This window comes from Hyperolius riggenbachi, chromosome 2, assembly GCF_040937935.1.
Source record: "Hyperolius riggenbachi isolate aHypRig1 chromosome 2, aHypRig1.pri, whole genome shotgun sequence".
NCBI classification, from domain to species: domain Eukaryota; kingdom Metazoa; phylum Chordata; class Amphibia; order Anura; family Hyperoliidae; genus Hyperolius; species Hyperolius riggenbachi.
Genome location: NC_090647.1, coordinates 19,105,834 through 19,394,191, shown reverse-complemented (window position 1 = coordinate 19,394,191; position 288,358 = coordinate 19,105,834). Strand labels below are relative to the sequence as shown.

Genomic DNA, 288,358 nt, shown 5'->3' with positions numbered 1-288,358 from the left:
ACTTGCTCTGGCGGAAGAGCGGTGGATCCTTTCTGCCTAGTTCCTGTTTTTCGTGTGTCTGTCTTGTCTGTTGCGACCGCTTGCTGAAGGCTCGGTGAGGTAACCGTTAAGCAAGCGTCGCGTCCTCTGTTTCCTGTTTGTCTGTCAATGGTTAGTTAGGCGTGCTTGTCTCTGTTGTGCTTATCACGTGGAGACCGCGCATAACCGCGTGCACTGTTGCGAATGAGTGCGGTGTTCGCGGTTAGCTAGCGTTTATTATTTTCCGTATCTCCTCATTGTATTATTTGCTGTGCCTTTGCTAACCTCGTATTCTGTTCTGTTCTGCCTTGTGTCCCGTCTGGCGATCGCACCTCTCGCGATCGCGTTCCTATTTCGTATCTGCTGTTGTGTGTGTGCGGTCGCAGGGTGGCGACTGGATTGGCGCACACACATACAACCTGTCCCTTTGCTCAAATCTCATTCGCAATCGCCTCTCTTGCGATTGCGTTCTGCGCTCCGTACAATTCCTGTCTGGCACTTGTGGAGGTACAGAGGATTGGTTCCTCTGCACTCCCCAGCGCCATCTGCCGACAGGAATTTCCCTCTACAGGTGCGTAGCACCTGTTGCTGGGTGCCTGCAAATATACGTTTGTGGAGGATTTCCGCCGTGTCAGCGCCCGCGTTGTGCGCTGATCACGGAGAAGGTTCCACAATCGTTACAGAATGACCAGCCCAACCCAAAACCCCAGTGTAGAGGGAATTTCTGATTTGTACGATTTTGCTGAGTATGATTCCTGTGTCTTTAAGAGTTTCAAAAAATTAAATTCAGAGACGAAAGAGGATTTTCTCTCTGAATGTGTAAAATTTTGTCTGAATCCTACTTTTCAAGTTACTGATCCGTCCACGTCTGCTCTCCAATTAGCTTATGTGCTTTTGAAAGACGATCTGTTTGTATGGGCTCATGAAATCTTGCAAGACAATTCTTGGAATGATAATTTATATCAGTTTCTTACATTTACATTCTCCTACTGGTTTAAGTTGCCTTGCTTGCCACCTGCCCTGTATGAGTGTGTAGTTGCTAATGAGTCAGCTGCTCTACCTACTTCATGCAAAACCATTCAGTTTGAAAATGAATGCAGTAACTATTCCCCTGTGTCTAAACAGCAGCCACCTAAAGCAGCAAGGACTAAAAGCAGGAAAAAGAAAAGGAAGACTTCTCAGCTGAAAGATCCGTTGCCCATAGCAACTACAAATAAAAAAATTGTTTCTGTAAAGTCTGAAATTTCTCAGTCTCAGGTTTCATTACCCCAAGAAAGGGCATTTGTGGATCCTTTGATAGGCAGAATTATTTTCTATATTAAAGGAGTAAGAAAGTCTTTGCATGTTCCTGACCCCAACCCTTATGAGGGTTTCTTGGAAACCGAGTTGTTTGAACCCCCATTTGCTCCATGGGATATTGGAGCATTAATTGAGGAGTTCGAGATTGATTGGAAGGCGTTTTGCGATTTCTACATCGCAAAAAGCGCAGAGATTCTTTATGCTTGTCTTGATTCGGTGTACGCTTTGATTGACTCTGATGAGTGTGACGAATGTTTTGTGGATCCGGTGCTCTATGTATGGCAAACGATTTTGGATGAGTTGCACACACACCAACCAATTGATTCCAATAAAGAGACATCGTTGTCGGATGATTGTTCCTGCTTTTCTGGGGTAAAGCATGAGAGTCTTGACTTTGTGCAATCTGAAATGAATGAGTATGCCGCTGTGGTTGATTCCTGTGCGAATCCTGGAGGATTCTCTCCTGACAGTGTGCGGTTTGAATCTGTGCGATCTGGTACCTGTTTCTCGGAGGTTCCTGCAGATTGTGATCAACATGAATGTGCCAGTTTTCTCAAGGATATGTGGGATCCCTTGTCATCTAAGAACAGATCTTTAAGATCTTCCATCTATGATCCTGCTATGGGAAAAATTCCTAAACTATGCAGCATCAAAAGTGAAATTAATATGCCTAATAAAGTTTATTCTGTTGATGTCGCTATTTCTTCTGCAGATGAGTCTCTGTCTCACCCTGTTCACACCTGTAAGGGCCTGTTGCCTGGGGACAATTGCTCCAGTGTTTCGACCCTAGATGCCTTGCAGTCTGCTCCGCAGATCGCGGAGATTTGCGCTATGGAAGCGTCAGTTTCACAACCTAAAGCGATCCTGGATTCGCAAATTTTGCGCTCTGTCTCCTCGGATTCGACATCGTTAGCCGAGTCTGAGAGTGAGACAGCACTTTGGTTTTGCGAATCTGACTCTGAAGCGTCTTTGCTGGGTCCAGAGAGGGTTTCTCTGAGCCTGCCCTGTAACATGGATAGTACAGAATCCTTTTTTAGAAAACTTGAAAAATGATGCTTTTGAGGTCTTGTTGGATGTTCTGGAGGTCTCCGAGTTCCTCCCAAAGGGTGCAGAACCTATAGGAGATGTCTCCTGCCCCCCAAGTCCTTCTGAGGTGTTACCCTCTTCCGTAGGCATTGCTGCCTTGCTGGCTACCTTTTCAGCTCTGATGGAGCTTCACTCATATGTAGTCAATCATGATATTATTGTCACAGAAATTTCTGAATTTGTATCCGAGTCTTCTTGTGAAAGTCCAGTGCCTGTGACCTCCACTCATGATGATTCTCTGTCCGGTACTGGTTTTGGTCTTGTCGTGCCGGACTCTGAGGTTGGCAGTTCCCCGACATGTACTGAGGTTTCTCCTGTGCTGGTGTACCCCAGTGTGCTCTGTGACCCAGAAAGCCCAAGTGTGCCTCGGTTACCAGCGTACTCAGATGCTTCCTCGGTGGAGACATGCTCTGATATGGCCTGCCTGCTTGCATGCCCAGAAGTGGTCTCTGAAAGTCTTGATCTTGATGGGTGTCCTAGTAATTCTGAATCCGGAATTGTCATTGGTTCCATGGGGGTTCTTGGTAATTCTCCATGTGATCACTATCAGGATAAAACTAGTAATAATGTGGTTCCACCCCTATATTTATAATTCCACAATCCAAATATGCAACCAGGCGGGGCTTTCTTTGAACCAGAGTTCTCTTTTTATTTCTTCATTATAGTCTTCCAGAAAGCAGGTGATAAGTGTAGACATAAACAAACAGGCCTCCACTTCATAAAACAATGCCTGACACGTGTTTCACGGCCATAAGCCGCTTCCTCAGAGGCACATCAAACAAACATCAGAATCTAGGCCATAAAAAACATCACCGCGATCTGGAGATGATAGACAGATACACCTTCCACGCTGATCTAAGTTAGAGCAGGCTGCAAGGGTATCACCTGCTTTCTGGAAGACTATAATGAAGAAATAAAAAGAGAACTCTGGTTCAAAGAAAGCCCCGCCTGGTTGCATATTTGGATTGTGGAATTCTCCATGTGAGCCTGGTGATTGTTCTGCCCTCTTGGGATCTCTGTGGAGCTTCAAAAGGTTCTGGGAGATTCCGGGAGAAATTTTGCTTGGTACACTGGATAAGATCAACGGTGGCTTTTGTGTTGTAAGGGACACTTCGAACAGGTATTGTGGCAGGTTTGGTATTTTCGGACGCTCCGTGGAAGGTGGTGGGTATTGTCTGGAGGGTGTCGTTGGCTTCTTCTCTGGTGTTCACAGTCCTGATGGGTGTTATACTGAGACTGGTAGTACTGATGGGCATGTTTCGGTGGCTTCTGTTTCCGATGAGGTCGGTTTCGGGTGGACTGACTCTGGAATTGGACCTTGTCGGGCTGCCCCGACCTTCATGAGTCTTCAGTTTGAGTCTGTTGCTAATAGCAGTTTTGAGGGTCGTCTGGAATTCGACCCTGGAGGGGGGGGGTACTGTAACGATCCGCTCAGCTGCCTGCGCAGGCAGGCAGCCTTTTGATCATTATTCAGGTCTGCATGCTGCAGGACTCTGGAAAGAAGACCTTCTGTCAGTTTTGCAGCTTGTGCTTGCAGAGGAATTTGCATACGTTGTCATGCAAATTGCCTGGCCACATTCATTGGAGGCGTGTACTATATGTACTATGTCTTTCCCAGAAGGCTTCGCTGGTCATTTCCCTTCCATGGTCTGTTCCTGATGGACACTGCTGGAGTGTCAGCCATTGCTATCTAGTATAGTTAATTCCTGGGGGTTGCTTTAGGCTCCCCTTCTAGCCCAGTCAGGTTGTATTATCTGTATTGCCTGTTCTGTCTTGTTTTGCCTGTTTGCCATTGTCCTGTCCCTATGGTGGTTGACAGGAAATGGTTCTGATCTCTGTTCTTGGAGTATAGCTGGTGCAGCGGTTGCTACCAGCTATCTCTTCTGTTCTGTCTCCTGGGATCGCGCTAGCTACTTTTTGCTAGCGCCGGGGATCCTTCTGTTCTGTCTCCTGGGATCGCGCTAGCTACTTTTTGCCTGTTTGTCGTGTGTCTGTCTTGTCTGTTGCGACCGCTTGCTGAAGGCTCGGTGAGGTAACCGTTAAGCAAGCGTCGCGCCCTCTGTTTCATGTTTGTCTGTCAATGGTTAGTTAGGCGTGCTTGTCTCTGTTGTGCTTATCACGTGGAGACCGTGCATAACCGTGTGCACTGTTGCGAATGAGTGCGGTGTTCGCGGTTAGCTAGCGTTTATTATTTTCCGTATCTCCTCATTGTATTATTTGCTGTGCCTTTGCTAACCTCGTATTCTGTTCTGTTCTGCCTTGTGTCCCGTCTGGCGATCGCACCTCTCGCGATCGCGTTCCTATTTCGTATCTGCTGTTGTGTGTGCGCGGTCGCAGGGTGGCGACTGGATTGGCGCACACACATACAACCTGTCCCTTTGCTCAAATCTCATTCGCAATCGCCTCTCTTGCGATTGCGTTCTGCGCTCCGTACAATTCCTGTCTGGCACTTGTGGAGGTACAGAGGATTGGTTCCTTTGCACTCCCCAGCACCATCTGCCGACAGGAATTTCCCTCTATAGGTGCGTAGCACCTTTTGCTGGGTGCCTGCAAATATACGTTTGTGGAGGATTTCCGCCGTGTCAGCGCCCGCGTTGTGCGCTGATCACGGAGAAGGTTCCACAATCGTTACACTGTCATTGTACTTCGTATTCTCTGATTATTGATCCTGGCTTGTACAACTATTCTCCTGTGTGCTGATTCTGTTGAGACGTGTCTGTATATATTGTATTATTGTATATATTGTGTGACCCAGATTCCTGGGTGCTGCTATTGTGTGACCTGTGCCTTTGCATATTCATTGTAAATATTAGTTAGTTAGTCAGTCAGGGTGATTTCGGGTCACAGTGGTCACATTGTACGATTGCATGCATATTGGTTGTATGTGTATGTGCATAATTGTAAATAAACACATTTATCATTTCTACTCCGTTGTACAGACATTTGCATTTCAGTGTGATCTTCTGGTTTTGTTTAAACCTAAAGGATTGCCATGCAGCGATCGTGGATCTGCCAGTCTGGTTCCAGTCACGACCACGATCTGCATGATCAATCCTTACATAATGACCTAGCCTACTCCTATATTGATCACAGAAATACTGCAGATTCATCTATCTGTACAAAGAGTTGGAATTTTGATGATGTGTACTACTATGTCTTGCTCGCTGAGGATAACAAAAGTTATTCCTTCCTGTATTTTGCAGCTTATTCCAGAAAGCAGCTTCAGCAGTTAATGGAGTTAGTGCAAAACTATGTAAATCAGGAAATTTTGTCTGCAGAAGAGGTGCAGGACTTGCTGCAGGTCCTTCAATGGTTGCTGAAAAGTAAATTATTCAAGGATAATTCTCTGGATCCACCATTTAGCCCTGCTGATATTACAGTTTTGACTTATATTCTTGCAAGTCCATGACAGAGAATCTTTCTTTGACTTTTTCTCCAAGAAAGACAAAAGTATTATGCAAGCTTGTGTTAAGTCCCTTCTATCGCTAAATGATTCAAGTGTATGCAAATTTGAAAATACCTTATTATCTGCCTGGGAGGAGATGTTAATTTCCCAATGCAAACCTTGTTCTGTGACAGCAAAGAATAATATACAGACTGGTTCTTTGTCTGTTAGAAACCACTCCTGTCTTGATTCTGTTTCTGATGTAGCTCAGTCAAGTTCTATTAATAACCAAATTAATTCTCGGCCAGCTAGGAATCAATCCCGTTGAACTCCTGTCTTTTGTGCAGATGATATTAACTATCTATTTGATTATTTAAAGAAAGATAGGAAAAGTTTCTTAAAACATTATTCTAAAATGAAGAGTTCATGTCTGGCTAAATATGTACATGCTGTGAAAAGTATGAGTGATTACAGACTGTGTCAGCGTGAAGCTGCCTCTGCTCTGATCCAAGTTTGGAAGGAAATCTTGTTGGTTGATTCTAGTGCAGATGCAGGCATGCATGAGATTGAGGAAACTAATGAGTGGAGAGATTGCAACAATCGAGTCAGTTTTGATTTCACTGCAGAAGAGATCAATGCTTATTATGGCTATTTGAAGAATGATAGGGAAGAGTTTATGTCATTCTATTTGCAACAAGATGAGGAGTTTATTAGGAATTGTATGTGTGGAGTGAAATCTCTGATGGTCAATGACCTATGCAGGGCCGGGCCGAGGCATAGGCTGGAGAGGCTCCAGCCTCAGGGCGCAGTGTAGGAGGGGGCGCACAATTCATTCAGCTGTCATTCCTAATTGTGTATGAAGCAGAGAGAAATAAGAAAAGGGGATACATGGCAGTGACTGCAAGCCAGATAACTAGAGATTAAGGTATTGGGGAGGTTGTGGGCCCTGTGGCCCTCTTAGTCTAATAGCAATCAGTGTGTGACAGCTGGGGTGGAAGGGATGGAGGGGCGCACTTTGGTGTCTCAGCCTTGGGTGCTGGAGGACCTTGTCCCGGCTCTGGACCTATGTGAGTATGAACCTGCTGCAGCTTTGTTGGAAGTTTGGCAAGATCTTCTATATTCTAAGTCTCCTTCTCTTCTTCCATCTTCCCTCTGTATAATCACCATGTCCAGAGTTCACAACCTGCATGTTCGATTTCAGTCAAAACCCCTTTGCAAACTGCAGCCAGACTCACACCTTGGTCTTGGCAAAAACCGTTAACTATTTCTGCATCCAAAAAAAAAAAGAAATTCTTTCCCACCAGCTCCATTCAGCATGTGCAGCCTCCATTCAAGTCGGTGCAGCCTCCATCCAAGTCGGTGCAGCCTCTATCCAAGTCGGTGCAGCCTCCATCCAAGTCGGTGCAGCCTCTATCCAAGTCGGTGCCGCCTCCATCCAAGTCGGTGCAGCCTTCATCCAAGTCGGTGCAGCCTCCATCCAAGTCGGTGCAGCCTCCATCCAAGTCGGTGCAGCCTCCATCCAAGTCGGTGCAGCCTCCATCCAAGTCGGTACAGACTCCATCCAAGTCGGTACAGACTCCATCTAGGTCTGTGCAGACTTCATCCAGGTCCGTGCAGACTCCATCCAGGTCCATGCCGACTTAATCCAGTTCCATACAGACTCCAGTTGATTTGTGTCCTCAGCAATCTCCAGTCAGTCCTGAGCAGTCCCTCGCCTTTCTTTTTGGACTTTTTCATGGACTAGATTTGCTGACAGTGGGTCAGCCTGCCAGGCCTGCAGAGTTCCAGAATGTTCACCCTGTAGTATCCAGTCCTGCAATGTCCCAACCTGCAGAGCTTTGCATCCAACCTTCAGAGCTTTGCATCCAACCTTCAGAGCTTTGCATCCAACCTTCAGAGCTTTGCATCCAGCCTGCAGAGTGTTGCATCCAGCCTGCAGAGTGTTGCATCCAGCCTGCAGAGTGTTGCATCCAGCCTGCAGAAATTTGTCCCCAGCCCGCACAGGCTCTGTTTCAGCCCGCACAGGCTTTGTTCCAGTTCGCACAGACTGTATCGGAGTATCAGCCAACGGTTCAGCTTGGTGCTCAGCCTTTGAACCAGCTCCCTGAAATTATCCAGCCTGATGCCATTCTGTCTGAGACTATCTAGCCTGTTGCTACCCTGTCTGAAACAATCCAGCCTGTTGCCACCCTGTCTGAAACTATCCAGCCTGATGCCACCCTGTCTGAGACTATCCAGCCTGTTGCCACCCTGTCTGAGACTATCCAGCCTGTTGCCACCCTGTCTGAGACTATCCAGCCTGTTGCCACCCTGTCTGACGCTATCCAGCCTGTTGCCATCCTGTCTGCTACTATTCAGTCTGTTGCTAATCTGCCTGCAGCACTACCTGAAGTTTTCCAGTGTGCTGCCCTGATGTCACAGACTTCTGCTGCTGCTTCCAAGTTTGGTCATTGTGACGCCAGGCGACGCCCAGTCGGCCAAAACGCGATTGCGGTCGGTTAGCGACACAAATCGTTAAACCAAGATTTGATGTGTAGTATCCCTCTGCCTAGGAACAGCTGGGGGATCTGTCTTAGCTGAGTAAAAGCCTGGGGGGAGGTGTTAATTAGCTTGGACATATTCCCTGTGGAAGGCACAATTCCCCTTTCTGTTCTGGGAACCAGGTGACACCTAGATGTTAATTAGCCAGCAGAGAACTCACTCTGCCCTTTTGGGAAAGACAGGATGAGCTCCCAGCAGGGGGCTATTCAAAAATCTGCTCTGCTCAGACCGGCCGGAGCCATATAAGAAAGCATGGAGTTTAGGATTTTGAGCATGTTTAAGCAATACCGTTCAGGTGAGAAATGTGGAAGTTATATAATTCTGCTGGTCCGGATCTTGTGAGTATTTTGATATTAAATTGGGGCCACTGGCATAACCAGAACTCGGGGAATTCCGCCGTTTTTTAACCGGGCATGCAAACATGCCCAAGTTTGGTATCATATGAACGGCGCTAGTCTGAGAAATATGAATATGTGATGGTCATGTGTGTGCGGAAAGCGGAAGCCGAGATATGACCAAAGTCATATTTGATGGGCATAGAGCACCTAGCCAGGGAGCTCACCGCCCCTGTCCAACCCCTGGGCTGTACTTGAGGCTCCACCCAAAGATGGGCATTGTTCAAAAGTGGTTGCAAGGGACTCCGCAGAGAGTCCTCCCATTCCATCCATATGAGAACATTCTGCTGCCAGCCAGAGGACATAGGGCTGGTGGCCATTTTGCTGAACTTTGAATGAAGCTCTGAAACAAAGGACACATGGGCTAGCGGCCATCTTGATTGGCCATCTTCTGTAACCTGGAACAAAGAATTCTGCTGAACTTTGATTGAAACCAAGAACTTTAAGTACTTGAAATTGTTCTGCTTGGACTTGATGATTTTCCCACAAAAGGACATATTTCCACAAACCATAAGTATTTTCTCCCTTTTTATTTTATACTGGCTATTACTGTCTTGATAATTGTTGATTTTAATAATTGTCTGTATATATTAATTATTTATATTGCCGTGAATAAACAACTTTCTCCAAGTCATTCACTGTCCGCTACTCTGCTTATCAGCACACACAGAACTGATCCCGGGTCTCTGAAGAGACGCTACTGTTTGTTTGTTGTTGGCTAGACAGAATATCGTGTGTTTAACCGTTTTATTCGCAGGACTAGTCAGTCAGTGGGCTCCTCGGTCCCATGGTAACCGCGGTGGTGGCAGATACCCTGAACCAGTGTGTGAAGTTGTAATTACCCGCAGGGCCGCCATCAGAAATTTTGGGGCCCCTCACAAATCATCAGTCCGGGCCCCCCCCCCCCCACACAAACTGAGAAATGTGCGTAGCCATTACATGTTGGCAGAGCTAGTTGGAGGCTTGCTGTCCACAAATTAATCACGAATAACCACGGTGGATACTCGTGATTCAAGTTAGCTCTAATTGCCACAGCTGAGTGGCTAGATGCGGCGGGGTTAATTACCCAGAACGCCGTTCTCCACCCAGCGTTTCAACGAGGTGCAAGTGTCCGAATGGACGCGTTGCAAGCCTCGATATCGAGCACTTCCTCCTTCAAGCCGGAAGGAGGAAGTGCTCCATCATTTTTTTAGAACCTCCCAGTTTTATTTTCTGTTTAAAAAAGCTAAAAAAGTAGGTTTAATGCTATTGTCTCATATGGTAATGATTCAGCTTTTCCCATAGTCTCGCAGTTAGCAATCATGAGGCCCCCAACAAACCATGAGGCCCCCAACAAGACAAATTCAGCAATCATGAAGCCCCCAACAAGACAAATTCAGCAATCATGAAGCCCCCAACAAGACAAATTCAGCAATCATGAGGCCCCCAACAAGACAAATTCAGCAATCGTGAGACCCCCAACAAATCATGAGGCCCCCAACAAGACAAATTCAGCAATCTTGAGGCTCCCAACAAATCATGAGGCCCCCAACAAGTAAAAATTCAATCATTAGGCCCCCAACAAGACAAATTCAGCAGTCATGAGGCACATAAATAGACAGCATTTCACATAAATAGGCAGAATGCCCCCTTATTATGGTAGACACCTCTCACCTGGATTCTGACAGGGACCCCCAGGTTAGGTAGTGAGTGACATGGAGCCCTTTAGGCAGTGAGTGACATGGAGCCCTTTAGGCAGTGAGTGACAGGGAGCCCTTTTAGGTAGTGAGTGAGTGACAGGGAGCCCCTTTAGGTAGTGAGTGAGTGACAGGGAGCCCCTTTAGGTAGTGAGTGAGTGACAGGGAGCCCCTTTAGGTAGTGAGTGAGTGACAGGGAGCCCCTTTAGGTAGTGAGTGAGTGACAGGGAGCCCCTTTAGCAAGTGAGTGACAGGGAGCCCCTTTAGCTAGTGAGTAAGTGACAGGGAGGCCCTTTAGCTAATGAGTGAGTGACAGGGAGGCCCTTTAGCTAGTGAGTGAGTGACAGGGAGGCCCTTTAGCTAGTGAGTGAGTGACAGGGAGGCCCTTTAGCTAGTGAGTGAGTGACCGGGAGGCCCTTTAGGTAGTGAGTGAGTGACAGGGAGGCCCTTTAAGTAGTGAGTGAGTGACAGGGAGGCCCTTTAGCTAGTGAGTGAGTGACAGGGAGGCCCTTTAGGGAGTGAGTGACAGGGAGTCCCTTTAAGTAGTGAGTGAGTGACAGGGAGGCCCTTTAAGTAGTGAGTGAGTGACAGGGAGGCCCTTTAAGTAGTGAGTGAGTGACAGGGAGGCCCTTTAGCTAGTGAGTGAGTGACAGGGAGGCCCTTTAGGGAGTGAGTGACAGGGAGGCCCTTTTAATAGTGAGTGAGTGACAGGGAGGCCCTTTAGGTAGTGAGTGAGTGACAGGGAGGCCCTTTAGGGAGTGAGTGACAGGGAGGCCCTTTAGGGAGTGAGTGAGTGACAGGGAGGCCCTTTAAGTAGTGAGTGAGTGACAGGGAGGCCCTTTAAGTAGTGAGTGAGTGACAGGGAGGCCCTTTAGCTAGTGAGTGAGTGACAGGGAGGCCCTTTAGCTAGTGAGTGAGTGACAGGGAGGCCCTTTAAGTAGTGAGTGAGTGACAGGGAGGCCCTTTAAGTAGTGAGTGAGTGACAGGGAGGCCCTTTAGGTAGTGAGTGAGTGACAGGGAGGCCCTTTAAGTAGTGAGTGAGTGACAGGGAGGCCCTTTAAGTAGTGAGTGAGTGACAGGGAGGCCCTTTAGCTAGTGAGTGAGTGACAGGGAGGCCCTTTAGGGAATGAGTGACAGTGAGGCCCTTTTAATAGTGAGTGAATGACAGGGAGGCCCTTTAGGTAGTGAGTGAGTGACAGGGAGGCCCTTTAGCTAGTGAGCGAGTGACAGGGAGCCGCCCCCCCCCCAGCCGCTGCCGCCGTCGTCGTCGCCGCCTCCGCTGCCTCCCCTACCTTGCCAGTGAGTGCTGCCCAGCGTCAGACCTCAAGATCAGCGGCGACCCGACCAGAGCGGGCGCTGGACGCACCCGCTCTATATGCGGAAGTGACGTCACTTCCGCATATCAGTGCGGGCGCTGGGTCCTAGCGCCCGCACTATTGTCGCCGTCTGATCGGGGTCTGACTAGGTGGAGGCGGCGGTTAGAGGGATGGAGGGAGGGAGGGAGCAGCGGTCATGGGGGGTTGAGCGGCGGCCGGGCGGCACCCGCCAGGGCCGCGGCGGGGATGGGGCCCCCCTGCAGGGCCGGGCCCGTGACGGGAGTCACGGATGTCCCCCCCTGATGGCGGGCCTGATTACCCGTATCTCACAGGCTCCCTTCTGGTTTTTCTGCGGCTAATTCTTAGCGGTTCCTGCGCATTGACTGCGACCAGAGTTCGCACGATCTGTGCGCTGGCACCGTTTAGAAGGCCAATTGCGGTCAGCCACCAGGGCTCCTGTGACAGTCATATCGTTGCTGCTCCGGTACCTCTATGGCTGCTCTCCAGTCTGATGCTTCTGCTGTTGCCTCAAAGACTGCTGATTCAACTATTGCCTCCAAGTCTGCGGTTCCAGTCGCTGCCTCCAAGTCTGCGGTTCCAGTCGCTGCCTCCAAGTCTGCGGTTCCAGTCGCTGCCTCCAAGTCTGCGGTTCCAGTCGCTGCCTCCAAGTCTGCTGTTCCAGTCGCTGCCTCCAAGTCTGCTGTTCCAGTCGCTGCCTCCAGGTCTGCGGTTCCAGTCGCTGCCTCCAGGTCCGCGGTTCCAGTCGCTGCCTCCAAGTCTGCTGTTCCAGTCGCTGCCTCCAGGTCTGCGGTTCCAGTCGCTGCCTCCAAGTCTGCGGTTCCAGTCGCTGCCTCCAAGTCTGCTGTTCCAGTCGCTGCCTCCAAGTCTGCTGTTCCAGTCGCTGCCTATAAGTCTGCTGTTCCAGTCGCTGCCTCCAAGTCTGCTGTTCCAGTCGCTGCCTCCAAGTCTGCTGTTCCAGTCGCTGCCTCCAAGTCTGCTGTTCCAGTCGCTGCCTTCAAGTCTGCTGTTCCAGTCGCTGCCTCCAAGTCTGCTGTTCCAGTCGCTGCCTCCAAGTCTGCTGTTCCAGTCGCTGCCTCCAAGTCTGCTGTTCCAGTCGCTGCCTCCAAGTCTGCTGTTCCAGTCGCAGCCTCCAAGTCCGCTGTTCCAGTCGCAGCCTCCAAGTCCGCTGTTCCAGTCGCAGCCTCCAAGTCTGCTGTTCCAGTCGCAGCCTCCAAGTCCGCTGTTCCAGTCGTTGCCTCCAAGTCCGCTGTTCCAGTTGTTGCTTCCAAGTCCGCTGTTCCTGCTGATCTCCAGCCTGCTGCTGCTCCTGAGGTTATCCAATCCGAAGCTACTGTTCCTGTCAGTGCCAAGTCTGCTCCTGCTCTTCTTGATCCTGATGGGTTCCAGGCTGCTGATGTTTCTGCTTCCCAATCTGTGTTTCTGCGTGACTCTTTCCAGTCACATAATGTCCAGGCTCTCCAGCATTTTTGGGTCCAGCCTCTTAAGACTCCTGTGGTCCATCCAGATTAAATAATGTTTGTTTTTTGAATTTTCTCCCTCCCTGCCCACCCAGTCTCGGCTCCTCTATTGGGACCCGGGGGGGGGCACTGAGGAACTTGATGTGGACTTCCGCTGTCTACCAGCAGATGGCTCTCATATGCGGGGAGCTGTGCAATTCTTTGGCTCACCAGCAGATGGACTGTGAAGTAATTCTGGCCAGTCACCTGATCAATGTGCTGCATATTTAAGGATGGACTTGCTAGCAGCACATTGCTAGGTTATTTGATTCCTTGCAGTGTTGTGACTCTGACCAACCTTCCTGTGTTCCTTGAACCTTGTTCCTGTACTCTGAACTCCTGGTATTGACCCTTGCTAGTCCGACTATTCTTTGCCTGCCGTCTGTATTACCGCGTATTCTGATTGCCTGGTTTGATCACTGCCTGTCTGACGATTCTCTTGTATGCCGATTTGGTTATCCACTCCTGTATATATTATGTGATCTGTACCATTGAATATTTGTTGTATATAATTGTATAGATAGTTAGGATTCTGGTATTTGTGGTGCACCACGTATTCTACGATTGTATGTGTATGGTAGATGTATATTTGAACTGCTGCATCTTTGTAAATAAACACATTTATCATTTCTACTCCGTTGTACAGACGTTTGTATTTCAGTGTGATCTTCTGGTTTTGTTTAACCTAAAGGATTGCCATGCAGAGATCGTGGATCTGCCAGTCTGGTTCTAGTCACGACCACGATCTGCATGGCCAATCCTTACACCATCCCTATTGAGATATACCACATTCTTTGATCCTGAAGCATTATTTGGATTTTCTTTAGAACGCTGTGTACTGAATGTAGTGCACTATTCTGTTGGGTTGATACAGTTAAATTTTTTCTAATTGTGGGTTTATTTTTGAACTCCAACAAGCTTTCAATTCCAAGGGTTTTTTTTTCTTTAAGTTCATTGTGCTTTGTTGGGCCAAAAGTGTTTAAATACATTTTTTTTATAAGTTTACATAATAAAATGCATTATTATTACTGATACCTGTAGTAATAATATCATTTTTAAGGAACTTATAACAATAATAATATTATTATCATAATTGCTGCCTGCCATAACTGCTGCCTGCCATTCCTATGAAACGGCTGTCAGGCCAATTTTATTGCAACTAGGTCTGAAGGTGTGAGGGGACAATAAAGGTGACGTGTTTGGATGGGTTCCCTCTTTCCTTACGTTTGCTTGGATATGCTCTACCCAGAGGTACAATCTCTGCGCCGCTGCCCCTTCAAATGTACAGTAATTTTCAGACCATAAGACACATCTAGGTTGAGAAGACAAAAATCAGGGAAAACAATTATACTAAACCTGGTGCGTCCATTAGGCCCCCCCAATTATGTCCCCATTATACCTCTAGTGTCTCCCTTGTGCCTTCCTTATACCCCTGTGTCTCTTTTGTGTCGCTCTGTGTCCCCCTCCAGTGTTGTCCCCAAACCCTTTTAGCTGGGTGCTCCATCCAGCTAATTCTGGTGACGGCCCAGCATCAGTGGCAATCCTTACTTCATTGTTTAAGGAAGGTCGCCCACTGCCACCTGATAGGTCACTGCTACTCAGTGAGTGGTAACTCTGGCAAGATTATTGGCTTTAATTAAGTAACACAGGTGGCAGTGATGCTCTCTTCCTCATGGAATCATCTGCTCTGCTCCGCCCCTCTCCTCTGCTGCATGGTCCCGTGACTGAACTGCAGTATTAATACACAAGTAAAGCTGTACGTCTGTGCTGTAGGAGAGGGAAAGAGGCCTGCAATACTTGTGGGGGACACCAGGTGTCAGTCTGAATATGCATTATAGAGGCCATAAGACACACGGGGCTCGATTCACAAAAGCGTGCTAACTTAGTTAGCACGCCTAAAAGCTTTGGGCGTGCTAACTACAGTGCTAAGTAGTTGGCACGCCCACAGCTTTTACTTATTGCGCGCAAAGTTTAGCGCTGCGAAACATCGCACCAGGTGCGCCCAAAACGTTGCGCGTGATAACTTAGTGCGTGAAGCTTAGCGCGACCTAAAACCCTTTGCTAAGGGCCTTTTCACAGGAGTGCTAACACTTAGCACGCTTTTGTGAATCGAGCCCACTGACTTTTAGCTTCTCATCCTTCATGAGAGAAAGCTGGCATCCTCCTAAGGAAACACAACAACCAATCAAAACTTACAGCACCCTATACAGTCCACCTCTTATCACTATGCCTCAGTTCTTGTGTTTTCCCACTAGGGGGCATACAACCAATTGTGCAGATGCCTGTATGTTTAAATTTCTTTACCTCCTCTGTCTCCGGGCTGTACTGGGGAAGCTGCTTGGGAGCTACTTCCATCTTCCCTGAGTTCTAGCTGCATAGGCTGGATCTGTGGGGAGAGAGTCTGTGCTGCAAAAGCAGTATGGCTTGCAGTGTGTGAGCCGCTGATGTCTTCTGGGGTAACATGGAGCATGTTAGCAGCTGGACCTTCTCAATTGTTCGCCATTAGGATAGTAAGTATGCTCTTTGCTTGTAGCGTTTGTCATTACATTGGCCTTTGTGGCGTTAATCTTATGTCTTTTTTGCAATCATGGTCATTATGGACACATGTTGTATAGACATGTATAACTTATTGCGCTGATACTGGGCTATATTTATGTGATACTATGGCCTTCAGTTGTGTGTGCACTCTGAGCCTTTTTTTGATGTAAGGATGCACATTTGTACTTTGGCATTGTTTAATGCCCTTTAATCCTTATGGTTCATTATAATGTTTTGGTTTATTGGCTGTTGACTGTTCCCATATGCCTTCCTTTAGGTTGCAATATACATCTGGTTGGTGCAGATGTTTACTCTGTCTTTTGATGTTCCTGCCATGCTTTGTTCATAGGAGTAACAGGTTTGCAGGTTTATAACTGTATTCTCTTGTAATGCTTTATGCACGATCTATACCTTTATAAGTGACATAGAGACCAGTATATATACAGTGGCTTGCAAAAGTATTCGGCCCCCTTGAAGTTTTCCACATTTTGTCACATTACTGCCACAAACATGAATCAATTTTATTGGAATTCCACGTGAAAGACCAATACAAAGTGGTGTACACGCGAGAAGTGGAACGAAAATTATACATGATTCCAAACATTTTTTACAAATCAATAACTGCAAAGTGCGGTGTGCGTAATTATTCAGCCCCTGAGTCAATACTTTGTAGAACCACCTTTTGCTGCAATTACAGCTGCCAGTCTTTTAGGGTGTGTCTCTACCAGCTTTGCACATCTAGAGACTGAAATCCTTGCCCATTCTTCTTTGCAAAACAGCTCCAGCTCAGTCAGATTAGATGGACAGCGTTTGTGAACAGCAATTTTCAGATCTTGCCTCAGATTCTCGATTGGATTTAGATCTGGACTTTGGCTGGGCCATTCTAACACTTGGATATGTTTTGTTTTAAACCATTCCATTGTTGCTCTGGCTTTATGTTTAGGGTTGTTGTCCTGCTGGAAGGTGAACCTCCACCCCAGTCTCAAGTCTTTTGCAGACTCAAAGAGGTTTTCTTCCAAGATTGCCCTGTATTTGGCACCGGCCATCTTCCCATCAACTCTGACCAGCTTCCCTGTCCCTGCTGAAGAGAAGCACCCCCAGAGCATGATGCTGCCACCACCATATTTGAAAGTGGGGATGTGCAGTGTTAGTTTTCCGCCACACATAGCGTTTTGCATTTTGGCCAAAATGTTCCATTTTGGTCTCATCTGACCAGAGTACCTTCTTCCACATGGTTGCTGTGTCACCCACATGGCTTGTGGCAAACTGCAAACAAGACTTCTTATGCTTTCTGTTAACAATGGCTTTCTTCTTACCACTCTTCCATAAAGGCCAACTTTGTACAGTGCATGACTAATAGTTGTCCTATGGACAGATTCCCCCACCTGAGCTGAAGATCTCTGCAGCTCGTCCAGAGTCACCATGGGCCTCTTGACTGCATTTCTGATCAGCGCTCTCCTTGTTTGGCCTGTGAGTTTGGGTGGATGGCCTTGTCTTGGTAGGTGTACAGTTGTACCATACTCCTTCCATTTCTGAATGATCGCCTGAACAGTGCTCCGTGGGATGTTCAAGGCTTTGGAAATCTTTTTGTAGCCTAAGCCTGCTTTAAATTTCTCAATAACTTGATCCCTGACCTGTCTGGTGTGTTCTTTGGACTTCACGGTGTTGTTGCTCCCAATATTCTCTTAGACAACCTCTGATGCCCTCACAGAGCAGCTGTATTTGTACTGACATTAGATTACACACAGGTGCACTCTATTTAGTCATTAGCACTCATCAGGCAATGTCTATAGGCAACTGACTGCACTCAGACCAAAGGGGGCTGAATAATTATGCACACACCACTTTGCAGTTATTTATTTGTAAAAAATGTTTGGAATCATTTATGATTTTCGATCCACTTCTCACGTGTACACCACTTTGTGTTGGTCTTTCACGTGGAATTCCAATAAAATTGATTCATGTTTGTGGCAGTAATGTGACAAGATGTGGAAAACTTCAAGGGGGCCGAATACTTTTGCAAGCCACTGTAGGTCTCTGGTGTTTGTCACTGCGACACTTCTTCTCCTAACATACTATCTATATTCTTTTCAGTGATATAGAGACCAGTATTTATAGTTTTTTTGTGATTGTTACTATGCTATGTTATTTTTAGTGATCTTTCCTATCTTAGCTTTTGAGGCCTTGGTGTGACAAGCAGGCTGATATTTATTAGCCTGCATGCTCTTTGCCACACCAGGCTCTCTCTTTTCTCCCTTTCTTACGGATGTCTTCTTGTCACAATTTTCATGCTATGGACGAATGTGAGGGCCCGGTTATATGGGTCTTTGGGTACGCATTACGTCCACGCACTTATTTCTGGGATTCCCCTCTGTGAGGTATTGGGATTGTTATTAATATATGTTTATTTGTGTGTTTGCTTTTTTGTAGACAGTAACTTGTGCAATTGGCCTGACGAAGGGCTTTATGTGCCCGAAACGAGCGTGTCGTTGCCTCATTACTATTGCATTCAGTTTACAACAAAGCTGTCATTATTGTTACAATCCTGTATTGGAAGAATGTTCTTATATTGCAAGGAACCTTTCACAGAGATATTTTTAAGGAATCTTTTTGTATTATGTGATAATAAAGTTTTTTTTATATTCTTTGTACCATACTGACCTTGCATGAATTCTTTATGATATTTTTCTATGGTCCTTTCTATTTGTCGAAAGTCTGAGAACGGGTGAAGTGGATCACCCTAAAAGGACAGAAAGGTTTTTTCTCTTTGACCTATATATGCAAAAAAGAGGTTACTCTCTATTATAGTATTATTGGTCATATGGAGCCAGTCAGGAGAGGGCAGTGGAGGTGAACTTCCGCCACCTTATAGCAGAAGTGGAGTTGGCGTTCAATGCCGCTCGTCCTATCTGCCCAGGACGCTGTCAGGGGAAGATGGAGCAGTCACAGATCTCCCCAGCAGATAGACAAGGGACACCAAGTCGCTCTAACGCTTATGAGCAGGAACAGATGCACTTTACTTCCCGGCAGACAAGCTTAAGAGGTTGCCGGAAATGGCTGTACAGTAGAATTCCTTTCTAGTAAACTCCAAGGGACCTAGCCAAGTTGTTCACTATATCAGAAGCTTGCTATATCAGGATTGGTCATACATTCTGTATTTATACAAGCACATGGTCAGGACCTGGGGATAGCCTATAGCCAGAGGTGAACTATATCAGAGTTTACTATAATGAGATTCCACTGTATCTCAGTTAAAGGAGTTATCAGGCATTTAAAAAAAAAAAAAGCTTTACTCACCTGGGGCTTTTTCCAGCCCCTTGCAGCTGACTGTCCCACGCTGACAGCTCCGCTCTCCGCCGCTGGCCTGGGGTCCCAGCACTGTACAGTGGATGACCCCGAGGTCTTCCTTACTGCGCCTGCGTGAACCGCCGCTGTCAATCAAGGCCACATTGTCCGCGGATTACTGCGCAGGTGCAGAACTGCTATGCCTGCGCAGTAAGCCACGGACAACCTGGCCTTGATTGACAGCGGCGCTTCATGCAGGCGCAGTAAGGACGACCTTGGGGTTGACCTGAATACTGCGCGCGGAGACCGGGACAGCAGCGGAGAGCAGAGTGGTCAGCAAGGGACAGTCGGCAGAAATGGGCTGGAAAAAGCCCCAGGTGAGTAAAGTTTTTTTTTAATGCCTGATAACTCCTTTAAGCGGTTGTTTGGCGGTATGATTCTGAATTATAGGCTCTAAAAGCGGTGCAATATTTTGCAACCTTTTAGACCCTAAAACCAGGAAATAAGCATACCATAGAGAGATCTGCTGCAGCCCCTGCACTTACCTCCATAGGATCCTGAGTTGCAGTTCTCCCCTCTGTCCTCCAGGTGGTACTGTAACCCTGTAGTGAGATCGCTGTCTGTCATCATAACGACAAACAGTGGTCTCACCCGAGGGATGCAGAGACTCAGAGGACAGGAAGAAGAATGGCTGCTGGCGTCTGGATCCCCGGGGAGGTGAGTGAAAACGCCTGCTGCACGCTATGCTCTGCAGATGGCTTCTGGCAGCTACCATGGGTCACGCTCCGAGTTACCGCTCCTGGCTTGTTTTTTCCACCCCGAGCCTGACTCGTGATAACTACAAAGATTGTTAAAGGTAATGGTCTATAGAGCAGCCTAGTTGTTTATCTGGCTCTCTCTCTTTAAGACTAGTTCTGGATGTCCTGCTAAGAGTACTGCCAAGTCCAGGAGGTGTAATGTGTGCTCGGTCAAACTAGCGTGGACATGGACTAAGGCCATTTGCCTAAAGTGTATACCTAGCACATGAAAAAAGAGCTCTCTACAACTTTTCAGACATTTAGCTCTATGAGGGCTACAGCAGTACAAATGCCATTAGGAGCACCAGGGCCACTAATGCCTCCGCCAAACCCCTCCCCAGCCCCTGTTCCCCCGCCTGTAGCTGTTGTGACTCAGGCAGCAAAACAGGTTTCATTAAGTCAGCAGAATAAGATCCAAGGAAGCTTGATATCTTCATCTGCTAAGGATTCATTATTACAGGGAGAGGAGAAGCTGGTGTCAGAAAGTGGATGGGGTGTGTGAGCATCCTGGAGCAAAGGATACAAGAGAGAAAACGGGAGCCCAATGGGGCAGTATGTCAAAGTAACACAATTTTTGGAAAGAATTAAAGAGACTCTGAAGCAAGGTTAAATGCTCTTTTTTTTTGCTTGTATTCATTTTAAGCACCATAGGTCCTGCTAACCGCTGCTATCCCGTGGCAAAACGAGGGGTTTATACCCCCCAAATCTCCTCTCCTGTGTCCGGGGAGCACTTCCTTCTTGAGGCAGAGCTTATGACTGTAGCTCTGCCTCTTCGCACGTCTTCCCCGCTGATCGCTGCCTCTCCCTTCTCAATCTGCCTTCTCAGAGAGGGAGAGGCGGAGATCCACGCGGCAATTGACGCGCATAGAGGCAGAGCTGCAGCTCAAAGCTCTGCCTCCATGAGCAGCGAAATCCACGACCAAGAAAGTCGTGGATTTTGCAGAGGGGATTTGGAGGGTATAAACCCCTCGTTTTGCTGCGGGACAGCAGCGGTTTAGCAGGGCTTATGGTGCTTAAAATGAATGCAAGTTAAGAAAGAGAATTTAGACTCGCTTCAGAGTCTCTTTAAGTAAAAGGTCTACTCACAACGGTGGGTTGCTAGGGGCAGCAGGTGGAGACAATGAACCCGACTACACTCGGGGTAGTTTGTCAGGATCTCGACTGGTCACTCTCCTTGATAGAAAGAAATACTAGGTTCATGTAAAAACACTGTGTCTAATGCTTATACCCCTTTAACGGGGGAGGTTGAGGGGTGGATTTAACACATATAGGGTATAAAGAGGCGCCCGAGTTGTATAAAATACATTAAAAACAATTAAAAAGAAACAAGTGAGGTGGCTTACCTCAGAGACGAAATTCTTAGACAAAGAATTTTTAATAACAAAGCACAGGCAATGCGTTTCACGGGTCTGAGCCCGCTTCATCAGGCCAATAAAAGTGCCAAAAGTCTCTAGACCGCTAACTTAGGGAGCCTCCCCTTTGAGGCTCTGAGACTCCCTAAGTTAGCGGTCTAGATACTGTTGGCACTTTTATTGGCCTGATGAAGCGGGCTCAGACCCGTGAAACGCATTGCCTGTGCTTTGTTATTAAAAAATTCTTTGTCCAAGAATTTCGTCTCTGAGGTAAGCCACCTCACTTTTTCCTTTTTTGTTGTTTTTAACATATTTTATACAACCAGGGTACCTCTTAATCACCTATCCTATATAAGCTGGTGTCAGGTTCACACACTGAGGCTGGAATTTTGAAAGGAGACCACTATTTAGTGCAGAGGAAACTGCTGAACTGTTAAAAGTGGTGTATGATGCGGAAGAGATTATAGATCCGGTACTTTCTGCCTCAGCACAAGATGATATTTATCAAGGGCTTGATTGCACGGAAGGTGAAACTTTCCCAGTTCACCCATTTATGAAGAAGATTATTCTGTCGTAGTGTTAAAGAGGAGCTGTTAGCTATAGGGTCTCAGAGACAAAAAACACATATATCATGGGACTTAAGAGGCACATACCCAAAATAAAATTAAATATAAAACTAAACACACCAACTTAGTGGATAAAAATTGGCCGTAAGGCGTTGTTTATTGCGGTTTTCAAATTAAAGTTGTTCGATACTTTATTCAATGAAATACTTTAAATATTAATTAAACCTTAACTTTATTAAAACTGTAAAAAAACATAAATAATCCAAAGTTAAGCATATCCAAACACACATCATAGTCGAACAACTTCTAAAGTACTTAGCCCGCCCACCACCGTGGGCAACTTTTACCGCCAATAAAGGCAATAGCCTACGACAGTCCAGAAAGTCCAAGAAGAGGGAGGGTGGGAGGGGGATCGCAGCTTATCCTGACAGACACTGAGGAGAGAATGACATCCCACACTGATCTGTGACAGGAGCTCAAAGTTCATTGGCTGCCAATAACCCCACTCCTTCTGACAGCTGCCAATCAGGATTATCTCCAGGTGCACTTTGGCCAGATACCTGACAGCTTCAGATATCACCAGCCGGCCCCTGAAAGAAAGGAGGGAAAGAGCAGTACCACAGAAACCAAGTGTATAAGAACCTATGCAAATATACAAGCAATATCACAACCTGTATTTTGTGTGGCCACAAAGTCCCAAGAGGCCCTTGCTCCATTATGTCGTTCAGGCCTTACATGGGACTTAAGAGGCACATACCCAAAATAAAATTAAATATAAAACTAAACACACCAACTTAGTGGATAAAAATTGGCCGTAAGGCGTTATTTATTGCGGTTTTCAAATTAAAGTTGTTCGATACTTTATTCAATGAAATACTTTAAATATTAATTAAACCTTAACTTTATTAAAACTGTAAAAAACATAAATAATCCAAAGTTAAGCATATCCAAACACACATCATAGTCGAACAACTTCTAAAGTACTTAGCCCGCCCACCACCGTGGGCAACTTTTACCGCCACCAGACAGGCTAACGCCTGGCACCCCAGCCCACGGCCCTCTCAACCATATTTTGAAGCTCCATATTAAAGATGTCAACACCAATTGGGGACAAGTGGACCAAATCCTTCCTATACAAACCCCGGACCCCCCCTTCCAAATCAATATGTCTGTAGGAAAAACCTCCGACCAAAGGGAGAAATTTGCACATGGCCCAATTTACCCGCTTCCAAATTTTGTCGAAAAAATGCTTATTGGGTGAGACGTACCATAACAGACGAGGGACAATTTCGGAGAAAACCAAAACCGTGTTCGGAAAAATTTTGCGAATCTGCAGAAAATCCCGACGCATCCTGGCCAGAAGGTTTAAGGTTTTGACTTTTCCCAGGTCGTTTCCCCCTAAATGGATTATTAAGATGTCAGGGACCGGCCATTCGTCTACCAGGCAAACTAGTTTGGGCAACAGAGCTTCCCACCTCATGCCCCTACAACCCTTCCAATATATCTGGAAAGAGTCACAGTTTAAGTCCAGGTTGTCCGTATAAGGCCTCTCCTTAGCCCTTCGTCTTGCCCAAAAGATAAAAGAGTGGCCGATAATCCACACCACCTGCTTGAGACCTAGGAAAGAAAACAAGTTACTCTATACCACCAAAGAAGGACGAACATATAACCTATACCTATGGGACTCCCATCTGCCTATTTTTTTAATTGTAGATTCAGACAAACCCAATCTCGCAGCTTCTGTGGCTGCCCCAATTCGGAATGAGTGACTTGAGAATTTAAAAGCCTGCAATCCCAGCGTTTTCATACATTTACCGAGTATGGCTCTAAACTGAAAAATTGAAAGCGCCGACCCGTCGGCGTGGGAAAGAGAAGAAGGAGACGACGAACGGATACCGGAAAATTCGCTGACCAAACGCACTGGGCACGACGAGGAACCATCTAACTTAAAAAGTGTAAGCCAAACCCCCCGGCCGGCCCTATCCATTTTAGACTTCTTGATGAAAATTTGAACCGCCGTATTCGACAACGACACATCTTGGGGGCGAAGGCCGGAATGCTCAGATTTGGCTTTAGCAACCAATTCTGAGATGCGCAGGGCTCCGAAAAAGGCTAAAGAAAAAGCCGCTCGAAACAGACTGACTTCGTATTTCGAAGCGCAAATCAAAGGCAGAATAAGCAACAAGTCACCTAGAAGCTCAAAAGAAGTTGGACGCCTACCGTCCGGTACCGAAAGACCCGAACGGAAGCCCTTCATCATCTGCTTCACTAGACAGTAGTCCGTGCATGGGGGTGAATGATGAAGCTTCCTGAAAAAAGAGATACCGCAAAGCTTACGCTGTAACGATGGGATTGAGGCCCCCAAAGACACTTTGGAACAAACATAAGACAACACTAGAGTTGGGCCGAACGGTTGGCCTGCGAACGGTTCCATGCGAACTTCCATGGTTCGCGTTCGCGTCCCGCAGGCGAACCTTTGCGGAAGTTCGGTTCGCCCCATAATGCACATGGAGCGTCAACTTTGACCCTCTACATCACAGTCAGCAGGCCCAGTGTAGCCAATTAGGCTACACTAGCCCCTGGAGCCACACACACCCTTATATAAGGCAGGCAGCGGCGGCCATTATGGTCACTCGTGTGCTGCCTGCGTTAGTGAGAGTAGGGCGAGCTGCTGCAGACTGTCTCTCAGGGAAAGATTAGTTAGGCTTAACTTGTTCCTGTCTGGCTGCATACCTGTTCTGTGAACCCACCACTGCATACCTGTGCTGTGAACCCACCACTGCATACCTGTGCTGTGAACCCACCACTGCATACCTGTGCTGTGAACCCACCACTGCATACCTGTTCTGTGAACCCACCACTGCATACCTGTGCTGTGAACCCACCACTGCATACCTGTGCTGTGAACCCACCACTGCTTACCTGTTCAGTGAACCCACCACTGCATACCTGTGCTGTGAACCCACCACTGCATACCAACCCACCACTGCATACCTGTGCTGTGAACCCACCACTGCATACCTGTTCTGTGAACCCACCACTGCATACCTGTGCTGTGAACCCACCACTGCATACCTGTGCTGTGAACCCACCACTGCATACCTGTTCAGTGAACCCACCACTGCATACCTGTGCTGTGAACCCACCACTGCATACCTGTTCTGTGAACCCACCACTGCATACCTGTTCAGTGAACCCACCACTGCATACCTGTTGTCTTCAGTGAACCCGCCACTGCATACCTGTTCTGTTCAGTGGACCCGCCACTGTATACCTGTTTAGTGACCCCGCCACTGCATACCTGTTGTGTTCAGTGAACCTGCCACTGCATACCTGTTCTGTGAACCCGCCACTGTATACCTGTTCTGTTCAGTGAACCCGCCACTGCATACCTGTTCTGTTCAGTGGACCCGCCACTGTATACCTGTTCAGTGAACCCGCCACTGCATACCTGTTGTGTTCAGTGAACCCGCCACTGCATACCTGTTCTGTTCAGTGGACCCGCCACTGTATACCTGTTTAGTGACCTCGCCACTGCATACCTGTTGTGTTCAGTGAACCTGCCACTGCATACCTGTTCTGTGAACCCGCCACTGTATACCTGTTCTGTTCAGTGAACCCGCCACTGCATACCTGTTCTGTTCAGTGGACCCGCCACTGTATACCTGTTCTGTTCAGTGAACCCGCCACTGCATACCTGTTCTGTTCAGTGGACCCGCCACTGTATACCTGTTCAGTGAACCCGCCACTGCATACCTGTTGTGTTCAGTGAACCCGCCACTGTATACCTGTACTGTTTAGTGAACCCGCCACTGCATACCTGTTGTGTTCAGTGAACCCGCCACTGCATACCTGTTCTGTTCAGTGGACCCGCCACTGTATACATGTTTAGTGACCCCGCCACTGCATACCTGTTGTGTTCAGTGAACCTGCCACTGCATACCTGTTCTGTGAACCCGCCACTGTATACCTGTACTGTTCAGTGAACCCGCCACTGCATACCTGTTCTGTTCAGTGGACCCGCCACTGTATACCTGTTCTGTTCAGTGAACCCGCCACTGCATACCTGTTGTGTTCAGTGAACCCGCCACTGCATACCTGTTCTGTGAACCCGCCACTGTATACCTGTACTGTTCAGTGAACCCGCCACTGCATCCCTGTTCTGTTCAGTGGACCCGCCACTGTATACCTGTTCTGTTCAGTGAACCCACCGCATCAGTGCGCATACCTGTGCAGTTAAGTGAACCCACCTACCTACGTGAGTGCACGCAGTGTGATATACCACTCCGTGCATACCCGATATGGACAAAACAGGTAGAGGAAGAGGTAGTGCCAGAGCCAGAGGAAGGCCACCCGGCAGGTCTGCGCGAGGTCGTGTAAATGTAATTTCGTGTGGACCTGGCCCACAGTACAGTGCTCGGAAGAAGGCACGTCCCATCACGTCCCAAGATTGTCAGGACGTGGTTGAGTATTTAGCGACACAGAACACCTCATCTTGCTCAGCCACCAGCGCTACTACTAGCACCACTTCCGCTGCATTTGACACTTCGCAAGAATTATTTAGTGGTGAAATCACTGATGCACAGCCATTGTTGTTACAGCCAGATGAATTTTCACTAGCTCATATGTCTGCGTTATGCGGCAACACTATGGATGTAACGTGTAAGGAGGATGAAGGACCTACTGATGGTGCATGTTTGGATTTGTCTGAGGCAAGCGAAGCTGGGCAGGATGATTACGATGATGACGATGATAGGGATCCTCTGTATGTTCCCAATAGAGGAGATGAAGAGGGGGACAGTTCAGAGGGGAGTCAGAGAGTAGTAGGAGGAGAGAAGTTGCTGAAAGAAGCTGGGGCAGCTCTTCGTCAGAAACAGCTGGTGGCAGAGTCCGGCACCATGTATCGCCACCTATGTACAGCCAGCCAACTTGCCCTTCAGCATCAGCTGCTGAGGTCCCCATAGTGCCCACATCCCAGGGTGGCTCAGCGGTGTGGAAATTTTTTAATGTGTGTGCCTCAGATCGGAGCAAAGCCATCTGTTCGCTCTGCCAACAAAAATTGAGCCGTGGAAAGGCCAACACTCACGTAGGGACAAGTGCCTTACGAAGGCACCTGGAGAAAAGGCACAAACAGCAATAGGATGGCCACCTGAGCAAAAGCAGCAGCAGCACACAAAAGCAAAGCCACCCTCCTTCTCCTCTTCCTCCTCCATCAGGTGCATTATCTGCTTCTGCCGCTTTCTCCCTTCCACCTTCACAGGCACCCTCCTCCACTCCGCCTCTGCCCTTGAGCGGTTCCTGCTCCTCTGCCCACAGCAGCAGTCAGGTGTCCGTGAAGGAAATGTTTGAGCGAAAGAAGCCAATTTCGGCCAGTCACCCCCTTGCCCGGCGTCTGACAGCTGGCGTGGCGGAACTGTTAGCTCGCCAGCTGTTACCATACCGGCTGGTGGACTCTGAGGCCTTCCGTAAATTTGTGGCCATCGGAACACCGCAGTGGAAGATGCCAGGCCGCACTTATTTTTCGAGAAAGGCCATACCCCAACTGCACCGTGAAGTTGAGAGGCAAGTGGTGTCATCTCTTGCGAAGAGCGTTGGGTCAAGGGTACACCTGACCACGGATGCCTGGTCTGCCAAGCACGGGCAGGGCCGCTACATTACGTACACAGCCCATTGGGTGAACCTGGTGGTGAACGATGGCAAGCAGGGCGCAGCGGACCAAATTGTGACACCTCCACGGCTTGCAGGCAGGCCTCCTGCCACCTCCTCTCCTCCTGCTACATGCTCTTCGCTGTCCTCCTCCTCCTTGGCTGAGTGGCAGTTCTCCTCTCCAGCTACACAGCCCCAGCTCCGCAGGGCCTATGCTGCATGCCAGGTAAGACGGTGTCACGCCATCTTAGACATGTCTTGTCTCAAAGCGGAGAGTCACACTGGAGCAGCTCTCATGGCTGCTCTTAAGAAACAGGTGGATGAGTGGCTGACCCCGCACCACCTGGAGATAGGCAACGTGGTGTGCGACAACAGCAGCAATCTGCTTGCCGCTTTGCATATGGGGAAGCTGACACACATACCCTGCATGGCACATGTCATGAATCTAGTGGTTCAAAGATTTGTGGCAAAGTACCCTGGCTTAGCGAATGTCCTGAAGCAGGCCAGGAAGTTCTGTGGGCATTTGAGGCGGTCTTACACAGCCATGGCATGCTTTGCGGAAATTCAGCGCAAAAACAACATGCCGGTGAGACGCCTCATTTGCGATAGCCCGACTCGCTGGAACTCGACCCTGCTCATGTTCTCCCGCCTGCTAGAACAGAAGAAAGCCGTGGCCCACTACCTCTACAACTACAGTAGAATGAAACAGTCTGGGAAGATGGGGATGTTCTGGCCCGACAACTGGACACTGATGAAAAATGCATGCAGGCTCATGCGGCCGTTTGAGGAGGTGACCAACCTGGTGAGCCGCAGTGAGGGCACCATCAGCGACTTAATTCCCTACGCTTACTTCTTGGAGCGTGCTGTGCGTAGAGTGGCGGATGAAGCTGTGAATGAGCGTGACCAGGAACCATTACGGCAGGAACAGGCATGGGACCAATTTTCATCAGACCCAGCTGTTTCCTCAACACCTGCGGCAGCACAGAGGGGGGAGGAGGAGGAAGAAGAGAAGTCGTGTGCAGAAGACGAGTCAGACTCAGAGGATGATGAGCAAGGTGTTTCTTTGGGGGAGGAGGAGGAGGAGGAGGAGGAGGGGACAGCGGCAGGAGAACAACCGCAGCAGGCGTCGCAGGGGGCTTGTGCTGCTCAACCTTCCCGTGGTATTGTTCGCGGCTGGGGGGAGGAGGTTGACTTACCTGACGTCACTGAGGAAGAGCAAGAGGAGATGGAGGAGGGTACTGGATCCGACTTTGTGCAGATGTCGTCTTTTATGCTGTCCTGCCTGTTGAGGGACCCCCGTATAAAAAACCTCAAGGGGAATGAGCTGTACTGGGTGGCCACACTACTAGACCCTCGGTACAGGCACAAAGTGGCGGACCTGTTACCAACTCACCGGAAGGCGGAAAGGATGCAGCACATGCAGAACCAGCTGTCAACTATGCTTTACAATGCCTTTAAGGGTGATGTGATAGCACAACGCCAGCAAGGTACCACTGCCACTAATCCTCCTCCCGTGACCACGCAATCAAAGACAGGACGCTCCAGCGATCTCATGGTGATGTCGGACATGCGGACGTTCTTTAGTCCAACGCCTCGCCGTAGCCCTTCCGGATCCACCCTCCACCAACGCCTGGAACGGCAGGTAGCCGACTACCTGGCCTTAAGTGTGGATGTAGACACTGCTGTGAACAGCGATGAGGAACCCTTGAACTACTGGGTGCGCAGGCTTGACCTGTGGCCAGAGCTGTCCCAATTTGCCATCCAACTTCTCTCCTGCCCTGCCGCAAGCGTCCTGTCAGAAAGGACCTTCAGCGCAGCTGGAGGCATTGTCACAAAGAAGAGAAGTCGCCTAAGTCCCAAAAGTGTTAAGTACCTCACCTTTATCAAAATGAATGAGGCATGGATCCCGGAGGGCTGCTGCCCGCCCCAAGACTAAGTCAGTCCCCGCACACACAGCATCTCTGCCTGCACGCCGTGTGACTGGCTGCCTGGGCTGCCCCAAGAAGACTAAGTCGCTCCCAGTCCCTCCACACAGCATGTCTGCCTGCAGGCCGCTTGACTACCTTCTCCGCCACCACCAACAGGGTCCGGGACTCCAGGCGGATTGCTGAATTTTTTAGGCCGCTGCTAGCAGCGGCCGCTGTAATAATTTTTCTGGTGCGTGTACATGACTGCCTAATTTTTCTGGCTGCACTGCGGGCAGCTGCAACAGCAAAAGAAAAGGCATGTACATGCGCCCATTCCCCTTCGTGATCAATACCTTGCCGTGGTGAAGGGGCTTGCGTATCACAATGAAGCAATGACCGGCGCCTAGATGAGTGTCTCGGGGGGCACACAAAAGATAATAAGGTTGTTGCTTCATTGTGGTCAGACCAAATTTGATCAGCTGGACAGTCACTGTTCTGTCATTCAGCTACATCAGCCAGGCGACCATATGGGCTGTAAAGCCACCAAAACCTGCACTCTCGCCATGGTGCGCACCAGTCCAGCACGGCCGTCACTACACAAACAGCTGTTTGCGGTGCGTTACACGGTGAGTTTGGTGTGTCAGTGTGAAGCAGTACCTTAATTACACTACCTGATTGATGTATACACATGCAAGATGTTTTAAAGCACTTTAGGCCTGTCATTTAGCATTCAATGTGATTTCTGCCCTTAAAACGCTGCTTTGCGTCAAATCCAGATTTTTCCCGGGGACTTTTGGCGTGTATCCCACTCCGCCATGCCCCCCTCCAGGTGTTAGACCCCTTGAAACATCTTTTCCATCACTTTTGTGGCCAGCATAATTTTTTTTTTTTTTTTCAAAGTTCGCATCCCCATTGAAGTCTATTGCGGTTCGCGAACTTTAACGCGAACCGAACCTTCCGCGGAAGTTCGCGAACCCGGTTCGCGAACCTAAAATCGGAGGTTCGGCCCAACTCTAGACAACACCAACTTTACTTCATCAGCGAATGGCGACTTTTGAAACAGCCCAGCGTAACTGCACCAGTCCTGCCATGCGGCCGAATACTCAGCCCATGTTTTTGCAGACAGTGATTTACGAACCGAAACTGCTATAAAGTCCCAATCAAGGTCCATAAGTGCGCCGGGCACGGCATTCCTTCTTTGTCCGCCGACGGCGCCAACACCCTGAATGTGGAGAGCTGCTGCCGGGATAAAGCATCGGCAATCAGATTGGACTTACCGGGTAAATGTACAGCTTTTAACCACACGTTAAAATTAAGACAGAGCAGGACTAATTGTCTAAGAACATGTAACACAGGGAGGGATTTAGATGTAAGGCAGTTAATTGCATAGACCACTCCCTTATTGTCCGATTGGAGCAGAATCCGTTTGTTTGCAAATGATCTACCCCAAATCGACAATGCCACCAATACTGGAAAAAGTTCCAAAAGAACGATGTTTTTAACATATCCCTGCTTAATCCATGCCACTGGCCACTGTTCAGCACTCCAGTGGCCCTTCCAATATGCACCATACCCGATAGATCCAGCTGCATCGGTAAATAAATCCATCTGATCGTCTTTTATAAACTCCTCCTGCCACATAGACCTTCCGTTATAATGGATCAGGAAGCTATGCCACACCAGCAGGTCTTCCTTCACGTCTCTGGTCAAGCGAACGTGCCATGAAGGAATCTTTAAACCCGACAGCAAACGCGCCGTGCGCCGCGAGAAAACTCTCCCCATGGGCATAATGCGACTCGCAAAAGCTAGACGGCCCAGGAGTTCTTGCAGCTCCTTGACTGTCGCTTTTGACTTGCCTAAGAGGTAGTTCAGCAATGACTTTAAAACCAAAATTTTTTCAGGGGGTAAACGATATTCCATTAAAACCGTATCTATGGTGATTCCAAGAAAAAACAATTCCGTGGTCGGTAAAACCGATTTCTCTTCCGCAACCGGAACGCCAAATTTCTCTGCTATGTCATTAAAAGTTAAAAATAAGTTAAACGCTTCATAAGAACCGGGGGACCCGACGAATAAGAAATCATCGAGGTAGTGTAACGCCGTACCGGAACGACACACTTGCTGAACTACCCACTCTAGGAAAGTTGCAAAAACTTCAAAATAAAAACAGGACAGGGTACAGCCCATGGGGAGGCACATATCGAAATAAAAAAGACCATTAAATTGAAAACCGAGGGAATTGAAACCTCCCGGCCAAATCGGCAGCAGACGAAACGCCGACTTAATATCTGTCTTGGCTAGCAATGCCCCTTTACCGAAGCCACGGATCACCGATACAGCCTGATCGAAGGATAAATAAGAGACAGATCGTAAATGCGTTTCAATGGAATCATTTAGAGAGTCACCCCTGGGAAAAGATAAATGATGGATTAGACGCCATTCGCCTGGCTCTTTCTTTGGTACAATTCCCAAGGGTGACAATCTAAAATCCGTAAACGGTGGCGAGGAAAACGGACCAGCTACCCTACCTGCTGCAATCTCCTTGTCAATTTTAGATTGGACCACAGCTGACAAATTTTTAACCGATTTAAGGTTCTCAACCCATGAACAGCCAGATCCTGAAAATGGGGGGATATAAAAACCGTTCGCAAAGCCATTAAGCAGAAATGTGCTGATCTCCCGATTTGGGAAGCGCTCGAGCCACGGAATTAGCTCGTGGAGCTTCACTGGCGTCCGCGCTCCGCAGAAAGGACTCCTTGGAGGAGCCCTGTACAGCAGCTGCTACTTTCTTATAACAACGCGCCGCCGGGTGAAGGCCGCCGCAATTGACACACTCGTGCTTGTATCGGCAGTTCGCCGCAAACTTGCACTGTGACTCGTTAAAGGCATGACAAAAGCCTTTCTTAAATGTTACATTACTAGCATTTCACTTAGGAGATTGCGCACACTGTGGTAACAGTATGCTGATCCAAAGACTGACATCCTTCGAGTCCCAACGCAGAGAGGGATAGATGGACATCTTCTGATGATAAGCGTCATCATAAGTAAACCACGCCATCCCTCCATACTGCCTTTGGGCCTCGAAAACCGTGTCCATGTGCTGGAATAAACCTGCCGCAAGCTCCGGCTGCTTTTCAACTATAACACTGGCGAGAATTAAAAATGCTTGAAGCCAATTATTGAAAGACCTGGTTACAGGCCTACGCCTGTCTTCTTCTTCCTTCTTATCTTTTGACAGATAGTCCTTACTAAAAGGGAGTAAAGAAAGCAGATCCACATGCTCGCCCCGCCAGATCTTTTCCTTCACCGCAAGAGGTAAATGATAACCCAGTGGGGAAGAAACACAGGGTAAAGCCTCCTTGTACAATAACTCTGAAACTCCAGATCTAAGAACAGGAGGAGCAGTGTTACCAATCTCCAATGATGAAGGAAAATTTAAAGGCAAGGGAGCAGGATTAACCATTTGATTGCCTGGGGATACCCAGAAAGCAGCAGGTGAAGCAGAATTAATCGGGACAACGTTAGAGACAGGCAATCTCTCAATTACCTGTTTTAAGCATTCCACTACCACATTTAACCTATTAGACAAACCCTCCCTGCTTTCACCCCTGTTCTCACCGTGTCTAGTAGGAGACGACTCCTCATCAGAAGAGCTGGAATCCCTGTAGCCAGCGACAGCCTCCCCTGTGGCAGCAGGAAGACATCCGTCCTGGTTCCCTGTGCCAGCAGATCTGGCATCAGCTACTGTGGGATAAACCTGATCCTCTCTAGATGTGGAAAGGGGGGCCCCTGATTGGCAGGCAGCCCCCACAGCGCTCCCAGTGAGGCCTCCAAGAGTGTGCAGCTGAGCCAGGTGCACCGGATTTGTCACGCTGGCAGATGTGCAGAGCGGTGGAGAGGAGCTGGAGGAAGTGCTGGAACCGTCCGCAGGAGGGGGAAGAACCGGTGGGGACCATGTTGGAAGAGCCGAGGAGATGGTGACAGGCGTGCCCGCAGATGATGCCGGAAGAGAGGAAGGCGGATTGGGCTGCTGAGGGCTCGGTGCGGGGCCAGAAGAAGAAGCAGAAGCTGACATCCGGGAAGAGGGGGCGGAGGAGGGTGCTGGAGCGCAAACAGACCTCAGATCCGCGGCAAGATGGCGCCTGCCGGTCACCTGACCGCGCCCACTTCCGCCCTTACTACTGCGGCCACTTCCTGTGGGCGCAGTGCTCCTGGAACTAGCTCCCCGGACATCGGGAGAATAGGGCCGCCTGGGTTTCTTTGCTCTCTTCGCCGGCGGCGCCTCCGGGTATCCGGCGCCCGCTCCGGCAGCAGAATGAAGGTCCTGGGCATGCTGATCCTTCCTGGAGCGACCTTTTGAGGGCTTGTTCGGCCGCTCCACCGCAGACAGAGCCGACAACAGGTTGGTTGGGGTAGATGATTGCAGGGGCTGCTGGGGAGAGACAGAAATGTCCATAGGAGTACCCGGAACAGCAGAGGAGGTTGATTGTGCGGGGGCAATTGCGTCCAAGATCCTTTTCAAAAGCTCCTCGCCCCCCTCAGATCTGGCCACGGCAGCCAGCCTCAATAAAGTTTCATCCATAAGAAAAACAAGAAAAATATCCCCCAAATAAATAATAAATAGGTGGGCTGGAGGGTAACTTGTAAAATAAATAAATAAATTAAGAAATAAATTAACTGAAAAAAGCAAAAAAGGTTCAAAGGAGAATTCTGCAGGAGAGCTGACAGCAGGACTGGATCGCAGCTTATCCTGACAGACACTGAGGAGAGAATGACATCCCACACTGATCTGTGACAGGAGCTCAAAGTTCATTGGCTGCCATTAACCCCACTCCTTCTGACAGCTGCCAATCAGGATTATCTCCAGGTGCACTTTGGCCAGATACCTGACAGCTTCAGATATCACCAGCCGGCCCCTGAAAGAAAGGAGGGAAAGAGCAGTACCACAGAAACCAAGTGTATAAGAACCTATGCAAATATACAAGCAATATCACAACCTGTATTTTGTGTGGCCACAAAGTCCCAAGAGGCCCTTGCTCCATTATGTCGTTCAGGCCTTACAGTAGATAAATACTGTCTGTACTTACACATTATATGACTTGCACTGTCCACGTTTTGATTTCAGTCCATTTTTATATAGTATATACAGAGATTTATGTTCCTGACAGTTCCTGACAGGTTCCATCTTTGTCTGTCTGTGTCTGAAGCCAATCGTGATGTAATATCCTCCCTTTCCCTGCTTCCACTCTTCTCCCTGATTTAGTATGCATTAGCCCTCCCAACTCCCAGCCCTCAGACACTCCCACCAGGCACAGATGTCTATAACGTACCCCCCCCCCCGCCCCCTCCAAACATGTGTGGATGTCTGCCTGACCCCCCCAAAGAAACAGGCTCCGATTTCTGCCCGACCCCCTCAAAGGAACAGGCGCATATGGCTATAACGACCACCCCCCCCCCAGAAACAGGCTCCCATGTCTGCCCTCTCCCCCCCTCCCCCCCAGAAACAGGCTCCGATTTCTGCCCGACCCCCTCAAGGAAACAGGCGCAGATGGCTATAACGAAGCCCCCCCTCAAACATGTGCGGATTTCTGCCCAATTCCAAAAAGCTTGCACCGAGAGAGAGAGGGAGCAGAGTACATGTCCACACTTCCAGCGCTGCCGCCGCAGATCAGCCGAGGAGTCACAGAGCAGGAGAGAGAGATGCACGGCGATGCACAGAGCAGGAGAGAGAGAGAATCACGGCGAAAGGGCGGCGCTGTGTGGACATGTACTCTGCTCCCGCTCTCTCTCTCTCCTGCTCGTGATTCTCTCTCTCTCCTGCTCTGTGCATCGCCGTGCATCTCTCTCTCCTGCTCTGTGACTCCTAGGCTGATCTGCGGTGGCGGCGCTGGAAGTGTGGACATGTACTCTGCTCCCGCTCTCTCTCTCCTGCTAGTGATTCTCTCTCTCTCCTGCTCTGTGCATCGCCGTGCATCTCTCTCTCCTGCTCTGTGACTCCTCGGCTGATCTGCGGTGGCGGCGCTGGAAGTGTGGACATGTACTCTGCTCCCGCTCTCTCTCGGTGCAAGCTTTTTGGAATCGGGCAGACATCCGCATATGTTTGGAGGGGGGCTTTGTTATAGCCATCTGCACCTGTTTTCTTGGGGGGGAGGGGTCGGGCAGACATGGGAGCCTGCTTCTGCGGGAGGGGGGTCGGGCAGACATGGGAGCCTGCTTCTGCGGGAGGTCGGGAGGGGGGTTGGGCAGACATGAGAGCCTGCTTCTGCAGGAGGTCGGGAGGGGGTCGGGCAGACCTGGGAGCCTGCTTCTGCGGGAGGTCGGGAGGGGGGTCGGGCAGACATGGGAGCCTGTTTCTGCGGGGGATCCTTCCGCAGGTTCACCTACGGAAACCTTGATGCACAGAAGGGTGGGAGGTGAAACCGGGAGGGAGAGAGAAGGCAGCCAGTCAGGCTGCAGTAAAGAATTAGGGCGGGATAGGGAAATGAATGGGAGGACCAGGGAGGCCAGTGGGGAGAAGAAGCAGCCCCAGAATGCTTTGTATCATCTGTTATGCGGCCTGGCGGCCTCCTTAGGACCTTGGGAATACAGAGGAATGCTATTCAGCCAACTAAAAAGTAAGAGAGATTTTTAACCTTTTTTAGCTACCTTCTAAACTGTTTAACACAGGAGAACAGAGATTGAAATTTACTTTTTTTGCCTAACAGTTACTCTTTAAAAGCCTGAAAAACATTTATACATACCAAAATCATTTATAAGCAGGTTCCCTTTTTTAAGGATGAGGACTCAGGTTCATGGACTAAGGCGTCAATTCATCAAGCAGTAGAGCATTCGGTAGTGCTGAAAACAGCTGAGTTTACTGAGCATTTAGTAAAATGTCAATTCTTCAAGGCTGTTACTGCATGGCAAGCTGAAATAACCGAGTAGTGAAATGGAAATACATATATCCAGGCACATCGCCTCTAGTTAGGACATTAAATAAATTATTAGGGAAAGGGAGGTGCTGAAGGGGGTGTGGCTAGAAAACAGCAAAAATCCATTAACCCTTCGCACACTCACATGCAAATGTTCAAACAAATGCATTCACAGATTCACTCATCCAGGCACAACTGTTATCCCTACAGCTAAATTAAAAGCCAGGGTTTTAGTTCACAGAAGAATGCATTCTTATGCTTAGTCACCTATACTGCGCAGAAGTACCCAGGTAAACATAGGTGTCCTAACTCTGGCCCTGTAACATGCATAGTGCAGACATGCAAACACATTCATTGCATCAAACCTATCAATGGATTAGGAGCACACATCCTAACTTCCTCTCCTGGGAAAGACGGTGCATCTTACCAATCGCACAAGGGAGCTAACGTTATGTGTCCACGTGCACAATGCGCATACACCAGCATAAGCTGTGTGCATGCTGACAAATACATACAGGGGAAGGAGGGAGTGCACTGAATTGGACCCTAGCCACAGGGGTCAGTAGTAAAATGGAAATACATATATCCAGGCACATCGCCTCTAGTTAGGACATTAAATAAATTATTAGGGAAAGGGAGGTGCTGAAGGGGGTGTGGCTAGAAAACAGCAAAAATCCATTAACCCTTCGCACACTCACATGCAAATGTTCAAACAAATGCATTCACAGATTCACTCATCCAGGCACAACTGTTATCCCTACAGCTAAATTAAAAGCCAGGGTTTTAGTTCACAGAAGAATGCATTCTTATGCTTAGTCACCTATACTGCGCAGAAGTACCCAGGTAAACATAGGTGTCCTAACTCTGGCCCTGTAACATGCATAGTGCAGACATGCAAACACATTCATTGCATCAAACCTATCAATGGATTAGGAGCACACATCCTAACTTCCTCTCCTGGGAAAGACGGTGCATCTTACCAATCGCACAAGGGAGCTAACGTTATGTGTCCACGTGCACAATGCGCATACACCAGCATAAGCTGTGTGCATGCTGACAAATACATACAGGGGAAGGAGGGAGTGCACTGAATTGGACCCTAGCCACAGGGGTCAGTAGTAAAATGGAAATACATATATCCAGGCACATCGCCTCTAGTTAGGACATTAAATAAATTATTAGGGAAAGGGAGGTGCTGAAGGGGGTGTGGCTAGAAAACAGCAAAAATCCATTAACCCTTCGCACACTCACATGCAAATGTTCAAACAAATGCATTCACAGATTCACTCATCCAGGCACAACTGTTATCCCTACAGCTAAATTAAAAGCCAGGGTTTTAGTTCACAGAAGAATGCATTCTTATGCTTAGTCACCTATACTGCGCAGAAGTACCCAGGTAAACATAGGTGTCCTAACTCTGGCCCTGTAACATGCATAGTGCAGACATGCAAACACATTCATTGCATCAAACCTATCAATGGATTAGGAGCACACATCCTAACTTCCTCTCCTGGGAAAGACGGTGCATCTTACCAATCGCACAAGGGAGCTAACGTTATGTGTCCACGTGCACAATGCGCATACACCAGCATAAGCTGTGTGCATGCTGACAAATACATACAGGGGAAGGAGGGAGTGCACTGAATTGGACCCTAGCCACAGGGGTCAGTAGTAAAATGGAAATACATATATCCAGGCACATCGCCTCTAGTTAGGACATTAAATAAATTATTAGGGAAAGGGAGGTGCTGAAGGGGGTGTGGCTAGAAAACAGCAAAAATCCATTAACCCTTCGCACACTCACATGCAAATGTTCAAACAAATGCATTCACAGATTCACTCATCCAGGCACAACTGTTATCCCTACAGCTAAATTAAAAGCCAGGGTTTTAGTTCACAGAAGAATGCATTCTTATGCTTAGTCACCTATACTGCGCAGAAGTACCCAGGTAAACATAGGTGTCCTAACTCTGGCCCTGTAACATGCATAGTGCAGACATGCAAACACATTCATTGCATCAAACCTATCAATGGATTAGGAGCACACATCCTAACTTCCTCTCCTGGGAAAGACGGTGCATCTTACCAATCGCACAAGGGAGCTAACGTTATGTGTCCACGTGCACAATGCGCATACACCAGCATAAGCTGTGTGCATGCTGACAAATACATACAGGGGAAGGAGGGAGTGCACTGAATTGGACCCTAGCCACAGGGGTCAGTAGTAAAATGGAAATACATATATCCAGGCACATCGCCTCTAGTTAGGACATTAAATAAATTATTAGGGAAAGGGAGGTGCTGAAGGGGGTGTGGCTAGAAAACAGCAAAAATCCATTAACCCTTCGCACACTCACATGCAAATGTTCAAACAAATGCATTCACAGATTCACTCATCCAGGCACAACTGTTATCCCTACAGCTAAATTAAAAGCCAGGGTTTTAGTTCACAGAAGAATGCATTCTTATGCTTAGTCACCTATACTGCGCAGAAGTACCCAGGTAAACATAGGTGTCCTAACTCTGGCCCTGTAACATGCATAGTGCAGACATGCAAACACATTCATTGCATCAAACCTATCAATGGATTAGGAGCACACATCCTAACTTCCTCTCCTGGGAAAGACGGTGCATCTTACCAATCGCACAAGGGAGCTAACGTTATGTGTCCACGTGCACAATGCGCATACACCAGCATAAGCTGTGTGCATGCTGACAAATACATACAGGGGAAGGAGGGAGTGCACTGAATTGGACCCTAGCCACAGGGGTCAGTAGTAAAATGGAAATACATATATCCAGGCACATCGCCTCTAGTTAGGACATTAAATAAATTATTAGGGAAAGGGAGGTGCTGAAGGGGGTGTGGCTAGAAAACAGCAAAAATCCATTAACCCTTCGCACACTCACATGCAAATGTTCAAACAAATGCATTCACAGATTCACTCATCCAGGCACAACTGTTATCCCTACAGCTAAATTAAAAGCCAGGGTTTTAGTTCACAGAAGAATGCATTCTTATGCTTAGTCACCTATACTGCGCAGAAGTACCCAGGTAAACATAGGTGTCCTAACTCTGGCCCTGTAACATGCATAGTGCAGACATGCAAACACATTCATTGCATCAAACCTATCAATGGATTAGGAGCACACATCCTAACTTCCTCTCCTGGGAAAGACGGTGCATCTTACCAATCGCACAAGGGAGCTAACGTTATGTGTCCACGTGCACAATGCGCATACACCAGCATAAGCTGTGTGCATGCTGACAAATACATACAGGGGAAGGAGGGAGTGCACTGAATTGGACCCTAGCCACAGGGGTCAGTAGTAAAATGGAAATACATATATCCAGGCACATCGCCTCTAGTTAGGACATTAAATAAATTATTAGGGAAAGGGAGGTGCTGAAGGGGGTGTGGCTAGAAAACAGCAAAAATCCATTAACCCTTCGCACACTCACATGCAAATGGTCTAATGGACATTTCTTGTGTTCTTTAGCCCAAACAAGTCTCTTCTGCTTGTTGCCAGAAGACTAGCAACACACAGAAGAGACTTGTTTGGGCTAAAGAACACAAGGAATGTCCATTAGACCACTCCATTAGAGCAGTGGAAATCTGTGCTTAGGTCTGATGAGTCCAAATTTGAGATTTTTGGTCCCAACCCCAATTATAAGGCAATAAACCCCCTTTATTAAACCTGACAGGGCACACCTGTGAAGTGAAAACCATTTCAGGTGACTACCTCTTGAAGCTCATCAAGAGAATGCCAAGAGTGTGCAAAGCAGTAATCGAAGCAAAAGGTGGCTACTTTGAAGAACCTAGAATATGACCTATTTTCAGTTGTTTCACACTTTTTGCTTATGTACTATACTTCCACATGTGTTAATTCATAGTTTGGATGCCTTCAGTGTGAATCTACAATCTTCATAACCATGAAAATAAAGAAAACTATGAATGAGAAGGTGTGTCCAAACTTTTGGTCTGTACTGTACATTCTAAAGGGATGTCAGGATGCCTCTTACTATTGTATTGGCCTCACTGCACGGAACAGCATGTATCAACACAGAGACACTCCACACTGTTCTGCTGTTACGAACAGGTTTTTGTTAATGGGCTTTGATAAATTACCGAACTTCTACCACACCTGTGAAAATATTGATGAATTAGCAAAAAAAGTCTAAAATACCAAATGCAGTATTTCCATGACTTTTTTTTTATTGTACAGCCTTTTATGTGTTGACGCTTAAGTGTCCAAAACTAGACACTGCTCTCTTGCAGTATTCTAAGGAAGAAGATTTATTCTTTGAGAATAGTGGCTGCCTTAAAGATCCAATGGAAAAAAAACTGACACTGTGCTTAGAAGAGCCTGGGAATCAGATTAGTTTTACTTTAAAGTAAACCAGAGCTGAGTTAATACGAAGAATCAATACTTACCCGGGGATTCTTCCAGCCTCACAACAAATACTCGGGAGGTTCACGCATGTGCAGAAGGCCACAACTGATGCGACTAAGCCTGTACCGGGGCTGAGAACGGCAGAACGGCAGACCGTGGGAGGATGGGGGAGGCGCTCACATGTGGGCTGGAGGAAGCCACAGGTAAGTATTGATTCTTCCTATTAACTCAGCTCTGGTACACGTTAAGCCTGCTATCACTTCTGTTTGCATTACAAAGAATCTGAATAAATGGGTGGATGGATTGTGAAACCACCTTTTGGCGGGAGCCCCACATGCAGAGATTCTGGAGATTCCTTTTCCTGTGGTGGAAAACACGAACTGTGAGATACAAAGATGGAGGCTTGTGTCCCAACAGATCACAAAAACAACTGGTGAAATGATACAAAAATCACTTTATTAATATATTCATTACAATAAATATCCACAAACCGAACTAAAACCGGATTAGACAACCCACCACCTCGAACTACCGTCACCCAAACACCCGCAGCAGACACACATCCACATGGCTTATTTGAAAACATAATGCTAAGATAAAGCTCAATTGTAGCATATAATATTGCTTGACCCACTTGTAATCTAACTCCAGGTGACCCAATCAGTCACATAGCAAAGATGTTAATGCATATGCTGCTTGTTCATACCACCACCACTCTTGATACAGTCAGTACAACTGGAAATGCAGTTTATGCAACTGACTGAGAGCTGACCAGAAGCAGTTCATAAACAGGTCAGTATGTTGCTTAATCCACAGACCGAACACTGTACCGCAGTTAAGGCCTTGTTCACATTGCGTTCGGCTCGCATGTGCGTCCGGGGTGGGCTTTTTTCACACATTTTTAAAGCGTTTTCGTGGCGATTTTAGGCGCGTTCACTCATTTTTGTGGGCGTTTTTGTAAGCGCTTTTGCAGAGCGCTTTCGTCTTTTCACCTAGAAAAAAATGAATTAAAATGTATTTTTTTTTTAAACGCTCACGCAATAACTTGCCAAACTGATTTTGTGAGCGTGTAGCGTTTTACCTATACCTTCCATTGAGGCAAATCGTCTCAAAAATGGCCAAAGCACCGCTTTTCTAAGCAGATCGCAAACGAAACGCTCAGATATGAACTCTCTCATAGAGAATCATTGCACAAGCTCTTTTAGGGCGATTTTAAAAAATCACCCCCACTTAAAATGTTACAACAAGAAGTTTTGAATCAGGATGATACCATTTATTGGCTAACTTAGAGATGGATAAACAGTGAGCTTTCGACTTATAAAAAGCCTTCGTCGGACTGGTTCCTGACCAGAACTGAAAAACACAGCTTATATACACTGACATACAGAGGAGAAACATTCTTTAGCAAACATAAATGTAATTAGATGCCTTAACTGTTACTGAGGAGGCTTTCCCAGGCATCCTATCTAAATTGATAAGATCAATAGAATCCTCAACATGACATAAAGCAGACTCTGGTGATGAAGAGACATCGTAAATTCCGAAATTCAAATGGTAACTGGCCTGGTTACATGCACCATTAATTCTAAGCTTAAGAGAATTGTGGCATTTAAAGCCAGCACCTGAAAGCAAGTAAAATGAATAGTGACAGTGAATTCCATCTTACACAGCATATGAAATGTTACAAAAACGCCTATAATGTGAACAAGGCTTAAGAGAGGCAAAGTTCACATTGAAGCGACAGTTAGAGCAATCCTATATAATAAAACCCCTGTGTCTCCGCGTCCTGTCCCTGTGTGTGTGTGTGTCGTCCTGTCCGTGTGTGTGTGTGTGTGTGTGTTGTCCTGTCCCTGTGTGTGTGTGTGGGTCCCTGCTTCCAGACTTGACAGTTTGCTGTCTGTGAACTTCATTACATTGTGGGAAATTACAGCTTTTTCCAACTGCCAAGCAACATCTCCCTGTGTGCATATACTTTGGACTGCAATAATGGGTGGGCAATCGGGACGCGTCTGTGTGTGCATTGCGGGAGGGGGGAGGGGTAGTGGCTGTGGCCTAGCGCCCATTTTTTTAACGGGCAGGCCTTTTTACTAGTGTCAGTATAATAAGCAAATCAGCTCAAAATATATAAATTCTGCAGTTGGCTAAGGGCTGGCTTGGAGCAGTTCAAGCAACAAGGACCAGCAACTCACAGTAGATAGGCGACAAAGACACCAATAGTCCATCAAATGCCTGCTGGCCACCACTCCATGAGGGAGTAGAGTCCAAAGTCCACACTCCAACAAAGTTGTGTCTCAAATCATGGCAACAGACACTGGCCTATTGCTATTTCAGGAATTTGCCTGTCTTTAAGCCGATAAATGCGCACATTTGGCCAGCAGGCATTCGATGGACTATGGGTGTCTTTGGCGCCTATCTACTGCGAGTTGCTGGTCCTTGTTGAACACAAATTGTATTATATGGAAACCTTTTGCATTAAAAGAGCTTGAAGTTTCGTATTACACATCTGAGTGCGCTGACCTTTCTGCAATACAGATGGACCATTCGGTTGGTATAGCTGAGGGTGCAAAGTCCAATGCTGACGGGGCTCTGCATTCTGGCTATCTCAGCCTGCATGGGGACAAGGGGTTAAAAAGGCTCGGGAGGGGGGACTCCCATGTAATTTTTGTATATTTCCCCCATACTCTGAACATATATATATATGTTCAGAGTATGGGGGAAATATACAAAAATTACATGGGAGTCCCCCATGTATATATATATATATATATATATATATATATATATATATATATATATATATATATATTCACGCACACATTTATATACGTTATTACATTATCTGTCAACTTACCGCAGTAATTTTGATACTTTTTTCCCTATAACTTTCACATCAAATTTCACAAAAACTATTAAGTCTTTTTAAAAAAATGTTTTTCCCTTTGCCGTTCACCTGCCATTTAAGTCTAAAGAGCCCACTGCAAACAGCCAGTTTACAAACATTTGGGGTAGATTTGTGTTCGCAAAACCAAAAATGTGATGTTGTTTGCTATATTACTATCTACCACTGACGTACAGTGCTGCCCATAATATTTCATACCCCTGGTAAATTTTGACTTAAAGTTACTTTTATTCAACCAGCAAGTAATTTTTTTGACGGGAAATGATATTGGTGTCTCCCAAAACATAATAAGACGATGAACAAGAGGCATTATTGTGGAAAAACAAAAAACATTTCTCTGCTTTTATTTACATTTGAGCAAAAAGTGTCCAGCTGTTTGTAGCTCCGCCCAGGTAAGCAAGGGGGACACGAGACCCCCAGAATATATCATCCCAGGTAGTAAGGGATCTGTATACCAAGTTTCATTCAATCGGTCAAGGCGTTTGAGTCATCACAGCACATACATACATACAGTGGCTTGCAAATGTATTCGGCCCCCTTGAAGTTTTCCACATTTTGTCACATTACTGCCACAAACATAAATTAATTTTATTGGAATTCCACGTGAAAGGCCAATACAAAGTGGTGTACATGTGAGAAGTGGAACAAAAATCATACATCATTCCAAACATTTTTTACAAATCAATAACTGCAAAGTGGGGTGTGCGTAATTATTCAGCCCCCTGAGTCAATACTTTGTAGAACCACCTTTTGCTGCAATTACAGCTGCCAGTCTTTTAGGGTATGTCTCTACCAGCTTTGCACATCTAAAGACTGAAATCCTTGCCCATTCTTTTCAAAACATCTCCAGCTCAGTCAGATTAGATGGACAGTGTTTGTAAACAGCAGTTTTCAGATCTTGCCACAGATTCTTGATTGGATTTAGATCTGGACTTTGACTGGACCATTGAAACACATGGATATGTTTTGTTTTAAACCATTCCATTGATGCCCTGGCTTTATGTTTAGGGTCGTTGTCCTGCTGGAAGGTGAACCTCTGCCCCAGTCTCAAGTCTTTCGCAGACTCCAAGAGGTTTTCTTCCAAGTTTGCCCTGTATTTGGCTCCATCCATCTTCCCATCAACTCTGACCAGCTTCCCTGTCCCTGCTGAAGAGAAGCACCCCAGAGCATGATGCTGCCACCACCATATTTGACAGTGAGGATGGTGTGTTCAGAGTGATGTGCAGTGTTAGTTTTCGGCCACACATAGCGTTTTGCATTTTGGCCAAAAAGTTCCATTTTGGTCTCATCTGACCAGAGCACCTTCTTCCACATGTTTGCTGTGTCCCCCACATGGCTTGTGGCAAACTGCAAATGAGACTTCTTATGCTTTTCTGTTAATAATGGCTTTCTTCTTGCCACTCTTCCATAAAGGCCAACTTTGTGCAGTGCACGACTAATAGTTGTCCTATGGACATATTCCCCCACCTGAGCTGTAGATATCTGCCGCTTGTCCAGAGTCACCATAGGCCTCTTGACTGCATTTTTGATCAGCACGCTCCTTGTTCGGCCTGTGAGTTTAGGTGGACGGCCTCGTCTTGGTAGGTTTACAGTTGTGCCGTACTCCTTCCATTTCTGAATGATCGCTTGAACAGTGCTCCGTGGGTAGAGATGAGCATAATGACTTAACTATGATTTCGCGAAATTTCGCGTAATTAGTGTAATTACGATTATGGCCGTAAGTACATAATCGTAATGAAGAAGGATTTCGCGAAATTCCGCGTAAGCGTAATTTTCGCATTACAGTGGGTATCGCGAAATTACGTTTGCCTTGCATGCAACTGTTTGTAAGCGTAGTTACATAACGTAATTTCGCGATAGTTCATATTACTGTAAGCGTTAATTTTCGCGTCGTTTTCGCGTTACGGTGGGTATCGCGAAATTACGTTTGCCTTGCATGCAAACGTTTGTAAGCGTAGTTTACACCCTTGAACTGCGCATTCTTAGTTTTTACATTATTTAACGCAAAAAAGCGTTTATATGCGAAAATTTGTTAGCGTTCGTTTGACTACTGCTGATTCGCTTCTGATTGGCTAATGCGAACAAGTAATTTTTTATAGCTAACAAGTAATTACGAAATTTGCGAAATTACGAAGAAATGCGAAATTACGGTATGGTTTAACTCGAAATTACGTTATGAACGAAACGCGAAATTACGCACTGAAGATTACGCTTACGGTATTTTCAGTTACGATTTTAATGGCAATTACGCTACCATAATTTCGCATCGTAATAGCAAATTTCGCATGCGTAATTATAGTAACGTGAAATTTTGTAGCCTAAGCCTGCTGTAAATTTCTCAATAACTTTATCCCTGACCTGTCTGGTGTGTTCTTTGGACTTCACGGTGTTGTTGCTCCCAATATTCTCTTAGGCCTAGTGCACACTAGAGCGTTTCGGCTGCAGTTTGCGATCCGCTTGCGGGTGCGGATCCGCTTGGGTAATGTATTTCAATGGGCTGGTGCACACCAGAGCGGGAGGCGTTTTGCAGAAACGCATACTCCCGGGCTGCTGCAGATTTTGGATTGCGGAGGCGTTTCTGCCTCAATGTTAAGTATAGGAAAACCGCAAACCGCTCTGAAAAACGGCACTTCAGAGCGGTTTGCCAGGTGGTTTTTGTTACAGTAGCTGTTCAGTAACAGCTTTACTGTAACAATACATGAAATCTACTACACCAAAATCGCTACACAAAACCGCAAAACGCTAGCTGAAACGCTGCAGAAAAAGAAGAAAAAGCGTTTCAAAATCTGCTAGCATTTTGCGGATCTGCTAGCGGTTTTTGGTGTGCACCAGGCCTTAGACAAACTCTGAGGCCATCACAGAGCAGCTGTATTTGTACTGGCATTAGATTACACATAGGTGCACTCTATTTAGTCATTAGCACTCATCCAGCAATGTCTATAGGCAACTGACTGCACTCAGACCAAAGGGGGCTTAATAATTACGCACACCCCACTTTTCAGTTATTGATTTGTAAAAAATGTTTGGAATCATGTATGATTTTCATTCCACTTCTCACGTGTACACCACTTTGTGTTGGTCTTTCATGTGGAATTCCAATAAAATTGATTTATTGTGGCAGTATTGTGACAAAATGTGGAAAACTTCAAGGGGGCCAAATACTTTTGCAAACCACAGGACATCCACACACACATACATACATACACACACATACATACGATTTTTATATATATAGATTGAAAAGGGTATGAATAATTTTGGACTGGACACTTTTTGCTCAAATGTAAATAAAAGCTGAAAATGTTTTTTTTTTCCACAACAATGCCTCTTGTACATCGTCTTATTATCGTTTGGGAGACACCTATCTCATTTTCCGTCAAAAAATGCTTGCTGGTTGAATAAAAGTAACTTTAAGTCAAAATTTTCCAGGGGTATGAAATATTATGGGCAGCACTGTACATATAAACTATATTGAGATAAAAATTTGTCAGAGTTGCTTCAGAACAATGCTTATTTTAAAGCAAATGATATAAGGTATGAATAATAATAACAACAACATTTCTATAGCGCTTTTCTCCCATAGAACTCAAAACGCTTAGGCTCTCTCCGATTCTGCGGTTGCGAGCGCTGTAATAACAGCGCATGAGATTTGGGCGCAGCCAGCGCCACCATAGCCTGTAATAGGAATTACGGCTATAGCGGCACACAGTGAGTAACTCCGTCGCCATCAGAAGACGGAGCTGAAGTTACTTTTAAATCACTGTAATTCGGCTTACAGCAATAGCTGGAAGCCGAATTACATCATTCCCCAGTATCCACGTGGACCTGGAGAGGGAATAGTAATTAACGTCGCCGGGACTTGTGCAGCAGCAGGATAAGCCGTATATTGGCTGTATCCTGCGCCCAAGTCTCCTGGCAGCAAGATCACAGGGATGCTAATAGTTAGTAGTAGGATGAAGTATTAATACAACAAAAATGATACTTCTGCAAATGCCAAACTGAACAGGTGGGTTTTCAGTCTGGATTTAAACAAGTCCAGAAATGGAGCTGTCCTGATCTGCTAAGGTAAGGAGTTCCATAATGTAGGAGCGGCATGACAGTAGGCTCTGTGACCACAGGTTTTCAGGTGGACTCTGGGTATGACTAGATTATTAGAACCTGTGAATCTGAGATTGTAGGGATTGTTAGGCAGCTGTAACATTTTGTTCATGTATCCAGGGCTCAGATTATGTAGTTATTTAAATGTCAGTAGGCCGATCTTGAATAGGACCCTCCATTCTATAGGTAGCCAGTGAAGAGAGTGCAGGACTGGCGTTATGTGGCAGGTTCCTAGGTCTCTTAATGCACCACCACCGCCAGTCAATGGGCGTGCGCACCCGCCCACCACGCGCACCCGCCTGTGCGCCCTGCTCCCTGGCCAGTCCTCCTGTCCCAACACATGCGCAGTACAAAAAAAAACATGGACACACAGACCGGGAAAGAGGATGACGCAGGGACAGTTAGGTTTTATTGTATAGGATTGTTTTTATAAAGCACCACCATATTACCCATCGCTGGATATACTATGATACAAAGGATGACAGATGTAACAAGGTTATAAAACATAGGATAAAACTATAAAAGGCAAATAGCGTACAAGATACAGTACATGATCATGTGATTTGGGTTGGTTAGGTAGGCCCAGTAATACAATTACGAGGTTGTCATAGGAAAGGAGCATATGATCATGTAGAATACACTAGGAAAGAGAGGACCCTGCCAAAGTTTTACAATCTAGGTGTAGAGAGCATTACACTAGTCCAAACTAAAGTTGATAGATCTTCTGGGGGGATGAGGTGCTTGATTTTTGCAATGTTCTTCAGGTGAAAGTAGGATGATTTCACCACAGCAGAGATGTGAGTTCTAAAGTTTAAATCCCCATCAATTAGAACTCTTAGGCTACGCACATGATCAGAGCTGTGTAGACTCACAGATCGCTATCAGGAAAGGACTTCCTTATAGCCCGAACAGCACAGGAAGGAATGACTCCGGGATAAAATTTTCTTGGAGTCCGATAAATCCAGGCCCTGAATGTCCTATATGCTATTTTACGTAATTCACTGGAAAAAAAAAAGTACATGTTCATTCAAAACTCTATAACTAAAGTAAATATCAATTATATTCACATAAAAATGTCAGAGTTGATGCAAAACATTACTTATCCTACTAATATAATAAATGGGAAAGTTTGGATGTTTGGATGTTTGTTACTCGATCACGCAAAAACGGCTGAACGGATTTGAATGAAATTTGGCACACACATAGTACATTACCTGGAATAAAGTATAGGATACTTTTTATTCCCATAACCAAAAAGAGACAAATACAAATTTCACTGGAAAATGTAAACTGCAGCCATTCTTACACTGTTACACTGGAGGTGTGTTTAGCTTCTAAGGGTAGAATGGTTAATTTGCATATATTCAGCAGTGATGCACTGGGAGACATCTCAAGCTCACTCCAACCTGAATTATCACTAATTCTTTCTGTTTTCAGAAAGCAAAACTTTTGTTTTTCTTAACATCTTAGTAAGGGGGCTTTTAGGACCATTGTAGTCCCTTACACACTCCAATGAGTTCTGTGTCACCATGAGCTCGCTGGTTAGTCTGTACCTCTCGGTGTTACAAGCCCTACTGCATAGAGCCAAATTAATCCTTACCCTGCACTGATGAGGATCAAACGATCCAAAACAGTATAGTTTCTTGGTCTTGGTACGAGAGATATTCTAAGGGTCCTCCTTGTGGGGGCCCTGGATAAACGAGGGGAGGATGGCAGCTGCGTCGAGTGGAGGAGGTGGAGGAGGTGGAGGAGGCATGCCAAAACTTCGGAACTCAGTTCGCTTTGTCGTAAAGACGGATTGGAGGAAGCATGGACCAAAGGCGTTCATCGATAAGGTACTGGTGGAGGGGTTGAAGCTAAATAAGAGCAAGATGTTCGCAATACAAGATTTTCCAGAACAAGGGGCCTATGATATTACTATGCATAATGAGGAAGATGCGCTAAAAGTGCTGGCAGATTATAGAGAGAGCAGGGAAGAGTATGTTAATTGGTTGGAGTCGGTCACGCCATTATTTAACGAAAAGGCGAGACAGATTTATGTACATATGTACAATCCATTCGTGGAGCCAGATGTGGTCAGGCTGTTTATGCTCAGATATTTTGAGGAGGTGAGTTATGCTGAAAAAATATATAACCATATTGGTGTTTACAGAAGCAAAATGAAGTTTTTTGTGAAGTTCAAGAGACAGGAGGGTTGCTGGCATGATGTAGTTCACCCGCCCCCTGTTTTCTCTATTGCTGGAGAGAGAGGTTATGTCACGTATCCTGGGCAACCTCTCTACTGCCGGAGGTGCTATATGTTCGGGCATGGAGCCGGAAGTTGTGTTTCTGAGGAGCGGTGCAGACATTGCAAGGAGCCAGTGCACCCTGGCTCCAGCTGTAAGAAGGTAAAAGTGTGTGACCTCTGTGGTGTGGGCGGCCACTTGGCCAAAGATTGTGAAAGGCGTGGCAAAACAAGGATTTACACATATGCTGCTGCAGCTGGTTCATACAGCAGGGGAAGGAGGTGGTCACTGGCTCCCCATGTGGAGCCCCGGGACCCTGAGGCTGTTACTGAGCCTCCCTTTGCTGATGCAGCTGGAGAGGGCACCAGTGTGTGTCATTCGGGCCCAACCGCTGCTGAGACCCCCCCTGTCCCCCCTGTGGAGGATGTGACTGATTCCCAGATGCTGCAGGCAGAGGAGGTGTCAAAGCCGCAGCGAGTTAAAAAAAGGAAACTTGCCGAGGACGTGAATGAAAATGATGATGCTGTGGGGAGTGGGGGTGAAGAGGACGCCGTGCCTCTGTCTGCAGAGTTTCCCTGTGATGTGCAGAATGTTGCCGGTCCTGCCTGCAAGAAGGCTGCCGCTGCCGTGTCTGCAGCAAGTAGGACTGGAGAAGCTGATTTATGTGCTGTGACTGAGGTTGCCCCGAGTCCCCCCGCTCTGGAGAGTCAGGCTGGGGCTGTGCAGAGAGATTTTGTGGAGGAAACCCCCCCAGAGCAGCTCCCCGAAGATGTGCCCGGCTCTCAAGCAGAGCGGGATTCCCCCGATGCCAGTGACGTCACCAGCTCAGCTGTTGCTGAGCGGGACCCGCAGCGTGAGCCTGGAGAGCATGCTGAGGCTTCCCCGACCCCTGCCACCAGTACCGAAGCCTCCCCCGTGCTTCTCATCAGCCAGGCAGAGGTGCATGATGTCTGCACAGACTCCCAGCGGCCTGCCATGGACGCTAGTAGCCGCAGGTCCGCTGGGAGCAGTAGTGCCACAGTTCCTGGAGCCGGCTCAGCCAGCGAGAATGAGAGGAATGCAGGTGGGGAAACAGCTGTACAGTCAGCTGATCCCCTGCACAATCCTGACTCCACCCCTTCTTCTGCTCTCTCGCAGAAGACTCTGCCAGCACATTCCAACCCTGTGAAAAGCGCAGGGAAAAAGATAAAGGCTGACACTGCTGTGGGGAGATCCCAGCAGGGGACTCCCTTTTTTCCCTCCAAAAAAAACTGCTCCCCAAATTCAAATAAAGGAGGGAAATCAGCCAGCATGATGTCAGAGGAGGTGGGAGGAGGTTATGCAAATGAGGAGGAGGAGAGTGAGATGGACATAACTGACCCTGGGAAGGTGGAAGGGGAGAAAGAGGTGGTGATAGAAGAGAGTGACAGCGATTATCCACCACCTTATCAGGAAAGAAAAGAGGCTGTGACCGAATCAGAGAGTGATGACACCCATGTGTCAAAAATGCGTATTGTTAGTGACATTTCTGAGGGAGAGTTAAAAGTTGATATGACGCAGTCTCCTGTACCCACTAGCTGGGAAAACACCAAACCAGCTAGGAGGATTAACCCAGAGGTGCCTGGGCCGAGTGCTGCTGGAGATTCTGGTCCAGAGGACTGGAATATGGCGGAGTCAAAGAAACAAAAAAGAAAGAAAAACAGAAAAGGAAAGCAGGAGCCCGCTACAGTGGGCTTAAGGAAGAGTCCCAGGGCATCCAAGAAGTGATGATGGCTGAGTGTAGGGTGCATAACACGTGGTGTCTTTTGGTGATGGTCCTGTCCCTGCTGTCTGTAAATGTGAGGGGGATCGGCTCCTCATACCGCCGGGCTGCAGTCCTGCAGGACCTTGCAAACTTTAGGGCGGATATTTTTTGTCTGCAGGAGTGTATATTGAAGACGGTACCAGGCTCTGGGGAATGGGCAGGGGGCAATGCCATCTGGTCCCCTGCCTGCCAGAGTAGGAATGAGGGCATTGGCGTGCTGTTTAATAACCCAGGCATAAAGGTTTTGTCACATGCTGTCATCATTCCGGGAAGGATGATGGTTGTGAATTTTGATTTTTTTGGTTCCCAGTACCGTCTTTTTAACTGTTACGCTCCTGCAGACAAAAATGAGAGGGCAGAGTTTTTGGAGGTGCTCAAGTTCAATCTGCCAGGCCGCATTAAGACCATTGTGGCCGGCGATCTGAACTGTATAAGATCGGTTGGGGATCGAGTGGGGTCAGGAGAGACCAAGCTGGACTCCACCAGTAGGATCCTCAACCAGATTGTGACAGATTTTGGACTGCAGGATGCAGCTTTGGCGGCAGGCAGTAGGGACAGGGAATATACTTACTTTTCGGATACGGGCACGGTTAAGTCACGCATAGATTACTTTTTACTTTCTAGGTATGTGTTGGTTTCTGCTGTCTCTTATCACCAGGTCACTTTTTCTGATCACAGAGCCATTCTTTGTTCCCTGGAAGCGTCGGAGAGAGTGGTGTTTGGGAAGGGAGTCTGGAAGTTGAATGTGGAGTTGTTGGAGGATGTGGATGTACTTGAAAAATTTAGGGTGGAGTATGCAGGATGGGTGTGTAGGAAGAGAGGGTTTGTGGATTTGTTGGAATGGTGGGATTGGGTGAAGAGGAGGATTTCTGGCTTTTTCAGGAATCTGGCGTATGAGAAGAGGTGTTTGCAGAGAGAGGAGGAAGAAAGGTGGAAAGTGAGATTGCAGTATCTGGTGAAGATGAAGGCATGGGGGTATGAGGTGGAGGAAGAGTTGGAGGAGGCAAGACAGCGAATGAAGGGAATGTTGATGGAACGTGGGAAGAGGATTGTGTATCAGGCGAAAGTGAGAGATTTGGAAGAGGGGGAGTCTTGCTCCCGTTTCTTCTTTAAGAAGGTGGTGTCCAGTAGGGAAGTGTTAGAGTCAGTGGTGGTGGATGAGAAAGAAGTGGTTGGTTCTGAGGTGGTGGAAGAGGTGCAGAAGTTGTGATGAGGTGTTGGAGGAGTGTTTGGATCCGTTGGAGGTGCAGCAGTTGAAAGAGTCGGTGGCCACGGAGGAGGTATGGGCGGCAGTGGGTGCCATGCAAACAGGCAAGACTCCAGGGAAGGATGGGCTCCCAGTGGAGTTTTTTAGGTGGGCCTGGCCTATCATTGGTGGGGAAGTGGTGGAGGTGGTCCAGGAGGTTTTTTCTTCTGGACGGTTGTCCCCATCAATGCGGGAGGGAGTCATCACCCTGATTTATAAGAAAGGAGACAAAAAACTGATAAAAAATTGGAGGCCGATTTCGCTGTTGAATGTGGACTACAAGATAGTGGCGAAATTGGTCGCAAACAGGTTAAGGAGTGTGATAGCATCTATGATTGGAGAGGGGCAGACCTGTGCGGTCCCCGGTCGAAGAAGCGTCGATAACCTGGTTTTGTTAAGGGACATGATAAATTTTTCACAGGAAAATAAAGTGCCGATGGTCATTGAGGGTATCGATTTGGAAAAGGCATTTGATAGAGTATCACACTCCTTCCTGTTCGGGGTGATGGCAAAATTAGGGGTCCCTGATTGTCTCCTAAAAGTTATTAGAAGTTTTTACACTGGAATTTCGAGCCAAGTCTTGGTAAATGGGGTTTTGTCCAGGTCATTCCCCGTTTTGTCCGGAGTCAGGCAGGGGTGTCCGCTGTCGCCTATGGCTTTTATTTGTGTGGTGGAGCCTTTGCTGAGGTATGTCCAGCGGGATAAAGTGGTGAAAGGGTTTGTTGTGCCAGGTGGTGGTGGAGAGCAGGTGAAGTATTTGGCTTATATGGATGATGTGTCGTTTGTGGGCGGGTCTCAGGCTGATATTGACAGGGTGAATTTGCATGTGAAGGTGTTTTGTGGAATGTCTGGAATGGCTGTGAATTGGGAGAAGTCCCAACTGGTTTCCTTTGGGAGGCCTGTACCTTTGAATGTGGAGAAAGTGCCGGTGAGTCAGGAGATCAAGGTGTTGGGTGTGGTGTTTGATGCAGAGATGAAAGGTAGAAAGACTTTGGATGAGGTGAAAGGGAAAGTGGTAAGAAAGTTGAATTTGTGGAGGTTGCGGAAGTTGTCCTTTTCAGGGAAAGTGTTGGTGGTGAAAGCTGTGATATTGCCGTTGTTGTTGTATTTTTGTTTGGTCTTGCCTCCTGGCAAAAGGTGGATGCAAGAGGTGCAGAGAATGTTGTTTGTCTTCTTCTGGGGTTCAAAGATGGAGAGGGTGGCACGTGTGACGGTTCACAAGGGTGTATCTCTGGGTGGTTGGGATTTCCCTGATGTTGCTTCCTTTTTGTCTCTGCACTATCTGGTGTCTGTCCGTAGAGTGTTGGAGTCAGAAGGGAGGGTGAAGGATTTTGTGAGATACTTGGGAGGATGGTTGTGGAATAAGTTGGGATGGGTCACTAAGGACCTGAGCAAGCCTGCCGCATTTACAACCGCGCTATGCTACCAAAAAGTCAAAGACATTCTAGATAACTTCAACATGACAGGAGCAGCCTTGACAGACATCAGCAAGCAAAACATAAAAAAGTGGATTACAAGGAATGATATGATCTGTTATATAAAAGGAATGACAAGTGTGCAAACAGAGGCAATATGGAAGAGAATGAGTATAAAAGGAATAACAAACAGGCAGAAGGATGTGGTGTGGATGGGCCTGGTATCAGCACTCCCTACTAGAGGTTTTTGCAAAAGGAGGGGTATAGCTGTCTCAGGAAGGTGCCCAAGAGAAGGGTGTGGAGGAGAGGAGGATGTGGACCACGTTTTCTGGGAGTGTGATTTTGCAAGGAATTTTCGGAGGAGGTTGGGAAGGTTTCTAGAGGTGGTGGTGGAGGTCAGGGTCACATCTTTTTCAATGGTGATGGGTGGAGTGTCACTGGGAGAAAAGGAGAAGGATAGGAGAGGGTGGATAGTGTTTTCTGTTTTCAAGGAAGTTCTGTGGGACGCAAGGAACCTAATTGTATTCAAAAAAGAGCAGTTGTCATTGGAAGCAGTATGCAATATATTTTTGGCAAGACTGTACGTGGTTTATCTAGCAGATAAAAGAGGTGTTGGGGAGGAGAAGGCGAAAGAATTGTGGAGACAAGAGGAATGGGGCTCTTTGCTCTAAAATGTATTTTTTTGTTGATAAAGAACAGATTTGATTAAAGCCGGCATGATGATTAAACAGTGAAGGAAGGGCAATATCGCTGCCAACCTGATGGAGAGATCCGTGTGATGGCTGGTTTTTAAGTGATTTTAATCTGAAAGGCAAAAAAAAAAAAAAAAAAAAAAAATCTAAAAGTCTGTATGCATGTTGGATTATTATGGCTCTGTACAAATTGACAAGCTGACACATCATTGTATTCCAGCGGTTCTGAAGGTGTGTTTAGCTTCTAAGAGTAACAATGGCTAATTAGCATATATTCAGCAGTGATGCACTGGGAGACATCTCAAGCTCACTCCAACCTGAATTATTGCAAATTCTTTCTGTTTTAAGAAAGCAAACTTTTGTTTTTCTTACACTGTTAATGGTAGGGTTCTCAAACTTTGCACAGTTGGTCGTTGGGTGACTAGGATTATTATTCAGAAAAGTGGTTGGAGCCTATAAAAGCCAAAATTCACCTATTGATTTTCAAGGGGAATATTTACATTTCTGCCATTCTTGCACTGTTAATGGCACAAGCCTCAAACCTGGTATAGTTGATCATTGGGTGACTGGGGTTCAATTTCAGAAAGGGGGTGGAGCCACAAATAGCCAATCAGATTTGTTTCATTCCAATGCAAATTATTGTTGCCAAACACCGCAAAGCTCACAAACTTGGTAATTGAGTAATTGATTAATTGTGTGTTAGGGTTAGGAAAGTGGTGCCAACACCAACCAAATACATAAGCGGGCAATGCAGGGTCATAAGTGGGCGGAGACAAATACAAATTTCACTGGGAAAATGTAAACAGCAGCCATTCTTACACTGTTAATGGTAGGGTTCTCAAACTTTGCACAGTTGGTTACTGGGTGACTGGGGTTAATATTCAGAAAAGTGGGTGGAGCCTACAAAAAACAATCAAAAATTACCTATTGATTTTTCAGGGGAATATTTCATTGCTGCCATTCTTGCACTGTTAATGACACAAGCCTCAAACCTGGTACAGTTGATCATTGCATGACTGGGGTTTAAATTTATATAACGGGGTGGAGCCCCAAACAGCCAATCTGATTTGTTTCATTTTAATGGAGGTTATTGATGCCAAAGACCGCAAAGCTCACAAACTTGGTCACTGAGTAATTGTGTGTTAGGAAAAGTGGGCGCAGCCAACACCAGCCAAATACATAATCGGGCAATGCTGGGTCATCAGTAGGTGGAGACAAATACAAATTTCACTGAGAAAATGTAAACTGCAGCAATTCTTACACTATTAATGGTAGGGTTCTCAAACTTTGCACAGTTGGTCACTGGGTGACTGAGATTAATATTTAGAAAAGTGGGTGGAGCCTACAAAAGCCAATCAAAATCCACCTATTAATCTTTAAGGGGAATATTTAATTGATGCCATTCTTGCACTGTTAATGGCATAAGCCTCTTGCACTGTTAATCACCTGTACCTGGTACAGTTTGCCATTGGGTGATTGGGGTTCAAATTCAGAAAAGGGGTGGAGCCACAGCCAATCAGATTTATTTTATTTCAATGCAAATTATTGATGCCAAAGACCGCAAAGCTCACAAACTTGGTCATTAAGTAATTTTGTGTTAGGGGTAGAAGAAGTGGGCGGAGCCAACACCAGCCAAATACATACCTGGGCAATGCCGAGTCTTCAGTGGGCGGAGACAAACACAAATTTCACTGGGAAAATGTAAACTGCAGCCATTCTTACACTATTAATTGTAGGGTTCTAAAACTTTGCACAGTTGGTCACTGGGTGACTGGGATTAATATTCAGAAAAGTGGGTGGAGCCTACAAAAACCAATCACAATTCACCTATTGATTTTCAAGGCAAATATTTAATTGCTACCATTTTTTCACTGTTAATGGCACAAGCCTCAAACCTGGTACAGTTGTTCATTGGGTGACTGTGGTTAAATATTTATAAAAGGGGTGGGGCCACAAACAGCAAATCAGATGTGTTTCATTTCAATGAAAATTATTCATGCCAAAGACCACAAATCTCACGAACTTGGTCATTGACTATTGACAATTGTGTGTTAGGGTTAGAAAAAGTGGCCACAGCCAACAGCAGCCAAATACATACCCGGGAAACATTAGGACATCAGTGGGTGGAGAAAAATACAAATTTCACTGCCAGAATGTAAACTGCAGCCATTCTTACACTGTCTGTCAATGGTAGGGTTCTTAAACTTTGCACAGTTGGTCACTGGGTGACTGGGATTAATATTCAGAAAAGTGGGTGGAGCCTACAAAAGCTAATCAAAATTCACCTATTGATTTTCAAAGGAATGGAGCCACAGCCAATTAGATTTATTTCATTTCAGTACCAATTATTGATGCCAAAGACCGCAAAGCTCACAAACTAGGTCATCATTGAGTAATCGAGTGTTAGGATTAGAAAAAGTGGACAGAGCTAACACTAGCCAATTACATACCCGGACAACGCCGGGCGACCAGCTAGTTATAAAGTAAATGATAGAAGGTTTGAAAACAATTGACGTTTCCTAACTGTTATTTTAATCCTTTTGACGGATTACATGAGTTTAAGGAAGGAGAAATATTAGGCATAACTTCACACAAAAATTTTACATACCACTTTTTAATAAACTATTAAAGCATCACAAAGGCAAACTTCACACTGACGTGTTGTGTTGCATCTAGGGCAGTTTCTAGGCTAAATAGCTGACCCCTGTAAACTCGAGAACAATGTTATGATGTGGTCACCAGAGGTGCCTGCCAGTATAAGGGTATTAGGTAACCAGTTGTACCTCCCCTCCCCCCACATAGAGGTAGCGATATGCAGTATAGGCAGATAGATGTAGCCCCCCTTCCCCCAGTATAGGTAGGTAGATGTCTCCAAATTGCGGCCCTCCCCCTACATTACTTTAACTTCTAAACGACCGCTCCACGCCAATTGGTGGAAGCCCCAGTACCATGGGGCGTGAATCCTGGGGTGGGGTTTTGCAGGAGATTGTGCACTAGGAGACTGTTAGACGGCGGAACCACCATCTATTTACACTGTACTGCGATCTATGGCAGCGCTGTACTGGGGACAGCCGTGTGACACGGCTGTCCCCCTGGGAGGCAGGAGAGCGATCGGCTGTCCTAGGCTGATGCCTATGACAGCTGATCTCTGTGATTGGCTTGCGGGGGGAGGGAGGGGCAGGAAATAAAATAAATAGAAAAAGGGAAAATGTATTTAAAAATAAATTAAAAAAAACAAACATGCCGGCAAGAATCAGAGCCCAACAACAGAAAGCTGTTGAAGGCAGAAAAGGAGAGAGGGAATCACTTGTGCGCTGAGTTGTATGGCCCTGCAGTGAGGCCTTAAAGCTGCAGCGGCCTAAATTGTAAAAAATAGCCTGGTCACTAGGAGGGTGTAAGCATACAGTCCTCAAGTGGTTAAACAATAAGTCACATTAAAGCATCCTTCCCCCAGATGTCACACACAGCACAACACACACATAGCACAACACACACAGCACAACACACATACAACACAAAACAACACACAACACAACCAGGGGCGCCTGAAGCAGCAGGCACTATAGGCAGTCGCTTGGGGAGCTGCCCGCCGCTGCTAACGTTAATTATCTTTTCTATTTGTACATTCATTTTCTGTCACTCGCTCGCTCCTTCCTACATCCTCTTTCCGCCCCCCAGCCAATAGAGTCACAGCTCTGCCCCACCTCTACGCCCCTTCCTGATAGCAGCTACAGAGCATGTGGATCTGCCTCTTGCGTCTGCCTTTAACTCTGCCCCCACCAGCCAGAAGTTTGGGGTTCCTAGGCTTGCCACATTGCCTGCGTGACCAGATAGTGCCCCTCCTGTCCTGTGTCTCCCCTGAATCTTATAAGGCGGCAGAGGTGTCTGAGGCTGGTGAGCTGCAGGGGGAGACTAGTGGAGGCAGCCGCAGTAGTGCTGAGCAGAGGTCGAGACTCCTCTACTAACGAGGCAGCTGTGCATTGTGAGCCCACTTAGAGCTGAGTATATCGGCATGTAGGCTGTGAACTGTGTAAAGCCGCATCTTCACCCGTAGATGCGGCTTTGATCCGGCGGCTCGATTAGCCGCTGGATCGCCTTTTCCGCATCCCCGCGCGTGCCCGCGGCGCTCCCGCTCGCTGCGCGTGTGCCGGATTCGATTCCCTGCTCGTCCCCACTGCCGCCGCTTATCTTCCGCTCGATTCCCTGCCATTGTCCCCTCGCGGGGAGTGGGGAGATCCGTCCTGTCGGATCTTATCAATCGAGCCGCATCAGCGGCTCCATTGATAAGGAACATCGCGGCCGCATCTACGCGTGTAGATGCGGCTTTATGCCGATATACTCAGCTCTGAGCAGCTCACTGTGCACAGCTGCCTGTCAAGAGGTCAGGAGATTGTGACTCCTGATTAGAGCACTAACCACCTGCTGGGGGAAAGAAACTATACAGTAGCTACATGCATGCTGACAGTGAGGGGAAGGGTGAGGGCTGTACTGTGCACACAAAGAAAAATTATCTATGAGGTTGCTCTGCTTTTTAAGGTGCCCATACATCTAGTGATGATGGGCAGATCGATCAAGAGACAGATCTCTCTCTGATCAAATCTGATAGGGGAAAGATCTGTTGCCTGCCCATAAACTTCTTGTGAAGACACATCCACCTCCTTGCTGGCCCGATGCTGCCCCGCAATGTAAAGTGTGCCCCGTGTGTTTATCTGTTGGCACATGTGTGATGTCACATGTGCCAAAATCAATTCCGGGTACAACTCTTGTTGTACTTGGCGAAATAAACCTGATTCTGATTCTGATGTATATGCCAGCAACTACGTGGGGCGTGAGTATGTGAGGCATTGTAAAGACATAACCAGCGACGGACACTGACTGGTAATGTATACTGCACCGAGGGAAATACTTTACATTACAGGGGGCAGCGCCTGGGGTTGCTGTCGCGTTCGCCACTCATTCCCTTAAAAGCACGCCATTACTGCCGCATACCCCACATCTTGCAGCATGTCCAAACGATACATGCAACCAATTGCAGCACAAAATTGGTTGCATCATCAATCGGGCAAGCTATTGGTGGCATGCATTTTCTGGTGAAACACTGCCGCATTACGATTATTTGCTGGTGAAACACTTTCGCAATACGTATATTTTCGGGTGAAGCACTGCCACATTACAATTACTGTATTTTCATGGGGGGCTGGGGGGACACAGGTTTTCTTGCCTGTAGTGACAAAATGGCTAGAGGAGCCCCTGAACACGACACACACGCACACAAAGCACAACACACACGGAACAACACACATACAACACAAAACAACGCACATACAAAGAACAACACAACACATACAGCACATCACACACAGCACAATATACATAGAACAACACACACAGCATAACACACGCACCATGTCGGGTGTGCATAGGATCATTGCTGCATACCATTACACAGTCCTCACGCCTGGCTACAGCGGCATCTTTCTTCCTCACCCAGCCACACAGACAGCACACACACACAGACAGCACGCAGGCGCTACAGGCAGTCTGCAGCATGCTAAGGCCTTTGATCTTCATCTCCTTCAAACACAGCGACACACGTTATAGGGGGGGGGGGGGGGGGCGGAGATAAAAAAAAAGATAAGAAAATCGATTGGAAACAAGATCGGACAGTTAATTGACTGAAAAATCACATCGTGTATTCCCAGCATTGCGGTTGTAAATGCTGCCCCTTCCTCTGACACTGTATCCCTGGTTGCATCCAACAATGTAATATCATGGCAAAAGCAGTGCAATGATATTGTAATGATACATTCACATCAACACATTAGCAGTACAGTATGACAGTCCTAAGCCAGCATGGTTTTTAGGGGGAGGGTAATTTCAGGGGTCTGTGTTTTTTACACTCTCACCCAGGGAGCAATTTAGCCTAGAAACTGCCCTGGGGGAAGGAATAAGGGAAAGCAATGAGGCACCCCATAAGTGGCTTCTGATGAAAGGAATAAGGAGTGGGAAATGGGGTGTGGGTTGTGGTTTGTTCAGATGTATGGAAAAACAATGATACTGGCCAATTATACACAATATGCGAACAGAAATGGCCCACTCGGGTATTGACTTCTGTCATAACATAACATTAAATAAGTGACATTTGTGTAATTTATGAATTCATTAAATCTTAATGCCAGTTACCTGTTAGATAATGTCTTCCATGCATGCTCTGAGGTGTCAGGGTTTAATCTCACATTTGTCTCCACATATTCTCTGTTTGTACACTGATTTTGGAAATAATTAATTTCAGTTATACAGCTTTTGCCCTTTGTTAATTTGACACGTACTGCCGCAACTTTTTTGCAGCAGACCTCCTCCCTTGCAGGGTCCATTGGCACGCATTTACCACACTTGCACAGAAGTCCTGAAGGCACATCCTCTGACTCCTCAGATTCTGATGCACTTAATTCACTTTCATCTTCTGAGTCACTTATTTCTATTACATCTTCTGAGTCACTTAATTCTATTACATCTTCTGAGTCACTTAATTCACTTTCATCTTCTGCTTGAGTTACATGATCTGTTGGTGCGGCCGATGCAGCAAAACCAGGTTTTTCGGAGAAACTGAGGTCTCTCATTAGGGCAGCTGCCTGTTTGCGATGATAAAACTATTTTAATACTTTCATAAGTGTGTAATTATAAAAAATATTAACAAACCTGTAGTATATGTTTAATAGGTAGCAGGAAAAAAGGGCGCCGCCATAGACTCTAATGTAATTATTGTTAATACGGCGAAAAAAACAGAAAAAAGGCCGCCATGATAAATATTGTTAACAACATTAGAACATTAAAGTTTTTGAAGTATGTTCTTGTTTTTGAAGCTTGCAATGTTATAGTTTTTATCATATTATTTTGTTTGTATGTACAGATTTTACGTTATCAAAGATTTTATCGTTTCTGTGTGTAAAAGGGTGTTTCTGCTGCACAAGAGGAAAAGGGATGTGTGCTCTGACCAGTAAACTCCTGACTTAAAGAGAAACTCCAACCAAGAATTGAACTTTATCCCAATCAGTAGCTGATACCCACTTTTACATGAGAAATAGAATGATTTTCACAAACAGACCATCAGGGGGTGCTGTGTGACTGATTTTGTGCTGAAACCCCTCCCACAAGAAGTTCTGAATACCGCGGTACTCCTGGCAAACTGCCACAATGTAACAATGTTCACAGACAGGAAATGGCTGTTTACAGCTGTCTGTAACAGTCAGAACAGCTAGAAACTGCTACATAACCTGCCCACAGTAACAATGTCACCATGTAATACATGTCAGAATGTGAATCTGGGAGAGGAAAGATTTTACAATGAGCAAACACTGACTAAATCATTTATACATAATTATGGTAAAAATGAAGCACTTTTTTTATTACATTATTTTCACTGGAGTTCCTCTTTAAGGTGCATACACACATCAGACTATAGTCTTTGGAAAATGAAAGATCACAGACCAATCTTACCACCCTTCATGTAGTATGAGAGCCATACTCTACACAGTCTTTTCTATGGAGCTGAACTCCACATCTGAAAAAAATCTTTGCAAGATGCTGCACACACAGATGCTGTACAGACACAAAAGATCTGTAGCTGCAAAAGATCTGTTCCTGCCAAAAATCCATTCCTGCAAATTGCAATGATAGTCTATGAGATCTGCAGATCATCATACACACATGATTTAACTGACATTCATCTGCAGATCAGATCCACCAGGATGGATTTTCAGATCTGCGGATGATTGTCTGATCTGCAGATGAATGTCAGTTAAATCATGTGTGTATGAGGATCTGCAGATCTCATAGACTATCATTGCAATTTGCAGGAATGGATTTTTGGCAGGAACAGATCTTTTGCAGATACTGATCTATTGTGTCTGTACAGCATCTGTGTGTGCAGCATCTTGCAAAGATTTTTTTCTGATGTGGAGTTCAGCTCCATAGAAAAGACTGTGTAGAGTATGGCTCTCATACTACATGAAGGGTGGTAAGATTGGTCTGTGATCTTTAATTTTCCAAAGACTATAGTCTGATGTGTGTATGAGCCTTTAAGTACTGGCTGCCTCAAGTCTGCTGACTAATTAAAAAATGGCAAAGCGTATGCAAATTGCATTCACCCACCAGAATATGCAGGATCTAAACTATCCACCTGCTCTTCCTGCTGGAGTTGGCCCATGCAATATTTTGCATCTCAACAGGGGTGCTGCGCGTGGGCCTCCTTGTACCCCCAAGAAATGAAGGGCAGTGCAGACACCCCCACAAGGCATCCACTGCCCGGGAGCACCACAACTGCCCCTCAGGGAGGGAGGAGCGAGAGAACATGGCCAGCACACCCCCTGGACATGGCCGATGCCATGCTGCCCCCCAAAGGATAGATACCCTACCTTTGCAAATTTACTTACAAGCCCCCTCCCTCACCCCACCATCAGTGTGTTAGCTCCCAGGCCATGCAATTGGCACCACAGGTAAGTCAATTCGCAAAGGTAGGGTATATATCCTTTGGGGGAGCAGCATGGGTAGTCCCCCCCCTGGGCATCAGCCATGTCCGGGGGGTGTGCTGGCCATGTTCTCTCGCTCCCCCCTCCCTGAGGGGCAGTTGCGGTGCTCCCTGGCAGTGGATGCCTTGTGGGGGTGTCTGCACTGCCCTTCATTTCTTGGGGGTACGAGGAGGCCTACAGGCGTCCCTGTTGAGATGCAAAATTTTGCATGGGCCAACTCCTGCAGGAATAGCAGGTGGATAGTTTAGATCCTGCATATTTTGATGGGCGAATGCAATTTGCAAACGCTTTGCCATTTTAATTAGTCAGATGACTTGAGGCAGCCAGTATTTAAAGGGACTCTGACCTCAAAATAAATACGAAATTAGTACTCACCTGGGGTTTTCTGCAGCCCAGTGTAGGTCGGGTCGTCCCACGGCAGCATCCTGGCTCCTCTCCCAAGGCCTGTCCAGAAATAGCTGGCCGGCGGCTTCCCGGCGAGTGTCGGGCTCCTTCTTCCGCAAACGTCACCGCTGTCGTCACACGCCGGCCGCCTCGTGATTAAACCACGCATGCGCCGTACTGTCACGCCGCCCGCCGTGATGACGCGTACATAAGTTTTGCGCGTGCAAAGTCCGGTGCACGCGGAAACTCGCATAGGGTTTAATGGGCACATAAAACTTTACGCGTGCAAAACTTTATGTGCACTATACTTTACGTGTGCAAACTATTACGCGCGCATTAGCACGCGAAGAGGCAGTTTGCACGTGATAAGCAGCTTTTCATTGGCATGCTAACAGTTAGCATGCTTTTGTGAATCAAGCCCATAATAATAATAATAATACATCGTTACACATAATGGGCCAGATCCAAGTCACTCTTTCTCCTGCATTTTCTCCTAGTTGATATTTTCACATTATAAATAAAATGCCATTTAAAGGGAATCTGTAACAAAGAAAAAAAAAAAAAAAAGCCCCCTGGGGGAAATTACATCGGGAGGGGGAAGTTTCTGGATCCCAATGAGGCTTCCTCCACCCTCCGGGATCCAGTTCTGGCAGCACCCCAAAACAATCAGCCGACAAGCTTGTTGTGTGGTGCAGGCACAGTAGTGGCTGCAGTATTTACCATCAGGGCTCCTGCACAGGCACAGTAGTGGCTTTCCAATGGGCTCCGGCGGAAACAGCCGAGCTCATTCGGGTCCGCTCTATTACTACCATGCCTGTGAAGAAGCATGAAGGTAAATATTGACACGCCCACTGTTCGGGTCTGCCAGCGCTGGATCCCGGACGGTGATGAGGATGGGAGAAGCCTCATTAGGATTCAGAGGCTTACCCCTCCTGTGGTAAGTATCCCCTCTGTAATGAGAGGGAATGAAAGCTGCCATATTTATTTCCTTTTAAGCAATGCCAGTTGCCTGGCCGCCCTGCTGATCCTCTGCTTGTAATACCTTTAGCCATAGACCTTAAAGGAATACTATCGATGTATGCATTTATTTTTAAATGCTGTATGTTGTAGCACACATTAGGACAAGTACTAGGAGCAATTTGATTCCTCACACAGCTGTTCCTCTCAGCTGTAAAATCCTCCGTCAGTTTTGGCATCAGTGTTGGATACAAAATGTATCTGACGGTGGCCACACACCATACAATTTTTTAAATACCTGTTCAATTTAAGAATTGCAATCAATTTTTCTGACTGATTGTAACAAATTAAAAAATATGACCAATGTACCACACACCTATGTTCAATTTTTCCCCAATTATGATAAAAATGATTGGAAACTCTGAGAAAATTGCTAGGGTGTGTATATTAATAAACTTACAATCTAACACACACCATACAATCTTTAGAGAAATTGAACAGAAATATCTGGCATTCCGGATCGATTTAAATCGAAAAAAACGGGAATTCCGATCGGATTTTTCAGTCGAATGAAAAAAAAGCTTTCAATTTTTTCGAGAGATACGATCGTTTTCATCGAATTGCTGTAAAATCGGATCATTTTATTGTATCGTGTGTGGCCACCTTAATACTGACTGCTCCCAGAGGGCTAGACCATGTGTCTGCACAGGGGAGTTGCTATCAGTTTATAGTTTAATTATCACCTTGCTGAAAGAATCTTATTGATATGGTGGTAAGGGGTTAAAGATTCTAGCAATGTGTGTTTTTTATCTTTGCTTCTCTTGACTGATAAAGATACTAATAATGCTAATTGTAAACAGTGGTCTGCCCCTCTCAGCAGCTTGTAAAGTGGATGCAGCCCGGAGTGAATCATCATTACAAGCAGGAAGCCAGTCTGAGTGTAAACACAGACTAGTGTTATAGCTAGTTATATTCCAGCAATATTCCAGCTCATTTAGTTACCTGTTACCACCTCAGATCAGCCTATTTCTCCTCATGCTCCTGCATGCTGTGAGTGACACAGTGAAATATATTTGTGAGCTGTGTGACAGAGTAACCAAGCAGCTCAGGGTGACCCAAACTACTATGAGCTGTGTGAGAAATGAATTTTTAAGCAGGGATAGCGAGAGAGAGACCTGGGTGAATAAATAAAGTGCCCCTAGCACTAGTGGTAATGTGTACACTAATATAGAGTATTAAAAAAAAAAAGTCGTTTCAATCGATAGTATTCCTTTAAACAAGCATGCAGCAGATCAGGCATTATTATCAGATCTGACAAGATTAGCTGCATGCTTATTTCTGGTGTTATTCAGACACTACTGCAGCCAAGTAGACCAGCAGGGCTGCCAGGCAACTGATATTGTTTAGAAGAAAATAAATATGGCAGCCTCCATGTTCTTCTCACTTCAGTTGTCCTTTAACCACTTCCGGATTTCAGCCTGATCTGTGCTGCGGGGGCTCTTTAGCGGGGGGGGGCTCCTCAAAGCCCCCCTCCGCAGCGCTATTCCTCCCTCTGCCTCCTTCCCTCCCTCCCCTCTTCACTATGGGCTGCGCAGGACGGAACTCCATCCTGCGCCGCCTCAGATAGGCTTCAGCCTATCAGATGCCGGCGATCCCCGGCCAATCAGAGGCCGGGGATCGCCGATTTCCTCTACGGTGCTGCTGCGCAGCAGCGCCGTATGTATGAAAATAGCGGAGAAAATATTCCCCGCGTGTTTACATTTACCCTGCGAGCCGCGATCGGAGGCTCGCAGGGTGTTCACGGAGACACCCTCCGTGAACTGACATGGAACCCGCTTCAGGATTCAGGGGCGTACTTATGCGTACGCAGAATCCTGAAGTGGTTAAGCTACCAACAAGCAAGAAAATATTCATAATAATTTTGACATTACTTTTTGACCTTATTTTTGGTACTTTTTTTAATTGCAGAGTTTCAAAAGTTATTTTAAACCAAAGATTAGTTGGAATTTACAGTTACTGTAACGATATGTGTCAGCATGAACAGAGTTCTGATATCAGGTGATCTGCGGTATCACCTATAATAATCTATACTAGCCGACCCGCGGCGTAGCATACGCCGCATAAGGGGGTAGTGGGCAGGAAGGGGGTATTGGGCACAGCAGCGGGGAGGGGGGTCAGACCCCCCCTCACCTGGGTCCCCCATGTCCGCTCCCCCTCCAGCTTAAGCTCAGCAGGATCCCCCCCTCACCTGGGTCCCCCATGTGCGCTCCCCCTCCAGCTTAAGCTCAGCAGGACCCCCCTTCCCTCACCTGGGTCCCCCATGTGCGCTCCCCCTCCAGCTTAAGCTCAGCAGGACCCCCCTCCCTCACCTGGGTCCCCCATGTGCGCTCCCCCTGCAGCTTAAGTTCAGCAGGCCCCTCCCTCACCTGGGTCCCCCATGTGCGCTCCCCCTCCAGCTTAAGCTCAGCAGGACCCCCCTCCCTCACCTGGGTCCCCCATGTGCGCTCCCCCTCCAGCTTAAGCTCGGCAGGACCCCCCCTCCCTCACCTGGGTCCCACATGTGCGCTCCCCCTCCAGCTTAAGCTCAGCAGGACCCCCTCTCCCTCACCTGGGTCCCCCATGTGCGCTCCCCCTCCAGCTTAAGCTCAGCAGGACCCCCCCCCTCACCTGGGTCCCCCATGTGCGCTCCCCCTCCAGCTTAAGCTCAGCAGGACCCCCCCCTCCCTCACCTGGGTCCCCCATGTGCACTCCCCCTCCCTCACCTGGGTCCCCCATGTGCGCTCCCTCTCCAGCTTAAGCTCAGCAGGAACCCCCTCTCACCTGAGTCCCCCATGTGTGCTCCCCCTCTAGCTTAAGATCAGCAGACCTTCCCTCCCTCACCTGGGTCCCCCATGTGCGCTCCCCCTGCAGCTTAAGCTCAGCAGCAGCCGCCACTATTAGTAAGAGGCAGCAGGCGGGGATGACTCACCTCTTCCACGTTCCAGCGTGCGTTCCACTGTCGTCACTTCCTGCAATGCCGCACACTGTATTGGTGTAATTTGCCTTCTTCAAACAGAAGAAAATCTGCAATAATTGAGCTTTAAGTGAACATTTGTGGTTACCCACAATGCACTGCTACTAAATATGAAAATTATCCCTTTTCACCCTTGGTAAGCCAAGCAGGAATCCAGAACCGCTGGTGTATAGCAAGCATATAGCTTTAAATTTTACACAGTCATATCAAACCCACATGTAGACAGCCTGTTTCAGACTTTTGGTCCTCATCAGTACATGGCAGGGACTGATACGGCTGTATGAGATAGGGCTTGGACCAGTACAACAGAGTAACCAAGCAGCTCAGGGTCAGGGTGACCCAAACCACTGGGAATGTATAGGGGGATAAAAGGGACCAAAAAGACCTCCTACTAAACAAAGCAAAGCTTGGTGTAATTTGCCTTCTCAAAACAGAAGCAAATCTGCAATAATTCAGCTATAAGGCCTAGTGCACACCAGAGCGGTTCGGCTGCGGTTTGCGATCCGCTTGCGGGTGCGGATCCGCTAGGGTAATGTATTTCAATGGGCTGGTGCACACCAGAGCGGGAGGCGTTTTGCAGAAACGCATACTCCCGGGCTGCTGCAGATTTTGGATTGCGGATGCATTTCTGCCTCAATGTTAAGTATAGGAAAAACGCAAACCGCTCTGAAAAACGGCACTTCAGAGCGGTTTGCCAGGCGTTTTTTAATACAGTAGCTGTTCAGTAACAGCTTTACTGTAACAATACATGAAATCTACTACACCAAAAACGCTTCACAAAACCGCAAAACGCTAGCTGAAACGCTACAGAAAAAGAAGAAAAAGCGTTTAAAAATCTGCTAGCATTTTGCGGATCTGCTAGCGTTTTTTGGTGTGCACCAGGCCACAGTGAACATTTGTGGTAACCCACAATGCACTGCTACTGAATATGCAAATTATCCCTCTTCGCCCTTGGTTTAAAGTGCACCCAAATTAAAAATACAAGATTTCAGAAATAAAATCTATTTTCTAAATTATAATAATAAATAGCAGCCTTTTTTCAGCTGCATGACGACAAATATAAAATATTTTACATTTATTAGAGGAACCCCTCCCTTCCTTTCAAATTGCCGGGACAAAATCCGGCAAACTAATGGAGTCAGGGGCGCTTCTATCAATAGGCAATACAAGCCACTGCCTGAGGCGCTGTTGGAGGAAAAGGCGCCCTTCCCCCTCTCCCCTGCCGCTACTTCCATTACACTGATCAGCCGTCATGTATTTTACTTATAAGCTGAGCAGTCCCGTCAGCCGAAAGCAGCACTCGCACACTACCACCATGTGCTTCCGCCTTGATACACAAACCCCCCTCCTTTCTCAGCCAATAGAGATGCAGAACAACTCTGCTCTCTCCACCCCTCCTCCTCTAAAGCCAGGCTGTCTGCGCAGTGTACAGGACCACATGGCTGCTGGAGGGAAGAGGCCCCGCCCCCTGCCCGCACAGTGAAGGAGACTTGCCGGGAGATTTTAAAGACAGGCAAGGAGGATCATGGCTGGGAGAAAGCCCTCTGCTGATCCGACTTGGAGATCTGACTGCAAGGCAAGCTGCCCCCAGCATCTCCCCCTTTCTAGAGAGCATCTGATATCACCTCCCACCAGCACTCGGAGTCCCAGGACAAGCTGCTCAAGTGTGATAGTCCAGAGGTAGGGGACATATTCTCTCTCTCACTCTGTTCTCCAGGGGCTCACATTGCTTCACTGTGCTTTACTGATTTACAACCCTTTAACAATAGCTGAAGTTAATTGTGTTGTTAAGCAGCTTTGGCATCTGTCCTTTCTCGGCCTTTTGGCTAAGATCAAGTGTAGTATCTGTTCTTGAGGTTTTTTGGGGGGACCTGGAGGGATGGCACTGTGGCAAGGTGTCCTTCCTGGTGGTAATTCCCAGAGGCTGATTGAATGGTTCTACTCCTGGTTGAGGTTGAATGGCTGAGGGCTTTGCTTAGGCGTACTGCCCCTGGAAGTGGCGCTCCAGGTGCACCTGAAAAAACCTGAGATGTGGCAGATCTCAGGCGGAAGTAGGGTGCTGTGGTCTGTACTGCCCATATGCATAGCCAACTAACGCAGCTCCCCGGCCTTTTGGCTAGGGAGAGTGCGGAATTTTTATCACTCCGGCCGCAAGGTCGGGGCCAGCTTGCTGGCACCGGGGACTTGTCCCCTGGGGACTTCGGTTCCCATCTGGCTCCCTCTCGGGGGGGTCACGGACCATGTGGATGACCACGTGGCCCAGGCCCTGCGGGCAACCACCGGGCAGTTGGGGGTCCTCCAATCCTTCGGGTGTCGGAGGACTCCAGGATCCTCCAACCCCTCGGGTGTTGGAGGATGCCACCCCCTGAGCCGATGGCAAAGGGGGAAGGTTCCCTTCAGGGAACAACCGGAAGGGCCCTGCAGCATTGTGGGGCCCGTGGCTACTCATGCACGTTTTGGGGGGGTGCTTTAGGGCACTCACGCTTTTTCCGTGCATGGGGCTAATAGCCTTGCTTACCCGGGACTCCTGTTGCATGCAACAGGAGCCAAGAAAGCTTAAAAAAAAGAAAAAAAAAAAATCTGTCCTTTCTCTATATGCATTGGGCCTGGCTGTCAGTGTACTTTAACCCTTCCTAAGCTGGAAAAGTCTGTTCTTGTAGTGCTAGGGTGGAGGGGGCAGATTTGTGCAGCCAATTTTCCATATTAGGTGCTGAGTGCTGTTTTTGATTTGTCTGCATAAGGAGAGGCTTTGTGTGGAGTGCATGTTCACAGAGAGGCAAAATAGACTGCAAGTCCATCAGAGTAACCAAGCAGCTCAGGGTGACCCAAACCACTAGGAGTGTATAGGGGGATAAAAGAGCCCTCCTACTAATAAGCAATGCTTGGTGAAATTTGCCTTCTTAAAACGGAAGGCTTGCAAGTCCTGTCAGTCCCCTCCTGCTGTCTATCAGTCTGCTTCCCCTGTGTGTAGAGAGTCAACCTGGTGCCTTGTTAGTGCTGCATTCCTCCCATATATTTATTTAAAGAGAGTCTGAAGCGAGAATAAATCTCGCTTCAGACCTCATAGATAGCAGGGGCATGTGTGCCCCTGCTAAAACGCCGCTATCCCGCGGCTTAACGGGGGTCCCTTCACCCCCAAATCCCCTCCGTGCAGCCGGGGAGCGCTTCCTGGTTGGGGCAGGGCTAACCGCCGCAGCCCTGCCTCATGCGCGTCTATCAGACGCGTACCTCCGCCTCTCCCCCGCCCCTCTCAGTCTTCCTTTACTGAGAGGGGCGGGGGAGAGGCGGCGATGCGCGTCTGATAGACGCGACTAGAGGCAGGGCTGCAGCCGTTAGCCCTGCCTCCGGGAAGAGAACATTTTACGACTAAGTCTACGACCAAGTATTGCGGAGGTGGGTTTGGGGGTGAAGGGACCCCCGTTTAACCGCGGGATAGCTGCGCTTTAGCAGGGGCAAACATGCCCCTGCTAACTATGAGCTCTGAAGTGAGATTTATTCTCGCTTCAGAGTCTCTTTAAGTATTTATATAGCACCGACATCTTCCGCAGCGCTGTAAAGCGTATATTGTCTTGTCACTGACTGTCCTCAGAGGAGCTCACAATCTAATCCTACCACATAGTCATATGTCTATGTATGTATCGTGTAGTGCATGTATCATAGTCTAGGGTCAATTTTAGGGGGAAGCCAATTAACTTATCTGTATGTTTTTGGGATGTGGGAGGAAACCGGAGTGCCCCGAGGAAACCCACGCAGACCCGGGGAGAACACACAAACTCCTTGTAGATGTTGACCTGGCTGGGATTCAAACCAGCAACCCAGCGCTGCAAGGCGAGAGCGCTAACCATTACGCCACCGTACTGCCCACTATTATTTCTAATCAGAACCTCAGACTGGCAGGGTTTATTCATGTACATACATATAAATATTTTATTACTCTAACTCAGTATTTAGTTTTTCTGTTTGAAAACAACATATGTCTGCACCTTGAGGTATTGCAAGTCTCACCCTTTCTCCCACCAGCACTCATTGGTACCCTCTGTACCCAGTAGTACTCAGTGTAACCCCCCTCCTTCCAGCAGCAGCACCCAGTGTCACATTCACCCCCCCCCCCCCTCCTTTCCCAGCCACAGGCAGAACAACCCAACCCCCTTTCCAGCGGCACCAGTGTGCCACCAACCCCCATCTACAGATATGATTCAGTGTGCTCCCCACGTTCCAGTTTTGGGATGTAAAAGGATACCAGAAGACCTGGCAATATCTGTATTTGTATGCCATTGATATACACCTGTTGGTGCCATATGGGGGGGGGGGGGGGGCACAGGTTTTCTTGCCTTGAGTGACGAAAAGGCTAGAGGCGCCCCTGGATGGAGTAAGTGGTGTTTGGCAATGGAGGAATTGCTAATGGCTTCCCCCTGTATAACCCTAGTTATGAAAAGAGAAGGGTGAAAAGCATGCACTGAAATGCTCATAGGTTTGAAGGAGTGTTTATTTATCTTTGTATGTGTCAGAGTGGTGCAACTAAATATTTTTAATAAAAAAAAAATGTTTGGTTAAGGTCCGCTTTAATATGGCACTACTTCTTCTTCTCGCTTGGACCAGCCCCTTCTTCGTGCTTGGACCGGCCCCTTCTTCTTGCCTAGGCCGGCCCTGGGGGCAGGGCGCTACTTCTTCTTCTTGCTTGAAAGTTGAAGCACTTACTCTATTATATCTATATATATAAAATCGGATGTATGTATGTATGTACAGTGGTGTGAAAAACTATTTGCCCCCTTCCTGATTTCTTATTCTTTTGCATGTTTGTCACACTTAAATGTTTCTGCTCATCAAAAACCGTTAACTATTAGTCAAAGATAACATAATTGAACACAAAATGCAGTTTTAAATGATGGTTTTTATTATTTAGTGAGAAAAAAAACTGAAAATCTACATGGCCCTGTGTGAAAAAGTGATTGCCCCCCCTTGTTAAAAAATAACTTAACTGTGGTTTATCATACCTGAGTTCAATTTCTGTAGTCACCCACAGGCCTGATTACTGCCACACCTGTTTCAATCAAGAAATCACTTAAATAGGAGCTATCTGACACAGAGAAGTAGACCAAAAGCACCTCAAAAGCTAGACATCATGCCAAGATCCAAAGAAATTCAGGAACAAATGAGAACAAAAGTACTGTGATTGAGATCTATCAGTCTGGTAAAGGTTATAAAGCCATTTCTAAAGCTTTGGGACTCCAGCGAACCACAGTGAGAGCCATTATCCACAAATAGCAAAAACATGGAACAGTGATGAACCTTCCCAGGAGTGGCCGGCCGACCAAAATTACCCCAAGAGCGCAGAGAAAACTCATCCGAGAGGCCACAAAAGACCCCAGGACAACATCTAAAGAACTGCAGGCCTCACTTGCCTCAATTAAGGTCAAAAACGGCCTGCATGGCAGAAATCCAAGGCGCAAACCACTTTTAAGCAAAAAGAATATTAAGGCTCGTCTCAATTTTGCTAAAAAACATCTCAATGATTGCCAAGACTTTTGGGAAAATACCTTGTGGACCGACGAGACAAAAGTTGAACTTTTTGGAAGGTGCGTGTCCAGGTACATCTGGCGTAGAAGTAACACAGCATTTCAGCAAATGAACATCATACCAACAGTAAAATATGGTGGTGGTAGTGTGATGGTCTGGGGTTGTTTTGCTGCTTCAGGACCTGGAAGGCTTGCTGTGATAGATGGAACCATGAATTCTACTGTCTACCAAAAAATCCTGAAGGAGAATGTCCGGCCATCTGTTCGTCAACTCAAGCTGAAGCGATCTTGGGTGCTGCAGCAGGACAATGACCCAAAACACACCAGCAAATCCACCTCTGAATGGCTGAAGAAAAACAAAATGAAGACTTTGGAGTGGCCTAGTCAAAGTCCTGACCTGAATCCTATTGAGATGTTGTTGTATGACCTTAAAAAAGCAGGTTCATGCTAGAAAACCCTCAAATAAAGCTGAATTACAACAATTCTGCAAAGATGAGTGGGCCAAAATTCCTCCAGAGCGCTGTAAAAGACTCGTTGCAAGTTATCGCAAATGCTTGATTGCAGTTATTGCTGCTAAGGGTGGCCCAACCAGTTATTAGGTTCAGGGGGCAATTTCTTTTTCACACAGGGCCATGTAGGTTTTGAGTTTTTTTTTCTCACTAAATAATTAAAACCATCATTTAAAACTGCATGTTGTGTTCAATTATGTTATCATGGACTAACAGGTAACGAATTTGGATGAGCAGAAACATTTAAGTGTGACAAACATGCAAAAGAATAAGAAATCAGGAAGGGGGCAAATAGTTTTTCACGTGTGTGTGTGTGTGTGTGTGTGTGTGTGTGTGTGTGTGTGTGTGTGTGTGTGTGTGTGTGTGTGTGTGTGTGTGTGTGTGTGTGTGTGTGTGTGTGTGTGTGTGTGTGTGTGTGTGTGTGTGTGTGTGTGGTGTGTGTGTGTGTGTGTGTGTGTGTGTGTGTGTGTGTGTGTGTGTGTGTGTGTGTGTGTGTGTGTGTGTGTGTGTGGTGTGTGTGTGTGTGTGTGCGTGCGTGTGCGTGTGTGTGTGTGTGTGTGTGTGTGTGTGTCGCGATCACTCGAAAACGGCTTGACCGATTTGAACGAAACTTGGTACACAGATCCCTTACTACCTGGGATGATATGTTCTGGGGGTCTCGTGTTCCCCCTGCACACGTGGGCGGAGCTACAAACAGCAAATTAGATTTCACCCATTCAAGTCAATGGAAAAAATGTAAAAGGCTGCCATTCTGACAGTAATCAAGCCAGAGTCCCCACACATGGCACAGTTGGTCACTTGCTGACCGAGGTTGCAAATACAGGAAAAGTGGGCGGAGCATAAAACAGCCAATCAAATTGCAGCCGTTCATTTTAAATGGGAAAATGTAAACTGCAGCCATTCTTAGACTGTTAATCGCAGGGTTCTCAAACTTGGCACAGTTGGTCACTGGGGGACTGGGATTAAGATTCAAGAAAATGGGTGGAGCCTACAACAGCCAATCAAAATTCACCTATTTATTTTCAAGGGGAATATTTAAACTGCTGCTATTCTTACACTTTTAATGGCAGAGGCTTCAAACTTGCTACAGTCTGTCATTGGGTGACTGGGGTCCAAATTCACTAAAGGGGCGGGGCCACATACAGCCAATTCGATTTCCTTGGTGGATAAACTGCTTCCATTCACACATTTATTATGCCAGGAACCTGACAGCTCACAAACTTGGTCACTGGGTGACTGTGTGTCAAGGTTACAAAAAGTGGGCGGAGCTAAAAACAAATTCCACTGGAAAATATAAACTGCAACCATTCTTACACCGTTAATGGCAGGGTTCTCAAACTTTGCACAGTTGGTCATTGGGTGACTGAGATTAAGATTTTGGAAGGTGGGTGGAGCCTACAACAGCCAATAAAAATTCACCTTTTGATTTTCAAAGGGAATATTTCATCTGCTACCATTCTCTTATACTGTTAAAAGCAGATGCCTCAAACCTGGTACAGTTGGTCACGGGGTGACTAGGGTCCAAATTCAGAAAGGAGGTGGAGCCACAAACAGCCAGATTGGTTTATTTCTCAAAGGGAATATACAAAGTATTGATACCAAGGACCCCAAAGCTGATAAACTTGATAATTGAGTGACTGTATGTCAAGGTTAGAAAAAGTAGGCGGTGCCAACAACTAAATTTTTAACATGGCAGGGTTCCCAAACTTTACACAATTGGCCACTGGGTGACTGGGATGAATATTCAGAAATGTGGCTGGAGCCTACAACAGCCAATCAAAATTTACCTATTGATTTTCAAGGGGAGTATTCACATTGCTACCATTCTTACACTGTTAGTGGCAGAGGCCTCAAACCTGATACAGTCAGTCATTGGGTGACTGGGGTCCACATTCACTAAAGGGATGGAGCCACAAACAGCCAATCAGATTTGTTAGATTGATTTCAGCCATTCTGTTATTGGCAAGGTTCTCAAATGTGACACAGTTGGCCACTGGGTGACTGGGACTAATATTCAGAAAAGTGGGTGGAGCCTACAGCAGCCAATCAAAATTCACCTTTTGATTTTCAATGGGAATATTTACATTGCTGCCATTCATGCACTCTTAATGGCAGAGGCCTCAAATCTGGTACAGTCAGTCACTGGGAGACTGGGGTTTAAATTCTGAAGGGAGCAGGCCAAAAACAGCCAATCAGATTTGTTTAATTTCAATGGTAAAATGCAACTTACTGATGCCAAGGACCCCAAAGCTCATAAACTTGGTCATTAAGTGACTGTATGTCAAGATTAGAAATAGTGAGCACAGCCAAAAACAACTAACTTTTTACATAGGAAAATGTAAACTGCAGCTTTTCTTACACTGTTAATGGCAGGGTTCTCAAACTTCACACAGTTGGTCACTGGTGACTAGGGTTAATATTCGGAAAAGTAGGTGGAGCCTACAAGAGCCAATCAAAATTCACCTATTGATTTTCATGGGGAATATTGAAACTGCAGCCATTCTCACACTGTTAATAGCAGAGGCCTCAAACCTCCTACAGTCGGTCGTTAAGTGTTTGGGGTTCAAATTCAGTAAAGGGGCAGAGCCAAAAACAGCCAGATTTATTTGCTGGATAAACTGCTTCCATTAGCATCAAAAGTGAAAAAAGAGACGGCACACCGCTGGCTGCAATCAAGGTGCTGTGTATTGGCGAACAAGTCACACTACATGTTACGGAGGAACCACCTCCTTCATCAGGTGTTAAACAGCAATGAAGTGTACAGAGCCCATATATATACACAATCACATGTAAAATAGGAACCACACCCATAGTGGAACCACCCACCAATTCATTAACCCCATATTCTCAGTTACTCAATTGAATAATTCCTGTGGTCATCTGGCACTCCTCATCGGCTACCATTGAATATAATACAAAAAACTGACCGTAAACTGGCACTTCCAACCGAGGACTGCCACAGAACCACCTGTGAATAAAACACGCGGTTAAGAATAATGCACATACCGACTTATGCCTTATACATATCACTACAGCATTCACATATGCATAAAACCACTTCTAAACCCTACAAAAAGCACTTAAATGCAATCGCTCATTCATCCCTCTTGGGGCCACCACATCTAAAGTGTGGATCCAACGTGCCTCTTTCTGTTTCAGTACCTTCTCCAAGTCACCACCTCTCCCTGAAGGAGTCACAGCCTCCAGAACACACCACCTTAGTTGTGCTGCATTGTGCCCTGCTGCGCCAAAATGTCTGGCTACAGAGGTATCATAATTCCCTCGCTTACCTTCTGCATAATTGCTAATCGCCCTTTTGTGTTCCTGAATACGCGTCCTAACTGCTCTAGTGGTTTCCCCTACATACATGAGTCCGCATGGACACTTAAGTCCATACACAACCCATGCAGTAGAGCAGTAGTGCCTCCCTTTAATGACAATGTTGCGACCCGTATGGGGATGCCCCACCACGTTGCCTTTAATGATGGCGTTGCACACATTACAATTCAAGCACGGATAAGTACCTGCCCTCCCTGTGCTTCTTTCTTTGCTCATGGGTGCAGTGTCTGTGTGTCTAACCCTATCATAAATGGTTTTCCCTCTCCTAATGGAGAATATGGGTTCCTCACCAAACACTGATCCCAACTCGCCATCATTGCTCAATAGTGGCCAGAACCTGCGTACAGTGCTTTTTATAAGCTCAGTGTTCTTCCCCAAATTCGTGACGAAGGGTATACCTCTTGATCTATCCTTTGTACCCCCCCTGTGTAACAATGAGGACCTCTCGATCCTCCCTACCTCATTCTTAACTGCTTCGATTTTCTCAGGATCATAACCCTTTTGTATAAATTTAGAGGCCAAGGATCGACCTTCTTTGGAGGTGTCTAAAGATACCATTAATTTTTTGGATGTGTCACTTAAAATCTCCAATGGTCGATTTGTGACCAAGTTGTTCCGTAAGTCGACTGACCGGAATAACTTATTGCGTCCGGACAGTCACCACCACAAACATGTGGTGAAAGCCATACCGAGGGGGCAGTTCCTCAGGGCGAGACGAATATGTACCCTGAACGATGATCATGCAAGGGCAGGTCGATCCTTGGCCTCTAAATTTATACAAAAGGGTTATGATCCTGAGAAAATCGAAGCAGTTAAGAATGAGGTAGGGAGGATCGAGAGGTCCTCATTGTTACACAGGGGAGGTACAAAGGATAGATCAAAAGGTATACCCTTCGTCACGAATTTGGGGAAGAACACTGAGCTTATAAAAAGCACTGTACGCAGGTTCTGGCCACTATTGAGCAATGATGGCGAGTTGGGATCAGTGTTTGGTGAGGAACCCATATTCTCCATTAGGAGAGGGAAAACCATTTATGATAGGGTTAGACACACAGACACTGCACCCATGAGCAAAGAAAGAAGCACAGGGAGGGCAGGTACTTATCCGTGCTTGAATTGTAATGTGTGCAACGCCATCATTAAAGGCAACGTGGTGGGGCATCCCCATACGGGTCGCAACATTGTCATTAAAGGGAGGCACTACTGCTCTACTGCATGGGTTGTGTATGGACTTAAGTGTCCATGCGGACTCATGTATGTAGGGGAAACCACTAGAGCAGTTAGGACGCGTATTCAGGAACACAAAAGGGCGATTAGCAATTATGCAGAAGGTAAGCGAGGGAATTATGATACCTCTGTAGCCAGACATTTTGGCGCAGCAGGGCACAATGCAGCACAACTAAGGTGGTGTGTTCTGGAGGCTGTGACTCCTTCAGGGAGAGGTGGTGACTTGGAGAAGGTACTGAAACAGAAAGAGGCACGTTGGATCCACACTTTAGATGTGGTGGCCCCAAGAGGGATGAATGAGCGATTGCCTTTTAAGTGCTTTTTGTTGGGTTTATAAGTGGTTTTATGCATATGTGAATGCTGTAGTGATATGTATAAGGCATAAGTCGGTATGTGCATTATTCTTAACCGGGTGTTTTATTCACAGGTGGTTCTGTGGCAGTCCTCGGTTGGAAGTGCCAGTTTACGGTCAGTTTTTTGTATTATATTCAATGGTAGCCGATGAGGAGTGCCAGATGACCACAGGAATTATTCAATTGAGTAACTGAGAATATGGGGTTAATGAATTGGTGGGTGGTTCCACTATGGGTGTGGTTCCTATTTTACATGTGATTGTGTATATATATGGGCTCTGTACACTTCATTGCTGTTTAACACCTGATGAAGGAGGTGGTTCCTCCGTAACATGTAGTGTGACTTGTTCGCCAATACACAGCACCTTGATTGCAGCCAGTGGTGTGCCGTCTCTTTTTTCACTTTTGATGCGAAGCCAGCGGTAGGAGCAATCCAGCTGAGACAAGGCACCGGCAAAGTGTTCCAGGTAACTTGTTACCGGAGTAGCTGCTTACCCAGCATTGTGGTGAATTTCCATATCGATGATAGACTGCTTCCATTAGCACAATTTTGATGCCAGGAACCCAAAAGCTCACAAACTTGGTCATTAAGTAGTGACTGTGTGTCAAGGTTACAAAAAGTGGGTGGAGTTAAAAACATTTTTTTCTGGGAAAGTGTAAACTGCAGCCCTTCTTACACTGTTTATTTCAGGGTTCACAAACTTTGCCCAGATGGTCACTGAGTGACTGAGATTAATATTCAGGGAAGTGGGTGGAGCCTATAATAGCCAATCAAAATTCACCTGTTGATTTTCAAGTGGAATATTTAAATTGCTGCCATTTTTACACTGTTAATAGCAGATGCCTCAAACCTGCTACAGTTGGTCATTGGGTGACTGGGGTTCAAATGCTGGAGAGGGGCGGAGCCACAAACAGCCCATCAGATTTGTTTAATTTCTATGGGAATATACAAATTATTGATGCCAAGGACCCCAAAGCTCACAAACTTGGTCATTGAGTGTTTGTGCGTTAGGGTTAGAAAGTGGGCAGAGCCATCACCAGTCAAATACATACCCGGGCAACGCCGAGTCTACAGTGGGTGGAGACAAATACAAATTTCCCTGGGAAAATGTAAACTGCAGCCATTCTTACACTGTTAATGGCAGGGTTCTCAAACTTTGCACAGTTGGTCACTGGGTGACTGGGATTAATATTCATAAAAGTGGGTGGAGCCTACAAAAGTGAATCAAACTTCACCTATTGCTTTTCAAGGGGAATATTTAATTGCTACCATTCTTGCACTGTTAATGGCACAAGCCTCAAACCTGGTACAGTTGGTCAATGGGTGACTGGGGTTCAAATTCAGGAAAGGGTGTGGAGCCACAAACAGCCAATCAGATTTTTTCATGTCAATGCAAATTATTGATACCAAAGACCGCAAAGCTCACAAACTTGATCAGTGAGTAATTGTGTGTTAGGGTTAGAAAAAGTATGCAGAGCCAACACCAGCCAAATACATACCCGGGCAACGCCGGGCAATCAGCTAGTATATAGATATATAAAATCGTATGTATGTGTGCGTGTGTATGTGCCGCGATCTCGCAAAAACGGCTTGACCGATTTGAATGAAACTTGGTATACAGATCCCTTACTACCTGGGATGATATGTTCTGGGGGTCTCGCGTCCCCCCTGCACACCTGGGCGGAGCTACAAACAGCAAATCAGATTCCAGCCATTAAAGTGAATGGAAAAGGCTGCCATTCTCACAGTAATCGAGCCAGAGTCCCCACACTTGGCACAGTTGGTCACTTGGTGGCCGAGGTTACAAATCCAGGAAAAGTGGGCGGAGCATAAAACAGCCAATTCATTTTAAATGGAAAAATGTAAACTGCAGCCATTCTTACACTGTTAATCACAGGGTTCTCAAACTTGGCAAACTGGGTCACTGGGTGAATGAGATTAATATTCAGGAAAGTGGGTGGAGCCTACAACAGCCAATCAAAAGTCACCTATTGATTTTCAAGGGGAATATTTAAACTGCTGCTATTCTTACACTGTTAATGGCAGAGGCTTCAAACTTGCTACAGTCGGTCATTGGGTGACTGGGGTCCAAATTTACTAAGGGGTGGGGCCACAAACAGCCAATCAGACTTTCTTGGTGGATAAACTGCTTCCATTCACACATTTTTGATGCCAGGAACCTGAAAGCTCACAAACTTGGTCATTGAGTGACTGTGTGTCAAGGTTACAAAAAGTGGGCAGAGCCAAAAATAATAGGAAAATATAAACTGCAGCCATTCTTACACTGTTACTGGCAGGGTTCTCAAACTTTGCACGGTTGAAGAGAGTGGGTGGAGCCTACAACAGCCAATTAAAATTCACCTGTTGATTTTCAAAGGGAATATTTACATTGCTGCCATGTTTATGCTGGGTACACACGTTGCGATTTCACGCTCTATCCGCGGGATCGATTGGATCGATTAGATTATTTCCAACATGTTCGATCGGGTATCGATGGATACAGCCGTCGATTTTGCATTTTAAGTATGCAAAATCGACGGCTGTATCCATTGAAACCCGATCAAACATGTTGGAAATAATCAAATCGATCCAATCGATCCCGCGGAAATCGCAACGTGATACCCAGCATTACACAGTTAATAGCAAATGCTTCAAACCTGGTACTGTTAGTCACTGGGTGACTGGGGTTCAAATTCAGAAAGGGGGCGGAGCCACAAACAGCCAATCTGATTTTTTTTTATTTCAATGGGAATATACAAATTATTGATACCAAAAGCCCAAAGCTCATAAACTTGGTCATTGAGTGACTGTATGTCAAGGTTAGAAAAAGTAGGTGGAGCAAACAACTACATTTTTTCGAGGGGAGAATATAAATTGCAGCCATTCTTACACTGTTAATGGCGGGGTTCCCAAACTTGGCATAGTGGGCCACTGGGTGACTGGAATTAATATTCAGAAATGTGGGTGGAGCCAACAACAGCCAATCAAATTTCACCTATTGATTTTCAAGGAGAATATTTACATTGCTACCATTCTTACACTATTAATGGCAGAGGCCTCTTGCCTGATAGGTGACAGTGGTCCAAATTCACTAAAGGTGGTGGAGCCACAAACAGCCAATCCAATTTGTTAGATTGATTTCAGCCAATGGGCTTGATTCACAAAGCGGTGCAAAGTGTTTGCACGCCTGTGAAAAGCCCTTTATCACGCCTAAACTCAGTTTAGGCATGATAAGAAGAAACTCGCACGATCTCCCGCGCGCAAAACTTTGCGCGCGGGAGATCGCGCGAGTTTCTTCTTATCATGTGTACCGTGTACAGTGTACCGTGCTTCGCGCGCAGCGTCCATTGAGCCCTATGGGACTTTGCAAAACTTTGCGCGCGGGAGCTTCGCGCGAAGAGCAGCACAAATCGGTGATAACTCAGCTTTGCACGGCTTATCACGCCTAAAGTCTTTTAGGCGTGATAACTGAGTTATCACCACTTTGTGAATCAAGCCCATTCTGTTATTTGCAGGGTTCTCAAACGTGACAAAGTTGGTCAATGGATGACTGGGATTAATGTTCAGGAAAGTGGGTGAAGACTACAACAGCCAATCAAAATTCACCAATTGATTTTCAAGGGAGATATTGAAACTGCTGCCACTCTTACACTAATAATGGCAGAAGCCTCAAACCGGCTACAGTCGGTCATGAAGTGGCTGGGGTTCAAATCCACTAAAGTGGTGAAGCCACAAACAGCCAATCAGATTACTTTACTGGATAAACTGCTTCCATTCACACAATTTTGATGGCAGAAACCCGAAAGCTTAAAACTTGGTCACTTGGTGACTGGGATTAATATTCAGAAAAGTGGATGGAGCCTAAAAAGAAAATCAAAATTCGCCTGTGTATTTTCAAGGGCAATATTTAAATTGCTGCCATTCTTGCACTGTTAATGGCACAAACCTCAAACCTGCTACAGTTGGTCATTGGGTCACTGGGGTTCAAATTCAGAAAAGGGGTGGAGCTCCAAACAGCCAATCCAATTTGTTTCATCTCACTGGTAAATTACAAATTGATGCCAAGGACACCAGAGCTCACAAACTTGGTCATTGAGTTACAAAAAGTGGGCGTAGCCAAAACCAAATTTCACTAGGAAAATATAAACTGCAGCCATTCTTACACTGTTACTAGCAAGGGTTCTCAAACTTTGCCCAGATGGTCACTGGGTGACTGAGATTAATATTATGGGAAGTGGGTAGAGCCTATAATAGCCAATCAAAATTAACCTGCTACAGTTGGTCATTGGTTGACTGGGGTTCAAATGCCGGAGAGGGGCAGAGCCACAAACAGCCAATCTGATTTGTTTAATTTCTATGGGAATATACAAATTATTGATGCCAAAGTCCCCAAAGCTCACAAACTTGATCATTGAGTATTTGTGTGTTAGGGTTAGAAAAAGTATGCAGAGCCAACACCAGCCAAATACATACCCGGGCAACACCGATTCATCAGCTATTATTCATAAAAGTGGATGGAGCCTACAAAAGCCAATCAAAATTCACCTATTGCTTCATCTATTGATTTTCAAGGGAAATATATCATTAGTGCCATTCTTGCACTGTTAATGGCACAAGCCCCAAACTGGGTACAGTTATTTATTGGGTGACTGGGGTTCAAATTCAGAAAAGGGGTGGAGACACAAACAGCCCATCAGATTTGTTTCATTTCAATGCAAATAATTGATGCCAAACACTGCAAAGCTCACAAATTTGGTCATTGAGTAATTTAGTAATTGTCTGTTACTGTTAGAAAAAGTGGGCATAGCCAACACCAGCCAAATACATACCCAGGCAATGCTGGGTCATCAGTGGGCAGAGACAAATACAAATTTCACTGGGAAAATGTAAACTGCAGCCATTCTTACACTGTTGCACAGTTGGTCACTGGGTGACTGGGATTAATATTCATAAAAGAGGGTGGATCCTACAAAAGCCAATCCAAATTCATTTATTGATTTTCAAGGGGAATATTCAATTGCTGCCATTCTTGCACTGTTAAGGACACAAGATTAACCACTTCCCGACTGCCTAACGCACAGAGGCGGCCGGAAAGTGGACCCCGCAAGGACCAGCTCATGCCCAAGGGTGGCGGTCCTTGTAGGGGCATGGGCGGCGCGATCGCGTCATTCGTGACGCGATTGGCCGCCGGCGCCTGGATCCGCCCCCCTTGCGCTGTAACCCGCCGGCCGTTCGGAAGCGCCGGCGGGTTACTAGCACCCGGATCGCCGCATACAAAGCGTATAATACACTTTGTAATGTTTACAAAGTGTATTATACATGCTGCCTCCTGCCCTGGTGATTCCAGTGTCCGAGGGACCACCAGGGCAGGCTGCAGCCACCCTAGTCTGCACCCAAGCACACTGATTCCCCCCCCCACCCCCTGATCGCCCACAGCACCCCTCAGACCCCCCCTGCCCACCCCCCAGACCTCTGTTTGCACCCAGTCACCCCCCTAATCACCCATCAATCACTCCCTGTCACTATCTGTCAACGCTATTTTTTTTATCCCCCCCCCGCCCCCTGCTCCCTCCTGATCACCCACCCACCCCTCAGATTCTCCCCAGACCCCCCCCCCCTGTGTACTGTATGCATCTATCCCCCTGATCACCTGTCAATCACCCATCAATCACCGCCTGGCACTGCCACCCATCAATCAGCCCCTAACCTACCCCTTTGCGGGAAATCTGATCACCCACCCACACCAATAGATCCGACGTCAGATCACCTCCCAAGTGCAGTGTTTACATCTGTTCTCTACCCTAAACACCCACTAATTACCCATCAATCACCCATCAATCACCCCCTATCACCACCTGTCACTGTTACCCATCAGATCAGACCCTAATCTGCCCCTTGCAGGCACCCAATCACCCGCCTACACGCTCAGATTGCCCTCAGACCCCCCTTATCAATTCGCTAGTGCAATATTTACATCTGTTCTTCCCTGTAATAACCCACTGATCACCTGTCAATCACCTGTCAATCACCCCCTGTCACTGCCACCCATCAATCAACCCCTGTCACTGCCACCCATCAATCAGCCCCTAACCTGCCCCTTGCGGGCAATCTGATCACCCACCCACACCAATAGATCGCCCGCAGATCCGACGTCAGATCACCTCCCAAGTGCAGTGTTTACATCTGTTCTCTACCCTAAACACCCACTAATTACCCATCAATCACCCCCTGTCACTGCTACCTATCAGATTAGACCCCTATCTGCCCCTAGGGCACTCAATCACCCGCCCACACCCTCAGAACGCCCTCAGACCCCAGCCCTGATCACCTCGCCAGTGCATTGCTTGCATCTATTCCCCCCTCTAATCACACCTTGAGACACCCATCAATCACCTCCTGTCACCCCCTAGCACACCTACCCATCAGATCAGGCCCTAATTTGCCCCGTGTGGGCTCCTGATCACTCGGCCAAACCCTCAGATCCCCCTCAGACCCCCTTCCGATCACCTCCCCAGTGCATTGATTGCATCTATTTTCCCCTCTAACCACCCCCTGAGACACCCATCAATCACCTCCTGTCACCCCCCTAGCACTCCTATCCATCAGATCAGGCCCAATACAACCTGTCATCTAAAAGGCCACCCTGCTTATGACCGGTTCCACAAAATTCGCCCCCTCATAGACCACCTGTCATCACAATTTGCAGATGCTTATACCCCTGAACAGTCATTTTGAGACATTTGGTTTCCAGACTACTCACGGTTTTGGGCCCGTAAAATGCCAGGGCGGTATAGGAACCCCACAAGTGACCCCATTTTAGAAAAGACACCCCAAGGTATTCTGTTAGGTGTATGACGAGTTCATAGAAGATTTTATTTTTTGTCAAAAGTTAGCGGAAATTGATTTTTATTGTTTTTTTTTTTTTTTCACAAAATTTCATTTTTCACTAACTTGTGACAAAAAATAAAATCTTCTATGAACTCGCCATACACCTAACGGAATACCTTGGGGTGTCTTCTTTCTCAAATGGGGTCACTTGTGGGGTTCCTATACTGCCCTGGCATTTTAGAGGCCCTAAACCGTGAGGAGTAGTCTAGAAAACAAATGTCTCAAAATGATCTGTGAATAGGACGTTGGGCCCCTTAGCGCACCTAGGCTGCAAAAAAGTGTCACACATGTGGTACCGCCGTACTCAGAAAAAGTAGTATAATGTGTTTTGGGGTGTATTTTTACACATACCCATGCTGGGTGGGAGAAATCTCTCTGTAAATGGACAATTGTGTGTAAAAAAAATCAAACAATTGTCATTTACAGAGATATTTCTCCCACCCAGCATGGGTATGTGTAAAAATACACCCCAAAACACATTATACTACTTCTCCTGAGTACGGCGGTACCACATGTGTGGCACTTTTTTGCACCCTAACTGCGCTAAGGGGCCCAAAGTCCAATGAGTATCTTTAGGATTTCACAGGTCATTTTGCGGCATTTGATTTCCAGACTACTCCTCACGGTTTAGGGCCCCTAAAATGCCAGGGCAGTATAGGAACCCCACAAATGACCCCATTTTAGAAAGAAGACACCTCAAGGTATTCTGTTAGGACTATGGTGAGTTCATAGAAGATTTTATTTTTTGTCACAAGTTAGCGGAAAGTGACACTTTGTGGAAAAAAAACAATACAAATCAATTTCCGTTAACTTGTGACAAAAAATAAAATCTTCTATGAACTCACCGTACTCCTAACAGAATACCTTGGGGTGTCTTCTTTTTAAAATGGGGTAATTTGTGGGGTTCCTATACTGCCCTGGCATTTTAGGGGCCCTAAACCGCGAGGAGTAGTCTGGAAACCAAATGCCGCAAAATGACCCTTGAAATCCTAAAGGTACTCATTGGAATTTGGGCCCCTTAGCGCAGTTAGGGTGCAAAAAAGTGCCACACATGTGGTATCACCGTACTCAGGAGAAGTAGTATAATGTGTTTTGGGGTGTATTTTTACACATACCCATGCTGAGTGGGAGAAAGATCTCTGTAAATGGACAATTGTGTGTAAAAAAAATTAAAAAAATGTCATTTACAGAGATATTTCTCCCACCCAGCATGGGTATGTGTAAAAATACACCCCAAAACACATTGTACTACTTCTCCCGAGTACGGCGATACCACATGTGTGGCACTTTTTTGCAGCCTAACTGCGCTAAGGGGTCCAAAGTCCAATGAGCACCTTTAGGCTTTACAGGGGTGCTTACAGTTTAGCACCCCCCAAAATGCCAGGACAGTAAACACACCCCACAAATGACCCCATTTTGGAAAGTAGACACTTCAAGGTATTCAGAGAGGGGTATGGTGAGTCCGTTGCAGATTTCATTTTTTTTTTGTCGCAAGTTAGAAGAAATGGAAACTTTTTTTTTTTTTTTTTGTCACAAAGTGTCATTTTCCGCTAACTTGTGACAAAAAATAATATCTTCTATGAACTCACTATGCCTCTCTGTGAATACTTTGGGATGTCTTCTTTCCAAAATGGGGTCATTTGAGGGGTATTTATACTATCCTGAAATTTTAGCCCCTCATGAAACATGACCGGGGGTCAGAAAAGTCAGAGATGCTTGAAAATGGGAAAATTCACTTTTTGCACCATAGTTTGTAAACGCTATAACTTTTACCCAAACCAATCAATATAGGCTGAATGTTTTTTTTTTTTTTATCAAAAACATGTTTGTCCACATTTTTCGTGCTGCATGTATACAGAAATTTTACTTTATTTGAAAAATGTCAGCACCAAAAGTTAAAAAAATCATTTTTTTGACAAAATTCATGTCTTTTTTGATGAATATAATAAAAAGTAAAAATCGCAGCAGCAATCAAATAGCACCAAAAGAAAGCTTTATTAGTGACAAGAAAAGGAGCCAAAATTCATTTAGGTGTTAGGTTGTATGAGCGAGCAATAAACCGTGAAAGCTGCAGTGGTCTGAATGGAAAAACAGTGCCTGGTCCTTAAAGAGACTCCGTAACAAAAATTGCATCCTGTTTTTTTATCATCCTACAAGTTCTAAAAGCTATTCTAATGTGTTCTGGCTTACTGCAGCACTTTGTACTATCACAGTCTCAGTAATAAATCAACTTATCTCTCTCTTGTCAGACTTGTCAGGCCTGTGTCTGGAAGGCTGCCAAGTTCTTCAGTGTTGTGGTTCTGCTATGAACTCCCCCTTCCAGGCCCCTCTATGCACACTGCCTGCGTGTTATTTAGATTAGAGCAGCTTCTCTCTTCTCTCTTATCTTTTACAAGCTGGATAAATCGTCCTCTGAGCTGGCTGGGCTTTCACATACTGAGGAATTACAGACAAGGGCAAAGCTGTTTGCAGGAAGAAAAGAGCAGCCTGAAACTTCAGTGCATGAGAGATGCAGGGGGAAAGAAACACACAAATGATCTCTTGAGATTCAAAAGGAAGGCTGTATACAGCCTGCTTGTGTATGGATGTATTTTCTATGTGTGGACATACTGTACATCAACCTACTTCCTGTTTTGGTGGCCATTTTGTTTGTTTATAAACAAACTTTTTAAAACTGTTTTTAACCACTTTTAATGCGGCGGGGAGCGGCGAAATTGTGACAGAGGGTAATAGGAGATGTCCCCTAACGCACTGGTATGTTTACTTTTGTGTGATTTTAACAATACAGATTCTCTTTAAAGAGAACCCGAGGTGGGTTTGAAGAATATTATTTGCATACAGAGGCTGGATCTGCCTATACAGCCCAGCCTCTGTTGCTATCCCAAACCCCCCTAAGGTCCCCCTGCGCTGTGCAATCCCGCATAAATCACAGCCATGCTGCTGACAAACAGCTTGTCAGAGCTGGCTGTGTTTATCTCTATAGTGTCAGTCTGCTGCTCTCCCCGCCTCCTGCAGAACTCCTGTCCCCGCCTGCATCCCTTCCCTCCCTGCTGATTGGAGGGAAGGGACGGGGGCAGGGACCGGAGCTATGCAGGAGGCGGGGGAGCAGCTGAGACTGACACTACAGATGTAAACACAGCCTCACAGCACGGCTGTGATTTATGAGGGATTGCAGAGTGCAGGGGGACCTTAGTGGGGTTTGGGATAGCAACAGAGGCTGGGATGTATAGGCAGATCCAGCCTCTGTATGCAGATAACATTCTTTAAACACACCTCGGGTTCTCTTTAAGGGAAGTAAAGCCCACGGTCCTCAAGTGGTTAAATACTTCATTACAGTATATTATCCGTGTATGACTCTGGCTCGTTCTGACTACTCTTCTGCTCAGTGATTCTGTACCTCTGCCCATTTGATCTTGCTGCCGACTCTGCCTGTTTATACCTTTCAGTCTCTGCCTTCCGATTTTGTACTGCATCTGTCTGTCTGTTGCCAACCCGATTAGTCTGACCACTCTACTCTCACCAGAGGGCCCTTGACTCTGGTGAGGGGCACTGTACTGTTAGTACCCACCAGCTCCTCTGGTGAGGTTTAGCTAAACCTATCAGTACTGCTGTTGCACCAATCACTATACTTGCTTTTAGCTATCTCATCAGCTGTCTGGTATACCAGTATTATTGGTGATTCTGCAGATCACCTAATAATCAGAATTCTGTTCTTGCTGACACAAATCGTTACAGTACCCCATTCTCTCTTCCCTATAGATAGCCAGATGTACCCCTTTATTTCTTCCCTATAGTCAGATGTACCTCTTATCTCTCCCCAATAGATAGCCAGATGGGCCCCTTTGTCTCTTCCCTATAGATAGCCAGATGTGCTCCTTTATCTCTCCCCAGTATAGCCAGAAGTGCCCCTTTATCTCTCTCCCCAGTATAGCCAGATATGCCCCTTTATCTCTCTAACCAGTATAGCCAGATGTGCCCCTTTATCTCTCTCCCCAGTATAGCCAGATATGCCCCTTTATCTCTCTAACCAGTATAGCCAGATGTGCCCCTTTATCTCTCTCCAGTATAGCCAGATGTGCCCCTTTATCTCTTTCCCCAGTACAGCCAGATATGCCCCTTTATCTCTCTCCCCAGTATAGCCAGATGTACCGCTTTATCTCTCTCCCCAGTATAGCCAGATATGCCCCTTTATCTCTCTAACCAGTATAGCCAGATGTGCCCCTTTATCTCTCCCCAGTATAGCCAGATATGCCCCTTTTATCTCTCTAACCAGTATAGCCAGATGTGCTCCTTTATCTCTCTCCCCAGTATAGCCAGATGTGCCCCTTTATCTCTCTCCCCAGTATAGCCAGATGTGCCCCTTTATCTCTCTCCCCAGTATAGCCAGATGTGCCCCTTTATCTCTCTAACCAGTATAGCCAGATGTGCCCCTTTATCTCTCTCCCCAGTATAGCCAGATATGCCCTTTTATCTCTCTAACCAGTATAGCCAGATGTGCCCCTTTATCTCTCTCCCCAGTATAGCCAGATGTGCAACTTTATCTCTCCCCCCAGTATAGCCAGATATGCCCCTTTATCTCTCTAACCAGTATAGCCAGATGTGCCCCTTTATCTCTCCCCAGTATAGCCAGATATGCCCCTTTATCTCTCTCCCCAGTATAGCCAGATGTGCTCCTTTATCTCTCTCCCCAGTATAGCCAGATGTGCCCCTTTATCTCTCTCCCCAGTATAGCCAGATATGCCCCTTTATCTCTCCCCCCAGTATAGCCAGATGTGCCCCTTTATCTCTCTCCCCAGTATAGCCAGATGTGCCCCTTTATCTCTCCCCCCAGTATAGCCAGATGTGCCCCTTTATCTCTCTCCAGTATAGCCAGATGTGCCCCTTTATCTCTCTAACCAGTATAGCCAGATGTGCCCCTTTATCTCTGCCCAGTATAGCCAGATGTGCCCCTTTATCTCTCTCCCCAGTTGTAACGGTTGTGGAATTCTCTCCGTGATCAGCGCACAGGACGTGTGCTGACACTGCGGAAATCCTCCACAAGCGTATAATTTGAGGGAACCCAGCAAAAGGTGCAACGCACCTGCAGAGGGAAATTCCTGTCGGCAGATGGAGCTGTGGAGTGCAGAGGAACAGATCCTCTGCCCTACCACAGATGCCAGACAAGAATTGTACGAAGGGAAGAAACGCAATCGCAAGAGAAGCGATTGAGAATGAGCACAGAGACAGATTGTATGTGTGTGCACCAATCTAGTCGCCAACCCGCGACGGTGCACACACAACAGCAGATATGAAGTAGGAACGCGATCGCGAGAAGTGCGATCGCCAGACGTGACACAAGACAGACTAGAACAGAACACAAGAGGAGCAAAGGCACAGCAAATAATACAATGAGGATGATAAGGAAAATAACAAACGCTAACTAAACGCGATCACCGCACTCATTCGCAACAGTGCACGCGTTTATGCGCGGTCTCCGCGTGATAAGCACAACAGAGACAAGCACTCCTAACTAACCACCGACAGACAAACATGAAACAGAGGACGCGAGCGCTTGCTTAACGGTTACCTTACCGAGCCTCCAGCAAGCGTTCGAACAAGACAAAACAGATACACGAAAACAGGAATACGTGAGAGATACGATCCACTGCTCTTTCCGTCAGAGCGAGTGCGATCCAAGTAAGGCAACAACTGGACAGGAGGGCCTACCAGTAACAACCGCTGCTCTGGTTAGCACCCCACAGACAGACAGAACAGGCAATACAAATAATGCAATCCTGACTGCCCTAGCAAGGATGCCTAGTGCAATCCCTGAGAATTACTCTAAGATAATCTTTAACAAGAAGTATGGCTGACACTCCAGGAGTGTTTCACAGGAACAAATCCTTATGACCAGCGAAGGTCTGTGATATCACATGGTATATATATAGAGCAAGCCTACAAAGGATGTGGCTAGGCAATTTGCCTGACAAACGTATGCAAATTCCTCAGCAGCAGCAGCAAGCTGCAAAACTGACAAAAGGTCTCTCTTCCAGAGACCTGCAGAATGCAGACCTAAACAATGGTCAAAAAACTGCCCGCCTGCGCAGGCAGCTGAGCGGATCATTACACCAGTATAGCCAGATATGCCCCTTTATCTCTCTACCTAGTATAGCCAGATGTGCTCCTTTATCACTCTCCCCAGTATAGCCAGATATGCCCTTTTATCTCTCTCCCCAGTATAGCCAGATATGCCCCTTTATCTCTCCCCCCAGTGTAGCCAGATGTGCCCCTATATCTCTCTCCCCAGTATAGCCAGATGTGCCCCTTTATCTCTCCCCAGTATAACCAGATGTGCCCCTTTATCTCTCTACCAAGTATAGCCAGATGTGCCCCTATATCTCTCCCCAGTATAGCCAGATGTGCCCCTTTATCTCTCTCCCCAGTATAGCCAGATGTGCCCCTTTATCTCTCTCCCCAGTATAGCCAGATGTGCCCCTTTATCCTGCGCAGGCAGCTGAGCGGATCATTACAGTACCGCCCCCCTCTAGGGTCGAATTCCAGACGAGCCTCAAAACTGCTATTAGCAAAAGACTCCAACCGAAGACTCATGAAGGTCGGGACAGCCCGACAAGGCCCAACTCCAGAGTCAGTCCACCCGAAACCGACCTCATCGGAAGCAGAAGCCACCGAAACACGCCCATCAGCACTACAAGTCTCAGTGTAACACCCATCAGGACTGTGAATGCCAGAGAAGAAGCCATCGACACCCTCCAGACAACACCCACCACCTTCCAGGGAGCTTCCGAAGACACCACACCTGCTATACCCGTTCGACGTGTCTCCTTCAAAACAAAAGCCACTGTTGATCCTATCCAGGGTATCAAGCAAAATCTCTCCCGGAATCTCCCAAAACCCTCTGGAGCTCTGCGGAGATCCCAAGAGGTCAGAACGCTCACCAGGCTCACATGGAGAACCGCCAAGAACCCCTATGGAACCAATGATTATTCTGGATTCAGAATTACCCAGACACCCATCAAGATCAGGACTTTCCGGGACCACTTCTGGGCATGCAAACAGGCAGGCCATATCAGAGCATGTCTCCACTGAGGAAGCATCTGAGCATGCTGGTAACCTTGGCATACTTGGGCTTTCTGGGTCACAGAGCACATTGGGGTACACCAGCACAGGAGAAACCTCAGGACATGTCGGGGAACTGCCAACCTCAAAGTCCGACACGACAAGACCAAAACCAGGACCAGGCAAAAATTCATCACGAGTAGAGGCCACAGGTACTGGTCTTTCGAAAGAAGACTCGGACTCAATTTCAGAAATTTCTGTGTCTGTAATATCATCATTGACTACATATGAGTGAAGCTCCACCAGAGCTGCAAAGGTAGTCAGCACAACAGCAATGCCCACTGAAGTGGGTAAAACCTCAGACGGATCTGGGGGGCAGGAGGTATCTCCTAGAAGTTCTGCACCCTTTAGGTGGGACTTGGAAACCTCCAAAACATTAATTAAGACCTCAGAAATGTCATTTTCCAAGTTTTCTAAGAAGGGTTCTGAACTATCCATGTTACAGGGCTGAACATTCAATACCTCTTGCAGGCAGGGCAAATGTCCCAGGAATGGTTCCACCTTAAGCTGAGACTGAATTTCATCATCATGAGGGGAATGTACAGGTATATTTACTGGAACACACACTGACTCCCTAACTTCAATCTCACTGCACCCAGAATTCTGCGTAGCAGTCAAACTAGCTTGCAACTCCAAAACTGCAGAAAAACAGGTGAGAATAGCAGCAATACCTAGACGAGCCTCTAGGGACACTGCAGGAGATATTGTACAAGGCAATATTGACTCATCCAGAGTACAGGGTGGAGAGTCAGAACTTTCTTCAAAGCAAGAAAGGGACTCCCAAATGTCAGTGTGATTGGACATCATATTGTTATTCATGGTACAGGGCAGGCTCAGAGAAACCTTCTCTGGACCCAGCAACGATGCTTCAGAGTCAGATTCGCAAAACCAAAGTGCTGTCTCACTCTTAGACTCGGCTAACGATGTCGAATCCGAGGAGACAGAACGCAAAATTTGCGAATCCAAGATCGCTTTAGGTTGTGAAACTGACGCTTCTATAGCGCAAACCTCCGCGATCTGCGGAGCAGACTGCAAGGCGTTTAGGACAGAAACACTGGAGCAACTGTCATCAGGCAACAGGCCCTTACAGGTGTGAACAGGGTGACACAAAGACTCATTTGCAGAAGAAACAGCGACAACAACAGGAGAAAATGTATTAGACATATTAATTTTACTCTTGACGCTGCATAATTTAGGAATTTTCCCCATAGCAGGGTCACAAATGGAAGATCTTAGAGATCTGTTTTTAAATGACAAGGGATCCCACACATCCTTGAGAAAACTGGCACATTCATGCTGATCACAATCTGCAGGAGCATCCGAGAAACATGCATTAGATCGCATAGATTCAAACTGCACACAGTCAGGAGAGAATCCCTCAGGATTTGCACAGGAATCAACCACAGCGGCACACCCATCCATTTCAGATCGCACAATGTCACGACTCACATGCTTTACCCCAGAAAGGCAGGAACAATCATCTGACAACGATGTCTCTTTACTGGAATCAATCGATTGGTGTGTGTGCAACTCATCCAAAATCGTCTGCCATACATAAATCACCAGATCCACATCACCCTCGTCACATTTATCGGAATCAATCAAAAGGTACATAGAATTGAGGCAATCATTCAAGACATCTTCGCTTTTTGCGATGTAAAAATCGCAAAAGGCTTTCCAATCAAAATCAAATTCCTGCATCAAGGCCCCAATTTCCCATGAGGCAAATGGAGGTTCAAACAAGCCAGTACCAAGATAATCTCCATATGGGTGGAGATCAGGAACCAGAACAGATTTTTTTAACTGCTTTAATATAGTGTGCGATCCTACCTATAATAGGATCCACATAAGCTTTGGATTGGGGCAAAAAACCCGGAGACTGAGCAACATCATTGTAAACATCAATAGGGAGTGTTTTATTCAGATGCTTGCGATTTTTAGTTTTTCCCTGACAGTGCACACACAACAGCAGATATGAAGTAGGAACGCGATCGCGAGAAGTGCGATTGCCAGACGTGACACAAGACAGACTAGAACAGAACACAAGAGGAGCAAAGGCACAGCAAATAATACAATGAGGATGATAAGGAAAATAACAAACGCTAACTAAACGCGATCACCGCACTCATTCGCAACAGTGCACGCGTTTATGCGCGGTCTCCGCGTGATAAGCACAACAGAGACAAGCACGCCTAACTAACCACCGACAGACAAACATGAAACAGAGGACGCGAGCGCTTGCTTAACGGTTACCTCACCGAGCCTCCAGCAAGCGTTCGAACAAGACAAAACAGATACACAAAAACAGGAATACGTGAGAGATACGATCCACTGCTCTTTCCGTCAGAGCGAGTGCGATACAAGTAAGGCAACAACGGAACAGGAGGGCCTACCAGTAACAACCGCTGCTCTGGATAGCTCCCCACAGACAGACAGAACAGGCAATACAAATAATGCAATCCTGACTTCCCTAGCAAGGATGCCTAGTGCAATCCCTGAGAATTACTCTAAGCTAATCTTCAACAAGAAGTAAGGCTGACACTCAGGAGTGTCTCACAGTACTAACCCTTATGACCAGCAAAGGACTCTGGGAAACATAGCTCTTTATAGAGCAAGCCTACAAAGGATGTGGCTAGGCAATCTGCATGACAAACGTATGCAAATTTCTCAGCAGCAGCAAGCTGCAAAACTGACAAAAGGTCTCTCTTCCAGAGACCTGCAGAATGCAGACCTAAACAATGGTCAAAAAACTGCCCGCCTGCGCAGGCAGCTGAGCGGATCATTACACCAGTATAGCCAGATATGCCCCTTTATCTCTCTACCTAGTATAGCCAGATGTGCTCCTTTATCACTCTCCCCAGTATAGCCAGATATGCCCTTTTATCTCTCTCCCCAGTATAGCCAGATATGCCCTTTTATCTCTCTCCCCAGTATAGCCAGATATGCCCCTTTATCTCTCCCCCCAGTATAGCCAGATGTGCCCCTATATCTCTCTCCCCAGTATAGCCAGATGTGCCCTTTTATCTCTCCCCAGTATAGCCAGATGTGACACTTTATCTCTCTCCCCAGTATAGCCAGATGTGCCCCTTTATCCCTCTCCCTAGTATAGCCAGATGTGCCCCTTTATCTCTCTCCCCAGTATAGCCAGATATGCCCCTTTATCTCTCTCCCCAGTATAGCCAGATGTGCCCCTTTATCTCTCCCCCCAGTGTAGCCAGATGTGCCCCCTTATCTCTCCCCAGTATAACCAGATGTGCCCCTTTATCTCTCTACCAAGCATAGCCAGATGTGCCCCTTTATCTGTCTCCCCAGTATAGCCAGATGTGCCCCTTTATCTCTCTCCCCAGCATAGCCAGATGTGCCCCTTTATCTCTCTCCCCAGTATAGCCAGATGTGCCCCTTTATCTCTCCCCTCAGTGTAGCCAGATGTGCCCCCTTATCTCTCCCCAGTATAACCAGATGTGCCCCTTTATCTATCTACCAAGTATAGCCAGATGTGCCCCTTTATCTCTCTCCGCAGTATAGCCAGATGTGCCCCTTTATCTCACTTCCCAGTATAGCCAGATGTGCCCCTTTATCTCTCCCCCCAGTATAGCCAGATGTGCCCCTTTATCTCTCTACCCAGTATAGCCAGATGTGCCCCTTTATCTCTCCCCAGTATTGCAAGATGTGCCCCTTTATCTCTCCCCCCAGCATAGCTAGATGTGCCCCTTTATCTCTCTCCGCAGTATAGCCAGATATGCCCCTTTATCTCTCTCCCCGGTATAGCCAGATGTGCCCCTTTATCTCTCTCCCCGGTATAGCCAGATGTGCCCCTTTATCTCTCTACCCAGTATAGCCAGATGTGCCCCTTTAGCTCTCTCCCCAGTATAGCCAGATGTGCCCCTTTAGCTCTCTCCCCAGTATAGCCAGATATGCCTCTTTATCTCTCTCCCCAGTATAGCCGGATGTGCCCCTTTATCTCTCTCCCCAGTATAGCTGGTTGTGCCCCTTTATCTCTCTCCCCAGTACAGCCAGATGTGCCCCTTTATCTCTCTCCCCAATATAGCCAGATGTGCCCCTTTATCTCTCTCCCCAGTATAGCCAGATGTTCCCCTTTATCTCTCTCCCCAGTATAGCCAGATGTGCCCCTTTATCTCTCCCCAGTATAGCCAGATGTGCCCCTTTATCTCTCCCCAGTATAGCCAGATGTGCCCCTTTATCTCTCCCCAGTATAGATAGCCAGATGTGCCCCTTTATCTCTCTTCCCAGTATAGCCAAATATGCCTCTTTTATCTCTCTCCCCAGTATAGCCAGATGTTCCCCTTTATCTTTTCCCAGTATAGCCAGATGTGCCCCTGTATCTCTCTCCCCAGTATAGCCAGATATGCCCCTTTATCTTTCTCCCCAGTATAGCCAGATGTGCCCCTTTATCTCTCCCCAGTATAGATAGCCAGATGTGCCCCTTTATCTCTCCCCCCAGTATAGCCAGATATGCCCCTTTATCTCTCCCCCCAGTATAGCCAGATGTGCCCCTTTATCTCTCTCCCCAGTATAGCCAAATGTGCCCCTTTATCTTTTCCCAGTAAAGCCAGATGTGCCCCTTTATCTCTCTCCCCAGTATAGCCAGATGTGACCCTTTATCTCTCCCCCCAGTATAGCCAGATGTGCCCCCTTATCTCTCCCCAGTATAACCAGATGTGCCCCTTTATCTCTCTCCCCAGTATAGCCAGATGTGCCCCCTTATCTCTCTCCCCAGTATAGCCAGATGTGCCCCTTTATCTCTCTCCCCAGTATAGCCAGATATGCCCCTTTATCCCTCTCCCCATTATAGCAAGATGTGCCCCTTTATCTCTCTAACCCAGTATAGCCAGATGTGCCCCTTTAGCTCTCTCCCCGGTATAGCCGGATGTGTCCCTTTATCTCTCTCCCCACTATAGCCGGATGTGCCCCTTTATCTCTCCCCCCAGTATAGCCAGATGTGACCCTTTATCTCTCTCCCCAATATAGCCAGATGTGCCCCTTTATCTCTCCCCCCAGTATAGCCAGATGTGCCCCTTTGTCTCTCTCCCCATTATAGCCAGTTGTGCCCCTTTATCTCTCCCCCCAGTATAGCCAGATGTGCCCCTTTATCTCTCCCCCAGTATAGCCAGATGTGCCCCTTTATCTCTCTCCCCAGGATAGCCAGATGTGCCCCTTTATCTCTCTACCCAGTATAGCCAGATGTGCCCCTTTATCACTTTACCCAGTATAGCCAGATGTGCCCCTTTATCTCTCTTCTCAGTATAGCCAGATGTGCCCCTTTATCTCTCTCCCCAGTATAGCCGGATGTGCCCCTTTATCTCTCTCCCCAGTACAGCCAGATGTGCCCCTTTATCTCTCCCCCCAGTATAGCCAGATGTGCCCCTTTATCTCTCTCCCCAATATAGCCAGATGTGCCCCTTTATCTCTCCCCCCAGTATAGCCAGATGTGCCCCTTTATCTCTCTCCCCAATATAGCCAGATGTGCCCCTTTATCTCTCCCCCCAGAATAGCCAAGTATAGCCAGATGTGCCCCTTTATCTCTCTCCCCAGTATAGCCAGATGTGCCCCTTTATCTCTCCCCAGTATAGCCAGATGTGCCCCTTTATCTCTCCCCCCAGTATAGCCAGATGTGCTCCTTTATCTCTCTCCCCAGTATAGCCAGATGTGCCCCTTTATCTCTCTCCCCAGTATAGCCAGATGTGCCCCTTTATCTCTCCCCCCAATGTAGCCAGATGTGCCCCCTTATCTCTCCCCAGTATAACCAGATGTGCCCCTTTATCTCTCTCCCCAGTATAGCCAGATGTGCCCCCTTATCTCTCTCCCCAGTATAGCCAGATGTGCCCCTTTATCTCTCTCCCCAGTACAGCCAGATATGCCCCTTTATCCCTCTCCCCATTATAGCCAGATGTGCCCCTTTATCTCTCTAACCCAGTTTAGCAAGTTGTGCCTCTTTATCTCTCTCCCCGGTATAGCCGGATGTGTCCCTTTATCTCTCTCCCCACTATAGCCGGATGTGCCCCTTTATCTCTCCCCCCAGTATAGCCAGATGTGACCCTTTATCTCTCCCCCCAGTATAGCCAGATGTGCCCCCTTATCTCTCTCCCCAGTATAGCCAGATGTGCCCCTTTATCTCTCTCCCCAGTATAGCCAGATGTGCCCCTTTAGCTCTCTACCCAGTATAGCCAGATGTGCCCCTTTATCTCTCTCCCCAGTATAGCCAGATGTGCCTCTTTATCTCTCTCCCCGGTATAGCCGGATGTGTCCCTTTATCTCTCTCCCCACTATAGCCGGATGTGCCCCTTTATCTCTCCCCCCAGTATAGCCAGATGTGACCCTTTATCTCTCTCCCCAATATAGCCAGATGTGCCCCTTTATCTCTCCCCCCAGTATTGCCAGATGTGCCCCTTTATCTCTCCCCCCAGTATAGCCAGATGTGACCCTTTATCTCTCTCCCCAATATAGCCAGATGTGACCCTTTATCTCTCTCCCCAGTATAGCCAGATGTGCCCCTTTATCTCTCTCCCCAGTATAGCAAGATGTGCCCCTTTATCTCTCTCCACAGTATAGCCAGATGTGCCCCTTTATCTCTCCCCAGTATAGCCAAATATGCCCCTTTTTCTCTCCCCCAGTACAGCCAGATGTTCCCCTTTATCTTTTCCCAGTATATCCAGATGTGCCCCTTTATCTCTCTCCCCAGTATAGCCAGATGTGCCCCTTTATCTCTCCCCAGTATAGCCAGATGTGCCCCTTTATCTCTCTCCCCAGTATAGCCAGATATGCCCCTTTATCTCTCTCCCAAATATAGCCAGATGTGCCACTTTATCTCTCTCCCCAGTATAGCCAGATGTGCCCCTTTATCTCTCCCCAGTATAGCCAGATGTGCCCCTTTATCTCTCCCCCCAGTATAGCCAGATATGCCCTTTTATCTCTCTCCCCAGTATAGCCAGATATGCCCCTTTATCTCTCCCCAGTATAGCCAGATGTGCCCGTTTATCTTTTCCCAGTATAGCCAGATGTGCCCCTTTATCTCTCTCCCCAGTATAGCCAGATATGCCCCTTTATCTCTCTCCCCAGTATAGCCAGATGTGCCCCTTTATCTCTCCCCAGTATAGCCGGATATGCCCCTTTATATCTTTCCCCTTTATAGCCAGATATGCACCTTTATCTCTCTCCCCAGTATAGCCAGATGTGCCCCTTTATCTCTCTCCCCAGTATTGCCAGATGTGCCCCTTTATCTCTCTCCCCAGTATAGCCGGATGTGCCCCTTTATCTCTCTCCCCAGTATAGCCAGATGTGCTCCTTTATCTCTACCCAGTATAGCCAGGTGGGCCCCTTTATCTCTCTCCCCAGTATAGCCAGATGTGCCCCTTAATCTCTCCCAAGTATAGCCAGATGTGCCCCTTTATCTCTCACCAGTATAGCCAGATGTGCCCCTTTATCTCCCCCCCAGTAAAGCCAGATGTGCCCCTTTATCTCCCCCCCCCCAGTATAGCCAGATGTGCCCCTTTATCTCTCCCCAGTGTAGCCAGATGTTCCCCTTTATCTCTCTCCCCTGTATAGCCAGATGTGCCCCTTTATCTCTCCCCCCGGTATAGCCAGATGTGCCCCTTTATCTCTCCCCCCGGTATAGCCAAATGTGCCTCTTTATCTCTCTCCCCAGTATAGCCAGATGTGCCCCTTTATCTCTCTCCCCCGTATAGCCAGATGTGCCCCTTTATCTCTCTGCCCAGTATAGCCAGATGTGCCCCTTTATCCCTCTCCCCAGTATAGCCAGATGTGCCCATTTATCTCTCTCCCCAGTATAGCCAGATGTGCCCCTTTATCTCTCTCCCCAGTATAGCCAGATGTGCCCCTTTATCTCTCTCCCCAGTATAGCCAGATGTGCCCCTTTATCTCTCTCCCCAGTATAGCCAGATGTGCCCCTTTATCTCTCTCCACAGTATTGCCAGATGTGCCCCTTTATCTCTCCCCAGTATAGCCAGATGTGCCCCTTTATCTCTCCCCCCAGTATAGCCAGATGTGCCCCTTTATCTCTCTCCCCAGTATAGCCAGATGTGCCCCTTTATCTCTCCTCAGTACAGCCGGATGTGCCCCTTTATATCTCTCCCCTTTATAGCCAGATGTGCCCCTTTATCTCTCTCCCCAGTATAGCCAGATATGACCCTTTATCTCTCTCCTCAGTATAGCCAGATGTGCCCCTTTATCTCTCTCCCCAGTATAGCCAGATGTGCCCCTTTATCTCTCCCCAGTAAAGCCAGATGTGCCCCTTTATCTCTCTCCCCAGTATAGCCAGATGGGCCCCTTTATCTCTCTCCCCAGTATAGCCAGATGGGCCCCTTTATCTCTCTCCCCAGTATAGCCAGATGTGCCCCTTTATCTCTCCCCCCAGTATAGCCAGATGCGCCCCTTTATCTCTCCCGAGTATAGCCAGATATGCCCCTTTATCTCTCCCCAGTATAGCCAGATGTGCCCCTTTATCTCTCCCCAGTATAGCCAGATATGCCCCTTTATCTCTCTCCCCAGTATAGCCAGATGTGCTCCTTTATCTCTCCCCAGTATAGCCAGATGTGCCCCTTCATCTCTCACCAGTATAGCCAGATGTGCCACTTTATCTCTCCCCAGTATAGCCAGATGTGCCCCTTTAGCTCTCTCCCCAGTATAGCCAGATGTGCCCCTTTATCTCTCTACCCAGTATAGCCAGCTGTGCCCCTTTAGCTCTCTCCCCAGTATAGCCAGATGTGCCCCTTTATCTCTCTCCCCAGTATAGCCAGATATGCCCCTTTATCTCTCTACCCAGTATAGCCAGATGTGCCCCTTTATCTCTCTCCCCAGTATAGCCAGATTTGCCTCTTTATCTCTCTTCCCAGTATAGCCAGATGTGCCCCTTTATCTCTCTCCCCAGAATAGCCAGATGTGCCCTTTTATCTCTCCCCAGTATAGCCAGATGTGCCCCTTTATCTCTCTCCCCAGTATAGCCAGATGTGCCCCTTTATTTCTACCCCCAGTATAGCCAGATTTTCCTCTTTATCTCTCTCCCCAGTATAGCCGGATGTGCCCCTTTATCTCTTTCCCCAGTATAGCCGGATGTGCCCCTTTATCTTTTCCCCCAGTACAGCCAGATGTGCCCCTTTATCTCTCCCCCCAGTATAGCCAGATGTGCCCCTTTATCTCTCCCCAGTATAGCAAGATGTGCCCCTTTATCTCTCCCCCCCAGCATAGCTAGATGCGCCCCTTTATCTCTCCCCCAGTATAGCCAGATGCGAGCCTTTATCTCTCCCCAGTATAGCCAGATATGCCCCTTTATCTCTCCCCCCAGTATAGCCAGATGTGCCCCTTTATCTTTTCCCAGTACATCCAGATGTGCCCCTTTATCTCTCCCCAGTATAGCCAGATGTGCCCCTGTATCTCTCTCCCCAGTATAGCAAGATATGCCCCTTTATCTCTCCCCCAGTATAGCCAGATTTTCCCCTTTTATCTCTCCCCCGCTTAGCCAGATATGCCCCTTTATTTCTCTCCCAAGCATAGCCAGATGTGCCCCTTTATCTTTCCCCCCAGTATAGCCAGATGTGCCCCTTTATCTCTTTCCCCAGTATAGCCAGATGTGCTCCTTTATCTCTCCCCAGTATAGCCAGATGTGCCCCTTTATCTCTCTCCCCAGTATAGCCAGATATGCCTCTTTATCTCTCTCCCCAGTATAGCCAGATGTGCCCCTTTATCTCTCTCCCCAGTATAGCCAGATGTGCCCCTTTGTCTCTCTCCCCATTATAGCCAGTTGTGCCCCTTTATCTCTCCACCCAGTATAGCCAGATGTGCCCCTTTATCTCTCCCCCAGTATAGCCAGATGTGCCCCTTTATCTCTCTCCCCAGTATAGCCAGATGTGCCCCTTTATCTCTCTCACCAGTACAGCCAGATGTGCCCCTTTATCTCTCCCCCCAGTATAGCCAGATGTGCCCCTTTATCTCTCTCCCCAATATAGCCAGTTGTGCCCCTTTATCTCTCCACCCAGTATAGCCAGATGTGCCCCTTTATCTCTCCCCCAGTATAGCCAGATGTGCCCCTTTATCTCTCTCCCCAGTATAGCCAGATGTGCCCCTTTATCTCTCTCCCCAATATAGCCAGATGTGCCCCTTTATCTCTCTCCCCAGTACAGCCAGATGTGCCCCTTTATCTCTCCCCCCAGTATAGCCAGATGTGCCCCTTTATCTCTCTCCCCAATATAGCCAGATGTGCCCCTTTATCTCTCCCCCAGTATAGCCAGATGTGCCCCTTTATCTCTCTCCTTAATATAGCCAGATGTGCCCCTTTATCTCTTCCCCCAGTATAGCCAAGTATAGCCAGATGTGCCCCTTTATCTCTCTCCCCAGTATAGCCAGATGTGCCCCTTTATCTCTCCCCAGTATAGCCAGATGTGCCCCTTTATCTCTCCCCCCAGTATAGCTAGATGTGCTCCTTTATCTCTCTCCCCAGTATAGCCAGATGTGCCCCTTTATCTCTCCCCCCAGTGTAGCCAGATGTGCCCCCTTATCTCTCCCCAGTATAACCAGATGTGCCCCTTTATCTCTCTCCCCAGTATAGCCAGATGTGCCCCCTTATCTCTCTCCCCAGTATAGCCAGATGTGCCCCCTTATCTCTCCCCAGTATAACCAGATGTGCCCCTTTATCTCTCTACCAAGCATAGCCAGATGTGCCCCTTTATCTGTCTCCCCAGTATAGCCAGATGTGCCCCTTTATCTCTCTCCCCAGCATAGCCAGATGTGCCCCTTTATCTCTCTCCCCAGTATAGCCAGATGTGCCCCTTTATCTCTCCCCTCAGTGTAGCCAGATGTGCCCCCTTATCTCTCCCCAGTATAACCAGATGTGCCCCTTTATCTCTCTACCAAGTATAGCCAGATGTGACCCTTTATCTCTCTCCGCAGTATAGCCAGATGTGCCCCTTTATCTCACTCCCCAGTATAGCCAGATGTGCCCCTTTATCTCTCCCCCCAGTATAGCCAGATGTGCCCCTTTATCTCTCTCCCCAGTATAGCCAGATGTGCCCCTTTATCTCTCCCCTCAGTGTAGCCAGATGTGCCCCCTTATCTCTCCCCAGTATAACCAGATGTGCCCCTTTATCTCTCTACCAAGTATAGCCAGATGTGCCCCTTTATCTCTCTCCGCAGTATAGCCAGATGTGCCCCTTTATCTCACTCCCCAGTATAGCCAGATGTGCCCCTTTATCTCTCCCCCCAGTATAGCCAGATGTGCCCCTTTATCTCTCTACCAAGCATAGCCAGATGTGCCCCTTTATCTGTCTCCCCAGTATAGCCAGATGTGCCCCTTTATCTCTCTCCCCAGTATAGCCAGATGTGCCCCTTTATCTCTCTCCCCAGCATAGCCAGATGTGCCCCTTTATCTCTCTCCCCAGTATAGCCAGATGTGCCCCTTTATCTCTCCCCTCAGTGTAGCCAGATGTGCCCCCTTATCTCTCCCCAGTATAACCAGATGTGCCCCTTTATCTCTCTACCAAGCATAGCCAGATGTGCCCCTTTATCTGTCTCCCCAGTATAGCCAGATGTGCCCCTTTATCTCTCTCCCCAGCATAGCCAGATGTGCCCCTTTATCTCTCTCCCCAGTATAGCCAGATGTGCCCCTTTATCTCTCCCCTCAGTGTAGCCAGATGTGCCCCCTTATCTCTCCCCAGTATAACCAGATGTGCCCCTTTATCTCTCTACCAAGTATAGCCAGATGTGCCCCTTTATCTCTCTCCGCAGTATAGCCAGATGTGCCCCTTTATCTCACTCCCCAGTATAGCCAGATGTGCCCCTTTATCTCTCCCCCCAGTATAGCCAGATGTGCCCCTTTATCTCTCTACCCAGTATAGCCAGATGTGCCCCTTTATCTCTCCCCAGTATTGCAAGATGTGCCCCTTTATCTCTCCCCCCAGCATAGCTAGATGTGCCCCTTTATCTCTCTCCGCAGTATAGCCAGATATGCCCCTTTATCTCTCTCCCCGGTATAGCCAGATGTGCCCCTTTTTCTCTCTCCCCGGTATAGCCAGATGTGCCCCTTTATCTCTCTACCCAGTATAGCCAGATGTGCCCCTTTAGCTCTCTCCCCAGTATAGCCAGATGTGCCCCTTTAGCTCTCTCCCCAGTATAGCCAGATATGCCTCTTTATCTCTCTCCCCAGTATAGCCGGATGTGCCCCTTTATCTCTCTCCCCAGTATAGCTGGTTGTGCCCCTTTATCTCTCTCCCCAGTACAGCCAGATGTGCCCCTTTATCTCTCTCCCCAATATAGCCAGATGTGCCCCTTTATCTCTCTCCCCAGTATAGCCAGATGTTCCCCTTTATCTCTCTCCCCAGTATAGCCAGATGTGCCCCTTTATCTCTCCCCAGTATAGCCAGATGTGCCCCTTTATCTCTCCCCAGTATAGCCAGATGTGCCCCTTTATCTCTCCCCAGTATAGATAGCCAGATGTGCCCCTTTATCTCTCTTCCCAGTATAGCCAAATATGCCTCTTTTATCTCTCTCCCCAGTATAGCCAGATGTTCCCCTTTATCTTTTCCAGTATAGCCAGATGTGCCCCTGTATCTCTCTCCCCAGTATAGCCAGATATGCCCCTTTATCTTTCTCCCCAGTATAGCCAGATGTGCCCCTTTATCTCTCCCCAGTATAGATAGCCAGATGTGCCCCTTTATCTCTCCCCCCAGTATAGCCAGATATGCCCCTTTATCTCTCCCCCCAGTATAGCCAGATGTGCCCCTTTATCTCTCTCCCCAGTATAGCCAAATGTGCCCCTTTATCTTTTCCCAGTAAAGCCAGATGTGCCCCTTTATCTCTCTCCCCAGTATAGCCAGATGTGACCCTTTATCTCTCTCCCCAGTATAGCCAGATGTGCCCCCTTATCTCTCCCCAGTATAACCAGATGTGCCCCTTTATCTCTCTCCCCAGTATAGCCAGATGTGCCCCCTTATCTCTCTCCCCAGTATAGCCAGATGTGCCCCTTTATCTCTCTCCCCAGTATAGCCAGATATGCCCCTTTATCCCTCTCCCCATTATAGCAAGATGTGCCCCTTTATCTCTCTAACCCAGTATAGCCAGATGTGCCCCTTTAGCTCTCTCCCCGGTATAGCCGGATGTGTCCCTTTATCTCTCTCCCCACTATAGCCGGATGTGCCCCTTTATCTCTCCCCCCAGTATAGCCAGATGTGACCCTTTATCTCTCTCCCCAATATAGCCAGATGTGCCCCTTTATCTCTCCCCCCAGTATAGCCAGATGTGCCCCTTTGTCTCTCTCCCCATTATAGCCAGTTGTGCCCCTTTATCTCTCCCCCCAGTATAGCCAGATGTGCCCCTTTATCTCTCCCCCAGTATAGCCAGATGTGCCCCTTTATCTCTCTCCCCAGGATAGCCAGATGTGCCCCTTTATCTCTCTACCCAGTATAGCCAGATGTGCCCCTTTATCACTTTACCCAGTATAGCCAGATGTGCCCCTTTATCTCTCTTCTCAGTATAGCCAGATGTGCCCCTTTATCTCTCTCCCCAGTATAGCCGGATGTGCCCCTTTATCTCTCTCCCCAGTACAGCCAGATGTGCCCCTTTATCTCTCCCCCCAGTATAGCCAGATGTGCCCCTTTATCTCTCTCCCCAATATAGCCAGATGTGCCCCTTTATCTCTCCCCCCAGTATAGCCAGATGTGCCCCTTTATCTCTCTCCCCAATATAGCCAGATGTGCCCCTTTATCTCTCCCCCCAGAATAGCCAAGTATAGCCAGATGTGCCCCTTTATCTCTCTCCCCAGTATAGCCAGATGTGCCCCTTTATCTCTCCCCAGTATAGCCAGATGTGCCCCTTTATCTCTCCCCCCAGTATAGCCAGATGTGCTCCTTTATCTCTCTCCCCAGTATAGCCAGATGTGCCCCTTTATCTCTCTCCCCAGTATAGCCAGATGTGCCCCTTTATCTCTCCCCCCAGTGTAGCCAGATGTGCCCCCTTATCTCTCCCCAGTATAACCAGATGTGCCCCTTTATCTCTCTCCCCAGTATAGCCAGATGTGCCCCCTTATCTCTCTCCCCAGTATAGCCAGATGTGCCCCTTTATCTCTCTCCCCAGTACAGCCAGATATGCCCCTTTATCCCTCTCCCCATTATAGCCAGATGTGCCCCTTTATCTCTCTAACCCAGTTTAGCAAGTTGTGCCTCTTTATCTCTCTCCCCGGTATAGCCGGATGTGTCCCTTTATCTCTCTCCCCACTATAGCCGGATGTGCCCCTTTATCTCTCCCCCCAGTATAGCCAGATGTGACCCTTTATCTCTCCCCCCAGTATAGCCAGATGTGCCCCCTTATCTCTCTCCCCAGTATAGCCAGATGTGCCCCTTTATCTCTCTCCCCAGTATAGCCAGATGTGCCCCTTTAGCTCTCTACCCAGTATAGCCAGATGTGCCCCTTTATCTCTCTCCCCAGTATAGCCAGATGTGCCTATTTATCTCTCTCCCCGGTATAGCCGGATGTGTCCCTTTATCTCTCTCCCCACTATAGCCGGATGTGCCCCTTCATCTCTCCCCCCAGTATAGCCAGATGTGACCCTTTATCTCTCTCCCCAATATAGCCAGATGTGCCCCTTTATCTCTCCCCCCAGTATAGCCAGATGTGCCCCTTTATCTCTCCCCCCAGTATAGCCAGATGTGACCCTTTATCTCTCTCCCCAATATAGCCAGATGTGACCCTTTATCTCTCTCCCCAGTATAGCCAGATGTGCCCCTTTATCTCTCTCCCCAGTATAGCAAGATGTGCCCCTTTATCTCTCTCCACAGTATAGCCAGATGTGCCCCTTTATCTCTCCCCAGTATAGCCAAATATGCCCCTTTTTCTCTCCCCCAGTACAGCCAGATGTTCCCCTTTATCTTTTCCCAGTATATCCAGATGTGCCCCTTTATCTCTCTCCCCAGTATAGCCAGATGTGACCCTTTATCTCTCTCCCCAGTATAGCCAGATGTGCCCCCTTATCTCTCCCCAGTATAACCAGATGTGCCCCTTTATCTCTCTCCCCAGTATAGCCAGATGTGCCCCCTTATCTCTCTCCCCAGTATAGCCAGATGTGCCCCTTTATCTCTCTCCCCAGTATAGCCAGATATGCCCCTTTATCCCTCTCCCCATTATAGCAAGATGTGCCCCTTTATCTCTCTAACCCAGTATAGCCAGATGTGCCCCTTTAGCTCTCTCCCCGGTATAGCCGGATGTGTCCCTTTATCTCTCTCCCCACTATAGCCGGATGTGCCCCTTTATCTCTCCCCCCAGTATAGCCAGATGTGACCCTTTATCTCTCTCCCCAATATAGCCAGATGTGCCCCTTTATCTCTCCCCCCAGTATAGCCAGATGTGCCCCTTTGTCTCTCTCCCCATTATAGCCAGTTGTGCCCCTTTATCTCTCCCCCCAGTATAGCCAGATGTGCCCCTTTATCTCTCCCCCAGTATAGCCAGATGTGCCCCTTTATCTCTCTCCCCAGGATAGCCAGATGTGCCCCTTTATCTCTCTACCCAGTATAGCCAGATGTGCCCCTTTATCACTTTACCCAGTATAGCCAGATGTGCCCCTTTATCTCTCTTCTCAGTATAGCCAGATGTGCCCCTTTATCTCTCTCCCCAGTATAGCCGGATGTGCCCCTTTATCTCTCTCCCCAGTACAGCCAGATGTGCCCCTTTATCTCTCCCCCCAGTATAGCCAGATGTGCCCCTTTATCTCTCTCCCCAATATAGCCAGATGTGCCCCTTTATCTCTCCCCCCAGTATAGCCAGATGTGCCCCTTTATCTCTCTCCCCAATATAGCCAGATGTGCCCCTTTATCTCTCCCCCCAGAATAGCCAAGTATAGCCAGATGTGCCCCTTTATCTCTCTCCCCAGTATAGCCAGATGTGCCCCTTTATCTCTCCCCAGTATAGCCAGATGTGCCCCTTTATCTCTCCCCCCAGTATAGCCAGATGTGCTCCTTTATCTCTCTCCCCAGTATAGCCAGATGTGCCCCTTTATCTCTCTCCCCAGTATAGCCAGATGTGCCCCTTTATCTCTCCCCCCAGTGTAGCCAGATGTGCCCCCTTATCTCTCCCCAGTATAACCAGATGTGCCCCTTTATCTCTCTCCCCAGTATAGCCAGATGTGCCCCCTTATCTCTCTCCCCAGTATAGCCAGATGTGCCCCTTTATCTCTCTCCCCAGTACAGCCAGATATGCCCCTTTATCCCTCTCCCCATTATAGCCAGATGTGCCCCTTTATCTCTCTAACCCAGTTTAGCAAGTTGTGCCTCTTTATCTCTCTCCCCGGTATAGCCGGATGTGTCCCTTTATCTCTCTCCCCACTATAGCCGGATGTGCCCCTTTATCTCTCCCCCCAGTATAGCCAGATGTGACCCTTTATCTCTCCCCCCAGTATAGCCAGATGTGCCCCCTTATCTCTCTCCCCAGTATAGCCAGATGTGCCCCTTTATCTCTCTCCCCAGTATAGCCAGATGTGCCCCTTTAGCTCTCTACCCAGTATAGCCAGATGTGCCCCTTTATCTCTCTCCCCAGTATAGCCAGATGTGCCTATTTATCTCTCTCCCCGGTATAGCCGGATGTGTCCCTTTATCTCTCTCCCCACTATAGCCGGATGTGCCCCTTCATCTCTCCCCCCAGTATAGCCAGATGTGACCCTTTATCTCTCTCCCCAATATAGCCAGATGTGCCCCTTTATCTCTCCCCCCAGTATAGCCAGATGTGCCCCTTTATCTCTCCCCCCAGTATAGCCAGATGTGACCCTTTATCTCTCTCCCCAATATAGCCAGATGTGACCCTTTATCTCTCTCCCCAGTATAGCCAGATGTGCCCCTTTATCTCTCTCCCCAGTATAGCAAGATGTGCCCCTTTATCTCTCTCCACAGTATAGCCAGATGTGCCCCTTTATCTCTCCCCAGTATAGCCAAATATGCCCCTTTTTCTCTCCCCCAGTACAGCCAGATGTTCCCCTTTATCTTTTCCCAGTATATCCAGATGTGCCCCTTTATCTCTCTCCCCAGTATAGCCAGATGTGCCCCTTTATCTCTCCCCAGTATAGCCAGATGTGCCCCTTTATCTCTCTCCCCAGTATAGCCAGATATGCCCCTTTATCTCTCTCCCAAATATAGCCAGATGTGCCACTTTATCTCTCTCCCCAGTATAGCCAGATGTGCCCCTTTATCTCTCCCCAGTATAGCCAGATGTGCCCCTTTATCTCTCCCCCCAGTATAGCCAGATATGCCCTTTTATCTCTCTCCCCAGTATAGCCAGATATGCCCCTTTATCTCTCCCCAGTATAGCCAGATGTGCCCGTTTATCTTTTCCCAGTATAGCCAGATGTGCCCCTTTATCTCTCTCCCCAGTATAGCCAGATATGCCCCTTTATCTCTCTCCCCAGTATAGCCAGATGTGCCCCTTTATCTCTCCCCAGTATAGCCGGATATGCCCCTTTATATCTTTCCTCTTTATAGCCAGATATGCACCTTTATCTCTCTCCCCAGTATAGCCAGATGTGCCCCTTTATCTCTCTCCCCAGTATTGCCAGATGTGCCCCTTTATCTCTCTCCCCAGTATAGCCGGATGTGCCCCTTTATCTCTCTCCCCAGTATAGCCAGATGTGCTCCTTTATCTCTACCCAGTATAGCCAGGTGGGCCCCTTTATCTCTCTCCCCAGTATAGCCAGATGTGCCCCTTAATCTCTCCCAAGTATAGCCAGATGTGCCCCTTTATCTCTCACCAGTATAGCCAGATGTGCCCCTTTATCTCCCCCCCAGTAAAGCCAGATGTGCCCCTTTATCTCCCCCCCCAGTATAGCCAGATGTGCCCCTTTATCTCTCCCCAGTGTAGCCAGATGTTCCCCTTTATCTCTCTCCCCTGTATAGCCAGATGTGCCCCTTTATCTCTCCCCCCGGTATAGCCAGATGTGCCCCTTTATCTCTCCCCCCGGTATAGCCAAATGTGCTTCTTTATCTCTCTCCCCAGTATAGCCAGATGTGCCCCTTTATCTCTCTCCCCCGTATAGCCAGATGTGCCCCTTTATCTCTCTGCCCAGTATAGCCAGATGTGCCCCTTTATCTCTCTCCCCAGTATAGCCAGATGTGCCCATTTATCTCTCTCCCCAGTATAGCCAGATGTGCCCCTTTATCTCTCTCCCCAGTATAGCCAGATGTGCCCCTTTATCTCTCTCCCCAGTATAGCCAGATGTGCCCCTTTATCTCTCTCCCCAGTATAGCCAGATGTGCCCCTTTATCTCTCTCCACAGTATTGCCAGATGTGCCCCTTTATCTCTCCCCAGTATAGCCAGATGTGCCCCTTTATCTCTCCCCCCAGTATAGCCAGATGTGCCCCTTTATCTCTCTCCCCAGTATAGCCAGATGTGCCCCTTTATCTCTCCTCAGTACAGCCGGATGTGCCCCTTTATATCTCTCCCCTTTATAGCCAGATGTGCCCCTTTATCTCTCTCCCCAGTATAGCCAGATATGACCCTTTATCTCTCTCCTCAGTATAGCCAGATGTGCCCCTTTATCTCTCTCCCCAGTATAGCCAGATGTGCCCCTTTATCTCTCCCCAGTAAAGCCAGATGTGCCCCTTTATCTCTCTCCCCAGTATAGCCAGATGGGCCCCTTTATCTCTCTCCCCAGTATAGCCAGATGGGCCCCTTTATCTCTCTCCCCAGTATAGCCAGATGTGCCCCTTTATCTCTCCCCCCAGTATAGCCAGATGCGCCCCTTTATCTCTCCCGAGTATAGCCAGATATGCCCCTTTATCTCTCCCCAGTATAGCCAGATGTGCCCCTTTATCTCTCCCCAGTATAGCCAGATATGCCCCTTTATCTCTCTCCCCAGTATAGCCAGATGTGCTCCTTTATCTCTCCCCAGTATAGCCAGATGTGCCCCTTCATCTCTCACCAGTATAGCCAGATGTGCCACTTTATCTCTCCCCAGTATAGCCAGATGTGCCCCTTTAGCTCTCTCCCCAGTATAGCCAGATGTGCCCCTTTATCTCTCTACCCAGTATAGCCAGCTGTGCCCCTTTAGCTCTCTCCCCAGTATAGCCAGATGTGCCCCTTTATCTCTCTCCCCAGTATAGCCAGATATGCCCCTTTATCTCTCTACCCAGTATAGCCAGATGTGCCCCTTTATCTCTCTCCCCAGTATAGCCAGATTTGCCTCTTTATCTCTCTTCCCAGTATAGCCAGATGTGCCCCTTTATCTCTCTCCCCAGAATAGCCAGATGTGCCCTTTTATCTCTCCCCAGTATAGCCAGATGTGCCCCTTTATCTCTCTCCCCAGTATAGCCAGATGTGCCCCTTTATTTCTACCCCCAGTATAGCCAGATTTTCCTCTTTATCTCTCTCCCCAGTATAGCCGGATGTGCCCCTTTATCTCTTTCCCCAGTATAGCCGGATGTGCCCCTTTATCTTTTCCCCCAGTACAGCCAGATGTGCCCCTTTATCTCTCCCCCCAGTATAGCCAGATGTGCCCCTTTATCTCTCCCCAGTATAGCAAGATGTGCCCCTTTATCTCTCCCCCCCAGCATAGCTAGATGCGCCCCTTTATCTCTCCCCCAGTATAGCCAGATGCGAGCCTTTATCTCACCCCAGTATAGCCAGATATGCCCCTTTATCTCTCCCCCCAGTATAGCCAGATGTGCCCCTTTATCTTTTCCCAGTACATCCAGATGTGCCCCTTTATCTCTCCCCAGTATAGCCAGATGTGCCCCTGTATCTCTCTCCCCAGTATAGCAAGATATGCCCCTTTATCTCTCCCCCAGTATAGCCAGATTTTCCCCTTTTATCTCTCCCCCGCTTAGCCAGATATGCCCCTTTATTTCTCTCCCAAGCATAGCCAGATGTGCCCCTTTATCTTTCCCCCCAGTATAGCCAGATGTGCCCCTTTATCTCTTTCCCCAGTATAGCCAGATGTGCTCCTTTATCTCTCCCCAGTATAGCCAGATGTGCCCCTTTATCTCTCTCCCCAGTATAGCCAGATATGCCTCTTTATCTCTCTCCCCAGTATAGCCAGATGTGCCCCTTTATCTCTCTCCCCAGTATAGCCAGATGTGCCCCTTTGTCTCTCTCCCCATTATAGCCAGTTGTGCCCCTTTATCTCTCCACCCAGTATAGCCAGATGTGCCCCTTTATCTCTCCCCCAGTATAGCCAGATGTGCCCCTTTATCTCTCTCCCCAGTATAGCCAGATGTGCCCCTTTATCTCTCTCACCAGTACAGCCAGATGTGCCCCTTTATCTCTCCCCCCAGTATAGCCAGATGTGCCCCTTTATCTCTCTCCCCAATATAGCCAGTTGTGCCCCTTTATCTCTCCACCCAGTATAGCCAGATGTGCCCCTTTATCTCTCCCCCAGTATAGCCAGATGTGCCCCTTTATCTCTCTCCCCAGTATAGCCAGATGTGCCCCTTTATCTCTCTCCCCAATATAGCCAGATGTGCCCCTTTATCTCTCTCCCCAGTACAGCCAGATGTGCCCCTTTATCTCTCCCCCCAGTATAGCCAGATGTGCCCCTTTATCTCTCTCCCCAATATAGCCAGATGTGCCCCTTTATCTCTCCCCCAGTATAGCCAGATGTGCCCCTTTATCTCTCTCCTTAATATAGCCAGATGTGCCCCTTTATCTCTTCCCCCAGTATAGCCAAGTATAGCCAGATGTGCCCCTTTATCTCTCTCCCCAGTATAGCCAGATGTGCCCCTTTATCTCTCCCCAGTATAGCCAGATGTGCCCCTTTATCTCTCCCCCCAGTATAGCTAGATGTGCTCCTTTATCTCTCTCCCCAGTATAGCCAGATGTGCCCCTTTATCTCTCTCCCCAGTATAGCCAGATGTGCCCCTTTATCTCTCCCCCCAGTGTAGCCAGATGTGCCCCCTTATCTCTCCCCAGTATAACCAGATGTGCCCCTTTATCTCTCTCCCCAGTATAGCCAGATGTGCCCCCTTATCTCTCTCCCCAGTATAGCCAGATGTGCCCCTTTATCTCTCTCCCCAGTAGAGCCAGATATGCCCCTTTATCCCTCTCCCCATTATAGCAAGATGTGCCCCTTTATCTCTCTAACCCAGTATAGCCAGATGTGCCCCTTTAGCTCTCTACCCAGTATAGCTAGATGTGCCCCTTTATCTCTCTCCCCAGTATAGCCAGATGTGCCTCTTTATCTCTCTCCCCGGTATAGCCGGATGTGTCCCTTTATCTCTCTCCCCACTATAGCCGGATGTGCCCCTTTATCTCTCCCCCCAGTATAGCCAGATGTGACCCTTTATCTCTCTCCCCAATATAGCCAGATGTGCCCCTTTATCTCTCCCCCCAGTATAGCCAGATGTGCCCCTTTATCTCTCCCCCCAGTATAGCCAGATGTGACCCTTTATCTCTCTCCCCAATATAGCCAGATGTGACCCTTTATCTCTCTCCCCAGTATAGCCAGATGTGCCCCTTTATCTCTCTCCCCAGTATAGCCAGATGTGCCCCTTTATCTCTCTCACCAGTATAGCCAGATGTGCCCCTTTATCTCTCCCCAGTATAGATAGCCAGATGTGCCCCTTTATCTCTCTTCCCAGTATAGCCAAATATGCCCCTTTTTCTCTCCCCCAGTACAGCCAGATGTTCCCCTTTATCTTTTCCCAGTATATCCAGATGTGCCCCTTTATCTCTCTCCCCAGTATAGCCAGATGTGCCCCTTTATCTCTCCCCAGTATAGCCGGATATGCCCCTTTATATCTTTCCCCTTTATAGCCAGATATGCACCTTTATCTCTCTCCCCAGTATTGCCAGATGTGCCCCTTTATCTCTCTCCCCAGTATAGCCGGATGTGCCCCTTTATCTCTCTCCCCAGTATAGCCAGATGTGCTCCTTTATCTCTACCCAGTATAGCCAGGTGGGCCCCTTTATCTCTCTCCCCAGTATAGCCAGATGTGCCCCTTTATCTCTCCCCAGTATAGCCAGATGTGCCCCTTTATCTCTCACCAGTATAGCCAGATGTGCCCCTTTATCTCCCCCACAGTATAGCCAGATGTGCCCCTTTATCTCCCCCCCCAGTATAGCCAGATGTGCCCCTTTATCTCTCCCCAGTGTAGCCAGATGTGCCCCTTTATCTCTCCCCTGTATAGCCAGATGTGCCCCTTTATCTCCCCCCCCCCGGTATAGCCAGATGTGCCCCTTTATCTCTCCCCCCGGTATAGCCAAATGTGCCCCTTTATCTCTCTCCCCAGTATAGCCAGATGTGCCCCTTTATCTCTCTCCCCAGTATAGCCAGATGTGCCCCTTTATCTCTCTGCCCAGTATAGCCAGATGTGCCCCTTTATCTCTCTCCCCATTATAGCCAGATGTGCCCATTTATCTCTCTCCCCAGTATAGCCAGATGTGTCCCTTTATCTCTCACCAGTATAGCCAGATGTGCCCCTTTATCTCCCCCCCAGTATAGCCAGATGTGCCCCTTTATCTCCCTGCCCCCCGTATAGCCAGATGTGCCCCTTTATCTCTCCCCAGTGTAGCCAGATGTGCCCCTTTATCTCTCTCCCCTGTTTAGCCAGATGTGCCCCTTTATCTCTCCCCCCGGTATAGCCAGATGTGCCCCTTTATCTCTCCCCCCGGTATAGCCAGATGTGCCCCTTTATCTCTCTCCCCAGTATAGCCAGATGTGCCCCTTTATCTCTCTGCCCAGTATAGCCAGATGTGCCCCTTTATCTCTCTCCCCAGTATAGCCAGATGTGCCCATTTATCTCTCTCCCCAGTATAGCCAGATGTGCCCCTTTATCTCTCTCCCCAGTATAGCCAGATGTGCCCCTTTATCTCTCTCCCCAGTATAGCCAGATGTGCCCCTTTATCTCTCTCCCCAGTATAGCCAGATGTGCCCCTTTATCTCTCTACCCAGTATAGCCAGATGTGCCCCTTTATCTCTCCCCAGTATAGCCAGATGTGCCACTTTATCTCTCTCCCCAGTATAGCCAGATGTGCCCCTTTATTTCTCCTCAGTATAGCTGGATGTGCCCCTTTATATCTCTCCCCTTTATAGCCAGATGTGCCTCTTTATCTCTTTCCCCAGTATAGCCAGATATGACCCTTTATCTCTCTCCTCAGTATAGCCAGATGTGCCCCTTTATCTCTCTCCCCAGTATAGCCAGATGTGCCCCTTTATCTCTCTGCCCAGTACAGCCAGATGTGCCCCTTTATCTCTCTCCCCAGTATAGCCAGATGTGCCCATTTATCTCTCTCCCCAGTATAGCCAGATGTGCCCCTTTATCTCTCTCCCCAGTATAGCCAGATGTGCCCCTTTATCTCTCTCCCCAGTATAGCCAGATGTGCCCCTTTATCTCTCTCCCCAGTATAGCCAGATGTGCCCCTTTATCTCTCTCCCCAGTATAGCCAGATGTGCCCCTTTATCTCCCCCCAGTATAGCCAGATGTGCCCCTTTATCTCTCTCCCCAGTATAGCCAGATGTGCCCCTTTATCTCTCCTCAGTATAGCCGGATGTGCCCCTTTATATCTCTCCCCTTTATAGCCAGATGTGCCCCTTTATCTCTTTCCCCAGTATAGCCAGATATGACCCTTTATCTCTCTCCTCAGTATAGCCAGATGTGCCCCTTTATCTCTCTCCCCAGTATAGCCAGATGTGCCCCTTTATCTCTCCCCAGTAAAGCCAGATGTGCCCCTTTATCTCTCTCCCCAGTATAGCCAGATGCGCCCCTTTATCTCTCTCCCTAGTATAGCCAGATGGGCCCCTTTATCTCTCTCCCCAGTATAGCCAGATGTGCCCCTTTATCTCTCCCCCCAGTATAGCCAGATGCGCCCCTTTATCTCTCCCGAGTATAGCCAGATATGCCCCTTTATCTCTCCCCAGTATAGCCAGATATGCCCCTTTATCTCTCTCCCCAGTATAGCCAGATGTGCTCCTTTATCTCTCCCCAGTATAGCCAGATGTGCACCTTTATCTCTCTCCCCAGTATAACCAGATGTGCTCCTTTATCTCTCCCCAGTATAGCAAGATGTGCTCCTTTATCTCTCCCCAGTATAGCCAGATATGCCCCTTTATCTCTCCCCAGTATAGCCAGATGTGCCCCTTTATCTCTCTACCCAGTATAGCCAGATGTGCCCCTTTATCTCTCGCCCCAGTATAGCCAGATGTGCCCCTTTATCTCTCTGCCCCAGTATAGCCAGATGTGCCCCTTTATCTCTCTCCCCGGTATAGCCAGATGTGCCCCTTTATCTCTCTCCCCAGTATAGCCAGATGTGCCCCTTTATCTCTCCCCAGTATAGCCAGATGTGCCCCTTTATCTCTCCCCCCAGTATTGCCAGATATGCCCCTTTATCTCTCTCCCCAGTATAGCCAGATATGCCCCTTTATCTCTCCCCAGTATAGCCAGATGTGCCCATTTATCTTTTCCCAGTATAGCCAGATGTGCCCCTTTATCTCTCTCCCCAGTATAGCCAGATATGCCCCTTTATCTCTCTCCCCAGTATAGCCAGATGTGCCCCTTTATTTCTCCCCAGTATATCCGGATATGCCCCTTTATATCTTTCTCCTTTATAGCCAGATATGCACCTTTATCTCTCTCCCCAGTATAGCCAGATGTGCCCCTTTATCTCTCTCCCCAGTATAGCCAGATGTGCCCCTTTATCTCTCTCCCCAGTATAGCCGGATGTTCCCCTTTATCTCTCTCCCCAGTATAGCCAGATGTGCTCCTTTATCTCTACCCAGTATAGCCAGATGGGCCCCTTTATCTCTCTCCCGAGTATAGCCAGATGTGCCCCTTTATCTCTCCCCAGTATAGCCAGATGTGCCCCTTTATCTCTCACCAGTATAGCCAGATGTGCCCTTTTATCTCCCCAGCAGTATAGCCAGATGTGCCCCTTTATCTCCCCCCCAGTATAGCCAGATGTGCCCCTTTATCTCCCTCCAGTGTAGGCAGATGTGCCTCTTTATCTCTCTCCCCTGTATAGCTAGATGTGCCCCTTTATATCTCCCCCCCCCCCGGTATAGCCAGATGTGCCCCTTTATCTCTCTCCCCAGTATAGCCAGATGTGCCCCTTTATCTCTCTCCCCAGTATAGCCAGATGTGCCCCTTTATCTCCCCCCAGTATAGCCAGATGTGCCCCTTTATCTCTCTCCCCAGTATAGCCAGATGTGCCCCTTTATCTCTCCTCAGTATAGCCGGATGTGCCCCTTTACATCTCTCCCCTTTATAGCCAGATGTGCCTCTTTATCTCTTTCCCCAGTATAGCCAGATATGACCCTTTATCTCTCTCCTCAGTATAGCCAGATGTGCCCCTTTATCTCTCTCCCCAGTATAGCCAGATGTGCCCCTTTATCTCTCCCCAGTAAAGCCAGATGTGCCCCTTTATCTCTCTCCCCAGTATAGCCAGATGGGCCCCTTTATCTCTCTCCCCAGTATAGCCAGATGTGCCCCTTTATCTCTCTCCCCAGTATAGCCAGATGTGCCCCTATATCTCTCCCCAGTATAGCCAGATGTGCCCCTTTATCTCTCTCCCCAGTATAGCCAGACGTGCCCCTTTATCTCTCCCCAGTATAGCCAGATGTGCCCCTTTATCTCTCCCCAGTATAGCCAGATATGCCCCTTTATCTCTCTCCCCAGTATAGCCAGATGTGCTCCTTTATCTCTCCCCAGTATAGCCAGATGTGCCCCTTTATCTCTCTCCCCAGTATAGCCAGATGTGCTCCTTTATCTCTCCCCAGTTTAGCAAGATGTGCTCCTTTATCTCTCCCCAGTATAGCCAGATGTGCCCCTTTATCTCTCCCCAGTATAGCCAGATGTGCCCCTTTATCTCTCTTCCCAGTATAGCCAGATGTGCCCCTTTATCTCTCGCCCCAGTATAGCCAGATGTGCCCCTTTATCTCTCTGCCCCAGTATAGCCAGATGTGCCCCTTTATTTCTCTCCCCAGTATAGCCAGATGTGCCCCTTTATCTCGCTCCCCAGTATAGCCAGATGTGCCCCTTTATCTCTCCCCAGTATAGCCAGATGTGCCCCTTTATCTCTCCCCCCAGTATAGCGAGATATGCCCCTTTATCTCTCTCCCCAGTATAGCCAGATATGCCCCTTTATCTCTCCCCAGTATAGCCAGATGTGCCCGTTTATCTTTTCCCAGTATAGCCAGATGTGCCCCTTTATCTCTCTCCCCAGTATAGCCAGATATGCCCCTTTATCTCTCTCCCCAGTATAGCCAGATGTGCCCCTTTATTTCTCCCCAGTATATCCGGATATGCCCCTTTATATCTTTCTCCTTTATAGCCAGATATGCACCTTTATCTCTCTCCCCAGTATAGCCAGATGTGCCCCTTTATCTCTCTCCCCAGTATAGCCAGATGTGCCCCTTTATCTCTCTCCCCAGTATAGCCGGATGTTCCCCTTTATCTCTCTCCCCAGTATAGCCAGATGTGCTCCTTTATCTCTACCCAGTATAGCCAGATGGGCCCCTTTATCTCTCTCCCCAGTATAGCGAGATGTGTCCCTTTATCTCTCCCCAGTATAGCCAGATGTGCCCCTTTATCTCTCACCAGAATAGCCAGATGTGCCCTTTTATCTCCCCCCCAGTATAGCCAGATGTGCCCCTTTATCTCCCCACCCCAGTATAGCCAGATGTGCCCCTTTATCTCTCCCCCTAGTGTAGCCAGATGTGCCCCTTTATCTCTCTCCCCTGTATAGCTAGATGTGCCCCTTTATATCTCCCCCCCCGGTATAGCCAGATGTGCCCCTTTATCTCTCTCCCCGATATAGCCAAATGTGCCCCTTTATCTCTCTCCCCAGTATAGCCAGATGTGCCCCTTTATCTCTCTCCCCAGTATAGCCAGATGTGCCCCTTTATCTCTCTCCCCAGTATAGCCAGATGTGCCCCTTTATCTCTCTCCCAAGTATAGCCAGATGTGCCCATTTATCTCTCCCCAGTATAGCCAGATGTGCCCCTTTATCTCTCCCCCCAGTATAGCCAGATGTGCCCCTTTATCTCTCTCCCCAGTATAGCCAGATGTGCCCCTTTATCTCTCCTCAGTATAGCCGGATGTGCCCCTTTATATCTCTCCCCTTTATAGCCAGATGTGCCCCTTTATCTCTCTCCCCAGTATAGCCAGATATGACCCTTTATCTCTCTCCTCAGTATAGCCAGATGTGCCCCTTTATCTCTCTCCCCAGTAAAGCCAGATGTGCCCCTTTATCTCTCCCCAGTATAGCCAGATGTGCCCCTTTATCTCTCTCCCCAGTATAGCCAGATGGGCCCCTTTATCTCTCTCCCCAGTATAGCCAGATGGGCCCCTTTATCTCTCTCCCCAGTATAGCCAGATGTGCCCCTTTATCTCTCCCCCCAGTATAGCCAGATGCGCCCCTTTATCTCTCCCGAGTATAGCCAGATATGCCCCTTTATCTCTCCCGAGTATAGCAAGTTATGCCCATTTATCTCTCTCCCCATTATAGCCAGATATGCACCTTTATCTCTCTCCCCAGTATAGCCAGATGTGCCCCTTTATCTCTCTCTCTCCAGTATAGCCAGATGTGCCCCTTTATCTCTCTCCCCAGTATAGCCAGATATGACCCTTTTTCTCTCTCCCCAATTTAGCCAGATGTGACCCTTTATCTCTCCCCAGTATAGCCAGATGTGCCCCTTTATCTCTCTCCCCAGTATAGCCAGATGTGCTCCTTTATCTCTCCCCAGTATAGCCAGATGGGACCCTTTATCTCTCTCCCCAGTATAGCCAGATATGCCCCTTTATCTCTCTCCCCAGTATAGCCAGATGTGCCCCTTTATCTCTTCCCAGTATAGGCAGATATACCTCTTTATCTCTCCCCCAGTATAGCCAGATGTGCCCCTTTATCTCTCTCCCCAGTATAGACAGATATGCCCCTTTATCTCTCTCCCCAGTATAGCCAGATGTGCCCCTTTATCTCTCTCCCCAGTATAGCCAGATATGCCCCTTTATCTCTCTCCCCAGTATAGCCAGATGTGCTCCTTTATCTCTCCCCCAGTATAGCTAGATGTGCCCCTTTATCTCCCCCCAGTATAGACAGATGGGCCCCTTTATCTCTCTCCCCAGTATAGCCAGATGGGCTACTTTATCTCTCTCCCTAGTATAGCCAGATGTGCCCTTTTATCTCTCCCCCCAGTATAGCCAGATGCGCCCCTTTATCTCTCCCTAGTATAGCCATATGTGCCCCTTTATCTCTCCCCCCAGTATAGTCAGATATGCCCCTTTATCTCTCCCCAGTATAGCCAGATGTGCCCCTTTATCTCTCCCCAGTATAGCCAGATATGCCCCTTTATCTCTCTCCCCAGTATAGCCAGATGTGCTCCTTTATCTCTCCCCAGTATAGCCAGATGTGCCCCTTTATCTCTCTCCCCAGTATAGCCAGATGTGCTCCTTTATCTCTCCCCAGTATAGCAAGATGTGCTCCTTTATCTCTCCCCAGTATAGCCAGATGTGCTCCTTTATCTCTCCCCAGTATAGCCAGATATGCCCCTTTATCTCTCTCCCCAGTATAGCCAGATGTGCTCCTTTTTTCTCCCCAGTATAGCCAGATGTGCCCCTTTATCTCTCTCCCCAGTATAGCAAGATATGCCCCTTTATCTCTCCCCCCAGTATAGCCAGATGTACCCCTTTATCTCTCTCCCCAGTATAGTCAGATATTCCCCTTTATCTCTCCCCCCAGTATAGGCATATGTGCTCCTTTATCTCTCCCAGTATAGCCAGATGTGCCCCTTTATCTCTCTCCCCAGTATAGCCAGATATGACCCTTTATCTCTCTCCCCAGTATAGCCAGATGTGCCCATTTATCTCTCTCACCAGTAAAGCCAGATGTGCCCCTTTATTTCTCCACAGTATAGCCAGATGTGCCCCTTTATCTCCCCCCCCTGCCAGTATAGCCAGATCTTCCCCTTTATCTCTCTCCACAGTATAGCCAGATGTGCCCCTTTATCTCTCTCCCCAGTATAGCCAGATGTGCCCCTTTATCTCTTCCCAGTATGGCCAGATATACCCCTTTATCTCTCCCCCAGTATAGCCAGATGTGCCCCTTTATCTCTCCCCAGTATAGCCAGATGTGCCCCTTTATCTCTCTCCCCAGTATAGCCAGATGTGCCCCTTTATCTCTCTCCCCAGTATAGCCAGATGTGCCCCTTTATCTCTCCCCAGTATAGCCAGATGTGCCCCTTTATCTCTCCCCCCAGTATAGCCAGATATGCCCCTTTATCTCTCTCCCCAGTATAGCCAGATATGCCCCTTTATCTCTCCCCAGTATAGCCAGATGTGCCCGTTTATCTTTTCCCAGTATAGCCAGATGTGCCCCTTTATCTCTCTCCCCATTATAGCCAGATATGCCCCTTTATCTCTCTCCCCAGTACAGCCAGATGTGCCCCTTTATCTCTCCCCAGTATAGCCGGATATGCCCCTTTATATCTCTCCCCTTTATAGCCAGATATGCACCTTTATCTCTCTCCCCAGTATAGCCAGATATGCCCCTTTATCTCTCTACCCAGTATAGCCAGATGTGCCCCTTTATCTCTCTCCCCAGTATAGCCAGATATGACCCTTTATCTCTCTCCCCAGTATAGCCAGATGTGCCCCTTTATCTCTCCCCAGTATAGCCAGATGTGCCCCTTTATCTCTCTCCCCAGTATAGCCAGATGTGCTCCTTTATCTCTACCCAGTATAGCCAGATGGGCCCCTTTATCTCTCTCCCCAGTATAGCCAGATGTGCCCCTTTATCTCTCACCAGTATAGCCAGATGTGCCCCTTTATCTCTCACCAGTATAGCCAGATGTGCCCCTTTATCTCTCCCCAGTATAGCCAGATGTTCCCCTTTATCTCCCCCCCAGTATAGCCAGATGTGCCCCTTTATCTCTCCCTCCAGTATAGCCAGATATGCCCCTTTATCTCTCTCTCCAGTATAGCCCGATATGCCCCTTTATCTCTCTCCCCAGTATAGCTAGATGTGCCCCTTTATTTCTCCCCAGTATATCCGGATATGCCCCTTTATATCTTTCCCCTTTATAGCCAGATATGCACCTTTATCACTCTCCCCAGTATAGCCAGATGTGCCCCTTTATCTCTCTCCCCAGTATAGCCAGATGTGCCCCTTTATCTCTCTCCCCAGTATAGCCGGATGTTCCCCTTTATCTCTCTCCCCAGTATAGCCGGATGTTCCCCTTTATCTCTCTCCCCAGTATAGCCAGATGTGCTCCTTTATCTCTCCCCCCAGTATAGCCAGATGTGCTCCTTTATCTCTCCCCCAGTATAGCTAGATGTGCCCCTTTCTCTCTCAGCAGTATAGCCAGATGTGCCCCTTTATCTCCCCCCCAGTATAGCCAGATGTGCCCCTTTATCTCTCTCCCCAGTATAGCCATATGTGCCCCTTTATCTCTCCCCAGTATAGCCAGATTTGCCCCTTTCTCTCTCAGCAGTATAGCCAGATGTGCCCCTTTATCTCCCCCCCAGTATAGCCAGATGTGCCCCTTTATCTCCCCCCCCCAGTATAGATAGATATGTCCCTTTATCTCTCCCCAGTGTAGCCAGATGTGCCCCTTTATCTCTCTTCCCTGTTTAGCCAGATGTGCCCCTTTATTTCCCCCCCCCCCCGGTATAGCCAGATGTGCCCCTTTATCTCTCCCCGGTATAGCCAAATGTGCCCCTTTATCTCTCTCCCCAGTATAGCCAGATGTGCCCCTTTATCTCTCTCCCCAGTATAGCCAGATGTGCCCCTTTATCTCTCTACCCAGTATAGCCAGATGTGCCCCTTCATCTCTTTCCCCAGTATAGCCAGATGTGCCCATTTATCTCTCTCCCCAGTATAGCCAGATGTGCCCCTTTATCTCTCTCCCCAGTATAGCCAGATATGACCCTTTATCTCTCTCCCCAGTATAGCCAGATGTGCCCATTTATCTCTCTCACCAGTAAAGCCAGATGTGCCCCTTTATTTCTCCACAGTATAGCCAGATGTGCCCCTTTATCTCCCCCCCTGCCAGTATAGCCAGATCTTCCCCTTTATCTCTCTCCACAGTATAGCCAGATGTGCCCCTTTATCTCTCTCCCCAGTATAGCCAGATGTGCCCCTTTATCTCTTCCCAGTATTGCCAGATATACCCCTTTATCTCTCCCCCAGTATAGCCAGATGTGCCCCTTTATCTCTCCCCAGTATAGCCAGATGTGCCCCTTTATCTCTCTCCCCAGTATAGCCAGATGTGCCCCTTTATCTCTCTCCCCAGTATAGCCAGATGTGCCCCTTTATCTCTCCCCAGTATAGCCAGATGTGCCCCTTTATCTCTCCCCCCAGTATAGCCAGATATGCCCCTTTATCTCTCTCCCCAGTATAGCCAGATATGCCCCTTTATCTCTCCCCAGTATCGCCAGATGTGCCCGTTTATCTTTTCCCAGTATAGCCAGATGTGCCCCTTTATCTCTCTCCCCATTATAGCCAGATATGCCCCTTTATCTCTCTCCCCAGTACAGCCAGATGTGCCCCTTTATCTCTCCCCAGTATAGCCGGATATGCCCCTTTATATCTCTCCCCTTTATAGCCAGATATGCACCTTTATCTCTCTCCCCAGTATAGCCAGATATGCCCCTTTATCTCTCTACCCAGTATAGCCAGATGTGCCCCTTTATCTCTCTCCCCAGTATAGCCAGATATGACCCTTTATCTCTCTCCCCAGTATAGCCAGATGTGCCCCTTTATCTCTCCCCAGTATAGCCAGATGTGCCCCTTTATCTCTCTCCCCAGTATAGCCAGATGTGCTCCTTTATCTCTACCCAGTATAGCCAGATGGGCCCCTTTATCTCTCTCCCCAGTATAGCCAGATGTGCCCCTTTATCTCTCACCAGTAAAGCCAGATGTGCCCCTTTATCTCTCACCAGTATAGCCAGATGTGCCCCTTTATCTCTCCCCAGTATAGCCAGATGTTCCCCTTTATCTCCCCCCAGTATAGCCAGATGTGCCCCTTTATCTCTCCCTCCAGTATAGCCAGATATGCCCCTTTATCTCTCTCTCCAGTATAGCCCGATATGCCCCTTTATCTCTCCCCAGTATAGCCAGATGTGCCTGTTTATCTTTTCCCAGTATAGTCAGATGTGCCCCTTTATCTCTCTCCCCAGTATAGCCAGATATGCCCCTTTATCTCTCTCCCCAGTATAGCTAGATGTGCCCCTTTATTTCTCCCCAGTATATCCGGATATGCCCCTTTATATCTTTCCCCTTTATAGCCAGATATGCACCTTTATCACTCTCCCCAGTATAGCCAGATGTGCCCCTTTATCTCTCTCCCCAGTATAGCCAGATGTGCCCCTTTATCTCTCTCCCCGGTATAGCCAGATGTGCCCCTTTATCTCTCTCCCCAGTATAGCCGGATGTTCCCCTTTATCTCTCTCCCCAGTATAGCCGGATGTTCCCCTTTATCTCTCTCCCCAGTATAGCCAGATGTGCTCCTTTATCTCTACCCAGTATAGCCAGATGGGCCCCTTTATCTCTCTCCCCAGTATAGCCAGATGTGCCCCTTTATCTCTCCCCAGTATAGCCAGATGTGCCCCTTTCTCTCTCAGCAGTATAGCCAGATGTGCCCCTTTATCTCCCCCCCAGTATAGCCAGATGTGCCCCTTTATCTCCCCCCCCAGTATAGCCAGATATGTCCCTTTATCTCTCCCCAGTGTAGCCAGATGTGCCCCTTTATCTCTCTTCCCTGTATAGCCAGATGTGCCCCTTTATTTCCCCCCCCGGTATAGCCAGATGTGCCCCTTTATCTCTCCCCGGTATAGCCAAATGTGCCCCTTTATCTCTCTCCCCAGTATAGCCAGATGTGCCCCTTTATCTCTCTCCCCAGTATAGCCAGATGTGCCCCTTTATCTCTCTACCCAGTATAGCCAGATGTGCCCCTTCATCTCTCTCCCCAGTATAGCCAGATGTGCCCATTTATCTCTCTCCCCAGTATAGCCAGATGTGCCCCTTTATCTCTCTCCCCAGTATAGCCAGATGTGCCCCTTTATCTCTCTCCCCAGTATAGCCAGATGTGCCCCTTTATCTCTTTCCCCAGTATAGCCAGATGTGCCCCTTTATCTCTCCCCAGTATAGCCAGATGTGCCCCTTTATCTCTCCCCCCAGTATAGCCAGATGTGCCCCTTTATCTCTCTCCCCAGTATAGCCAGATGTGCCCCTTTATCTCTCCTCAGTATAGCCGGATGTGCCCCTTTATATCTCTCCCCTTTATAGCCAGATATGACCCTTTAACTCTCTCCCCAGTATAGCCAGATGTGCCCCTTTATCTCTCCCCAGTATAGCCAGATGTGCCCCTTTATCTCTCTCCCCAGTATAGCCAGATGTGCTCCTTTATCTCTACCCAGTATAGCCAGATGGGCCCCTTTATCTCTCTCCCCAGTATAGCCAGATGTGCCTTTTTATCTCTCACAGTATTGCCAGATGTGCCCCTTTATCTCTCCCCAGTATAGCCAGATGTTCCCCTTTATCTCCCCCCCCCAGTATAGCCAGATGTGCCCCTTTATCTCTCCCCAGTGTAGCCAGATGTGCCCCTTTATCTCTCTCCCCAGTATAGCCAGATGTGCCCCTTCATCTCTCTCCCCAGTATAGCCAGATATACCCCTTTATCTCTCCCCCAGTATAAACAGATGTGCCCCTTTATCTCTCCCCAGTATAGCCAGATGTGCCCCTTTATCTCTCATTTCCCAGTATAGACAGATGTGCCCCTTTATCTCTCTCCCCAGTATAGCCAGATGTGCCCCTTTATCTCTCCCAAGTATAGCCAGATGTGCCCCTTTATCTCTCTCCCCAGTATAGCCAGATGTGCCCCTTTATCTCTCCCCCAGTATAGCCAGATGTGCCCCTTTATCTCTCCCCAGTATAGCCAGATATGCCCCTTTATCTCTCTCCCCAGTATAGCTAGATGTGCCCCTTTATCTCTCCCCAGTATAGCCAGATATGCCCCATTTATCTCTCTCCCCAGTATAGCCAGATTTGCTTCTTTATCTCTCCCCAGTATAGCCAGATGTGCCCCTTTATCTCTCTCCCCAGTATAGCCAGATGTGCTCCTTTATCTCTCCCCAGTATAGCAAGATGTGCTCCTTTAACTCTCTCCAGTATAGCCAGATGTGCCCCTTCATCTCTCACCAGTACAGCCAGATATGCCCCTTTATCTCTCCCCAGTATAGCCAGATGTGCCCCTTTATCTCTTCCAAGTATAGGCAGATATACCCCTTTATCTCTCCCCCAGTATAGCCAGATGTGCCCCTTTATCTCTCCCCAGTATAGCCAGATGTGCCCCTTTATCTCTCTTCCCAGTATAGACAGATATGCCCCTTTATCTCTCTCCCCAGTATAGCCAGATGTGCCCCTTTATCTCTCTCCCCAGTATAGCCAGATGTGCTCCTTTATCTCTCCCCCAGTATAGCTAGATGTGCCCCTTTATCTCCCCCCAGTATAGCCAGATATGCCCCTTTATCTCTCTCCTCAGTATAGCCAGATGTGCTCCTTTATCTTTCCCCAGTATAGCCAGATATGCCCCTTTTTCTCTCTTCCCAGTATAGCCAGATGTGCCCCTTTATCTCTCCCCAGTATAGCCAAATGTGCCCCTTTATCTCTCCCCCAGTATAGCCAGATGTGCCCCTTTATCTCTCCCCAGTATAGCCAGATGTGCCCCTTTATATCTCTCCCCAGTATAGCCAGATGTGCCCCTTTATCTCTCTCCCCAGTATAGCCAGATGTGCCCCTTTATCTCTCCCCCCAGTATAGCCAGATGTGCCCCTTCATCTCTCTCCCCAGTATAACCAGATGTGCCCCTTTATCTCTCCCCCCAGTATAGCCAGATATGCCCCTTTATCTCTCTCCCCAGTATAGCCAGATATGCCCCTTTATCTCTCCCCAGTATAGCCAGATGTGCCCGTTTATCTTTTCCCAGTATAGCCAGATGTTCCCCTTTATCTCTCTCCCCATTATAGCCAGATATGCCCCTTTATCTCTCTCCCTAGTATAGCCAGATGTGCCCCTTTATCTCTCTCCCCATTATAGCCAGATATGCACCTTTATCTCTCTCCCCAGTATAGCCAGATGTGCCCCTTTATCTCTCTCTCTCCAGTATAGCCAGATGTGCCCCTTTATCTCTCTCCCCAGTATAGCCAGATATGACCCTTTATCTCTCTCCCCAATTTAGCCAGATGTGCCCCTTTATCTCTCCCCAGTATAGCCAGATGTGCCTCTTTATCTCTTTCCCCAGTATAGCCAGATGTGCTCCTTTATCTCTACCCAGTATAGCCAGATGGGCCCCTTTATCTCTCTCCCCAGTATAGCCAGATATGCCCCTTTATCTCTCTCCCCAGTATAGCCAGATGTGCCCCTTTATCTCTTCCCAGTATAGGCAGATATACCTCTTTATCTCTCCCCCAGTATAGCCAGATGTGCCCCTTTATCTCTCCCCAGTATAGCCAGATGTGCCCCTTTATATCTCTCCCCAGTATAGACAGATATGCCCCTTTATCTCTCTCCCCAGTGTAGCCAGATGTGCCCCTTTATTTCTCTCCCCAGTATAGCCAGATATGCCCCTTTATCTCTCTCCCCAGTATAGCCAGATGTGCTCCTTTATCTCTCCCCCAGTATAGCTAGATGTGCCCCTTTATCTCCCCCCAGTATAGACAGATGGGCCCCTTTATCTCTCTCCCCAGTATAGCCAGATGGGCCCCTTTATCTCTCTCCCTAGTATAGCCAGATGTGCCCCTTTATCTCTCCCCCCAGTATAGCCAGATGCGCCCCTTTATCTCTCCCTAGTATAGCCAGATGTGCCCCTTTATCTCTCCCCCCAGTATAGCCAGATATGCCCCTTTATCTCTCCCCAGTATAGCCAGATGTGCCCCTTTATCTCTCCCCAGTATAGCCAGATATGCCCCTTTATCTCTCTCCCCAGTATAGCCAGATGTGCTCTTTTATCTCTCCCCAGTATAGCCAGATGTGCCCCTTTATCTCTCTCCCCAGTATAGCCAGATGTGCTCCTTTATCTCTCCCCAGTATAGCAAGATGTGCTCCTTTATCTCTCCCCAGTATAGCCAGATGTGCTCCTTTATCTCTCCCCAGTATAGCCAGATATGCCCCTTTATCTCTCTCCCCAGTATAGCCAGATGTGCCCCTTTATCTCTCCCCAGTATAGCCAGATATGCCCCTTTATCTCTCTCCCCAGTATAGCCAGATGTGCTCCTTTTTTCTCCCCAGTATAGCCAGATGTGCCCCTTTATCTCTCTCCCCAGTATAGCAAGATATACCCCTTTATCTCTCCCCCCAGTATAGCCAGATGTGCCCCTTTATCTCTCTCCCCAGTATAGTCAGATATTCCCCTTTATCTCTCCCCCCAGTATAGGCATATGTGCTCCTTTATCTCTCCCCAGTATAGCCAGATGTGCCCCTTTATCTCTCTCCCCAGTATAGCCAGATATGACCCTTTATCTCTCTCCCCAGTATAGCCAGATGTGCCCCTTTATCTCTCTCACCAGTAAAGCCAGATGTGCCCCTTTATTTCTCCCCAGTATAGCCAGATGTGCCCCTTTATCCCCCCCCCCCAGTATAGCCAGATCTTCCCCTTTATCTCTCTCCACAGTATAGCCAGATGTGCCCCTTTATCTCTCTCCCCAGTATAGCCAGATGTGCCCCTTTATCTCTTCCCAGTATGGCCAGATATACCACTTTATCTCTCCCCCAGTATAGCCAGATGTGCCCCTTTATCTCTCCCCAGTATAGCCAGATGTGCCCCTTTATCTCTCTCCCCAGTATAGCCAGATGTGCCCCTTTATCTCTCTCCCCATTATAGCCAGATATGCCCCTTTATCTCTCTCCCCAGTATAGCCAGATGTGCCCCTTTATCTCTCCCCAGTATAGCCGGATATGCCCTTTTATATCTCTCCCCTTTATAGCCAGATATGCACCTTTATCTCTCTCCCCAGTATAGCCAGATATGCCCCTTTATCTCTCTACCCAGTATAGCCAGATGTGCCCCTTTATCTCTCTCCCCAGTATAGCCAGATATGACCCTTTATCTCTCTCCCCAGTATAGCCAGATGTGCCCCTTTATCTCTCCCCAGTATAGCCAGATGTGCCCCTTTATCTCTCTCCCCAGTATAGCCAGATGTGCTCCTTTATCTCTACCCAGTATAGCCAGATGGGCCCCTTTATCTCTCTCCCCAGTATAGCCAGATGTGCCCCTTTATCTCTCACCAGTATAGCCAGATGTGCCCCTTTATCTCTCACCAGTATAGCCAGATGTGCCCCTTTATCTCTCCCCAGTATAGCCAGATGTTCCCCTTTATCTCCCCCCAGTATAGCCAGATGTGCCCCTTTATCTCTCCCCAGTGTAGCCAGATGTGCCCCTTTATCTCTCTCCCCAGTATATCCAGATGTGCCCCTTCATCTCTCTCCCCAGTATAGCCAGATATACCCCTTTATCTCTCCCCCAGTATAACCAGATGTGCCCGTTTATCTCTCCCCAGTATAGCCAGATGTGCCCCTTTATCTCTCTCCCCAGTATAGACAGATGTGCCCCTTTATCTCTCTCCCCAGTATAGCCAGATGTGCCCCTTTATCTCTCCCCAGTATAGCCAGATGTGCCCCTTTATCTCTCTCCCCAGTATAGCCAGATGTGCCCCTTTATCTCTCCCCCAGTATAGCCAGATGTGCCCCTTTATCTCTCCCCAGTATAGCCAGATATGCCCCTTTATCTCTCTCCCCAGTATAGCCAGATGTGCCCCTTTATCTCTTCCCAGTATAGCCAGATGTGCCCCTTTATCTCTCTACTCAGTATAGCCATATGTGCCCCTTTATCTCTTCCCAGTATAGGCAGATTTACCCCTTTATCTCTCCCCCAGTATAGCAAGATGTGCTCCTTTATCTCTCCCCAGTATAGCCAGATGTGCCCCTTTATCTCTCCCCAGTATAGCCAGATGTGCCCCTTTATCTCTCTCCCCAGTATAGCCAGATGTGCTCCTTTATCTCTACCCAGTATAGCCAGATATGCCCCTTTATCTCTCTCCCCAGTATAGCCAGATGTGCTCCTTTTTTCTCCCCAGTATAGCCAGATGTGCCCCTTTATCTCTCTCCCCAGTATAGCAAGATATACCCCTTTATCTCTCCCCCCAGTATAGCCAGATGTGCCCCTTTATCTCTCTCCCCAGTATAGTCAGATATTCCCCTTTATCTCTCCCCCCAGTATAGGCATATGTGCTCCTTTATCTCTCCCCAGTATAGCCAGATGTGCCCCTTTATCTCTCTCCCCAGTATAGCCAGATATGACCCTTTATCTCTCTCCCCAGTATAGCCAGATGTGCCCCTTTATCTCTCTCACCAGTAAAGCCAGATGTGCCCCTTTATTTCTCCCCAGTATAGCCAGATGTGCCCCTTTATCCCCCCCCCCAGTATAGCCAGATCTTCCCCTTTATCTCTCTCCACAGTATAGCCAGATGTGCCCCTTTATCTCTCTCCCCAGTATAGCCAGATGTGCCCCTTTATCTCTTCCCAGTATGGCCAGATATACCACTTTATCTCTCCCCCAGTATAGCCAGATGTGCCCCTTTATCTCTCCCCAGTATAGCCAGATGTGCCCCTTTATCTCTCTCCCCAGTATAGCCAGATGTGCCCCTTTATCTCTCTCCCCATTATAGCCAGATATGCCCCTTTATCTCTCTCCCCAGTATAGCCAGATGTGCCCCTTTATCTCTCCCCAGTATAGCCGGATATGCCCTTTTATATCTCTCCCCTTTATAGCCAGATATGCACCTTTATCTCTCTCCCCAGTATAGCCAGATATGCCCCTTTATCTCTCTACCCAGTATAGCCAGATGTGCCCCTTTATCTCTCTCCCCAGTATAGCCAGATATGACCCTTTATCTCTCTCCCCAGTATAGCCAGATGTGCCCCTTTATCTCTCCCCAGTATAGCCAGATGTGCCCCTTTATCTCTCTCCCCAGTATAGCCAGATGTGCTCCTTTATCTCTACCCAGTATAGCCAGATGGGCCCCTTTATCTCTCTCCCCAGTATAGCCAGATGTGCCCCTTTATCTCTCACCAGTATAGCCAGATGTGCCCCTTTATCTCTCACCAGTATAGCCAGATGTGCCCCTTTATCTCTCCCCAGTATAGCCAGATGTTCCCCTTTATCTCCCCCCAGTATAGCCAGATGTGCCCCTTTATCTCTCCCCAGTGTAGCCAGATGTGCCCCTTTATCTCTCTCCCCAGTATATCCAGATGTGCCCCTTCATCTCTCTCCCCAGTATAGCCAGATATACCCCTTTATCTCTCCCCCAGTATAACCAGATGTGCCCGTTTATCTCTCCCCAGTATAGCCAGATGTGCCCCTTTATCTCTCTCCCCAGTATAGACAGATGTGCCCCTTTATCTCTCTCCCCAGTATAGCCAGATGTGCCCCTTTATCTCTCCCCAGTATAGCCAGATGTGCCCCTTTATCTCTCTCCCCAGTATAGCCAGATGTGCCCCTTTATCTCTCCCCCAGTATAGCCAGATGTGCCCCTTTATCTCTCCCCAGTATAGCCAGATATGCCCCTTTATCTCTCTCCCCAGTATAGCCAGATGTGCCCCTTTATCTCTTCCCAGTATAGCCAGATGTGCCCCTTTATCTCTCTACTCAGTATAGCCATATGTGCCCCTTTATCTCTTCCCAGTATAGGCAGATTTACCCCTTTATCTCTCCCCCAGTATAGCCAGATGTGCCCCTTTATCTCTCCCCAGTATAGCCAGATGTGCCCCTTTATCTCTCTTCCCAGTATAGACAGATATGCCCCTTTATCTCTCTCCCCAGTATAGCCAGATGTGCCCTTTTATTTCTCTCCCCAGTATAGCCAGATATGCCCCTTTATCTCTCTCCCCAGTATAGCCAGATGTGCTCCTTTATCTCTCCCCCAGTATAGCTAGATGTGCCCCTTTATCTCCCCCCAGTATAGCCAGATATGCCCCTTTATCTCTCTCCTCAGTATAGCCAGATGTGCCCCTTTATCTCTCCCCAGTAAAGCCAGATGTGCCCCTTTATCTCTCTCCCCAGTATAGCCAGATGGGCCCCTTTATCTCTCTCCCCAGTATAGCCAGATGGGCCCCTTTATCTCTCTCCCCAGTATAGCCAGATGTGCCCCTTTATCTCTCCCCCCAGTATAGCCAGATGCGCCCCTTTATCTCTCCCGAGTATAGCCAGATATGCCCCTTTATCTCTCCCCAGTATAGCCAGATGTGCCCCTTTATCTCTCCCCAGTATAGCCAGATATGCCCCTTTATCTCTCTCCCCAGTATAGCCAGATGTGCTCCTTTATCTCTCCCCAGTATAGCCAGATGTGCCCCTTTATCTCTCTCCCCAGTATAGCCAGATGTGCTCCTTTATCTCTCCCCAGTATAGCAAGATGTGCTCCTTTATCTCTCCCCAGTATAGCCAGATATGCCACTTTATCTCTCCCCAGTATAGCCAGATGTGCCCCTTTATCTCTCCCCAGTATAGCCAGATGTGCCCCTTTATCTCTCTACCCAGTATAGCCAGATGTGCCCCTTTATCTCTCGCCCCAGTATAGCCAGATGTGCCCCTTTATCTCTCTGCCCCAGTATAGCCAGATATGCCCCTTTATCTCGCTCCCCAGTATAGCCAGATATGCCCCTTTATCTCTCCCCAGTATAGCCAGATGTGCCCCTTTATCTCTCCCCCCAGTATAGCCAGATATGCCCCTTTATCTCTCTCCCCAGTATAGCCAGATATGCCCCTTTATCTCTCTCCAGTATAGCCAGATGTGCCCGTTTATCTTTTCCCAGTATAGCCAGATGTGCCCCTTTATCTCTCTCCCCAGTATAGCCAGATATGCCCCTTTATCTCTCTCCCCAGTATAGCCAGATGTGCCCCTTTATTTCTCCCCAGTATATCCGGATATGCCCCTTTATATCTTTCTCCTTTATAGCCAGATATGCACCTTTATCTCTCTCCCTAGTATAGCCAGATGTGCCCCTTTATCTCTCTCCCCAGTATAGCCAGATGTGCCCCTTTATCTCTCTCCCCAGTATAGCCGGATGTTCCCCTTTATCTCTCTCCCCAGTATAGCCAGATGTGCTCCTTTATCTCTACCCAGTATAGCCAGATGGGCCCCTTTATCTCTCTCCCCAGTATAGCCAGATGTGCCCCTTTATCTCTCCCCAGTATAGCCAGATGTGCCCCTTTATCTCTCACCAGTATAGCCAGATGTGCCCTTTTATCTCCCCCCCAGTATAGCCAGATGTGCCCCTTTATCTCCCCACCCCCAGTATAGCCAGATGTGCCCCTTTATCTCTCCCCCCAGTGTAGCCAGATGTGCCCCTTTATCTCTCTCCCCTGTATAGCTAGATGTGCCCCTTTATATCTCCCCCCCCCCGGTATAGCCAGATGTGCCCCTTTATCTCTCTCCCCGATATAGCCAAATGTGCCCCTTTATCTCTCTCCCCAGTATAGCCAGATGTGCCCCTTTATCTCTCTCCCCAGTATAGCCAGATGTGCCCCTTTATCTCTCTCCCCAGTATAGCCAGATGTGCCCCTTTATCTCTCTCCCCAGTATAGCCAGATGTGCCCCTTTATCTCTCTCCCAAGTATAGCCAGATGTGCCCATTTATCTCTCCCCAGTATAGCCAGATGTGCCCCTTTATCTCTCCCCCCAGTATAGCCAGATGTGCCCCTTTATCTCTCTCCCCAGTATAGCCAGATGTGCCCCTTTATCTCTCCTCAGTATAGCCGGATGTGCCCCTTTATCTCTCCCCCCAGTATAGCCAGATATGACCCTTTATCTCTCTCCTCAGTATAGCCAGATGTGCCCCTTTATCTCTCTCCCCAGTAAAGCCAGATGTGCCCCTTTATCTCTCCCCAGTATAGCCAGATGTGCCCCTTTATCTCTCTCCCCAGTATAGCCAGATGTGCCCCTTTATCTCTCTCCCCAGTATAGCCAGATGTGCCCCTTTATCTCTCTCCCCAGTATAGCCAGATGGGCCCCTTTATCTCTCTCCCCAGTATAGCCAGATGGGCCCCTTTATCTCTCTCCCCAGTATAGCCAGATGTGCCCCTTTATCTCTCCCCCCAGTATAGCCAGATGCGCCCCTTTATCTCTCCCGAGTATAGCAAGTTATGCCCCTTTATCTCTCTCCCCATTATAGCCAGATATGCACCTTTATCTCTCTCCCCAGTATAGCCAGATGTGCCCCTTTATCTCTCTCTCTCCAGTATAGCCAGATGTGCCCCTTTATCTCTCTCCCCAGTATAGCCAGATATGACCCTTTATCTCTCTCCCCAATTTAGCCAGATGTGCCCCTTTATCTCTCCCCAGTATAGCCAGATGTGCCCCTTTATCTCTCTCCCCAGTATAGCCAGATGTGCTCCTTTATCTCTACCCAGTATAGCCAGATGGGCCCCTTTATCTCTCTCCCCAGTATAGCCAGATATGCCCCTTTATCTCTCTCCCCAGTATAGCCAGATGTGCCCCTTTATCTCTTCCCAGTATAGGCAGATATACCTCTTTATCTCTCCCCCAGTATAGCCAGATGTGCCCCTTTATCTCTCCCCCCAGTATAGCCAGATGTGCCCCTTTATCTCTCCCCAGTATAGCCAGATGTGCCCCTTTATCTCTCTCCCCAGTATAGACAGATATGCCCCTTTATCTCTCTCCCCAGTATAGCCAGATGTGCCCCTTTATCTCTCTCCCCAGTATAGCCAGATATGCCCCTTTATCTCTCTCCCCAGTATAGCCAGATGTGCTCCTTTATCTCTCCCCCAGTATAGCTAGATGTGCCCCTTTATCTCCCCCCAGTATAGACAGATGGGCCCCTTTATCTCTCTCCCCAGTATAGCCAGATGGGCTACTTTATCTCTCTCCCTAGTATAGCCAGATGTGCCCTTTTATCTCTCCCCCCAGTATAGCCAGATGCGCCCCTTTATCTCTCCCTAGTATAGCCAGATGTGCCCCTTTATCTCTCCTCCCAGTATAGCCAGATATGCCCCTTTATCTCTCCCCAGTATAGCCAGATGTGCCCCTTTATCTCTCCCCAGTATAGCCAGATATGCCCCTTTATCTCTCTCCCCAGTATAGCCAGATGTGCTCCTTTATCTCTCCCCAGTATAGCCAGATGTGCCCCTTTATCTCTCTCCCCAGTATAGCCAGATGTGCTCCTTTATCTCTCCCCAGTATAGCAAGATGTGCTCCTTTATCTCTCCCCAGTATAGCCAGATGTGCTCCTTTATCTCTCCCCAGTATAGCCAGATATGCCCCTTTATCTCTCTCCCCAGTATAGCCAGATGTGCCTCTTTATCTCTCCCCAGTATAGCCAGATATGCCCCTTTATCTCTCTCCCCAGTATAGCCAGATGTGCTCCATTTTTCTCCCCAGTATAGCCAGATGTGCCCCTTTATCTCTCTCCCCAGTATAGCAAGATATGCCCCTTTATCTCTCCCCCCAGTATAGCCAGATGTGCCCCTTTATCTCTCTCCCCAGTATAGTCAGATATTCCCCTTTATCTCTCCCCCCAGTATAGGCATATGTGCTCCTTTATCTCTCCCAGTATAGCCAGATGTGCCCCTTTATCTCTCTCCCCAGTATAGCCAGATATGACCCTTTATCTCTCTCCCCAGTATAGCCAGATGTGCCCCTTTATCTCTCTCACCAGTAAAGCCAGATGTGCCCCTTTATTTCTCCACAGTATAGCCAGATGTGCCCCTTTATCTCCCCCCCCTGCCAGTATAGCCAGATCTTCCCCTTTATCTCTCTCCACAGTATAGCCAGATGTGCCCCTTTATCTCTCTCCCCAGTATAGCCAGATGTGCCCCTTTATCTCTTCCCAGTATGGCCAGATATACCCCTTTATCTCTCCCCCAGTATAGCCAGATGTGCCCCTTTATCTCTCCCCAGTATAGCCAGATGTGCCCCTTTATCTCTCTCCCCAGTATAGCCAGATGTGCCCCTTTATCTCTCTCCCCAGTATAGCCAGATGTGCCCCTTTATCTCTCCCCAGTATAGCCAGATGTGCCCCTTTATCTCTCCCCCCAGTATAGCCAGATATGCCCCTTTATCTCTCTCCCCAGTATAGCCAGATATGCCCCTTTATCTCTCCCCAGTATAGCCAGATGTGCCCGTTTATCTTTTCCCAGTATAGCCAGATGTGCCCCTTTATCTCTCTCCCCATTATAGCCAGATATGCCCCTTTATCTCTCTCCCCAGTATAGCCAGATGTGCCCCTTTATCTCTCCCCAGTATAGCCGGATATGCCCCTTTATATCTCTCCCCTTTATAGCCAGATATGCACCTTTATCTCTCTCCCCAGTATAGCCAGATATGCCCCTTTATCTCTCTACCCAGTATAGCCAGATGTGCCCCTTTATCTCTCTCCCCAGTATAGCCAGATATGACCCTTTATCTCTCTCCCCAGTATAGCCAGATGTGCCCCTTTATCTCTCCCCAGTATAGCCAGATGTGCCCCTTTATCTCTCTCCCCAGTATAGCCAGATGTGCTCCTTTATCTCTACCCAGTATAGCCAGATGGGCCCCTTTATCTCTCTCCCCAGTATAGCCAGATGTGCCCCTTTATCTCTCACCAGTATAGCCAGATGTGCCCCTTTATCTCTCACCAGTATAGCCAGATGTGCCCCTTTATCTCTCCCCAGTATAGCCAGATGTTCCCCTTTATCTCCCCCCCAGTATAGCCAGATGTGCCCCTTTATCTCTCCCTCCAGTATAGCCAGATATGCCCCTTTATCTCTCTCTCCAGTATAGCCCGATATGCCCCTTTATCTCTCCCCAGTATAGCCAGATGTGCCTGTTTATCTTTTCCCAGTATAGTCAGATGTGCCCCTTTATCTCTCTCCCCAGTATAGCCAGATATGCCCCTTTATCTCTCTCCCCAGTATAGCTAGATGTGCCCCTTTATTTCTCCCCAGTATATCCGGATGTTCCCCTTTATCTCTCTCCCCAGTATAGCCGGATGTTCCCCTTTATCTCTCTCCCCAGTATAGCCAGATGGGCCCCTTTATCTCTCTCCCCAGTATAGCCAGATGTGCCCCTTTATCTCTCCCCAGTATAGCCAGATGTGCCCCTTTCTCTCTCACCAGTATAGCCAGATGTGCCCCTTTATCTCCCCCCCAGTATAGCCAGATGTGCCCCTTTATCTCCCCCCCCCAGTATAGCCAGATATGTCCCTTTATCTCTCCCCAGTGTAGCCAGATGTGCCCCTTTATCTCTCTTCCCTGTATAGCCAGATGTGCCCCTTTATTTTTTCCCCCCGGTATAGCCAGATGTGCCCCTTTATCTCTCCCCGGTATAGCCAAATGTGCCCCTTTATCTCTCTCCCCAGTATAGCCAGATGTGCCCCTTTATCTCTCTCCCCAGTATAGCCAGATGTGCCCCTTTATCTCTCTACCCAGTATAGCCAGATGTGCCCCTTTATCTCTCTCCCCAGTATAGCCAGATGTGCCCATTTATCTCTCTCCCCAGTATAGCCAGATGTGCCCCTTTATCTCTCTCCCCAGTATAGCCAGATGTGCCCCTTTATCTCTCTCCCCAGTATAGCCAGATGTGCCCCTTTATCTCTTTCCCCAGTATAGCCAGATGTGCCCCTTTATCTCTCCCCCCAGTATAGCCAGATGTGCCCCTTTATCTCTCTCCCCAGTATAGCCAGATGTGCCCCTTTATCTCTCCTCAGTATAGCCGGATGTGCCCCTTTATATCTCTCCCCTTTATAGCCAGATATGACCCTTTAACTCTCTCCCCAGTATAGCCAGATGTGCCCCTTTATCTCTCCCCAGTATAGCCAGATGTGCCCCTTTATCTCTCTCCCCAGTATAGCCAGATGTGCTCCTTTATCTCTACCCAGTATAGCCAGATGGGCCCCTTTATCTCTCTCCCCAGTATAGCCAGATGTGCCTTTTTATCTCTCACCAGTATAGCCAGATGTGCCCCTTTATCTCTCACCAGTATAGCCAGATGTGCCCCTTTATCTATCCCCAGTATAGCCAGATGTTCCCCTTTATCTCCCCCCCCAGTATAGCCAGATGTGCCCCTTTATCTCTCCCCAGTGTAGCCAGATGTGCCCCTTTATCTCTCTCCCCAGTATAGCCAGATGTGCCCCTTCATCTCTCTCCCCAGTATAGCCAGATATACCCCTTTATCTCTCCCCCAGTATAACCAGATGTGCCCCTTTATCTCTCCCCAGTATAGCCAGATGTGCCCCTTTATCTCTCTCCCCAGTATAGACAGATGTGCCCCTTTATCTCTCTCCCCAGTATAGCCAGATGTGCCCCTTTATCTCTCCCAAGTATAGCCAGATGTGCCCCTTTATCTCTCTCCCCAGTATAGCCAGATGTGCCCCTTTATCTCTCCCCCAGTATAGCCAGATGTGCCCCTTTATCTCTCCCCAGTATAGCCAGATATGCCCCTTTATCTCTCTCCCCAGTATAGCCAGATGTGCCCCTTTATCTCTCCCCCAGTATAGCCAGATGTGCCCCTTTATCTCTCCCCAGTATAGCCAGATATGCCCCTTTATCTCTCCCCCAGTATAGCCAGATGTGCCCCTTTATCTCTCCCCAGTATAGCCAGATATGCCCCATTTATCTCTCTCCCCAGTATAGCCAGATTTGCTCCTTTATCTCTCCCCAGTATAGCCAGATGTGCCCCTTTATCTCTCTCCCCAGTATAGCCAGATGTGCTCCTTTATCTCTCCCCAGTATAGCAAGATGTGCTCCTTTAACTCTCTCCAGTATAGCCAGATGTGCCCCTTCATCTCTCACCAGTACAGCCAGATATGCCCCTTTATCTCTCCCCAGTATAGCCAGATGTGCCCCTTTATCTCTTCCAAGTATAGGCAGATATACCCCTTTATCTCTCCCCCAGTATAGCCAGATGTGCCCCTTTATCTCTCCCCAGTATAGCCAGATGTGCCCCTTTATCTCTCTTCCCAGTATAGACAGATATGCCCCTTTATCTCTCTCCCCAGTATAGCCAGATGTGCCCCTTTATTTCTCTCCCCAGTATAGCCAGATATGCCCCTTTATCTCTCTCCCCAGTATAGCCAGATGTGCTCCTTTATCTCTCCCCCAGTATAGCTAGATGTGCCCCTTTATCTCCCCCCAGTATAGCCAGATATGCCCCTTTATCTCTCTCCTCAGTATAGCTAGATGTGCCCCTTTATCTCTCCCCAGTATAGCCAGATGTGCTCCTTTATCTTTCCCCAGTATAGCCAGATATGCCCCTTTTTCTCTCTTCCCAGTATAGCCAGATGTGCCCCTTTATCTCTCCCCAGTATAGCCAAATGTGCCCCTTTATCTCTCCCCCAGTATAGCCAGATGTGCCCCTTTATCTCTCCCCAGTATAGCCAGATGTGCCCCTTTATCTCTCTCCCCAGTATAGCCAGATGTGCCCCTTTATCTCTCTCCCCAGTATAGCCAGATGTGCCCCTTTATCTCTCCCCAGTATAACCAGATGTGCCCCTTTATCTCTCCCCCCAGTATAGCCAGATATGCCCCTTTATCTCTCTCCCCAGTATAGCCAGATATGCCCCTTTATCTCTCCCCAGTATAGCCAGATGTGCCCCTTTATCTCTCTCCCCATTATAGCCAGATATGCCCCTTTATCTCTCTCCCTAGTATAGCCAGATGTGCCCCTTTATCTCTCTCCCCATTATAGCCAGATATGCACCTTTATCTCTCTCCCCAGTATAGCCAGATGTGCCCCTTTATCTCTCTCTCTCCAGTATAGCCAGATGTGCCCCTTTATCTCTCTCCCCAGTATAGCCAGATATGACCCTTTATCTCTCTCCCCAATTTAGCCAGATGTGCCCCTTTATCTCTCCCCAGTATAGCCAGATGTGCCCCTTTATCTCTTTCCCCAGTATAGCCAGATGTGCTCCTTTATCTCTACCCAGTATAGCCAGATGGGCCCCTTTATCTCTCTCCCCAGTATAGCCAGATATGCCCCTTTATCTCTCTCCCCAGTATAGCCAGATGTGCCCCTTTATCTCTTCCCAGTATAGGCAGATATACCTCTTTATCTCTCCCCCAGTATAGCCAGATGTGCCCCTTTATCTCTCCCCAGTATAGCCAGATGTGCCCCTTTATATCTCTCCCCAGTATAGACAGATATGCCCCTTTATCTCTCTCCCCAGTATAGCCAGATGTGCCCCTTTATTTCTCACCCCAGTATAGCCAGATATGCCCCTTTATCTCTCTCCCCAGTATAGCCAGATGTGCTCCTTTATCTCTCCCCCAGTATAGCTAGATGTGCCCCTTTATCTCCCCCCAGTATAGACAGATGGGCCCCTTTATCTCTCTCCCCAGTATAGCCAGATGGGCCCCTTTATCTCTCTCCCTGGTATAGCCAGATGTGCCCCTTTATCTCTCCCCCCAGTATAGCCAGATGTGCCCCTTTATCTATCCCTAGTATAGCCAGATGTGCCCCTTTATCTCTCCCCCCAGTATAGCCAGATATGCCCCTTTATCTCTCCCCAGTATAGCCAGATGTGCCCCTTTATCTCTCCCCAGTATAGCCAGATATGCCCCTTTATCTCTCTCCCCAGTATAGCCAGATGTGCCCCTTTATCTCTCCCCAGTATAGCCAGATGTGCCCCTTTATCTCTCTCCCCAGTATAGCCAGATGTGCCCCTTTATCTCTCTCCCCATTATAGCCAGATATGCCCCTTTATCTCTCTCCCCAGTATAGCCAGATGTGCTCCTTTATCTCTCCCCAGTATAGCAAGATGTGCTCCTTTATCTCTCTCCCCAGTATAGCCAGATGTGCCCCTTTATCTCTCCCCAGTATAGCAAGATGTGCTCCTTTATCTCTCTCCCCAGTATAGCCAGATGTGCCCCTTTATCTCTCTCCCCATTATAGCCAGATATGCCCCTTTATCTCTCTCCCCAGTATAGCCAGATGTGCTCCTTTATCTCTCCCCAGTATAGCAAGATGTGCTCCTTTATCTCTCCCCAGTATAGCCAGATGTGCCCCTTTATCTCTCTCCCCAGTATAGCCAGATGTGCCCCTTTATCTCTCTCCCCAGTATAGCCAGATGTGCCCCTTTATCTCTCCCCAGTATAGCCAGATATGCCCCTTTATCTCTCTCCCCAGTATAGCCAGATGTGCTCCTTTATCTCTCCCCCAGTATAGCTAGATGTGCCCCTTTATCTCCCCCCAGTATAGCCAGATATGCCCCTTTATCTCTCTCCTCAGTATAGCTAGATGTGCCCCTTTATCTCTCCCCAGTATAGCCAGATGTGCTCCTTTATCTTTCCCCAGTATAGCCAGATATGCCCCTTTTTCTCTCTTCCCAGTATAGCCAGATGTGCCCCTTTATCTCTCCCCAGTATAGCCAAATGTGCCCCTTTATCTCTCCCCCAGTATAGCCAGATGTGCCCCTTTATCTCTCCCCAGTATAGCCAGATGTGCCCCTTTATCTCTCTCCCCAGTATAGCCAGATGTGCCCCTTTATCTCTCTCCCCAGTATAGCCAGATGTGCCCCTTTATCTCTCCCCAGTATAACCAGATGTGCCCCTTTATCTCTCCCCCCAGTATAGCCAGATATGCCCCTTTATCTCTCTCCCCAGTATAGCCAGATATGCCCCTTTATCTCTCCCCAGTATAGCCAGATGTGCCCCTTTATCTCTCTCCCCATTATAGCCAGATATGCCCCTTTATCTCTCTCCCTAGTATAGCCAGATGTGCCCCTTTATCTCTCTCCCCATTATAGCCAGATATGCACCTTTATCTCTCTCCCCAGTATAGCCAGATGTGCCCCTTTATCTCTCTCTCTCCAGTATAGCCAGATGTGCCCCTTTATCTCTCTCCCCAGTATAGCCAGATATGACCCTTTATCTCTCTCCCCAATTTAGCCAGATGTGCCCCTTTATCTCTCCCCAGTATAGCCAGATGTGCCCCTTTATCTCTTTCCCCAGTATAGCCAGATGTGCTCCTTTATCTCTACCCAGTATAGCCAGATGGGCCCCTTTATCTCTCTCCCCAGTATAGCCAGATATGCCCCTTTATCTCTCTCCCCAGTATAGCCAGATGTGCCCCTTTATCTCTTCCCAGTATAGGCAGATATACCTCTTTATCTCTCCCCCAGTATAGCCAGATGTGCCCCTTTATCTCTCCCCAGTATAGCCAGATGTGCCCCTTTATATCTCTCCCCAGTATAGACAGATATGCCCCTTTATCTCTCTCCCCAGAATAGCCAGATGTGCCCCTTTATTTCTCTCCCCAGTATAGCCAGATATGCCCCTTTATCTCTCTCCCCAGTATAGCCAGATGTGCTCCTTTATCTCTCCCCCAGTATAGCTAGATGTGCCCCTTTATCTCCCCCCAGTATAGACAGATGGGCCCCTTTATCTCTCTCCCCAGTATAGCCAGATGGGCCCCTTTATCTCTCTCCCTGGTATAGCCAGATGTGCCCCTTTATCTCTCCCCCCAGTATAGCCAGATGCGCCCCTTTATCTATCCCTAGTATAGCCAGATGTGCCCCTTTATCTCTCCCCCCAGTATAGCCAGATATGCCCCTTTATCTCTCCCCAGTATAGCCAGATGTGCCCCTTTATCTCTCCCCAGTATAGCCAGATATGCCCCTTTATCTCTCTCCCCAGTATAGCCAGATGTGCCCCTTTATCTCTCCCCAGTATAGCCAGATGTGCCCCTTTATCTCTCTCCCCAGTATAGCCAGATGTGCCCCTTTATCTCTCTCCCCATTATAGCCAGATATGCCCCTTTATCTCTCTCCCCAGTATAGCCAGATGTGCTCCTTTATCTCTCCCCAGTATAGCAAGATGTGCTCCTTTATCTCTCTCCCCAGTATAGCCAGATGTGCCCCTTTATCTCTCCCCAGTATAGCAAGATGTGCTCCTTTATCTCTCTCCCCAGTATAGCCAGATGTGCCCCTTTATCTCTCTCCCCATTATAGCCAGATATGCCCCTTTATCTCTCTCCCCAGTATAGCCAGATGTGCTCCTTTATCTCTCCCCAGTATAGCAAGATGTGCTCCTTTATCTCTCCCCAGTATAGCCAGATGTGCCCCTTTATCTCTCTCCCCAGTATAGCCAGATGTGCCCCTTTATCTCTCTCCCCAGTATAGCCAGATGTGCCCCTTTATCTCTCCCCAGTATAGCCAGATATGCCCCTTTATCTCTCTCCCCAGTATAGCCAGATGTGCTCCTTTTTTCTCCCCAGTATAGCCAGATGTGCCCCTTTATCTCTCTCCCCAGTATAGCAAGATGTGCCCCTTTATCTCTCTCCCCAGTATAGTCAGATATTCCCCTTTATCTCTCCCCCCAGTATAGGCATATGTGCTCCTTTATCTCTCCCCAGTATAGCCAGATGTGCCCCTTTATCTCTCTCCCCAGTATAGCCAGATATGACCCTTTATCTCTCTCCCCAGTATAGCCAGATGTGCCCCTTTATCTCTCTCGCCAGTAAAGCCAGATGTGCCCCTTTATTTCTCCCCAGTATAGCCAGATGTGCCCCTTTATCCCCCCCCCCCCCCAGTATAGCCAGATCTTCCCCTTTATCTCTCTCCACAGTATAGCCAGATGTGCCCCTTTATCTCTCTCCCCAGTGTAGCCAGATGTGCCCCTTTATCTCTCTCCCCAGTATAGCCAGATGTGCCCCTTTATCTCTCTCCCCATTATAGCCAGATATGCCCCTTTATCTCTCTCCCCAGTACAGCCAGATGTGCCCCTTTATCTCTCCCCAGTATAGCCGGATATGCCCTTTTATATCTCTCCCCTTTATAGCCAGATATGCACCTTTATCTCTTTCCCCAGTATAGCCAGATATGCCCCGTTATCTCTCTACCCAGTATAGCCAGATGTGCCCCTTTATCTCTCTCCCCAGTATAGCCAGATATGACCCTTTATCTCTCTCCCCAGTATAGCCAGATGTGCCCCTTTATCTCTCCCCAGTATAGCCAGATGTGCCCCTTTATCTCTCTCCCCAGTATAGCGAGATGTGCTCCTTTATCTCTACCCAGTATAGCCAGATGGGCCCCTTTATCTCTCTCCCCAGTATTGCCAGATGTGCCCCTTTATCTCTCACCAGTATAGCCAGATGTGCCCCTTTATCTCTCACCAGTATAGCCAGATGTGCCCCTTTATCTCTCCCCAGTATAGCCAGATGTGCCCCTTTATCTCCCCCCAGTATAGCCAGATGTGCCCCTTTATCTCTCCCCAGTGTAGCCAGATGTGCCCCTTTATCTCTCTCCCCAGTATATCCAGATGTGCCCCTTCATCTCTCTCCCCAGTATAGCCAGATATACCCCTTTATCTCTCCCCCAGTATAACCAGATGTGCCCGTTTATCTCTCCCCAGTATAGCCAGATGTGCCCCTTTATCTCTCTCCCCAGTATAGACAGATGTGCCCCTTTATCTCTCCCCAGTATAGCCAGATGTTCCCCTTTATCTCCCCCCAGTATAGCCAGATGTGCCCCTTTATCTCTCCCCAGTGTAGCCAGATGTGCCCCTTTATCTCTCTCCCCAGTATATCCAGATGTGCCCCTTCATCTCTCTCCCCAGTATAGCCAGATATACCCCTTTATCTCTCCCCCAGTATAACCAGATGTGCCCGTTTATCTCTCCCCAGTATAGCCAGATGTGCCCCTTTATCTCTCTCCCCAGTATAGACAGATGTGCCCCTTTATCTCTCCCCAGTATAGCCAGATGTGCCCCTTTATCTCTCTCTCCAGTATAGCCAGATGTGCCCCTTTATCTCTCCCCCAGTATAGCCAGATGTGCCCCTTTATCTCTCCCCAGTATAGCCAGATATGCCCCTTTATCTCTCTCCCCAGTATAGCCAGATGTGCCCCTTTATCTCTTCCCAGTATAGCCAGATGTGCCCCTTTATCTCTCTCCTCAGTATAGCCAGATGTGCCCCTTTATCTCTCCCCAGTATAGCCAGATGTGCCCCTTTATCTCTCTTCCCAGTATAGACAGATATGCCCCTTTATCTCTCTCCCCAGTATAGCCAGATGTGCCCCTTTATCTCTCTCCCCAGTATAGCCAGATGTGCTCCTTTATCTCTCCCCCAGTATAGCCGGATGTTCCCCTTTATCTCTCTCCCCAGTATAGCCAGATGTGCCCGTTTATCTCTCCCCAGTATAGCCAGATGTGCCCCTTTATCTCTCTCCCCAGTATAGACAGATGTGCCCCTTTATCTCTCCCCAGTATAGCCAGATGTGCCCCTTTATCTCCCCCCAGTATAGCCAGATATGCCCCTTTATCTCTCTCCTCAGTATAGCCAGATGTGCCCCTTTATCTCTTCCCAGTATAGCCAGATGTGCCCCTTTATCTCTCTCCTCAGTATAGCCAGATGTGCCCCTTTATCTCTTCCCAGTATAGGCAGATTTACCCCTTTCTCTCTCCCCCAGTATAGCCAGATGTGCTTCTTTATCTCTCCCCAGTATAGCCAGATGTGCCCCTTTATCTCTCTCCCCAGTATAGCCAGATGTGCCCCTTTATCTCTCTCCCCAGTATAGCCAGATGTGCTCCTTTATCTCTCCCCCAGTATAGCCGGATGTTCCCCTTTATCTCTCTCCCCAGTATAGCCAGATGTGCCCCTTTATCTCCCCCCAGTATAGCCAGATATGCCCCTTTATCTCTCTCCTCAGTATAGCCAGATGTGCCCCTTTATCTCTCCCCAGTATAGCCAGATGTACTCTTTTATCTTTCCCCAGTATAGCCAGATATGCCCCTTTTTCTCTCTTCCCAGTATAGCCAGATGTGCCCCTTTATCTCTCCCCAGTATAGCCAGATGTGCCCCTTTATCTCTCTCCCCAGTATAGCCAGATGTGCTCCTTTATCTCTACCCAGTATAGCCAGATGGGCCCCTTTATCTCTCTCCCCAGTATAGCCAGATGTGCCTTTTTATCTCTCACAGTATTGCCAGATGTGCCCCTTTATCTCTCCCCAGTATAGCCAGATGTTCCCCTTTATCTCCCCCCCCAGTATAGCCAGATGTGCCCCTTTATCTCTCCCCAGTGTAGCCAGATGTGCCCCTTTATCTCTCTCCCCAGTATAGCCAGATGTGCCCCTTCATCTCTCTCCCCAGTATAGCCAGATATACCCCTTTATCTCTCCCCCAGTATAACCAGATGTGCCCCTTTATCTCTCCCCAGTATAGCCAGATGTGCCCCTTTATCTCTCTCCCCAGTATAGACAGATGTGCCCCTTTATCTCTCTCCCCAGTATAGCCAGATGTGCCCCTTTATCTCTCCCAAGTATAGCCAGATGTGCCCCTTTATCTCTCTCCCCAGTATAGCCAGATGTGCCCCTTTATCTCTCCCCCAGTATAGCCAGATGTGCCCCTTTATCTCTCCCCAGTATAGCCAGATATGCCCCTTTATCTCTCTCCCCAGTATAGCCAGATGTGCCCCTTTATCTCTCCCCAGTATAGCCAGATATGCCCCATTTATCTCTCTCCCCAGTATAGCCAGATTTGCTCCTTTATCTCTCCCCAGTATAGCCAGATGTGCCCCTTTATCTCTCTCCCCAGTATAGCCAGATGTGCTCCTTTATCTCTCCCCAGTATAGCAAGATGTGCTCCTTTCACTCTCTCTAGTATAGCCAGATGTGCCCCTTCATCTCTCACCAGTACAGCCAGATATGCCCCTTTATCTCTCCCCAGTATAGCCAGATGTGCCCCTTTATCTCTTCCAAGTATAGGCAGATATACCCCTTTATCTCTCCCCCAGTATAGCCAGATGTGCCCCTTTATCTCTCCCCAGTATAGCCAGATGTGCCCCTTTATCTCTCTTCCCAGTATAGACAGATATGCCCCTTTATCTCTCTCCCCAGTATAGCCAGATGTGCCCCTTTATTTCTCTCCCCAGTATAGCCAGATATGCCCCTTTATCTCTCTCCCCAGTATAGCCAGATGTGCTCCTTTATCTCTCCCCCAGTATAGCTAGATGTGCCCCTTTATCTCCCCCCAGTATAGCCAGATATGCCCCTTTATCTCTCTCCTCAGTATAGCCAGATGTGCTCCTTTATCTTTCCCCAGTATAGCCAGATATGCCCCTTTTTCTCTCTTCCCAGTATAGCCAGATGTGCCCCTTTATCTCTCCCCAGTATAGCCAAATGTGCCCCTTTATCTCTCCCCCAGTATAGCCAGATGTGCCCCTTTATCTCTCCCCAGTATAGCCAGATGTGCCCCTTTATATCTCTCCCCAGTATAGCCAGATGTGCCCCTTTATCTCTCTCCCCAGTATAGCCAGATGTGCCCCTTTATCTCTCCCCCCAGTATAGCCAGATGTGCCCCTTCATCTCTCTCCCCAGTATAACCAGATGTGCCCCTTTATCTCTCCCCCCAGTATAGCCAGATATGCCCCTTTATCTCTCTCCCCAGTATAGCCAGATATGCCCCTTTATCTCTCCCCAGTATAGCCAGATGTGCCCGTTTATCTTTTCCCAGTATAGCCAGATGTTCCCCTTTATCTCTCTCCCCATTATAGCCAGATATGCCCCTTTATCTCTCTCCCTAGTATAGCCAGATTTGCCCCTTTATCTCTCTCCCCATTATAGCCAGATATGCACCTTTATCTCTCTCCCCAGTATAGCCAGATGTGCCCCTTTATCTCTCTCTCTCCAGTATAGCCAGATGTGCCCCTTTATCTCTCTCCCCAGTATAGCCAGATATGACCCTTTATCTCTCTCCCCAATTTAGCCAGATGTGCCCCTTTATCTCTCCCCAGTATAGCCAGATGTGCCTCTTTATCTCTTTCCCCAGTATAGCCAGATGTGCTCCTTTATCTCTACCCAGTATAGCCAGATGGGCCCCTTTATCTCTCTCCCCAGTATAGCCAGATATGCCCCTTTATCTCTCTCCCCAGTATAGCCAGATGTGCCCCTTTATCTCTTCCCAGTATAGGCAGATATACCTCTTTATCTCTCCCCCAGTATAGCCAGATGTGCCCCTTTATCTCTCCCCAGTATAGCCAGATGTGCCCCTTTATATCTCTCCCCAGTATAGACAGATATGCCCCTTTATCTCTCTCCCCAGTATAGCCAGATGTGCCCCTTTATTTCTCTCCCCAGTATAGCCAGATATGCCCCTTTATCTCTCTCCCCAGTATAGCCAGATGTGCTCCTTTATCTCTCCCCCAGTATAGCTAGATGTGCCCCTTTATCTCCCCCCAGTATAGACAGATGGGCCCCTTTATCTCTCTCCCCAGTATAGCCAGATGGGCCCCTTTATCTCTCTCCCTAGTATAGCCAGATGTGCCCCTTTATCTCTCCCCCCAGTATAGCCAGATGCGCCCCTTTATCTCTCCCTAGTATAGCCAGATGTGCCCCTTTATCTCTCCCCCCAGTATAGCCAGATATGCCCCTTTATCTCTCCCCAGTATAGCCAGATGTGCCCCTTTATCTCTCCCCAGTATAGCCAGATATGCCCCTTTATCTCTCTCCCCAGTATAGCCAGATGTGCTCTTTTATCTCTCCCCAGTATAGCCAGATGTGCCCCTTTATCTCTCTCCCCAGTATAGCCAGATGTGCTCCTTTATCTCTCCCCAGTATAGCAAGATGTGCTCCTTTATCTCTCCCCAGTATAGCCAGATGTGCTCCTTTATCTCTCCCCAGTATAGCCAGATATGCCCCTTTATCTCTCTCCCCAGTATAGCCAGATGTGCCCCTTTATCTCTCCCCAGTATAGCCAGATATGCCCCTTTATCTCTCTCCCCAGTATAGCCAGATGTGCTCCTTTTTTCTCCCCAGTATAGCCAGATGTGCCCCTTTATCTCTCTCCCCAGTATAGCAAGATATACCCCTTTATCTCTCCCCCCAGTATAGCCAGATGTGCCCCTTTATCTCTCTCCCCAGTATAGTCAGATATTCCCCTTTATCTCTCCCCCCAGTATAGGCATATGTGCTCCTTTATCTCTCCCCAGTATAGCCAGATGTGCCCCTTTATCTCTCTCCCCAGTATAGCCAGATATGACCCTTTATCTCTCTCCCCAGTATAGCCAGATGTGCCCCTTTATCTCTCTCACCAGTAAAGCCAGATGTGCCCCTTTATTTCTCCCCAGTATAGCCAGATGTGCCCCTTTATCCCCCCCCCCCCCAGTATAGCCAGATCTTCCCCTTTATCTCTCTCCACAGTATAGCCAGATGTGCCCCTTTATCTCTCTCCCCAGTATAGCCAGATGTGCCCCTTTATCTCTTCCCAGTATGGCCAGATATACCACTTTATCTCTCCCCCAGTATAGCCAGATGTGCCCCTTTATCTCTCCCCAGTATAGCCAGATGTGCCCCTTTATCTCTCTCCCCAGTATAGCCAGATGTGCCCCTTTATCTCTCTCCCCATTATAGCCAGATATGCCCCTTTATCTCTCTCCCCAGTATAGCCAGATGTGCCCCTTTATCTCTCCCCAGTATAGCCGGATATGCCCTTTTATATCTCTCCCCTTTATAGCCAGATATGCACCTTTATCTCTCTCCCCAGTATAGCCAGATATGCCCCTTTATCTCTCTACCCAGTATAGCCAGATGTGCCCCTTTATCTCTCTCCCCAGTATAGCCAGATATGACCCTTTATCTCTCTCCCCAGTATAGCCAGATGTGCCCCTTAATCTCTCCCCAGTATAGCCAGATGTGCCCCTTTATCTCTCTCCCCAGTATAGCCAGATGTGCTCCTTTATCTCTACCCAGTATAGCCAGATGGGCCCCTTTATCTCTCTCCCCAGTATAGCCAGATGTGCCCCTTTATCTCTCACCAGTATAGCCAGATGTGCCCCTTTATCTCTCACCAGTATAGCCAGATGTGCCCCTTTATCTCTCCCCAGTATAGCCAGATGTTCCCCTTTATCTCCCCCCAGTATAGCCAGATGTGCCCCTTTATCTCTCCCCAGTGTAGCCAGATGTGCCCCTTTATCTCTCTCCCCAGTATATCCAGATGTGCCCCTTCATCTCTCTCCCCAGTATAGCCAGATATACCCCTTTATCTCTCCCCCAGTATAACCAGATGTGCCCGTTTATCTCTCCCCAGTATAGCCAGATGTGCCCCTTTATCTCTCTCCCCAGTATAGACAGATGTGCCCCTTTATCTCTCTCCCCAGTATAGCCAGATGTGCCCCTTTATCTCTCCCCAGTATAGCCAGATGTGCCCCTTTATCTCTCTCCCCAGTATAGCCAGATGTGCCCCTTTATCTCTCCCCCAGTATAGCCAGATGTGCCCCTTTATCTCTCCCCAGTATAGCCAGATATGCCCCTTTATCTCTCTCCCCAGTATAGCCAGATGTGCCCCTTTATCTCTTCCCAGTATAGCCAGATGTGCCCCTTTATCTCTCTACTCAGTATAGCCATATGTGCCCCTTTATCTCTTCCCAGTATAGGCAGATTTACCCCTTTATCTCTCCCCCAGTATAGCCAGATGTGCCCCTTTATCTCTCCCCAGTATAGCCAGATGTGCCCCTTTATCTCTCTTCCCAGTATAGACAGATATGCCCCTTTATCTCTCTCCCCAGTATAGCCAGATGTGCCCTTTTATTTCTCTCCCCAGTATAGCCAGATATGCCCCTTTATCTCTCTCCCCAGTATAGCCAGATGTGCTCCTTTATCTCTCCCCCAGTATAGCTAGATGTGCCCCTTTATCTCCCCCCAGTATAGCCAGATATGCCCCTTTATCTCTCTCCTCAGTATAGCCAGATGTGCCCCTTTATCTCTCCCCAGTAAAGCCAGATGTGCCCCTTTATCTCTCTCCCCAGTATAGCCAGATGGGCCCCTTTATCTCTCTCCCCAGTATAGCCAGATGGGCCCCTTTATCTCTCTCCCCAGTATAGCCAGATATGCCCCTTTATCTCTCCCCAGTATAGCCAGATGTGCCCCTTTATCTCTCCCCAGTATAGCCAGATATGCCCCTTTATCTCTCTCCCCAGTATAGCCAGATGTGCTCTTTTATCTCTCCCCAGTATAGCCAGATGTGCCCCTTTATCTCTCTCCCCAGTATAGCCAGATGTGCTCCTTTATCTCTCCCCAGTATAGCAAGATGTGCTCCTTTATCTCTCCCCAGTATAGCCAGATGTGCTCCTTTATCTCTCCCCAGTATAGCCAGATATGCCCCTTTATCTCTCTCCCCAGTATAGCCAGATGTGCCCCTTTATCTCTCCCCAGTATAGCCAGATATGCCCCTTTATCTCTCTCCCCAGTATAGCCAGATGTGCTCCTTTTTTCTCCCCAGTATAGCCAGATGTGCCCCTTTATCTCTCTCCCCAGTATAGCAAGATATACCCCTTTATCTCTCCCCCCAGTATAGCCAGATGTGCCCCTTTATCTCTCTCCCCAGTATAGTCAGATATTCCCCTTTATCTCTCCCCCCAGTATAGGCATATGTGCTCCTTTATCTCTCCCCAGTATAGCCAGATGTGCCCCTTTATCTCTCTCCCCAGTATAGCCAGATATGACCCTTTATCTCTCTCCCCAGTATAGCCAGATGTGCCCCTTTATCTCTCTCACCAGTAAAGCCAGATGTGCCCCTTTATTTCTCCCCAGTATAGCCAGATGTGCCCCTTTATCCCCCCCCCCAGTATAGCCAGATCTTCCCCTTTATCTCTCTCCACAGTATAGCCAGATGTGCCCCTTTATCTCTCTCCCCAGTATAGCCAGATGTGCCCCTTTATCTCTTCCCAGTATGGCCAGATATACCACTTTATCTCTCCCCCAGTATAGCCAGATGTGCCCCTTTATCTCTCCCCAGTATAGCCAGATGTGCCCCTTTATCTCTCTCCCCAGTATAGCCAGATGTGCCCCTTTATCTCTCTCCCCATTATAGCCAGATATGCCCCTTTATCTCTCTCCCCAGTATAGCCAGATGTGCCCCTTTATCTCTCCCCAGTATAGCCGGATATGCCCTTTTATATCTCTCCCCTTTATAGCCAGATATGCACCTTTATCTCTCTCCCCAGTATAGCCAGATATGCCCCTTTATCTCTCTACCCAGTATAGCCAGATGTGCCCCTTTATCTCTCTCCCCAGTATAGCCAGATATGACCCTTCATCTCTCTCCCCAGTATAGCCAGATGTGCCCCTTTATCTCTCCCCAGTATAGCCAGATGTGCCCCTTTATCTCTCTCCCCAGTATAGCCAGATGTGCTCCTTTATCTCTACCCAGTATAGCCAGATGGGCCCCTTTATCTCTCTCCCCAGTATAGCCAGATGTGCCCCTTTATCTCTCACCAGTATAGCCAGATGTGCCCCTTTATCTCTCACCAGTATAGCCAGATGTGCCCCTTTATCTCTCCCCAGTATAGCCAGATGTTCCCCTTTATCTCCCCCCAGTATAGCCAGATGTGCCCCTTTATCTCTCCCCAGTGTAGCCAGATGTGCCCCTTTATCTCTCTCCCCAGTATATCCAGATGTGCCCCTTCATCTCTCTCCCCAGTATAGCCAGATATACCCCTTTATCTCTCCCCCAGTATAACCAGATGTGTCTGTTTATCTCTCCCCAGTATAGCCAGATGTGCCCCTTTATCTCTCTCCCCAGTATAGACAGGTGTGCCCCTTTATCTCTCTCCCCAGTATAGCCAGATGTGCCCCTTTATCTCTCCCCAGTATAGCCAGATGTGCCCCTTTATCTCTCTCCCCAGTATAGCCAGATGTGCCCCTTTATCTCTCCCCCAGTATAGCCAGATGTGCCCCTTTATCTCTCCCCAGTATAGCCAGATATGCCCCTTTATCTCTCTCCCCAGTATAGCCAGATGTGCCCCTTTATCTCTTCCCAGTATAGCCAGATGTGCCCCTTTATCTCTCTACTCAGTATAGCCATATGTGCCCCTTTATCTCTTCCCAGTATAGGCAGATTTACCCCTTTATCTCTCCCCCAGTATAGCCAGATGTGCCCCTTTATCTCTCCCCAGTATAGCCAGATGTGCCCCTTTATCTCTCTTCCCAGTATAGACAGATATGCCCCTTTATCTCTCTCCCCAGTATAGCCAGATGTGCCCTTTTATTTCTCTCCCCAGTATAGCCAGATATGCCCCTTTATCTCTCTCCCCAGTATAGCCAGATGTGCTCCTTTATCTCTCCCCCAGTATAGCTAGATGTGCCCCTTTATCTCCCCCCAGTATAGCCAGATATGCCCCTTTATCTCTCTCCTCAGTATAGCCAGATGTGCCCCTTTATCTCTCCCCAGTAAAGCCAGATGTGCCCCTTTATCTCTCTCCCCAGTATAGCCAGATGGGCCCCTTTATCTCTCTCCCCAGTATAGCCAGATGGGCCCCTTTATCTCTCTCCCCAGTATAGCCAGATGTGCCCCTTTATCTCTCCCCCCAGTATAGCCAGATGCGCCCCTTTATCTCTCCCGAGTATAGCCAGATATGCCCCTTTATCTCTCCCCAGTATAGCCAGATGTGCCCCTTTATCTCTCCCCAGTATAGCCAGATATGCCCCTTTATCTCTCTCCCCAGTATAGCCAGATGTGCTCCTTTATCTCTCCCCAGTATAGCCAGATGTGCCCCTTTATCTCTCTCCCCAGTATAGCCAGATGTGCTCCTTTATCTCTCCCCAGTATAGCCAGATATGCCCCTTTATCTCTCTCCCCAGTATAGCCAGATGTGCTCCTTTATCTCTCCCCAGTATAGCCAGATGTGCCCCTTTATCTCTCTCCCCAGTATAGCCAGATGTGCTCCTTTATCTCTCCCCAGTATAGCAAGATGTGCTCCTTTATCTCTCCCCAGTATAGCCAGATATGCCCCTTTATCTCTCCCCAGTATAGCCAGATGTGCCCCTTTATCTCTCCCCAGTATAGCCAGATGTGCCCCTTTATCTCTCTACCCAGTATAGCCAGATGTGCCCCTTTATCTCTCGCCCCAGTATAGCCAGATGTGCCCCTTTATCTCTCTGCCCCAGTATAGCCAGATATGCCCCTTTATCTCGCTCCCCAGTATAGCCAGATATGCCCCTTTATCTCTCTCCAGTATAGCCAGATGTGCCCGTTTATCTTTTCCCAGTATAGCCAGATGTGCCCCTTTATCTCTCTCCCCAGTATAGCCAGATATGCCCCTTTATCTCTCTCCCCAGTATAGCCAGATGTGCCCCTTTATTTCTCCCCAGTATATCCGGATATGCCCCTTTATATCTTTCTCCTTTATAGCCAGATATGCACCTTTATCTCTCTCCCTAGTATAGCCAGATGTGCCCCTTTATCTCTCTCCCCAGTATAGCCAGATGTGCCCCTTTATCTCTCTCCCCAGTATAGCCGGATGTTCCCCTTTATCTCTCTCCCCAGTATAGCCAGATGTGCTCCTTTATCTCTACCCAGTATAGCCAGATGGGCCCCTTTATCTCTCTCCCCAGTATAGCCAGATGTGCCCCTTTATCTCTCCCCAGTATAGCCAGATGTGCCCCTTTATCTCTCACCAGTATAGCCAGATGTGCCCTTTTATCTCCCCCCCAGTATAGCCAGATGTGCCCCTTTATCTCCCCACCCCCAGTATAGCCAGATGTGCCCCTTTATCTCTCCCCCCAGTGTAGCCAGATGTGCCCCTTTATCTCTCTCCCCTGTATAGCTAGATGTGCCCCTTTATATCTCCCCCCCCCGGTATAGCCAGATGTGCCCCTTTATCTCTCTCCCCGATATAGCCAAATGTGCCCCTTTATCTCTCTCCCCAGTATAGCCAGATGTGCCCCTTTATCTCTCTCCCCAGTATAGCCAGATGTGCCCCTTTATCTCTCTCCCCAGTATAGCCAGATGTGCCCCTTTATCTCTCTCCCCAGTATAGCCAGATGTGCCCCTTTATCTCTCTCCCAAGTATAGCCAGATGTGCCCATTTATCTCTCCCCAGTATAGCCAGATGTGCCCCTTTATCTCTCCCCCCAGTATAGCCAGATGTGCCCCTTTATCTCTCTCCCCAGTATAGCCAGATGTGCCCCTTTATCTCTCCTCAGTATAGCCGGATGTGCCCCTTTATCTCTCCCCCCAGTATAGCCAGATATGACCCTTTATCTCTCTCCTCAGTATAGCCAGATGTGCCCCTTTATCTCTCTCCCCAGTAAAGCCAGATGTGCCCCTTTATCTCTCCCCAGTATAGCCAGATGTGCCCCTTTATCTCTCTCCCCAGTATAGCCAGATGTGCCCCTTTATCTCTCTCCCCAGTATAGCCAGATGTGCCCCTTTATCTCTCTCCCCAGTATAGCCAGATGGGCCCCTTTATCTCTCTCCCCAGTATAGCCAGATGGGCCCCTTTATCTCTCTCCCCAGTATAGCCAGATGTGCCCCTTTATCTCTCCCCCCAGTATAGCCAGATGCGCCCCTTTATCTCTCCCGAGTATAGCAAGTTATGCCCCTTTATCTCTCTCCCCATTATAGCCAGATATGCACCTTTATCTCTCTCCCCAGTATAGCCAGATGTGCCCCTTTATCTCTCTCTCTCCAGTATAGCCAGATGTGCCCCTTTATCTCTCTCCCCAGTATAGCCAGATATGACCCTTTATCTCTCTCCCCAATTTAGCCAGATGTGCCCCTTTATCTCTCCCCAGTATAGCCAGATGTGCCCCTTTATCTCTCTCCCCAGTATAGCCAGATGTGCTCCTTTATCTCTACCCAGTATAGCCAGATGGGCCCCTTTATCTCTCTCCCCAGTATAGCCAGATATGCCCCTTTATCTCTCTCCCCAGTATAGCCAGATGTGCCCCTTTATCTCTTCCCAGTATAGGCAGATATACCTCTTTATCTCTCCCCCAGTATAGCCAGATGTGCCCCTTTATCTCTCCCCCCAGTATAGCCAGATGTGCCCCTTTATCTCTCCCCAGTATAGCCAGATGTGCCCCTTTATCTCTCTCCCCAGTATAGACAGATATGCCCCTTTATCTCTCTCCCCAGTATAGCCAGATGTGCCCCTTTATCTCTCTCCCCAGTATAGCCAGATATGCCCCTTTATCTCTCTCCCCAGTATAGCCAGATGTGCTCCTTTATCTCTCCCCCAGTATAGCTAGATGTGCCCCTTTATCTCCCCCCAGTATAGACAGATGGGCCCCTTTATCTCTCTCCCCAGTATAGCCAGATGGGCTACTTTATCTCTCTCCCTAGTATAGCCAGATGTGCCCTTTTATCTCTCCCCCCAGTATAGCCAGATGCGCCCCTTTATCTCTCCCTAGTATAGCCAGATGTGCCCCTTTATCTCTCCCCCCAGTATAGCCAGATATGCCCCTTTATCTCTCCCCAGTATAGCCAGATGTGCCCCTTTATCTCTCCCCAGTATAGCCAGATATGCCCCTTTATCTCTCTCCCCAGTATAGCCAGATGTGCTCCTTTATCTCTCCCCAGTATAGCCAGATGTGCCCCTTTATCTCTCTCCCCAGTATAGCCAGATGTGCTCCTTTATCTCTCCCCAGTATAGCAAGATGTGCTCCTTTATCTCTCCCCAGTATAGCCAGATGTGCTCCTTTATCTCTCCCCAGTATAGCCAGATATGCCCCTTTATCTCTCTCCCCAGTATAGCCAGATGTGCCTCTTTATCTCTCCCCAGTATAGCCAGATATGCCCCTTTATCTCTCTCCCCAGTATAGCCAGATGTGCTCCATTTTTCTCCCCAGTATAGCCAGATGTGCCCCTTTATCTCTCTCCCCAGTATAGCAAGATATGCCCCTTTATCTCTCCCCCCAGTATAGCCAGATGTGCCCCTTTATCTCTCTCCCCAGTATAGTCAGATATTCCCCTTTATCTCTCCCCCCAGTATAGGCATATGTGCTCCTTTATCTCTCCCAGTATAGCCAGATGTGCCCCTTTATCTCTCTCCCCAGTATAGCCAGATATGACCCTTTATCTCTCTCCCCAGTATAGCCAGATGTGCCCCTTTATCTCTCTCACCAGTAAAGCCAGATGTGCCCCTTTATTTCTCCACAGTATAGCCAGATGTGCCCCTTTATCTCCCCCCCCTGCCAGTATAGTCAGATCTTCCCCTTTATCTCTCTCCACAGTATAGCCAGATGTGCCCCTTTATCTCTCTCCCCAGTATAGCCAGATGTGCCCCTTTAACTCTTCCCAGTATGGCCAGATATACCCCTTTATCTCTCCCCCAGTATAGCCAGATGTGCCCCTTTATCTCTCCCCAGTATAGCCAGATGTGCCCCTTTATCTCTCTCCCCAGTATAGCCAGATGTGCCCCTTTATCTCTCTCCCCAGTATAGCCAGATGTGCCCCTTTATCTCTCCCCAGTATAGCCAGATGTGCCCCTTTATCTCTCCCCCCAGTATAGCCAGATATGCCCCTTTATCTCTCTCCCCAGTATAGCCAGATATGCCCCTTTATCTCTCCCCAGTATAGCCAGATGTGCCCGTTTATCTTTTCCCAGTATAGCCAGATGTGCCCCTTTATCTCTCTCCCCATTATAGCCAGATATGCCCCTTTATCTCTCTCCCCAGTATAGCCAGATGTGCCCCTTTATCTCTCCCCAGTATAGCCGGATATGCCCCTTTATATCTCTCCCCTTTATAGCCAGATATGCACCTTTATCTCTCTCCCCAGTATAGCCAGATATGCCCCTTTATCTCTCTACCCAGTATAGCCAGATGTGCCCCTTTATCTCTCTCCCCAGTATAGCCAGATATGACCCTTTATCTCTCTCCCCAGTATAGCCAGATGTGCCCCTTTATCTCTCCCCAGTATAGCCAGATGTGCCCCTTTATCTCTCTCCCCAGTATAGCCAGATGTGCTCCTTTATCTCTACCCAGTATAGCCAGATGGGCCCCTTTATCTCTCTCCCCAGTATAGCCAGATGTGCCCCTTTATCTCTCACCAGTATAGCCAGATGTGCCCCTTTATCTCTCACCAGTATAGCCAGATGTGCCCCTTTATCTCTCCCCAGTATAGCCAGATGTTCCCCTTTATCTCCCCCCCAGTATAGCCAGATGTGCCCCTTTATCTCTCCCTCCAGTATAGCCAGATATGCCCCTTTATCTCTCTCTCCAGTATAGCCCGATATGCCCCTTTATCTCTCCCCAGTATAGCCAGATGTGCCTGTTTATCTTTTCCCAGTATAGTCAGATGTGCCCCTTTATCTCTCTCCCCAGTATAGCCAGATATGCCCCTTTATCTCTCTCCCCAGTATAGCTAGATGTGCCCCTTTATTTCTCCCCAGTATATCCGGATGTTCCCCTTTATCTCTCTCCCCAGTATAGCCGGATGTTCCCCTTTATCTCTCTCCCCAGTATAGCCAGATGGGCCCCTTTATCTCTCTCCCCAGTATAGCCAGATGTGCCCCTTTATCTCTCCCCAGTATAGCCAGATGTGCCCCTTTCTCTCTCACCAGTATAGCCAGATGTGCCCCTTTATCTCCCCCCAGTATAGCCAGATGTGCCCCTTTATCTCCCCCCCCAGTATAGCCAGATATGTCCCTTTATCTCTCCCCAGTGTAGCCAGATGTGCCCCTTTATCTCTCTTCCCTGTATAGCCAGATGTGCCCCTTTATTTTTTCCCCCCGGTATAGCCAGATGTGCCCCTTTATCTCTCCCCGGTATAGCCAAATGTGCCCCTTTATCTCTCTCCCCAGTATAGCCAGATGTGCCCCTTTATCTCTCTCCCCAGTATAGCCAGATGTGCCCCTTTATCTCTCTACCCAGTATAGCCAGATGTGCCCCTTTATCTCTCTCCCCAGTATAGCCAGATGTGCCCATTTATCTCTCTCCCCAGTATAGCCAGATGTGCCCCTTTATCTCTCTCCCCAGTATAGCCAGATGTGCCCCTTTATCTCTCTCCCCAGTATAGCCAGATGTGCCCCTTTATCTCTTTCCCCAGTATAGCCAGATGTGCCCCTTTATCTCTCCCCCCAGTATAGCCAGATGTGCCCCTTTATCTCTCTCCCCAGTATAGCCAGATGTGCCCCTTTATCTCTCCTCAGTATAGCCGGATGTGCCCCTTTATATCTCTCCCCTTTATAGCCAGATATGACCCTTTAACTCTCTCCCCAGTATAGCCAGATGTGCCCCTTTATCTCTCCCCAGTATAGCCAGATGTGCCCCTTTATCTCTCTCCCCAGTATAGCCAGATGTGCTCCTTTATCTCTACCCAGTATAGCCAGATGGGCCCCTTTATCTCTCTCCCCAGTATAGCCAGATGTGCCTTTTTATCTCTCACCAGTATAGCCAGATGTGCCCCTTTATCTCTCACCAGTATAGCCAGATGTGCCCCTTTATCTATCCCCAGTATAGCCAGATGTGCCCCTTTATCTCTCCCCAGTGTAGCCAGATGTGCCCCTTTATCTCTCTCCCCAGTATAGCCAGATGTGCCCCTTCATCTCTCTCCCCAGTATAGCCAGATATACCCCTTTATCTCTCCCCCAGTATAACCAGATGTGCCCCTTTATCTCTCCCCAGTATAGCCAGATGTGCCCCTTTATCTCTCTCCCCAGTATAGACAGATGTGCCCCTTTATCTCTCTCCCCAGTATAGCCAGATGTGCCCCTTTATCTCTCCCAAGTATAGCCAGATGTGCCCCTTTATCTCTCTCCCCAGTATAGCCAGATGTGCCCCTTTATCTCTCCCCCAGTATAGCCAGATGTGCCCCTTTATCTCTCCCCAGTATAGCCAGATATGCCCCTTTATCTCTCTCCCCAGTATAGCCAGATGTGCCCCTTTATCTCTCCCCCAGTATAGCCAGATGTGCCCCTTTATCTCTCCCCAGTATAGCCAGATATGCCCCTTTATCTCTCCCCCAGTATAGCCAGATGTGCTCCTTTATCTCTCCCCAGTATAGCCAGATATGCCCCATTTATCTCTCTCCCCAGTATAGCCAGATTTGCTCCTTTATCTCTCCCCAGTATAGCCAGATGTGCCCCTTTATCTCTCTCCCCAGTATAGCCAGATGTGCTCCTTTATCTCTCCCCAGTATAGCAAGATGTGCTCCTTTAACTCTCTCCAGTATAGCCAGATGTGCCCCTTCATCTCTCACCAGTACAGCCAGATATGCCCCTTTATCTCTCCCCAGTATAGCCAGATGTGCCCCTTTATCTCTTCCAAGTATAGGCAGATATACCCCTTTATCTCTCCCCCAGTATAGCCAGATGTGCCCCTTTATCTCTCCCCAGTATAGCCAGATGTGCCCCTTTATCTCTCTTCCCAGTATAGACAGATATGCCCCTTTATCTCTCTCCCCAGTATAGCCAGATGTGCCCCTTTATTTCTCTCCCCAGTATAGCCAGATATGCCCCTTTATCTCTCTCCCCAGTATAGCCAGATGTGCTCCTTTATCTCTCCCCCAGTATAGCTAGATGTGCCCCTTTATCTCCCCCCAGTATAGCCAGATATGCCCCTTTATCTCTCTCCTCAGTATAGCTAGATGTGCCCCTTTATCTCTCCCCAGTATAGCCAGATGTGCTCCTTTATCTTTCCCCAGTATAGCCAGATATGCCCCTTTTTCTCTCTTCCCAGTATAGCCAGATGTGCCCCTTTATCTCTCCCCAGTATAGCCAAATGTGCCCCTTTATCTCTCCCCCAGTATAGCCAGATGTGCCCCTTTATCTCTCCCCAGTATAGCCAGATGTGCCCCTTTATCTCTCTCCCCAGTATAGCCAGATGTGCCCCTTTATCTCTCTCCCCAGTATAGCCAGATGTGCCCCTTTATCTCTCCCCAGTATAACCAGATGTGCCCCTTTATCTCTCCCCCCTGTATAGCCAGATATGCCCCTTTATCTCTCTCCCCAGTATAGCCAGATATGCCCCTTTATCTCTCCCCAGTATAGCCAGATGTGCCCCTTTATCTCTCTCCCCATTATAGCCAGATATGCCCCTTTATCTCTCTCCCTAGTATAGCCAGATGTGCCCCTTTATCTCTCTCCCCATTATAGCCAGATATGCACCTTTATCTCTCTCCCCAGTATAGCCAGATGTGCCCCTTTATCTCTCTCTCTCCAGTATAGCCAGATGTGCCCCTTTATCTCTCTCCCCAGTATAGCCAGATATGACCCTTTATCTCTCTCCCCAATTTAGCCAGATGTGCCCCTTTATCTCTCCCCAGTATAGCCAGATGTGCCCCTTTATCTCTTTCCCCAGTATAGCCAGATGTGCTCCTTTATCTCTACCCAGTATAGCCAGATGGGCCCCTTTATCTCTCTCCCCAGTATAGCCAGATATGCCCCTTTATCTCTCTCCCCAGTATAGCCAGATGTGCCCCTTTATCTCTTCCCAGTATAGGCAGATATACCTCTTTATCTCTCCCCCAGTATAGCCAGATGTGCCCCTTTATCTCTCCCCAGTATAGCCAGATGTGCCCCTTTATATCTCTCCCCAGTATAGACAGATATGCCCCTTTATCTCTCTCCCCAGTATAGCCAGATGTGCCCCTTTATTTCTCTCCCCAGTATAGCCAGATATGCCCCTTTATCTCTCTCCCCAGTATAGCCAGATGTGCTCCTTTATCTCTCCCCCAGTATAGCTAGATGTGCCCCTTTATCTCTTTCCCCAGTACAGCCAGATATGCCCCTTTATCTCTCTCCCCAGTATAGCCGGATATGCACCTTTATCTCTCTCCCCAGTATAGCCAGATGTGCCCCTTTATCTCTTCCCAGTATAGGCAGATATACCTCTTTATCTCTCCCCCAGTATAGCCAGATGTGCCCCTTTATCTCTCCCCAGTATAGCCAGATGTGCCCCTTTATATCTCTCCCCAGTATAGACAGATATGCCCCTTTATCTCTCTCCCCAGTATAGCCAGATGTGCCCCTTTATTTCTCTCCCCAGTATAGCCAGATGTGCTCCTTTATCTCTCTCCCCAGTATAGCCAGATGTGCCCCTTTATTTCTCTCCCCAGTATAGCCAGATATGCCCCTTTATCTCTCTCCCCAGTATAGCCAGATGTGCTCCTTTATCTCTCCCCCAGTATAGCTAGATGTGCCCCTTTATCTCTTTCCCCAGTACAGCCAGATATGCCCCTTTATCTCTCTCCCCATTATAGCCAGATATGCACCTTTATCTCTCTCCCCAGTATAGCCAGATGTGCCCCTTTATCTCTCTCTCTCCAGTATAGCCAGATGTGCCCCTTTATCTCTCTCCCCAGTATAGCCAGATATGACCCTTTATCTCTCTCCCCAATTTAGCCAGATGTGCCCCTTTATCTCTCCCCAGTATAGCCAGATGTGCCCCTTTATCTCTCTCCCCAGTATAGCCAGATATGCCCCTTTATCTCTCTCCCCAGTATAGCCAGATGTGCCCCTTTATCTCTTCCCAGTATAGGCAGATATACCTCTATATCTCTCCCCCAGTATAGCCAGATGTGCCCCTTTATCTCCCCCCAGTATAGACAGATGGGCCCCTTTATCTCTCTCCCCAGTATAGCCAGATGGGCCCCTTTATCTCTCTCCCTAGTATAGCCAGATGTGCCCCTTTATCTCTCCCCCCAGTATAGCCAGATGCACCCCTTTATCTATCCCTAGTATAGCCAGATGTGCCCCTTTATCTCTCCCCCCAGTATAGCCAGATATGCCCCTTTATCTCTCCCCAGTATAGCCAGATGTGCCCCTTTATCTCTCCCCAGTATAGCCAGATATGCCCCTTTATCTCTCTCCCCAGTATAGCCAGATGTGCCCCTTTATCTCTCCCCAGTATAGCCAGATGTGCCCCTTTATCTCTCTCCCCAGTATAGCCAGATGTGCCCCTTTATCTCTCTCCCCATTATAGCCAGATATGCCCCTTTATCTCTCTCCCCAGTATAGCCAGATGTGCTCCTTTATCTCTCCCCAGTATAGCAAGATGTGCTCCTTTATCTCTCTCCCCAGTATAGCCAGATGTGCCCCTTTATCTCTCCCCAGTATAGCAAGATGTGCTCCTTTATCTCTCTCCCCAGTATAGCCAGATGTGCCCCTTTATCTCTCTCCCCATTATAGCCAGATATGCCCCTTTATCTCTCTCCCCAGTATAGCCAGATGTGCTCCTTTATCTCTCCCCAGTATAGCAAGATGTGCTCCTTTATCTCTCCCCAGTATAGCCAGATGTGCTCCTTTATCTCTCCCCAGTATAGCCAGATATGCCCCTTTATCTCTCTGCCCAGTATAGCCAGATGTGCCCCTTTATCTCTCCCCAGTATAGCCAGATATGCCCCTTTATCTCTCTCCCCAGTATAGCCAGATGTGCTCCTTTTTTCTCCCCAGTATAGCCAGATGTGCCCCTTTATCTCTCTCCCCAGTATAGCAAGATGTGCCCCTTTATCTCTCTCCCCAGTATAGTCAGATATTCCCCTTTATCTCTCCCCCCAGTATAGGCATATGTGCTCCTTTATCTCTCCCCAGTATAGCCAGATGTGCCCCTTTATCTCTCTCCCCAGTATAGCCAGATATGACCCTTTATCTCTCTCCCCAGTATAGCCAGATGTGCCCCTTTATCTCTCTCGCCAGTAAAGCCAGATGTGCCCCTTTATTTCTCCCCAGTATAGCCAGATGTGCCCCTTTATCCCCCCCCCCCAGTATAGCCAGATCTTCCCCTTTATCTCTCTCCACAGTATAGCCAGATGTGCCCCTTTATCTCTCTCCCCAGTGTAGCCAGATGTGCCCCTTTATCTCTCTCCCCAGTATAGCCAGATGTGCCCCTTTATCTCTTCCCAGTATGGCCAGATATACCCCTTTATCTCTCCCCCAGTATAGCCAGATGTGCCCCTTTATATCTCCCCAGTATAGCCAGATGTGCCCCTTTATCTCTCTCCCCAGTATAGCCAGATGTGCCCCTTTATCTCTCTCCCCATTATAGCCAGATATGCCCCTTTATCTCTCTCCCCAGTACAGCCAGATGTGCCCCTTTATCTCTCCCCAGTATAGCCGGATATGCCCTTTTATATCTCTCCCCTTTATAGCCAGATATGCACCTTTATCTCTCTCCCCAGTATAGCCAGATATGCCCCTTTATCTCTCTACCCAGTATAGCCAGATGTGCCCCTTTATCTCTCTCCCCAGTATAGCCAGATATGACCCTTTATCTCTCTCCCCAGTATAGCCAGATGTGCCCCTTTATCTCTCCCCAGTATAGCCAGATGTGCCCCTTTATCTCTCTCCCCAGTATAGCCAGATGTGCTCCTTTATCTCTACCCAGTATAGCCAGATGGGCCCCTTTATCTCTCTCCCCAGTATTGCCAGATGTGCCCCTTTATCTCTCACCAGTATAGCCAGATGTGCCCCTTTATCTCTCACCAGTATAGCCAGATGTGCCCCTTTATCTCTCCCCAGTATAGCCAGATGTGCCCCTTTATCTCCCCCCAGTATAGCCAGATGTGCCCCTTTATCTCTCCCCAGTGTAGCCAGATGTGCCCCTTTATCTCTCTCCCCAGTATATCCAGATGTGCCCCTTCATCTCTCTCCCCAGTATAGCCAGATATACCCCTTTATCTCTCCCCCAGTATAACCAGATGTGCCCGTTTATCTCTCCCCAGTATAGCCAGATGTGCCCCTTTATCTCTCTCCCCAGTATAGACAGATGTGCCCCTTTATCTCTCCCCAGTATAGCCAGATGTTCCCCTTTATCTCCCCCCAGTATAGCCAGATGTGCCCCTTTATCTCTCCCCAGTGTAGCCAGATGTGCCCCTTTATCTCTCTCCCCAGTATATCCAGATGTGCCCCTTCATCTCTCTCCCCAGTATAGCCAGATATACCCCTTTATCTCTCCCCCAGTATAACCAGATGTGCCCGTTTATCTCTCCCCAGTATAGCCAGATGTGCCCCTTTATCTCTCTCCCCAGTATAGACAGATGTGCCCCTTTATCTCTCCCCAGTATAGCCAGATGTGCCCCTTTATCTCTCTCTCCAGTATAGCCAGATGTGCCCCTTTATCTCTCCCCCAGTATAGCCAGATGTGCCCCTTTATCTCTCCCCAGTATAGCCAGATATGCCCCTTTATCTCTCTCCCCAGTATAGCCAGATGTGCCCCTTTATCTCTTCCCAGTATAGCCAGATGTGCCCCTTTATCTCTCTCCTCAGTATAGCCAGATGTGCCCCTTTATCTCTTCCCAGTATAGGCAGATTTACCCCTTTATCTCTCCCCCAGTATAGCCAGATGTGCCCCTTTATCTCTCCCCAGTATAGCCAGATGTGCCCCTTTATCTCTCTTCCCAGTATAGACAGATATGCCCCTTTATCTCTCTCCCCAGTATAGCCAGATGTGCCCCTTTATCTCTCTCCCCAGTATAGCCAGATGTGCTCCTTTATCTCTCCCCCAGTATAGCCGGATGTTCCCCTTTATCTCTCTCCCCAGTATAGCCAGATGTGCCCGTTTATCTCTCCCCAGTATAGCCAGATGTGCCCCTTTATCTCTCTCCCCAGTATAGACAGATGTGCCCCTTTATCTCTCCCCAGTATAGCCAGATGTGCCCCTTTATCTCCCCCCAGTATAGCCAGATATGCCCCTTTATCTCTCTCCTCAGTATAGCCAGATGTGCCCCTTTATCTCTTCCCAGTATAGCCAGATGTGCCCCTTTATCTCTCTCCTCAGTATAGCCAGATGTGCCCCTTTATCTCTTCCCAGTATAGGCAGATTTACCCCTTTATCTCTCCCCCAGTATAGCCAGATGTGCCCCTTTATCTCTCCCCAGTATAGCCAGATGTGCCCCTTTATCTCTCTTCCCAGTATAGACAGATATGCCCCTTTATCTCTCTCCCCAGTATAGCCAGATGTGCCCCTTTATCTCTCTCCCCAGTATAGCCAGATGTGCTCCTTTATCTCTCCCCCAGTATAGCCGGATGTTCCCCTTTATCTCTCTCCCCAGTATAGCCAGATGTGCCCCTTTATCTCCCCCCAGTATAGCCAGATATGCCCCTTTATCTCTCTCCTCAGTATAGCCAGATGTGCCCCTTTATCTCCCCCCAGTATAGCCAGATATGCCCCTTTATCTCTCTCCCCAGTATAGCCAGATGTACTCTTTTATCTTTCCCCAGTATAGCCAGATATGCCCCTTTTTCTCTCTTCCCAGTATAGCCAGATGTGCCCCTTTATCTCTCCCCAGTATAGCCAGATGTGCCCCTTTATCTCTCCCTAGTATAGCCAGATATGCCCCTTTATCTCTCTCCCCAGTATAGTTAGATGTGCCCCTTTATCTCTCCCCAGTATAGCCAGATATGCCCCTTTATCTCTCTCCCCAGTATAGCCAGATATGCCCCTTTATCTCTCCCCCCAGTATAGCCAGATGTGCCCCTTTATCTCTCTCCCCAGTATAGTCAGATATGCCCCTTTATCTCTCCCCCCAGTATAGTCAGATATGCCCCTTTATCTCTCCCCCCAGTATAGGCATATGTGGTCCCTTATCATCTCCAGTACAGATAGACAGACTGAGGCTGACCGCAGTGCTGTCGGGAGGGGAGCCTGATGACGACGAAAACTAGGTAAGGTGAGAAATACTTCCTTATTAATCCTCCATGCTGCTCGATTGCAGCATGGAGGAGAGTGGGAGGGGTTTAATTGCAGGGTACCGGGTGGGGGTGGGAATCGTCTCACAAGGATTAGGTGGCCAGTCAGTGTAGTTGGGGTGGATAATGAGCAGAGGGGTGTACTAGCACGTGCTCTGTGCTCATGTAAAGCAAGTAACTTATATTAGAAGTTAAATGCAATGCTACAATACAGTGTTGTACCTTTAGGCAGGGGTCACACTTGCTTAAAATCGTGTACGTTTTTTCTGCAACACGAAAATGCACATAATGCTTCCTAATGCACAATTGCACTACACTGGGAATAATGTGCGTTTTTGTTTTGCGGAAAAACGGTTTTCTCCAGCAGATAAGAAAAAGCCGGCACTGCTGCTTTAGATCGTACAACGCATTATATTCCCTATTGCTGACAGTCAGCTGTTCTCAGCTGGCTGCCGGCCAAGGATGCAGGTTCTTACCCTGAAGAGATGGGAGCCTCAGGATCATATTGAGGCTTCCCTCCCTTGTTTACTGCTCCCCGCTGCAGAGCGCGATCCCCCCTCCACATCAGGGCTGTTCATCTTCACTCCCATGTAGCCTCGCGAGCCCTCCTTCTCATGCGCAGTAGCATGGAGCCTGCAGCTCTGGTGTACTGCGCATGCGTGGGTGGGCTCAGTTGGCTACAGCGCGGCCATATACAAGGAAGAGGAGCTGTGCAGCCCCAATCTGATTAGTGACAATGCCTTGTTGCTAAACTTTAGAATAGAGAGGGATGCCTCAATAGGATCCTGAGTATTCCCTCTCTTTAGGTACTGTAAGTGTTTAATTTTGTGTACAAAAGCTTTGGTACATGTTAAACAGGAAATGACAACATTTTAAAAGAAAATAAAACTAGAAAAAAAATCTTACTTCTGAAGCAGTCCCCTCTCCTGTTGTGTCAGAAGATGCATTGTACTTGTTTTCTGAGCTGTCATAATCCTAACATATAGAAGTCAACTAAGTTAGATACAGCCAGTAACAGAGCAGCGAGTAAAGTTCAGCAAGAAGCAGGCCCGGATTTACTTCACATTAGCCTATAGGCACAGATTATTATTATTATTATTATTTATTGTATTTATAAAGCGCCAACATATTACGCAGCGCTGGACATTAGTTTAGGTTACAGACAATATTTAGGGGTGACATACAGCAATATGACAATACAGGAATACAAGAAAACCAGATCACACAGCACAAGGTAATGCTTAGTCACTGGATGGAGCATGGAGATCACGCAGCACAGTATGAGTACAAGGTAATGCTTAGTCACTGGAGGAGAGCATGGAGATCACACAGCACAGTATGAGTACAAGGTAATGCTTAGTCACTGGATGGAGCATGGAGATCACACAGCACAGTATGAGTACAAGGTAATGCTTAGTCAGTCACTGGATGGAGCATGGAGATTAGGCAAGTTAGGTTCACTCAGATGCATAGCATGGGTGCACAGTAATGGAGGTGCAAGATCAGGTAGGACACAAAAGGAGGAGGACCCTGCCCAAAGGCTTACAATCTAGAGGGAGAGGTAAGGACACGAATGGTAGGGGACCAGAGTTCAGCTGTAGGTTTAGAGCACTTGTGAGTAGTGGTAGGCCAGAGTGAAAAGGTGAGTTTTGAGGGCTTTCTTGAAGATGTTGAAGGAGGGGGCTGCCCTAATGGGTGGAGGTAGGGAGTTCCATAGTGTTGGAGCAGCTCTTGAGAAGTCCTGGAGGCGTGCATGGGACTGGGTGATTCGGGGGGCGGTTAGGCGAAGTTCATTGGAAGAGCGGAGTGAGCGGCTAGGTGTGTACCTCTGAGTAAGATCGGAAATGTAGGTTGGACAGGTTTTGTGGACAGATTTGTAGGTCAGACACAGTATCTTCAATCTGATTCTGGACTGGATAGGAATAGTGTTGGGCGAACAGTGTTCGCCACTGTTCGGGTTCTGCAGAACATCACCCTGTTCGGGTGATGTTCGAGTTCGGCCGAACACCTGATGGTGTTCGGCCAAACTGTTCGGCCATATGGCCGAACTAAGAGCGCATGGCCGAACGTTCCCCGAACGTTCGGCTAGCGCTGTGATTGGCCGAACGGGTCACGTGGTTCGGGCCCGAACGCGCTCTGATTGGCCGAACGGTCACGTGGTTCGGGTAAATAAATACCCGAACCACGTCATATCTCCGCCATTTCTCTGTGGGTTTAGCTTTGGGTAGGCAGGCAGGGTAGTTCGCTCTCCAGCCACGCTAGCCAGGGTCCCCCCCAGTCATTGTGTGTCGCTGCTGGGAACAGTAGTACACCGCTCGCTCAGCCACACTATATATATAGCATTGTTTACTGCCACTGTGTACCTCGCTCAGCCACGCTATATATAGCATTGTGTTTTCTGACACTCTGTGTACACGGCTTAGCCTGGCTATATAGCATTGTGTGTACTGCCACTGTGCACCTCGCTCAGCCACGCTATATATAGCATTGTGTTTTCTGACACTCTGTGTACACGGCTTAGCCTGACTATATAGCATTGTGTGTACTGCCACTGTGCACCTCGCTCAGCCACGCTATATATAGCATTGTGTTTTCTGACACTCTGTGTACACGGCTTAGCCTGACTATATAGCATTGTGTGTACTGCCACTGTGCACCTCGCTCAGCCACGCTATATATAGCATTGTGTTTACTGCCACTCTGTGTACACCGCTCAGCCAGACTATATACCATTGTTTACTGACACTCTGTGTACACCGCTCAGCCAGACTATATACCATTGTTTACTGACACTCTGTGTACACGGCTCAGCCTGACTATATAGCATTGTGTGTACTGCCACTGTGCACCTCGCTCAGCCATGCTATATATAGCATTGTGTTTTCTGACACTCTGTGTACACGGCTTAGCCTGACTATATAGCATTGTGTGTACTGCCACTGTGCACCTCGCTCAGCCACGCTATATATAGCATTGTGTTTTCTGACACTCTGTGTACACGGCTTAGCCTGACTATATAGCATTGTGTGTACTGCCACTGTGCACCTCGCTCAGCCACGCTATATATAGCATTGTGTTTACTGCCACTCTGTGTACACCGCTCAGCCAGACTATATACCATTGTTTACTGACACTCTGTGTACACCGCTCAGCCAGACTATATACCATTGTTTACTGACACTCTGTGTACACGGCTCAGCCTGACTATATAGCATTGTGTGTACTGCCACTGTGCACCTCGCTCAGCAACGCTATATATAGCATTGTGTTTTCTGACACTCTGTGTACACGGCTTAGCCTGACTATATAGCATTGTGTGTACTGCCACTGTGCACCTCGCTCAGCCACGCTATATATAGCATTGTTTTCTGACACTCTGTGTACACGGCTTAGCCTGACTATATAGCATTGTGTGTACTGCCACTGTGCACCTCGCTCAGCCACGCTATATATAGCATTGTGTTTACTGCCACTCTGTGTACACCGCTCAGCCAGACTATATACCATTGTTTACTGACACTCTGTGTACACCGCTCAGCCAGACTATATACCATTGTTTACTGACACTCTGTGTACACGGCTCAGCCTGACTATATAGCATTGTGTGTACTGCCACTGTGCACCTCGCTCAGCAACGCTATATATAGCATTGTGTTTTCTGACACTCTGTGTACACGGCTTAGCCTGACTATATAGCATTGTGTGTACTGCCACTGTGCACCTCGCTCAGCCACGCTATATATAGCATTGTGTTTTCTGACACTCTGTGTACACGGCTTAGCCTGACTATATAGCATTGTGTGTACTGCCACTGTGCACCTCGCTCAGCCACGCTATATATAGCATTGTGTTTACTGCCACTCTGTGTACACCGCTCAGCCAGACTATATACCATTGTTTACTGCCACTCTGTGTACACCGCTCAGCCAGACTATATACCATTGTTTACTGACACTCTGTGTACACGGCTCAGCCTGACTATATAGCATTGTGTGTACTGCCACTGTGCACCTCGCTCAGCCACGCTATATATAGCATTGTGTTTTCTGACACTCTGTGCACGTGGCTTAGCCTGACTATATAGCATTGTGTGTACTGCCACTGTGCACCTCGCTCAGCCACGCTATATATAGCATTGTGTTTACTGCCACTCTGTGTACACCGCTCAGCCAGACTATATACCATTGTTTACTGACACTCTGTGTACACCGCTCAGCCAGACTATATACCATTGTTTACTGACACTCTGTGTACACGGCTCAGCCTGACTATATAGCATTGTGTGTACTGCCACTGTGTACCTCGCTCAGCCACGCTATATATAGCATTGTTTACTGACACTCTGTGTACACCGCTCAGCCAGACTATATAGCATTGTGTGTACTGCCACTCTGTGTACACGGCTCAGCCAGACTATATATCATTGTGTGTACTGCCACTCTGTGTACACGGCTCAGCCAGACTATATAGCATTGTGTGTACTGCCACTCTGTGTACACCGCTCAGCCAGACTATATAGCATTGTGTGTACTGCCACTCTGTGTACACCGCTCAGCCAGACTATATAGCATTGTGTGTACTGCCACTCTGTGTACACCGCTCAGCCAGACTATATACCATTGTTTACTGACACTCTGTGTACACCGCTCAGCCAGACTATATACCATTGTTTACTGACACTGTGTGTACACCGCTCAGCCAGACTATATAGCATTGTGTGTACTGCCACTGTGTACCTCGCTCAGCCACGCTATATATAGCATTGTTAACTGACACTCTGTGTACACGGCTCAGCCAGACTATATAGCATTGTGTGTACTGCCACTCTGTGTACACCGCTCAGCCAGACTATATAGCATTGTGTGTACTGCCACTCTGTGTACACCGCTCAGCCAGACTATATACCATTGTTTACTGACACTCTGTGTACACCGCTCAGGCAGACTATATACCATTGTTTACTGACACTCTGTGTACACCGCTCAGCCAGACTATATAGCATTGTGTGTACTGCCACTGTGTACCTCGCTCAGCCACGCTATATATAGCATTGTTTACTGACACTCTGTGTACACGGCTCAGCCAGACTATATAGCATTGTGTGTACTGCCACTCTGTGTACACCGCTCAGCCAGACTATATAGCATTGTGTGTACTGCCACTCTGTGTACACCGCTCAGCCAGACTATATAGCATTGTGTGTACTGCCACTCTGTGTACACCGCTCAGCCAGACTATATACCATTGTTTACTGACACTCTGTGTACACCGCTCAGCCAGACTATATACCATTGTTTACTGACACTGTGTGTACACCGCTCAGCCAGACTATATAGCATTGTGTGTACTGCCACTGTGTACCTCACTCAGCCACGCTATATATAGCATTGTTTACTGACACTCTGTGTACACGGCTTAGCCAGACTATATAGCATTGTGTGTACTGCCACTCTGTGTACACCGCTCAGCCAGACTATATACCATTGTTTACTGACACTGTGTGTACACCGCTCAGCCAGACTATATAGCATTGTGTGTACTGCCACTGTGTACCTCGCTCAGCCACGCTATATATAGCATTGTTTACTGACACTCTGTGTACACGCTCAGCCAGACTATATAGCATTGTGTGTACTGCCACTCTGTGTACACCGCTCAGCCAGACTATATAGCATTGTGTGTACTGCCACTCTGTGTACACCGCTCAGCCAGACTATATAGCATTGTGTTTACTTCCACTCTGTGTCTGCTGGGCCTGGGAACAGTAGTACACCGCTCACCTGCCACTGTATAGCATTGTGCTCTGTGTCGCTGCTGGGAATAGTGGTACACCGCTCACCCGCCACTGTATAGCATTGTGCTCTGTGTCGCTGCTGGGAATAGTGGTACTGTATAGCATTTCTGTACTGCCACTGTACTGCTGCCAGTCAGCGTGTACTGTAAGGATAAGTGAAATGAGGAAGAAATCCGGTGAAAGAGGAAGGGGCAAGGGAAGAGGTGTTTCCCCTGACGGTTCACGTACAGGCCTCAGGGGAGCACCCAAGAAAACGCACTCAATACCGCCCATGTTGTCCAGGACAACAACCCTCACAGATCCAAAAGAACAGGACCAGATAATTACTTGGATGACCTCTCAAGCGTCCAGCAGTGGGTTAAGCAGCACCAGCACATCACGCACGAGGTCCGAGTCCTCAGCCAGTTACAAGGAGCCAGTGGGCACAAAGCTGACACAACCGGCAGCGACACCACGCACACAACTGCCAGATAACCAGTCCGATGAATTACCTCAGGACACAATGGGGTATTCGCAGGAGCTATTCCCAGCCCAACAAACTTCCACCTTTCAAAGGTCAATGGAGGAACAGCCAGAAATGTTGTGCCCGGATTCACAACCATTAACTGTGGGAAATGCACCGCGCACTGAAATACAAGGCGAGTCCGAGGAGGACTCGGAAACCCAAATCCCAGAGCAAGTTGGGCAGGAGGGGTTGCAATTGCAGGAGGTCGGCCGACAAGATCTGGAAGACGACATTGGAGTGAGCTGCGCAGAGGTTGTTCTGGGGAGCTCTACTCCACGGCGGCGGCGGCGGCCCCCCACAATGACATATGACGAGTTTGAGGAGATGGAAGAGGAGGGTATGGACAATGTGGACATAGACCCAGATTTTGTTTGTGAACGAGAACATCGCCGTCGTAGCAACAGCACAGATGAGTCTGTTGAAGAACCCACTGCTGCACGAGTTCGCCTTGTGCCACAAGGTAGGCGGCGCGCAATTTCAGGCACCACAAGCGTGGAAGTTCAAGTGAGAGGCAAAAGAGGAGCAAACAGAAATCGCCAGCAAGGAGGCAGGTGCTCCAAAGTCTGGGCTTTCTTTGAAGACTGCACTGAGGATGTTACCATGGCGATTTGCAAGGTGTGCAAGACCCGCCTGAGCAGGGGGAAAAGTATTAACAACCTCTCCACCACCAGCATGAGCCGCCACATGCTATCCAAACATCCCACTCTGTGGGCAAACGTGGCAGGACAGGGTACCAGCAACACTGCCTCCCTTGGGTTCACCAGACTCACCACCAGACCCGCCTCAGCAGCAGCAGTGGCCCAGCCATTGCGTGGTTCACAACATTCACAAACATCAGACGACGCTGACACTGTCACTTTCCGGAGTAGTGCTCTTGAGGTCTCCCAGTCTTCATCAAACACAACAACCAACAGCCCTTCCGTGTGCAGCGCTACGGTTCAGTTGTCTGTGTCGGAGATGTTTGAGCGCAAGAGGAAATTGCCAGCAAATGACCCCCGGGCCGTAGCAGTAACAGCCAGCATAGCCAAGCTTCTGGCCTGCGAAATGCTGCCATATCGAGTGGTGGAGACAAACAGCTTCAAGGGCATGATGTCAGTGGCCATCCCACGTTACGTGGTTCCCAGCCGCTACCACTTTGCGCGCTCTGCAGTGCCTGAGTTGCATGAGCACGTGGTCAGCAAAATAACCCGAAGCTTGAAGAATGCCGTTGCCTGCAAGGTTCACCTCACCACTGACACTTGGACGAGTGCGTTCGGACAGGGTCGATACATCTCCCTTACCGCGCACTGGGTGAACCTTGTGGAGCCTGGCAGCGATTCCTCACCTGCTACGGCGCGGGTGTTGCCCACGCCGCAAACAGCTGCACCGCCGTCCCTCCCACTGGATAACAACAGCAGCACCTACCTCTCTGACTCCTTCTCCTCCAACGCATCTCAAAGCTGTACCTCATCCGGAAACGCTAACCCAGCAGCAGTAGGATCGTGGAAGCAGTGCAGCACAGCTGTTGGCATGCGTCAGCAAGCGTTGCTGAAGCTGATCTGCCTTGGGGATAAGCAGCACACAGGGGAGGAAATTTGGAAGGGAATAAAGGAACAGACGGATTTGTGGCTGGCACCGCTGGACTTGAAACCGGGCATGGTTGTGTGTGATAATGGGAGTAATCTCATTCGCGCTTTAAGGTTGGCTAAGCTGACACACATCCCTTGCCTGGCGCACGTGATGAACCTAGTAGTTCAGCGGTTCCTGAGGACATACCCAGGCGTGGCCGATCTTCTGTTGAAGGTGCGTCGAGTGGCCAAACATTGTAGAAATTCCAGTACTGCTTCGGGGGCACTCGCCAAGATGCAGGAGCGCTTCAATCTCCCCCACTATCGCTTGCTGTGTGATGTCCCTACGCGCTGGAATTCTACGCTGCACATGCTAGCCCGCTTTTGTGAGCAGAAGAGTGCAGTGGTCCAGTACATGACGGTGCAGTACCGAGGCGCATCCGGACAGCTGCCAAGCTTCTGTGGATCCGATTGGGCCAACATGTTGGACCTCTGCCAAGTCCTCCAAAATTTTGAGCAATCCACGTTGCTTGTGAGCAGTGACAACTCTTCAGTCAGCATTATCATACCACTGCTGTGTTTACTGAAGAGGTCAATGTTGAAAATCAAGGAAACAGCTGTCATGATGCAACTGGGGGAATCTGAAGGAGAAAACGATCAGCGTGATGGTACCAACATCAGGCCATCCGCCTCAGGGAACGCTGGCCCCAGCAGCTATGACGAAGAAGAGGAGGAGGAACAGCTGGAGTTGGAGCAGGAATTTCATGCCACCACTGACGAAGGCCAGAGCGGTGCACGTTGGACTTCCACAATTCAGCGCGAATGGTCAGCAGAAGCAGACCAGGAGGAAGGTGACGACTATGATGCATCACAACAACTATCACAACGCTCACAAGAGGATGATGAGGATTCTGGAAGGACTCTGGCACACATGGCTCAATTCATGCTAGACTGCATTGAACGCGACCCACGCATTGTGCGCATTCTGGACAACACCAATTACTGAGTTTATACCCTTCTGGATCCACGGTACAAACACAATGTTCCAAAACTGCTTGAAGAAAGAGTCAGACAGGTCAAAATGGAAGAATACCAGCAGGCCCTTGTGGAGACTTTAGAGAGGAGATTGACATCCTCCCCCTCCTCTAGCCAGTTGTACGCCGACAGACTGACTTCCGCAAACCCAGGACGACCAGGAGGGCAGCAAACAACGCAAGCCGCAGCTAGTGCCCAAAAGGGAATGGTATCGGCAGTGTCCTTGGAGTGGGAAAATTTTCTGACACCCATGCAGCAGCAGCCCACTGAACAGCAAGCGTGCAGATCCACCTCCAACACCGATCGCCTGGAGAAGATGGTCAAGGACTACATGTCAGATGACGTAGCTGTGTCGAACAATCCATCCGCACCCTTCAACTATTGGGTATCGAAGCTAGACACCTGGCACGAACTGGCAATGTATGCAATAGAGGTGCTGGCTTGCCCGGCAGCCAGCGTTATGTCGGAACGCTGTTTCAGTGCTGCCGGAGGCATCGTCACAGATCGGCGTATCCGCCTCTCCACAGAAAATGCAGACCGTCTGACTCAAATTAAAATGAATCAATCCTGGATTGGAAATGACTACGCAACACTCCAGGACCCCAACCAAGTAACATGACCAATGAACATCTGGGATGGTGTAGCGTTTCCGGTCCCTGTTTATTGAACCTCTCATCTGTATTACATTTATGACTGCATGGCGGCAAAAAGCATTGCTGCTATATCCGCACGCTTTTTGTCCTCATGCAAGGCCTGGGTTGTTGTGTCTCAAAAAGCATGGCCTTCTCCTCCTGCGCCTGCTCCTGTTCCATCACGTGTGCTGCTGCTGCTGCTGGGTTAGCGTTGCCGGTCCCTGTTTATGGAACCTCTTATCTTTATTACATTTATGACTGCATGGCGGTACAAAGCATGCTATCCGCACGCTTCTTGTCCTCATGCAAGGCCTGGGTTGTTGTGTCTCACAAAGCGTGGCCTTCTCCTCCTGCGCCTCCTCCTGTTCCATCACGTCTGCTGCTGCTGGGTTAGCGTTGCCGCGTGGTCCCTGTTTATTGAACCACTTATCTTTATTACATTTATGACTGCATGGCGGTACCTCATGCAAGGCCTGGGTTGTTGTGTCTCACAAAGCGTGGCCTTCTCCTCCTGCGCCTCCTCCTGTTCCATCACGTCTGCTGCTGCTGGGTTAGCGTTGCCGCGTGGTCCCTGTTTATTGAACCACTTATCTTTATTACATTTATGACTGCATGGCGGTACCTCATGCAAGGCCTGGGTTGTTGTGTCTCACAAAGCGTGGCCTTCTCCTCCTGCGCCTCCTCCTGTTCCATCACGTCTGCTGCTGCTGGGTTAGCGTTGCCGCGTGGTCCCTGTTTATTGAACCACTTATCTTTATTACATTTATGACTGCATGGCGGTACAAAGCATGCTATCCGCACGCTTCTTGTCCTCATGCAAGGGCAGGCCTGGGTTGTTGTGTCTCACAAAGCGTGGCCTTCTCCTCCTGCGCCTCCTCCTGTTCCATCACGTCTGCTGCTGCTGGGTTAGCGTTGCCGCGTGGTCCCTGTTTATTGAACCACTTATCTTTATTACATTTATGACTGCATGGCGGTACCTCATGCAAGGCCTGGGTTGTTGTGTCTCACAAAGCGTGGCCTTCTCCTCCTGCGCCTCCTCCTGTTCCATCACGTCTGCTGCTGCTGGGTTAGCGTTGCCGCGTGGTCCCTGTTTATTGAACCACTTATCTTTATTACATTTATGACTGCATGGCGGTACAAAGCATGCTATCCGCACGCTTCTTGTCCTCATGCAAGGCCTGGGTTGTTGTGTCTCACAAAGCGTGGCCTTCTCCTCCTGCGCCACCCTCCTCCTGTTCCATCACGTGTGCTGCTGCTGGGTTAGCGTTACCGGTCCCTTTTCCTGGAACCTCTTATATGTATTACATTTATGACTGCATGCCGACAAAAAGCATGTTATTATATGGTAGAGAAAGAAAGCCCTTAAAAAATAGCACCTCCCACAGCAAAATTTGAAAAAGTATAACAAAAATCTTTATTCAACAACAAAAAGCATGTTACCTGTGCAAAGAAAACAGACATTTCCCGCATTTAAAAGACAGTTTTCCCTTTGAAACTTTAAAATCGATTTTCTCAAAAACTATAAGCTCTTTTTGCTAAATTTTTTTCCCTCTTGTACCCACTCCCAAGGTGCACATACCCTGGGGTATGTAGCATGTAAGGAGGCTTTACAAAGCACAAAAGTTCGGGTCCCCATTGACTTCCATTATGTTCGGAGTTCGGGTCGAACACCCGAACATCGCGGCCATGTTCGGCCTGTTCGGCCCGAACCCGAACATCTAGATGTTCGCCCAACACTAGATAGGAAGCCCGTGGAGGGATTCTAGGAGGGGATCCGCCGTGGTGGAGCGATGGGAGCAGTGGATAATTCTGGCTGCCGCATTCATGATGGACTGCAGTGGGGCTGTTCGGGTCATAGGGAGACCAGACAGCAGGGCATTGCAGTAGTCAAGGCGGGAAATTATGAGGGCATGGATGAGGAGTTTGGTGGTGGCAGAGGTCAGGAAAGGGCGAATCTTACAGATGTTACGAAGGTGGAAGTTGCAGGACTTTGTGAGGTTTTGGTTGTGGGAAGTGAAGGAGAGTGCGGAGTCCAGGGTGACACCCAGACAGCGGGCTTGAGAGGTAGGTCGAATGGTAGTGTGGTTAACAGTGACATGCACATCTGGGAGGTTCGTGGATGGCCGGGGTGGGAAGATCATAAATTCCGTTTTGTCTAGATTTAGTTTCAGGAACCTAGCGGACATCCAGGAGGAGATGGCTGATAGGCAGGAGTCCATGGTAGTGGTGGATATGTCAGGGGATATGTCAGGGGTGTGGAGGTAGATCTGGGTGTCATCTGCATACAGATGATAGTTAAAACCCATGGAGGAGATAACCTTGCCAATGGAGGATGTGTACAGGGTGAACAGTAGGGGGCCAAGGACCGAACCTTGGGGGACTCCCACCGAGAGGTGGTTGGGGGTGGAAGAGGACTCATTGAAGGCGGTCGTGAAGGAGCGGTTGGAGAGGTAGGATGAAAGCCAGGACAGGGCGAGATCGTGAATGCCCAAGGACTGGAGGGACTGGAGGAGTAGGGGATGATCTACTGTGTCAAAAGCTGCTGACAGGTCAATGAGGAGGAGAATGGAGTATTTACCTTCAGCTTTAGCTAAGGCAAGGTCGTTGACCACTTTGGTGAGAGCAGTTTCGGTTGAGTGGGCAGGCCGAAATCCAGATTGGAGTGGGTCTAGCAGTGAGTTGGCATTGAGGTACTGGGTCAGGCGTTTGTGAACCAGGCGCTCAAGACGTTTTGAGGCAAAGGGGAGGAGGGAGATAGGACGGTAGTTGAAGGGTAGCGAAGGGTTCGAGGGAGGGTTTCTTGAGCAGGGGTAGTACAGTGGCCTGCTTGAAGTCTGAGGGGAAGGTGCCTGTGGATAGGGAGAGGTTGAACAGGGTAGTGAGGACTGGGGCCAATTCCGTGAAGTGAGGCTGGAGTAAATCGGAAGGGATGGGGTCAAGGGGGGGAAGTATTGGTATGGGAAGTCTGCAGTAGGTGGGTGACTTCCTCGGTCGTAGTAGGAGGGAAGGATGTGAGGGGAGGATAGGGTGGAGGAGGAGCTGGGTGGGAGGGGGTTGGAAGTGAAGATTGGAGATTGGATATTTCCTGGCGGATGGAGACAATTTTGTTGGTGAAGTGGGTGGCTAAATCTGTGGCAGAGAGGGAGGAAACGGAGGGTGGGGGGGTGGGTTTAAGCAGGGAGTTGAAAGTGGCAAAAAGACGCCGGAGGTTGGAAGCTTGTGCTCCGATGAGCTTGCTAAAGTATTCCTGCTTCGCATAAGCAAGGGCAGGGTGGAACTGCAGCAGGTTGGTCTTGTACTGTAGGAAATCCTGGTTAAGTCTAGTTTTTCTCCATTTCCGTTCAGCGGCGCGTGTTTTCCTCTGGAGGTTGCGAGTATGGGTAGTGCGCCAGGGCTGGGGGTTAGGGGGTCGGTTGCGGCGAAATATTGGTGTCCTGACACCTTAGACTTCACCCTCCATGAACCTACAAACCTCCACTGATCTGCACTGCAAGCGTGCTGCCTGTACCAGCTGTCACTTCTCCCTTGCCCATTATAAGTAGCTACAGGTGCCCCCAAGTATTAGGTAGCTAGAGGAACCTCAGTATTAAGTAGCTAGAGGTGCCCCCAAGTATTAGGTAGCTAGAGGAACCTCAGTATTAAGTAGCTAGAGGCCCCCAAGTATTAGGTAGCTAGAGGAACCTCAGTATTAAGTAGCTAGAGGTGCCCACAAGTATTAGGTAGCTAGAGGAACATCAATATTAAGTAGCTAGAGGTGCCCCCATGTATTAGGTAGCTAGAGAAACCTCAGTATTAAGTAGCTAGAGGCCCCCAAGTATTAGGTAGCTAGAGGAACCTCAGTATTAAGTAGCTAGAGGTGCCCCCAAGTATTAGGTAGCTAGAAGTATCCTCAGTATTAAGTAGCTAGAGGTACCCCTTATCATTAGGCAGCCAGAAGTACCCTCAGTATTAAGTAGCTAGAGGTGCCCCTGACTGACAGGAGATCTGGTCAGTGGAATGCCGATAGCTGGGTGAGTAACCTCTCATTTACACTCCACTCAGGACTCTGCATAGGGAAGGAGGGAGGGAGGCATTCGGGGAGGGGAGTGAGCCGCCTTTCCATCATCAGGCGTCTGTAGGCACGTGCCTACTGTGCCTCATAGTAAATCCGGGCCTGCTTTTTCACACAAATCCACTTCATCATGAATCCCATTTTCTATCAATATATGTTGATAGTCAACAAAAGTAAAATATTTACCGATTCTTCTGACATGTTACAGTAATCGATTTTATCACCAGATTCAGAATTTTCGGATGACATGCTTTCTGTAGAATGAAAATAAAAGAAACATTATTATTTTATTAGTATAATTTTATTGATTTATACAGCACTAGCATCTTCTGTGGCACTGTACAACAGAATAAAAGCTATAACAATAAAATAAGCAATACAAATATTCAGGGGCGCCTCTATCCATTTTGTCACTCCAGGCGAGAAAATCTGTGGTGCCGCCCCCCCCCCCCTTCCCCTCCGAAAATAATCGTAATGCAGCAGCGTTTCACCACAAAATACATGTAAATGCGGCAGCGTTTCACCAGAAAATATGCAATGCCTGCAGCATTTTGCAAGAAAATACACTTAATGTAAGGCTGCAGAAATGAGCCTACAGGCTGCAGCCAATGAACTGACACGACGCCTATTAGATGCTACAAGCCTGTTCACCACCTGGGGGGGGGGGGGACCTCTACAAGAGTATCAGAAGGGGGACTGAAGAGGCACAAAGGGAGACAGAAGGAGACAGAGTGGGACTGAAGGAGGAACAGTAAGGCAGAGGTAGCACAAGGGGACAAATAAAGGCAAAGAGGACATAACGAGGCATCGGGGGACAGAAGGAGGCACAAAGGGACACAGAAGGAGGCAGAGGTGGCACAAGAAGACCAAAAGGAGACACCAAGGGGAAAAGAAGGATGCACAAGGCACAGAGGTGGCAGCTGCCTGCAACTTACGCTAAGTAAATGCAGCAGAAGCAAGTAATAGAACACCCATGGGGTGGGGCTTAATTTGGGGGCAGGGCTTAATCCATCAACATGGCGCCCCTCAGGACCAATGGCACTCCAGGCAATGGCCTGTACTGCCTATGCTTAGAGGCACCCCTGCAAATATTAATAAACCACATATCACTGTTACACAGCCTTTGTGTTACTAAACACACTCAGTGTAATTGCCAGCAGCCTTAGCATTCTCTCCCCACCATACAAATTAGGTAGCATTTGTGAGCCTAAGTAGCCCTAGTACCACTAGTAACATTTGTGATTATGCAATGAGGAAAATATGTATATGAACACCCTGTGATTTTGCAAGTTCTCCCACTTAGAAATCATAGAGGGGTCTAAAATGTACATTGTAGATGTGTTCTCACTGTGAGAGACAGCATTTAAAAGTACATTTCAGGAAATTACATTGTATGATTTTTAAAGATTGTATTTGTCTTGCACTGCTGCACATAAATAGGTGATCACCGGGCAATCAGCAAGAATTCTGCCTCTCAAAGACCTGTTACTCTACCTTTAAAAAGTCCACCTCTACTCCACTCATGAATCTAAATTAGTAACATTAGTCAGAGCTCTTTAAAGCGGTATTGTCACCATAAAAATCTAATTTCAACAGCAACTGGTCTGAGTGTATTAAGTAATATAGATGCTTATCCTGCATTCAAAACTTTCAAAACTATTTCTGCTGTTATGGATTGGAGTTATCACATACCTTAGGAGCACTGGCCCTTTAATTGCCATTGCCAAACAGTTGCATTTTATCTATAATATATTCTATAATATATTCCTCCTCTTCCCTTTATTTCCCCTTTCTTCTAATGACATAAGACTGTGCACTTCCTAGTATAGACCTCAGTGGGAGTGTCTGAAGACTCTGGGAGGAGGGCGGGTAACAAATACACAATTAGCAAGAAGAGAAAAAAAGAGTGAGGGAGGAAATGATGTCAGGATTAGCTTCATTCAAAGCTAACCAAGATGGAAACTGCCTAGAATAGGATTCTCGGCTTTTCCTTTTTAAAATTCACAGGAATCATAACATGGACAGTGCAATACATCTGTTATGTAAGTAGAAGTAGTATTTATCTACTTATATATCTCTTTTTTTATTCCTTGGTGAGCATGGGTGTCACTTGTTCTTTAAAGACACCTGTCCACCCCACAGTCAATGAGGCTCCAACTACTACCTGTGAAGATGCCACCGCGCGGGGCAACATGGCGGCGGTCTCCGCTTCCCAGACAGCGAGTTCCGCTTCACATGCGGAACTGCTGGCATGGTTTGGTGGGGACACCGCCGCTGCAGCTGGCGACATGGCGGCGGGTCCGGTGGTGCAGCCGGCAGACTTCAGTATGCGTTCGCGTGCGGACCCTGGGCCTGGCCTCTCTGGTGCACAGAGGCAGAGGGTCGCGCGCGCGCAAGGAGGCAGGATTTTTACCTCTTACATAGGAGGGTCAGCTGACTCTCCAGTCAGCTGACCTCAGGAGGCCTTGTGATTGGCTGGGTGGCTGGGTGGCGCTGCAGATGCGCTCCCAGCATATAAGGAGCTTATTCTCAGTTGCTCCTTGTCTGCTGTCGTGAATACACTTCTGTGTTAGCGCTCAGACCTTAGTTCAGTGCCCTGGTGTTGATACTAAGGATTTCACACCTTAGTTAGGATTGTATTTGATATTGTTTCTGTGTTTGACTCCGGCTATCCTTGACTACTCTCTCTCTCTACACTATTGTACCTCTGCCTATCTGATTCTTGTTGCCAACCTCTGCTTGATTACCGATTACTCTTCTGCCTTCCGCTCCTGTACTGCTGCCGCCATCTCTGTTGCCGAACCTTTGCCTGTATGACCTTTCTCCCTTCAGTGGAACGTCTGCCACTGGAGGGTTATCTCTGAGGCTTCCCTCTACGAGACGCCTGCCCCAAGCAGACGATTACTGCTGGGGGTCGAGATTCCTCGCTTTGCCTAGTTAGAGGATTTCACTCACCGGGTTCCCATTCAGAGGTAACCACACCTCTGAGGAATCGCCGTGTGGTGGATATTTCCACAGTTCTGTGACATATTACTGTCTTTATTGTATTTCTTGTGCTGGGTGTCCAGAGGTTAGCAATATATCTGTATTATCGGTGATTCTGCAGATCATCAATAATCAGGTATATATCTGTATTCTTGGTGATACTGCAGATCACCAATAATCAGATTCTCTCTGCGTGCTGACACCGATCGTTACACTACCATAGGCAAGAGCAAAGGACTGTCAAAAGGCATACATCCAAAAGTGGCGCCAGGAAAAAATGGCACATGGTAACAACGATATAAAACAATATTTACTTGTAGGGGCATGCTCTCCATGCTTTATTCTTCTTTCAATTCAAAATCAACCCAGGACAAGTTCCCTTTTCAGCTTGCTTGGGAAAGGGATTGTGACAAAGTAATGGATGGAGAGGACTGGATACAATGTCTAGATACTTTATTTAAAGGTAGCCTCCAGGTTACTAACATGGAGGTCTCACTTAGAGTCTTGCATCGCAGTTACCTTGTTCCAACTAAACTTCACCTAATAATGCCAGATAACCCCTCTACGTGCTTTAGGGGTTGCCAAGACCAAGGTACAATGTACCATATATGGTGGACCTGCCCCAAAGTAGCAAACTAATGGTCTAGGGTAACAAACACCTTAAATAAAACCCTTTCGATTCAATTGCAGCCAGATCCTTTAATTTTCCTATTGGGGTACAAACCTGAAGATATTCCTCATGCATACCATAAACTTATCCAATTTGCAGCCAATACTACCAAAACGTACATTGCGTCTCAGTGGCATCCACAACATCTTACGTATAGATGCGTGTTGGATAAAATGCATGAAACAATGCTCAATGAGAAAATTAAAGCAAACTTGTCAGACAGAGTCCATCATTTTGATAAGGTTTGGCAACCCTGGCTAAGTAATGTTACTTCCCCCGATATCAGACAAGCCCTTGCACAATTTTAAACAAGACCTTAGTCTATGCCCTTCTTCTCTTTGATGTACAAAACTAGACTTCACTGAGTACCCATTGTACTTTACCAAATGTTATGCCCTAAGTAAAACCTTTACTATTTGTTAAACCTCCAGCGTTTGTTGGCATGTTAACTGTATTATGTTTTGTCTTTTTATACTCCATGGGCTCGATTCACAAAGCGGTGCTAACCCAGTTAGAGACTTTAGGCATGATAACCATTGCACCACTCTGGTGAAAAGCCAGTTTAGGTGTGATAAGTTTAGGCATGATAAGTTTAGATAAGTTTAGATCGCTTGCAAAGTCCCGCACGCAAAGCAACGCCATTAAACTTTATACGAAGTGCACCAGTCTTTGCTAGCGTAAAACTTTTGATCAGCTGTGCACTGCGGTGCTAACGCAGTTGGCGCTTAAACTTATCACACCTGGGGCTCGATTCACAAAGCGGTGCTAACCCAGTTAGAGACTTTAGGCATGATAACCATTGCACCACGCTGGTGAAAAGCAAGTTTAGGGGCCTGATTCACAAAGCGGTGCTAACAGTTAGCACCCTGGTGAAAAGCCCTTTATCATGCCTAAACTCAGTTTAGGCATGATAAGTTTAGGTGTGATAAGTTTAGGTGTGATAAGTTTAGGCATGATAAGTTTAGGTGTGATAAGTTTAGGCATGCTAAGTTTAGATAAGTGTAGATAGCATGCAAAGTCCCGCACGCAAAGCAGCGCCATTAAACTCTATGCGAAGTGCACCAGACTTTGGTAGCGCAAAACTTTTGATCAGCTGTGCACTGCGGTGCTAACGCAGTTGGTGCTTAAACTTATAGGGCTCGATTTACCAAGCGGTGCAAAGTGTTAGCACCGTGGTGAAAAGGCCCTCTTCACGCCTAAAGTCACTTTAGGCATGATAAGAAGGGCTTCGCGCGAAGTTGCCGCGCGTAAAGTTTTGCGCGCGCTCCCGCGTGCGTGCGCGCGAAGCGCCCCTCACTTCGCGCGATGCGCCCATTAAACCCTATGGGACTTTGCGCGCGCGCCTGTGCGGGTGCGCGCGCAAAACTTTGCGCGCGATAACTTCGCGCGAAGTGCAGCCAAAAACGGTGCTAACTCAGTGGTGAAGAGGTCATCACGCCTAAAGTCCTTTAGGCGTGATAACTGGGTTAGCACCGCTTGGTGAATCGAGCCCATAATGCCTAAACTTATCACACCTAAACTTATCATGCCTAAACTTATCACACCTAAACTTATCACACCTAAACTTATCATGCCTAAACTGAGTTTAGGCATGATAAAGGGCTTTTCACCAGGGTGCTAACTGTTAGCACCGCTTTGTGAATCAGGCCCCTAAACTTATCACACCTTGGGCTCGATTCACAAAGCGGTGCTAACCCAGTTATCACGCCTAAAGGACTTTAGGCGTGATGACCTCTTCACCACTGAGTTAGCACCGTTTTTGGCTGCACTTCGCGCGAAGTTATCGCGCGCAAAGTTTTGCGCGCGCACCCGCACAGGCGCGCGCGCAAAGTCCCATAGGGTTTAATGGGCGCATCGCGCGAAGTGAGGGGCGCTTCGCGCGCACGCACGCGGGAGCGCGCGCAAAACTTTACGCGCGGAAACTTCGCGCGAAGCCCTTCTTATCATGCCTAAAGTGACTTTAGGCGTGAAGAGGGCCTTTTCACCACGGTGCTAACACTTTGCACCGCTTGGTAAATCGAGCCCTTGGGGCCTGATTCACAAAGCGGTGCTAACAGTTAGCACCCTGGTGAAAAGCCCTTTATCATGCCTAAACTCAGTTTAGGCATGATAAGTTTAGGTGTGATAAGTTTAGGTGTGATAAGTTAAGGCATGATAAGTTTAGGTGTGATAAGTTTAGGCATGATAAGTTTAGGTGTGATAAGATTAGGCATGCTAAGTTTAGATAAGTTTAGATCGCTTGCAAAGTCCCGCACGCAAAGCAGCGCCATTAAACTTTATACGAAGTGCACCAGTCTTTGCTAGCGTAAAACTTTTGATCAGCTGTGCACTGTGGTACTAACGCAGTTGGCGCTTAAACTTATCACACCTAAACTTATCACACCTAGGGCTCGATTCACAAAGCGGTGATAACTCAGTTATCACGCCTAAAAGACTTTAGGCGTGATAACCTTTGCACCAGCAAAGTTATCACCGCTTTGTGCTCTAACTCGCGCAAAGTTTCCGTCCCATAGGGCTTAATGGGCACTTCGCGCGAAGCACGGTGCGCTGCGCGCGCAAAACTTTGCGCGCGGGAGTTCGCGCGAATTCCTTCAGATCACGCCTAAACAAAGTTTAGGCGTGATAAAGGGCTTTTCACAGGCGTGCAAAGTGTTTGCACCGCTTTGTGAATCAAGCCCCAGGTGTGATAAGTTTAGGGGCTCGATTCACAAAGCGGTGCTAACCCAGTTAGCATGCCTAAAAGACTTTAGGCATGATAACCATTGCACCATGCTGGTGAAAAGCCAGTTTAGGGGCTCGATTTACCAAGCGGTGCAAAGTGTTAGCACCGTGGTGAAAAGGCCCTCTTCACGCCTAAAGTCACTTTAGGCATGATAAGAAGGGCTTCGCGCGAAGTTTCCGCGCGTAAAGTTTTGCGCGCGCTCCCGCGTGCGTGCGCGCGAAGCGCCCCTCACTTCGCGCGATGCGCCCATTAAACCCTATGGGAGTTTGCGCGCGCGCCTGTGCGGGTGCGCGCGCAAAACTTTGCGCGCGATAACTTCGCGCGAAGTGCAGCCAAAAACGGTGCTAACTCAGTGGTGAAGAGGTCATCACGCCTAAAGTCCTTTAGGCGTGATAACTGGGTTAGCACCGCTTTGTGAATCGAGCCCCAGGTGTGATAAGTTTAGGTGTGATAAGTTTAGGCGTGATAAGTTTAGGGGCTTGATTCACAAAGCGGTGCTAACAGTTAGCACCCTGGTGAAAAGCCCTTTATCATGCCTAAACTCAGTTTAGGCATGATGGGCTCGATTCACAAAGCGGTGCTAACAGTTAGCACCCTGGTGAAAAGCCCTTTATCATGCCTAAACTCAGTTTAGGCATGATAAGTTTAGGTGTGATAAGTTTAGGTGTGATAAGTTTAGGCATGATAAGTTTAGGTGTGATAAGTTTAGGCATGCTAAGTTTAAGCGCCAACTGCGTTAGCACCGCAATGCACAGCTGATCAAAAGTTTTGCGCTAGCAAAGACTGGTGCACTTCGTATAAAGTTTAATGGCGCTGCTTTGCGTGCGGGACTTTGCAAGCGATCTAAACTTATCTAAACTTAGCATGCCTAAACTTATCACACCTAAACTTATCACGCCTGGGGCTCGATTCACCAAGCGGTGATAACCCAGTTATCACGCCTAAAGGACTTTAGGCGTGATGACCTCTTCACCACTGAGTTAGCACCGTTTTTGGCTGCACTTCGCGCGAAGTTATCGCGCGCAAAGTTTTGCGCGCGCACCCGCACAGGCGCGCGCGCAAAGTCCCATAGGGTTTAATGGGCGCATCGCGCGAAGTGAGGGGCGCTTCGCGCGCACGCACGCGGGAGCGCGCGCAAAACTTTACGCGCGGCAACTTCGCGCGAAGCCCTTCTTATCATGCCTAAAGTGACTTTAGGCGTGAAGAGGGCCTTTTCACCACGGTGCTAACACTTTGCACCGCTTGGTAAATCGAGCCCCTAAACTGGCTTTTCACCAGCATGGTGCAATGGTTATCATGCCTAAAGTCTTTTAGGCATGCTAACTGGGTTAACACCGCTTTGTGAATCGAGCCCGATAAGTTTAGGTGTGATAAGTTTAGGTGTGATAAGTTTAGGCATGATAAGTTTAAGCACCAACTGCGTTAGCACCGCAGTGCACAGCTGATCAAAAGTATTGCGCTAGCAAAGACTGGTGCACTTCGCATAGAGTTTAATGGCGCTGCTTTGCGTGCGGGACTTTGCATGCGCGATCTACACTTATCATGCCTAAACTTATCACACCTAAACTTATCATGCCTAAACTGAGTTTAGGCATGATAAAATGGTTATCACGCCGAAAGTCTTTAACTGGGCTATCACCGCTTTGTGAATCGAGCCCCTTGGGCTCGATTCACAAAGCGGTGCTAACCCAGTTAGAGACTTTAGGCGTGATAACCATTGCACCACGCTGGTGAAAAGCCAGTTTAGGCGTAATAAGTTTAGGTGTGATAAGTTTAGGGGCTCGATTAACAAAGCGGTGCTAACCCAGTTAGAGACTTTAGGCGTGATAACCATTGCACCACGCTGGTGAAAAGCCAGTGTAGGCGTGAAAAGTTTAGGTGTGATAAGTTTAGGTGTGATAAGTTTAGGCATGCTAAGTTTAGATAAGTGTAGATAGCGTGCAAAGTCCCGCACGCAAAGCAGCGCCATTAAACTCTATGCGTAGTGCACCAGACTTTGCTAGCGCAAAACTTTTGATCAGCTGTGCATTGCGGTGCCAACGCAGTTGGTGCTTAAACTTATCATGCCTAAACTTATCACACCTAAACTTATCACGCCTAAACTTATCACACCTAAACTTATCACACCTAAACTTATCATGCCTAAACTGAGTTTAGGCGTGATAAAGGGCTTTTCACCAGCGTGCTAACTGTTAGCACCGCTTTGTGAATCAGGCCCCTTGTCTCTTATCCTTATTCTGTGTTCCCACTTGAGTATCACTTTCTTTTTAACTTTGCTTACGTTATACATTTGAGATATTTACAGCACAAAATGTAATAAAGAATCTCTGTCAATAAATAATAATAATAATAATAAAATGTAGCATTGAGTGAATATGAACTGGAACCTGTGAACCTGCACAAAACAGTATCATAACCTAGTCCCTTACCACTGTGCTATCACAATTCCACAGAAAGCATGTGATTTCCTTGCAGTATAATTTTCTCTTTCAGCCTGACAATGTCCTGGCCATCACTAGTGTTGGGCGAACAGTGTTCGCCACTGTTCGGGTTCTGCAGAACATCACCCTGTTCGGGTGATGTTCGAGTTCGGCCGAACACCATCAGGTGTTCGGCCAAACCGTTCGGCCACATGGCCGAACTAAGAGCGCATGGCCGAACGTTCCACGAACGTTCGGCTAGCGCTGTGATTGGCCGAACGGGTCACGTGGTTCAGACCCGAACGCGCTCTGATTGGCTGAACGGTCACGTGGTTCGGGTAAATAAATACCCGAACCACGTCATATCTTCGCCATTTGTCTGTGGGTTTAGCTTTGGGTAGGCAGGCAGGGTAGTTCGTGCTCCAGCCACGCTAGCCAGGGTCCCCCCAGTCATTGTGTCGCTGCTGGGAATATTAGTACACCGCTCGCTCAGCCACACTATATATAGCATTGGTTACTGCCACTGTGTACTTCGCTCAGCCACACTATATATAGCATTGTGTTTACTGCCACTCTGTGTACACGGCTCAGCCAGACTATATAGCATTGTGTGTACTGCCACTGTGTACCTCGCTCAGCCACGCTATATATAGCATTGTGTTTACTGCCACTCTGTGTACACCGCTCAGCCAGACTATATAGCATTGTGTGTACTGCCACTCTGTGTACACCGCTCAGCCAGACTATATAGCATTGTTTACTGCCACTCTGTGTACACGGCTCAGCCAGACTATATAGCATTGTTTACTGCCACTCTGTGTACAACGCTCAGCCACACTATATAGCATTGTTTACTGCCACTCTGTGTACACGGCTCAGCCACACTATATAGCATTGTTTACTGTCACTCTGTGTGCACCGCTCAGCCAGACTATATAGCATTGTGTGTACTGCCACTCTGTGTACACCGCTCAGCCAGACTATATAGCATTGTTTACTGCCACTCTGTGTACACGGCTCAGCCAGACTATATAGCATTGTGTGTACTGCCACTCTGTGTACACCGCTCAGCCAGACTATATAGCATTGTTTACTGCCACTCTGTGTACACGGCTCAGCCAGACTATATAGCATTGTTTACTGCCACTCTGTGTACAACGCTCAGCCACACTATATAGCATTGTTTACTGCCACTCTGTGTACACGGCTCAGCCACACTATATAGCATTGTTTACTGTCACTCCGTGTACACCGCTCAGCCAGACTATATAGCATTGTGTGTACTGCCACTCTGTGTACACCGCTCAGCCAGACTATATAGCATTGTTTACTGCCACTCTGTGTACACGGCTCAGCCAGACTATATAGCATTGTTTACTGCCACTCTGTGTACACCGCTCAGCCAGACTATATAGCATTGTGTGTACTGCCACTCTGTGTACACCGCTCAGCCAGACTATATAGCATTGCGTACTCTGCCAGTCAGTGTGTATATTGCTGGGATCAGTAATACTCTACTCACCGCCAACCACTATATGAGCTCACCATGAGTTCCTCAGAGACCTCCGCTGTGAGCAGCACTCCCAACAACAGCAACAGCCAACGCCCCACGCAAGCTATAACATCCACCCCAGCAGCCAGTGGTCAGCAGCAGCCCTCCCCGGAGGAGAACGTTGTGTCCATCGGTCCGTCGCCAGAGCGATTAATGAGGGCTGCCATTGAGGAGATGATGGGGCCTGATGTGGAGGAGGAGGTCTGGCTCAGGCCAGCATCCCAAGTTAATGTTGAGGATGATGAGGGGTCTGTGTCTGGGGATGTTGGGGTGGCAGAAGTAGTGGGTGGGTCAGACTCAGGAGAAGAGTTGTATGATGAGGATGATGATCGGGACCATCTGTATGTGCCTCAGAGTCCGACCCCGGAAAACATGTTGTATCTAGAGTTGGGCCGAACGGTTCGCCGGCGAACCTGGTTCGCGCGAACCTAGGTGGTTCGCGTGCGGGTACCGCACGCGAACTTTATTGCGGAAAAGTTCGCCCCATTGCGGTTCGCCCCATAATGCACTGAGGGTCAACTTTGACCCTCTACATCACAGTCAGCAGGCCCAGTGTAGCCAATTAGGCTACACTAGCCCCTGGAGCCCCACCCCCCCTTATATAGGCAGGCAGCGGCGGCCGTGGCCACTCGTGTGCCTGCATTAGTTAGAGTAGGGCGAGCTACTGCAGTCTCTCATAGGGAAAGATTAGTTAGCCTTAGCTTGTCCCTGGCTGCATACCTGTTCATTGATCCTGCCACTGCATACCTGTTCATTGATCCTGCCACTGCATACCTGTTCATTGATCCTGCCACTGCATACCTGTTCATTGATCCTGCCACTGCATACCTGTTCAGTGATCCTGCCACTGCATACCTGTTCATTGATCCTGCCACTGCATACCTGTTCATTGATCCTGCCACTGCATACCTGTTCATTGATCCTGCCACTGCATACCTGTTCATTGATCCTGCCACTGCATACCTGTTCATTGATCCTGCCACTGCATACCTGTTCATTGATCCTGCCACTGCATACCTGTTCAGTGATCCTGCCACTGCATACCTGTTCATTGATCCTGCCACTGCATACCTGTTCTGTGAACCCACCACTGCATACCTGTTCTGTTCAGTGGACCCGCCACTGTATACCTGTTTAGTGAACCCGCCACTGCATACCTGTTCTGTTCAGTGGACCCGCCACTGTATACCTGTTCAGTGGACCCGCCACTGCATACCTGTTCTGTTCAGTGAACCCGCCACTGCATACCTGTTCTGTTCAGTGGAGTTTGGTGTGTCAGTGTGAAGCAGTACCTTAATTACACTCCCTGATTGATGTATACACATGCAAGATGTTTTAAAGCACTTTAGGCCTGTCATTTAGCATTCAATGTGATTTCTGCCCTTAAAACGCTGCTTTGCGTCAAATCCAGATTTTTCCCGGTGACTTTTGGCGTGTATCCCACTCCGCCATGCCCCCCTCCAGGTGTTAGACCCCTTGAAACATCTTTTCCATCACTTTTGTGGCCAGCATAATTTTTTTTTTCTTTCAAAGTTCGCATCCCCATTGAAGTCTATTGCGGTTCGCGAACTTTAACGCGAACCGAACCTTCCGCGAAAGTTCGCGAACCCGGTTCGCGAACCTAAAATCGGAGGTTCGGCCCAACTCTAGTTGTATCGTGTGTTTAGGTACTAAAATCTGCGTTCCCACTTCCCAGTACTGCCCGCAGTGCCCGGGTCCACGGATCCATATATTTTTTTGGGCAGCACTATCAAACTGTGGTGCTATGAGTGAGTTGCCATGGTCCTTCTGTGCTGCCTGTCACACTCACCGTCTGTCTGCAGATGGATTGTTTAACACAGCTACGCCATCTGACATGTAGTCCTGGACCTTGACCATCTTCTCCAGGCGATTGGTGTTGGAGGACGTGGAACTGCCCGATTGCTGTTCTGTGGGCTGCTGCATGGGTGTCAGAAAATGTTCCCACTCCAAGGACACTGCCAATACCATTCCCTTTTCGGCACTAGCAGCAGCTTGTGTTCTTTGCTGCCCTCCTGGTCCTCCTGGGTTTGCTGAAGTCAGTCTGTCGGCGTACAACTGGCTAGAGAAGGAGGAGGATGTCAATCTCCTCTCTAAAGTCTCCATCCTCAAGGGCCTGCTGGAATTGTTCCATTTTTGACCTGTCTGACACTTTCTTCAATCAGTTTTTTAACATTGTGTTTGTATAAACTGGGTATAAACCCAGTAATTGGTGTTGTCCAGATTCCAGAATAATGAATAATAATGAATAGTGAATAATGCGCGGGCCGCGTTCAATGCAGTCTAGCATGAATTGAGCCATGTGTGCCAGAGAGTCCTGCCAGACTCCTCTGTCTTCATGTTCTTGTGAGCGTTGTGATTGTTGTGATGCACCATATTCGTCACCAGCATCACTTTCTTCCTCTTCTGCTGTCCATTCCCGCTAAATTGTGGAAGTCCAACGTGCACCGCTCTGTCCCTCGGCAGTGGGGGCATCCAATTCCTGCTCCAACTCCAGCTGTTCCTCATCCTGTTCTTTGTCATAGCTGGGACCAGCGTTTCCTGAGGCAGGTTGCCTGATGTTGGTATCATCACGCTGATCGTTTTCATCTTCAGAATCCCCCACTTGCATCATGCCAGCGGTTTCCATCTTCAACATTGATTTCTTCAGTAAACACAGCAGTGGTATTGTAATGCTGACTGTAGAGTTGTCACTGCTCAGTCACGCAACGTGGATTGCTCAAATTTTTGGAGGACTTGGCAGAGATCCAACATGGTGGCCCAATCAGATCCACAGAAGCTTGGTAGCTAGCTGCTGGAATGCGCCTCGGCACTGCGCAAAAGCGTGCTAGCATGTGCAGCGTAGAATTCCAGCGCGTAGGGAGGGACATCACCCAGCGAGCGATGGTGCGCTAGATTGAAGCGCTCCTGCATCTCTTGGTGAGTCCTTCAGAAGCGGTACTGGACTTTTAACAATGTTTGTTTTTTTTTCCTTCAACAGAAGATCTGCCACGTTGGAGTGAGGAGGACGCCGCCGACCCCGACACCAAGCTGAACCCCGGCGAACTCCAGGCAGAGGATCTTCAGGAACCCTCAAGGCTTTGAGCAAGCTGAGGAGGATCAGCAGTCCCGACGAGACCTCTCCTCATATGCGACTGAGTGCAGTGGAGCTCCCCAGAACAACCTCTCAGTTGTCACTTTGTCACTTGTCACTTTGTCACTTGTCACTTGTCACTTGTCACTTTGTCACTTGTCACTTGTCACTTTGTCACTTTGTCACTTGTCACTTTGTCACTTGTCACTTGTCACTTTGTCATTTTGTCACTTTGTCATTTTGTCACTTTGTCACTTTGTCACTGGTCACTTTGTCACTTTTCACTTGGTCACTTGTCACTTGGTCACTTGGTCACTTGTCACTTGGTCACTTGGTCACTTGTCCAGATGATCTCGGTACACCTCCTGCGATTCAAATTCCTGCACACATTGCTCTGGGATTTGGGTGTGATGAATGATGCATCTAACTGGCCACCGGAGGCAATTAAGGCCTTCAAAACATTCAAAGCAGCTTTCTGTTCCGCCCCCATTTTGCGTCATGTTAAGTTGTTGATGTCATGTTCATCCTCGGCCTCGCCTTGCATTTCAGTGCGAGGTACATTTTCCACAGAAAAAGGTTGTGAATCCGGGCACAACATTTGTGGCTGTTCCATTGACCTTTCACAGGTAGAAGATTGTGGGGGTGGGAATAGCTCCTCCAAATAGCCCATTGTGTCCTGAAAACTACTCATTGCATTGCTTTGCGCACACATTTTTTTGTCCTCATGCAAGGCCTGAGTTGCACCTGAAAGCGTGGCCTTCTCCTCCTGCGCCTCCTCCTGTTCCATCACGTCTGCTGCTGCTGGGTTAGCGTTGACGCCCGGTCCCTGTTTATTGAACCTCTTATCTTTATTACATTTATGACTGCATGGCGGTAAAAAGCATGCTATCCGCTTGCTTCTTGTCCTCATGCAAGGCCTGGGTTGTTGTGTCTCAAAAAGCATGGCCTTCTCCTCCTGCGCCTGCTCCTGTTCCATCACGTGTGCTGCTGCTGCTGGGTTAGCGTTACCGGTCCCTTTTCTTGGAACCTCTTCTCTGTATTACATTTATGACTGCATGGCGACAAAAAGCATGTTACCTGTGCAAAGAAACATGACATTTTCCACATTTAAAAGACAGTTTTTCCTTTGAAACTTTACAATCAATTTTCTCAAAAACTATAAGCTCTTTTTCAAATATTTTTTTCCTCTTGTACCCACTCCCAAGGTGCACATACCCTGCTAATTTGGGGTATGTAGCTTGTAAGGAAGCTTTACAAAGCACGAAAGTTCGGGTCCCCATTGACTTCCATTATGTTCGCGGCGATGTTCGGCGAACGTTCGCGAACCCGAACATCTAGGTGTTCGCCCAACACTAGCCATCACCAATTACAGAATGCTAAATAGCATTTCACATTAAAGAGACACTGAAGCGAGAATAAATCTCGCTTCAGAGCTTATATTCAGCAGGGGCATGTGTGCCCCTGCTAAACCGCTGCTATCCCGCCGCACAACGGGGGTCCCTTACCCCCCAAATCCCCCCCTTGCCAAATCCACGACCAACTTGGTCGTAGATTTTGCTGCTGTTGAGGCAGGGCTAACGGACGCAGCCCTGCCTCTCAGCGCCGTCTATCAGCGGCGCATCATCGCCTCTCCCCCGCCCCTCTCAGCGAAGGAAGACTGAGAGGGGCGGGGGAGAGGCTGAGATACGCGCTAATAGACGCACATGGAGGCAGTCTTTAAAGGGGAACTAAAGTTAAAGTTATATGGTGGCTGCCATATTTATATCCTTTTAAACAATATCAGTTGCCAGGCTGTCCTGCTGATGTATTTGGCTGCAGTAGTGTCTGAATCACACCAGAAACAAGCATGCAGCTAATCTTGTCATATCTGACAATGTCAGAAACACCTGATCTGCTGCATGCTTGTTCAAGGGCTACGGCTAAAAGTAGTAGAGGCAGAGGATCAGCAGTATGCCAGGCAACTGGTATTTCTTAAAAGTAAATAAATATGGCAGCCTCCACATCTCTCTCACTTCAGTTGCCCTTTAAATTAAGTAGCGGCGCCATAATGTTCTGGTGGAGCTGTGCACCAATTGTTCCTGCTCCAGTCAAAAGACACCAGAGACAATATTGTGCACCTCCACAAGGCTGGAAAGGGCCACAGGGCAATTGTCAAGCAGCTTGGTGAAAATAGAACAACTGTTGGAGCAATTGTTAGAAAATGGCTAAAGAGGCTAAAGACGATTGTCAGCCTTGCTCAGACTGGCGCTCCATGCAAGATCTCACCTCTTGGGCTATCACCAGGGCGAGCTTTAGGTTCCACAGCGCCCTGAGTGAAAGGTGATTTTGCCCCCCCCCCTAATCCTCTTTGCGCATGTGGGCACACACTTATAGGCCCATATGCAATTTACCTTTTCTCCTGAGTTATCTCCTACGACAGTGGTTCCCAACCGTTTAGACGCCGTGACACATCACACCATACTCTCAGATCTCTGTGACACATCACATATGTATAATAGAAAAGTACTAATAATAACCAAGAAATGGATGGAACGAGTGCATTAGAGGCTAGAACCTTTGAGGAATATTAATAAAAACATACAGTGGGACAGTTAGGGCCCCCTAATTTGGAATAATAGCATGGACAATTTGCACTGCGCATTATAGTTGCAGTGCCCCCCCCCAAAGAAAAAATGTCCTCAGACTCAGTATAGGTAGGTAGGTAGCCAAGCATAAGTGCCCCAGTATAGGAAGTCAGGTGTGTGTCTCCCCGATAGGTAGCCATGCGTAGGTGCCTCCAGTATAGGTATCCAAGTGTAGGTTCCCTCCCTCAGTTTAGGTAGCCAAGCATAGGTTCCCCCAGTATAGGAACCAATACACAAAAAGGTAGAGCACAAAAGCACAATCCATAGTCATGGATGTAGGCTAAACTAAAAACATACACAAGAAATCCATGACCCAAAAAAGTTACAGCAAATGCCAATGGTATGCAAATTAATAGAACATTTTATTGAAAGACGTAAGCACATGAATAAAAACAAAGACCCGCACCAAACAGCAAGCAGAGGAAAATGTATAGCATAATATTCCAGTCACAAAGTATTATGTTCCTGTCAATAGTGGTATTTCCTATAAGTGTAAAACAGCCAAAGCATGTCACTCCGTATAGCAATATGAAGTCTCCATTAGTATGCAACTTCAACATGGGAGCAATGAGCAATAAAATACCAGTATGCTGCTTACCACTAAGGCAACAGGAAGGGTCCCCGCGCTGTGATGTGGCTCAGATCTCACATGTATCGCACCCCTGGTGCTTCCTTGGAGATAAACCATTAACAATTGTGGCACCTGTGAGTATGGAAAACATTGCCAGTGCAATTACACGATATATGGAGGTCTACAGTGGTGTGAAAAACTATTTGCCCCCTTCCTGATTTCTTATTCTTTTGCATGTTTGTCACACTTAAATGTTTCTTCTCATCAAAAACCGTTAACTATTAGTCAAAGATAACATAATTGAACACAAAATGCAGTTTTAAATGATGGTTTTTATTATTTAGTGAGAAAAAAAACTCAAAACCTACATGGAGCTGTGTGAAAAAGTGATTGCCCCCCCTTGTTAAAAAAGAACTTAACTGTGGTTTATCACACCTGAGTTCAATTTCTGTAGTCAGCCCCAGGCCTAATTACTGCCACACCTGTTTCAATCAAGGAATCACTTAAATAGGAGCTATCTGACACAGAGAAGTAGACCAAAAGCACCTCAAAAGCTAGACATCATGCCAAGATCCAAAGAAATTCAGGAACAAATGAGAACAAAAGTACTGTAATTGAGATCTATCAGTCTGGTAAAGGTTATAAAGCCATTTCTAAAGCTTTGGGACTCCAGTGAACCACAGTGAGAGCCATTATCCACAAATGGCAAAAACATGGAACAGTGAAGAACCTTCCCAGGAGTGGCCAGCCGACCAAAATTACCCCAAGAGCGCAGAGAAAACTCATCCGAGAGGCCACGAAAGACCCCAGGACAACATCTAAAGAACTGCAGGCCTCACTTGCCTCAATTAAGGTCAGTGTTCACAACTCCACAATAAGAAAGAGACTGGGCAAAAACGGCCTGCATGGCAGAAATCCAAGGCGCAAACCACTTTTAAGCAAAAAGAACATTAAGACTTGTCTCAATTTTTCTAAAAAACATCTCAATGATTGCCAAGACTTTTTGGAAAATACCTTGTGGACCGACGAGACAAAAGTTGAACTTTTTGGAAGGTGCGTGTCCCATTACATCTGGCGTAGAAGTAACACAGCATTTCAGCAAAAGAACATCATACCAACAGTAAAATATGGTGGTGGTAGTGTGATGGTCTGGGGTTGTTTTGCTGCTTCAGGACCTGGAAGGCTTGCTGTGATAGATGGAACCATGAATTCTAATATCTACCAAAAAATCCTGAAGTAGAATGTCCAGCCATCTGTTCGTCAACTCAAGCTGAAGCGATCTTGGGTGCTGCAGCAGGACAATGACCCAAAATACACCAGCAAATCCACCTCTGAATGGCTGAAGAAAAACAAAATGAAGACTTTGGAGTGGCCTAGTCAAAGTCCTGACCTGAATCCTATTGAGATGTTGTGGCATGACCTTAAAAAGGCGGTTCATGCTAGAAACCCCTCAAATAAAGCTGAATTACAACAAAGATGAGTGGGCCAAAATTCCTCCAGAGCGCTGTAAAAGACTTGTTGCAAGTTATCGCAAACGCTTGATTGCAGTTATTGCTGCTAAGGGTGGCCCAACCAGTTATTAGGTTCAGGGGGCAATTTCTGTTTCACACAGGGCCATGTAGGTTTTGAGGTTTTTTTCTCACTAAATAATAAAAACCATCATTTAAAACTGCATTTTGTGTTCAATTATGTTATCTTTGACTAATAGTTAACGTTTTTTGATGAGCAGAAACATTTAAGTGTGACAAACATGCAAAAGAATAAGAAATCAGGAAGGGGGCAAATAGTTTTTCACACCACTGTATCTGTATTCTCGGTGATACTGCAGATCACCGGTATTCAGACCCTCTCTGTGTTACACCGATCGTTACAGTATCTTTATTGAAGCCAGCGGCCAATGTTTCCCTGTCATCCGCCCCGCACCTCCGATTGAGGTGGATGGTGAACCTGAGTATGAGGTGGAAAAAAAATATTGAGATCTAAAAAAGATCTCAATATTTTTGTGGAAGGTGGAGATTTGTATACCAAGTGTTTTTTTAAAGAGAGTGATAGAAACTCATATATAGAAGCTACTAGTTGTCATCACTCTCCTTGGCTGCAGAATGTTCCACGAGGACAATTCTGCCGGATACGCAGGAACAGTACAAAGGATTCTGATTATTGGGCGCAATCCCAGGTTTTGCAGGATCGTTTTGTGGAGAAGGGGTATAATGAAACACGTATCTATGAAGAGAGACTGAAAGTATTAAATGAAGGAAGAGAAGTAAGACTCATCAAGAAGACCAACAAGAATAATATAAATAAACACAAAAATAAAAATGATCCCAATAAAAATGATCCCTGTCTTGGCAGGTCTGATTTTGCATTTGTCACCACATATTCTCGCGACCATAAGAAATTCAAGAAAATGTTGTCAGATAATTGGAGTATTTTAAAAGAAGACCCTATATTGGGCCCTGTACTCCCAGAAAAACCTCAAGTGATTTTTAAGAGACCTAAGAATTTAGGGAATAGATTGGTTAAGAACTGTATCCGGGAAGAGAAACCACGCATGTTTCCAATGTTAAAAGGGTTTTATCCGTGTAAGAAGCCAAAGATGTGTAGGATCTGTGAATTTGGGGGACAAAATGTAACCACCTTTACCTCTACAGCCAATGGGAGGAGTTTTAAAATAGATCGTTTTATTACATGTAATACCATTAATGTTATCTATGTATTGGAATGCCCTTGTGGCATGCAATATGTAGGCAGGACAGGCAGACGTGTGAAGAAACGGTGCTCAGAGCATGTGTATAATTTTACCCACCCTGACAAGAAAAAACATAGTGTACCAGAGCATTTCTTAAAATATCATAATTGTGATCCCACCGGTTTGAGATGCTACGGTATCGACACCATTACGCCACATTGGCGTGGGGTCAGTGTAATAAAGTCGCTTTCACAACTGGAAACCCGCTGGATCTTCCAGCTGCAATCTTTGGCACCTAGAGGTCTCAATGCCAACATTGATCTAAATTGTTTTATCACGGATGAATGATATTTTATTTAGTTTGTTTTCTGTTTTATTGAAGTTTAGAGTTGGGCCGAACGGTTCGCCTGCGAACGGTTCCATGCGAACTTCAGTGGTTCGCATTCGCGTCCCGCAGGCGAACCTTTGCGGAAGTTCGGTTCGCCCCATAATGCACATGGAGGGTCAACTTTGACCCTCTACATCACAGTCAGCAGGCCCAGTGTAGCCAATTAGGCTACACTAGCCCCTGGAGCCCCACCCCCCCTTATATAAGGCAGGCAGCGGCGGCCATTACGGTCACTCGTGTGCTGCCTGCGTTAGTGAGAGTAGGGCGAGCTGCTGCAGACTGTCTCTCAGGGAAAGATTAGTTAGGCTTAACTTGTTCCTGTCTGGCTGCATACCTGTGCTGTGAACCCACCAATGCATACCTGTGCTGTGAACCCACCACTGCATACCTGTGCTGTGAACCCACCACTGCATACCTGTTCAGTGAACCCACCACTGCATACCTGTGCTGTGAACCCACCACTGCATACCTGTTCTGTGAACCCACCACTGCATACCTGTGCTGTGAACCCACCACTGCATACCTGTTCTGTGAACCTGCCACTGCATACCTGTTCTGTTCAGTGGACCCGCCACTGTATACCTGTTCATTGAACCCACCACTGCATACCTGTGCTGTGAACCCACCACTGCATACCTGTGCTGTGAACCCACCACTGCATACCTGTTCTGTGAACCCACCACTGCATACCTGTTCAGTGAACCCGCCACTGCATACCTGTTCTGTTCAGTGGACCCGCCACTGTATACCTGTTCAGTGAACCCACCACTGCATACCTGTTCTGTTCAGTGGACCCGCCACTGTATACCTGTTCAGTGAACCCGCCACTGCATACCTGTTCTGTTCAGTGGACCCGCCACTGTATACCTGTTCAGTGAACCCGCCACTGCATACCTGTTGTGTTCAGTGAACCCGCCACTGTATACCTGTTCAGTGAACCCGCCACTGCAGTGAACCCGCCACTGCATACCTGTTCTGTTCAGTGGACCCGCCACTGTATACCTGTTCAGTGAACCCACCACTGCATACCTGTTCTGTTCAGTGGACCCGCCACTGTATACCTGTTCAGTGAACCCGCCACTGCATACCTGTTGTGTTCAGTGAACCTGCCACTGCATACCTGTTCTGTGAACCCGCCACTGTATACCTGTTCTGTTTAGTGAACCCGCCACTGTATACCTGTTCTGTTTAGTGAACCCGCCACTGTATACCTGTTCAGTGAACCCGCCACTGCATACCTGTTCTGTTCAGTGGACCCGCCACTGTATACTTGTTCAGTGAACCCGCCACTGCATACCTGTTGTGTTCAGTGAACCTGCCACTGCATACCTGTTCTGTGAACCCGCCACTGTATACCTGTTCTGTTTAGTGAACCCGCCACTGTATACCTGTTCAGTGAACCCGCCACTGTATACCTGTTCTGTTTAGAGAACCCACCGCATCAGTGCGCATACCTGTGCAGTTAAGTGAACCCACCTACCTACGTGAGTGCACGCAGTGTGATATACCACTCCGTGCATACCCGACATGGACAAAACAGGTAAAGGAAGAGGTAGTGCCAGAGCCAGAGGAAGGCCACCCGGCAGGTCTGCACGAGGTCGTGTAAATGTAATTTCGTGTGGACCTGGCCCACAGTACAGTGCTCGGAAGAAGGCACGTCCCATCACCTCCCAAGATTGTCAGGACGTGGTTGAGTATTTAGCGACACAGAACACCTCATCTTGCTCAGCCACCAGCGCTACTACTAGAACCACTTCCGCTGCATTTGACACTTCGCAAGAATTATTTAGTGTTGAAATCACTGATGCACAGCCATTGTTGTTACAGCCAGATGAATTTTCACCAGCTCATATATTTGAGTTACCCGGCAACACTATGGATGTAACGTGTAAGGAGCATGAAGGACCTACTGATGGTGCATGTTTGGATTTGTCTGAGGCAAGCGAAGCTGGGCAGGATGATTACGATGATGACGATGATAGGGATCCTCTGTATGTTCCCAATAGAGGAGATGAAGAGGGGGACAGTTCAGAGGGGGAGTCAGAGAGTAGTAGGAGGAGAGAAGTTGCTGAAAGAAGCTGGGGCAGCTCTTCGTCAGAAACAGCTGGTGGCAGAGTCCGGCACCATGTATCGCCACCTATGTACAGCCAGCCAACTTGCCCTTCAGCATCAGCTGCTGAGGTCCCCATAGTGCCCACATCCCAGGGTGGCTCAGCGGTGTGGAAATTTTTTCATGTGTGTGCCTCAGATCGGAGCAAAGCCATCTGTTCGCTCTGCCAACAAAAATTGAGCCGTGGAAAGGCCAACACTCACGTAGGGACAAGTGCCTTACGAAGGCACCTGGAGAAAAGGCACAAACAGCAATGGGATGGCCACCTGAGCAAAAGCAGCAGCAGCACACAAAAGCAAAGCCACCCTCCTTCTCCTCTTCCTCCTCCATCAGGTGCATTATCTGCTTCTGCCGCTTTCTCCCTTCCACCTTCACAGGCACCCTCCTCCACTCCGCCTCTGCCCTTGAGCGGTTCCTGCTCCTCTGCCCACAGCAACAGTCAGGTGTCCGTGAAAGAAATGTTTGAGCGGAAGAAGCCAATTTCGGCCAGTCACCCCCTTGCCCGGCGTCTGACAGCTGGCGTGGCGGAACTGTTAGCTCGGCAGCTGTTACCATACCGGCTGGTGGACTCTGAGGCCTTCCGTAAATTTGTGGCCATCGGAACACCGCAGTGGAAGATGCCAGGTCGCACTTATTTTTCGAGAAAGACCATACCCCAACTGCACCGTGAAGTTGAGAGGCAAGTGGTGTCATCTCTTGCGAAGAGCGTTGGGTCAAGGGTACACCTGACCACGGATGCCTGGTCTGCCAAGCACGGGCAGGGCCACTACATTACCTACACAGCCCATTGGGTGAACCTGGTGGTGAACGATGGCAAGCAGGGCGCAGCGGACCAAATTGTGACACCTCCACGGCTTGCAGGCAGGCCTCCTGCCACCTCCTCTCCTCCTGCTACATGCTCTTCGCTGTCCTCCTCCTCCTTGGCTGAGTGGCAGTTCTCCTCTCCAGCTACACAGCCCCAGCTCCGCAGGGCCTATGCTGCATGCCAGGTAAGACGGTGTCACGCCGTCTTAGACATGTCTTGTCTCAAAGCGGAGAGTCACACTGGAGCAGCTCTCCTGGCTGCTCTTAAGAAACAGGTGGATGAGTGGCTGACCCCGCACCACCTGGAGATAGGCAACGTGGTGTGCGACAATGGCAGCAATCTTCTTGCCGCTTTGCATATGGGGAAGCTGACACACATACCCTGCATGGCACATGTCATGAATCTAGTGGTTCAAAGATTTGTGGCAAAGTACCCTGGCTTAGCGAATGTCCTGAAGCAGGCCAGGAAGTTCTGTGGGCATTTGAGGCGGTCTTACACAGCCATGGCACGCTTTGCGGAAATTCAGCGCAAAAACAACATGCCGGTGAGACGCCTCATTTGCGATAGCCCGACTCGCTGGAACTCGACCCTGCTCATGTTCTCCCGCCTGCTAGAACAGAAGAAAGCCGTGACCCACTACCTCTACAACTTCAGTAGAATGAAACAGTCTGGGAAGATGGGGATGTTCTGGCCCGACAACTGGACACTGATGGAAAATGCATGCAGGCTCATGCGGCCGTTTGAGGAGGTGACCAACCTGGTGAGCCGCAGTGAGGGCACCATCAGCGACTTAATTCCCTACGCTTACTTCTTGGAGCGTGCTGTGCGTAGAGTGGCGGATGAAGCTGTGAATGAGCGTGACCAGGAACCGTTACGGCAGGAACAGGCATGGGACCAATTTTCATCAGACCCAGCTGTTTCCTCAACACCTGCGGCAGCACAGAGGGGGGAGGAGGAGGAGGAAGAAGAGAAGTCGTGTGCAGAAGACGAGTCAGACTCAGAGGATGATGAGCAAGGTGTTTCTTTGGGGGAGGAGGAGGAGGAGGAGGAGGAGGGGACAGCGGCAGGAGAACAACCTCAGCAGGCATCGCAAGGGGCTTGTGCTGCTCAACCTTCCCGTGGTATTGTTCGCGGCTGGGGGGAGGAGGTTGACTTACCTGACGTCACTGAGGAAGAGCAAGAGGAGATGGAGGGTACTGGATCCGACTTTGTGCAGATGTCGTCTTTTATGCTGTCCTGCCTGTTGAGGGACCCCCGTATAAAAAACCTCAAGGGGAATGACCTGTACTGGGTGGCCACACTACTAGACCCTCGGTACAGGCACAAAGTGGCGGACCTGTTACCAACTCACCGGAAGGTGGAAAGGATGCAGCACATGCAGAACCAGCTGTCAACTATGCTTTACAATGCCTTTAAGGGTAATGTGACGGCACAACGCCAGCAAGGTACCACTGCCACTAATCCTCCTCCCGTGTCCACACAGTCAAAGACAGGACGCTCCAGCGATCTCATGGTGATGTCGGACATGCGGATGTTCTTTAGTCCAACGCCTCGCCGTAGCCCTTCCGGATCCACCCTCCACCAACGCCTGGAACGGCAGGTAGCCGACTACCTGGCCTTAAGTGTGGATGTAGACACTGCTGTGAACAGCGATGAGGAACCCTTGAACTACTGGGTGCGCAGGCTTGACCTGTGGCCAGAGCTGTCCCAATTTGCCATCCAACTTCTCTCCTGCCCTGCCGCAAGCGTCCTGTCAGAAAGGACCTTCAGCGCAGCTGGAGGCATTGTCACAGAGAAGAGAAGTCGCCTAAGTCACAAAAGTGTTAAGTACCTCACCTTTATCAAAATGAATGAGGCATGGATCCCGGAGGGCTGCTGCCCGCCCCAAGACTAAGTCAGTCCCCGCACACACAGCATCTCTGCCTGCACGCCGTGTGACTGGCTGCCTGGCCTGCCCCAAGAAGACTAAGTCGCTCCCAGTCCCTCCACACAGCATGTCTGCCTGCAGGCTGCTTGACTACCTTCTCCGCCACCACCAACAGGGTCCGGGACTCCAGGCGGATTGCTGAATTTTTTAGGCCGCTGCTAGCAGCGGCCGCTGTAATAATTTTTCTGGTGCGTGTACATGACTGCCTAATTTTTCTGGCTGCACTGCGGGCAGCTGCAACAACAAAAGAAAAGGCATGTACATGCGCCCATTCCCCTTCGTGATCATTACCTTGCCGTGGTGAAGGGGCTTGCGTATCACAATGAAGCAATGACCGGCGCCTAGATGAGTGTCTCGGGGGGCACACAAAAGATAATAAGGTAGTTGCTTCATTGTGGTCAGACCAAATTTGATCAGCTGGACAGTCACTGTTCTGTCATTCAGCGACATCAGCCAGGCGACCATATGGGCTGTAAAGCCACCAAAACCTGCACTCTCGCCATGGTGCGCACCAGTCCAGCACGGCCGTCACTACACAAACAGCTGTTTGCGGTGCGTTACACGGTGAGTTTGGTGTGTCAGTGTGAAGCAGTACCTTAATAACACTACCTGATTGATGTATACACATGCAAGATGTTTGAAAGCACTTTAGGCCTGTCATTTAGCATTCAATGTGATTTCTGCCCTTAAAACGCTGCTTTGCGTCACATCCAGATTTTTCCCCGGGACTTTTGGCGTGTATCCCACTCCGCCATGCCCCCCTCCAGGTGTTAGACCCCTTGAAACATCTTTTCCATCACTTTTGTGGCCAGCATATTTTTTTTTTTTTTCAAAGTTCGCATCCCCATTGAAGTCTATTGCGGTTCGCGAACTTTAACGCGAACCGAACCTTCCGCGGAAGTTCGCGAACCAGGTTCGCGAACCTAAAATCGGAGGTTCGGCCCAACTCTATTGAAGTTTATCTCATAGTTGAGCATGTGTGTTCACAGAGGTTTTTATCACCGTTTTTATCAACACTTTAATCAAGACATACGTTTATATCCCTTTGATTCCCCTGCATGGTTGGCAGGGGTTAATATAATGTTTTGGAAGATAGGAGGAGTTTTATGTATTTAAACAAACTGATGTATGTGTAGCCCCACCCCCTGATGAAGGTAATATGGCCGAAACTCGAGTCGGGAAATGAGGCTGCAATTTCTATGTGCAATAAACAAGCTCTTTTTCAGTAAGTGTTTACCCCCTGCGTGGCTCTTTTAGCGCACAGTGTGCACTATTTTCCTGTCATTTCTCCTCCAGCCAGGAAGTGCCGCTGCGGCCAGTATTGGCATTGGGACGGAACCCGCAAGACAGGCTCTTTATACCAATAGGAGAAGGGTCACCTGATCGTGGCGATCAGCTGATCCCAGCTCAGCTGTTGATTGGTTGATGGGAGCTGGGTGGCGCTGGAGGACGCTTCACTATATATATCTCTTGCTGTTCAGTTGCTGGTTGACTGGCGTTGCGAATGCCTATGTGTTAGCACTCAGACCTAGTCAGATCTTTCAGTGTGGTGGAACCAGATTCCTGGGAATCCACACTCAGCCAGTTTACTGTGTATTATCTGTGTTATTCATTAGACCAGTTCCAGGGTGTAGAGACCACGGACCTCACACCCCAGACTAGGAATACTGTGTATCATCTGTGTTATTCATTAGACCAGTTCCAGGGTGTAGAGACCACGGACCTCACACCCCAGACTAGGAATACTGTGTATCATCTGTGTTATTCCTTAGACCAGTTCCAGGGTGTAGAGACCACGGACCTCACACCTCAGACTAGGAATACTGTGTATCATCTGTGTTATTCCTTAGACCAGTTCCAGGGTGTAGAGACCACGGACCTCACACCCCAGACTAGGAATACTGTGTATCATCTGTGTTATTCCTTAGACCAGTTCCAGGGTGTAGAGACCACGGACCTCACACCCCAGACTAGGAATACTGTGTATCATCTGTGTTATTCCTTAGACCAGTTCCAGGGTGTAGAGACCACGGACCTCACACCCCAGACTAGGAATACTGTGTATCATCTGTGTTATTCCTTAGACCAGTTCCAGGGTGTAGAGACCACGGACCTCACACCCCAGACTAGGAATACTGTGTATCATTTGTGTTATTCTTTAGACCAGTTCCAGGGTGTAGAGACCACGGACCTCACACCCCAGACTAGGAATACTGTGTATCATCTGTGTTATTCCTTAGACCAGTTCCAGGGTGTAGAGACCACGGACCTCACACCCCAGACTAGGAATACTGTGTATCATTTGTGTTATTCTTTAGACCAGTTCCAGGGTGTAGAGACCACGGACCTCACACCCAGACTAGGGAACTTGTGTTATCATTCTGTTATACATCAGACTAGTTCCAGGGTGTAGAGACCACGGACCTCACACCCAGACTAGGGAACTTGTGTTATCATTCTGTTATACATCAGACTAGTTCCAGGGTGTAGAGACCACGGACCTCACACCCAGACTAGGGAACTTGTGTTATCATTCTGTTATACATCAGACTAGTTCCAGGGTGTAGAGACCACGGACCTCACACCCAGACTAGGCATTTTTTGATATCTGTTATGACGTATTGCTTCCCTGACCACTCCTCTGATCTCTGATTCGGTACCCTGCACTTCTGATATTCCGTTGCCAAACCCTGCTTGCCTTGGATATCGAATCAGCTTCCTGTTTTTGTACTTTATCTGTCAGTGTGTTGCCGACCCGGCCTTCCTGACCTTTCTGGCTGTCACCCACCCCTTGGGTGCTCAGCCCTCCTGCAGGGGCCCTCTGCTTTCCAGAGAGGGCACTGCTGCAAAAACAGTCAGGGTCTCCTTCTCCTGGAGTCCTTGACTGCAGTAGAGTCTGTCTCTACTTATTGGACCACCTGCTACCCCGGTGGTCCAATTCACACTGTTACACCGAATACTTACACGCTTCCGGTGTCCAGAGGTTAGCAATATATCTGTATTATCGGTGATTCTGCAGATCATCAATAATCAGGTATATATCTGTATTCTTGGTGATACTGCAGATCACCAATAATCAGATTCTCTCTGTGTGTTGACACCAATCGTTACAGAATGCCAGACCAAACCAATATGGACGCACTTAGCAGTCGTCTTGACACACTCACCACCTCGGTGGAAAAGCTCATCAGAGTGATGGACGGTCAGCAGGCCAAGATTTCTGCTATATCTGGGTCACTACAAGTCCTTCAGACGACTGTAAACTCAGTGCGATCCCCTCCGGTTACAGACTTGAGAATGTCTGTACCAGAAAAGTTTTCTGGCCATAGATCTGACTTTCAGAATTTTAAGAATCGTGTGATGTCATATTTTGAACTGAGGCCTAACCTGTCAGGAACAGAGGCACAGAGAATTGTCTTTATTAAGACCTTACTCTCAGGAGATGCTCAAACCTGGGCGTATAACTTAGAGTCAGGGCATGAAGCACTCAGGTCAGTTGAGGAGTTTTTTAAGCCCATGGCCATAATCTATGATGATCCAGACATTTCCTCTACCGCGGAGCGGAAGTTGAAAACCTTACGCCAAGGCAAGGATCCTGTGGAGGTTTATGCAGCAGAGTTCAGGAAGTGGTCGGTATCAGCCAGGTGGGGGGCTTTTGCATTGCTGGATTGTTTCCTATCAGGGTTATCAGACGCAATCTCTGGTTTGATGTTGGGATATCCTGAACCTAAAACCATTGAGGAAGCAATCTTTTTGGCAGTGCGGGTTGATCGTAGGTTACGATATCAAAGACAAACCCGTGGTAAGGACCGAGTCAAATATGTCTCCTATACCATGTCTCCACCGGCTTCACCGCCACCTGAGCCAATGCAAATTGGTCAGTCCAAATTAACGCGGGCAGAGCGGAATCGCAGGAAAACGGAGCAGCTCTGTTTTTACTGTGCAGAAGAGGGTCATAGAGTGCAGAATTGCCCTAGGAAGTTGGGAAACGCTGCCGCCTAGGAGTAGTCAAAGGTAATACCCTAGGCGTGCAGTCTTTACCTCTACATGACAATCGTCTGCTCCTTCCCTGTTCTGTCACATGGGAGGGTCAGACTGTTTCCACTGAAGCTTTCATTGATTCCGGTTCAGCGGCTAATTTTATTGATTACGATTTTGCTGAAAAATTGGGAATACCCATGCTCCCTTTGGATCAACCGATCCGGGTCACTGCTGTGGATGACTCTCCTCTGCAGAGTAGGCATCCTTTATCTCATACTCCAAATTCGCAACTCACGGTGGGGGTTTTACATGGGGAAAGTCTGCAATTTCTGGTTCTGCATATGGCAACCTCTACCATCATTCTTGGCATGCCCTGGTTACAAATTCACTCGCCTCAGATCGACTGGATTTCAGGTCAGCTAACGAGCTGGTCATCCCATTGCTATCATCATTGTTTAGTGAAAGTAACCATGGGTAATACCAACATTCAGGTTGAAGGTGTACCAAAACAATACGCAGAATTTGCCGACGTCTTCTGTCCTAAGTCAGCGGACAAGCTTCCCCCCCACCGTATCTTCGATTGTCCCATTGATCTGAGATCTGGTTGTATGCCGCCCAGGGGTAGAGTTGGGCCGAACCTCCAATTTTAGGTTCGCGAACTTCCGCAAAAGGTTCGGTTCGCGAAAAAGTTCGCGAACCGCAATAGACTTCAATGGGGAGGCGAACTTTCAAAGTTTTAAAACATTCTATCAGCTGGAAAAATGATAGAAAACATGTATCAAAAGCTCTAATACCTGGAGCCACACCTAATTGAGTGAAATACACATCACTGCTGGAGGACCCTCCCTCCTCCAAGCAAGGTCCTTTATACCATTTGCCTACCTACACTAATTAGTTATGGGACAGCTGCTACACACTCTGCTAGGGAGATTTTAATTGGCCTCCCTTCTACCCTTCTCCCTTCTACCGGAGGGAGGAGGGTCTCTTCTGCCAGGGAATTATACTATTTTAAAAACCAGTATACATCATACCATAGCTGGGAATACATACATGAGTATACATCATACCATAGCTGGGGATACATACATGAGTATACATCATACCATAGCTGGGAATCAAACCCAGATCTCACTGTGTGGTGGGCACGTCACCCTAAGCACTGTACCACTACAGAAGTAAGTGAAGCTTGCCTAAAATTTAACATTTATGCTCAATGCAATAGAACCATTAGGTTGCTTAAAGGAGAACTGTAGTGAAAGGTATATGGAGGCTACCATATTGATTTCCTTTTAACCACTTGAGGACCCACCCTTTACCCCCCCTTAAGGACCAGCGCTGTCTTAGCTGATCTGTGCTGGGTGGGCTCTGCAGCCCCCAGCACAGATCAGCGTGCAGGCAGAGCGACCAGATCGCCCCCCTTTTTTCCCCACTAGGGGGATGATGTGCTGGGGGGGTCTGATCGCTCCTGCCTGCCGGGTGTTGCGGGGGGGGGGGGGGCACCTCAAAGCCCCCCTCCGCTGCGAAATCCTCCCCCTCCCTCTCCTACCTGGCCCCCCCTGGAGATCCGGGCTGCACAGGACGCTATCCGTCCTGTGCAGCCAGTGACAGGCTGTCTCCTGTCACATGGCGGCGATCCCCGGCCGCTGATTGGCCGGGGATCGCCGATCTGCCTTACGGCGCTGCTGCGCAGCAGCGCCGTACAATGTAAACAAAGCGGATTATTTCCGCTTGTGTTTACATTTAGCCTGCGAGCTGCCATCGGCGGCCCGCAGGCTATTCACGGAGCCCCCCGCCGTGAATTGACAGGAAGCAGCCGCTCGCACGAGCGGCTGCTTCCTGATTAATCAGCCTGCAGCTGGCGACGCAATACTGCGTCGCTGGTCCTGCAGCTGCCACTTTGCCGACGCACGGTATAAGCGTGCGGTCGGCAAGTGGTTAAGCAATACCAGTTACCTGGCTATCCTGCAGATCCTCTGCCTCCAATACTTTTAGCCCTAGACCCTGAACAAGCATGCAGCAGATCTGGTGTTTGACATTTTTGTAAGATCTGACAAGATTAGCTGCATGCTTGTTTCTGGTGTGATTCACACTACAGTGGCTGGATAGTGTACTGGTTAAGGGCTCTGTCTTTGACATGGGAGACCAGGGTTTGAATCCTGGCTAGGTCAAGTACCTATTCAGTAAGGAGTTCAAGGCCAGACTCCCTAACACTGCAGGGTGGCCTCTTGAGCGCATCCCTGTGGCTGCAGCTCTTGAGCGCTTTGAGTCTGACAGGAGAAAAGCGCTATACAAATGTTTGGATTATTATTACTGCAGCCAAATAGATCAGCAGGGCTGCCAGGCAACTGGTATAGCTTAAAAGGAAATCAATATGGCAGCCTCCATATACCTCTCACTACAGTTCTCCTTTAAGCAACCTAATGGTTCTATTGCGTTGAGCATAAATGTTAAATTTTAGGCAAGCTTCACTTACTTCTGTAGTGGTACAGTGCTTAGGGTGACGTGCCCACCACACAGTGAGATTTGGGTTCGATTCCCAGCTATGGTATGATCTGGTGTTTGACATTTTTGTAAGATCTGACAAGATTAGCTGCATGCTTGTTTCTGGTGTGATTCACACTACTGCAGCCAAATAGATCAGCAGGGCTGCCAGGCAACTGGTATAGCTTAAAAGGAAATCAATATGGCAGCCTCCATATACCTCTCACTACAGTTCTCCTTTAAGCAACCTAATGGTTCTATTGCGTTGAGCATAAATGTTAAATTTTAGGCAAGCTTCACTTACTACTGTAGTGGTACAGTACTTAGGGTGACGTGCCCACCACACAGTGAGATCTGGGTTCGATTCCCGGCTATGGTATGATGTATACTGGTTTTTAAAATAGTATAATTCCCTGGCAGAAGAGACCCTCCTCCCTCTGGTAGGAGGGAGGAGGGAATAGGTAGAAGGGTAGAAGGGGAGGTGGGAGGCCAATTAAAATCTCCCTAGCAGAGTGTGTAGCAGCTGTCCCATAACTAATTAGTGTAGGCAGACAACTGAGTCAAATGGTATAAAAGGACCTAGCTTGAAGGGAGGGTGGGTGGGGTCTTTAGCACTGAAAGCAGTGTGTTTCACAATAACATGTCTGCTGACAGTAAAATGGAGGTGAAAATTTTTGCTTTATGGGGCGAATCGAACTTCCGCAAAAGTTCGCCTGATGCAGGCGAACGCGAACCCCCAAAGTTCGCCTGGAACCGTTCGCCGGCGAACCGTTCGGCCCAACTCTACCCAGGGGTCATCTTTATAACCTATCTGGGCCGGAGAAACTAGCTGTGCAGGAATACATCAGGGAAAACTTGGCAAAAGGGTTCATCCGTTCCTCTCGCTCACCAGCAGGGGCAGGTTTCTTTTTTGTAAAGAAAAAAGACGGAGGCCTCCGTCCTTGTATTGATTATCGAGGCCTGAATAAGATCACAGTGAAAAACCGCTACCCTTTGCCATTGATTGACGATTTGTTCACGCAGGTGACCAATGCCAAGATTTTTTCCAAGCTAGATCTCAGGGGTGCATACAATCTAGTCTGTATCAGAGATGGTGAAGAATGGAAGACGGCCTTCAACACGCCCGACGGACATTACGAGTACTTGGTGATGCCCTTCGGGTTGTGCAACGCACCGGCCGTCTTCCAGGAGTTAATCAATGAGGTGTTCAGGGAAGTGTTGGGGAAGTTTGTTCTGGTTTACTTGGATGATATACTGATCTTTTCGTCCAGTCTCTCTGAACATCACCAGCATGTCAGATGGGTTTTGAAGAAGTTAAGACAGAATCGACTTTATGCCAAACTGGAGAAATGCCTCTTCGAGGTAGAGTCAGTAGCCTTCTTGGGGTACATTATCTCCACTTCTGGTCTCTCGATGGACCCAGGGAAAGTTTCTGCTGTTCTGGAGTGGCCTCAGCCTGTGGGGCTGAAGGCACTTCAGAGATTCCTGGGGTTTGCTAATTACTACAGAAGGTTCATTAAGGGGTACTCAACCATCATTTCCCCTCTCACCAGTCTCACCAGGAAAGGGGCTGACACTCATCACTGGTCCCCAGAAGCTCATGCGGCCTTTTCGACACTAAAGAAACTGTTTTGTTCTGCCCCGATACTGAGGCATGTTGATGTCGCCTTTCCCTTCATTGTAGAGGTTGATGCCTCAGAGGTGGGGGTGGGAGCTGTGTTGTCTCAGAGGTCAGGTTTACAGGGCAAGTTACATCCTTGTGCCTACTTTTCTCGCAGATTTTCACCCGCCGAGAGAAACTATGACATTGGCAACCGGGAGCTCCTAGCCATCAAATTAGCGTTTGAGGAATGGCGACACTGGTTGGAGGGTGCAGAACATATTATCACAGTTTATACAGATCACAAAAATTTGGAGTATATTGAGGGGGCTAAGAGACTTAGCCCTCGCCAGGCCCGATGGTCCCTGTTTTTTGCCAGATTCAGATTTGTAATCACGTATACTCCCGGAAGCAAGAATGTTAAGGCCGATGCTCTCTCCAGGTGTTTTGAGCCCGAGTCAGTGCAGTCTGCAGCCCCTGAAACCATCCTACCCCCAAAGGTAGTTCTGGCAGTCATTGAGACATGGACAGATTGGACAGCCACGTTGAGTCCCTACCAATAGGATGTTCCAGAGGGAAAACCTGAGGGGGTCATGTTTGTGCCATTACCTTTCCGCTTACAAATCCTGCAATTCTTTCATTCTCACAAGAATGCCGGTCATCCTGGAGCCACCAGAACCCAGGATCTAGTAGCTAGATGTGCCTGGTGGCCTACCTTGGTTACAGATTGCAAGGAATTTGTAAGAGAGTGTGCGGTATGTGCAAGGAGCAAACCCTCTCGTCAGGCCCCCGTTGGCACTTTACAGTCCTTGCCAGTTCCCAGTGAACCCTGGTCTCATATTTCCATGGATTTTGTGGGTGAACTCCCTCGGTCTGAAGGCAAGTCAGTCATTTGGGTGGTAGTGGACCGTTTCAGTAAGATGGCACACTTTGTCCCTCTGAAAGGACTCCCCTCAGCCCAGGAATTGGCTGATCTCTTCATCCTGCACATCTTCCGGCTGCATGGCATTCCGGAAAATGTAGTGTCAGATCGGGGAGTCCAATTTGTTTCAAAATTTTGGAGGGCCTTTTGCCATCAATTAGACATGGAACTCGCATTCTCATCAGGCTATCACCCACAGACCAACGGTCAGACCCAGAGAGTTAATCAATCACTGGAACAATTCCTCAGGTGTTATGTTGCTGATGCGCAAACTGATTGGGTAAAGTTTTTGCCATTCGCAGAGTTTGCCCACAACAACCTGAAGAGCTCTTCTTCTGGGTTCTCTCCATTCCAGGTGGTGTCAGGGAGGTCACCTAAGTTTACTCCTTTGCCGGTCGCATCTACTCCTTTCCCAGCTCTGGAGGACTGGCAAAATTTGGGGAATGGTTAAGAGGAACCTAGGGAAAGCTTTCCAAACCCAGAAGAAGCAGGCCGATAAGCATCGGTCAGTAGAGTGGAGATTCTTCCCAGGAGATTTGGTGTGGGTGTCCACTCGTCACTTGGCCTTAAAGCAACTGTCACCCAAGCTGGGTCTTACGTTTATAGGACTTTTTCCAGTGGCCAAGAAAATCATTAAAGTCACATATGCCATTGATCTCCCACCCAGCATGAAAGGTGTGAGATCATTCCATGTGTCCCTGTTAAAGCCAGCAGTACAGGTGGACTTCTCCCCCCCCCCTGTGTTGGTGGATGACCAACCAGAGTATGAGATTGAAAAGATTCTGGATTCTCGCCTGGTACAGAATTCTGTACAGTATCCGGTTCACTGGAAAGGATATGGCATAGAGGAGAGATCTTGGGTGCTAGATTGCCGCATGCATGCGGAAGAATTAAAGAAAGAGTTCCATGACTTACATCCTGGGAAGCCTGGTAGAAAGTGTCCGGAGTCCACTCCTCGGGGGGGGGGGGGGGGGGTGTACTGTGACGGATTGCGGAGAAACCGCCGCGCCTTCTGACAGTAAGGCAGCGGTGTCCGCGCACAGAGCGGCGGTTTCCTTGCAGCAACATGCGTCTAGTTTGGCTGGACCCAGTAGTGCACACAGATGGAGAGCTACGCGCGCGTGTGCCGCAAGACAGGCTCTTTACACCAATAGGAGAAGGGTCACCTGATCGTGGCGATCAGCTGATCCCAGCTCAGCTGTTGATTGGTTGATGGGAGCTGGGTGGCGCTGGAGAGCGCTTCACTATATATATCTCTTGCTGTTCAGTTGCTGGTTGTCTGGCGTTGCGAATGCCTATGTGTTAGCACTCAGACCTAGTCAGATCTTTCAGTGTGGTGGAACCAGATTCCTGGGAATCCACACTCAGCCAGTTTACTGTGTATTATCTGTGTTATTCATTAGACCAGTTCCAGGGTGTAGAGACCACGGACCTCACACCCCAGACTAGGAATACTGTGTATCATCTGTGTTATTCCTTAGACCAGTTCCAGGGTGTAGAGACCACGGACCTCACACCCCAGACTAAGAATACTGTGTATCATCTGTGTTATTCCTTAGACCAGTTCCAGGGTGTAGAGACCACGGACCTCACACCCCAGACTAGGAATACTGTGTATCATCTGTGTTATTCCTTAGACCAGTTCCAGGGTGTAGAGACCACGGACCTCACACCCAGACTAGGGAACTTGTGTTATCATTCTGTTATACATCAGACTAGTTCCAGGGTGTAGAGACCACGGACCTCACACCCAGAATAGGGAACTTGTGTTATCATTCTGTTATACATCAGACTAGTTCCAGGGTGTAGAGACCACGGACTTCACACCCAGACTAGGCATTGTTTGATATCTGTTATGACGTATTGCTTCCCTGCTCACTTCTCTGATCACTGATTCGGTACCTTGCACTTCTGATATTCCGTTGCCAAACCCTGCTTGCCTTGGATATCGAATCAGCTTCCTGTTTTTGTACTTTATCTGTCAGTGTGTTGCCGACCCGGCCTTCCCGACCTTTCTGGCTGTCACCCACCCCTTGGGTGCTCAGCCCTCCTGCAGGTGCCCTCTGCTTTCCAGAGGGGGCACTGCTGCAAAACCAGTCAGGGTCTCCTTCTCCTGGAGTCCTTAACTGCAGTAGAGTCTGTCTCTACTTATTGGACCACCTGCTACCCCGGTGGTCCAATTCACACTGTTACACCGAATACTTACACGCTTCAGGTGTCCAGAGGTTAGCAATATATCTGTATTATCGGTGATTCTGCAGATCATCAATAATCAGGTATATATCTGTATTCTTGGTGATACTGCAGATCACCAATAATCAGATTCTCTCTGTGTGTTGACACCAATCGTTACAGAACGCCAGACCAAACCAATATGGACACACTTAGCAGTTGTGTGAAAAACTATTTGCCCCCTTCCTGATTTCTTATTCTTTTGCATGTTTGTCACACTTAAATGTTTCTGCTCATCAAAAACCGTTAACTATTAGTCAATGATAACATAATTGAACACAAAATGCAGTTTTAAATGATGGTTTTTATTATTTAGTGAGAAAAAAAACTCAACACCTACATGGAGCTGTGTGAAAAAGAAATTGCCCCCTGAACCTAATAACTGGTTGGGCCACCCTTAGCAGCAATAACTGCAATCAAGCGTTTAGCGATAACTTGCAACGAGTCTTTTACAGCGCTCTCGAGGAATTTTGGCCCACTCGTCTTTGCAGAATTGTTGTAATTCAGCTTTATTTGAGGGTTTTCTAGCATGAACCGCCTTTTTAAGGTCATGCCACAACATCTCAATAGGATTCAGGTCAGGACTTTGACTAGGCCACTCCAAAGTCTTCATTTTGTTTTTCTTCAGCCATTCAGAGGTGGATTTGCTGGTGTGTTTTGGGTCATTGTCCTGCTTCAGCACCCAAGATCGCTTCAGCTTGAGTTGACAAACAAATGGCCGGAAATTCTCCTTCAGGATTTTTTGGTAGATATTAGAATTCATGGTTCCATCTATCACAGCAAGCCTTCCAGGTCCTGAAGCAGCAAAACAACCCCAGACCATCACACTACCACCACCATATTTTACTGTTGGTATGATGTTCTTTTGCTGAAATGCTGTGTTACTTCTACGCCAGATGTAACAAGACACGCACCTTCCAAAAAGTTCAACTTTTGTCTCGTCGGTCCATAAGGTATTTTCCAAAAAGTCTTGGCAATCATTGAGATGTTTTTAGAAAAATTGAGACAAGACTTAATGTTCTTTTTGCTTAAAAGTGGTTTGCGTCTTGAATATCTGCCATGCAGGCGGTTTTTGCCCAGTCTCTTTCTTATGGTGGAGTCGTGAACACTGACCTTAATTGAGGCAAGTGATGCCTGCAGTTCTTTAGATGTTGTCCTGGGGTCTTTTGTGGCCTCTCGGATGAGTTTTCTCTGCGCTCTTGGGGTAATATTGGTCGGCCAGCCACTCCTGGGAAGGTTCATCACTCTTCCATGTTTTTGCCATTTGTGGATAATGGCTCTCACTGTGGTTTGCTGGAGTCCCAAAGCTTTAGAAATGGCTTTATAACCTTTTCCAGACTGATAGATCTCAATTACAGTACTTTTGTTCTCATTTGTTCCTGAATTTCTTTGGATCTTGGCATGATGTGTAGCTTTTGGGGTGCTTTTGGTCTACTTCTCTGTGTCAGATAGCTCCTATTTAAGTGATTTCTTGATTGAAACAGGTGTGGCAGTAATCAGGCCTGGGGGTGACTACAGAAATTGAACTCAGGTGTGATAAACCACAGTTAAGTTCTTTTTTAACAAGGGGGGCAATCACTTTTTCACACAGGGCCATGTAGATTTGGAGGTTTTTTTCTCACTAAATAATAAAAACCATCATTTAAAACTGCATTTTGTGTTCAATTATGTCTTCTTTGACTAATACTTAACGTTTTTTGATGAGCAGAAACATTTAAGTGTGACAAACATGCAAAAGAATAAGATCAGACTAGTAAAGATAAAAAAGCACAGGGACACCGGGAGCCCAATATCGTGTATTAACGTTGTGTGAGATGGTCTATTAGAGACAAGATATACTCACAATTCTGGGTTGCTGTTTAGGCAACCACCATCAAAACATGTGGAGAAGTACCGTCTCCACTCGGCCTTGTCTGGTCGCTGCTCCCAAGAAAAGTACTACTATAATAAGCTTACAGTAAGTATAACCCCACGTAGTGGGGTGTTAGTAAGTATCAAAACACTGTAGGAGGCGCCCTTAATTTCATTATAACATATGCAAACAAATCATAGGTAAGCGTAGTGTGTCTTACCTGTTATGAAGGCTCGTACACACGTAATTCATATAAATTGGGTTTATTTTATAGCACTAAGAACTAGACAACGCGTTTCGCGACCACAAGTCGCTTCTTCAGGTCAAATAAAGTGCTTAAAGAAAAAGAATAAAAAATGGCGCTCAATCTAAAACATTTCACTTCATATCAAAAACAATTAAAACAATGATCCAACAATACATGTATAAATTCATAAAATCAACATACGTATATACACATATATACACTCATCCTCTCTAACAATTAAAAGCCATACGTAACTAACAAAATAGAATTCTGTACATAAACTTCATCAATAAAATTCCCAAATATGAGCTAATCAAAATTCTAACAGTAATCCATATTCATATACCCATGGAATTAATCACCAAGGGATGTAAAACTCGGTACCAGAGTTGGAATAGAGTATATCTATATAAACGCAGCAAGGTGCAGGGGGTTTAAAATCACTGATTCAACCTTACTGTAGGGTCTACAATTTAGGGCAGGAGCTGGTAAGGGGTAGGCATATAACATTATACATAATCTATCATAAAATTAGGCATATAACATTATACACAATCAATCATAGGATTACATGTGGTATAGAATGGGACTGAGGGGAAGTACAAAAGGTCCCATAGCTGAGTGTAAACGAAATGTGTATGTTGCCAGGGGTATTTGTATACGATACAGTCCCCGGTAACTACACTAGCTGTTAGCAAGAATGGGTGGCAAAGAGTGACCGGGTGTGAGGAGCTAGGTAGAGCTTACCTGTTTGACAGAAGATGTGCAGCATGGGCGCCATATGCGCGCTCCGCCGTATAGCTCCTTAAGAGGCGAGTGGCCGCAGCCAGAGCGCCTGTGGGTGCGGAAGTCCGGGATCCCCATGACGTCACTTCCGTTGGAAGTGTGTCACGGACAGGGGGAGTGTACGAGCGGCTGCCATCTTGCGTGTGGCGGCTGCTCCCGATGACAGGAGGAGTATGCGAAAGGCGGCCATCTAGTGTGTGGCTACTTCGCCTTGATAGTAAGGAGAGGGTGTGGGCGGCGGCCATCTTAAATGTGGCCATCCTATCCCGATGGCCATCTTGGTGGAGTAAAAGACTCCGCAAAACGGCCATATTTGTGAAGCCAGGAGAGGAGCTATAAGCCTAATGTACATAAGCCGATATAGGGAGCGAGTGTACCCAATCTAGAGGAATAGCTAGGTGGGAGGGAAAGTCAGTATGAACCCAGGAAAGTCAGACCTTATGCAAGTTAAAACTTGGTATTTATACAATTGTATAACACATGATGAATAGTACATGATATAAAGGAATTCCATAATAAATATAACTTTCTTCTAAGCCTACATACAAGAGAAACATTTAGAGAATATAAAGGTATACTGTAAGGGGGTAGGGGGAGGGGCCTAATGTTAATTAAGTGGCTGTGGGGATGGGGGGGGGGGGGGGTTGTGGGAGATCATCTGTACCAAGCGGTTTGAGGTCAAAAGGACCCACATTGGGCCCACCTTGGGAGCTTGCCCAATTATCCCTATGGGGTATAATGGTCCATGGTGTGAGGTGTATCGTGGAAGATGTGAGGAGGGGAAAAAATATATATATATATATATATAAATATATATATAGGTGGGGAGGGTTTAGGGATGGGAGAAGTGGGTTTTGGGAGTGGAGATGAGGGGGCGGATGGGGGGGGAAGAGGGAAAAGGAGAGGAGGGTGGGGAAGGAGAAGGGGGGGGGGAGTACGGGGTAGGGCTTGGGGGGGGGGGGAGGAGGGGGAAATGGAAAAGGGACAGCTAGTGATACAGCATTAGGTACACAGCCTAATGTAACGGGGTCCCTTGGGGTGATAATGTGGGGATCCTTCCAAATGGGACAATCCACTGTCCCTAAATGTCGAGTCTTAATGGTTAAATGACCCAATCACAGATTATGTTCCAAACAAATATTGAGTCCTTCTGGGTGTAAAGTTCTCAGCTTAAATATCCAATACATTTCCCTTGCTCTTAGAGTGCCATGTCTATCAGCGGCATCCTCGCGGATTAGTTCTATGGGGCAGATGTTCAGGGTGGTGGGATCCTGATTGTGCATTTCTTTGCAATGTCGGGAAAGACCATGCTTCGTATATCCCTTCGGGACATTGCGCCTATGTTGGCCCCATCTTTCTGTACACGTTTGTGTGGTTCTGCCCACATATTGGAGGTTACACATACATGTAATCACGTATATTATGAAACTCGAGCCGCATGTCATATACTCCTTTATCTGGAAGGTTTCCCCTGTTGTTGAGGATTTGAAGTCCTCCCTCTTATCCCCCCCAAACCCCCCCCCAAGCCCTACCCCATACTCCCCCTCCCTTCTCCTTCCCCACCCTCCTCTCCTTTTCCCTCTTCCCCCCCCCCATCCGCCCCCTCATCTCCACTCCCAAAACCCACTTCTCCCATCCCTAAACCCTCCCCACCTATATATATATATATATATATATATATTTTTTTTTTTTTATTTTTTTTTTTTCCCCTCTTTACATCTTCCATGATACACCTCACACCATGGACCATTATACCCCATAGGGATAATTGGGCAAGCTCCCAAGGTGGGCCCAATGTGGGTCCTTTTGACCTCAAACCGCTTGGTACAGATGATCTCCCACAAAACCGCCCCCCCCCCCAATCCCCACAGCCACTTAATTAACATTAGGCCCCTCCCCCTACCCCCTTACAGTATACCTTTATATTCTCTAAATGTTTCTCTTGTATGTAGGCTTAGAAGAAAGTTATATTTATTATGGAATTCCTTTATATCATGTACTATTCATCATGTGTTATACAATTGCATAAATACCAAGTTTTAACTTGCATAAGGTCTGACTTTCCTGGGTTCATACTGACTTTCCCTCCCACCTAGCTATTCCTCTAGATTGGGTACACTCGCTCCCTATATCGGCTTATGTACATTAGGCTTATAGCTCCTCTCCTGGCTTCACAAATATGGCCGTTTTGCGGAGTCTTTTACTCCACCAAGATGGCCATCGGGATAGGATGGCCACATTTAAGATGGCCGCCGCCCACACCCTCTCCTTACTATCAAGGCGAAGTAGCCACACACTAGATGGCCGCCTTTCGCATACTCCTCCTGTCATCGGGAGCAGCCGCCACACGCAAGATGGCGGCCGCTCGTACACTCCCCCTGTCCATGACACACTTCCAATGGAAGTGACGTCATGGGGATCCCGGACTTCCGCGCCCACAGGCTGCGGCCACTCGCCTCTTAAGGAGCTATACGGCGGAGCGCGCATATGGTGCCCATGCTGCACATCTTCTGTCAAACAGGTAAGCTCTACCTAGCTCCTCACACCCGGTCACTCTTTGCCACCCATTCTTGCTAACAGCTAGTGTAGTTACCGGGGACTGTATCGTATACAAATACCCCTGGCAACATACACATTTCGTTTACACTCAGCTATGGGACCTTTTGTACTTCCCCTCAGTCCCCCTCTATACCAGATGTAATCCTATGATTGATTGTGTATAATGTTATATGCCTAATTTTATGATAGATTATGTATAATGTTATATGCCTACCCCTTACCAGCTCCTGCCCTAAATTGTAGACCCTACAGTAAGGTTGAATCAGTGATTTTAAACCCCCTGCACCTTGCTGCGTTTATATAGATATACTCTATTCCAACTCTGGTACCGAGTTTTACATCCCTTGGTGATTAATTCCATGGGTATATGAATATGGATTACTGTTAGAATTTTGATTAGCTCATATTTGGGAATTTTATTGATGAAGTTTATGTACAGAATTCTATTTTGTTAGTTACGTATGGCTTTTAATTGTTAGAGAAGATGAGTGTATATATGTGTATATACGTATGTTGATTTTATGAATTTATACATGTATTGTTGGATCATCGTTTTAATTGTTTTTGATATGAAGTGAAATGTTTTAGCCTGAGCGCCATTTTTTAATCTTTTTCTTTAAGCACTTTATTTGACCTGAAGAAGCGACTTGTGGTCGCGAAACGCGTTGTCTAGTTCTTAGTGCTATAAAATAAACCCAATTTATGTGAATTACGTGTGTACGAGCCTTCATAACAGGTAAGACACACTACGCTTACCTATGATTTGTTTGCATATGTTATAATGAAATTAAGGGCGCCTCCTACAGTGTTTTGATAAAAGAATAAGATATCAGGAGGGGGGCAAATCATTTTTCACACCACTATAGCAGTTGTCTTGACACACTCACCACCTCGGTGGAAAATCTCATCAGAGTGATGGACGGTCAGCAGGCCCAGATTTCTGCTATATCTGGGTCACTACAAGTCCTTCAGACGACTGTAAACTCAGTGCGATCCCCTCCGGTTACAGACTTGAGAATGTCTGTACCAGAAACGTTTTCTGGCCATAGATCTGACTTTCAGAATTTTAAGAATCGTGTGATGTCATATTTTGAACTGAGGCCTAACCTGTCAGGAACAGAGGCACAGAGAATTGTCTTTATTAAGACCTTACTCTCAGGAGATGCTCAAACCTGGGCGTATAACTCAGAGTCAGGGCATGAAGCACTCAGGTCAGTTGAGGAGTTTTTTAAGTCCATGGCCATAATCTATGATGATCCAGACATTTCCTCTACCGCGGAGCGGAAGTTGAAAACCTTACGCCAGGGCAAGGATCATGTGAAGGTTTATGCAGCAGAGTTCAGGAAGTGGTCGGTATCAGCTAGTGTTGGGCAAACAGTGTTCGCCACTGTTCGGGTTCTGCAGAACATCACCCTGTTCGGGGGATGTTCGAGTTCGGCCGAACACCTGATGGTGCTCGGCCACATGGCCGAACTAAGAGCACATGGCCGAACGTTCCCCGAACGTTCGGCTAGCGCTGTGATTGGCCGAACGGGTCACGTGGTTCTGACCCCGAACGCGCTCTGAATGGCCGAACAGGTCACGTGGTTCGGCCCGAACGCGCTCTGATTGGCCGAACGGTCACGTGGTTCGGGTAAATAAATACCCGAACCACGTCATATCTCCGCCATTTGTCTATGGGTTTAGCTTTGGGTAGGCAGGCAGGGTAGTTCGCGCTCCAGCCACGCTAGCCAGGGTCCCCCCAGTCATTGTGTGTCGCTGCTGGGAACAGTAGTACACCGCTCGCTCAGCCACACTATATAGCATTGTGTGTACTGCCACTGTGTACCTCGCTCAGCCACGCTATATATAGCATTGTTTACTGCCACTGTGTGTACACGGCTCAGCCAGACTATATAGCATTGTGTGTACTGCCACTCTGTGTACACCGCTCAGCCAGACTATATAGCATTGTTTACTGCCACTCTGTATACACCGCTCAGCCAGACTATATAGCATTGTGTGCACCGCTCAGCCAGACTATATAGCATTGTTTACTGCCACTCTGTGTACACCGCTCAGCCAGACTATATAGCATTGTTTACTGCCACTCTGTGTACACCGCTCAGCCAGACTATATAGCATTGTGTGTACTGCCACTCTGTGTACACCGCTCAGCCAGACTATATAGCATTGTGTGTACTGCCACTGTGTGTACACCGCTCAGCCAGACTATATAGCATTGTGTGTACTGCCACTCTGTGTACACCGCTCAGCCAGACTATATAGCATTGTTTACTGCCACTCTGTGTACACCGCTCAGCCAGACTATATAGCATTGTGTGTACTGCCACTGTGTGTACACCGCTCAGCCAGACTATATAGCATTGTGTGTACTGCCACTCTGTGTACACCGCTCAGCCAGACTATATAGCATTGTTTACTGCCACTCTGTGTACACCACTCAGCCAGACTATATAGCATTGTGTGTACTGCCACTCTGTGTACACCGCTCAGCCAGACTATATAGCATTGTGTGTACTGCCACTGTGTGTACACCGCTCAGCCAGACTATATAGCATTGTGTGTACTGCCACTCTGTGTACACCGCTCAGCCAGACTATATAGCATTGTTTACTGCCACTCTGTGTACACCGCTCAGCCAGACTATATAGCATTGTGTGTACTGCCACTCTGTGTACACCGCTCAGCCAGACTATATAGCATTGTGTGTACTGCCACTGTGTACACCGCTCAGCCAGACTATATAGCATTGTGTGTACTGCCACTGTGTGTACACCGCTCAGCCAGACTATATAGCATTGTTTACTGCCACTCTGTGTACACCGCTCAGCCAGACTATATAGCATTGTGTGTACTGCTACTCTGTGTACACCGCTCAGCCAGACTATATAGCATTGTGTGTACTGCCACTGTGTGTACACCGCTCAGCCAGACTATATAGCATTGTGTTTACTGCCACTCTGTGTCTGCTGGGAACAGTAGTACACCGCTCACCCGTCACTGTATAGCATTGTGCTCTGTGTCACTGCTGGCAATAGTGGTACACCGCTCACCCACCACTGTATAGCATTTCTGTACTGCCACTGTACTGCTGCCAGTCAGCGTGTACTTTAAGGATAAGTGAAATGAGGAAGAAATCCGGTGAAAGAGGGAGGGGCAAGGGGAGAGGTGTTTCCCCTGACGGTTCACGTACAGGCCACAGGGGAGCACCCAAGAAAACCCACTCAATACCGCCCATGTTGTCCAGGACAACAACCCTCACAGATCCAAAAGAACAGGACCAGATAATTACTTGGATGACCTCTCAAGCGTCCAGCAGTGGGTTAAGCAGCACCAGCACATCACGCACGAGGTCCGAGTCCTCAGCCAGTTACAAGGAGCCAGTGGGCACAAAGCTGACACAACCGGCAGCGACACCACGCACACAACTGCCAGATAACCAGTCCGATGAATTACCTCAGGACACAATGGGGTATTCGCAGGAGCTATTCCCAGCCCAACAAACTTCCACCTTTCAAAGGTCAATGGAGGAACAGCCAGAAATGTTGTGCCCGGATTCACAACCATTAACTGTGGGAAATGCACCGGGCACTGAAATACAACAAGGCGAGTCCGAGGACTTTGAAACCCAAATCCCAGAGCAAGTTTGGCAGGAGGGGTTGCAATTGCAGGAGGTCGGCCGAGAAGCTCTGGAAGATGACGTTGGAGTGAGCTGCGCAGAGGTTGTTCTGGGGAGCTCTACTCCACGGCGGCGGCCCCCCACAATGACATATGACGAGTTTGAGGAGATGGAAGAGGAGGGTATGGACAATGTGGACATAGACCCAGATTTTGTTTGTGAACGAGAACATCGCCGTCGTAGCAGCAGCACAGATGAGTCTGTTGAAGAACCCACTGCTGCACGAGTTCGCCTTGTGCCACAAGGTAGGCGGCGCGCAATTTCAGGCACCACAAGCGTGGAAGTTCAAGTGAGAGGCAAAAGAGGCGCAAACAGAAATCGCCAGCAAGGCAGGTGCTCCAAAGTCTGGGCTTTCTTTGAAGACTGCACTGAGGATGTTACCATGGCGATTTGCAAGGTGTGCAAGACCCGCCTGAGCAGGGGGAAAAGTATTAACAACCTCTCCACCACCAGCATGAGCCGCCACATGCTATCCAAACATCCCACTCTGTGGGCAAACTCGACAGGACAGGGTACCAGCAACACTGCCTCCCTTGGGTTCACCAGACTCACCACCAGACCCGCCTCAGCAGCAGCAGTAGCCCAGCCATTGCGTGGTTCACAACATTCACAAACATCAGACGACGCTGACACTGTCACTTTCCGGAGTAGTGCTCTTGAGGTCTCCCAGTCTTCATCAAACACAACAACCAACAGCCCTTCAGTGTGCAGCCCTACGGTTCAGTTGTCTGTCTCGGAGATGTTTGAGCGCAAGAGGAAATTTCCAGCAAATGACCCCCGGGCCGTGGCAGTAACAGCCAGCATAGCCAAGCTTCTGGCCTGCGAAATGCTGCCATATCGAGTGGTGGAGACAAACAGCTTCAAGGGCATGATGTCAGTGGCCATCCCACGTTACGTGGTTCCCAGCCGCTACCACTTTGCGCGCTCTGCAGTGCCTGAGTTGCATGAGCACGTGGTCAGCAAAATAACCCGAAGCTTGAAGAATGCCGTTGCCTGCAAGGTTCACCTCACCACTGACACCTGGACGAGTGCGTACGGCCAGGGTCGATACATCTCCCTTACCGCGCACTGGGTGAACCTTGTGGAGCCTGGCAGCGATTCCTCACCTGCTACGGCGCGGGTGTTGCCCACGCCGCAAACAGCTGCACTGCCGTCCCTCCCACTGGATAACAACAGCAGCACCTACCTCTCTGACTCCTTCTCCTCCAACGCATCTCAAAGCTGTACCTCATCCGGAAACGCTAACCCAGCAGCAGTAGGATCGTGGAAGCAGTGCAGCACAGCTGTTGGCATGCGTCAGCAAGCGTTGCTGAAGCTGATCTGCCTTGGGGATAAGCAGCACACAGGGGAGGAAATTTGGAGGGGAATAAAGGAACAGACGGATTTGTGGCTGGCACCGCTGGACCTGAAACCGGGCATGGTTGTGTGTGATAATGGGAGTAATCTCATTCGCGCTTTAAGGTTGGCTAAGCTGACACACATCCCTTGCCTGGCGCATGTGATGAACCTAGTAGTTCAGCGGTTCCTGAAGACATACCCAGGCGTGGCCGATCTTCTGTTGAAGGTGCGACGAGTGGCCAAACATTGTAGAAATTCAAGTACTGCTTCGGGGGCACTCGCCAAGATGCAGGAGCGCTTCAATCTCCCCCACCATCCCTTGCTGTGTGATGTCCCTACGCGCTGGAATTCTACGCTGCACATGCTAGCCCGCTTTTGCGAGCAGAAGAGTGCAGTGGTCCAGTACATGACGGCGCAGTACCGAGGCGCATCCGGCCAGCTGCCAAGCTTCTGTGGATCCGATTGGGCCAACATGTTGGACCTCTGCCAAGTCCTCCAAAATTTTGAGCAATCCACGTTGCTTGTGAGCAGTGACAACTCTTCAGTCAGCATTACCATACCACTGCTGTGTTTACTGAAGAGGTCAATGTTGAAAATCAAGGAAACAGCTGTCATGATGCAACTGGGGGAATCTGAAGGAGAAAACGATCAGCGTGATGGTACCAACATCAGGCCATCCGCCTCAGGAAACGTTGGCCCCAGCAGCTATGACGAAGAAGAGGAGGAGGAACAGCTGGAGTTGGAGCAGGAATTTCCTGCCACCACTGACGAGGGCCAGAGCGGTGCACGTTGGACTTCCACAATTCAGCGCGAATGGTCAGCAGAAGCAGACCAGGAAGAAGGTGACGACTATGATGCATCACAACAACTATCACAACGCTCACAAGAGGATGATGAGGATTCTGGTAGGACTCTGGCACACATGGCTCAATTCATGCTAGACTGCATTGAACGCGACCCACGCATTGTGCGCATTCTGGACAACACCAATTACTGGGTTTATACCCTTCTGGATCCACGGTACAAACACAATGTTCCAAAACTGCTTAAGAAAGAGTCAGACAGGTCAAAATGGAAGAATACCAGCAGGCCCTTGTGGAGACTTTAGAGAGGAGATTGACATCCTCCCCCTCCTCTAGCCAGTTGTACGCCGACAGACTGACTTCCGCAAACCCAGGACGACCAGGAGGGCAGCAAACAACACAAGCCGCAGCTAGTGCCCAAAAGGGAATGGTATCGGCAGTGTCCTTGGAGTGGGAAAATTTTCTGACACCCATGCAGCAGCAGCCCACAGAACAGCAAGCGTGCAGATCCACCTCCAACACCGATCGCCTGGAGAAGATGGTCAAGGACTACATGTCAGATGGCGTAGCTGTGTCTAACAATCCATCTGCACCCTTCAACTATTGGGTATCGAAGCTAGACACCTGGCACGAACTGGCAATGTACGCAATAGAGGTGCTGGCTTGCCCGGCAGCCAGCGTTATGTCGGAACGCTGTTTCAGTGCTGCCGGAGGCATCGTCACAGATCGGCGTATCCGCCTCTCCACAGAAAATGCAGACCGTCTGACTCAAATTAAAATGAATCAATCCTGGATTGGAAACGACTACGCAACACTCCAGGACCCCAACCAAGTAACATGACCAATGAACATCTGGGATGGTTTAGCGTTTCCGGTCCCTGTTTATTGAACCTCTCATCTGTATTACATTTATGACTGCATGGCGGCAAAAAGCATTGCTGCTATATCCGCACGCTTTTTGTCCTCATGCAAGGCCTGGGTTGTTGTGTCTCAAAAAGCATGGCCTTCTCCTCCTGCGCCTGCTCCTGTTCCATCACGTGTGCTGCTGCTGCTGGGTTAGCGTTGCCGGTCCCTGTTTATGGAACCTCTCATCTGTATTACACTTATGACTGCATGGCGGCAAAAAGCATTGCTATATCCGCACGCTTTTTGTCCTCATGCAAGGCCTGGGTTGTTGTGTCTCAAAAAGCATGGCCTTCTCCTCCTGCGCCTGCTCCTGTTCCATCACGTGTGCTGCTGCTGCTGGGTTAGCGTTGCCGGTCCCTGTTTATGGAACCTCTCATCTGTATTACACTTATGGCTGCATGGCGGCAAAAAGCATTGCTATATCCGCACGCTTTTTGTCCTCATGCAAGGCCTGTGTTGTTGTGTCTCAAAAAGCTTGGCCTTCTCCTCCTGCGCCTGCTCCTGTTCCATCACGTCTGCTGCTGCTGGGTTAGCGTTGCCGCGTGGTCCCTGTTTATTGAACATCTTATCTTTATTACATTTATGACTGCATGGCGGTAAAAAGCATGCTATCCGCACGCTTCTTGTCCTCATGCAAGGCCTGGGTTGTTGTGTCTCAAAAAGCGTGGCCTTCTCCTCCTGCGCCTCCTCCTGTTCCATCACGTCTGCTGCTGCTGCTGGGTTAGCGTTACCGGTCCCTGTTTATGGAACCTCGTCTCTTTATTACATTTATGACTGCATGGCGGTAAAAAGCATGCTATCCGCATGCTTCTTGTCCTCATGCAAGGCCTGGGTTGTTGTGTCTCAAAGCGTGGCCTTCTCCTCCTGCGCCTCCTCCTGTTCCATCACGTGTGCTGCTGCTGCTGCTGGGTTAGCGTTACTGGTCCCTGTTTACGGAACCTCTTCTCTTTATTACATTTATGACTGCATGGCGGTAAAAAGCATGCTATCCGCACGCTTCTTGTCCTCATGCAAGGCCTGGGTTGTTGTGTCTCAAAAAGCGTGGCCTTCTCCTCCTGCGCCTCCTCCTGTTCCATCACGTGTGCTGCTGCTGCTGCTGGGTTAGCGTTACCGGTCCCTGTTTATGGAACCTCTTCTCTTTATTACATTTATGACTGCATGGCGGTAAAAAGCATGCTATCCGCACGCTTCTTGTCCTCATGCAAGGCCTGGGTTGTTGTGTCTCAAAGCGTGGCCTTCTCCTCCTGCGCCTCCTCCTGTTCCATCACGTGTGCTGCTGCTGCTGCTGGGTTAGCGTTACCGGTCCCTGTTTATGGAACCTCTTCTCTTTATTACATTTATGACTGCATGGCGGTAAAAAGCATGTTACCTGTGCAAAGAAACATGACATTTTCAGCATTTAAAAGACAGTTTTTCCTTTGAAACATTACAATCTATTTTCTCAAAAAATATAAGCTCTTTTTCAAATATTTTTTTTCCTCTTGTACCCACTCCCAAGGTGCACATACCCTGCTAATTTGGGGTATGTAGCATGTAAGGAAGCTTTACAAAGCACGAAAGTTCGGGTCCCCATTGACTTCCATTATGTTTGGAGTTTGGCGCGAACACCCGAACATCGCGGCGATGTTCGGCGAACGTTCTCGAACCCGAACATCTAGGTGTTCGCCCAACACTAGTATCAGCCAGGTGGGGGGCTTTTGCATTGCTGGATTGTTTCCTATCAGGGTAATCAGACGCAATCTCTGGTTTGATGTTGGGATATCCTGAACCTAAAACCATTGAGGAAGCAATCTTTTTGGCAGTGCGGGTTGATCGTAGATTACGATATCAAAGACAAACCCGTGGTAAGGACCGAGTCAAATATGTCTCCTATACCATGTCTCCACCGGCTTCACCGCCACCTGAGCCAATGCAAATTGGTCAGTCCAAATTAACGCGGGCAGAGCGGAATCGCAGGAAAACGGAGCAGCTCTGTTTGTACTGTGCAGAGGAGGGTCATAGAGTGTAGAATTGCCCCAGGAAGTTGGGAAACGCTGCCGCCTAGGAGTAGTCAAAGGTAATACCCTAGGCGTGCAGTCTTTACCTCTACATGACAATCGTCTGCTACTTCCCTGTTCTGTCACATGGGAGGGTCAGACTGTTTCCACTGAAGCTTTCATTGATTCCGGTTCAGCGGCTAATTTTATTGATTATGATTTTGCTGAAAAATTGGGAATACCCATGCTCCCTTTGGATCAACCGATCCGGGTCACTGCTGTGGATGACTCTCCTCTGCAGAGTAGGCATCCTTTATCTTATACTCCAAATTTGCAACTCACGGTGGGGGTTTTACATGGGGAAAGTCTGCAATTTCTGGTTCTGCATATGGCAACCTCTACCATCATTCTTGGCATCCCCTGGTTACAAATTCACTCGCCTCAGATCGACTGGGTTTCAGGTCAGCTAACGAGCTGGTCATCCTATTGCTATCATCATTGTTTCTAGTTCCGGCGTTTGTGTGGGGAAATTGAAGATTGGAGAAGAGGCGTCTAAGATTGAGCCTGGTTGAGCGGCCCGGGATGAATCCCGTTTGGTCAGGGTGTATAATTGAAGTTATGTGGGCGTTAAGTCTGGTTGCTAGAATCTTGGTAAGAATTTTGATATCGGTGTTAATTAGCGAGATTGGGCGGTATGATTCACAATACAAGGGGTCTTTATTGGGTTTGGGAATTAGCGTAATGAGGGCCTCATACATAGATGGTGGCATGGAACCCGTTTTAAGGATGTGTTGATATAAAGATAGGAGGTGAGGGATCATCAGCGTTTTATTTTTAGCGTACCATTCAATAGGAATGCCATCTGGGCCTGGTGTTTTGTTATGTTTGAAAGAGGCAATTGTTATGGCTATTTCTTGAAATGTAATAGGTGCGTCCAGGTCTCTTCTTGACTCATCTGATAATGTTGGCAGATCCAGGCCCCCCAGAAATTCGTCAATTTCTACCTTCACATCTCCAATTTTAGTAGTGTACAGATCGGAGTAAAACTCTGTGAAGGTTTCAGCTATCTCAGGCGATGTGTCGGCGAGAAGCCCTGAGGGTTTTTTTATAGCTGGAATGGCTCTGAGGTCGGAGTTGGCTTTCAGCATATATGTAAGTAGTTTGCTACACTTGTTTCCGAACTCAAAGAAACGTTGTGAGTCAATAATATTTTTCCGCTTAGTTCTTTCCAGATTTGTCAATGCAAGATCACGGCGTGCTTTTTGCCAGGTAGTATAGTTTTCCTCAGTGGGATTAGCTATAAGTGCTACTTTAGCTGCACCTGCTGCCCGTTCATGGTAATTCTGAAGTGCCACCTCATTTTGTCGTATTCTAGTTAATGAAGCACGAAAACAGCCACGCAGCACTGCCTTACCCGCGTCCCAACATGTGGAATCATCCACTGTACCTTTATTAAAATGCCAGTATTCCCTCATACCATCTTGGCATTCTTTCAGAACAATTTCATCTTCCAACCAACAGGGGTTCATTCTCCACATCACCTGAGATTTTAAGTTTGGCCATCTTAATTTACAAAGCAGTGGGGTATGGTCTGATATACCATGCGACAGGTAAGCAATAGAATCCACCAGTGTCAGAGCCTCCTGCGAGGCCAGACACAAGTCGATTCGGGACATCGTTTTATATGAATCTGAGAAACAGGAGAAAACCTTGTCATCTGGGTATTTCCATCGCCAGATGTCTTGTAAAGAATATGTTTCTAGCCAATTGTTAAATGTAGGGAAGGCTCTGCCTTTTTCATGTAGTCTGTCTAGTTTTGGGTTTATCACGGCATTGTAGTCCCCCATAATCATTATGGGACCATCCATGAGGGGGTGCAGTTTTTTCATTAGGTCATCCAGTACAGAGCGGTTAAATGGGGGTGGAATATATATGGCGGCTACTAGTAACGATTGACTTTCTATTAGACATTTAATGATTACATAGTTCCCTTTGGGATCTATCCTAGTTTCTGTTATGGTGCCCGGGAAAGATTTGGCCACTAAAATTGCTGTACCCCTAGAGAAGGAGAAATGGTGAGCTAAATAATAATGTGCAATCCAGGGCTTTTTGAGAAGAAATGCTCTGGCCCCCAGTAAATGTGTTTCTTGGAGGCAGATAATCTGTGGGGCGAGTTTACGGATCTGGTCAAAGACGAGTTTTCGTTTAATAGCGTTATTTAAGCCTCTAACGTTCCATGAAAGTAACGAAATTTGAGTCATAGTGACAATTTTATCATGTCAATATGGCAGGATTGCTCACCATTTCTTCTTTCGAGACACTGCTGCTCATAAATTAGCCGATAGGGGGTCCACCAGACTAGCATCGTGTAAACAAACATAAACACAACAAAAAAACAACAACAAAAACTATACCACATCACTCACTTGATTTGAGTGTAAACCCTGAGTGCAAAGCGTAACAACTCTACTTCCTTTACCCCCCCCACCCTACCCCCTGTCTTAAACTACAGAGAGTCTTGAGCCCTTAACTTTCTGATTAACTAGGGAAAAAAAAAAGGCCGCTATGTTCGGCACACTTGTGAATTAGTGGTGGATACCCTTCGCAACCATCCCCGCCCCCACCACACCCAGCAATCGCTAAACTAGCGCAGTATTTGGGCTTGTATCCTAACCTCTCCCGGTCCAGCCACCAGGGGAGTATAACCTATAGGTTGTTTATGTTGTGGCCCATCATTTAATATTTTCTCCCCCCTACTGTCCTGCTTATCTAGCTGTGTTCTAGGATTGTTTTACTCAATTTTATCAATTTCCTTGCCCAGGAGAGGATGTAATCGTCTATGATGCAGTTTCGTGGGCTCATTAAAAAAGCCTGCTAGGTGAAATCGGCTACATCTACAGAGGCCCACCACTTGTTTTAGTAGAATGCCCGTGCTTGTAAAACAACAATGTGAGTTTGGCTTTGTTTAGGTTTTACCCCCGCTTGTGAAACCAGCACATTCAACCAATGTGTAGGAAAAAACAATGCTTATAAACAGAAACTCAACATTCAGTGTTCCCTGAGAGTAGATGCCTGCAAGAGAAGTATTAGTAGCACATTTCAGTAATGTACATTTGCCTATACAGCACAATCAGAGGAAGGTCTTGTTAACTTAAATCAACAAGATTGTTCAGCAACTATTAGCTTTCAGCTATGGGAAAAAGATATTTCAACCCAAGAGTCCACTACTCAGATGAGCAAAATTTAACATTCAGTGTTCCTTGCAGATAGATGCCTGCATGAGACATGTTAGTTACATATTTCAGTAAGGTATATCTACATCAACAGCACATTCAGGGGAAATCTCATTACTTTAGTAAACAAAATTGTCCAGCAGGTGTCACCTTTCAGCTATGAGAGAGAAGCACTGCCCCTCATAAACCCAGTCACCAATCTCTGCTTTGGAATGATTTAACAGGGAATTGTTCTGAGATTAAACACAGGAAGGCCATCAGGTGTCACTAGTGAGCTGTAGAAAGTGTTTCATCTCTGTTGGGAATGCTGCTTGTCTTCAAGTTCAGTGACAGAAGCATTCAGATATGAGAAAAATTATACAGTGGGTTTAAATCCAATAGTTTCTAAAGGTAGTGCGTTTTCAAAAAGATGTGTACATGATATCAGAGTTCAAAGCTACTTAAGAGCTCAGTCAATATTATATCTCACCAAATGTAGATCATTCCGTCAAAGTCTGAATCGACACCCATGAGCAAAGCTCTAAGAGGATTCCTTAACAGGAGCTGATCATTTATCTTGTGACAAGACAAAAAGGGACAGTTTTAACCCCACAAGGCTAGCGCTTCCTTTTCTTTTCCAGAACTGGGATAGGAATGCCCTTTGCTTCCATCCAAGTAATTGCTTCAGCTGGAGTCGTGAAGAAAAGTGTCTTTCCTCTGTATTGAACCCTGAGCTTAGCAGGGAATTGCATATTGTACTCCACTTGTTTGGCTCTAAGGCCTGCCTTCACTGCCTGGAAGTAGGCATGGTCGGAATAGCCCATTTCCGTTTCAATTCCGCATTCCGTTACCAAATTTTAAATCTCTCTCTCTCTCTCTCTCTCTCTCTCTCTCTCTCTCTCTCTCTCTCTCTCTCTCTCTCTCTCTCTCTCTCTCTCTCTCTCTCTCTCTCTCTCTCTCTCTCTCTCTCTCTCTCTCTCTCTCTCTCTCTCTCTCTCTCTCTCTCTCTCTCTCTCTCTCTCTCTCTCTCTCTCTCTCTCTCTCTCTCTCTCTCTCTCTCTCTCTCTCTCTCTCTCTCTCTCTCTCTCTCTCTCAGTAGGGAATTGCAGATTTTCAAAACAGCTTATATACCATAGCTGGGATTTGAACCCACAACCTAGTGTGTAGTAGGTATGTGTCTTAACCTCTAGACCATGACCCACACTACATGCTAAAGCTGGCGGTAGCATAAACCATACTTCCATTATGATCAATTCGATAGAAAAAGTAGCATGATTAAGGATTTGTACTTTTTAAAAAGCATGCTTATATACCATAGCTGGGATTTGAACCCAGGACCTAGTGTGTAGTAGGTATGTGTCTTAACCTCTAGACCATGACCCACACTACATGCTAAAGCTGGCGGTAGCATAAACCATACTTCCATTATGATCAATTCGATAGAAAAAGTAGCATGATTAAGGATTTGTACTTTTTGAAAAGCATGCTTATATACCATAGCTGGGATTTGAACCCAGGACCTAGTGTGTAGTAGGTATGTGTCTTAACCTCTAGACCATGACCCACACTACATGCTAAAGCTGGCGGTAGCATAAACCATACTTCCATTATGATCAATTCGATAGAAAAAGTAGCATGATTAAGGATTTGTACTTTTTGAAAAGCATGCTTATATACCATAGCTGGGATTTGAACCCAGGACCTAGTGTATAGTAGGTATCTGTCTTAACCTCTAGACCATGACCCACACTGCATAGTAGTAGTTACCTGTCTTACCCACTAGTAAGGGAGAGGCTGCAGCCTCAGGGCGCAGTGTAGGAGGGGGTGCACAATTCATTCAGCTGTCATTCCCAATTGTGTTTGAAGCAGAAAGAAATAAGAAAAGGTGATACATGGCAGCGACTGCAAGCCAGATAAGTAGAGATTAAGGTGTTGGGGGTGGGGGGTGGGGGGGGGCCCTGGGGCCCATTATGGTCAATTCGATAGAAAAAGTAGCATGATTAAGGATTTGTACTTTTTGAAAGCATGCTTATATACCATAGCTGGGATTTGAACCCAGGACCTAGTGTATAGTAGGTATCTGTCTTAACCTCTAGACCATGACCCACACTGCATAGTAGTAGGTACCTGTCTTACCCACTAGTAAGGGAGAGGCTGCAGCCTCAGGGCGCAATGTAGGAGGGGGTGCACAATTCATTCAGCTGTCATTCCCAATTGTGTTTGAAGCAGAAAGAAATAAGAAAAGGTGATACATGGCAGCGACTGCAAGCCAGATAAGTAGAGATTAAGGTGTTGGGGGTGGGGGCCCTGGGGCCCATTATGATCAATTCAATAGAAAAAGTAGCATGATTAAGGATTTGTACTTTTTGAAAAGCATGCTTATATTTGAACCCAGGACCTAGTGGGTAGTAGGTATCTGTCTTACCCTCTAGACCAGGGGTCCCCAAACATTTTGGGTTGAGGGCCGGGTCAACATACTTCAGACCGCTGGGGGGCCGGAGTAAACATAAAATGATGTAGAAGTCTTTGCGGACCAGACAGTGAAGCATACCCAGGTGACAATCTGCAAGCCAATTGGACAGCAGTGTCACCTGATGTGGAATTTAATTGGAAACCAGCAAAATTTCTGCTTTCTGGCTTCCATGTGGATGGGGGGTGCTGCACTGCTATTCCATATGTGGACCACCAATATTTAAAGATGTAGCTGACTGCATTTATAAGCAATACATTTTCTGTGTGGGGGGCCGGTAAGAAAGCCTTAGGGGGCCACATTCGGCCCGCGGGCCTTAGTTTGAGGACCACTACTCTAGACCATCAACCACACTCAGGGCCAGGCTTTAGCATGTAGTGTGGTCAGAGGTGGGACAAGGTCCTTCAGCACCCAAGGCTGAGACAGCAAAGTGCGCCCCCCCATCCCTCCCACCCCAGCTGTCACACACTCTACTTATCTGGCTTGCAGTCGCTGCCATGTATCACCTTTTCTTATTTCTTTCTGCTTCAAACACAATTGGGAATGACAGCTGAATGAATTGTGCACCCCCTCCTACACTGCGCCCTGAGGCTGCAGCCTCTCCCTTACTAGTGGGTAAGACAGGTACCTACTACTATGCAGTGTGGGTCATGGTCTAGAGGTTAAGACAGATACCTACTATACACTAGGTCCTTGGTTCAAATCCCAGCTATGGTATATAAGCATGCTTTTCAAAAAGTACAAATCCTTAATCATGCTACTTTTTCTATCGAATTGATCATAATGGAAGTATGGTTTATGCTACCCCCAGCTTTAGCATGTAGTGTGGGTCATGGTCTAGAGGTTAAGACACATACCTACTACACACTAGGTCCTGGGTTCAAATCCCAGCTATGGTATATAAGCATGCTTTTTAAAAAGTACAAATCCTTAATCATGCTACTTTTTCTATCGAATTGATCATAATGGAAGTATGGTTTATGCTACTGCCAGCTTTAGCATGTAGTGTGGGTCATGGTCTAGAGGTTAAGACAGATACCTACTACACACTAGGTTCTGGGTTCAAATCCCAGCTATGGTATATAAGCTGTTTTGAAAATCTGCAATTCCCTACTGCATGATATATGGATGGATGGATGGATGGATGGATGGAGGAGAGGGAGAGAGATTTTTTGTGCTATTCCGGAAAATTCCGTCGGAATTATAAAATTTCCGTGGAATTCCGTTTGAGAGGTATAGGAATTCCGATTGACTACCGGAATCGGAATTCACCTAATTCCGGCCGGAATCACGGAATTTATAATTCCGCGGAATTTTCCGAGCATCCCTACCTGGAAGGAGATGCGTAGCTTCTGCACCTCGGATGAGAAATCCTGGTAAATGGAGATTTTTATGCCATTATAGGTAAGGTCAGGGGAATTTCTTGCCTTGCGGAGTATGTCCACCTTATCTCTATAATTAAGCAGTTTTGCTATCATAGGTCTTGGTGCTGCACCTGGTTTTGGTGGGCCTCCGGGGATTCTGTGTGCTCTCTCTATAGAGAAGGTATGAGAGAGTTCTAGATCACTAATGGAGGATTTTATCCAATTTTCTAGGAATATTTCTGGGGTGGTTCCCTCTGACTTTTCTGGGAAGCCCACAAAGCGGAGATTCGATCTGCGAGACCTGTTTTCAAGGTCGTCCAGCTTCAGGCTGTGTGAGTTAGAAGTGGTATTAATGTCAGCTTGTGCTGCCTGCAGAGGCCTAATGGCATCCTCCAGGTCACTGATCCTCCTCTCAGACTCCACTGCCCTTTCCCTCATCTTCTTCATATCGTCCTTTACAAAGGAGAGGTCTGTCTGGAGGGTGTCTAATCTTGTTGTTACGCTGAGTTGGAGAGATTTTATAGCTTCTAGGAGATCTGATCTGCTGGGTTCTCCCTCCTCCTCCTCTGATTCCCCCTCCATTACAGTCTGGGCCTGCTTCTTCTTTCCTCCCCTCCTATGCTTTTTCCTCTGGGGTTTGGGCTCTGCTGAGTCACTTACTTCATGTGCTGAGATTGGGCTTGATTCCTCCTCTGCCTCCTGGGATGTTTCAGCAGGGGGAGAGTCGATGCTGGCCTCTGCAGCTGCCTCAGCTGTGGGTGGCATGGTTGCAGGCTGGCTGGAGCCATCTTGGGCAGCTCCATGTGCAAATCTTGCCAGCTTCTCTGCTGCAGTGTCGGCCATAGGAGGCCCGTATTTAGTCATGGCTGGCGTCAGAGAGATGCCCAGGGTCTTGGCTGCCAGGTGGTGTGCGGCGATCGGGCGGATGCAGGGTCTAGCAGGAGGATGGAGCAGGATTCTAAGTGTGCCAGAGGAGCTGCTGTGAGATGTGTCCTCACTCCTCCATAGCCGGCCACGCCCCGCTATCATCATTGTTTAGTGAAAGTAAACATGGGTAATACCAACATTCAGGTTGAAGGTGTACCAAAACAATACGCAGAATTTGCCGACGTCTTCTGTCCTAAGTCAGCGGACAAGCTTCCCCCCCACCGTACCTTCGATTGTCCCATTGATCTGAGATCTGGTTGTATGCCACCCAGGGGTCATCTTTATAACCTATCTGGGCCGGAGAAACTAGCTGTGCAGGAATACATCAGGGAAAACTTGGCAAAAGGGTTCATCCGTTCCTCTCGCTCACCAGCAGGGGCAGGTTTCTTTTTTGTAAAGAAAAAAGACGGAGGCCTCCGTCCTTGTATTGATTATCGAGGCCTGAATAAGATCACAGTGAAAAACTGCTACCCTTTGCCGTTGATTGACGATTTGTTCACGCAGGTGACCAATGCCAAGATTTTTTCCAAGCTAGATCTCAGGGGTGCATACAATCTAGTCCGTATCAGAGATGGTGACGAATGGAAGACGGCCTTCAACACACCCGATGGGCATTACGAGTACTTGGTGATGCCCTTCGGGTTGTGCAACGCACCGGCCGTCTTCCAGGAGTTAATCAATGAGGTGTTCAGGGAAGTGTTGGGGAAGTTTGTTCTGGTTTACTTGGACGATATACTGATCTTTTCGTCCAGTCTCTCTGAACATCACCAGCATGTCAGATGTGTTTTGAAGAAGTTAAGACAGGATCGACTTTATGCCAAACTGGAGTAATGCCTCTTCGAGCTAGAGTCAGTAGCCTTCTTGGGGTACATTATCTCCACTTCTGGTCTCTCGATGGACCCAGGGAAAGTCTCTGCTGTTCTGGAGTGGCCTCAGCCTGTGGGGCTGAAGGCACTTCAGAGATTCCTGGGGTTTGCTAATTACTACAGAAGGTTCATTAAGGGGTACTCAACCATCATTTCCCCTCTCACCAGTCTCACCAGGAAAGGGGCTGACACTCATCACTGGTCACCAGAAGCTCATGCGGCCTTTTCGACACTAAATAAACTGTTTTGTTCTGCCCCGCTACTGAGGCATGTTGATGTTGCCTTTCCCTTCATTGTAGAGGTTGATGCCTCAGAGGTGGGGGTGGGAGCTGTGTTGTCTCAGAGGTCAGGTTTGCAGGGCAAGTTGCATCCATGTGCCTACTTTTCTCGCAGATTTTCACCCGCCGAGAGAAACTATGACATTGGCAACCAGGAGCTCCTAGCCATCAAATTAGCGTTTGAGGAATGGCGACACTGGTTGGAGGGTGCAGAACATATTATCACAGTTTATACAGATCACAAAAATTTGGAGTATATTGAGGGGGCTAAGAGACTTAGCCCTCGCCAGGCCCGATGGTCCCTGTTTTTTGCCAGATTCAGATTTGTAATCACGTATACTCCCGGAAGCAAGAATGTTAAGGCCGATGCTCTCTCCAGGTGTTTTGAGCCCGAGTCAGTGCAGTCTGCAGCCCCTGAAACCATCCTACCCCCAAAGGTAGTTCTGGCAGCCATTGAGACATGGACAGATTGGACAGCCACGTTGAGTCCCTACCAACAGGATGTTCCAGAGGGAAAACCTGAGGGGGTCATGTTTGTGCCATTACCTTTCCGCTTACAAATCCTGCAATTCTTTCATTCTCACAAGAATGCCGGTCATCCCGGAGCCACCAGAACCCAGGATCTAGTAGCTAGATGTGCCTGGTGGCCTACCTTGGTTACAGATTGCAAGGAATTTGTAAGAGAGTGTGCGGTATGTGCAAGGAGCAAACCCACTCGTCAGGCCCCCGTTGGCACTTTACAGTCCTTGCCAGTTCTCAGTGAACCCTGGTCTCATATTTCCATGGATTTTGTGGGTGAACTCCCTCGGTCTGAAGGCAAGTCAGTCATTTGGGTGGTAGTGGACCGTTTCAGTAAGATGGCACACTTTGTCCCTCTGAAAGGACTCCCCTCGGCCCAGGAATTGGCTGATCTCTTCATCCTGCACATCTTCCGGCTGCATGGCATTCCGGAAAATGTAGTGTCAGATCGGGGAGTCCAATTTGTTTCAAAATTTTGGAGGGCCTTTTGCCATCAATTAGACATGGAACTTGCATTCTCATCAGGCTATCACCCACAGACCAACGGTCAGACCGAGAGAGTTAATCAATCATTGGAACAATTCCTCAGGTGTTATGTTGCTGATGCGCAGAGTTTGCGCACAACAACCTGAAGAGCTCTTCTTCTGGGTTCTCTCCATTCCAGGTGGTGTCAGGGAGGTCACCTAAGTTTACTCCTTTGCCGGTCGCTTCTACTCCTTTCCCAGCTCTGGAGGACTGGCAAAGGGCTCTGAAAGAAATTTGGGGAATGGTTAAGAGAAACCTAGGGAAAGCTTTCCAAACCCAGAAGAAGCAGGCCGATAAGCATCGGTCAGTAGAGTGGAGATTCTTCCCAGGAGATTTGGTGTGGGTGTCCACTCGTCACTTGGCCTTAAAGCAACTGTCACCCAAGCTGGGTCCTAAGTTTATAGGACCTTTTCCAGTGGCCAAGAAAATCAATAAAGTCACGTATGCCATTGATCTCCCACCCAGCATGAAAGGTGTGAGATCATTCCATGTGTCCCTGTTAAAGCCAGCAGTACAGGTGGACTTCTCCCCCCCCCCTGTGTTGGTGGATGACCAACCAGAGTATGAGATTGAAAAGATTCTGGATTCTCGCCTGGTACAGAATTCTGTACAGTATCTGCTTCACTGGAAAGGATATGGCATAGAGGAGAGATCTTGGGTGCCAGATTGCCGCATGCATGCGGAAGAATTAAAGAAAGAGTTCCATGACTTACATCCTGGGAAGCCTGGTAGAAAGTGTCCGGAGTCCACTCCTCGGGGGGGGGGGGGGGTGTACTGTGACGGATTGCGGAGAAACCGCCGCGCCTTCTGACAGTGAGGCGGCGGTGTCCGCGCACAGAGCGGCGGTTTCCTTGCAGCAACATGCGTCTAGTTTGGCTGGACCCAGTAGTGCACACAGATGGAGCTACGCGCGCGCGTGCCGCAAGACAGGCTCTTTATACCAATAGGAGAAGGGTCACCTGATCGTGGCGATCAGCTGATCCCAGCTCAGCTGTTGATTGGTTGATGGGAGCTGGGTGGCGCTGGAGAGCGCTTCACTATATATATATCTCTTGCTGTTCAGTTGCTGGTTGTCTGGCATTGCGAATGCCTATGTGTTAGCACTCAGACCTAGTCAGATCTTTCAGTGTGGTGGAACCAGATTCCTGGGAATCCACACTCAGCCAGTTTACTGTGTATTATCTGTGTTATTCATTAGACCAGTTCCAGGGTGTAGAGACCACGGACCTCACACCCCAGACTAGGAATACTGTGTATCATCTGTTTTATTCCTTAGACCAGTTCCAGGGTGTAGAGACCACGGACCTCACACCCCAGACTAGGAATACTGTGTATCATCTGTGTTATTCCTTAGACCAGTTCCAGGGTGTAGAGACCACGGACCTCACACCCCAGACTAGGAATACTGTGTATCATCTGTGTTATTCCTTAGACCAGTTCCAGGGTGTAGAGACTACGGACCTCACACCCCAGACTAGGAATACTGTGTATCATCTGTGTTATTCCTCAGACTAGTTCCAGGGTGTAGAGACCACGGACCTCACACCCAGACTAGGGAACTTGTGTTATCATTCTGTTATACATCAGACTAGTTCCAGGGTGTAGAGACCACGGACTTCACACCCAGACAAGGGAACTTGTGTTATCATTCTGTTATACATCAGACTAGTTCCAGGGTGTAGAGACCACGGACCTCACACCCAGACTAGGGAACTTGTGTTATCATTCTGTTATACATCAGACTAGTTCCAGGGTGTAGAGACCACGGACCTCACACCCAGACTAGGCATTGTTTGATATCTGTTATGACGTATTGCTTCCCTGATCACTCCTCTGATCACTGATTCGCTACCTTGCACTTCTGATATTCCGTTGCCAAACCCTGCTTGCCTTGGATATCGAATCAGCTTCCTGTTTTTGTACTTTATCTGTCAGTGTGTTGTCGACCCGGCCTTCCCGACCTTTCTGGCTGTCACCCACCCCTTGGGTGCTCAGCCCTCCTGCAGGGGCCCTCTGCTTTCCAGAGAGGGCACTGCTGCAAAAACAGTCAGGGTCTCCTTCTCCTGGAGTCCTTGACTGCAGTAGAGTCTGTCTCTACTTATTGGACCACCTGCTACCCCGGTGGTCCAATTCACACTGTTACATTGAATACTTACATGCTTCCGGTGTCCAGAGGTTAGCAATATATCTGTATTATCAGTGATTCTGCAGATTATCAATAATCAGGTATATATCTGTATTCTTGGTGATACTGCAGATCACCAATATTCAGATTCTCTCTGTGTGTTGACACCAATCGTTACAGTCGACCTCTGAGAAACTTAGAAGACATCATGAGGGATTGTGCATGTATTGTGGTGAAAAGGGGCATTTTGTTCAAAATTGCTTAGCAAAGAGGAAGGCGGAAAACTTCTGCGCCTAGGTGTAGTTGGGGAATCTCACCTGGGTGAGCAGATTCTTCCCCTTAAAGTTAAAAAATATTACTGCCTGTAACTATTGTTTGGAATAGTCAGTCTAGTTCTGCTCAAACCTTTGTTGACTCTGGGGCGGCGGGTAACTTTATTGATTCTGAGTTTGCCGCTAGTTTAGGAATTCCAACCTTGCCGTTGCTGAACAAGCTTTATGTTACTGCTGTAGACGATTCTCCTCTTCAGAGTGGCCAACCCATTGCTATTACTCCTGAGGTTTCTCTACAGATTGGAGTGTTGCATTTCAAGAAACTGCAGTTTTTTTTTCTTAGCATGCCATCCAGTCCCTTGGTTCTAGGACTCCCATGGTTGCACACATACAATCCCCACATTGATTGGTGCTCTGGTCAACTCACCAATTGGTCTTCTCTGTGTTCCGAGAACTGTTTAAAAAAGATTCCACTTCACAATGTAGAAATTGTGTCTGACAAGTTACCGTTTCAGTATACATTTTTTACGGATTTTTTTTCTCCTCGGTCTGCTGACAAGTTGCCTCCTCACAGACCCTATGACTCTCCTATTGATTTGCTGCCAGGTACTATGCCTTTTTGGGGACATCTGTATAACCTCTCTGGCCCCGAAAAACAGGCTCTGAGAGAGTATATGAAAGAGAATCTTGATAAAGGTTTTATTCGACCATCTAGCTCTCCAGCTGGGGCAGGTTTTTTCTTTGTAGAGAAAAAATACGGTGGATTATGTCCGTGCATTGATTACAGGAGCCTGAATAAAATTACTGTAAAAAACAGATATCCGTTACCTCTTATAGAGGATTTGTTTTCTCAAGTATCTGGCACAAGAATATTCAGTAAATTGGACATGAGGGGTGCATATAATTTGATCAGGATACGACAGGGGGATGAGTGGAAGACGGCTTTTAACACTCAAGATGGACATTATGGGTATCTATTGATGCCCTTTGGCCTATGTAATGCCCCAGCCGTCTTTCAGGACTTTGTTAACAATGTATTCAGGGATGTTTTGGGCAAATTTGTTGTGGTTTATTTGGACGACATTCTGATCTACTCCAATTCATTATCAGAACATCGTGAACACGTGAAATGGGTACTTCAGAAATTAAGATAGAATTCCTTATTTGCCAAACTAGAAACATGTCTTTTTGAGGTCACTCAGGTACCATTATTGGGATATATAATTTCTGACTCTGGCCTATCTATGGATAAAAAGAAAGTATCCACAGTTCTGGACTGGCCACAACCCAGAGATGTTAAGGCTTTGCAGCGGTTTCTGGGATTTCTGAATTACTATTGCAAATTTATCAGGTAGCACCATTGACAGATCTGACCAAGAAAGGAGCTGATCCTTCTAACTGTCATTGTCGGCCTGTGAAACCTTTGCCTTACTAAAGGCAGCCTTTTGTTCTGCTCCCATATTTACACATCCTGATATATCACTACCTTTCTGTGTGGAGGTTGATGCCTCTGAGGTAGGAGTAGGGGCAGTTCTTTCGCAGTACTCAGGTCAACCTGAACACTTGCATCCTTGTGCTTTCTTTTCCAAGAAGTTTGCACCGGCAGAGCGTAATTATGACATAGGAAACAGGGAACTCCTAGCATTTAAGATGGCATTTGAAGAGTGGAGGCATTGGCTGGAGGGCGCTGAACATTCTGTCACTGTATACACAGATCACAAAAACCTAGAATATGTAGAAAAAGCTAAGAGACTCAATCCCAGACAGGCACGATGGGCATTATTTTTCTCACATTTCAATTTCACTATCACGTTTAAACCAGGAAGTAAGAATGTAAAGGCCAATGCTTTGTCCAGATGTTTTGATTCTGAGATTTCACAGCCTAAGACTCCTGTTCCTATAATACCTAAACACTGTGTGGTCGCCGCCACAGACACTCATGATTTCTCTGATCTGCCCGAATTATCTTCCTTTCAGGAAGACTGTCCACCTGGAAAACCTTTGGACGTATACTATGTACCGATTCACCTTTGTCTACAGGTGCTTCATCAATTTCATGACACCAAATTAGCAGGACATCCAGGTGAGACCAAAACCTTGGAATTATTAACACGTCATGTTTGGTGGCCAACTATAAGAAAAGACTGTAAGGCTTTTCTTGGCGCATGCAACACCTGTGCCTGAAGTAAAGTCTCTAGGAACGCTCCTAGAGGGAGTCTGATGCCTTTGCCCATTCCTCATGTTCCTTGGACTCATTTTTCCATAGATTTTGTAGTTTATTTGCCTTCTACTGGTGGGAAAAGTGTTATTTGGGTGATCGTGGACAGGTTTAGTAAGATGGCTCATTTTGTCCCCCTGTGTAAATTGCCTTCTGCCAAGGAATTGGCAGAATTGTTTATAAAACATGTCTTTCGTTTGCATGGTATTCCGGAGAACATCGTGTCTGATAGGGGAGTTCAGTTTATCTCCCAATTCTGGCGGTCCTTCTGTTCTCGTTTAGGTATCTCCTTGTCATTTTCATCTGGTTTTCATCCTGAGACCAATGGTCAGACTGAAAGAACCACCCAATCCCTGGAACAATATCTCCGGTGTTTCGTTTCTGACCGTCAGGAAACCTGGCTGCAATTTCTACTTTTTGCTGAATTTGCATTCAACAATCTTCAAAGTTCTTCTACCAAGTTGTCACCCTTTCAGGTGGTTACTGGCCGGAGTCCTCAGTTCTCCTCATTTTCTAGTCCACATTCGAGTTATCCGGCTTTGGAAGATTGGATTTCTCATATGCAGTCAGTCTGGTCTCAGGTCAGGCAGAATTTGCAAAAGGCAGTTTCTCAACAAAAACATCATTCTGATCATCATCGAACCCCTGAGTAGGATTTTAAACCTGGGGATCTGGTGTGGGTTTCGACTTGTAACATTCCTCTTTGCCAGCCTTCTGCCAAGCTGGGGCCCAGGAACATTGGCCCTTATCCTGTTTCAGAAAAAATTAATGAAGTCGTTTACCGAGTAAACTTGCCCCAATCTATGAGGGGAGTACGTTTTTTTAATGTATCTTTATTGAAGCCGGCGGCCAATGTTTCTCTGTCATCCGCCCCCCACCTCCGATTGAGGTGGATGGTGAACCTGAGTATGAGGTGGAAAGGATTCTCGACCCTCGGAAATTTCATAACTCTCTGCAGTACTTGGTGGACTGGAAAGGTTATGGGCCTGAGGAGAGGAGTTCCAGCACGGCAGGTTCATGCCGACAATTTAGTTTGGGAATTTCATTGTCATTTCATTGTCAACATCCTGATAAGCCAGGTAGGGAGTGTCCGGAGTCCACCCCTCAGGGGAGGGGGGGGGGGGGTTGGGGGTAAGGTTGGGGGTAATGTAACAAAATTACATTACTTCAGGCTGCTCTGACAATGTTGAGCAGCTGCAAGAGGCTTCCTCTTTGTTCAGACACATCCCCGGCTCCCCTGTAGATGTGAGTCAGCGTGTTGTTTCTGGCAGTTTCCCTAGGAGGACGCGCACAGCTCAGAGCTGCCTTTATAGGTTAAGGAGGTGTGTCTGAGGTGTGTCAGATGATTCCTGTGGTCAGCTGACACTTGCTGCAGGGATTTTGCTGATTGGTCCGATTTTCCTTGGGGCGTGGTCTGCGATATATTCCTTCTATATAAGCCCAGGGCATTCAGTTACTTGCTGTCCGTTATAGCTATCAGTACGCTGAGCGCTGGACCTTGCCTTGCTATTTTGCCTAAGTCAGCTAGTTTTTGAGAGCTATATATATATATATATATATATATATATATATATATATATGTAGACCCTGCCGATATATATGTACTCTAGTTAGATCAGTCTTGTATATTGTATATTGTAAATTGTATATTCTCCTGATTGTTATCCTGTGTATGACCCGCCGTGCGCCTCATTTTGATTTGTCTCATCCTTCCTGTACTACAGACATCTGATACTCGGTTCTGACCTCGGCCTGTTTATGACTCTGTCTCTGCCTTATACTCTCTGTACTGCAGTCATCTGATGCTCGGTACCTCTGTTTCTGATACGTGTATGACCCTTGGTTATCCCTGACTTCTCGATTTTTATAGATCTGCTAAGTACCTAGTGCCCCAGGCATTACAGATAGCCATTAACGGTACAATATTTTCCTCGGGTGTGGTCATTCCACCAGATTTTTATAATCAAATTGTACAGAAAGCCATGCAGTATGTGCAGAAAATTGATGTGAAATGTTTCTATTGTTAATTGGAACACAGAATTTTGGCAATCAAAATGTTGGATTATGCAATCATATTTGGAGAGAAAGTGCCCTAGTGTTAAAAAAGGTAATCACCTGGATTTAACAAATCTAATGGGTAAGAGCCTTCCATTGGATAACTACTATATGAATAAATTGGTGCCCAAAGAATGAGGTCAGCTGACTACCTGAATATACAGAATGAGCAGGTTACTCCCTCAGTGACTTTTTTCTTCCCTGATGGGCACATTCCAAGATGCCAGTGCCAGGATTCATCATATTGTAAGAGAGTGGTTCAGGGAACATGTGACTTCATTGTGACACATGGATTGGCCACCATGGAATCCAGACCTCAACCGCATTGAGTAGCTTTGGGATGTGTTGGAGAAGAATTTGTGCAGCGGTCTCTTTCATCATGTCTACAAGATCTTGGTAAAACATGAATGCAACTCTGGATGAAAATAAATGTTGTGACATTGCAGAAGTTCATTAAAGAGAATCTGTATTGTTAAAATCACACAAAAGTAAACATACCAGTGCGTTAAGGGACATCTCCTATTACCCTCTGTCACAATTTTGCCGCTCCTCGCCGCATTAAAAGTAGTTAAAAACAGTTTTAAAAAGTTTGTTTATAAACAAACAAAATGGCCACCAAAACAGGAAGTAGGTTGATGTACAGTATGTCCACACATAGAAAATACATCCATACGCAAGCAGGCTGTATACAGCCTTCCTTTTGAATCTCAGGAGATCATTTGTGTGTTTCTTTCCCCCTGCATCTCTCATGCACTGAAGTTTCAGGCTGCTCTTTTCTTCCTGCAAACAGCTTTGCCCTTGTCTATAATTCCTCAGTATGTGAAAGCCCAGCCAGCTCAGAGGACGATTTATCCAGCTTGTAAAAGATAAGAGAGAAGAGAGAATCTGCCATAATCTAAATAACACACAGGCAGTGTGCAGAGAGGGGCCTGGAGGGGGGAGATTCATCACAGAACCACAACACTGAAGAACTTGTCAGCCTTCCAGACACAGGCCGACAAGTCTGACAGGGAAAAGATACATTGATTTATTACAGAGACTGTTATAGTAGAAAGTGCTGCAGTAAGCCAGAACACATTAGAATAGCTTTTGGAACTTGTAGGATGATAAAAAACAGGATGCAATTTTTGTTACGGAGTCTCTTTAAGTAATGCCACAGGGATTTCATGCAGTAACCAAAACTGGTCCAATGTAATGTTATAGTGTGTGGCTTTTTGTTTTCTTTTTTTTTTTTTTGACAGGGAGTGTATATTCCCCATATTCCAACTATAAAAAAAACTTGAATCCTCCACCATATTTCTGTTCTCTAGTGTCTTTTAGACTGTAAGCTCTTGTAAGTCCTCTGTCTCTTTTCTTTATATGGGTCCTACCAAAGTAACAAGTATTTGATTGGTGGATGTTCTGATTGTACTTTGCTAAAGTTATATAAGTGTTTATTTTACTTGTATTGGTGGATGTTTGTTGTAAAATGCATAAGCTGTGTTTGCAGGCCCGGAGTTACCATAAGGCACTATAGGCTACCATAAGGCACTGTAGGCACATGCCTACAGGCTCCTGACGATGCCTTCCTCTAGCCTTACCTATGCAGAGTCCCGAGTTAATGAGAGGTTACTTACCCAGCTCTCTGCATTCCGCTGACCAGATCTCCCTTCAGTCAGGGCACCTCTAGCTACATAATGCTGAGGATAACTCGTTACCTAATACTAAGTGGCTCCTGTAGTCACCTACACCGGGCAAGGGAAGTAAGGGGTGAATGACATCTGGGCTAGCCAGCACACTTGCGGTCCAGTTCTGCAGTTGTTTGTAGGTTCTAGGGTGCAAGGACATCTGTATAGGTTCCTGTGATGTAAATCCGGCTGTAACGGTTGGGTGTAGCAACTCAGGTGTCTGATTATATAGTGATCTGCAGAATCACCAATAATGCAGACGCTATACCTGATTATGTGGTGATCTGCAGAATCACCAATAATACTAGTATAGCCAAAAGGGTGCAAAGAGTGTAGTGCTTGGTGCAACCGTAATATAATAGTTTGGCGAGACCTCACCAGAGGGGCTGGTGAGGTACAATCAGTACAAGCCCCAGCACGCTGGAGATACTGATACTGAAGAGATAGAATCTCCCGAGGAGCGGGTGATTCAGACTGTACTGCAGCCTAGAGGACACCTGAGGAGCAGGTGCTACAAACAATACTGCAACTAGTGATCACCTGAGGAGCAGATGATTAAGACTGTACTGTAGGCTAGTGAACACCTGAGGAGCAGGAGTTACAAACAACACTGCAACTAATGATCACCTCAGGAGCAGGTGATTAAGACTGTACTGCAGGCTAGTGAACACCTGAGGAGCAGGAGTTACAAACAGTACTGCAACTAATGATCACCTGAGGAGCAGGTGATTCTAAACTAGAAATCCCTCACCAGAGGCTAGGCCCACTGGTGAGGACAGAGTGGTCAAACAGGCTAAGTTCGGCAACAGAGAGGAAGTATCGAAACAGAATCGCGAGGCAAAGGAACACGGGTAAACAGGCAGAGGTTCAGCAACAAGTCAGATAGGCAGAAGTACAGAATCAATGAGCAGATGCAAGATCAGAGTGTAGCCAGAATCATACACAGATAATCAATAACAATATAGCAATATCCTAGTCTAGGTGTGAAGTCTTTGGTTTCAACACCTGGGATCTAGACTAAGGTCTGAGCGCTAACACAGAAGTATTCACGACAGCAGACAGTTTCCGAATGAAGCCCGGAGGCTTAAGAAGCAGAGGAGACCTCACTGGCACGCCCCCTGTAGTCAGCCAATCCTGGGCGCCGTGAGACTCCTCTGATGTCAGCCGACCAGCAGGTCAGCTGACGAGCCTCCTCCCAGCATAAAGGTCCCGTCTGTGCGCGCGCCCACGCGAGACGGTGACCCATTGAAACAACGAACGTTCCGTCCTCGGCGTCCTAGACGCCGGGAGGACGGAGAGAGGCACGGAGGCAGCTGCTGTGGCGGTGCTGTTCGCCGCAGCTGCCCCGTTGTTCATTACAGTACCCCCCCTCTAAGCGTGGACTCCGAACACGCACCACCCGGCCTATCTGGATGCAGCCTATGAAACTCCTCCCTGAGCTCCTCCGCATGCATGCGAGAGACTGGTACCCAGATACTGCAAAGAATTACGCACTCGCCGGGAATCCAAAATCTGTTTGGCTCTCCATTGACTACCACGGGGGAGGGGAGGTAGTGGAATCCACATACACAGCAGGTTTTAAAAGTGACACGTGAAACGTCCTACCACCCCTGAAACTGGGTGGGAGCGACACCATGTAGGTAACATTATTCACGTTCTTAGAAACAGGATAGGGTCCTATAAATTTGGGACCCAATTTAACAGAGGGCTGCCTTAAGGACAGATGCCGAGTGGAAATCCACACCAAATCTCCCGGTGCAAATTTCCATTCCACCGAACGTCTTTTGTCCGCATGCTTTTTCTGAAGGGAAAAAGCTTTTCTGAAATTTTCCTTCACCTTTTTCCAGATATTTTTCATGGACACAGACCAGAGTTCCAGAGCTGGAAATGGTGATGTCAACACCGGCAGTGGTGAAAATTTGGGTGACCTCTCCGTGACTATCTGAAATGGGGAAAAGCCCGAAGATACACATCTCAAATTATTGTGGACGAACTCAGCGTAGGGTAAAAACTTAACCCAATCGGTCTGGGCATCAGCCACATAACACCTGAGGAACTACTCAAGGGCCTGATTTACCCTCTCGGTCTGACCGTTGGTCTGTGGGTGGTAGCCGGAGGAAAACGATAACTTCATCCCCATTGATGACAGAAGGCTTTCCAGAAGCGCAAAGTGAACTGGACTCCCCTATCTGACACCACATCCTCAGGAATCCCATGCTGTCTGAAGATGTGGAGTATGAACAGTTCTGCTAGTTCCTGTGCAGATGGGAGTCCGTTTAAGGGAATGAAGTGTGCCATCTTACTAAACCTGTCGACCACCACCCATATGACCGTTTTACCCTCAGAGAGAGGCAGTTCGCCCACGAAATCCATGGACACATGGGTCCAGGGTTCCTCGGGTACCGGAAGAGCCTGCAAGGTGCCTGCAGGAGCTCGCCTAGAAGTCTTACTCCTGGCACAAACGGCGCAGCTTCCCACAAACTCTCTACAGTCAGAACTGATTGAGGGCCACCACACACTACGACTTTATAATTCCTGGGTACGAGCCACCCCAGGGTGACCAGCAGTTTTATGGGCATGAAATGTCTGTAATACCTTGAATCTAAACTGGAGATTAACAAAAAGAACCCCCTCTGGTTTGCCTTCAGGGATTTCCTGTTGAAAGGGGGCCAATTCTGATGCCCAATCCAACCCAACCTCTTCCCTGGAGGGTTCCAAATCCTGCTCAACGGTATTAACTACTTGTACTTCAGTAGCTGCGAGGGGAAACTGCTCTAGACAGTGGATATGGCAGTATGGTGACCAGCTTATTAACTGTCTGGTACTCAAATCAATGTCCGGGGAGTGCTTCTTTAACCACGGCATCCCCAGGATGACCGTGGATGTGGACATCTCTAACACCAAAAACTGCATTTGCTCCCTGTGCAGGACCCCAATCTGGCACAACAATACAGGAGTCTGAGTGATGGTGAGTGGCTGTGGAGAATCGTCCACAGCTGTAATCTTAATCTGTTCCCCCACAGGAGTCAAAGGAAACCCAACTGATCAGCGAATTTTTTAGACATGACGTTAACAGCGGCACCCGAGTCTATAAAAGCCTGGGTAGTGTGAACCTGGCCCTCCCAGGTGATAGAGCATGGAAGCAACATGCGTTTATTATTTAGAGGTAAGACTGGATCGCCTAGGGTAGTACCTCCAGCTACTCCTAGGCGATAGAGTTTTCCGCTTTCTTGGGACAAACGGAAACTATATGCCCTTTGTCAGCACAATATAAACATAGTTTCTCTACACGCCTTCTATTTTTCTCGACCTCTGAAAGCTTGGCATGTCCAATCTGCATTGGCTCGTCAGCGGGTGGAGAGGACGGCGTAGGAGCTGAGAAAGTACAAGAAGAGAACCTTCCTGGGGCCTTAGCCCGAGTTTGCTTTTGATAGCGAACTTGCCTATCAATTTTGATGGCCAAGGATATGGCCTCATCCAAGGTCTTGGGCTCTGGATGACCCAACATGAGATCAGCCACGGCATCAGACAATCCTGATAAAAAACAGTCTAAGAGTGCATACTGCCCCCACCTGGCTGACACCGCCTATCTCCTGAACTCAGCAGCATAAACTTCAACTTAACTGTGTCCCTGCCTGAGGGTCTTTAACTTCCTTTCAGAAGTTACTGCCAAATCAGGATCATCGTAAATCACGGCCATAGCCTTAAAGAATTCTGCCACTGAAACCAAGGCCTCATGTCCAGTAGGAAGACTATAAGCCCAGGACTGTGAATCTCCAGACAACAAAGTCTTAATGAAGGTGACCCTCTGACCTTCTGTACCAGAAGAGACGGGTTGTAATTCAAAATATGATAAACATCTATGCTTAAAGTTACGAAAATCCGAGCGTTGCCCCGAGAATTTCTCAGGTGGGGGAACCCTCAGTTCGATCACAGAAGGGGGTGACACTCGAGCATTAGGGTCTAGTAAGCGGTTAACTGACTCAGTCAGTTGCTCAATCTGAGTCTGTTGTGCGTTAACCGTTTTAATGAGTTCATTAACAGTAGTGGCTAACACATCGACCCGGTTGCAGAGTGTCTTCATATTTTTCTGGTCTGCTGTTCTGTAACGGTTAGGTGTAGCATCTCAGATGTCTGATTATATGGTGATCTGCAGAATCACCAATAATGCAGACGCTATACCTGATTATGTGGTGATCTGCAGAATCACCAATAATACTAGTATAGCCAAAAGGGTGCAAAGAGTGTAGTGCTTGGTGCAACCGTAATATAATAGTTTGGCGAGACCTCACCAGAGGGGCTGGTGAGGTACAATCAGTACAAGCTCCAGCACGCTGGAGATACTGATACTGAAGAGATAGAATCTCCCGAGGAGCGGGTGATTCAGACTGTCATGCAGCCTAGAGGACACCTGAGGAGCAGGTGCTACAAACAATACTGCAACTAGTGATCATCTGAGGAGCAGGTGATTAAGACTGTACTGTAGGCTAGTGAACACCTGAGGAGCAGGAGTTACAAACAACACTGCAACTAATGATCACCTCAGGAGCAGGTGATTAAGACTGTACTGCAGGCTAGTGAACACCTGAGGAGCAGGAGTTACAAACAGTACTGCAACTAATGATCACCTGAGGAGCAGGTGATTCTAAACTAGAAATCCCTCACCAGAGGCTAGGCCCCCTGGTGAGGACAGAGTGGTCAGACAGGCTAAGTTCGGCAACAGAGAGGAAGTATCGAAACAGAATCGTGAGGCAAAGGATAACGGGTAAACAGGCAGAGGTTCAGCAACAAGTCAGATAGGCAGAAGTACAGAATCAATGAGCAGATGTAAGGTCAGAGTATAGCCAGAATCATACACAGATAATCAATAACAATATAGCAATATCCTAGTCTAGGTGTGAAGTCCTTGGTTTCAACACCTGGGATCTAGACTAAGGTCTGAGCGCTAACACAGAAGTATTCACGACAGCAGACAGTTTCCGAATGAAGCCCGGAGGCTTAAGAAGCAGAGGAGACCTCACTGGCACGCCCCCTGTAGTCAGCCAATCCTGGGCGCCGTGAGACTCCTCTGACGTCAGCCGACCAGCAGGTCAGCTGACGAGCCTCCTCCCAGCATAAAGGTCCCGATGTGCGCATGCCCATGCGAGACGGTGACCCCTTGAAACAACGAACGTTCCGTCCTCGGCGTCCTAGACGCCGGGAGGACGGACAGAGGCACGGAGGCAGCTGCGGTGGCAGTGCTGTTCACCGCAACTGCCCCGTTGTTCATTACACCGGGCCTATGTGTATGTATTTGTTATCTACTACTGTTAGTATTTCACCCTGTACAGACTGAAGATGAAATTACGATGATCATAATAATAATAATAATAATAATAATAATATAACAATGATAACTTAAATTGACATTAAGGCACAAGAGTGCTGCAATGCATAAACAAGTTTTACCTGGAGACTGTGACCTTGGCAAGTTTTTATTCAGTCCATGAGGTTTAAGACAGTGCAACCTTTGTATCCAAGATCTCTCCTTTTCTGATAACAAATGTTCTTCAGATCTAACACTCTCCAGACCACAAACCTTAACACCTTCTGTTGACCTGCCATGCTTTTCAAAGAAATGTTGAGCAACACTGCTAAGTCTTTTTCCTTCAGAGTAATGTTGTTCTGATTTATTTATGTTGGAAAAATGACTTTGGATCCGCATGCAGAGCTTATTTTTGGTTTGTCCCACATATATTTTAGGACATGGACATATAATGGCATAAATCACTCTCTTAGTCTTGCAGTTAATTTTATTTTTAATCCTGTTATTTTCTTTTTTTGAGGTATCTGATATAAAGGAGACTCGATACATATATTTGCATGTTGTGCATGTTGAGAAAGGATGATTTAAACATGGGCGACTCTTCTCTACTGTAACGTTTATGTTTTGAGTACTTAAAAGTGCTTCAATCTCTGTTGTCTCATTGCGACAGCTCATGATCATCAGGCATTTTTAGTTTTTTCAAATTTTTGATAGATTCATTTTTTCCTCCCAGTCTTGGAAGCTAAATAAAAAAGAAGATGAACAGGTTATTGCGGTTTCTGTCTTTTCAATTAAACTCTAGACATTTTTCAAATGGCAGATCTTTGGGGGGAAAAAACACCCCAAAGTTGATTCTGCCGCTTGTCTGTGACTTGATAGGGTAAAGTAAAATATTTCTCTTTTTCTGGCTAGGTTCCCACTGGGGTATTGTATTGTATACCTTGCAGAAATAGGATCACAGTGCAGGTTGGTGGCGTAGCGTACGTACAAAAAGGGCGTCGGGAAAAAAGGGCGCGGGGTATAAACGATAATATTGTTTTGTATTTAGTGTACAAATAATGTTTTACAAATATATAAGTCATTAAATAATGTGTATAAAATCGGCAATAGTGAAAACGTTAATCTTCTCTGTTTCAAACGTGAAACTTAAAATAACGTTTATTAAAAACACTATAATATATGTTTAATCGTTATAATTGTATATTATTGTGATTAACCTTTATCTATGGTTTCTTCTTATAATAAAATCTGATCTAATATTGTTTATAACGATAATATAAATATAACTACGTTCGTAATAAGTGTTGTAAAACATTAGTAAGTATTACTAAAATGTTACTAAAACTATACCTAACCCTACTCTCACACAGAACCCTCCCTGTACCTATCCCTAACCCCTAGACCCCCCTGGTGGTGCATAAACCTAAGACTCCCCTGGTGGTGCCTAAACCTAAGACCCCCCTGGTGGTGCCTAACCAGAACCACCCTCCTGGTGGTGCCTAAACCTAAGACCCCCCAGGTGGTGCCTAACCCCTAGACCCCCCTGGTGGTGCCTAAACCTAAGACTCCCCTGGTGGTGCCTAAACCTAAGACCCCCCCTGGTGGTGCCTAAACCTAAGACCCCCCTGGTGGTGCCTAAACCTAAGACTCCCCTGGTGGTGCCTAAACCTAAGACCCCCCTGGTGGTGCCTAAACCTAAGACCCCCCTGGTGGTGCCTAAACCTAAGACCCCCCTGGTGGTGCCTAAACCTAAGACCCCCCCTGGTGGTGCCTAAACCTAAGACCCCCCTGGTGGTGCCTAAACCTAAGACCCCCCTGGTGGTGCCTAAACCTAAGACCCCCTGGTGGTGCCTAAACCTAAGTCCCCCCTGGTGGTGCCCAAACCTAAGACCCCCCTGGTGGTGCCTAAACATAAGACACCCCTGGTGGTGCCTAAACCTAAGACCCCCCTGGTGGTGCCTAAACCTAAGACTCCCATGATGGTGCCTAAACCTAAGACCCTCCTGGTGGTGCCTAAACCTATGACCCCCCTGGTGGTGCCTAAACCTAAGACCCCCTGGTGGTGCCTAAACCTAAGACTCCCCTGGTGGTGCCTAAACCTAAGACCCCCCTAGTGGTGCCTAAACCTAAGACCCCCCTGGTGGTGCCTAAACCTAAGACCCCCCTAGTGGTGCCTAAACCTAAGACCCCCCTGGTGGTGCCTAACCCTAACCACCCCCCTTAGTGTTCGCTTTATTATGTGGATAATAATGTTTTACAAATAGTGACTGTAAAAAAATATATTGCAAATTACGTTACGTACTGATTGCTTTATTTTGTGAATAATAGGGATAAAATTTTAAATAACGTTTTAGTTAAACAGGATAAATATGTTTAGTATTTTTATAAACGTTATTTGTCACGGGCGGATTTTCTAAACGTAAATCATCACAAGCACAGTTATAAAACATTAAAAAGCTCCGGGCGCCGTTTGTAAAATGTTATTTATCTCCGGCGCCCTTTTTTCCTGCTCGGCGCCCATTAAACGTTATTTATTATGGGAGTGAATGGCTGCGCCCTTTTTGTCCACTAGCTGCCTGCGCCCTCTTTTCCCGTTCCCGGTGGCGTAGTGGTTAGTGCTCCCGCTTTGCAACGCTGGGTCCCCGGTTTGAATCCCAGCCAGGTCAACATCTGCAAGGAGTTTGTATGTTCTCCCTGTGTCTGCGTGGGTTTCTTCCGGGAACTCTGTTATCCTCCCACATCCCAAAAAACATACAAATAAGTAAATTGGCTTCCCCCTAAAATTGGCCCTAGGCTATGATACATACACTGCGTGATACAGACATAGACATGTGACTATGGCAGGGATTAGACTGTTAGCCCCTCTGAGGGAGAGTTAGTAACAAGACAATATACTCTGTACAGCACTGCGTAATATGTCGGAGCTATATAAATACATAAATAAAATAAAAATAAAATGTAGGAGGAAAGTCTCATATTGCACTATAGGTGTGGTGTGATGCATACCGTATGTAAAAAGTGTGCTTCACAGCAACTGTTAATGCACGTTATGCAGTAGTGCTCAGCATGCCTTGCATTATGGCACCAGATTCGTTGCACCACACTGCTAACACAGCAATGTGAACAGTACTATTACAATTTGCATTGCATTAGCAATGTGATTATAATGTCCAACACAATGTTCACAATGCCCCAGCGTAAAAGTAGCGTAAAACTGGGTAGGCTCTGTAGCTGGGTATGTATTCTTCTTATTAATTATTGTTTTTATAAAGCACCGACATACAACACAACGCTGGGTATATAATAGCCCATTCATGGGCGTCCGCATGTCAGGCAAATTAAGCCGCCTGACCCCCACTTGCCGCCAGCTGCCCCCCCCCCCTCCCCCCCGGCCGTCCCCGCTGCCTAAGTTCCACAGACCTCCAATCAGCCGGTGACCACTGAGTACGGGCACTAGGACCTAGCGGACACCGCACTGATATGCGGAAGTGACATCACTTCCGCATATGCAGCGCAGTGTCCACAGAGTACCATGCGTGCCCGCTCTCACTGGTCTCTGGCTGATTCTGAGGTCTGATGCTGGGCTGCTGCCGCTGTCACTACGGTGAGTGAGGCCCTGTCACTACATACACTGGGGGGCTCATGTCACTACCTGAACTGGGGGCAGCTGTCACTACATACACTGGTGTTCCCTGTCACTACATACACTGGGGGGCTCCTGTCACTAAACTAGGAGGCACCTGTCACTGTCATGATATAGTAGCTAGTTAGGATGTTGGGATAATACAGAAGCATATTTTTCATTTTTCTGACTATATCATATGTGATGTCGGCTACAGCCTGTAACAATAGTGTCAGCAGGATAACAGATTTCTGATTATGTGGTGATCTGCAGTATCACCAATAATGCAGATACTATATCTGATTATATGATGATCTGCAGAATCATCAATAATACAAATATAGTAAGCAAGTGGAGTGTAAGACGTGAGAAGTCACCAGCTTTATTGCACAAAGTGTAGTGATTGGTGCAAACAGTAAGTTACTGATAGAATCTCAGCGGTAACCTCACCAGTGGTGATGGAGGTTACAGATAGAACCACAGCGGTAACCTCACCAGTGGCGAGGGCCCACTGGTGAGAGAGAGTAGTCAGACAGATCAGGTAGGCAACAGACGGGCAGGTTGAGGTACAGAATCGATAAGCAGAATCAGAGTGAAGTTCAAGCAAAAGTCGGCAACAAGATCAGATGGGCAGAGGTACAGAATCACTAGGCAGAAAGAATAGTCAGAGCAGGCAAAGATTCATACACAGATAAATACAATTGGTATGTTTTTCACTACTGATTACAGCTATCAAAGGTCTGAGCGCTAACACGAAGTATTCGCAACAACAGACAATGAGCAAATGACATCTCCCAGCTTAAATACAGAAAGCAAATTCAAGCCGCCCGCCCAGAGGGCTGAACCAATCAGCCACGTGTGATTGGCAGGTTGGTGTCAGCTGACCGCAAGATCAGCTGACCCGTCTCCTCAGATTATAAAGAACCTGCCACCCCGCCCGCGAGCGTGCTGACCTAATCTGATGTGCAGAGGAGAGACCTGTCCTGCCAGGGGCTGTGCAAGATGTCTGAGAGGATGCGATGGCTGCCGGGGGGACGTCAGACACGGAAGCGGCGGCCGCAGCACTCTCCGCTGGTGAGGTAATACTGCTATACCTAACACAGCCATTCTGGCTTTGAGGAAATCTGTGTTTGTTTGTATGTCAGAATGAAGTACTTTGAGCTTTTGCATTCAGTTCCTCTGGGAGTTGGATGCTGCTAATGGAATCTCCTGTAGTACATTTGCATTTGAGGGGGAACAATAGCAGTCAGGTCTTCACCTTGGATCGGCTGTTTAAGATGTGATTGTCTGTGTCTATTTACAGGTAATTACATGCAAACTGTAACCAAAATACAATCTTTTGATGTGTGGACTAAGACTATAGTTACCTGTGGAAATTGGATTTTATAGAAGTGTTCTGAAATCTCTGAAAAGATCAAACACTAAAACAGGAAAGCTTTGAAGGTCGCATATCACAGGAAGGATATGACAATCTAAGAAATTGCGTTAGATTGTGGGACTTGTACCCTCAGGCCCCAAATGGGCCTATAAGAACCTGCACAGGTCCTTCACAACTTGTAGCTCTCTGGAGGTAGCAACAATGCTAGGGCTTCCCCGACTACTGGTCGGAAAAACTGCGTTCTCCCGCCAACAACGCCCAGATCGATATGCTGGTAACGTTCTTTTTATCCCCTTTTATTTTATGCAACTGCCCTTGTGTGTAACTTTGTTTCTTAACTCTGTAATTTTTCCTTTGTTTTTGTAATCTTTTGTATATATTATTTTCTGCATTGCTCCACTTTTTTCCTGGAATATTAAATCGTTATTTAATAAGTTTGACTTCTGCTGTACTAAACTAACACTCATAGCCTAGAAGAGACTGAAGTGTAACTGTGTATAAGTCCATGTCTGATTGTATGACTGAGCAACACTACCGTATGAGATTGTAATTGCATTGTGTGTATGGGGCACTTTTGCGCTCGACAGCAGAGTGTCTAACAGTATCGTTCGGAACGACTGTTAGTGGTTTTGCTGCACTACAGTGTAACTTGCATTACAAGTCAGTGCCTGATTGTGCCGTGTTACTGTACAACTGTACTGTGTGTGTGTGTGTGCATGGCATTCTCGTATTTGGCCTAAAGCGCAAAGCTGACCCAAATACGCGGATTGCGTGCTGAGCACTCGACAGCCGAGTGGACGTGTCTAGCAACAGCTAGTGGTGGCAGTAAGAAGCGTTTGAGGCGTCACAGCCTTGTTTTTAGCTTGAATAAGGCTGCTCCCTGCTTGATCTGGTCAAACCCGCAGTCGGGAACCGTATACGCAGGCGTGCCGCGGGTCGGTTCCTTACCTAATTGGCTGGCAGTGGTGGGAACGTTTAGTACATTAGTACGCAGTTTAGCTCGCTATTCTGAGTATTAAAGGCTGGAAGCTTGCTAGAAGCGACTAGCCTACAGAAGTCTACTCAGTGCAGAATCTATATACTTTTATTTTTCACAAAAGGTACACACTTGGCATTTTTGCTCCCCTCCCCCCTTTTTTTTTCATTTTGCAACACGATGGCTCAGAAAGCAACCAGCTATGCAAGACAAAGCAAAGAAATACTACTCAACCTTTGTGAGCACAAAGGCATCGAGACGGTGAGGGGCCAGACTAAGGAGCAGTTAGTTTGCGCCCTCGAGGAGTATGATGAGGCAGAGCAAGCCTGTGCTCCACCGCCAGCGGATGCAGCTCACAACATGTCAGAGGAGGAATCGCTCCTGCCGCAGGATGTGAGTGGAGACAATGTCCTGGAGGATCCACCGAACATGGAGATGACATCTCTGGAAGCTGACCTACAGCTACTAGGCTTGGCTGATCCCGAACTGTGCCTAAAGCTGATCCTGGAACATCGGCAAGCAGAGAGGGAAATGCGACAGGCAGAGAAGGAGCGGCGACACTAGGCCGAGAGGGAACAAGCTGCACAGCGACACCAGGCCGAGAGGGAAAGTGCTGAGCGTCAACACCAGCTGGAGCTGGCTAAACTTCAGCAGCAGAACCGGTCTGCTGGACCCGCAGAACGCGAAGGTGAGTGAGTCCACAGAATCCCCCTGGATAAGTTCCCCGTGATGGACAAGGACTCTGACATAGACACTTTCTTACAGGGATTTGAAAGGACTTGTCCTCAGTATGGGGTGCCCCTTGAGCAGTGGGCAAGGTATCTCACACCAGGGCTGAGAGGCAAGGCCCTGGAGGCGTTTGAGTCTCCCCCAGGAGGAAGAAACAGACTTCCAGGCAATTAAGAAAGCCATCATTACGCGATACCACCTCACGCCAGAGGTGTATCACAAACGTTTCAAGACAGTGCAGCGAGGTCCTAATGACAGTTACCTGGATCATGCTTGCAACCTGCTCACTGCCTTCCAGCAGTGGCTAAAAGGACTGTCAGTCAAAACCTTGGATGCCCTGCAGGAACTGATGATAAAGGACCAGTTCCTACACACTTGTCCTGTTGAGGTCCGGCTGTTTGTGCTGGATCGAGAACCAAAGACAGTGGATGAGGCTGCGGAAATGGCCGATTCCTACACAGCCCATAGAGCACCCGAGTCCAGGAGGACTACTACTCCCAGCTGGAAGGGAGAACAGATTGCTAAACCTGTTTCACCCATCACCCAGAGGAGGCAAGCACCGCGGTCTCCTGGATTCAAGCAACCAACCAGTGACACCCGGAAATGCTTTGTATGTGACAGGGTGGGTCATATCAGCATGACTTGCCCAGAGAGGAAGAGGGAGGCCCCAAAATCCGGTGAGGCCTCAAACCCCAGTGTAGTCCAAACTGCTTTGTGTGCTACCAGGAATGCCACTGGCTATGCAGAGAATCTGCAGCTGGTCACGGTTGGGGGTACAATTGCCACTGGGCTGAGAGACTCTGGAGCAGAAGTGACTCATATACATCCTCAGCTTGTGAACCCGGGGAAGTACATACCTGGGAAAATGATTGCTGTCAGAGGAGTTGGGGGTGTCACCCCAGCCATAACCACCGCCTTGGTTCACCTGGACTGGGGTGCCGGCAGTGGAATGAGAAAAGTGGGGGTAACTGATGCCATCCCCACGAACGTTTTGTTGGGTACTGACCTGGGACAGTTAGTAGCCCGGTATGAGCCTAATCCAACCCCCATGGAGCCCGCCTCCCCAGCCGAAGTTCAGGACTCTTGCAAGGTACCGTTTGATAACTCTGTGCAAGTGGGGGGTGCTGGTGGGCCTCCAGGGGCTACGGACTGTATACTAGGAGCCAGCCCTAGTGAGTCTCCAGTGGCTAGGCCTGGAGTGGGACCTTGTGATACCGAGAATGCAGAAACTGATGATGCCATTTATGACGCACGGACTATCGAAGCGATCGATGCAGGAACTGTTGATGCTACTTGTGAAGTGCTGAGTAGCAATGTGGGTAATGATACAGATAATGTTGATGTATTAGGTGATGTTCAAAATGACACTATATGTAGGGCTGATAATGCTGATGTCATATGTGTTGTGCTACATAATGCTGTGTGTCATGTGGACACTCCGTCAGCTGCAGGAGTAACCAGCAGTGTTCGCTGGGCTGCAGCAGATGAACTGCCCACTGAAGGGGCAGACGGCCCCAGGCCAGATCTTCCCCCTTCAGATGTTTTTAAGACCAAATGTGATGTGGTTTATATGTGTAATGTGGGCGCTCCCTCAGCTGCAGTGGTAACCCGCAGCGCTAGCGGGTCTACATCAGAGGAACTGTCCGCTGAAGTAGCAAAGGTTGCTGGGTCAGCAACATCCATTTTGGAACCGAGCCCTGAGGGCCCAGGAGCCTCTCAGTTTGCAGCCTTCCTGGAATGTGTGACAGGCAGCACTGAGCTCTCTGGGGCTGTTTGATTTGACAGCAGCCTGGAAGAGCTCAGGGGTCTGGCCAGCAGGTCACCAGCTGGGGGGGGAAGGGGCAGGCTGAGAGGGTTTTGGGAAGTTATTCCCTCGGAGCTGTTCGAGGTGGAGGAGGCAGACCGGCAGATAATCGTTCCCCAAAGGCACAGGCGTCTCACCCACCAGGCAGCTGTAAATTATTGCCTAGAGCGGCAGGAGGAAGCAGGAGCACTGCTGCACTGAGTAGTGAGAGAAGAAATGCCTCTCAGGTATCAGTTTACACTACAGCAGCAGCTAACAGCAGCGCCTGAATGGACTCATAACTGATTCACTGACTGATTCATTCAGTTCCTTCAGCTCAGTGATTCAAAGAACCACAGTAATGAGTCAGTGAGAGAAGGCTCCGAGTACAGCATCAGCTCCTGAGTCCTGACACTTCACTCTTAACTGATTCACTGATTCATTCAGTTCTTCTCTCTCTGCTACTGGTAACTGCGTGGATGACTGAGTGTAGCAGCCAGGCATGGACTGCCCCCCAGGCCGCCGTTTATTCAGTGATTTGGGGCTGGTCTGGTGTATTCAGGTCTGTTGTTGTAAGGCAAAGTGAAATACTAGGCTAGCTGATAAAAGTGCAATTAGAGGGCAGGCAAGCTGGTAAATATACACAGCATGATGCAGAGCTCGTCTGGAGGGTCCGTGGGAAAAAATCTGTCTGGTCTCTCCCCATTGTTATAATGACTGCATGTGTGGATAAGGTGTTAAACAGTTTGAAAAGTTTTGACAGTCCCTAGACTCCAGGAGGGCTGCTTTCTGACTTGTGTGAGAGACTGTCAGGGACAGCAGTCCTATTACCGGCAACTAGTCTCTGTGTAATGTGGGACTGCAATACAGATAAGTTCTCTGCTCCATCTCCTGCTATTCTCAGTCTCACTCCACTCCTACTCTCTCTGGGCTAGTGCACGACAAAATCGCAATAGCAATCGCTAGCAATTTGCAAATGCGACTTGATAATTTGGGCTGAGGCTGCCATGATAACGGGCCTGAAGTCTATGTTTCCCCCCAGGCCAAAAGGTCCCAGTCTTCCCCTGGTAGCAGCATAGTGTGTGTGTTTAGTGTATGTCTACTGTGTGCTGTGTGTGTATAGTGTGCATGTGTATAGTGTATGTCTACTGTGTGCTGTGTGTGTATAGTGGGTATAGTGTGCATGTGTACTGTGTGTACTGTGTATAGTGTGTGTGTTGTGTGTATTTTCTGGTGAACCCATGCCGCAATAAGTGTATTTTGTGATTTTCTGGTCAAACGCTGCTGTATTATGATTTTTGGGGGTCTTGGGGGTGGGGTTCACCACGGGGGTGGGGGGTATGGGGCTGGGGGGCAATCACAGGGGGTGGGGGAGGCGCCACAGGATTTCTCGCCTGGAGTGACAAAATGGCTAGAGACGCCCCTGCCCAAAGGGACCGAGAGATAACTCCTGCCACTATAGAGAAAGTGCGTGTAGCGATGGTTGGAACCCTTCCCCAGCTGCAGCACTGTCTCTATGGTCGCCAACTCACGGTCATCCCTGACCCTCATTCCCCTGGTTGGTTACGTCAGGTTGCCAGGGGCAACGACACATTGCAGCAACCTGACCTAGCTTTCCAGTCGTGTAGCTTGGAGCTAACTGACAGGTGGGGAACCCTCCTGAGGATGCTAAGGGGTTACCCCACCAGGCCAGGCCGTCAGTGTAGGCTTTGGCAGGACGATTCGTTAGAATCATCTGCCAGCGCCATCTGGAAGAGGGGATGTGTCATGATATAGCAGCTAGTTAGGATGTTGGGATAATACAGAAGCATATTTTTCATTTTTCTGACTGTATCATATGTGATGTTGGCTACAGCCATTCTGGCTTTGAGGAAATCTGTGTTTGTTTGTATGTCAGAATGAAGTACTTTGAGCTTTTGCATTCAGTTCCTCTGGGAGTTGGATGCTGCTAATGGAATCTCCTGTAGTACGTTTGCATTTGAGGGGGAACAATAGCAGTCAGGTCTTCACCTTGGATCAGCTGTCTCAGATGTGATTGTCTGTGTCTGTTTACAGGTAATTACATGCAAACTGCTACTTGTAACCAAAATACAATCTTTTGATGTATGGACTAAGACTATAGTTACCTGTGGAAATTGGATTTTATGGAAGTGTTCTGAAATCTCTGAAAAGATCAAACACTAAAACAGGAAAGCTTTGAAGGTCGCATATCACAGGAAGGATATGACAATCTGAGAAATTGTGTTAAATTGTGGGACTTGTACCCTCAGGCCCCAAATGGGCCTATAAGAACCTGCACAGGTCCTTCACAATTTCTAGCTCTCTGGAGGTAGCAACAACGCTAGGGCTTCCCCGACTACTGGTCGGAAAAACGGCGTTCTCCCGCCAACAACGCCCAGATCGATACACTGGTAACGTTCTTTTTATCCCCTTTTATTTTATGCAATTGTCCTTGTGTGTAACTTTGTTTCTTAACTCTCAACTGCATTGCTCCACATTTTCCTGGAATATTAAGTCGTTATTTAATAAGTTTGACTTCTGCTGTACTAAACTAACACTCATAGCCTAGAAGAGACTGAAGTGTAACTGTGTATAAGTCCATGCCTGATTGTATGACTGAGCAACACTACCGTATGAGATTGTAATTGCATTGTGTGTATGGGGCACTTTTGCGCTCGACAGCAGAGTGGCTAGCAGTATCGTTCGGAACAACTGTTAGTGGTTTTGCTGCACTACAGTGTAACTTGCATTACAAGTCAGTGCCTGATTGTGCCGTGTTACTGTACAATTGTACTGTGTGTGTGTGTGTGTGTGTGTGTGTGTGTGTGTGTGTGTGTGTGTGTGTGTGTGTGTGTGTGTGTGTGTGTGTGTGTGTGTGTGTGTGTGTGTGTGTGTGTGTGTGTGTGCGCGTGGTGTTCCCGTATTTGGCCTAAAGCGCAAAGCTGACCCGAATACGAAAATGCGGATTGCGCGCTGAGCACTCGACAGCCGAGTGGACGTCTCTAGCAACAGCTAGTGGTGGCAGTAAGAAGCGTTTGAGGGGTCACAGCCTTGTTTTTAGCTTGAATAAGGCTGCTCCCCACTTGATCTGGTCAAACCCGCAGTCGGGAACCGTATACGCAGGCGTGCCGCGGGCCGGTTCCTGACAGTCACTACCTGAACTGAGGGGCTCCTGTCTCTACCGGAACTGGGGTGCTCCTGTCACTACCTGAACTGGGGGGCTCCTGTCACTAGCTAAACTAGGAGGCACCTGTCACTACCTAAACTGGGGTGAATATGTCACTACCTAAACTGGGGGGCTCCTGTCACTACCTGAACTAGGGGGCACGTGGCACTACCTGAACTGGGGTCCCTGTCACTACCTAAACTGGGGGCACCTGTCACTTCCTAAACTGGGGGGCCGCTGTCACTACCTAAACTAGGGGGCCCTGTCACTACCTTAACTGGGGGGGCTCCTGGCGCTACCTAAAATAAGGGGGCACCTGTCACTACCTAAACTATCCAGGCCAGTCAGCCCAGCATCACCACCAGCCAACCAGCCTAGAATCACTGCCAAAAATGCCACAGAATCTCCATCAGTCAGGCCAGCATTTACTCCAACCAGCCAAGCACAGCCCAGCATCACCGCCAGTCAGGCCAGCCCAGCATCACCGGCAGCCCAGCCACAGCATCACCGGCAGCCCAGCCACAGCATCACCGGCAGCCCAGCCACAGCATCAACGGCAGCCCAGCCACAGCATCACTGCCAGCCCAGCCACAACATTAATGCCAGCCAAGCCACAGCATCACCGCCAGCCAAGCCACAGCATCACCGCCAGGCCTTTCGGCCCACACATCATCCCCAGGCCAGCCAAAAACGGTATTGCCAGGCCAGCCAAGCACAGCAGCCAGTAGAGGAGAATTCAGAAGCCAGTTTAAAGGTGTCTACCATATCTGCCTATTTATGTGAAATGCTGTCTATTTATGTGCCTCATGACTGCTGAATTTGTCTTGTTGGAGGCTTCATGACTGCTGAATTTGTCTTGTTGGGGGCCTCATAATTGCTGAATTTGTCTTGTTGGGGGCCTCATAATTGCTGAATTTGTCTTGTTGGAGGCCTCATGATTTGTTGGGGGCTACATGATTCCTGAATTTGTCTTGTTGGGGGCCTCATGATTGCTGAATTTGTCCTGATGGGGGCTAGTGTTGATCCAACAGTGCTCGGCACTGTTCGTTATTCCCCGACCATCGGGGTGTTCGGGTCGAGCACAACCGAGCACTGCATGGTGCTTGGCCTCGCTGTTCGGTATCCTCCCCTCGCTTATTGGCATCTTTGCAGGCAGCCAATAAGCGGCGACAATGCTTTTTCAACAGCTATGGTCACACAGCCTAGCCTCATAATTGCTGAATTTATCTTGTTGGGGGCCTCATGATTTGTTGGGGGCTACATGATTCCTGAATTATTAAATTGTACTGTTGCTTATTGTTCAAAAAAGTAAACAGTACTTTCAGTGCCAGCTGGAAACAGTTGTGCCCATAAAAAAACACAGTTTATTGAATTTTACTGTTGCTTATCGTTCAAAAAAATAAACAGTACTTTCAGTGCCAGCTGGAAACAGTTGTGCCCATAAAAAAACACAGTTTATTGAATTTTACTGTTGCTTATCGTTCAAAAAAATAAACAGTACTTTCAGTGCCAGTTGGGAACAGTTGTGCCCATAAAAAAACACAGTTTATTGAATTTTACTGTTGCTTATTGTAGGAAAAAAAACAGTACTTTCAGTGCCAGCTGGGAACAGTTGTGCCAAAAAAAAAACACAGTTTATTGAATTTTACTGTTGCTTATTGTTGAAAAAAAAAGAACAGTACTTTCAGTGCCAGCTGGGAACAGTTGTTGTTTTGGAAGAGCCGTGAGAAACGAGAACGCAATCGCAATCGGTTTGCTGCACCGATTGTCGTTGTATTGCCAGATCTGGATTGTCTGTCTGTGGATACCAGGCAGTCAAACCTGGGGTCTCTCCTTCTCTCAGCAGAGAAATAGCATTAACTTAGGTGCAGGATGACTGTTGATTTGCTAATGAACTAGGAACAAACTCTTAAGCTGGCCATACACTAGGCCGATTACCCGCCGAACGACAGCAGATTCGATCACTGGGATCGAAACTGCTGTCAAATCGTTCACGCAACACGCTAATTTTTGATCTATTTCAGCCCGAAATAGATCGGTCCCGTCGATCACGCCGTGCGGAAAATTACAGTAGATCGCGGCGGGTAAGGAGCGCATCGCTAGTGGCGTACGAGAGACGCAGGTATACATTACCTGAAGCTGGCTCCTGGCATCTTCTCTGCATCACCTCCCGGCTGGCATCTTCTCCGCATCAGCTTCCGCATCCCGGCATCCGGCATAACTTCCTGTGTCACTGCAGTGACAGCGGAAGTACAAATAGAGGGCACTCTATTTGAACTTCCGCTCTCACTGGAGTGACAGAAAGTTATGCCGGATGCCGGGATGCGGAAGCCGATGCGGAGAAGATGCCCACCGGGAGCCGATGCGGAGAAGATGCCCGGGACCAGGCTTCAGGTAATGTATGCGGGGGCCCGGGGGGCGACAGCTCAGCAGATTGTGATCGGTTTCAGGCTGAAATCGATTCACAATCTGTTTGCAGTAAAGGCAGCCATACGATCTCTCTCTGATCAGATTCAATCAGAGAGGGATCTATCTGTTGGTTGAATCTGATGGCAAATCAACCAGTGTATGGCTACCTTTATGTCCAAAAGGCTAGTGTTTATTTTTAATTAACTGAGAACAAACGTTCTGCACTCTGGCAGAACCTCAGATAGGTGTCAATTGCTTCCACCATTTGGTGAGCCCAGCAAAGGGAGTTTCCCTCACAGCATGAGGACAGATGGCCTGACTCCGTCAGCAGCAGAGAGAAAATTAATGCTGTATATGATTTTTTTGCATCTTTCCGGAATATAGTATGTAGGATAATTATGAGAGTTATATCATTGGGTTTGTGGCGTCTTGCGGAATCTTTCGAGACCAGCCTTGGGGGGCCAGGGGTACTCTACAACCAAGTTATTAAACTCCTCAGGAATGGGATCCTCTGCCCTAATCAAGTCTGATGTAATCGGAATTGTCATAATCTGAGGAATATTAATCTGTTATCAGTGCAAATGCGGCATTTATTGGTTTTGAGTTACAGCGTTTTATAAGTTTAAACCTAAAGGACTCCAAGGACTCCAAGGACTTGAACTGTGATTGGTTTGTAATTCAGAGGGGGCAGGCACTACCACACCCCCGATCCAGCTTCATCAAAAGCACATTGCCAGCAGGCGGACCTCATTCCTCCAAATTCCATCTTCTTGGGAGCATGCTGCCGCTTTGAGGAACAGTGGCGGCCATCTTGCCTGAACTTTGCTCCTGACTTGAAACAAAGGAACTTTACTAGTTTTCCCAGAAAGGACATATTTCCACAAACTTTAAGTATCCAAATTTTCTTCCCTTTTATATTTTATACTGTGCTATTATTTGTCTCTAATTGTTGATTTTAACAATATTCTGTATACAGTGGTGTAAAAAACGATTTGCCCCCTTCCTGATTTCTTGTTCTTTTGCATGTTTCTCACACTTAAATGTTTTTGCTCATCAAAAACCGTTAACTATTAGTCAAAGATAACATCATTGAACACAAAATGCAGTTTTAAATGATGGTTTTTATTATTTAGTAAGAAAAAAACCTCAAAATCTACATGGCCCTGTGTGAAAAAGTGATTGCCCCCCTTGTTAAAAAATAACGTAACGGTGGTTTATCATACCTGAGTTCAATTTCTGTAGTCACCCCCAGGCCTGATTACTGCCACACCTGTTTCAATCAAGAAATCACTTAAATAGGAGCTATCTGACACAGAGAAGTAGACCAAAAGCACCTCAAAAGCTAGACATCATGCCAAGATCCAAAGAAATTCAGGAACAAATGAGAACAAAAGTACTGTAATTGAGATCTATCAGTCTGGAAAAGGTTATAAAGCCATTTCTAAAGCTTTGGGACTCCAGCGAACCACAGTGAGAGCCATTATCCACAAATGGAAAAAACATGGAACAGTGATGAACCTTCCCAGGAGTGGCCGGCCGACCAATATTACCCCAAGAGCGCAGAGAAAACTCATCCGAGAGGCCACAAAACACCCAAGGACAACATCTAAAGAACTGCAGGCCTTACTTGCCTCAATTAAGGTCAGTGTTCACGACTCCACCATAAGAAAGAGACTGGGCAAAAACGGCCTGCATGGCAGATATCCAAGGCGCAAACCACTTTTAAGCAAAAAGAACATTAAGGCTCGTCTCAATTTTGCTAAAAAACATCTCAATGATTGCCAAGACTTTTGGGAAAATACCTTGTGGACCGACGAGACAAAAGTTGAACTTTTTGGAAGGTGCGTGTCCCGTTACATCTACCGTAGAAGTAACACAGCATTTCAGCAAAAGAACATCATACCAACAGTAAAATATGGTGGTGGTAGTGTGATGGTCTGGGGTTGTTTTGCTGCTTCAAGACCTGGAAGGCTTGCTGTGATAGAGGGAACCATGAATTCTACTGTCTACCAAAAAATCCTGAAGGAGAATGTCTGGCCATCTGTCAGTCAGCTCAAGCTGAAGCGATCTTGGGTGCTGCTGCAGGACAGTGACCCAAAACACACCAGCAAATCCACCTCTGAATGGCTGAAGAAAAACAATGAAGACTTTGGAGTGGCCTAGTCAAAGCCTGACCTGAATCCTATTGAGATGTTGTGGCATGACCTTAAAAAGGCGGTTCATGCTAGAAAACACTCAAATAAAGCTGAATTCTGAAAAGATGAGTGGGCCAAAATTCCTCCAGAGCGCTGTAAAAGACTCGTTGCAAGTTATCGCAAACGCTTGATTGCAGTTATTGCTGCTAAGGGTGGCCCAACCAGTTATTAGGTTCAGGGGGCAATTTCTTTTTCACACAGGGCCATGTAGGTTTTGAGGTTTTTTTTCTTACTAAATAATACAAACCATCATTTAAAACTGCATTTTGTGTTCAATTATGTTATCTTTGACTAATAGTTAACGGTTTTTGATGAGCAGAAACATTTGTTGTGACAAACACGCAAAAGAATAAGAAATCAGGAAAAATAGTTTTTCACACCACTGTATATTAATTATTTATATTGCATTTTATATAAACGACGCTAACGTCCTTTATTTGTTCAGCTACCTTATTATTCAGCCGCACAAACTGAACCCTGGTTTCTGAAGAGTCGCTACTATTGTTGATAGCTAGATAAAATAGAGTGTGTTTAACCGTTTTCTATTTGCAGGTCTAGAGTCAGTCAGTCAGTGGATTCCTCTGTCCCATGGTAACCAAGGTGGTGGCAGTTATACCCTGAAATAGTGTGTAATTTGTAATTATCGTAACTCACAGTCTCTCTTCTGGTCTGCTGCCAAAATCCCAGCGGTTTCTGCGCACTGATTGCGACCACAGATTGCATGGTCTGTGTGCTGGAATCGATTGGAAGGCATTGTGCGGTCCGGCCACTAGGGGCCCTGTGACAGTTGTGCCAATAAAAAACACAGTTTATTGAATTTTACTGTTGCTTATTGTTGAAAAAAAAAACAGTACTTTCAGTGCCAGCTGGGAACAGTTGTGCCCATAAAAAAAACACAGTTTATTGAATTTTACTGTTGCTTATTGTTGAAAAAAATAAACAGTACTTTCAGTGCCAGCTGGGAACAGTTGTGCACATAAAATACACAGTTTATTGAATTGTACTGTTGCTTTTTGTTGAAAAAAAAATACAGTACTTTCAGTGCCAGCTGGGAACAGTTGTGCCCATATAAAAAAAAATATCATTTTTCTTTGTGACAAGTAACGACTACTATGAAGAAATCCAGTGAAAGAGGGAGGGTCAGGGGAAGTGGTGTTTCCACTGACGGTTCACGTAGAGCCCGTGTTTGCGCATCAAAGAAAACCCACTCAATACCGCCCATCTTGTACGGGCAAAAAACAACCCTCAATAACGCACAAGAACGAGACCAGGTAATAGATTGGTTGACCTCTCAAGCGTCCAGCAGCGGGTTAAGCACCAGCCTATCCTTGTCAGGCACGAGGTCCTCTGCCAGTTACAAGGAGCCAGGGGGCACAAACGTGACACAACCGGTAGCTACACCATGCACACAACGGCCACATACCGAGTCCGACCAATTGTCCCACGACACAATGGGATATTCACAGGACCTATTCTCCCCCCCTTCCCCAGATGTGCAACCTTGCATCTGTGAAAGGTCAATGGAACAGCCACAAATCTAGTGCCTGGATTCACAAGCAGTGGATGCTGAAAATGCACCAATTACTGAAAGGCAAAGCGAGGATGAAGACACCCAAATCTCGCAATGTGCACAGGAATTTGAATTGCAGGAGGTCTGCCAAGATGAGGAAGAGATGGGATTGAGGTGCGCAGTGTTGTTCTGACTGGGAGCTCTACTCCAGTGCACACATATGAGATGGAAGAGGAGGTTACGGACGATGAGTTCACAGACCCAACATGGGAAGCAGGCCATCGCCGTCGGCATAGCACTACAGATGAGTCATCTGAAGAACCCACTGCTGCAAGAGTTTGCGTTGTGTCACAAAGTATTCAGGGAATATCGACCACAACAAGCGCACAAGTGAGACGCAAAAGAGGCATGCACCAAACTCTCCAGCAAAGCAGTAGGTCATCAAAAGTCTGGTCTTTTTTTGAAGACAGCAGGTAGGATGTCACCAAGGTGGTTTGCAAGGTGTGCAGGACCACAATGAGCAGGGAAAAAAATGTCAACAACCTCACCACCACCACTATGCGCCGGCACATGGAAGCCAAACATCGCAATCTGTGGTCAGACACACAAGGCCAGGGTCCCGGCTTGCTTCCAGCCCCCAGTAACACTGCCTCCGTTTTGGACACCAGACCCTCCTCAGCAGCTCAGCCATTACGTGTTGGCCAACCTTCAGTACCCGATGTCAGTCGCAGCAGTAGTGCTCTTGACTGTTCTCGACGACAACAACCAACTGCCCTTCAGTGTGGGAGCCTACTGTTCAGTTGTCTGTCCCACAGATGTTGGAGCGCTGGAGAAAATTTCCAGCAAATGACCCCAGGGCCATGACACTAACAGCCAGCATTGCCAAATTCCTGGCCTGCGAAATGCTGCCATATAGAGTGGTGGAGACAGAGAGCTTCAAATCCATGATGTCGATGGCCATACCACGTTACGTGGTTCCCAGCCGCCACTACTTTGCGCTGTGCCGTGCCAGCATTACAGGAGCACGTGGTTGCAAACATCAACCGAAGCCTGAAAAATGCAGTGGCCTGCAAGGTTTACCTCACCATTGACACGTGGACGGGTGCGATTGGCCAGGGTCGGTACATCTCCCTTACAGCACACTGGGTGAACCTTGTGGAGCCTGGGAGCGACTCCTCACCCGCTATGGCACTGGTTTTGCCAACACCTCAAATAGCCGGACCTGTGTCCCTACGAGTTGATCACAGCACCTACCTCTCTGGCTCCTTCTCCTCCACCGCCTCTCCAAACTCTACCTCATCCGGCAGCGCTAACTCAGCAATAGGTGCGTGGAATCGGTGCAGCACAGCTGTTGCCATGCGTCAGCAGGCCTTATTAAAGCTAATCTGCCTTGAAGATAAGCAGCACACAGGTGCTGAAATTTGGAAGGGAATACAGGAACAGACCCAGTTGTGGCTGGCACCGCTGGACCTGGAACCAGGCCTGTTGTGTGTGATAATGGGAGCAATCTCATTAGCACGTTACAGTTGGCAAAGCTGAGACACATCCCTTGCCCTGGCAAGTGGTGGTTCAGCCGTTTCTGAGGACATACCCAGACGTGGCGGATCTTCTGCAATTTGCAGAAGGTGTGACGAGCGGCAAAGCATTTTCACAAATCCAGTACCGCTTCAGCCCCACTCACCAAGTTGCAGCAGCGATTTAGTCTACCCAACCATCGCTTGGTGTGTGATGTCCCCACATGCTGGAATTCGACGCTGCACATGTTAGCACGCCTTTGTGAGCAGAAGAGTGCAGTAGTCCAGTACATGATGGAGCAGTACTGAGGCTTATCCAGTCAGCTGCCAAACTTCTGTGGTTCAGAATGAGCCACCATGTTGGACCTCTGCGAAGTCCTTCAAAATTTTGAGCAATCCACATTGTTTGTGAGCGGTAATAACTCATTGGTCAGCATTACAATACCACTGCTGTGTTTACTGAAGAAATCAATGCTGAAGATCAAGGAAGATGCAATCAGGATGGAAGAGGAGGAATTCAGAGAGGACACCACACAGCGTGATATTATCCACATCAGGCAATCTGCCTCAGGAACTGCTGGTCCCTTGTATGATGAAGAGGACGAGAAACAGCTGGAGTTGGAGCAGGACATGGATGCCTCCACTGCTGAGGGACATGGCTGTGCACGTTTGACTTCCACAATTTAGCAGGAATGGGCAGGAGAAGACAAGGAAGAAGGTGGGCATGATGCTGGTAATGGTGCATCACAAGCAAGCACAGAACATGATGATGATGATGAGCAACCTGTTGGGACTCTGGTACACATGGCTCAGTTCATGTTAGGCTGCATTGAACGCGACCCGCGCATTGTCCGAATTCCGGCGGACATGGATTACTGGGTTTATACCCTTCTGGATCCACGGTACAAAGAAAATTTTCCAACATTGATTGAAGAAAGTGTCAGACATGTCAAAACGCAAGAATACTAGAAGGCCCTTGTGGAGAAATTGGTGAGGAGATTTGCATCCTCCTCCAGCCACGCCGTCAGACTTCCGCTAACCCAGGACTAGGAGGGGAGCAAAGAACAACACAAGCTGCAGCTAGTGCCCACGAGGGAATGGTATCGGCAGTGTCCAAGGTGTGGCAAAGTTTTCTGACAGCCCACAGAACAGCATTCGCGCAGTTCCAAACCGCTCGCCTGCAGACAGGGACGGCCTTTGACCTGAGCGACCGGAGCGATCGCTCAGGGCGCCGGCTTCCAGGGGGCGCTCCTGCCCTGCCGGCTGCCGTCCTGGGAGCATACGTTTTTCATATCTATCTGGCTGCTGTGGCCTCTGGCTGGGTCCGTCTCACGTCACATGGTATCTCCGCCCCCTGTTGCCGCTGGGGGTGATGGGGGCGAAGACCAGTAAACTACTGCGGACTGGAGCTGCCTCTTGGAGTGTGGCATTCTCCCCCGGGTCGCCGCCACCTCAGACAATCAGAGCCGGCCAGCAGTGATAACTGACTTGCTAAAAATGTATAGCATCACAGCAGCCGCTCGATTCTATCAGCCCCGGCCCCAGGCAGCTCAGTCAAACCAGCCTGAAACTGTACCGTGGCTGTAGCTGCCTGTGAGTCAGGGCTCTTTCGCTATTGGCTGGGTTTGACCCTGGCTGGCATGCAGTGAAGTGTGCTTATCCTGGCCAGTCCTGTCTCAATCCCTATGTCCCCCTCTGATAAGGATGGAAAAAAGGGCTGCTGAAGGGAAGCAATATGTGAGAAGAGGGCTGGAGGCTGGAGCCCGAAGGCAATTTGCTAGCTGCTAACTCAGCAGCTGGCAGAAGTCAGTAAAAGACACCCTCTGCTATGTAACTCCCGTTAGCTTTCCAGCAACAGCAGCGAACTTGTTTGAAAAACAGAAGCTGGCAGCTTGTGAGGTTAGGTAATACACACCCTCTACACAGACACCACACACACTTCATACACACACTTCATACACGCACACCACACACACTCTTAGGTCCTGTGCGCTTGACACACAGTAAAGCTGCGTACACACATGCGACAACCAATAGGGCCCGTTTCCACTCGTGCCACATGCGTCAGCGAGAAGCGCGGCGGCATTTCCGGGTGTGCAGGAACGCAGATGAATCCCAGAAGCCGTGCCATGCACGGCTATGGGATTCGCAGCCTACCGCGCGAAATCTGTGGGCAGTGTCGGCCGAATCGCTAGGGTAAGCGTTTCGGCCGGCGGCACCATAATTTCCTATGGCAGAGTTTCCCAGTGCGATGTGCCTGCGGGGAAACTGCGGATTCGGAGAGGTTTCCGCTCCAGTTGAAACGGGCCCTAATAGTTATCTGTGTACAGCAGCTGACCATATATATTGCTCGGACATCATGGGTCGTTAAGGCTCCATCCTGTCGGGCCCCCAATGCCTGAGCATTAGTGATCGCAATGCTATTTCCCCCCACGACTGATTGAAGCCACTTCATCGTCCATGAACACTATATTTTTTTCCGATCAAGAAAAATGAACAGCTGACTTTCTAGAGCCCACCCTGTCATTTGTATCTTTTAAAAAATCTGTGTAAGCTAATTGCGACTACAACTACAACTCTCACCCTTAAGGTGGCCACACACGATACAATAAAATGATCAGATTTTACAGCAATTCGATAAAAACGATCGGATCTCCCGAAACAATCGAAAGCTTTTTTTCATTCGACTGAAAAGTCTGATCGGATTTCTCGTTTTTTTTCGATTTATGTCGATCCGGAATGCCAGCTATTTCTTTTCAATGTTTTTAAAGATTGTATGGTGTGTGTTTGTCAATTTATTAATATACACACCCTAGCAATTTTCTCAGAGTTTCCAATCAGTTTTATCATAATTGGGGAAAAATTTAACATAGGTGTGTGGTACATTGGTCAGATTTCTGAAATGGTACAATCAGTCAGAAAAAATGATTGCAATTCTTAAATTGAACAGATATTGAAAAAATTGTATGGTGTGTGGCCACCTTAAGGCTGGGTATAGCTCATACAATTTTCCAGTCAGGTCAACAAGGAAGCTTCCCACCATTCAATAATTTCCCGCTTGTGTAATCTGCTTTCAATGTGCAGTACTAATCTCAAAAACTGAACCTTTTCTCAACCAGAAGCAGATCAGACATGCTGGAAATTAAAGGGCGATGGGAAAGTTCCTGTTGATCTGATGGGAAAATGCATGGTGTGTACCAGGCCCATTTCCTTGCAGCCCTGCTCTAACTACACCTGACTTCTTATACTGGGGGCACCTATGATTGGCTACCTATATTGATGGCATCTACACATGAGATCCCATACTGGGGGCACCTATACCTGGCTGCTTACCTACCTATACTTAGTCTGAGGACTTTTTTTTTTTTGGGGTGGAGGATGCACTGCGGCTGTAACGCGCGGTGCACATTGTTGGTGCCGTGCTATCATTCCAAATTTGAAGGTGGGTGGGGAGGGGGGGGGGAAGGGCCCTAACTGTCCAACTGATATTTTTTATTCATATTCCTAAAATATTCTAGGCTTAATTTTTAAGTGTATTCAGGATAATGGACTCTTTTCATCCATTTTGTGGTTATTATTAGTATTTTTCTGTTATAAATGTGTCACGGAGATCTGAGCATTTGGGGTGATGTGTCACAACTTCAAAAAGGTTGGGAACCACTGTCCTAGGAGATATCTCCGGAGGAAAAGGTGAATTGCAATGGGCCTATGTGTGTGCGTGCGTGCGTGCATGTAAAGAGGATTGGGGGGGGGGGGGGGGGCACCAAAATCAGGTTTCGCTCAGGGCGCTGTGAAACCTAAGGCCGGCCCTGCCTGCAGAGGATGGTCAAGGACTACATATCAGATGGCGTAGCCATGTTCAACGATCCATCAGTCCCCTTTAATTATTGGGTCTCTAAGCTAGACACCTGGCACGAACTGGCACTGTACGCAATAGAGGTGCTGGCTTGCCCTGCCGGCAGCGCTATGTCCGAACGTTGTTTCAGTGCTGGTGGAGGCATCATTACAGATAGGCGTATCCGCCTCTCCACAGCAATTGCAGACCGTCTGACATAAATAAAAATGAATAAATCGTGGATTGGAACCGACTTCGCAACACCCCCCCGACCAAGCACCATGAACATCTGTGCTGGGTTAGCATTGCCGGTCCCAGAAAATCATAGATCATTACAAACATTTTTTACAAATCAGTAACTGCAAAGTGGGATGTGCGTAATTATTCAGCCCCCTGAGTCAATACTTTGTAGAACCACCTTTTGCTGCAATTACAGCTGCCAGTCTTTTAGGGTATGTCTCTACCAGCTTTGCACATCTAGAGACTGAAATCCTTGCCCATTCTTCTTTGCAAAACAGCTCCAGCTCAGTCAGATTAGATGGACAGCGTTTGTGAACAGCAGTTTTCAGATCTCGCCACAGATTTAGATCTGGACTTTGACTGGGCCATTCTAACACATGTATATGTTTTGTTTTAAACCATTCCATTGTTGCCCTGGCTTTATGTTTAGGGTCATTGTCCTGCTGTGAGGTGAACCTCCGCCCCAGTCTCAAGTCTTTTGCAGTCTCCAAGAGGTTTTCTTCCAAGTTTGCCCTGTATTTGGCTCCATCCATCTTCCCATCAACTCTGACCAGCTTCCCTGCCCCTGCTGAAGAGAAGCACCCCCCGAGCATGATGCTGCCACCACCATATTTGACAGTGGGGATGGTGTGTTCAGAGTGATGTGCAGTGTTAGTTTTCCGCCACACATAGCGTTTTGCATTTTGGCTAAAAAGTTCCATTTTGGTCTCATCTGACCAGAGCACCTTCTTCCACATGTTTGCTGTGTCCCCCACATGGCTTGTGGCAAACTGCAAACGGGACTTCTTATGATTTATTTTTTTTTTAAATAATTTTTATTCCAAGAAAGCTTTGTAACAATCACTGTTTGTACATTTCAGCAATATCAAAAATAACAGTAGATCAGAACATTATTTATGTTAACAGTTACAATATTATGATTAAAGGAAATTCTTCTTCTAGATAGTCCAAGTCTTTTTTGCATATTTTAGCTTTCTTTGCTTTTTCTTATTTTTCTTTTTCTTTGTTCTATGCATAGTATAAACAGAATAATAATAATAATAATAATAATAATAATAATAATAGTCATTGCTAGATTGTGATGGTTCCAGTGTAATCATGACCTATGCTCAAGATAACCCCAAGAGCCCATATGGGGCTAATAAACTGGGCCCAGTACTATACTACATCAACCTTCCCTCGCCGGAGGGAATGTGTCTAATCAAATATAACACAGCAATGACCTTAACATTCTCTAAAACTACAACATACAGATCCTGATGATGTTATTATTCCCATCACATCTTAACATTACACATCAGTTTTAACCTTTAGCTTTATTCAACCTAGGTCTGTCAATTAGATCCACACAAATATCTATGGCTTTTTCCCGTGAGCAAGGTATGTATTACAGACTTGGCCTAAAATAATCCATTCTATGGGCGTGTCAGCGTAGAAAGAGAGAATGAAAGGGGGTTCAAATACCAACATCCAGAAACCCTAGAGTGCCCGCAATGTGACTAGTGAGGTACCATTTGGTGTATTTAAATGGTTCCATAAGAGGTAGCAGATCCGTTCCTGCAACATAATCTATATATATAATAGAGTAAGTGCCTCAACCTTCAAACAAGAAGAAGAAGTAGCGCCCTGCCCCCAGGGCCGGTCCAAGCAAGAAGAAGGGGCTGGTCCAAGCAAGAAGAAGAAGTAGTGTCATATCAAACCAAGGGCAAAGAGGGATCATTTGCATATTCAGTAGTAGTGCATTGTGGGTAACCACAAATGTTCACTTATAGCGGAATTATTGCAGATTTGCTTCTGTTTTAAGAAGTAAAATGACACCAAGCTTTGCTTTTTTTAGTAGGAGGGATTTTTGGTCTCTTTTATCCCCCTATACATTCTTAGTAGTTTGGGTCACCCTGAGCTGCTTGGTTACTCTGTTGTACTGGTCCAGGCCCTATCTCATACAGCCATATCAATCCCTGCTATGGCTATCTTTCATGAAAGTGCTGTCGGTATGGAGAATCAGTGTGGGAAAACACTGCTGATGGTGTTTTTGACTTCTGGCTGCTGATTCGTAAAAAAGTATCCAGATGTGGTAGCAGTGCGGAGATTCCCTGAACTAGGCAGGCGGTAGGTTTGCGAAGACATGGAAGCTACCGAGTTGATACATTTCTCCGTGTTCCGCTCTACTGCAGCTGCTTGGGAGGTCTCTGTGTCTCCATTCACTTAACATTGTTATCGCCACATCAGAGGGAGCGGTACTTCCTGACCTCACACTGCTTGCAGTGATCTTTATGAATTAACATTTTGTTACGTTTTTCACAATAATCACCGCACAAGGTGGTGATTTATCGCTCTGCTCGGTAGTGTCAGCTTTTGATGCGGAAGGAGCCTTTATGAATGCAGATTTTGCTACTTGTGCGGGAAAGTCAGCTGTTTTAAGCATTTCCGCATGCGGAAATGCTTTAGGAATGATAGCCTATGTAGTGATGAGAACCAAAGGTCTGAAATAGGCTGTCACATGTGGGTTTGATATGACTGTGTAAAACTTAAAGCTATAGGCTTGCTTGGCTTACCAAGGGGGAAAAGGAATAATTTGCATATTTAGTAGCAGTGCATTGTGGGTAACCACAAATGTTCACTTATAGCTGAATTATTGCATATTTCCTTCTGTTTTAGGAAGGCAAATTATACCAAGCTTTGCTTTTTTTTAGTAGTAGGTCCTTTTGGTCCCTTTTATCCCCCTATACATTACGAGTGTTTTGGGTCACCCTGAGCTGCTTGGTTACTCTGTTGTACTGGTCCAAGCCCTATCTCATACAGCTGTGTCAATCCCTGCCATGTCCTGATGGGGATCAAAAGTCTGAAACTGGCTGTCTACGTGTGGGTTTGCTATGACTGTGTAAAATTTAAAGCTATATGCTTGCTATGCACCAGCGGCTCTGGATGCTTGCTTGGCTTACCAAGGGGGGAAAGGGGTAATTTTCTTATTTAGTAGCAGTGCATTGTGGGTAACTACAAATGTTCACTTATAGCTGAATTATTGCAGATTTCCTTCTGTTTTAAAAAGTCAAATTACACCAATACAGTGTGCAGCATTGCAGGAAGTGACGACAGTGGAACGCACGATGGAACACGGAAGAGGTGAGTCACCGCTGTGCCCAATACCCCCTTCCTGCCCTCTACCCTCGTATGCGGCGTATGCTACGCCGCGGGTCGGCTAGTATGCTTTATTTTAACAATGCCTTTCTTCTTGCCACTCTTCCATAAAGGCCAACTTTGTACAGTGCATGACTAATGCTGCATACACACTTGAGATAAAAGTCTCTGGAAAAGGCAAGATCACAGACCAATTTTACCCCATTCCATGTAGTATGAGAGCCATACTCTACACAGTCTATTCTATGGAGCTGCACTCCCCATCAGATAAAATCTTTGCAAGATGCTGCACACAAAGATGCCCGTAGTACACATTCAAAAGATCATTATCTGCAAAAGATCTCTTCCTGCAATAGATCCATTCCTGCAAAATGCATGCATAGTCTATGAGATCTGCAGATCCTCATACACACCTTGTTTAACAGACTTCATCTGCATATCTGGCAATCATCTGCAGATCTGAAAATCCATCCTGGTGGATCTGATCTGCAGATGATATGCAGATGATTGCCTGCTAAACAAGGTGTGTATGATGATCTGCAGATCTCATAGACTATGAATGCATTTTGAAGGAATGGATCTATTGCAGGAAGAGATCTTTTGCAGATAATGATCTTTTGAATGTGTACGGGCATCTTTGTGTGCAGCATCTTGCAAAGATTTTATCTGATGGGGAGTGCAGCTCCATAGAATAGACTGTGAAGGTATGGCTCTCATACTACAGGGAATGGGGTATAATTGGTCTGTGATCTTGCCTTTTCCAGAGACTTTTATCTCAAGTGTGTATGCAGCATAATAGTTGTCCTATGGACAGATTCTCCCATCTGAGCTGTAGATCTCTGCAGCTCGTTCAGAGTCACCATGGGCCTCTTGACTGCACTTCTGATTAGCGCTCTCCTTGTTCGGCCTGTGAGTTTAGGTGGATGGCCTTGTCTTGGTAGGTTTACACTTGTGCCATACTCCTTCCATTTCTGAATGATCGCCTGAACAGTGCTCCGTGGGATGTTCAAGGCTTTGGAAATCTTTTTGTAGCCTAAGGCTGCTTTAAATTTCTCAATAACTTGATCCCTGACCTGTCTTGTGTGTTCTTTGGACTTCACGGTGTTGTTGCTCCCAATATTCTCTGAGGCCCTCACAGAGCAGCTGTATTTGTACTGACATTAGATTACACACAGGTGCACTCTATTTAGTCATTAGCACTCATCAGGCAATGTCTATAGGCAACTGACTGCACTCAGATCAAAGGGGGCCGAATAATTATGCACACACCACTTTGCAGTTATTTATTTGTAAAAAAATGTCTGGAATCATGTATGATTTTCATTCCACTTCTCATGTGTACAGCACTTTGTATTGGTCTTTCATGTGGAAATCCAATAAAATTGATGCATGTTTGTGGCAGTAATATGACAAAATGTGGAAAACTTCAAGGAGGCCGAATACTTTTGCAACCCACTGTATCTGTATGTTACCTTGTCACACACCAGCGTGACATTATCAAGGCCCCAAACTGATATCATGGAGGCCATGCAGGAGCAGATTTAGACTCCTATTGGTGCGGTTAATCATCTCACTGAGCAATTGAATAATCAGCAAACTCAGATTATGCAGCTATCTAATGCCGTTTCTCAGATCAATATACCCGCTAATGTTCTGCAGGCTCAGGGCCAGATTTAGGCCAAGGCCACCTAGGCCATGGCCTAAGGCACCAAAGCAGCAGGCTAAACTGGTGCAGCATTTGCAAGCTTGCAAATGCTGCAATGCAGGGAGATCAGGTGAGCGCCTGACCATGGTACTCTGCTGCTAGCCTCCTGTGCAGCGGCCACCTTGCTCTCTGTGCACGTTTGCATTGTGGCCGGCGGCTATGAACTTGGGCAGCATTGGAAACGGAAAGGAAGAGGAAGCTTCTGCACTGGAGACGAGTGGAGAAATAAGTGACACTGATGGCTGTTGCAGTGTGAATGTGAGCTAGCCAGCTATACTGAAAGGGATGGGGGGGGGGGAGGAGGGATTAAGGTAGTCATCTGGCTACTTAAACTGGAGGGAAAGGGGGAGGGGTCATCTAGCTAATATATTGGGGGGGGGGTGTCATCAGGCTACCTATACTGGAGGGAATGGGGGTGGGGGGTCATCTCGGTATACTGAAGGGGGCGGCAGCTGACAGTGGCCTTGGGGCGGTAACCAGTACAAATCTGGCCCTGCGCAAGCTCCTTCACCGGCTCTCATTTCACCTATCTTTGAGCCGAAAATGCCGTTACCAGAGAAGTTCTCAGGGCTACGGTCAGATTTTAGTAATTTCAGAAACCGTTGCATGTCTTATTTTGAAGTTAGGCCAAGATCTTCAGGTACTGAGGCTCAAAGGATCAATCTTATTAAAACCTTGCTGCAAGGTGATTCGCAAACATGGGCATATGGTCTTGATTCCGATCATGTAGCTCTCACCTCTGTGGAAAGTTTCTTTAATGAAATGGGTATCATCTATGCAGATCCAGACATTTCTGCTACTGCAGCACACAAATGAAGAGATCTACGGCAGGGGCGTCACACTGCCGAATAATACGCTGCTGAGTTCAGAAAGTGGTCAGTGTCTGTTAAGTGGGGTGGGGCAGCACTCCTAGATTAGTTTTTATTTGGATTATCTGATGTTGTTAATGATGCCTTAATCAGTCATCCAGAACCGAAAACTGTAGAAGAGGCTATTTCGTTAGCCATTCGCGCAGATAGACGGATGAGGCACCGCCGTCAGGTAAAGGCATATGTAATGACTGCTAGCACTTGTAAAACTACCAGTTCATCTGTCACATCCGGCGAAGAGCCAATGCAGCTGGGTTTTTCTAAACTCTCGACAGTGGAGAGAAATAGAAGAAAACAGGAAGGATTGTGTATGTACTGTTTGGGCATAGGTCATTTCACGCAGTCTTGTTTAGTAAGGGGGCTTTTAGGACCATTGTAGTCCCTTACACACTCCAATGAGTTCTGGGTCACCATGAGCTTGCTGGGTAGTCTGTACTTGTTCAGTAAAGAAGGTGCCGGAAAACTCCAGCGCCTAGGTGAAGTTGGGGAACTTCACTTAGGTGAGCAGTCTCTTCCCCTCAAAATAAAGAAAGTATTGCTTCCAGCTACCCTTTATGTAAACAAAAAAAAGTTCCATTTTCAGGCATTCATTGATTCTGGGGCAGCTGGAAATTTTATTGATTCCGTGACTGCGGCTGGTCTAGGTATTCCGGTTCTACCTTTACAAAACAAATTATATGTCACCGCCATCGATGACACACCTCTGCAGGTCAAATCTTGGTGGAGGGCTGATTCACTTCACTGCTGGGAATTGTGAGCACTGATTATATTACATTGCTGTTGTTTGTAAATTGTGTTTTTGCTGCTGTGATATCTGGTGGCTTGTGCATTGCGGTTCATCTGATATCCAGCAGCAAGTGTCAGTTTTTAAAAGTACATTTTTTTCTTTTCCCTGTAGTTTGCTCAGCAGCAGGCAGGCAATTGGCTAGGGGGAGGGATTAGCTGCAACAAGAGGTATTTGGGCAGCTTCAGGACTCAGTACTGAGCTTGATCAGTCTGTGGCTTGCTCACTAAGTGGCTTCGACACAAGTGGCATAGGCGTTAAAAACAGGCGTTCCAACACAGGCACAAAGAGAGAGGTGAGAGGAAGCAGGTAAGGACTTTAAACAAAAAAAAAAACAAAAACAAAAAACCTTCAACCAATATTGCGTTTTTTTGCATTGGTTAGAATGTGCTAAAACGTTGTGGTGTAGTCTTTAAGTTTTGAGGACTCCACCCCAGCTTCACTCACTCCCCCTCCTCCCCTCCTCCACCCCCCCTCCTCCCCTCCTCCACCCCAACTTCATTCACTCCCCAACTTTACTCACTCTCCCTTTCCTCCTCCCCAGCTACACTCACTCTCCCGTTTCATCTTTTACCGCCACAGTTTACTTTAAATAATTTTTCCCCACACAATAGTCATCATGTTGGAGGCAGAACTCGCAGAGCTAAATAAGCATCTCGCAACACTGAGACGCATACACAACATGGAGATGAGCTTGGATCTCACGATCCAGACACTGGATGGAACCGTTGAAGATGAGGTGGGTGGAGTACAGTTGGAGCAAGAAGCAGAGGTAGCCGCTAGTTGGGTCACAGTTAGAAGGGGTAGGGGAAAAAGTGGCAGGGAGGCTAGTCCCGAGTTGTCCCTCACTAATAAGCATGCTTGTTTGCGTAATATTGGGGAGGATGATTCAGGAGTAGCAATGCTGCAGCAGGATGTGCTCCTTAGCAACCAAGGGGCAGACTGCTGTAACGAGAAAGGGAATAGGAGTGCAGCTAAGGCTAGACAGGTACTGGTGGTAGGGGATTCAATTATTAGGCGCACAGATAGGGTAATCTGTCGAAGGAACCGTGAATGCCGTACAGTCTGTTGCCTCCCGGGTGCTCGGGTTCGGCATGTAGCGGAAAGAATTGACAGATTGCTGGGTGGGGCTGGGGAAGACCCGGCTGTCATGGTACACATTGGCACCAATGACAAAGTTAGTGGGAGATGGAAGGTCCACAAAAATGATTTTCAGGTACTTGGAGATAAACTTAAAGCAAGGACCTCCAAGGTGGTGTTCTCTGAAATACTGCCAGTGCCACGTGCTAATCTGAGAGACAGAGGGAGCTTAGGGAGTTAAATAAGTGGCTGAGAAATTGGTGTAGGAAGGAAGGGTTTGGGTTCTACAGCAGGGATGGGCTGCACCTTAATGGAGAGGGCGCAGCTGCATTTGGGGAGAAGATGGCTAAACGGTTGGAGGAGATTTTAAACTAGGATCTGGGGGGAGGCGGGAGGATAAAGTCTCAATACGTAGACAAGATAAGGTAAAAAGACAGTGGGAGCCTAACATTATAGGGGGTGGAGAGGGGGGTGGGGACAGTGTAAAGATTAAGGAGGTTGGTAAAACTTCAAGTAGCCCATTTCATGTAAACAAAATTGGTAAATGTGGTGGTAAAAATATAAAGTGCATGGTAACCAATGCTCGGAGCCTTGCAAATAAAATAGACGAACTAGAGTTCATTCTGAATGACAAAGGCTATAACATTGTGGGAATAACCGAGACATGGATGGATGAAAGCCATGACTGGATAGCTAATTTAAAAGGATACAATGTGTTTAGGAATGATAGAACAGGGAAAAAAGGAGGGGTTTGTCTCTTTGTTAAGAATTCTTTTACAGCTGTCCTCAACGATGAGATGGAGGAAGATTGCGAAGATGTGGAGTCCGTTTGGGTAAATATTCATGGTGGAGATAAAAGTTGCCAATTGCTTATTGGGGTATGCTACAGGCCACCTCTTATTAATGAAGCTGCAGAACTGTGATTACTACAGCAGATTGAAAAAGCTGCAAGTAAAAATGAGATCATAATTATGGGCAACTTCAACTTTCCAGACATTGACTGGGGTATTGAGGCTACCCATTCTGGTAAAAGCAGCAGATTTCTGGCAGCACTACAGGACAACTACTTGACTCAAATGGTAACTGAACCAACTCGAGGGAATGCGTTACTGGATCTGATCATTTCTAATAGACCAGATAATGTATCAAATGTGCAGGTTCAAGAACATTTGGGAAATAGTGATCACAACATGATAACGTTTGATCTGGTGACTGATAGGCCACGGGGCAGCAGGACCACTAAAACTATGAATTTTAGAAAAGCAAAGTTCAATCAAATTAGGCAGGCACTAAGTTTGGTGAACTGGGATAATGTACTACAAGGGAAGGACACTGAAGGGAAATGGCAAGCTTTTAAACTTATTCTCAATCAATATTGTAGTATGTATATCCCATATGGAAACAAAATATCTAGGAATAAAAAAAGGCCTCTATGGATGAATAGAAAGGTTAAAGATGAAATGAAGAGGCAAAAGAATGCCTATAAGGTCCTAAAACAGGAGGGGACCGAGGCTGCACTAAGCAATTATAAGGAGTGCAATAAAAATTGTAAAAAAGAAATTAGGCTGGCAAAGATCAAAGCTGAAAATCAAATTGCTAGAGATATCAAATCTAACCCAAAAAGGTTTTACAAGTACATTAACTCTAAAAAAGAAAGGTTTACTGTATAGGACTCCTAAAGGATGAGGGTGGGAACTCAATGTTGGATGACCACAGTAAGGCAGAGTTATTAAATGCTTTCTTTGCTTCTGTCTTCACAAAGGAAACAGCACTGTTGCAAATTACAGAGGCAGAAGAGTCTCAATCTTCTAACTGTAATATTAAATACGTAAAGCAGGAAGAAGTGTAGGCAAGACTAAATAAATTAAAAATAGACAAGGCACCTGGCCCGGATGGCATGCATCATCGGGTCCTAAGGGAATTAAGTTCAGCTATAGATAAACCCCTTTATCTTATCTTTTGTGACTCTCTTTCAACTGACAGAGTCTCAGTGGATTGGCGTACAGCCCACGTTTTTCCATTGTTTAAGAAGGGCAAAAAATCAGATCCAGGAAATTATAGACCTGTAAGCTTAACATCAGTTGTATGCAAACTATTTGAGGGTTTACTAAGAGATACTATACATGACTTCATAGTAGAAAACAATCTGATTTCTCAGCATCAACATGGGTTTACTAAAGACAGGTCCTGTTTGACTAACATGCTCAGCTTTTATGAGGTAGTGAATGCTAATATGGATATTGGGAATGCTGTAGATGTGATATACTTGGACTTTGCAAAGGCCTTCGACACTGTTCCCCACAAAAGTCTGGTGCAAAAGTTGAGGATGCGAGGACTGGGGAAGAGTCTGTGTGCATGGATAGGGAACTGGCTAATGGACAGAAAACAAAGAGTTGTGGTCAATGGATCATACTCAAAATGGGAGACTGTTAGCAGTGGTGTACCACAGGGGTCTGTTCTGGGTCCAGTGCTCTTCAATATATTTATTAATGACCTAGTAGATGCAGTAGTGAGCAATGTTGCTATTGTTGCAGATGATTCCTCCATTTGACCCAGAATGCTGCAGATCAAATGCTGCAGTGCTCCATGCTGACCACCTTTGCTGCAAACGCCATTAAAAGTTTGCAGATCTAAACGATCTGCTGCCACTGGTCCCTAGTTAGACTTTCCAGTGGTTGTTTTGTTGCCTTGGAGGAGGCTACCAAATAGAGGTAATTAATGACCACCCTGCGCTGCTCCCACAACCTCTATAACATGTGGAGGGTGGAGTTCCGCTGCACCTGACAGTCGACCATCAGCTTGTGCTGCTGCAAGCTTTGGCTTTGCTGAAGACTTGCCAAGGCCACAGTGGTGGTTGCAGAGCGCCTGAAGTGGCTACACACTCTATGTGTTGCAAACACCATACTGCTCAACCTCACGTAGGTTCAGGTTGAGGATGTGGGCAAGGCAGGGCAGACCTGTGTAGCTGGCCACCATAACATATGGTGGCCAGAATGTTAGCACCATTGATGG

At 47.8% G+C, this 288,358-nt stretch overlaps 1 protein-coding gene and 1 pseudogene across 1 annotated transcript; one reads left to right on the top strand and one right to left on the bottom strand.

Moving 5' to 3' along the window:
* Window positions 1-48,109: 48,109 nt before the first annotated feature.
* On the bottom strand, window positions 48,110-254,700 carry LOC137542550 (P2X purinoceptor 7-like). Its single transcript, XM_068264561.1, has 5 exons — window positions 254,557-254,700; window positions 180,878-180,945; window positions 168,034-168,102; window positions 61,172-61,620; window positions 48,110-48,628 (listed from the first exon to the last, which is right to left on the bottom strand). The coding sequence occupies exons 2-5, from the start codon at window positions 180,938-180,940 to the stop codon at window positions 48,496-48,498; spliced, it is 714 nt and encodes a 237-aa protein (XP_068120662.1). The 5' UTR covers window positions 180,941-180,945; window positions 254,557-254,700; the 3' UTR covers window positions 48,110-48,495.
* On the top strand, window positions 69,677-69,789 carry LOC137554811 (U2 spliceosomal RNA; annotated as a pseudogene).
* Window positions 254,701-288,358: the final 33,658 nt, after the last annotated feature.

Bases quoted from the DNA above. Each gene is read 5' to 3' on its own strand.
- LOC137542550 (XM_068264561.1), bottom strand. From the start codon at position 180,940: ATGTCATCCGAAAATTCTGAATCTGGTGATAAAATCGATTACTGTAAC. The intron at 61,621-168,033 runs GTAAGATTTTTT...CATCGCAAACAG, and splicing joins GAGAGGGGACTGCTTCAGAA to GCAGCTGCCCTAATGAGAGA. The intron at 48,629-61,171 runs GTAACTGGCATT...TTTTTTTTCCAG, and splicing joins TGGAAGACATTATCTAACAG to TGAATTACGTAAAATAGCAT.